Genomic DNA, 288,358 nt, shown 5'->3' with positions numbered 1-288,358 from the left:
CAAAAGGCCATGTATTGTATGATTCCATTTACCTGAAAAGTCCAGAGTAGGCAAATCCATAGAGACAGAAAGCAAATTGGTAGTTTACAGGAGTTGGGAGAGAAGGGGAAGCGGCTGTGGTTTCCAAATGAATATGAGGTTTATTTTTTAAGTATTGAAATGTTCTCTAATTAGACAGTGATGATGATTTGTGAATATAATAAAAAACCAGTGGATTGTACATTTTATTATTTTTAAAGCATTTATTTATTGCTTACTTTTTGCTGCATAGGATCTTAGTCACCTGGGCTCTTTGCTGAGGGACACAGGCTTCTCTCTAACTGTGGCTCATGGGCTCAGTAGTTGAGGCAAGTGGGCTTGGTCATCCTGAAGCATGTGGAAATCTTAGTTCCCTGACCAGGGATTGAACCACATCCCCTGCATTAGAAGGCAGATGCTTAACCACTGTACAACCAGGGAAGTCCCCTGAATGGTATACTTTAAAAAGGTGAATTTTATGGTATGTGAATTATATTTCAAATTTTTAAGGGGAGGAGGGAAGTGGGAGGGGGGTACAGGAAGGGGAACTCATGTACACCCGGGGCAGATTCATGTCAATGTATGGCAAAACCAACCAATATAATATTGTAAAATTAAAAAAAATAAAAATTTCAAATACATGAAAAAAATAAAAAAGTTTAGAGAGATCGATGAAATTTCTTAAATGAGCAAAATGCAAATAAAAATTTTATTACATTTGTTTCATCAATCAGCTGTTCCTTAAATCTTGCTCCACCATTCACTCTATCTCTGATGTCCACCCCATTTTTTCAAGCTGTTGGCAACCTTCTTTCAGCAATAAGTGGTATATGATCAAGACTGCCGGGAGAAATATCAATAACCTCAGAAATGCAGATGACACCACCCTTATGGCAGAAAGTGAAGAAGAACTAAAGAGCCTCTTGATGAAAGTGAAAAAGGAGAGTGAAAAAGTTGGCTTAAAGCTCAACATTCAGAAAACTAAGATCATGGCATCTGGTCCCATCACTTCATCGCAAATAGATAGGGAAACAGTGGAAATAGTGGCTGACTTTATTTTTCTGGGCTCCAAAATCACTGCAGATGCTGATTGCAGCTGTGAAATTAAAAGACGCTTACTCCTTGGAAGGAAAGTTATGACCAACCTAGATAGCATATTAAAAAGCAGAGACATTACTTTGTCAACAAAGGTCCATCTAGTCAAGGATATGGTTTTTCCAGTGGTCATGTATGGATGTGAGAGTTGGACTGTAAAGAAAACTGAGCACCGAAGAATTGATGCTTTTGAACTGTGGTGCTGAAGAAGACTCTTGAGAATCCCTTGGACTGCAAGGAGATCCAACCAGTCCATCCTAAATGAGATCAGTCCTGGGTGCTCATTGGAAGAACTGATGTTGAAGCTGAAACTCCAATACAATGGCCACCTGATGTGAAGAGCTGACTCATTTGAAAAGACTGTGATGCTTGGAAAGATTGAGTGCAGGAAGAGAAGGGGATGACAGAGGATGAGATGGTTGGATGGCATCACTGACTCGATGGACATGGGTTTGGGTAGACTCCGGCAGTTAGTAATGGATAGGGAGGCCTGGCATGCTGTGGTTCAGGGGGTCACAAAGAGTTGGACACAACTGAGCGACTGAACTGAACTGAACTAATATGTGCATGCCCAAGATGAGGCGAATTATCTGTTTCTTCCTGTTGGTAATGCTTGTGCTTAGTTACTCAGTCGTGAGCAACTCTGCGACCCTATAACCTCCAGCTCACTGGGATCCTCTGTCTATGGGATTTTCCAGGCAAGAATACTGGAGTGGGTAGCCATTCACTTCTACAAGAGATCTTCCCTACCCAGGGATCAAACCTGGGTCTCCTGCACTGCAGGCAGATTCTTTACCAATGAGCCACCAGGGAAGCTTAGTAATGCTTAAATAATGACAAAAATCTATAATTTTGATGATTTTATATTGTATCATGTCAAAGAGCTCTGTGAAAATAGCTTCTTCAAAAATGTCATGGGCTGAGACTTCTTTTGCTAGTCATGGACTAGATCCACTTTCCCATCATGAGCAACTAGCGACAAATCGATGCAATGATAGTTCTCAGATGTCAGACAGCAGGCAGGTCAGAACTATGATCCTTGAGAGCAGGGAAACAAATGAGATGAGCCCAGCGATCACCTTGGCTTTCTGCCTAGAGATACTTTCTGGACAATGATGCAGAAAGGGCAATCCAAACACAGCACAGTGGAACTGCTGAGCTGAGAAGACAGGTGTAAGTTTAAGGAGGCCAAGGCAACTGATATTTGTGAATCACAGAATTAGAGAATAAAAGAAGGTCGGCAGAGAAATGGCTCCAGAAATCTTTGGGGCCGGGTGGGAGGTAGTTCCCTTGAGTCTATTGATGAAAAGGAGCTATGGGTGCTTAGGGTGAAACTCTGTGAGTCTGGGACAACAGCAACAGCAATAACAACAACAAAGCAAACAATTATCAGAGTTCAAAGAGGGTTGAAGTCTGAGACTCTCGGAGATTTCAGAAGGCTCATGCCTTAGTAGTAGGAGTATTCTAGTCCTAGAGAATAGGCAACTCTCAAATCAGAGAAAGATTCAATCCTGAACAAGAAACATTGCTTGAGAAAATAAAGTTCATTACCCTTTAAAGGAAGAAACAAAATCTAGAAACTCAACAGTGTAAATTTCAAAACATCTAGTAGTGTCCCCAGAATACTAGCCTTATGAAGAAACATGAAAATGTGACCCATGGCCAGAAGAAAAATTAGTCCATAAAAACATTCCTAGAGCTAGCCAACATGATGAAATTAACAAAGATGTTTAAAAGCCTATTGCAAATATGTTCAAGTATTTAAAAGAAAGCATAAATATAACATAGAAATGGATAATATCAAAAGATTGAAATAAAACATCTAGAGATAAAAAAATACAGTATCTGAAATTTTTAAAAAATTGACAGAAAAAAATTATAGCAAATTAGGTACAACAGAATAAGAGGTCAGTGAGCAAGACATACCAACAGAAATACTTCAAAATGAAACATGAAAACAATAAAGCTGAAAAAAAAAAAAAAGAACAGAGCCTCTGTGATCTATAGCAAGTGACCCAATACATTTGCAATGGACTCTCAGAAGAGTATGTGTGTTAAGGGGAAGGTGCAGAAAAATATTTGAATAAATAATGGCCAAAAATTTAAGTTTAGTGAAAACTATAAGCTCTTGGATTTGGGAATTATAAACAGCCCCAGACACTATAAATGCACAAGAAAAATCACTTTGCTGTACACCTGAAACTAACACAACTTTGTTAATCAACTATGCTTCAATATTAAACAAAAATTTTTTTAATTAAAATAAAAAAAAAAAAACTTACCAAGACACAGCATAATCACATTGCTGAAATCCAGGAATAAAAACGGAGAAGGCAATGGCAAGCCACTCCAGTACTCTTGCCTAGAAAATCCCATGGATGGAGGAGCCTGGTAGGCTGCAGTCCATGGGGTCGCTAAGGGTCGGACACGACTGAGCGACTTCACTTTCACTTTTCACTTTCCACTTTCACACATTGGAGAAGGAAATGGCAACCCACTCCAGTGTTCTTGCCTGGAGAATCCCAGGGACAGGGGAGCCTGGTGGGCTTCTGTCTATGGGGTCACACAGAGTTGGACACGACTGAAGTGACTTAGCAGCAGCAGCAGGAATAAAAAGAAAAATTTTAAAGCAGCTAAAAGACAAGACACACTCTTTGTGTCCTCTGCCATAGAAGGAGTCTGAATAAAGGAAAAAAGATAAGATTGCCCGAAGATTTTTTGGCAGAACTTTGTAAGCCAGAAAAACAATAAAACAACATCTTTAAAGTATTAGGGAAATAAATACAGAAATCAAAAGCTTCCCTCTCAGCATTCTACATCCAGTGAAAATATTCTTTAGAAAATGGAGGCAAAATGAAACTTTTTTTTAAAAAAAGCAAAATTTGAGAGGATTTGTCATTAACAGACATACTCTAAAAGAAATGTTTCAAGGTAGTTCTTTAAGTGGTAGTTCTTCCACATGGAAACTTACCTATACATGGGATGAAGAATGTTGTAAGTAATAAACATACGGTTAAAAGTAAAAAAAAAAAAAAAAAAAAACCAACTTGGCCTGATACCATTTGACACCTTGGTTGTGGTGAAGGTTGCATGAAAGTAAAAGTTTGGTAAAGATCATCAAACTAAAAAATAGGTGCTTAAATGGGTACATTTTACTGAAAGTAAATGCTTTTCAAGTCTTCTAGTGTCTTTACTCTTGGATTTGTGATAATCATTTAAAGCTCTGTTTCTGGGCTCCTGCTTTCTGCTGCCTTTCAAACAGGCAATCATAACATTGTATCCAGGAGTGACAGTTGGTGTATCTTATCTTCCATGCTCAAACATTCCAGCTATGTAGGCATTCTCAGCCTTAGGATCTGTTACTACTTTGGACTCTTAACTTCTGAAAATTATACTGGTTTTAACATAGGTCACTATACCATGTGTTATCATATAAATATCATTTTTTATAAATTAGTATTAATCTGAGGTTTACAAGTGATGATGTTTGAAGAGGACAAGAAAGAAATATATCAGTGCATGAACTGGTGTTTTAATGTCTTCTCCCAAATACAAGTTGATTAAATTTTCAAGCTAGCTAAAAAAATTAACTTAAAAAGTAAAAAGTTATACTGGTTTTATCCCAGTCTCTATCAAAAAATGCATCATATTATGAATCACTATTCTATAGAAATATAAGTCAAAAATACTGTGAAATATTGTTAATACTCTGAAAAAAGTATTTCATTCCCTTACGACAGGGAACACCAGAACTGGGTACTTTGCATCTTCACCCTTTATTTATCTTATTTTTTCCTGAAAGATTTGATTTCAGACTTGGAAATGGAAGCAAAACATTTGGTGGAGAGAAAGAAGTCGGATTGATGAGTTCCTGTTACGTAATATTCTGGTGCTCTATAGTCAGAAAATAACTAAGAGTGCTGTTCTTTTGGCATTTGGAGTGAAACTGGTTCCTAACATTTTTTTGAGTGAACTTACATCTCAGACACCAAAGAACAAATGAGAAGTGTAAAAAAGAAAAAAAAGGAAAAAAGGCACTGACTGTACCAACTCCCGCTACAGTTTTCTGTCTTTAAACACTTTTTTAAAGTTCAGTATAAATTGCTTGACAATGGCATTCACAGCTGTGGTAAGGGGATGGGAAGTGAATTTCTACTGCCAAGTTTCCTTTGAGCGGTGCCTGTAGCAGTCCTTTCTAACTCTGTGGTTACACCCAACCCAACATAGATAGTCCCCAGGAACTGCACATTCTTTCCTTTCTGCAAATTTACAGCGGCAGCCAAGGAAAACAGAAATCACTGTGGCTTGATGGGAAGAAGGAGACGATTGCCAACTGGAAGATGGCAGTGGAAAGACACACTTTTCAAAAGAAATAGATCTAACTTATCAGGAAGGCATGCACTTGTATGAAAATTCATGAAGCAAGGTGTAGAAATAGGTGGAGACCATTGGGCCTTTGATGACGAGAAACAGAATTGATATTTTCATGGAAATAAATGTCACACCAAATGGCCAAAGATTGGAGAGGCATAGGGTTTTCTGCAGGCAGCCAATGCCACTGACAAAGCAACAGAATCTAGTAGCGATGGGGGAAGGGCTGAAGTTTTATCTAGACAGCACTGGAAGTTTTGTTCTGCTGTTGATAAAAGCATATATGTGTGTTAGTCACTCAGTCATGTCCAAATCTTTGAGACCCCATGGACTGTAGTCCGCCAGGTTTCTCTGCCCATGGGATTTTCCAGGCAAGAATACTGGAGTGGGTTGCCATTTCCTTCTCCAGAGGATCTTCTCAACTCAGGGATCGAACCCAGGGCTCCACATTGCAGACAGACTCTTTACCGTCTGAACCACCAGGGAAGAGTCCAGGAAGATAAAAGTAAGTATCTGATCAATTCTTGACTTTCTTTCCCAGTAGTTTCATGTCTCAGATGGCTGAGAAAGCAATGAGAACTAATGACACAATTTCATGATGAATTTCAGGGGAGGACTAGATGGTGATGTGTCACTGCCAGGGAACTTGTGAGGCCAGTATCCCTATGTTTAGGAGATTTGTAAGCATGAGGGGTGGGAATTTTGGAAATAGTCAGAAACATACCCTGGCCTTCAGGAAAACAGATCTCCAAGAAACCAGACAGAAATAGTTCGCATTTTTAAAAAGCAACGTAGCTCAAGAGGGAAGGGTAGTTCTGAAAAGAGGGAGGGGGGAGAAAGTTTAACTATGCAGTTATTACTTCCAAAATGAAAAACAGTTTTCAAAGACTTTTGAAATTTAAAGAAATAAAAGGGATTCATTTTTTGGATAATGAACTCCCCAATCACTGGATATATTAAACAAAATCTACCCAATTTCATCTAAGTAATGGAACTATGGGGATTCCTATATTACATGTGAATTTGGACTAGATCAAGGGTGTTGTTGGGTTTTTTTTTAACTTTTTTTTTTGGTGTGTATCTTGATTCCTTTGGTAGTTTGGAGAAGCCTAAGGATCCCTTCTCTTGATTAAAAAAATATTTTTTAAGAGCTTGAGAATAGGCTATTTTATTTTAATTTATTTATTTTTGGCTACACTTCTCTGCATGTGGGATTTTAGTTCCATGACACAGGATTGAACCGACGTCCCCTACATTGGAAGCATGGAGTCTTAAAGACTGGACTGTTGGGATAATGATTTTTAAATGCAGAGGATTACAAAAGAAACCAATGATACTGAGAGAGAGTTATCAACATTTAAAAAGTGAATTTGTGATATAATAAATGTGTCTTCATTAATGCATTAAATAATGAAATCTAACAGCAGATCTAATGACTATTGTAATTTTGAACAGAGTGCCTGATGAACTATGGACAGAGGTTCATGACATTGTACAGAAGACAGGGATCATCCCTAAGAAAAATAATGCAAAAAAGCAAAATGGCTGTCTGAGGAGGCCATGCAAATAGCTGTGAAAATAGAGAAGCGAAAGGCAAAGGAGAAAAGGAAAGATATACCCATTTGAATGCAGAGTTCCAAAGAATAGCAAGGAGAGATAAGAAAGCCTTCCTCAGTGATCAGTGCAAAGAAATAGATGAAAAGAATAGAATGGGAAAGACTAGAGATCTCTCCAAGAAAATTAGAGATACCAAGGGAACATTTCAGGCAACGATGGGCTCAAAAAAGGACAGAAATGGCATGGACCTAACAGGAAGAAGATATTAAGAAGAGGTGGCAAGAATACACAGAAGAACTGTACAAAAAAGATCTTCACGACCAAGATAATCACGATGTTGTGATCACTTACCTAGAGCCAGACATCCTATGCAAAATCAAGGGAGCCTTAGGAAGCATCACTGCGAACAAAGCTAGTGGAGGTGATGGAATTCCAGTTGAGCTATTTCAAATCCTGAAAGACAATGTTGTGAAAGTGCTGCACTCAATATGCCAGCAAATTTGGAAAACTCAGCAGTGGCCACAGGACTGGAAAAGGTCAGTTTTCATTCCAATCCCAAAGAAAGGCAATGTCAAAGAATGTTCAAACTACTTCACAATTGCACTCATCTCACACGCTAGTAAAGTCATACTCAAAATTATCCAAGCCAAGCTTCAAACAGTACATGAACTGTGAACTTCCAGATGTTCAAACTGGTTTTAGAAAGGCAGAGGAACCAGAGATCAAATTGCCAACATCCGCTGGATCATTAAAAAAGCAGGAGAGTTCCAGAAAAAGATCTATTTCTGCTTCATTGACTATGCCAAAGACTTTGACTGTGTGGATCACAACAAACTGTGGAAAATTCTGAAGGAGATGGGAATACCAGACCACCTGACCTGCCTCTTGAGAAATCTGTATGCAGGTCAGGAAGCAACAGTTAGAACTGGACATGGAACAACAGACTGGTTCCAAATAGGAAAAGGAGTATGTCAAGGCTGTATATTGTCACTCTGCTTATGTAACTTATATGCAGAGTACATCATGAGGAACACTGGGCTGGATGAAACACAAGCTGGAATCAAGATTGCCGGGAGAAATATCAATAACCTCAGATATGCAGATGACACCACCCTTATGGCAGAAAGTGAAGAGGAACTCAAAAGCCTCTTGATGAAAGTGAAAGAGGAGAGTGAAAAAGTTCAACATTCAGAAAACTAAGATCATGGCATCTGGTCCCGTCACTTCATGGCAAAAAAATGGGGAAACAGTGGAAACAGTGGCTGACTTTTTTTTATTTTGGGCTCCAAAATCACTGCAGATGGTGAGTGCAGAAATGAAATTAAAAGACACTTACTCCTTGGAAGGAAAGATATAACCAACCCAGACAGTATATTAAAAAGCAGAGACATTACTTTGTCAACAAAGTTCCGTCTAGTCAAAGCTATGGTTTTTTCAGTAGTCATGTTTGGATGTGAGAGTTGGACAATAAAGAAAGCTGAGCACTGAAGAATTGATGCTTTTGAACTGTGGTGTTGGAGAAGACTCTTGAGAGTGTCTTGGACTGCAAGGAGATCCAACCAGTCCATCCTAAAGAAGATCAGTCCTGGGTGTTCATTGGAAGGACTGATGTTGAAGCTGAAACTCCAATATTTCGGCCACTTGATACGGATACGAAGAGCTGACTCATTTGAAAAGACTGTGGTGCTGGGAAAGATTGAGAGCAGGAAGAGAAGGGGACGACATAGGATGAGATAGTTGGGTGACATCACTGACTTGATGGACATGAGTTGAGTGAACTCTGGGAGTTGGTGATGGACAGGGAGGACTGGCATGCTGCAGTCTATGGGGTCGCAAAGAGTCGGACATGACTGAGTGATTGAGCTGAACTGAGTGTAAATGGTTTTTCAAGATACCTTCAACAAATCTGATGTGTCTGTGAAAATATCTCAGTCATGGGTACTATTGAGGTTTGCTACCTAAATTCATAATTTAAGGAAATGCTGCAGTACACATAGACATTTGTATAACTAAAGATGTAATTTTTCCGTCCAAATTCAAAAGATCCCTTGAATTCTATCCAGGGAATGTGTGCCTGGTCACTCATCTGCGTCCAACTCTTTGCAACCCTATGGATTGTAGCCTGCCAGGTTCCTCTGTCCATGGGATTCTCCAGGTAAGAATGCAGAAGTGAGCTGCCGTGTTCTCCTCCAGGGGAGTTTCCTCACCCACAGGTCAAACCCACGTCTCCTGCATCTTCTGCATTACAGGCTGAAGTGTTCTATACAATTGGACCACTGGGGAAGCTCATCCAGGGAATAAATGAATTCTAAATGATAATAATAAATGACTCAAGGATCCTGAGAGTCTATGAAAGTGATAGCATATGAAATTTCACCAGATCTCCATTTCCTGTAGATTAAAGACCAAACTTTTAAAAATTGCATCAAAAGCCTTCACTGTGGCATTGGAGGGATAGGGCTCAGAGCCGGTTTGCCTGGATTTAAATTCCATTCAGCCACTAACAGGTTTGTGATCTAGGGCAAATGACTGCAAATCTCAATGCTTTAATTTCACATCTTCATAATGGGGTAATAGTAGTATCCATAGCATTGTCTGAAACTTTAAAGAAATCATTTTTGCATTCAATATTTATTGCTAATACCTAGATGAAGCACAAGCCGTAATCAATATTGCAGGAAGAAATTATCAATAACCTCAGATATGCATAGGACACCACTCTTACAGCAGAAAGTGAAGAAGAACTAAAGAACCTCTTGATGAAAGTGAAAGAGGAGAGTGAAAAAGGAAAACTAAGATCATGGCATCTGGTCCCTTCACTTCATGGTAAGCATATGGGGAAACAATGGAAACAGTCTTTTCTTGGGCTCCCAAATCACTGCAGATGGTGACTGCAGCCATGAAATTAAAAGACACTTGCTCCTTGGAAGAAAAGCTATGACCAACCTAGACAGCATATTAAAAAACAGAGACATTACTTTGCCAACAAAGGTCCATCTAGTCAAAGCTATGGTTTTTCCAGTAGTCATGTATGGATGTGAAAGTTGGACTGTAAAGAAAGCTAAGTGCTGAAGAATTGATGCTGTTGAACTGTGGTGTTGGAGAAGACTCTTGGGAGTCTCTTGGACTGCAAGGAGCTCCAACCAGTCTATCCTAAAGGAAATCAATCCTAAATATTCATTGGAAGAACAGATGCTGAAGCTGAAACTCCAATACTTTGGCCACCTGATGCGAAGAGCTGACTCATTGGAAAATACCCTGATGCTGGGAAAAATTGAAGGTGGGAGGAGAAGGGGATGACAGAGGATTAAATGGTTGGATGGCATCACTGATTGTATGGACATGAGTTTGAGTAAGCTACAGGAGTTGGTGATGGACAGGGAAGCCTAGGGTGCTGCAGTCCATGAGGTCACAAAGAGTTGGACACGACTGAGTGACTAAACTGAGCTGGGCTAATCTCATTTCTCATTTCACTCACCCTCTACCTCCAAATGTGCTCAGGCATGCTAATTGCCATGTCACAAGTGTACCAAAATTTTTTCACTCCTACACGCCCTCACTCATAGCACACCTTCTGTCTGAAGACTGTGTCCTAAATACCTTGCAGCCCTCCCCTTTCCTTTTTTCTACTTTTGTACTTTAGACTCCACCAAGCCAACATGGCAATATTTCTATGAAGCCATTTTATCCAATTAACCGATTCCTTCTTCGAACCCTATAACACTTCTTCTGACCAGCAAATTCCAATATATATTAACCCTGGCACTGTTAGGCATAATACACTGATGAATGTTTATCATAGCAAATGTTGACCTTGTGTACTTTTGAGACTTTTTCATTTCAACAAATGTAAGTTTCTTAAGGATAAGTCCCGTGATTTGATGATGAAGCCCCTGTGACAAGCCTAAAACCAGATGTGTAGTGTACTTACTTCTGATGAATTAATGAATGGATGGATGGATGGATGGATGAATAGACGCATGGTATAGACACAATACAGGATTTTTCAAGTATTCATATGAAGACAGAGGCTGAAGAGCTGTGCTAACTGAAAACAAAAAAAATTTTTTTTTAATCTTTTCAAATGATTGACTCATAACTGCAATCTTTGCTCTGCCTTCTTCAGGAATTGCCATGCAGATGTATGTCTTCTTGACACATTAGAATGATTTCTAACTGACTGGATTGCTGGGGAAATCAAGTGATATTATGGTGTATGAAATGTAACTCTGCATATGTAAATAATTAAACCATGACTTTAATGTGTTCTCTCAAAGTATTTCCCCTCACGCTACCTTTCCTGGCACTCAGTGTCACAGCCCTTCTCTGGATCAGTAAACATCCACACATCACTGGCTTCCAGAGGTCACTGAGCATTGGTTACTCAGAAAAGAAGGAATGGGGTGACTAGGCATCACTTCTATCCTTTTTCCTGACACAGACATGAGTTCTGAGTCGAGCTTTGAAATCAAGCCCCTTAGATTCTATTGCTGAATTAAGTTCAAACTCTGAACATGTTTATTCCGTCGTTTAAGCCTTGATTTTCTGGCTATTTCCATTTCCTCAGCTCCCATTCTCTCTAATCAAGCTTTAGTCTCTTTGGCTTCCATGTCGTTTAATGGTCATTCTCTGCTGTTATCTTAACCAACCTCTCAGCATCAACAGACACAGGAAAACACATTTTCCTTCTTGAGACACATTCTCCTCTCAGCTTCCTGTGACTTCACTTTCTCTTAATTCCCTACCTGCTTTACTGGTCACTCTCTTTTAATTTCCTCTGCTGGATCCTTTCTCTCTACCTAACATTTAAATCTTGGAGAGACTTACAACTCAGGCCTTAATTCTCTTTTCTTCTCTTTCTGTATCTAGGAATATCTCATTCAGTCCCAAGACTTTAAATATCACCTGTAAATTAAAATGCTAATAACTCACCAATTTCAACTCTGACTGTTCTCCTGAATGCTAGACTCGTCTCCAACTTGGCATCTTTACCGGATGTCTAAAAGGCAGGCCAAGCAAAACTCTGGATTTCCATCAACCCAATCCCAATTAAGAAAGAGACATGCAAAACCCCCACTCTTCCCCCTGTTCATCCCCGTCTTAAGCATGACACAACCTAACTGCTCAAGCTAAAAGCTATGAATCATTTTTCATTTCTCTTCCCATCACTCTCACCCACATTCACCCTACTCCCTAATAGCTCTACTCTCAAAATTTCTCTTTTATCTGTGCTGAAGACTGAATCACTTTTGCTTCTATCATTAGCTTCTGAGCCTCTACTGTCTTTCTTTTGGACTATTCAACATGTCTGTTTATGATCTTGGACTCTGGAGATCTATTCTTTATGGTGGTCTTTTAAAATGATAAATCAGACCATGCCACTCTCTTATTCTGATCTCAGAGTATAAGCTAAATGCCTTTCCATTGCCTAAATGGTTTTATAGGTACTGGCACTCAGCCATGATCTTATTCTCTAATTGAATACTGTCACCTTTGTTCACTGTGGTCCAGCCTCATTAGTGTTTTGCCTGTTTCTCTTAGTTTACATTTCCAAGATTTTATTATCACTACTCCTTTTTCTAGAATATTCTTCTTCTAGATATTTATAAGTCTAAGTTTTCTAGTGGTTAAGTTTGAACTTAAAAATCACTACCTTGGTGCTTCCCTGGTTGTCTAGTGGCTAAGAATCTGCCAGCTGGTGGAAAGAACATGGGATCAATCCCTGGTCAGGGAGAATCCTACATGCTGTGGGGCAACTGGGCCTGTGCACCACAATTACTGAGCCCACATGTGCCTAGAGCCGGTACTCAGCAACAAAGAGTAGCCTCCACTCTTTGCAACTAGAGAAAGCTCAAGCGCAGCAACAAAGACCCAGCACAGCCAAAAATCAATCAATTTTTTCTAAAAATCACTGCCTCAAAGAAGTATTCTATCATAATTTTATTTAATATCCATCTTTATTGCACACCCCTATTTTATTTTCCTTATGCTGCATATTACTTACACTGAAATGATCTAATTTGTCTCCTTGTTTGTCATCCGTGTCCGTGTCTAGACTTTGAGCTCCATCAGACCTGTGTCGTGTTAAACGCTGGAAAACTACCTCGCATATAGTAGACTGCTGCTGCTGCTGCTAAGTCACTTCAGTCGTGTCCGACTCTGTGCGACCCCATAGACGGAAGCCCACCAGGCTCCCCCGTCCCTGGGATTCTCCAGGCAAGAACACTGGAGTGGGTTGCCATTTCCTTCTCCAATGTGTGAAAGTGAAAAGTGAAAGTGAAGTCGCTCAATCATGTCCGACCCCTAGCAACCCCACGGACCACAGCCAACCAGGCTCCTCCATCCATGGGACTTCCTAGGCAATAGTACTGGAGTGGCTTGCCATTGCCTTCTCCGATATAGTAGACATTCAGGGCTTATTGTTTAAATAGCTAATTGATTGAATGAATCAATGGCTGAATTTTGTGGCAGTATATGAATGATTGTGAAGACTAAATGAAACAACACTGTAAACTGCTTAGCATGCTATCACATTATAAATACTCAAAATGCTCACTAATAAAGCAAAAAAGTTAGCTTTTATTTTTAAACTTTTTTTAGCTTTCATTTTTAATAACTAGACTTTTTTTTTTCCTTCGAGGGAGGGTCAAGTAATTCTACAGGAAAGATAGAAACTTAAGGGTTCTAGTTTGAGAATAAGTTAACTTTTGCAGTAAGAAAAAAGACCAGGTTGGAAAGGGACAGAAAAAGAAGGAAAACAGTGAGACAAGATAGGGAGTTCTCAAGGCATTGATCCGGGAGATTAATTCTAGGGCAAAAAATGTCCATGGAGAAATCTTAAGGGAGCTGGGCTACCGAAGACAAATCTGCCAACTTTTAAATTTTCTTAGCAATCATTTCTTCATTTCCCATCACCTTTTAAGCAAATACCAAGTAATTTTAATCCAATTCTCCAACTTTGGCTTTAAAAAAAAAAATAAAACACTCCTTTTCTCACAGAAAGCTAACTTTGGTGGAGAAAAAGGGATGGGGGACGATGGAGCCCACAGAGAGGAGAACTTCTATCTCTGATGATATCAAACCCAATGTTTCACACTCTGGGAGTTTGCTTTAAAATGCTTTCTACAGACTTGTGGTCTTCATGGGGGAGGGTGTTGAGGGAGGGAAGCAGTGAGAGTTTGGGGTTAGCAAATGAAAGCTAAACAACAAAGTTCTACTGTATAGCACAGGGAACTATACTCAATATCATATGATAAACCATAATGGAAAAGGGTGCAAAAATGTATCCGTAAATGTAGAATGGAATCACCTTGCTGCACAGAAGAAATTAGCACAACATTGTAAATCAACTATTCTTCAGTAAAAAAATAAAAAACTTAAAATGATTTTCTAGTATGGTTTGCACCAGGCCTTGCCACATATGCAACTAAGCATGCAATGATGGACACTGTGACCTTTCCTTACACTTTAGTGAACCATATTTGAAAAGAACATGGAGGGACTTCCCTGGTGATCTAGTGGTTAAGAATTTGCCTTGCAATTCAGGGGATGAGGGTTCAATCCCTGGTTGGAAACTAAGCCCACAGACATACTGCAACTACTGAGTAATGCAACTACTCTAGAGCCCATGTGCTGCAACGAAGACTCAGCACAATCAAAAAAACAGAGAAAATAGATGGTCCAAGCTGGTGACCATCATTCATGGAAGTCCCATTCAAGCAGAAACACGTGGGAGGTGTGAGAAGCGGATGTATTTTTTTTATTAATTGCCTTGAATCAGGCCACAGGGAGCCATGAAGGAGCCATGAAGAGTCAGTACAATATGAAGGAGAGCAAAGTTTATTTAGGCATCTGTTGGCCTCCTCATGCGAAGAGTTGACTCACTGGAAAAGACTCTGATGCTGGGAGGGACTGGGGGCAGGAGGAGAAGGGGATGACAGAGAATGAGATGGCTGGATGGCATCACCGACTCGATGGACATGAGTTTGAGTGAACTCCAGGAGTTGGTGATGGACAGGGAGGCCTGGCGTGCTGTGATTCATGGGGTCGCAAAGAGTCGGACGTGACTGAGCGACTGAACTGAACTGAACTGAGCTGTGCTTATAATTGCCAGAGAAATAGCTACCATGAATTTTGCAAATGATCTATCAAAACTCAAGACACATTAAAGTCCCAGTAACAACACAACTAAAAGTGCCAAGAATTAGATCTCTCCCACTGAAACCTGTCAAATATGCATTCTGCCCACATAGAGAATTGCACCCAAGACTGGATTAGACTGCACAGCCTCAGCAGGCTTGTTGTTAAAATACTGGGCAGTTCAGGTGAGACGCTATCTGAGACTTGTAAGTCTGAAAATATCACAGCAACACAGAGTTTCAAAAAGTTTACTTGTTCTGTAAGGTAATGTTGCTCCAAAGCTAAACCAAGTGAGTTGGAAAAGGAAAACAGTGTAGAGATAAGATTAATCCTTTGACTCAAGACATATGAGAGTTCAGAATTCTACTCTGTTGAGTGGCTTGGAAAACGTGCTCAATTAGCACAGTGCCTGGCACTTAGTAGGGATGCTGTAAATGGCTGCTGATTGAAAGAACTGCTTTGAACTTCAGTAAATCTGTCTACAAAATGGAGATAAAAATTTACCCTACAGGCTTATCCTGAACATTAAATGTAGGGTGGATAAGCAATTAGCCCCAAATGTATACTCAGTATATTGTTTCTGTAGCAATTTTTCCTTACCCTCCTAATAATTATCTCTTTGTGATATACCCTTCTACCACTGTGTCCCTTAGGATTGTCAGGCCCTGCTATTTGTTTAGATTCTTTCATCTCCTCTGATGGATTCCTTAGGAGAGAAGTCCAGAAGAGCTAGTATTACGTATTTATGTCCCTGCTCTTCAGGCTTTACAGGAGACTTTGCCTGGTTTCAAAGATACGTTTTTTCAAGTGTTTCCTGTCTTTATACATAAACTGACTAAGCTAGGGATATAAGAAATTAACTATTGGGACTTCCCTAGTGGTCCAGTGGTCAAGATGCTTATGTTTCCAGTGCAGGGGGTGTGGTTTCAATCCCTGGTTGGGAAACTAAGATCCCACATGGTGTGCAGTGCAGCCATAAAATAAAAAATAAATTTCAAAAAAATCTAAAAGAAATTAACTATTAATTACAGATAGCTAGAAATACAGGCATATAGAAATTCTATATGTCTCCCCATAGTTTACAAATTTCTCCAAAATACCTTTTCACTTAATATTGCTCTTAGGTCTTTATAAGGACCAAAAATAACTCTGCAGTCAAGGGAATTTTAGAGAATTCAGATAGCTGGGTGGAAATCCAGTTGTGATGGTGATCTGTTTATATCATCTGTCACCCTTTTGAGCCTCAGTGTAGATTCAGTGAACCTGGCCAGTCAGGAAGACAGTCAGTCTCTTTCCCAGCTTCATTCCTGTGAAAACTGGGCACTTAGACCAGAAGGAGGTAGGTCAGAAGTTCTGTTCAACTTTGTAAATATGCACTCAAACCTACTGGGGGTTGGGGACCGCAGACACCAAAGTGGGGAGGATGAGGTCTCAGTCTTAAAGAGCCTCACTTTTCAGTGGGTGAAACAGAGCCAACAACAAGTCATTGCACTGTAAAAAAATAAATATCAGCAGATAGGTGTTGACTGAGACTTGGGAGCCTAGAGGAAGGCATTGGGGCCTCATCACAGAGAAAGAGTTGCAATGTAAAGAAGGATAATAGGGGTCAGTTCAGAAGATTCTGCTGAAGGAAAGGGGTACTTCTGCTTGGCAGGAATCAGGAAGAGGAGCAGCTTAGACTGGGGAGCCAATATATACATATTGTGATTCGGAAAGAAGAAGCCAGAATGTATGGAGCTGGACTTAGACCTTCAGGCAGGAGTGCCCTGTATGTCCCTCTTTTTGCTTCCACTGCCCTGTTTTACTGTTGGACACCTGACTCACCTCTAGACCCCAACCTTACCTCATATATTGCTTCACTGCACAGTGTAATTCTTTTTATTTAAAAAGATTTTGTTAATTTATTTTTAAATTTTACTTAATTTTATTTTGATTGTTTTTTTAAAATCAATTTTTATCTGAGTTTAGTTGCTTTACAGTACTGTATTAGTTTCTACTGTACAGCAAAGTGAATCAGCTATACATATACATATATCCCCCTCTTTTTGGATTTCTTTGCCATTTTGGTCACCACAGAGCACTCAGCAGAGTTCCCTGTGCTACACAGTATGTTCTCATTAGTTATCTGTTTTATACATAGTGTAAGTACATGTCATTCCCAATCTCCCAACTTGTCCCACCTCCCCTTGGTATATGGTACAAAAGTGCGAGTACCTTTCCCCTCTTGGTATCTGTATGTCTGTTCGCTATATCTCTGTCTCTATTTCTGTTTTGCCTGTAAGGTCATATATACTACTTTTTCTAGATTTCACAGATATCTGTTAATGTACAGTATTTTCCTTTTCTGATTTTTCTTCACTTTTTGAAAATTTCCAGGTCCATCCACGTCTCTACAAATGATCCAGTTTCATTCCTTTTTATGACTATGTACCATAGTGTAATCCTTAAGTGACCTTAGGCTGTGTCTCTTGCCTCCTGAAGATACTTCAGTGGATATCAATTGTCTCTAGAATAAAGCTCAGGCTACAAGCATATCCACCCAGGACATGGTCCTTGCCCTCTTTTCTAGCTTTATCTCCAACCACCTGTCATTTTCATTATACGGTCCAGTGTCTGCATTTTACAATCAGTCTCTGACTTCTTGGCCTTGTTTATACTGCTCCATCTGCTCTAACACTCCCTCGCCCGTCTCTGTTATAGACTCAGTGGAGGCCAGGCTTCCTCTGAGAATCCTTTGATGTCAGTGCTCCCCAACCTTGCCCCCCTTTCCCTGCCACTGAAGTTCTCAATCTGGTTTAAATCTCCCCCTCTTCTCTTGTGGCCACATTGTGATCCTGTGTCACGTTGCCTACTGCCCCTCCAAGGATGTAAGTTTCCTGAGTAGTAGGGCTTCCCCTTGGTCATGTTCGTATCATCAGGTGTGCTCCATTTCCAGCTGGGCTGCATCTCCTCTATTTGTCCCTCGATGCCCACTCTTCACCCGCTCCTGGCTTTGTACCTTGGGAGCCTATGCTGTATTTGTTTATTGTTTTTATTTTTATTGAAGGCTAATTACTTTACAGTATTGTAGTGGTTTTGCCACACATTGACATGAATCCACCATGGGTGTACATGTGTTCCCCATCCTGAACCCCTCTCCCACCTCCCTCCCCATCCCATCCCTCAGGGTCATCCCAGTGCACCAGCCCTGAGCACCCTGTCTCGTCCATCGAACCTGGACTGGGGATCTGTTTCACATATGATAATATATTGTTTCAATGCTATTCTCTCAAATCACCCCACCCTTGCCTTCTCCCACAGAGTCCAAAAGACTGTTATATACATCTGTGTCTCTTTTGCTGTCTCACATACAGGGTCATCGTTACCATCTTCCTAATTCCATAGATATGCATTAGTATACTGTATTGGTATCTTTCTTTCTGATTTACTTCACTCTATAATAGGCTCCAGTATTTGACTGCCAGTTGTGTAGGCTATGGGAGGCCCCTGCTGTACAGTGAAAGTGAAGAGAATAAGATCTAAAAATGAATCAGGCTGCTGTGAATTTTCCATGTCCCTCTCTTTAAGGCCGTGGTTTCTTCCCAGGAGGTCTCCATATAGCTCCCTTTCTGGGTTCTTGTAACTGCTTCTGACTGTCATCCCTTTAGGACTAGGAGTGGTGATGGTGCCTCACTGTGACTAAGATCCAGAATTTTTTAAATTATTTATTTTAATTGGAGGCTAATTACTTTACAATATTGTAGTGGTTTTGCCATACATTGACATGAATCAGCCATCGGTGTACATGTGTCCCACCATCCTGACCCCCCTTCCCCTCCCTCCCTCCCCCATCCCTCTGGGTTGTCCCAGAGCACCAACTTTGAGTGCCCTGTTTCATGCATCAGATTTGCACTGGTCATCTATCTTACATATGGTAATATACATGTTTCAATGCTATTCTCTAATATCGTCCCACCCTCGCCTTCTCCCTCATGGTCCAAAAGTCTGTTCTTCACATCTGTGTCTCTTTTTCAGTCTTGCTTATAGGGTCATCATTACTGTCTTTCTAAATTCCATATATGTGCGTTAATATACTGTATTGGTGTTTTTCTTTCTGGCTTACTTCACTCTGTATAATTGGCTCCGGTTTCATCTACCTCATTAGAATTGACTCAGATGCATTTTTTTTAATAGCTGAGTAATATCCCATTGTGTATATGTACCACAACTTCCTTATCCATTCATAAAACCCAGAATTCTACACAATATCTTTTTAGTGTCCTTATCCCAGCCCACACCTTTGTTCCTGATCCCTTTATCAAAATCTATGCAAATCACCTCATTTAAATGTACAGTCAGCTGACACACCCAGCACATATTAATAGAAGTGACTCTAATAGACCTTTTATTTATTTTTAAAAGTGTTTTTTTTTAAAGTATGAAAGTATGATAACATATTTACAGGAGACTTGGAAAATACAAAGTTACATATAGTTTCACTACATATTACAGATACTTTTTAAGTAGATAAATTAACTACTTCACTAAATGTTGAAGTTCCAATATCAAACCTTCAGAAATTAATAGAATGAATAGACAAAATTAGAAGGAAATAGTAGGCTTGAATAGCTCTATGAACAAATTCAACATAATTAAGATGTACACAATTTTCACACAATCTCTCTTTAGTTTCTAAGTCGTGTCCCACTCTTTCCACCCTATGTACTGTAGCCTGCCAGGTGCAATAGCAGGGTACAAATTCTATTCAAGTTCCCATAGACAATAAACCAAGGGGTATATCCTGGAACATAACATAAGGTGCAAAAATTTCATGATTAATAGACCTTCTAGAGAAGGAATAGACCTTTTGGAGAAGGAAATAGCAACACACTCCAACATTCTTGCCTGGAAAATCCCATGGACACAGGAGAGCCTAGAGGGCTACAGTCCATGGGGTCACAAAAGAGTCGGACACAACATAGCTACTAAATAACAAGAACAGACCTTTTAAAAGAAAGAAAGAAGGAGGGAGGGAGGGAGGATAGAAAGGAAAGAAGAAGGAGAAAATAATAGCATCTGTAAGGGAGATATTTCTTGAGCTGGACTCCCTCTGCAGTTTTCATATTTGTGATAATTTACTATGCCAAGTTGGTGCTTCAACTATTCTTTATCACCTCTAGTGGTGTGATTTGTGAAAACTGCTCTGAGAAGATGCTGCAAGTTCTGACTTCCTATAAGGAGGAGAAAACGGAAAGGTCAGAACCTTCAGAAAGAACTTCACATTCTCCAGCCTGAGTGCAAATATAACCCTGGTGCTACCATAGACCAGCTCCTGCAAGAAAGGAGGAGCCACAAGGGAACTTCTGAGAAAGACAGAATCAGACCTGGAGGGCAAAAGGGAAATGAGGGTTCCTGCAACAGAAGGAAGGATTCATGGGACCGGAAGACTACACTGCGAACTGAAGCTGGGAGAGAATGAATTAACCACAGACCAAAATAAATTATTAAAAACTAGTCACCATTGTTCCTGTTCAACTTTTCTGAAGATGATGAATGTTTCTGATAATGGCTGCGTGTGAAGAATTTGACTTGCAACTCCAATGCCTCTGAGCTATGAAACCCCCAGGGACCCCCAGCTTAGGCAGGCAGCCTGGCAGGAGACCATCCATGACACAATGCTGCTGCTGTTACAGGGTCTCAGGCCTCAGGGGAGAGGAGAAAGAGCTTGGGTTATGGCCTTGTCATCCTCTTCACCCCAAAGACTGCAGCAACTACTTCAGCACCATTTTCTCCCAATTCAAAAGCCCAGTGGTAATGAGTTTGCAGTTCAATGTATCATTCAACTTGCCAACAACCCCCCCTAATTTTTCCTGATTTTTATACATAAAAAGGCAATTGATACTGCTAAATAGGAATATCAAAGCATATTGTCACATTTTGTTCACCACAGCAGGTGAATAATTTATCATTGAACCTGTGCATTAAATCCCTTCAGCTGTGTCCGACTCTTTGCGATCCTGTGGACTGTATCCTTCCAGGCTCCTCTGTCCATAGGATTCTCCAGGCAAGAACACTCGAGTGGGTTACCATGCCCTCCTCTAGAGGATCTTTCTGACCCAAGGATCGAACCCAGGTCTCCTGCATTGGTGGCAATTTCTTTACCACTTAGTGCCACATCATTGCTGACTTAAAATTACCACTCCTCAAAGTATTCCAAGGGTGAATTTGAACCCTGACCTTCTCAGCTGAAACATTCCTGGAAAAGACAGAAAAAGACCCCAAGCCCAGGATCCAAGTATCACTGGGAATTCCAGCCCACTGAGAAGGATTTACATCTCTGTTCCTTGACTAGAAAGCAGCTGAAGGGAACTGACTTGGAGCAGTAACTACACGGTTTTTAAATACTATCAAAAGTTGCACACAGATCCATGTTACAAAGACCTAAGGGTGTTCACACTTTTAGGCAGGTGTGTAAGCCTGGGGCTCTAACAAACCAGGGACAAGGGCCATGGAGGTGGCTCAGGTGGTCTTGAACATGTCTCTCTCAGATGAATTTAAACATTCCTTCCACATCTGCATGGCTTGGCAGCAAGCTGCAAATATGTTTCTGTCATTCCAGTCCTTCAAGGGCTGCTATCTTCCCATAAGCTGTAATGAGTCTCACAGTCAAAGATCACATGGTGTGCAAACTTCCCAACACCTGCACTCTTCAAATCCTGCCTTTGACTTCTGCAAGAGTATTTGTCACTTCATTGGCATTGAATAATACAAACATTCTTGTGAAAGAATTGAACCTGGAAAGGTTCAATCAAGGACCCAAAAAAGAATAAAAGTAAAGGAAACTCAGTCTAAGATGGAGAATTAAGAACTTTCTCCCTTTCAAGATATTGAAAGGACTTCACTCATTAGTGGAGGAAAACTAGGCTCACATTCGGATATTACTTTAGTCTGGAAAACACTATTTTGTTACATTAACATCTGCGCTAATTATTATAATAGCCCTGCATTTATACAAGTAACAAATCAATTGTAATGAGCCGAACAAAAGAATTGAGGTAGAATTCTTCCCTATAAATATGCTCCTGTCAGAGCAGTCAAAACACAGTGCCAACACATCACCAGGGTCAGGAAACAACAAATATTAAAACAGATCTGTCCTTTTCATCTCTTTCATCGGTTGTGTGTGTAGGAAATCAGATGAAAAGCAAAGTCTAGGTCCACCTGGATTTTTGAAGGATGATTATACTTACAGCCCTGGCTAGTTGTTGGTATTTTGTAACATGTCCAAGTCTGATTAGGTGGAGACGTGAAGAGTTTTGAGTGTTACACAGGGGCCTCAATTTGAATCTTGGAATGTAAACAAAAAGATTTTGTAGTGGCTCATATTGTTTCTTTTAAGAAGGGTGATGGATTGTCTTAAAAGTTAATCAATCCCCATCTTTAAAATGGTTCATCAACTAATAGACTCAAGCATGGAAGAAACAGTTTTCATTTTAAAGGAAATCCACAGACTTAGATAAAAGCGACCTTAAAAGTTGTCTCTGCAGAGGGTTAAGTTTGTTCAAGTTGCTTTCACATGCATTTCTCTATTTTGTCCTTGTAATCTGGGAAGTAGGTAAGAAAGTTAGTAGTCTGCTTAAGAGGTTCAGAAAGGTTAGATGATCTCCAGAAGGTCACAATACTAATTAGTAGCTGAACTATTTCTAGAACCTAGATCTTTATGCACCTTGTTTATCGCAGTGCGTTTTCTCCTGATAGGTTATTTATCTGTCAGGTCATTTCTGGTACTTTATGCTGAGAGGACCCTGGGAAGATTATTCTATATTTAGGCTGTTGGCATGTGTTGCTGTCTATACAAACACATCTTTAGAGTCTCTCAGAAATGAGTTGCTTCTGTTCCACCAGCAGAACGAATAGTGGAGGGAGAGGGAGAGCTATCATTCAAGTTTGGGGACTGTTGAATATAAGCATCTCAGTGTGTCTGTGCACACGCATGTGTGTGTGTGTGTGCAAATGTGTGCAAGGCAGAGGGGGAGACTCTTAAGAGATTGCATCATAACACATTACAGCCTGTAATAGATGATGTAGTGCAGTATGTCTCACAAAATGTGAATCACCCAGATGTCACAGGTCAATCAAAACCAGGGTGGCTGAAACTGTGTGTGGAAGTATAGGAGATTAAAATATTATGCCTAGCACTGTATAATACATCATGGAAAAAAATCCTTCTAAGTATAAATTAGCTTTACTGCTTGAGTATAAAATCTTCCTTTTGGTTATTTATGAAGCTTCATTTTGAAGATTGCCTTCACTGACTAACAAGCAAATCAGAACTTGTCATGTGCAAATCTTGTGAAGACTGCAAGGCCAATCTATAATTAGCCTCAAAGGAGTGTGACCAAATTGTGTAAAAGAAAAAAAAAAGAAAGAAAGAAAGAAAAACACTATGAAAAGGAAATCAGAGGACCAAAAGAGGTCGGGGTGTGGTCAAACCATGGGAACCCTTTAACTTCACATTTTTCCTGACATGGTTATGTTCAAAGTCTCTAGAAAAAGTATTGTGAAACAAAGATTCCTATTCTGCTATTCAAAGGGCTGCTATTGTTCCTAGATCAAAGAAACTGGTGATGAAGAGAAGTTTATACTGCTCTGAGTATGAAAAATATTCAAATTGGGAACGACAACAAAAAAAGCTGGCAGCAGGAACAAATAAGAGTGAGGAGGAGAAAGGTCTAGATCAGTGGCTTTGCCCCATAACAAGGGCTTCATGAATACCTGCTGAGTGGGTGAGTAGGGCCACAGCTCTGTTCCCCTAGACGTATCATCCACCCCACCCTTCATCAGGAGACTTTTGTTCTCTCTCTTCCCCTAATTGTCTTTCTACTTAAAAAATCTGAAGCAAGATTCCAGCGCTACACTTTACCCTTTGGCTAATCATGTATGTAGTGCCCTGAAGTCATTTTTTCATTTCCTGCAAGGCACATACCGCCCTTTCCACCACAGAGAGTCTGACTTATGAGGTCAGATGGTTCTCACAGATGACACGTAGGAGAAAATTCCCAACTAATTGCCCTTGTTTAAACCCTCCCCCGTGTTAGTCTCCAGAGATGGGATCCTGGTCTCCATAGGGACCATGACATAAGTAGGATCTGTCAAGGCTGTAGTTAATGAACCCTGTTGAGATCATCGCCTGGCAGGGTGGGGTATGAGCAGACCCTGGGTGTGAAGGCTTCAAGGGGGAAAACCCAGGAAGTGGTCAGATGATTCAGTGGTGGCACTTTGTTGAGTCAGGCTAGAGAAATGATACTGTGATGTTTTAATGTGCAATGGAAGACACCAAGTTTCAAAAGAGTTATTTTTTTTTAATATCTATTGTCCACGAGGTCCTGGGACCCATCCCTTCTCTTTTCTATCTTTTCATCATTTAATGGTAGAATTTGTGACTTCAGACTCACTGATACATTCCAGCCAGTGTGTCCATAAGAAATTAACAAAAAAAGAAAGAAATTAGCTGTTCAGTGGAACTGAAAGGATCCTCACTCTACCCTCATTATGTATAAACGTGTAATTAGTTTAAAAATATTTATTGAGCACCTAGAATGTGTCAGGAATTCTGCTGCTTATTAGTTCACAATGAGGCAATCTGCAACACATATTCTCCTGAAGATGTTTTCAGGGATTATTGTATGCCCTTTTAAATTATCAGCTCTCTGAGACTCATCATTAAATAAATATCTTAATCTTGACACTTGAGTGAAGTTAGTTTCTGTGTAATTCATATAGAGAAGAGGAAAGGCGATGGAAAAAGGAAATAAGTCCTTATTAATAGAGCATTTTGAGTGTCTCCCAGAATTGAATAGTCAGTAAGTAAAGACCTGATAGGATTGATGCTTTTGAACTGTGATGCTGGAGAAGACTCTTGAGAGTCCCTTGGACTGCAAGGAGATCCAACCAGTCCATTCTAAAGGAGATCAGTCCTGGGTGTTCACTGGAAGGACTGATGCTAAAGCTGAACCTCCACTACTTTGGCCACCTCATGCGACGAGTTGACTCACTGGAAAAGACCCTGATGCTGGGAGGGATTGGGGGCGGGAGGAAAAGGGGATGACAGAGGATGGCTGGATGGCATCACCGACTCAATGGACATGAGTTTGAGTGAACTCCGGGAGTTTGTGATAGACAGGGAGGCCTGGTGTGCTGTGATTCCTGGGGTCACAAAGAGTCGGACATGACTGAGCAACTGAACTGAACTGACTGAAAGCCCTGATAGAGCTGCGGTGATGGGAATCATATCTACTATACATTCACTCACCTGGATGTTAAGTTGCTAAAATAAAGAGAGCCTCAACACAGAGCCAATTTTCCCAACATCTGTACTACTTCTTGGTATGAATGTATAACTTTTTGTGGTCCCTGTGTCCAGTAAATCTTTCTAGACACTAAAATACTTAAAAATTTTTTTTCTATTTTAGTAAAAGAATGGTTTCAATGAAGACACACTAGCTCAGAAGGTCTAAACTGTCTTGGTTCTAATAATTTTTTCTAGGAAAACAAATATTCTTGGAGTGATTTTCTTACTCATTTACTAGACAGAAAAATGGCCCTCAGAAATATTTACATCCTAGGCCCCTACCTTGTGAACACTTAAACTTACATGGCAAAAGAAAATTTACAGATGGAATTAAGTTAATGATCTTGAGATGGGGAGATTGTCCTGAATTATCTGGGCAGATCTAATGAAATCTCAAGGGTCCTGATAAGAGGGGTACTAGGATTAGAGTCTGGAAAAGGAGATGGGACAAGGGGATCAGAGGTTGGAGGAAGAAGATGTGCTTTGAAGATGGAGGATGGGGTCATGAGCCAAGGAAAGTAAGAGGCCTTGAGAAACTGAAAAAGACAACAGATAAGACTCTTTTTGAACCTGACCTCCAGAATTGTGAGATGATAAATTTGTGCTGTTTTAAGCCACTGAGTTTACAGCAATTTATTACAAAAGCAATGGGAAATTTGTATTAGTATGTGCCATAGCAGAATCTGGATAATTGATATCCTTTACTCTCATTCAGGCTTCTCAGATGGCTCAGTGGTAAGGAATCCATCTGTCAATGCAGGAGACATAGGTTTGATTCCTGGGTCAGGAGGATCCCCTGGAGAAGGAAATAGCAACCCACTTCAGTATTCTTGTCTGGGAAATTCCATGGACAGAGGAGTCTGGCAGGCTACAGTCCATAGGGTTGCAAAAGAGTCAGACATGACTTAGTGACTAAACAACAACAACAATTTCATTCGTTTGTCAAATATTGCTATGCTGTCTACCATATGTCTGCTAATACTCTGGGAATTGAGGATATAGGACTAAGCTAAATGGACACAATTTCTGTTCCACTAAGTTTACAATCTAGGTGGGGATAGGATTATGTTCATTTACAGAAGTGAAAATATGGATTTCTCCAACACAAACATTAAAGCAGTTGTTTGTGTAGGAAAACGAAACAACTGGATAACAATTTTTTTTCACTTTTTAACAAGTTGGTGTCCCTTGATGACTCATTGCATTTTAATGTCATAATTAAGTTGTATTATAATTGTGACTGTGGTTGTCTGCTTGTCGAACACTGACTCTGCTTTCTTTAAAATCTAGGGCCAGAGTCCTACTGTACAGCATGCAGAACTCTGCTTCATGTTATGTGGCAGCCTGAATGGGAGTGAGGTTTAGGGGAGAACGGATACATGTATGTGTATGACTGGGTCTCTTCACTGTTCACCTTAAATTATCGCAAAGTTATTTGTTAATTGGCTATACCCCCACACAAAATTAAAAGTTGAAAAAAATCTAGGGTCAGAGAGATAAGTATCTTAAAGGTCTTATGATTCTTTACTTAATTTTCCTGAAGCTATCTATATGCAAAAGATACCTTAACTAATAGTCGACTAAGTAAATCTTGAGCACTCAAGGCTTTTATGACAAGGGAGTATGAGACACTCAAAATTAAAAGAAAGCACATTACAAAGGATGGAAAGCATTCCTCTGCTCAAAAATGTTCGTAAAGTTAAGTTTCAGGACCTCTCACTGAAACAGCTTACATCCAAGGCTCTGAGAGAAGCTCTGGAAATGTGTACCCATGGCCACTAGTCTTTGTAAAGTTTGAAACAAATTAGATATTAACCAAAGATATTTTGGATAAGGCAGCTCTTTCCACTCCAGTTCTCAGTCCTGCCTATTTGTGTGCTCAGTCATGTCCAGCTCTTTTACAACCCCATGGACTGTAACCCGGCAGGCTTCTCTGTCCATGGGATTTCCCGGGCAAGGATACTGGAGTGGGTTACCATTTCCTCCTCCAGGGAAATCTTCCTGACCTAGATTTCAATTCTGCATCTTCTGCAACTCCTGTATTGGCAGGCAGACTCTTTATGCAGTGAGCCACCTGGGAAGTCCATTCTTGTACTTACTTTCACCCATTCAGATGGTGTTGACGTGGCTCAGGTGAATCTGGGTAGTGGATAAATGTTTTTTATTCCATGGGCTCTATCAATGTGGTTTAACGCACATCCATGTGCAACTGACTTCCCGCCATTCATCCCAGCGTAGTGTTGGGTTCCAGGTTTCCTCCTTCCCACTGTGTTGACCCTCCTGGTGTTGTGCCCCAAAGATATAGGGTCAGAGGTTTTTATTTGATATGAACATATCCCTCAACATATTCCTTGGGCTTCCCTGGTAACTCAGACAGAAAAGAATCTGCCTGCACTGTAGGAAATGTGGGTTCAATTCCTGGATTGGGAAGATCCCCTGGATAAAGGAATGGCTACCCACTCCAGTATTCTTGCCTGAGAAATCTCATGGATGGAGGAGCCTGGCAGGCTACAGTACATGGGTCCACAAAGCGTCGGACATGACTGAGCGAGTAGCACATACGCATATATACATATTCCTCAACACTGATCATGGGCTGCATGTGGAAAACAAAGGACAGCCAAGCTTTGAAATCCAAGGGAGGTGGGAGGGGGCTCAGGATGGGGAACACATGTACACCCATGTCTGATTCATGTCAATGTATGGCAAAACCACTACAGTATTGTCAAGTAACTAGCCTCCAATTAAAACAAACAAACTAAAAAAAAAAGAAATGTATGGAATCTAAAGTTACTCTGTGAGTAATACTGTAATGTGTAAATTTCTAAGTAGGAAATTGAATTCTCCTTGTTGCTTAGTCATATCGAAATGCTCCAGTAAAGAATATACTTAATAATGGTGTGTATACAACTACAAATGCACTACACATTTTGTCTTTCTTGATGTGAATTTCATGAAATAGAATTTGTCAGAATTCCTGTGCTTGTGTGGCACAAACTGGTAGCGACATTACCCAGATTTGTCAAGTTGCTGATGTTTTGTGCATTTCAGCTATTAATTAAAAAATCAATTAACTACTCTAAAAAAATGATTGACTTATTTTTAAATTAAAAGGTAATCTGAATTATATAGGGGAAAATAGAGGGAACCAAAGTATTGTGAAGGTTATCAGATAGTTCATTAAGAAAAATATTACCTGCTTTCTAAGGATTTTAGAATATTTGTGGTACTAACCCTCCTGACACTTATTATTTGACATGATTTCATTTCCCATTTGAAATAAATAAATATTTCTGACATAGAATCCAAAATTGTGTAGTTTTAGAAGTGGTACCCTTAAAATATTTGAGTTTCAGGGTCCATGGAGACACCCTTCAGGGCAAGTAAGTGGAGAAAGAGGAGAGGTATTTACTTGATCAGGGAAAGCTTGCGGTGTGTGTCCTCATTCAGCACAGAGACAGCAGGGTTGTGTGATCTAGTGGAGCGAGGCTGTGCCAAGTGTGTCCCTGAGTAGAGCTGGTACTTTTCCTGTTCAGTGCATGTTTGCTCTTGACCAAAGAAAACGGGGTGGAGTTCTGGATTGAAGGTCAGGAGAAAATACCTTGAATGAGCAAATCTTCATTTGAGAACTTCGAGTTCCCAGAATCTTTCTATGTCTTAGTTTCCTTATCCATAAACTATTGTGTTTAAGAGCATAAGTTCTAAAATCAGAACACCTAGGGTCAAAGTAGTCATTTTGCCACTGATAGCGTGACTGTGGAGAAAGACACATTTTTGTTCAGCTCTGACTTCATCATCCATAAGCAAAATAAGGAAATAGTAATCTTACCTCAGGGAAGGCTTGGCATGCTGCAGTCCATGGAGTTGCAAAGAGTCGAACAAGACTAAACAACTGAACAACAATCTTATCCCAGAGGCTTTTGCAAGGATCAAATGGCATAGTGACTATAAAAAGCTCAGCACAAGGCTGAGCCAAACAGTCAGTGCTCTATCAATAAATGCATAAATAATATTGTCAAATAATAATTATAAATAAATTATAAATAAAGATTATTTTTCTACATAAAGAAACTCAACTATTATCTGATGTCTTTCTCACTCAGAGAAATGATAGAAGGGAGAAGCAATTAAATTGGCTCAAAAAAAAAAAAGGAATAAGACTAGAATTAAATTATGCAAAAAAGCAAAAGGGCTGTCTGAGGAGGCCATGCAAATAGTTGTGAAAAGAAGAGAAGCGAAACGCAAAGAAGAAAAGGAAAGACATAAGCATCTGAATACAGCGTTCCAAAGAATAGCAAGGAGAGATAAGAAAGACTTCTTCAGCGATCAATGCAAAGAAATAGAGGAAAACAGAATAGGAAAGACTAGAGATCTCTTCAAGAAAATTAGAGATACCAAGGGAACATTTCATGCAAAGATGGGCTCGATAAAGGACAGAAATGGTATGGACCTAAGAGAAGAAGAAGATATTAAGAAGAGGTGGCAAGAATACACAGAAGAACTGTACAAAAAAGATCTTCACGACCAAGATAATCATGATGGTGTGATCACTGACCTAAAGCCAAACATTTTGGAATGTGAAGTCAAGTGGGTCTAAGAAAGCATCACTACGAACAAAACTAGTGGAGGTGATGGAATTCCAGTTGAGCTATTTCAAATCCTGAAAGATGATGCTGTGAAAGTGCTGCACTCAATATGCCAGCAAATCTGGAAAACTCAGCAGTGGCCACAGGACTGGAAAAGGTCAGTCTTCATTCCAATCCCTAAGAAAGGCAATGGCAAGGAATGCTCAAATTACCGCACAATTGCACTCATCTCACACGCTAGTAAAGTCATGCTCAAAATTCTCCAAGCCAGGCTTCATCAATACATGAACCGTGAACTTCCAGATGTTCAATCTGGTTTTAGAAAAGGCAGAGGAATCAGAGATCAAATTGCCAACATCCGCTGGTTCATGGAAAAAGCAAGAGAATTCCAGAAAAACATCTATTTCTGCTTCACTGACTATACCAAAGCCTTTGACTGTGTGGATCACAATAAACTGTGGAAAATTCTGAAAGAGATGGGAACACCAGACCACCTGACCTGCTTCTTGAGAAACCTATATGCAGGTCAGGAAACAACAGGTAGAACTGGCCATGGAACAACAGACTGGTTCCAAATAGGAAAAGGAGTACGTCAAGGTTGTATATTGTCACCCTGCTTATTTAACTTATATGCAGAGTACATCATGAGAAATGCAGGGCTGGAAGAAGCACAAGCTGGAATCAAGATTGCCAGGAGAAATATCAATAACCTCAGATATGCAGATGACACCACCCTTATGGCAGAAAGTGAAGAGGAACTCAAAAGCCTCTTGATGAAAGTGAAAGAGGAGAGTGAAAAAGTTGGCTTGAAGCTCAACATTCAGAAAACTAAGACCATGGCATCTGGTCCCATCACTTCATTGGAAATAGATGGGGAAACAGTGGAAACAGTGTCAGACTTTATTTTTCTGGGCTCCAAAATCACTGCAGATGGTGATTGCAGCCATGAAATTAAAAGACGCTTACTCCTTGGAAGGAAAGTTATGACCAACCTAGATAGCACATTAAAAAGCGGAGACATTACTTTGCCAACCAAGGTCCGTCTAGTCAAGGCTATGGTTTTTCCAGTGGTCATGTATGGATGTGAGAGTTGGACTGTGAAGAAAGCTGAGCGCCAAAGAATTGATGCTTTTGAACTGTGGTGTTGGAGAAGACTCTTGAGAGTCCCTTGGACTGCAAGGAGATCCAACCAGTCCATTCTAAAGGAGATCAGTCCTCTGTGTTCGTTGGAAGGACTGATGCTAAAACTGAAACTGCAATACTTTGGCCACCTCATGTGACGAGTTGACTCACTGGAAAAGACTGATTCTGGGAGGGATTGGAGGTGGGAGGAGAAGGGGACGACAGAGAATGAGATGGCTGGATGGCATCACAGACTTGATGGACATGAATTTGAGTGAACTCTGGGAGATAGTAATGTACAGGGAGGCCTGGTGTGCTGCGATTCATGGGGTCACAAAGAGTCAGACATGACTGAGTGACTGAACTGAACTGAACTAAGTATCATAGGTTCATATATGTGGAGGTTAATTGTCTGCAAAAGTGCTCATCTGTTTTGCAGGTCACAGGACTTGGCCAGCGTGTGTGTGTGTGTGTGTGTGTGTGTGTGTTCGTGTGTGTGTATCTGTTGGGGGACAAGTGGACCGCAGACAAGGAAGGGCCAGCAGCTGACCTGCTGGGAATGTCAGGCCCACTTCTGTTGCCTGACTCCTGCTGCCCCACCATGTGGGCATCTGTTCAGATGTTTAGGACCCCACCTTCCAGGTACTATTATTTGAGGAAGTTGCCTTGTACTCAGTGCTGTGCTGAGTCCCAAGGCAGGTGCAAGCCCCTGGCCCCATCTCCTCTTTTCAACCAAAGCTGGCTCAGAAACCTCCACATACTATCCCATCCATTGGCCCTGAGGATGCTACAATATTCTCAGAGATGTGGGCAAAATTATGCTCACCCCAACCTACCACTGGTGTTAAGAAGGAAATGAGCAGAACGGAAGAGATTTATGGTGTGGGCAAAGAGAGGAATCTCTAAGGGTAAAATTTTCTACTCTTCCTGGGAAAAGAATACAAGCAGACACTTTACCTCATAAGTCTAACAATTCTGTTTCTTCACTAGGTTTACTACTTTTGAAAACATAGGTCTCTTGAAATTCAAAACAGAATTTTGAACTAAAAACAGAAAAGTGCTTTTGATACTGTCATAGATGTGTCATGTGGATAGCAATTAACTACATTCACACAGTTGCCTCATTTAAACCTCACAATCATCTCCCAGTTAGGAATTACAAGCTGAGTGTCCATTGTTTATATATCAGGAAACTAGTGCTATAAGGTTAAAGTAGTGGCCTGAGGTTGCCCGATGGAGGCCTGTCACCTTGCCTTCCCACAGACAACACAGAGACTCAGATGAGTGAGGACACTGAGTCTAGACACAGCTTTTATGTGTGTGAAATTATGTGAACATTCATGAAGTAGTAACTTCTTTCCTCTTCTGATCTTTCTCCGTTTCCCTCCAGTGGTTAGAGCAGAGAACAAACCGCAGGGCCCTAGATCAGAAGGGCTACACTAGGGGACAGAAAACATCTTCTGATCGTTCTCGAGCCCCGCTCCCAGGAGCATGGGGATGGATGTTAGGATATTCAGTTCAGTTCAGTCACTCAGTCGTGTGCAATTCTTTGCAACCCCATGGACTGCAGTAGGCCAGGCTTCCCTGTCCATCACCATATTAGGATATCAGGATATTAGGTCAACTGGTGAAGAAAACATAGTGGCAGAAAGATTTCCCTTCTAGACTTTGGAAGGGTTTCTTTGGGATTGTAGGTAGGAAACGCAGAGGGGACAAGTTAGTCCTGAGGGGAGAGTGACTGAGAATGTGTAAAAAGGCAGAGCCAGGGAGAGATAACATGAAACTGGGCAGGGAAATAGCATTCAGGCATATGGGACAAAGGGTGGCCCAGCCAGGACTCTTCTGGCCTTAGCAAGCCAAGGAAGCAGTAGCAAGTTCCTGCCCCTCAAAGGTGTCACCCAGCCAGCAGGGGAGCCACAGGCCTGAAGGTGTCTCAAGGGTTGACAGTCTCCCCGTGGGTGTCTGTGTGGAGCAGATTCCACCCCCACCCCCACAGGGTCTTGGACTTCATCCTGACCTTTGCAAACACTTGCCACAACTTCAGGAAGGAAGGGTCCCATTATTCAGCCATTAAAAGGAACAAAATTGGGCCACTGTAGAGACCAAGAGTCTCTACAATGGAGAGATGGATCCTAGAGTCTGTCATACAAAGTGAAGTAAGTCAGAAAGGGAAAAACAAATACTGTGTGTTAACCAATATATGTGGAATCTTGAAAAATGATACAGCTGAACCTATCTACCGGGCAGGAATAGAGATGAAGACGTAGAGAAAGGATGTGTGGGCACAGGGGTGGGAGGAGGGTGGGATGAAGGGAGACTGGGGTTGATGTTTATGCACTGCCATGTGTAAAAAGATAGCTAGTGGGAAGCCGCTGTATGGCACAGGAAGTTCAGCTTGGTGCTCTGTGAAGACCTAGAAGGGTGGGATCAGAGGGTGGGTAGGACGGAGGTCCAAGAGGGAGGGGATATATGTATACACAGAGCCGATTCACTACATTGTACGGCAGAAACTAACATAGCATCGTAAAGCAACTATACCCACCCCATCAAAAAAAAGAAGCCCCGAAGTTGGATAAATGACAAGGTCCTATTATATAGCACAGGGACCTATATTCAATGTCTTGCAATAAACCAGAATGGAAAAGAACGTGAGAAAGAATATATGTATTTGTAACTGAGTCACTTTGCTATACAGCAGAAATTAACAATATTGTACATCAACTGAACTTCAATGAAATTTTTTTAAAGTCCCAGAGTTAAGTTTTCTGTCATGCTAGTGATGTCTGAAAGTAGAAATTAAGTTGAATTCTAGAAGAATAAATGGCAGCTTGCACGCCTAAAGTTATTATGATAGAGCTCCAAACCCACCATTTTGTCTTAAAAAAAAAGGAAAACATAACTGTAGTGACAGAAGTGTCCATTCATTTAATTATGGTTGAGCATGTCAGATTCTGCTTCTCCAGAACAGTCAAGGGACATCCCCTTGATTTTCCATCCCCTTACTGAGCCCTACTAAAAGTTTAAAACCTGGAAAAAGTCATCAGGTAGAATTTCATGAGCTCTGGTGAAATCACTCATAAAAGAGACTTACCCTATCCATTGTCCAGATCTCTGGTATCTAAAATTTAGTGCATTCCAAGGTAGACACTGCAGACAGGGAGGCTTATCTCAAAAGCAGAAGTGGTATCCAGAAAATATAGGGTGCTCAGTTTTCCTATCTGTCATCTTAAGCATTTTGAACTCAAGGTTTCTTAATCCCAAAGCTATGGGTTTCCCAATATCACATATTTCTCTGAAATGGAAAACAGGATCACGTTATTGGTTAAGATGACTGCACATATATGGTCAGTTAAATTTTTTTCATGATTTGCCTCAATTAAAATGCTGAGCCTTTTTTTCCCCCCACAAAATGAATCTGGAAAAATCATCGTTTTTGTTTTTTCCCAAAGAGATACAAAATGAAGTTGTACGTACAAGATCGTGATCCCATGTTGGTCCCATTCACCATTTTTTTTTTCTTTTTGCTTCTCAGACAAGCACATCCTTAGCTTTTATGCCTCTATGGCTCTGCTCCTGCTGTTCTCTCTAGCAGGAGTGCCACTGTCTTCCCTTGGTCCTGTGGAAATTTCCCTTCTTCTGCAGAGTCCTCATTAGCTTCCCCCAAGGGTTCTCTCACTCCCCTTTGCTGCCATCTCATTTCACACGAGACCCTGAGGTCGCACACCTTCCAGCAGTGACTCGCTCCCATGCCGGAGTCTTTGTACTTGCCGTCCCTACGGCCGAGGTGTTCTTTCCCAAGATAACTACACAGCTCACTTCTGTACCTTCTCTAACTCTTGTGCAAGGTCTGTCTTCTTAGAGATGCCTTCCCTGACTATGCAAAGTCTAGCCACTCTCCTTCCTCCCAATCCTGGCCTTTTCTCTGCTTTATTTTTGTCTTTATTTGTAAAATTTTTAAAAATTGGAGTAAAATTGTTTTACAATGCTGTGCTAGTTTCTGCTGTACAACAGTGTGAATCAGCTATATGTATACATTTATCCCCTCTCTTTTAAGCCTCTCTCCCACCCCCATCACCCCAAACCATACCTCTAGGTCATCGCAGAGCACTGATCTGAGCTCTAGCAACTATTATTTTCAATGGTACTGTGTATTTCACTCATCTTATTAGTTTATTGTTTGTCTTCCCCACTCTCATGTAAAATTTCTATTTTATCAATATTCATCATCCATAACACCTGACACACAGTAAAAGCTCAATAAATATTTATAGAAAGAACAAATGAGTTCTATTACACTATCACAATTATGTATTTACCCACTTATCTGTGTCCTGTGCATTCTCACATGTTCTTTAGCAGTTAGCTCAATGCTGGGTATAGACAGAGCATCCACAAATGTTTACTGATGAAAAAAGTACACGGATAAATTGGATTAACCATACCTTGCTTACAATTGAGATAGAATGGAAATTTCATCCTAATCCATAACCAATTTTTGTAATAAGACAACAGTACTTCCTGGGCAATGGAGGTAGATTTTTTTCACCAGCAAGTAAAATATTTAAAAGTATCCAGAAATTATTCTGATGATATTGAGTATTTGAATGCTTTCTCCATAAGGCAAGTCATGAAATTCCACAGCATTGAGTGCCTAGCAATTACTAGCATTATGATAAGCATTAAGCATTATACAAAGCCAAAGAATTTAAATTCAGCTCCAAAGTGGACCGAAACAATTAGAAAAGACTGAAGAGTTTTACTTAAATGTCTCTATTTGTGAAAAATATGTCTTACTCTAGAAATTCAAGCTCTGTACATGAGCCGCAAGCATGGAAAAATAAAACTATAAAGTGAAATTCAAAACATTAATAAAAGAGAATCTATAACAGTCCAGCAGCTAAAGTAGAAATTCCAAATGAAGCTGAATTACACAAGAAGGCCATGCCACCTTGTGGGTACTGGGTGTATTTTACCACCTTCCATGTCAAATTAAAGAAACAGTGATCAATTAGAGATGTAATTGGAAAATATTTCAACAATCTTTTTTATGGTAAATAAAACACAAGGTACCTTTTTTTTTTTTTTGATGCTGGAACTGTTGGAAGCATTTTTTTAACCAAATACAATACATCTTTGATTAAGGAAAGAAACTGTAAGTGATGAGGATGCAATGATTTGAAACAAAGATTATCTTCTTTATAAATGAACTTGAACATCTATTTAAAGATTCAGGCATTCACTCTTTCCTGCTCTTTTCTCTGAATAAAAGACATAGATTATTTGACCAAAAAAAGTGTTAAAAAAAATGAGTAAAATCAAAAGCACCTATATTTTGATATAGTTTCCTGAAGAGTAACCAGAGATTTTAATGCCTTTGTAAATTTGTACCAGCATATAATTTAAAATTTAATTAAAGATATTATGTAATAAGAAATAGGCTTTTTAAGAAGCATTGAAACTACTAGCCATGAGGTCACAAAATGTTTCTTGTAGATAAAGTTATTCTTGTGTTGAAATGATAATTTAGGCTTGGGGGGAGTAAACATTTGTGTACACTAATAGGTGTATGAAGTAACATAAGGCTTTCTAGAAGGTAAAAAATACAATTAATTTTTCTTATAGGAAGAACTGTCCCTGATCTGAAATTAGAATCTTAGAATCATAAACTTTAATACTGGAAAGTACCTTAAATGAGGTAGAGGGATCGATGACTCATTCTAATGAATCCACAGGCAACTAAATTATTTCATCTCTTGTTATTCTCGATCTGAGAAATTACCAACAATGAACAAAGAAACACTCTCCTATTGGCAAAATATAAAAAAATAACAAAAGCAGAGTAACTGGTATAATTGAGTGTTAGCTGGAAAGGTTGTCAGAGATTACTGAATTCAGAGTTTCCTAAAGATATTTGTTATACTCTGTTCCCAAAATATTTTAAGATGTGTCACTAGAAAAATTTTTTTGGAAAATGCTGTACAAAGTATAGCTGGGACCATTAACTGCAGAATCTTCCACAGCCTTCACCATGCTAATGTAAGTTTTGGAGGTTACAGTATATAGCATTTCTCAATTTATTTTATTTTATAATTTTACTTCTACAGACAATTTCATGAGTCTCCAGTACAAATTTTGAGAATTCTGGTCTAAACCAATTCTTAATTTGATGGAGAAAGAATTGACACCATATTGTTATGCAATTTGCCCAATGCAACAAAACTGAACATACACAGCCCCTGGTCTGAGTTTATTTTAGTTCTTAAATTTAGTGGTTTGTTCTTTGCTTGATGTCACACTGCATTCATTCTTTCAAAATTGTCACAATTCAAAATTACTACTCTGAAAAAAGCAAATGTGTTAAGAAGAAAAATTCACAAAAAATCTTTTTCACAATTTTATGTTGTGTGTTATACAATCAGTGACCACCAGAAGACCAACACCTCTAACTCAGCTCCACCCCTAAAGCTGTGACTTCCCAAAATGACATCTTTGTGGTTTCCTCAAAGTGAGACCACCAGATAAGAATAGTAATACAAATTAGTTTGATCAACTATAGTGTTTCTGCCTTTCTTAGGTTCAAACCCAGATGTATAGTCAAATTGGTTGGCTTTAAAATGTTCATTTTGAGAAAGTGTCTTTGACTATAAATGAAGTGATTCAAATATTTAGAGAGAAATTTTCATGCTTACTCAGTGATGTGAAAAACCATGACATTTACCAAAAATAGGTCTTCATATGTTCTAGCTCTTACTTTCATGTGGAGGAGTGGGTAGAAGGGGATGAGGAAGGGGTCATGGGGTTGAGTACAGCAGAGGCAAATTTTTCTCAAGATCGTGGAGCAAAGGGATGGATGAATTCAATGACATACCTACAGGTCCTTCGGTGGTTCAGGTACTGTCCTGGGGTCCAAAGTCTCATCTACAGACAACTTCAGGATGTCTTGGATGGGAAAACAGTGGCTCTCCAATACCCAAAACAGGGTATTGGAATCCTGTTCTGGTGAAAATATTCACTCAGTTCTATTTGATAAAGCAATTTTATTGCTTTAGAAGATTGACAGACATACTGCTCTTTAGCAAAAAAAAAAGGCACCTTGAACTTGATAAATCACTTTAAGTACCAATGACATAGAACTCTGAAATATAGGAACATAACCTCAATGTAAGACCTTAAACACCCGTTTTCAAGGTAGACTCCCATTCACAGATGCCATTTATTACCCTGAGGCATCCTTATTTCCTTTTCTTGTTCTCTGTTGTTTTTTAAAGAAATTCAAGATTATGTTGGCAACACTACTGGAGTTGTTAAAAAAAAAAAAAAAACAGCAAAAACAGGAAACTAAATAAAAAGGAGATTTAAGGCTCTCATTTGGACAAATTGAGCCCTAAATCCCTGTTATTGAGAGAAAGGTTGTGGTTTTGTTTTATTTTAATGTGCTTGCAATTGTCATCTTAATAGAATGCATTAAAGTGGACAATTGCTTGGTTTTCAGAGTCCATTTTTGGAGCTCCTGTCAACCCAACTTTTTATTAAAATGATGCAAAAAGAAATAGAAAGGAGAAGTACCGAATATTAAATCTTTCTTCAGCCCACTGTCTGATTCTCTTAAGGTCTGTGCTGATATTTTTAGGCTTTGAGCACATATAAAATTTCATGGCTGTTTTAATATACATACAGGCTTGAAACAGATGAAAGCTTCCATCTGAGTGATATACATTCCCACTCCCACACGCAGTACTCAGACAAAACACATGAAACTAAGTTTAACTACTCCAGAGGAAAAAAAAGCTAATTCAATCCTGCCAGGATCTGAAGCTGAGATTCTAAGGATTTTAGGCTTTTTTAAATCTGTTCTTTAGCTTTTTAACACACTCCGCTCTGTTAGGAGCTCTCACATGGAATCAATCCCAGGACTTGTCTGGTGTCTGCAGAGTGAGCCTTCATTATTCCACATGGATATGATCTGGGGACCGTGACAAACAACAGAATAGGAAGTCAGTGAGCAGAGAGGTTTGTTCTCTAGTAGAAGGAGGCAAGGTCCTTCAGGGAGGATTCATTTTTGTTCCTGGATCAATGTGGAATCTACGGAGCAATGAGTAACATGAAAATGAAGAATGATGACCTTCTCTCCTTATGGAATCAAACCACATAAGAAAAGAGGGAGCAGACTTTTACTAAGGACTTAATGTGTACTATGCAATGTTCAAGGTTTTTTTAAAGATATTTAATTTTATGCCAGGAAACCTCTAAGTGAGTTTTCTTCTTTTTTTTTTTTAACAGAGAGGAAAAACAAGATGGCTCAGGGATTATATCAGAGAAGACAATGGCAACCCACTCCAGTACTCTTGCCTGGACAATCCCATGGAGGGAGGAGCCTGGTGGGCTGCAGTCCATGGGGTCGCAAAGAGTCGGACACTACTGGGCGACTTCACTTTCACTTTTCTCTTTCATGCACTGGAGAAGGAAATAGCAACCCACTCCAGTGTTCTTGCCTGGAGAATCCCACGGACGGAGGAGCCTGGTGGGCTGCCGTCTGTGGGGTCGCACAGAGTCGGACACGACTGAAGTGACTTAGCAGCAGCAGCAGCAGGGATTATATAACACTAAATCTACGCAATAGCCAGGAGTGCCAGAATTTGAAAGACTCAAGACTTCCCTGGTGGTCCATTGGTTAAGAATCCACCTGCCAATGCAGGAGCCATGGATTCAATCTTTGGTCCAGGGAGATCCCACATGCTATGGGCAACTGAGTCTGCGGGCCCTAGAGCCATGGTAATGAGAAGCCAAGACACTGCAACTGGAGAGTGACCCCCACTTGCAGCAACTAGAGAAAGCCCACACAGAGCAATGAAGACCCAGAGCAGCCAATAAGTAAAATAAAATAAAAGACTTGAAAAAAAGAAAGAATTTGAAAGACCCAAAACCCGTTAGAACTGTAAGAGTAACTCAGTGTCCCCCAGCAATGGAAAATTCCTTATAATCTATGGACACAAAATCCACCTATACAGCAAATAAACAATTGCTCTACACTTAGCCATTATCCAAATCTTGCGCAACTGTTTGGTAGCACTAGTGGTAAAGACCCCACCTGCTAATGCAAGAGACATAAGAGATGTGTGCTCGATCCCTGAGTTTGGAAGATTCCTTAGAGGAGAGCATGGCTACCCGCTCCAGTATTCTTGCCTGGAGGATCCTATGAGCAGTGGAGCCTGGTGGGTACAGTGTATGGAGTCGCAAAGAGTTAGACACGACTGAATAGACTTAGCATGCACGTAAAACTTTTCCAGCTAGAAGACCTTTCTGAATGTAAACTTGTATATGTTTGCAGTCTCAGGATGAGAAAAAGATGTCGCCTATCTTATTAGTAAGTCAAAATTCTTTCCTTTTTTTTAGTTATAATTGACAAAATTGTAATCTATCTTATCTCCTAAGAAGAAAATGAAGTACCCAGATTACCCCCACCTCGCTACAAGCCCAATTAAATCCATCCAATGTCAAACATCTATCTATTTCACTTCTGTTGTCAAGTTTCATGGCTCTGAAGCCTAAGGAATACTCTAAAATGGTATGAGCCCAGGCCCATACACTAAAAGGCAATACCTTGTCTTTCCCAGGCTTCCCTGGTGGCTCAGACAGTAAAGGACCTGCCTATAATTCAAGAGACAAGGATTTGATACCTGATTTGGGAAGGTGCCCTGGAGAAGGGAATGGCTACCCACTCCAATATTATTGCCTGGAGAATGCCATGTACAGAGGAGCTGTACAGGCTACAGACCATGGAGTCTCAAAGAACCAGACACGACTGAATGACATTCACTTTCGTCTCTCGCATTAGGAGAGTGACAGTTCATGACAACTGTCATGTGAGAACTCTCAGAAGAAACCCCAGTGCATATCTTTTATAAACCTGTAAGCATAATATAACATTTGATAAACTGCTAAGTATACTGCTCACTGAAATGCACTTTCCAACTATCGAAAAAGAAACAAAAGCTCAATTGTTCATATTTCCAAACCTACTTTCCTGTGCTATTGTTTTCAATTGGGTCCTTACAATCATAAAACAAAGGCTACTTGTAGTTTCACTATTTCCCCTTCCTTCCAAGTATGGGGATACAATTCTGTATCCTCTATGGGTCTACTGTATTTCTGCACATCTTGAAAGAGAAGCATTGATTAACCTTTGTTCCAGACTGTCTTTTCAAGGAAGCTTGTATCACAAACAGGCTTTGTATATAGAGACAGTGCCTTGCTTCAGAGCAAAGATTAGGCTTGCTTAGAAGCTTTAGAAAATGGAAAGAGTGTCTCCCCTTGGAACAAAGGGCAGGTATGCTTACCGACTATTATAAAAGATTTTGGTTCCCTAAGTTCTGAATTCCTCTCCTGTGATGTAACCCACTGTGTGTGCAGGTGTCCTCCAGCCCTCTTTATACCCACTGTGCAGAATTTCACTAGAGGAACTGACACAGAGATGCTGACACTCTGCTTCTGCTGCTGCGGGTAACAAAATGTTCTTCGTCTCTGACCTCGGAGTCCAGTGTCTTCTGCCTGCATCTCTGGTACTGTGGCAGGCTAACATTGTTGCTTGCAGGTGGGGTAAAATCTCATGCCCTTCACAGAGTTTGGCAGTTTTGAGAGATGAGGATAGGAAGCTGACTGATCCTGGTAACATGAAGAAGGAAGAGTACTGGTCTCATAGGCAAATTAAAGGAACTTGAAAGAGTCCATGCAATCAATCGTGAATATGCTGGTCAAATAGTTCATTCCAAAGTTCATTGGGGTTTTTCCATTACATCTTATGGAAAAACCTGAACAGATGTTTTGGCCAACCCAAAATGATGTACTGGGCAGTAAGTTTTTCTCCTTCTTATTGCCTACTTCCTGTGTCAGGAAGATCCATCAGAGAAGGAAATGGCAGCCCACTCCAGTATTCTTGCCTAGAAAGTTCCATGAACAGGGGAGCCTGGTGGGCTACAGTCCATGGGGTTGCAAAGAGTTGGACAAGACTGCACATGCATGCCAGAAGGAGGAGGTATTTGGAAACTGGTTGAAGACTGAATGTGGGAAGCGGTTCAAAGACAGCTATTTAAACGCTGCTCTGGCTGTTGCTAACTCTCCTCCAGGTCAGGAGTGGGAATGGCAGGGGTGGGGTGGAGAGAGGACTTCATTTCCCATCTGGCAAGCATTCTCAGGACTCCCATATTATAACAAATAACCAGATTCATCCCAGTATGCTCCCTTTCAGACAAGAGTTGCAGAGACATAACACCTAACTTGCACATTAAAGGAGAGAAAATTCTGACCATACAGGTAGAACTTGGCCCAGCATTTTCAAGACAGAAGAGTGCCTAATACTTATTAAGGAAGAATGGCTACTATTGACCCATCAAATGACTTAGACTCTGTCATCACATCAACCTTAAATCTATTTGGAAAAGACAATAAATATCTCAAAGTTTGTGTGTGTTCAGTTCTGGTTGATAAAAGGGATCTTTGGCCTTTTCAAGGGAGAGTTCTCCTAAGAAAGACTCCAGGAAGAATTGAGTTCTTTTTGTCCTGATTGGCTTTACAACTGTTGAAGATGACCCACTAAAGAGTGATATACTAACCCGAAGAAATGTACGTAAATTCTTGTTGTCAGTATTGCTGCCCTGGAAAATTCCAGCTAACCCTTACAATGAACCTGGGCAAGAATGTAAGATTTTTATTAGTAACAACCAGCAGTTTCTCCAGAGTAAGATGGATCTAAGAAAGTTGATTGTGTGTGGTCAAGCCTGAATTACCCAGAGATAGCAAATCTTGCACCTCCAGCTAGAAAACACTATGTTCGTGGCTGCAGAGTCAAGGGGTTCCCTATGTTTAAATAGAAGGTATCAGGAAGGATGGACTTGCCACTGAACACAGGGTTTTTGGTATAGCAAAATCATGAGAAATTTGTTTGGTGGAGCCATGAGTTCAGCATAATAAAGATAATGCCTCCCTCGAGAACAAACAGCATAAATACTTATTGCCTACAGTGAAAGATCCAGGTTCCCTATGTGGAGCAGTTTCCTCTTCAGTCATACAGCCCACTGGGCTGAAAGTGTGACCTGGTCCTCTGCATCACTTTGTAGGGATTGGGGCTCAAGGAACCAACACAAAAATACTAATGATCTGGCTTCTTTTGTTTCTGTGGGTATTAAACTGTCCTTTGTCTCTTACCTTAGAGTGTCATGTCTTCTACTTGCATCTATGGAACTCTGACATCAAGTTGTTAGCTTGCAAGTAAAATATAACTCTCAGAGTCTTTGTAATTCCTGACATCAGCAAATGTATAACCTGAAATGATATAAGAATTTGAATAGATGAATGCTTTGTGTGTGTGTTTTCTGTTTTCTAGAAAAACATTTAAGATAGGAAGAAATATTTCATGAAGGTAAGTAAAACATTAAGAGGGAAACTGACAGTAAGTTTGATTTAAAGCTTCTCTTGTTCTAGTGTCTAGGAATCCACCATGGAGCCTCCCTGTTTTAGGTTTAAAAGTTTGACTGGTAACCATAAGTGCTCCTGTTGGCGGAATACACTAGCCAACTAGTGGTCATTCGCAATTCAGGGTAATCAAAACAATTCCCTCTCTCCATCTGATTAGAATAATCACCCAGAAATGATGACAATTTGATGTGTTTATAGAGGGATATATGAAAGTAGGCAGAAGAAAAAGAAACGAAAGGGCAATACTGGAGTAATAGTTTATCTGTACCATCCCACCTGCTTTTGGCAGATAGAATGAAGTATAAGACACCCTAGAGTAAAATGCCCAGTAAAAGCATGACAAAAATGATAGTGGAGAGTCACTAAAAACAAACTGCTTCCACACCCCCAGAAATTATGCAGAGATCAGAGATATAAAGCAGCTGGAAGTTTCAGCAATACTGCTTCACTACATTCTCTTCTATGACCCTCAGAGAGACTCTTGACCAGGTTTTGGAGATGAGTTATTTGTAAATTTGGACAGTCCAAACATTTTTTATCACCTTCAACTTCACTTTTGAAGTACTGACATAATCTAGGAGTTCAGTTTTAAGAAGTTTCAATAAACATTTGCTTCTTTCATTCGAAAGACAAATCTTAAGAAACCACACTGTTATGAAGTTAAGATACCTGAGACTACATGAAATGAAATCTGTTAGTACAATTGTTAATCGTCACCTAACTTTTCCTCAACTGGCTAGAAATAAAGTACAGAATAGCTTAGAGACTTTGAAATATATTGTTGGAAGGAATAGGTTTACAGATCTGTCATATTAATCATCACTTTTTCTATAACTGAGTGGTATCAAAAATATATTTCTTTCAGATAATTGAAAAAGACAGTCTGTAAAATTATTATATTTTAGATTTAGCAACTTTTTCCCTGGTTGCTCAGACGGTAAAAGCGTCTGCCTACAATGCAGGAGACCCGGGTTCAATCCCCGGGTTGGGAAAATTTCCTGGAGAAGGAAATGGCAGCCCACTCCAGTATTCTTGCCGGGAAAATCCCATGGACGGAGGAGCCTGGTAGGCTATAGTCCATGGGGTCACAAAGAGTCAGACACGACTAAGCAACTTCACTTACTTACTTTCCCCAGAGATTAAAACAATATAGCCTTGCACATAGTAGGCTTTAGTAAATATTTGCTGGTTTGAATTGAAATCAATATGGTAGAGAGGAGGATATGTTAGATCAATTTCTAGGTTCAACTTACTTCTTAAACACATCTTTCTCTGAATGTTTTGCTCTCCTAAAATAAAACAACATAAAAACTTTCTTAAATAAATGTTCTCCTTGAATCTATCAGTAATATTTTGTTGCCCATGATCTTTAAGTATTGTTGTGGATTTGATGCCTGCCACATCAGTAACTAAATATGGCTATTCTCTTGATTTTCAGAGTCTGTCTGCCCCATGTTTTAAATACAAAATGCAAATATCCATTCAAAGATAAGAGGTGGGTATTAAGCCTCTCATTCATTATGATACAGCAACCTCGTTTAAGTAGCCAAAATTGGAAGAAGAGTGGGAAGTTATCAAATGCAATCCCAGAATTCCCTCTAAATTCAATGAACTTTATGTTACTGCTGCATCTTTGAAAACCGGTGGCTGTGGTCTTTTCACAATGCATAGTAGTATTATCTTCACAATGCACAATAGTATTATTTTCCATAATAAAATGGAAGGAAGAATATTTGGTGTTTATGTTTGAGAGAGAGAGAGAGGCAAAGACAGACAGAGACAGACTGAACATCAAAGTTTAAGAACTATAGGAAATACTCTGCCTAGGAAACCCAATGAATGTCCAGCTCTTATACTTCCTTTCTTAACGCAATAGGACAAAATCTCATCAAGAATTTTCAGTTATATTCTTTAATCCTACAGATAATCTGCTGCAAACACACATAGACCCACACAGGGTACATATACAAATATGAATTTGTCTCAAGAATTACTTTGTTACTCAAATAGGATATTGTATGAGAAGGACTTTTTGTTATCCACAATTGCAGCTGAGGCTCAAAGCTCAGACTGTAACATACACTTCCGCCCCTAGATAGCTGCTATTAAGTTCTGACGATTGGAGTCAGGTGTATTAGTAGGGACAAAACTGGGCCTCTTACGAATAATTGCCACTACCACTTCTCCTCCCACAGTCGATATAAAAAAATGACTGAAGATGAAAGGAGGGTAGGGACAGTCAACTTCATGGAGAGAGCATTGTACTGAAGTTACTTCTTCCCCTTCTGTTTTCCTTTTTACTGTAGACAAATCAAAAGAACTAAACTTTGAAGAGGGAGAGGCTGTCCAGTGCCATGCCATGCCTTCTTCTCTTCTCCAGACTCTTTACTTCAGAAATCTAGGCTACGATGAAAATGGAAAGAGCATTGAATTGAATATGAGGTTGAAATTTTAAATAAGTCTGGACACATTTTTAACAACTGTAATTGAATGGTAAATCATACAATGTCTAAGGTGCTATCAGGGATGAGAAAAGGAGAATTGCCATAGTATAATGAAGGGCATAGTTTGACAAATTAAAATTGTTTTGTGTGTCTACCAAAAACATTTTGAGATTCCTCCATTAACTATCTCATACTTCACGTGAGTCAAAAAACATGTGCTAAATTTTGTGCGAGTCATAATCACTGAACACACAAAAAAGGGCAAGAGGAAGCCCCAAGATATCTGAGAAATGCAATCAATTTACAAATGCATTTCTCTGCCTGCTATCATTGAAACATTTTTCTAAATATTTGCTGCTGTTTTTATGATGATGCTAAGACCTAGATGATCTCTTGTGGTTTCAGCTGAAGGTAGGGAAAGAACACATTCATTTGTACTTTATAGGGCATGGATGGGCTGCAGGAAAGAGGGACCTTAATGTGTGCTTGTGTCTACTAGGGCTGTTGAGGTTGCTGTAGTTGCTAAGTCATGTCCGACTCTTTTGCAACCCCATGGACTGTAGTCTGTCTACAGTCTGTCCATGGGATTTCCCAGGCAAGAAAACTGGAGTAGATTTCCATTTCCTTCTCCGGGGGAATCTTCCCAACCCAGGGGTCGAACTCACATCTCCTGCATTAGGAGGTGGATTCTCTATCACTGAGCCACCAGGGAAACTCTCATGCTTACTAGTAGACATCTTAAAAATGTGATCCCATTTTTTCTTTCAAAGTGCTATGGGTAGATAGAATTAATTATCAAAATGAAATATCAGGAAGTTTCAACCAAAACATCTCACTATGGACAATTTTTCTAAAGTAAGGACTTGAAAAAAAAATTGAATTTTGTGGATATAAGAATTCCCTATTACAGTCACAGAAACCTAAGATGTGCTGCCAGAGTCACCTACAAAGTCAATATGGAATGGGTATGAAAGAAAATCTAACTTCTATTTCCCCTTCTTGACAGTTTCCTCAGCTAGAGAATGATGGGAGCAGACTAAATCTCTAAGGTATACTCCAATTCCTACAGCCTAAGATTCTTACATAATAATACAAGTTGTTTTACAACTAAAAAATTCAGTTGTTTGTATAAAGCAAATCTTAATTAGCCAGGTCTAAGGTTATGTCCACACAATGTCATCTAATCAGTTGAAATGTGAACATTTCAGCCAAACCGTAAATTAGTTATTACACAGTGAACCATTGGTCAATGGCAGTACAGAAAAACTCACACTAACCATAAAACTCTACTCTGCACTTAAAAAAAAAAAAAAGCTATGTGTGCAGATATGTCTGAAAATCTCTTTGGAATTTCTCAAGTCCTGCGGTCTTCTTTCTTATGAGAAACAATACCCTCAATGTATTTCCTTCTAGAAGTGTGGTGGCCATGGATACCAAGTGGCATTTCCTCTGGAAAATTTTCCCCAAGGAGGCCTTTGAACTTCAGTCTTCTGGGATTTCACAATCTTGAGTTAACCGCAGTGAATGCTAAGGCTTGAACAGACTCTATTCTAACACCTTCATTTAACAGATGAGGATACCGAGGCCTGAGTCCTCATCACTTATTCTATACCAGTGCCAATTCTAGTGATGTTGGCCACTACATTTTCATCTTTTTAAGATAATTGCCTTAGAAACAATGCAATGCTTTACGTTTCTCCTACTAAAGATGAAAGCTCAAACTAGCAAAGCTATTTCAAAAGAAAGAAGTCTTTTCCATAAAGACTAGAAACGATATGTTGCAGTGAAGGGGAAAGACGGGGAAAGGGGAAGTATGATAAACAGAGGGGATTTTTTTTGGTGGTTTTGATAAATTTCTCATCAGGTGATTTGTCATTTGTTACACTGAAGGCAATGGAAGCATAATTTCAAACTCCTCTAAGGCTTCACATTTGATTTAAAATAAACCAAAATGGACTTAAAAAAATAAGTTCCCAAAAGAATACTTTGTTCTTTTTCTCTGAAGTGAATCCAAAATCAACAACAACAAAAATGAAACTGCTAAGGGATGGAATGTCTTAATCTGGATTAGTTAGGTCATTGTTTAATTCAATTTAATTTAATTCAACAAACTTTTATTGGGTATGCGATATGCGTGAGACACTATCTTTTTATTTTCCTGTCTCATTACCTTGTATCTCTGAACTTTAGAAGTGAGTTGAATGGGAGGTGACAGAGTGTGTAAATTAGAGCTCAGGATTATATTTGGTCCTTAAAACCTAAGCTCTTTGTACTTTCTTGACTGGCTAGTTCCTAGTGGGAAAGTACTTGGCAAACCCAAATGAAAGGCAATGCTATTACTTATATTATGCTACTTGCATTTACTGAGTTAATGAGCCCTTGCTTCCTCAATATTCCAGTGGAATTTCTGTGTATATGTGTGAGTGGTGGGGTGGCCCCTTTCTCTTGGTTGACTCAGAGTTACGGTTTAAAAACTACATTTAAATTACTTAAAGAGAGAAATGATCATCATTTCATCTTAATGTATGCAGAACAATAATTCTAGATGGTCTAATGTCAGTGTCTCAGCTTGCAAACCAGTAGAAGCCTAAGTTGTCTTCCCAATGGGCTCACGGCAAATAGCTGGTAACTCTACAGTCTGTGAAGAAAGATCTAACCCAAACGTTACTAAGGCTGGGAACTTTCCATTCCAATCACTGTAACTTTTAGTTTACAAACACAAACAACAAAAGCCAGAAATGCAAATATTAAATGTCTTTTAGCCCTGGGTTTTCAAAGTTGATGTTAATCATCCATACAAATGTTTCATTCATTCATGTAGGTGAGCAAAGATTGCCATGAGACTATTGTATTAGAGTGTTTCATTTAACTACTCCCTAGAGAAATAGTACTTTTTAATAAAATGTTAGATTCATTTAACACTTTGTTCCCCCTAAGATCTTCAAAGACTTTATCAGTTCAGTTCAGTTCAGTCGCTCAGTCGTGTCCGACTCTTTGCGACCCCATGAATCACAGCACGCCAGGCCTCCCTGTCCATCACCAACTCCTGGAGTTCACTCAAACTCATGTCCATCGAGTCGGTGATGCCATCCAGCCATCTCATTCTCTGTCGTCCCCGTCTCCTCCCACCCCCAATCCTTCCTAGCATAAGGCTCTTTTCCAGTGAGTCAACTCGTCGCATGAGGTGGCCAAAGTATTGGAGTTTCAGCTTTAGCATCAGTCCTTCCAATGAACACCCAGGACTGATCTCCTTTAGAATGGACTGGTTGGATCTCCTTGCAGTCCAAGGGACTCTCAAGAGTCTTCTCCAGCACCACAGTTCAAAAGACTTTATAGATATTGGCTAATTAAAGCTCACCACAGCTTAGGTACAAGAAGACCTAGGAAGTATGGCTCTCATTTAAGAGATGGAGACAAAGAGAACCAGAATGTGATGATTCATTCATGTCTGACAATAAGCAGATGGCATGTTTCAGAGATGTTTGGGAACAAAGAGAGAGAAGCCTCAAAGTTTCCTACTCCAGGACACTGATATTCCCATCCAAATATCTGCCTCTTGTGTCACTGCCACAGGTTCAAGAGTTTAAATTGGACTGAGGAGTTTGAGAAGGACACTTTTCCAGAAGAAATCCTTTCCAGTGTGATTCTTCTACCCCAGAAGATAATGATAGAAGAAACCTAAGCCCAGTCTGACGTGTACTCCCAAATAATGCCACACAATGTGCTGTGGGGCCATGGTATTCTGCAGATGGAGAGGACACAATTATGATGGTGTTAAGCTTCTGATAAAAGGCTTTCTATGCTATTTGTTTTGTTCTAGTGTTATTTGTGCACATGGCATCATGGAAAATGAACTGCAAAATCAGAAAAACAAGCCAAATCTTGACTATGCCCCCTAGTGGCCACATGAAATGGAGTTATTGTACCCCAAGAAAATTCAGTTTTCTGATCTGAAAAATTGGCACACTAAAAACTCACGTCACAGCATTATTATGAGGATCAAGTGACAAAATATTAGACATTTTTGGAACTTAATGGACTAAAAAAATGTTATTTTTCCTTCCAAAACAGGAGATATTCTGGGGGCAGGGAGGTTGGCTGAGGGGGAGTGAGGGAAGAAGTGGTTGGAAGCGCTGTATTTTTGTAACTGGCTTTGTTGTTTGCAACCAAGTCCAAATTTATCTGGGCAACATCCTACACAGAACTCCACTTAGTTCAAAAGTCAAAAGCTAGTTTAGATCATTAGAAAAGCAAAGTAACTCAACTTGAAATTTTCTTTGTTAGCATTACTAATTGAGAGATTATCATGAAGCCAGTGGTTTGGTTCAACTGGAGCTTAAATAAAGGGGAAATTGTGTGCTTTTTACCCAGGGCTCAGTGTCTAAAACCCAAAGTCAAGTTATGAAATGCCTCACACAGTGATGAAGCCTTAAGTGGAAATTGCTGACCCCATCAAACTAGTTCTTACTGGCACCAAAGGGAAGACTCTACTCACTGAAGTATCTAAACCCAGAAGGGCTGTCAAGGTCAGTCACTGGTTTTTCTAACGGACTTCACGTTTTTCTGTCAAAATATTTTGCATATCACTTCATTGCCATGTCTCCTCACATAAAAGAATCTTTTGACTTGAAATAAGGCATTCTCAAATCCCTCTTTTCTTCACCAGCTCTAAAACAAAACACAATGATTATGGAAAGGAAGAAGGAGTACCAAGAAGGAATCAAACCTTTGATTTTTATTTATTTTCACATAAATCTCGATTTGGGTGTTCCTATAGGATTAGAGGTCCTTGAAAATTGCGGGGGGAAAGTAGCATTCCCAGACTAAAAGCAAAAAATACATACTCCTTGACAAAAATTTCTTGAGAAAAATGAAAACTAATTCTGAAATTTCCCAAACACCTTGAAGCCTGATTCTGATTGCAACTAACCTAAACATAAATATATTTCAATCGCCTCATTATAAATATTATTTCTTCAGGATGTATGCTCAAGCTAAATGAAATGATTGTTTAGGTTCAATGTTCAGATTTAATTCTGGTTTATTAGTTAAAAAAAAAAAAAACATGTGAGCGTAGGTCTGGCTCAAACAAGTTCTCGAGGCTTACTTTGAAATGGTTTAAATTCAGTTCACAGCTCAGTTAAAAAATAACAATAACATCAGGTTCGTATCAGGTTTAGCAAGCCTTGCAGTTTCATATGGTTTGCGATTGAAAGGTGTGTTCAGGTCACATCTTGGCCTTGGAGATTCAGTAGATTCACCGGGATGGACATGTGTGAAGAGATAGCAAGCTGAATTTTATTCAGTGCCTCTTAAGCATGGAATGGGAAGGGCAGCAGTGGTGTACTTTGTGAGGAGGAAAAGACATTGGGGGTTGGGTAGAGAATAAGGAAAGGTGGTCACAAACCAGTTTCTTCTCTTTATAATCCCTTCTGTGTCACCTGCGGCCAGACCCAGGAGTCACATCCACTTCTGCTGCTAGTCAGAGTCACCTCCCACTCCACCATCTCTTCCTTGCCTAACTCAGATGGCATTTTGCAGACAAGCTTTCCAGAACTTAGATTTTGAAATTTGATTATGGGCTTCCCAGGTGGTGCTAGTGGTAAAGAACCAGCCTGCCAATGCAGGAGACATAAGAGACCAGGGTTCATTCCCTGGGCTGGGAAGATGCCCTGGAGGAGGGCCTGGCAACCCACTTCAATATTCTTGCCTGGAGAATCCAATGGACAGAGGAGTCTGGTGAGCTACGGTCCATAGGGTTGCAAAGAGTCAGACACAACTGAAGGGACTTAGCACACACATTACACGCTAATATCTCCCTTTATTTTCCTTCACTGCTCTAACTACAATGAGGTTATACAAGTACTTGAGTGATTAATGCTCATAGTTGGTTTCCTTTATTAGATCATTTGTTCCATCAAGTTAAGAACACTGAGTGCTTTTAAGCCTTCTATTCCCAGCCCTGAAGCAGAGGGTTTGGTTCACAGGAGATGCCCAAAATATAGGTGTTGAATAGGCAACACTCTGCTTTCAAATGTCAATCCCATCCATTAATTGTTTTCCCCATCTTAAAGTACTATTTTACATTCTCAATATTCTTGGATGGGTTACATCCTCAGCAGTTGGCAGAATTAATAACCAATGACTATTGAGGCCTTAATATGTGCTAGATATGAAACTAAAGACATCATAGACATCATTTAACTTTTTAATTTTCTCAACACTGTGAAGTATAAATTTATTATTTCCGTGTTACTCCAAATGGAGAATTCAAGGTTGGGTTAAGCTGGAGAGTGAAGCACATCTAGGTGTGGAGTAGGGGAAAGGAGGTTGGTGTGATGTGTGGAGAGAAAGGCCAGAAAGGTAGAGTGAAGGTAGGAATGTGCTGGTGAACATTCCTTACATCACAACCTGCTCAGAGTCAGGCCTATCTACGCCCCTTAATAGCAACGCAGAGCCCATAAGTGTGGCTGCTATCTGCAGCGTTAGACAAATATTCCATAGCTGAATCCCTTTTCCTGGTGCTTAAAAGAATGAGAAAATAACAGATCAAAGGCAAATACTGAAAAGAGATTTGACTCTGTGACCCTTATTGTTTAATATCTATGAAGCATGTCCTTTAACTCCGCTTCTAAAAAATTATGGCTAAGACTGGGTGGTTAGAATAGATAAGTTTCTGGCCTTCTTCCAACTCTGTGATTCTACAATTCTATGTTGCTGTAATAATCCCCCTGTTTCCTGTCAATAGGCTTTTACTTCCCCCAAACTGAAGATTTATCCAGCAATCTGGGTCAGTCCTGATAACATCTAAAATGTTGTCTAAAATGGATGGTGTCTCAAAGATATTTTTTGAACCTCTACTTATGTACCACCAAGATAAACAAGCAGGAATTTGGCAGTTAAAAAGTTAAACGGGTCAGTTGTGACAGCAACAGTTTTTCGGCATCTTGTTGCCATCCTCACAGCCATGATGAAAAGCGCTCCTCTGGATTTTATCGTGTAGCACTCTAACTCTTCAGTGACATCTGGTCGACCCACAGAATTGCTGCCTGTGCCTTTCTCCTGTACCTCAGCATCCCTCTCCTCCTCTGCTCTTTATTTCTAGAGTTGTGTACAACTGCACTGATAAAACACTGGTTGAAAGCTTGATAACTATACATATTTTTGTATCATAAGTTTGTAAGAATGGAGGGAGTGGTTCTGCTAGTGAACTGAGTAGAAGTGTCTCAGCGGGTTTAAACTACACAGACTAATTATTGGAGCATAATTTGAAATTGTTGGATTAGAGACAGAGTTGAGACATGACTATTAATATATGAGAAATAATCATGGTAAATTTAGATGGTTGTGCAGAAATAGAAAGAGATGCTCATTTTGGGCAAGATCCATAACTTGGATTTTTCAATTTATATAGAAAAAAGTGAGGCAATAGTTATCTTGTTCAGGTGCTCTCCTACTGCCCCAGGTCTTTCCCACTTCCATCTCAACTCACTTACTTATCCCCAGGAGGAAGCAGGAAAACATAAAGTGCTCTCCTCTGGGCCATATTGCAATCTTTCCTCTCTTATTTTGCAATAATTTCCTCTCATAAACCTCTAGTTATTTAAAGTGATATGTTTTAGTAAAAGAGAAACAAGAAAGGAAGTGATAACAATACAAAGATATTACATCATCATATCTGTTTTTACAAGAACTTTGAAAAAGGGAAATCATAAATAGGCCAAAAAAAAAGGTTAATGAATGAATTACTTCCATTTTGACTGTCATTACAACTAACACACACACACACACACACACACACACACACACACTTACACAAAGAATGGAATGAATTAGAAGAAAAAAAAATAGAGACATATTCACAACATTAAATTCAATAAAAAGAATTTGACAAGCCAGAGCTACAGGCTTAAGTGAGCCTCTTTAAATATTTTTATTTCATTATTAATATTTTATCAAAAAATAATAGTTTTAGCACAAATTCCACTTTTCAAAGCTTTCACAGCTCCAACACTGAGGTTATCTTGTTTGGCATTAGAATAGCTCATGTCTACATTAAAGCTGGAATCTTAGAAGTGACATAAACAGGCCTTTTTCTATAAAGATAAAAGGCTAAGCTTTAAAGGATTTTATATTTATAGATAAATGTTTCCATAGTAATCAGTACTATAAAACTTGCTGGTGTCAGCAGTCCTTTGCATATAAAAATGGCTCATATTAAAATGAGCTAGATTCAGGGAATCAAATGTAGATTCTTTTACCTTAAAAAAAAACCCAAAACTTGTGAGAAAACCAGAAGTTTTTTTGAATTTTGTTGGAAACTACTTTTGGTCACATGCACCAAGTTTTGGAACACAAAAGTGATGAAGGCCTGACCTTTGAAGACAGCATGGAACATGATGGAAAGTAATTTAAAACAACACACTCATTATTATATCCTCAGATGATGAGCTTGGAGCTATGCATTTTCGATTTTCCCAGTGTCTGAAGTCAGTTTTGTTTTAGGAAGAAAGAAAGTTCAGGAAGAGGGAAACCAAAGAAGGAGGCAAAGTTAAAAAAGAAAAGACAATTGAATTGCTTTAATAATAGAGTCAGAAATGCATAGACTAAATATCACCCAGAAGAGTATAAAACAGGTAAGAAATCTGTTTTTAACATTTATGGTTATCTCAGCAGAAGTAGGATCTTCACTGGTGGCTCAGTGGTAAATAATCCCCCTGACAAGCCGGAGATGTGGGTTCGATCTTTAGGTCAGGAAGATCTCCTAGAGAAAAAAATGGCAACCCACTACAGTATTCTTGCCTGGAGAATTCCATGGAGCCTGGCAGGCTACAATCCTTGGGGTTGCAAAAGAGACAGACATGAGTTAGCTAATAAAACAACTGCCACAGAAGAAGAATATATGTTTACCAAGAGACATGTACAAGAACATTCACAGCAGCCCTGTTCATAATAGCCTCAAACTGTAAACTATCCAAGGGTCTACCAACAATAGAATTGATAAGTTGAGGTGTGTTTACAAAATAAAATATCATAAAACAAAAATGAAAAAACTATTGCTACATGCAAAGACAGGCACACAAAAAATACATACTATATGATTCCATGAATGTAGAATTAAGGAATGGACAGAGTTAACCTATGAGTTAGAAGTCAAGAGAGTTCTGAGTGACTGGGAGGGGGAAAATGAGTTTTTGTGGCCCTGCTAGTGTTTTCCTCCTTAAACTGGTGACTTGTTACATTTATGTGTTGATTTTGTGAAAATTTGTCATGCTGTACATTCAAAATTCATGCACTTTTTTGCATGTATATATATAAAAAGAAAAACTACAATGTTGAGATGGCCTGAACATTTTTCAATAAATAAATAAACATATATATGTGTGTGCATATATATAGAGACAGATGTATATTTATATTGGAGAAGAAACTGGCAACCGACTCCAGTATTCTTGCCTGGGAAATCCCATGGACAGAGGAGCCTGGCGGGCTACAGTCCAGGGGGGTCACAAAGGAGTTGGACACGACTTAAGGATTAAACAACAACATATATATGCCTATATATACAGCTGCTGCTGCTGCTAAGTCACTTCAGTCGTGTCTGACTCTGTGTGACCCCATAGACGGAAGCCCACCAGGCTCCCCCGTCCCCGGGATTCTCCAGGCAAGAACACTGGAGTGGGTTGCCATTTCCTCCTCCAATGTGTGAAAGTGAAAAGTGAAAGTGAAGTCGCTCAGTCGTGTCCGACCCTTAGCGACCCCACGGACTGCAGCCTACCAGGCTCCTCCATCCATGGGATTTTCTAGGCAAGAGTACTGGAGTGGTTTGCCATTGCCTTCAAAATTTTTTTATTTAAATATATGCATATATAAAAATGCTTATATAAATGTTATATATAAAACAATGCTTCCATTGTTATCAGCCCATTTCTATTTGACCTGGATACTTCCTCGTTTCTGTTTCTCTCAGTCAGTAACCATTTGAAACTTTGAAGAAATTACTTTCACAAGGCCAAGGATGCATGTACATGTGTGCACATTCCAACCCTAGTTCCCCACATTTTATCTTTGGAGACACATATTTGGTTGTTCAACTATGCAAAAGCCACCAAAGTCTGGGACTCTTCTGGCATGGGGGGCAGTGGAGAGGAATTTTTAAATAAATAAGGAAGCAGTAACACGGAGAAGGTCACAAGAGTGTTGAGTACGTGAGGGGAACGTGCTTCTCTTTCAAAGGCATGGTGCCTGGCTGCCCACAGGCTCCTCTGGGACTGTGCTGTGCTCATAGGGGTTGGCAGGTGTAGGTGGGAAGGCTCGAGTTGGTCATTCTTTTAGGTTTCCACTTGGAACTCAAGGGTCTGATAAATGGAAAATTAATTGGGAATTTTTACAAACATTTCATTCCAGGAGTTGATACTGCTTGTTCTGTAAGGCTTTTAACTGAGACAAATGCTTCTCTTAGAGTCAGAAGCAGCTAGCTATGAAGATAGAGGTGAGGGAGAGTGCTTAGGAGTGTGGGCACTAGAGCCTCCAGGTGACTGTGTGTCTTCAGGCAAAGTGCTGTGTTCCTCAGGAGCCTTAAGTTCTTTTCATTTGTTTCATTAAGCAAATTTTTTTTATTAATTAGATGATTGATGCTTTCACTTTTGATGGTAACTAGCATCAAAAATATCAGTTATGTATAGTGTATGTAGTTGGTTGGAAAATACAAAGATATTAAGCTATCTTCTCTAATACAGCATATATACTTATGTATACTTTGTATTCTCTTTTTTTTTTTTCTGGCTTCTCCACCCTGATTGTGGGTACTTAGATTCCCAACTGGCGATTGAACCCTGAACCCTAGCCAGGGAATTCCCTTTTGAAAAATTTTTATTTCACGTTGGACTATATTTGATTTATGATGCTGTGTTAGCTTCAGGGGTACAGTCAAGTGACTCAGTTATTCACATACACGCATCTATTCTTATGTAATAGTTAGCATGCTCTTAGCCTGAGGGTCTTGGCTGTGAAATTGGAGGGTGGGGGATGACAGAGCATTGCTCCAGTGATTCTTGTAAGGGTTAAATGCGATAATAGAGTCAGCAGGTCATTATGGTCTGGTGCAAAGCACAGTGAGCACTCAATAGCTGTTAGCTCATTGTTACTATTAGGTCACTGCCCTTGAGAATTTTGCTGCTTAAAACCGGAATTTTTCCAAAGCACAGGGTTTCTTTAAAAAATGGAATCGTGGCTGTTCATATTAGAAGGTCACCAAATATCACGTATAATCTTCAAATAACCACAGGTACACTGGTAATTCTTTTCATGGGTGAAAGTTGAACCCTCAGTTTCAGAGCCACTGTGACACAGCGGTTACACGTGCCAGAGGCCAGTCTCCAAAATGACCACAGGAGAAAAGGCTTTCAAACCCCAGTTTTCCCTTTGCTTCTCATTTTGTTCCTTTCGGTCTTTCCCATTTTCTGCTCTTACCCCTTCACGTTTCCCATCTGGGCTTGCTGCCTGATGTTGGTATACATTAAGGAGTTAAACATACTCCAATATCAGGAGGCTAAACTGACACTGAAGGAATTAGTCAGGAACGGAAGGACGAAATGGGACCAGATAAAGGGACGGTGCATGGGCAGGATTCATTTGTGTGCACACATAATACTTTTGGACTGTCTCTTGAGACGGATTGCATGGCAATTTTGCTGCCTGTATTCAAATATATTTAATAGCCCTCATTGCATTTCTAATCATGTTGCTCAGAAGGGAATTTCTATCCTGAGATATGACAGAGGCACAACAGCCATAAGGAATAAATATTGGCAAAACAAAGAGTAAAATATTTTACCTGCAGTGCTGGCCTTCACCTTCGACAAAAGCAAAGCAAAAACAAACAAAAACAAAAACCCGAATGTGGCCAGAAGTTTCCTTAGGATCCAAGAAAATGCTACTCACTAGGCTGGCAGGTTTTCCAATATTTCTTTTCACTTCTTTCTCCATTTCCCTTCCTCAAGGAAAATAGGAATTATAAATGCCAGAGTTCCATAAAAAGAAAGTTGCTTTTTCCTTTCTTTTTTTTTTAGCCACATATTGATGAGAGAGCAGATCAGCAAGGTTTTGTGACAAAGTTACGGTTCTTCAGTTTTATATCATCAAGAAATCTAGGTAATTTAGATCAATACTCAGATTTGCCTGTATCTGTGAAAATTAACAGATTGTAGAGGTAGGGTCATGATTTCTTGCTATGGCTTCACATGATTGAGACTTGGCAGGCGATTGCTTAGCTGAAAAATACCACGTTGCTTTTTCAGGCATATCTTTCAACATGTGTGGTGAGTTCATACCTCGTGGGCTCCTGAAAGCTTAGCGTGCTCTGAACCAGTGGTACCTCCACAAATCCTTATCACAGAAGTGAAACTTCTCCCAAGTCCAATTGCTCTTCTCCTTTTCTTTAATTTTATTTATTAATTTATTTTTGGCTTTGCTGGGTCTTCGTTGCTGCATGCAGGCTTTCTCTAGTTGCAGTGCATGGGCTTCTCATTGCTGTGGCTTCTCTTATTGCGGAGCATGGGCTCTAGGGCGCAGGCTCAGGAGTTGTGGCGCCTGGGCTTAGTTGCCCTGCAGCATGGGGAATCTTCCAGGACCAGCTATCAAATCAGTGTCCCCTGCATTGACGGGTGGATTCTCAACCTCTGTACTACCAGGGAAGTCCCCAATTGCTCTTCTAATGTGGTGGTAACACCTGGATGAAAAATAACATGCAGTTAAAATTTGAATTTGGAACGAATATGAGATGTAACTGAGGCTAACATTATAGAAATATGAGATGAAATGAATGACCTATATTCACGGTGCAGCTTCACTCTCTAAATTTTGATAATTCATGTAAAAGAAACATCTGTAAAACTTAAAGATGGGATGAGTAAAGGTAGAGAAAGACAGAGATCTTTTGCAAACAAGCCAAATCATGCTTTATACAGTATTCTACATCCGTGTTACACAGGAAGTTAATTGCATTTAAGAGCCAGCTGGTCCACATTGTGGCAGATTAATATTTTGATATATTAATCAAGGTTTCCCAATGTGCATTTTCTTTTACTGCTAACTTTTTTCCTCATTCAGGAACCCTTCCAACACATCAGAAAAGGTAATGAAAAAAAACATGGAATCAAACCATTGGCTTTATAAAGTTTCAAAAGTTTAGGTTAGAAAATTTGCTGGTGGTTGTATAACTCTACAAATACACTAAAAGGCATTGAATTGTACACTGAAAATGGATGAGTTGTACGGTATCAGAATTATATCTCAATAAAATCGTTCTTTAAAAAGTCACAAGTTTAGATCAGGCATAAACCACATATTTGAGAGAAGAGAAAGAATTAAGCTACCCTACATTCAAACTAAATAAAGGTTTTTTCTTGACTCTTCAAAGAAGAGGTGTGCTTAGTCGCTCACTTGTGTCTGACTCTTTGCGACCTCATGGACTGCAGCCCGCCAGACTCCACTGTCCATGGGGATTCTCCAGGCACGAATACTGGAGTGGGTTGCCTTGCCCTCTCCAGGGGATCTTCCCCACTCAGGGATCAAACTCCGGTGGAGTTTGAAGTAATAGGGTTTATGATGTAGAGTGCTAGAGAGAGGGGCTTTCTGGTGTGTCCACCTCCCTAATCACATGCCAACTCTTAGGAAGTGTGTAGAAATTTCCAGATAGCTTTGAGAAATGTGAGAACAGGGAGAAATCTGCTTTTATTTCCTTGTCATCCAAGACTCCAGAGCAGAAAGACTTACAGAGGTGTTCAGGCAGTCAGTAATAAGACAGTCTCCCTGAGTTTACTGCAATCCACAGTTACATGATATCTGTGGAATGTTTCCCAATATCCAAGAGAACACAGAAATTGCACAAAAAGCCCAGGGTTTGAAGGGACAAGGAATTTACAGCAATAATCTGTGTGGACTAATGACCAAAGATCAGATAACAATGAGGGCATCTCAGCAGGTGACAATGTGGGTACATCGCAAAGGAGAGAAGCATAGGTCCCCTTCCATCCCCACGTGTCAGCAGCACATAAACCCTCCAAATTTCAAATAAATAAATAAATGCTGGAGAGGGTGTGGAGAAAAGGTAATGCTCTTACACTGTTTGTGGGAATGTAAACTGGTACAGCCACTATGGAAAGCAGTATGGCGGTTCCTTAACAAATGAAAACTAGACCTACCATATGATCCTGCAATTCTACTCCTGGGCATATATTTGGAGAAAATTCAAATTCAAAAAGATGCATGTGCTCCAATATTCACAGCAGCACTATTTAAAAAAGCCAAGACATGGAAACAACCAAAATGTTCATCAGTGGATGAATGGATAAAGATGTAGTCTCTATATGTGAAGGAATATTATTCAGCCATAAAAAGAATGAAATAATATCATTTGTAGAAACATGGATGGGCCTAGAGTTTCTCATATTATGTGAAGTAAGTCAGACAGAGAAAGACAAATATCATGCAATATCACTCATATGTGGAATCTAAAATAGTGATGTAAATGAACATATTTACAAAACAGAAACAGACTCACAGACATAGAAAACAAACCTATGGTTACCAAAGAGGAAAGGAAGGGGGAGGGATAAATTAAGAGTTTAGGATTAACAGATATACACTACTACATATGAAATAGATAAACAACAAGGTCCTACTGTTGGCACAGAGAACTATATTCAGTACTTGTAATAATCTACATTGGGAAAGAATATGAGAAAGAATATATATATGTATATATGAGAAGCTGAATCACTTTACTGTATATCGGAAACTAACACAATATTGTAAATCAACTATATTTCAATAAAAAAATATCAGGAAAGAATTCCTAAGGCAAATGGAAGCAGCCCTAAATTGACTGAGAGTAAATCTTTTGTCTTTTGTCCAAATGAAGGCTCAAATCCAGTTTTAAACAAATTAAGAAAGTCTTAGTGATTGAGCACTGAATTTGGAGATGAAAATTTTGACTAATATAGGGTATTTTTAAATCAGGGTATGAAATCACAAGAGCCCAAGGTCCTGAGTGCCACAAGCTCTAGTGGGCTGGTTTGTGTAGAGGGTGGGGAAAGATTTTTCTGCCATCTATGCCTCTTCAGGCAGATCTACTGGGCATGCCAGACTCAGGAGGGAAGAATCAGGAAATTAAAGATACATTTACATTTTCTTTTTAAGAAATACTATAGTTGAATTATTTTCTCAGTAAAGATCTCTATTTCCCTGAAAGATTACCTTACAATGACATCAAGTCATTTCATGGGTTGAGTTATTCTATTAAATCTTGAACAATCTGTTTAGAATGGCTTTGAGTTAGAAAGGGAAATGTATCTTAGAATGTTTATTATAGGGTATTTCCACATGAATCATGTTACATACTACCATTCAGTTTATCCATGTGTGCTCTTGAGTCTTTCTGTTCTTCCATCTCAAGTGTTACTTCTTGGTTCTTTCAGCTATACTTTCTTATGAATCACAGGTCAGTGCTATCAGAAAATGTACATGCTTGATATGTGTTAGTCTCTCAGTTGTATCCAACTCTTTGTGACCCCATGGGCTGTAGCCTGCCAGGCTCCTCTGTTCATGGAATTCTCCAGGCAAGAATATTGGAGTGGGTAGCCATTTCCTCCCCCAGGAGATCTTCCCTACCCAGGGATCAAACCTAGGTCTCCTGTATTGCAGGCAGATTCTTTACCATCTGAGCCACTAGGGAAGCTGGTGTCTACCATTAATAAAATCACCTCTCTCTCCTGCAATTACCCTATCTGAATATAGGGTATTCTATATACCTTCATATCTGAATATGAATCTCTCAAAAGAAAGATCTATGAACATAGATTCCTTATCTTCATCTCCCACTTATACTTGAATTTTCTACAATCTAATTTCTACTCAAGCACTTTCTTTTTTTTTGCTCCGCCTCAATTCTTGTGGCATCTTAGTTCCCAACCAAGGAAGGAATCCATGCTCCTTGCAGTGGAAGAGCAGAGTCCTAACCACTGGTCCACCAGGGAATGCCCAATTCCAAGAACTCTCAAAGAGAGAATATGAGTGCTTATCAACATCACTATTGACCTCATGATCCCCAATTCAAGAGACTCTTTGCTATCCTCAATATATGCAATTTTACAGTGCTATTATAAATACTGCTTCTGTATATTTGTAAATACTGCTTACTGTAAATAAGCAGGTAAATACTGCTTCTGTCTTGACATTATGTCTTTCCTTGGCTTTTGTAAAAACAGTGCTTTGATTTTCCTTTTATTTCTTTAACATTCTCTTTTGCTGGAATCTTCTCCTATAACTAATTTCTAAATAGAACTCAAGGCTTAAATAGGAAGCCTCTTATCTTCTTTAAATAATCCACTCAGAAATCTCATCATTCCCATGCGTTTAAATACCATTTAAATTTTGATGACTCCAGAACGTTACCTCATTTCCGAGCTCCACACTCATGTACCACATCACTTATTTAAATAAGATAACTAACAAGCATTTTGAACTCAGTGTTTCCAAAATGGAATTCTTGATTTCCTCCTCAAACCTGTTTTCCCATCAGAAACTCCAGTCTTCCCTTTCTCAGTAAATGTCACCACCAACCACTCAGTTCCTCGAGTGAGAAATACGGGTTTTAGCCTTGATTTTTCCTTCTCCTCTTGCCCCACATCCATACAATAACAAGTCTCATCAAATCTATGTCCAGAATACATCTCAATCAGTTTGCTTTTCTACATCTCCTCTGTCCCCACCATAGAATAATTCACTATCGTCTCACTTCATGGTGTATTTTAAAGTTAATTGATCTCACCTCTTCCATTCTTACCCCTTGTCCAGTCAAACTCATTAAAACAGCAATAATCAGCTTATTAAAATATGAATTTTTCTGATGTCACTCAACTATTTTAGTGTCTTCCCATAGGTCTTAGAATGAAATCCAAAGCCCTTATCATGGCCTGGGAGGTCCTGTTCACCTTTCTAGTCTCAATGCACAATGCCCCTGCTTTCTCTCAGTATGTGAAAGAAAAATCTCTATTCTTTTTTTAATGTCTCTATTCCTTTAATGTCTCAAATCCTTCTTTCTGAAAATGCTTCAAATGACTGTTTTCTCTGCCTTTATGCTCTCATCTTCTGTGCTTAGAGCTAAGTATCACCTTCTCAGAGATTTCCTTCTTGACCTTCTGTTATTTCCTTCTGTTGTTTAAAGTAGGTCTCTCACTGTCTGACTTATTTCACATAGTATGATAATTTCTAGGTGCATCCATGTTGCTGCAAATGACATTATTTCGTTCTTTTTTATGGCCAAGTAATATTCCATTGTATATGTGTGTGGGGGGTGGGGGTGGGTGTGCATTCCACATCTTCTTCATGATATCACTTACATGTGGAATTTTACATGTGGGAAAAAATGATACACATAAACTTATTTATAAAACAGAAATAGACTCACAGGCACAGAAAACAAATTTATGGAATCTTAGTTCCCAGATTAGGGATCAAACCCACATTTACTGCATTGGCAGGTGGATTCTTAACCACTGAACCAGCAGGGAAGTCCTGCTATCCATTTTTAGTAGTATCATAGAAGTTATTAATCAGACTAGGGCTCATCATGTTTCCTGTTTTAAACTTTCACAGAGTAAGACTCACTGTAATTTGGGTAAATGGAGAGACTATTTTCCATGGTGGAGCACATTAGATTCTGTGGCTTCAAGGCTCACGCTGATCGTCCTTCTCACCAACTTGAAGGCATCAGATTTCATACACAATGTGGTAGCAGACAGCTGGACAAGGCAGGTTATCTGCTCCTCTATTGACAAGTCATATTGACTTTGACCAGGTCAAGAACTCTTCATTTCTTCGGTTTTCCCATCTATTGTTACAACACTTCTTTCTCCAATATTCGGAACCCCTTCCATAAGCAAGTGCCCCTGAAGAGCAAGTGTGGTTATTGATCTGATCCTTCAGTCACAGAAAGTCTCGGAATAACACGCCCAAACCCATCACCCTGCTCTGTCACATGTTAAAAGACTGGAGATTACCAGAAGTATTTGGTTTGTGTTGTTCTTTGAAAGATATGACTGTTTCCACAAATATGCACAGCCTGCTCGTGGAGGACTCTTGAATCACAAAGGCAGGTCCTTCCTTCTTCTGACACAGTCTTTGATGGTGGTGAGGAATGTGTTTACTCAAGTTCACAAAGGAGGACTTGGTTTGCTCTGTTTTAGCAACAGATTAGAATTTTCAAAGAAATCATGGCATGGGTCACTTTTTTGGAATCAGCTTTGAAGCTATGCTGAAATCTTATCAGTGTGTCAAGATTTAAAAACTCCCACCTGTACGTCTCCCTCCTGAGAGCTCTCTGGAGCAGCTGCCACCTCCTCCTTTGTTTGTTGATTATGTGTGAACAGAAACAGAGCATATGCCCAGCGCTAGGCACTAGAAACACTGTCAGCCATTTCTGTCTCCTTGTGACCTATCTGGTAGGCAGATTCAAAGCAAACAGGGATTCCTAGGGATAGTTTATAAATATCTGATTAAAGTGTGCTGGCTCACCTGCAATGCATTTGTACTCAATCTCTCTCACCATCCCCATTTCTCCTAAAGGGAAGGCCGTGCTCACTTGTCTCTTTTAAAAAGGCACGCAAATCTCAACACAGCGGCCATTTAATGCCAACGAAGGTGACTGTAAAGAGAGCACATCAGAATGCAAGCATTTTCTTTTCATTTCTTCTCAACAGAAGGAAGGCTTATGTTTAATACACCCTTGCTGGAGGGTCTAATGTGTATATTCTTTTGTTCAAGAAACATATCAAATCCCTTCACTTACAAAACTATGGAAAATAAGGTCAAAAGTCAGCCAAAAAGTAGTGCTTCCCTGGTGACTCAGACAGTAAAAATCTGCCTGCAGTACAGGAGACCCAGGTTCGATACCTGGGTAGGGAGGATCCCCTAGAGAAGGTAATGGTAACCCATTCCAGAATTCTTGCCTGGAAAATCCCATGGAGGAGCCTGGAGGGCTGCAGTTCATGTGGTTGCAAAGAGTCAGATACGACTGAACAATTTCACTTTCTTTTTTTCAGCCAAAAAGTAGCTTGAGAAAGAAAGGTCCTTCAGAGAAGACTCTGACTCCCTCTAACTTGGCCATGATAGCTTTCTCTTCTAGGCAATTTCTACACAGACCAACCAAAAACCCCTGTTTGTTTGTTTTTTTTAAACAATTCAGCTCATGTTGGGATGATTATATATTAGGGCTTTAGTAGAGTATCTCTCACATTTTAACTTCAGAGCCTTCTTTTGGTTGAATGTGATTTCTCTCAACCTCTCTAATTGCATCCAACTCAAGCTGCAGATGGGCTTCCCTGGTAGCTTAGACGGTAAAGAATCTGCCTGCAGTGCAGGGGACCTGGGTTGGATCCCTGGGTTAGGAAGATTGCCTGGAGAAGGGAATGGCTACCCACTCCAGTATTTTTGCCTGGAGAATTACATGGAAAGAGGAGCGTGGTAGACTACAATCCATGGGGTTGCAAAGAGTCAAACAGGACTGAGTGACCAACAAGCTGCAGGCGACTGAACTTCATCCTGTAAAACTCTCATCACAACACACGAAAACTAGAGCACTAAATCCAAAGAGTGTCTGACAGTGGGGCTGGTGGACAATGAAATCAAGTCACACCTCTGATCTAACTTAACGGTTACATATATTTTGAAAAGCAAGAACAGCCTAGATTTTACTTTCTGGCCCATACTGCAGCACTTCTCTACCACTCTCCTGGAAAGCTGGAGCAAAATCTCTTTCACAAATAATACTGAATGAGAACTTGCTATCTAAGTGTTATTTTCCCAGCTCAATGTCACAATTATTTAGTGTACTGAGCACTATACGTCTTTTAATTTCCTATAATCCCTACCCATAGTATAATGTGGAATTCCATTTATTCTATTTTAAAAGGGATGAAGTCATCCAGGGTGGAAACTATGACCTGATTGAAAGTCCTGAAATGCTGCTATGTCTCAGACTGGGCTCTGGCACATGCAGAAGTATAAATTAAACTCTTCTGCAGACATTTGATCTCTTGCTATGAAAAGGGATACTGTGTTTCCTCTGTTTAACGGTATTCTCTGTCCACTGTGAAAAGAAGCCTGTTTGCTTAAAAAAGTGTGGCATATTTTTTCCACTATGAGTGGCACGGCAAATGAAATCACAGCACGCCCTGAATATAGTTCCCATCGTCTATATGAATTGTACATCTGTCAAGAGAAGCCTATGTTGAAATTGTGGTCACTTAATATGAGAGGAATAATTTAATAATATCATGACAGATCACAACTGCATCTCTGGATGCTAAGACTGGCAGCTTCTGTTGAGTGCCCACCTGCAGACAGCTCTGTGCAAAGCAAGTTAAACAGAAACAGCCATGCCTTCTAATTCCAGCCCATCTCCCTGCACCCCAGAGGCTGCCCACACACAAAGTTAGGATATCACCATTACTGGTGGGACATTATTCTAAACGAGCATGCCCATATTATCAATTCAGTCCAAATGTTCTCTCTTCTATTTCCATCTGCAGGTCCTATGTGCTTTATTAAAATTATAATCATTCCTTGTAAAAGGATGTAAACTCAAAATTTCTCTGATAGCATGTGATGAAAATGCCCTAAAATAAACCTTCCGTGAATTGCTGGCATGTGGTAGATGTGGAATGAGTGAACCAGGATATCATCCTTGAGGAAAAACTAGCACAAGTTTTCCAACTCTGTTCTGCCCTGTCTGTGGAGGTGTTTCAGGAGTTGGCAAAACACCATTTTTCATTGAACATCAACTCTTTGTTATCCTAATGCCTTAAACTCTCCAACCACAGGGAGGCTGGTGAACTAGGAAGATGCTGATTTAGAGCTGGGAAGACCCGCTGACCTGTTTCCTCCCCCTATACTCTAGCCCCTGATGAAAACATAGCTGCTCCTACTTGTTTATATACTGGGGTTTTAGAAAAAGTGTCCAGCTGCTAGAAAAATAGTTTGAAAACCATTGCTAGCAAGCAGGGTTTTGCCTTGAAAAGTGAAAGTGTTAGTTTTGTCCGCCTTTTTGCAATCCCATGAACTGTAGCCTGCCAAGCTCCCCTGTCCATGGAATTCTCCAGGCAAGAATGCTGAAGTGGGTAGCCATTTCCTTCTCCAGGGAACCTTCCTGACCCAGGGATCGAACCCAGGTCTCCTGCATTGCAGGCATATTCTTTACCATCTGAGCTACCAGGAAATTTATTTGTAATACCTTGTATGGAGAAATAGTAGAGGAGAAATAGTAGTGGAGGAGAATGACAACATGGCAAGTACCACAGGCCCAAAAGATCACCTTCATTGTCATATGAGCATGTAATCAACTGTATCTGGAAGAAACAAAGGATTTCTTTCTCTTAACTGAATCACCAATAATAAATTTATTTCACTTAGTAATGAAAGGTAAATATCACCTGACCCACAATCTTTTCTTACCCCAAACTGACTGGCAGTACTTATTTTAGTAATCTGGAGACCCAATAAAAAATTTGGCACAGTTGCTTTTTATATTGCTTTCATTCCTCCTACTAAAGCAGCTTGCAAAATTATAGAATGTGTAACCCCAACTATTTCTTCATTATTTTAATGGTTAGTAAGTTCTCACGGTGTTTCTCTTAAAACTTAATGCTACATATACGATGAATTAAAGAATGCTGTTAAACTCAATTTACTCAATCATTTTTGCAATGTTCCCTGAAGGTCGGGAACACCTGGTGACCTTGACAAAGATCCCTGGACCCAAAACAGACCACCTGAAGCAAAGATTGCCAAGGGCATGTCTAGTAATTCGCACTCCAAACAAGCAAGCCAGGATAAGTCTCATCCTCATAGAAGTGGCAAAAACTATAGGTAGAGATGAATACAGTCCAGCCTCAAATTTAATGGCAATTTCCCATTTCACTCTATATGTAGTTCTCCAGTTGTAGAGTGATCATTCAGTTAGAGAGGTTAAAACCTGGGAGTTTTGGCAAATGCACACCGCTGTCTGCCAACAATTAGACTAGATGAAGTGACCGGTATGGGATCAAAAGTTAAATACTTTACATCTGAATGACATACCAGATATGTAAAGAAAATGTGTTTTTCCAATCTATGAAACTATTTGCTTCACCCAAATATCTCCTTCCTCTTAATGCATTGTAAACAGAGAACAACTGCCAGAATATGGTGGCTGATGTGAAAAGCCAGGCCATGTTGATCTCACTTTTGAAAACTTTTATGGTGTAATTTTTACATTACCCCACAGCCCTGGGAGATGCTTCTGAGATTCCTTTAAACTCCTCAAGACTACCACTCCTCAGACTCTAAGGAACTGGTATTATCACATTTTATTTTTTTGCAAGTCCTTCAATAAAATGATTGGTGTGTGTCTCCGTGGGTGACAAATGACTTCTCTCAAGGAATGATACATTAACTTTCTAAGAAAAGTGAAATATTGAGTGGCTATCTGTGAATTCAAACAGTGTAGACAATGAAGTGAGGAGAGGCAGGTCAAGAAAATATATGTTACCAGTATGATGAGATTCACTTCAGGATCCCAAAAGCACAACTAAGCAATTCATCACTTTGGAGTTGTAACTGCACAGACCTGTCAGTTTCATCTGCCTCCCTACCCTTCAACCGCCTGCAAAGGCTCTGAGTCTCCTACAAGGTCAAGTTCAAACTACTTAGCGTGGCACAGAAAGTGCTCTGTGGACCCTGCTTCCTCCTTCCTCTTCATCATCTTTCAGTCCTAACCTCCACTTGTGATTCAGCATCAGTTACCTCTTGTGGATTCTTGAACGGATATTTTCACTCTTTGCTGGTACAATCACCTCTGTTTGGAGTTACTGCCTTAGCCCCTGTCCTTAGGATCTAGTTTAGGGATTATCTTTTTTTTTTTTTTAATTTTGTTTGTTTATTTAATTTTAGGCTGTGCTGGGTTACAGTGAGTGGGGGCTGCTTTCTAGTTGCAGTGCTTCGTATTTCAGTGGCTTCTCTTGTTGTGGTATATGGGGTCTAGAGCCCAGGCTCAACAGTTGTGACACACAGGCTAAGTTGCCCTGAGGCATGTGGAATCTTCTCGGGCAGGGATTGAACCTATGTTCCCTGCATTGACAGGCAGATTGCTTACCACTGGGCCACCAGGAAAGCCCAGGGGTCATCTTCTTGAAGAGGATACCCCTTCTCTGTGCTCCATCTTTATCCTTGAAATAATCAATGTCACAATGCTGTCCAAACCCTGGAATGTGAGTCATAGGACTAAGGAACAGGTGAGAAAGGAGGTTGATTGGCTTTTATGCCCCCAGCACCCAGTACAGAGCCTAGCCCATGGAAGGTTCTGAAAAAGATGGTTATGGACTAAAAGAATCTTAATCAATACTGAGAGTGTTTGTGAGCAGTTAAAATGATGAGACCAGATTGTCCCTGCCAATACTGCTTTTCTATTGTTTGATGTCCTTAAAAATGACCACGGTCAATTTTTCCCAGCCTTGGAAAGGCCAGCAATACAAACTAACACTCTGTGCACTTTTGATAGAATATATTGTTTCGTATGCAACGCAATTCCTTTTCTGCCTATTATGTGTACATTTAAAAAATTAGTTGCACCTTTTCCTTTCGAGGTGCTTAGTAACTGTGTTGTTTCAGATACAAAGGCCTATAGTGCAATGCCCACTGCCCTGTGAATGGGGCCTTTGTTCTCAGCACTGTTTTGGTAGGAAATGGTTGCTATTTAGGTCTCCAAGAGGGAATATAAACTATGCTCACCTAATCAAACAGGCCAGTAAATACAGCAGTTAATCTGACAACTTAAAATTCCTGAGTTGTGTTCTGAGAAACAATCTTAACACCAACAATCATTTCAAGCCTATGTAAATTGTAAGCCTTTGGGTGACTAAGAGGTTTATTGCATTTTATTTCATTTCATTTTATTAATTAATGCCAATGCCTGGTTCTAAATCATATTTCAGTGTGGAGATTTCTTGTTGGTGGAAGAGAAAAGAAATCACGTTGGAAAATACAGCATGAAAGCTAACAAATAAAACCCGTTATCCAGATGTCAAGAGAGGAGAGAAACAGGACGGATGAAGAAGGAAAGCATGCCCTTTCGTATTGGTACGCTGGAAAGGAGAATTGATCCTGAAGACAGAAGAAACCAAAGTGCAGGTCTGGGTTGCCTAATGAACTGGCTTGCCCATTGTTCTCGTCTTTTCAGATAGTTAGTTCAAACTAATCTGCCCTGTGGTTACAGAAGAAAAAGCAGTACTTGTTTGTTCAAGTTATTAACAGTTTTTAAATGCCCTCCCCAAGTCACCTTGAAAGTTTAGTCACCACTTGAGGAACAAAAGCACTGAAACAATACTTGCATTAAAAAAAAAAAAATCACCTGGTTCTTAAAGGCAATATACAGTGATACTTTAAACCCAAGCAACAACAACAAAAAGAGCTCTTTGTTTGAAGTATGGGTATAAATATCACCATCTAGATCCTACCTGTTTGCTAACAATGGACATAGCCTCTTAAAACTATGTCCTTGCAATATATCAGAGAGCAGGGCCCCAATGTGCACACAGCACATATTAAAAGCTCTATCTGAACTATTTCTTCCCTCTTGAAAAAAAAAAAAAATCTAGCGTTTCTGGTTTTTAAAGGAGCCATTGTCACTTCTGGTAGAATGTTTATTTTACTGTCTCCTGCACAGCGGAGGGCATTTCACCTATAAAGAGTGATTATAGAGCACTGGGACAATTTGAATACTCTAATCAATGCTAGTTAAAATGGGAATAAATAAACTTTTATGGCACCAGGGTTCCTACCCTTAATGGAAATTATTGTTAATTTATTGAATCAATAATCTTAAAACAATAAATTATGATGCCCTTTGTTTTACTAAGCCCTTCTCCCAGTGTGTTAAAAAGCCAGGGCTTTATAAATATTGCAAGAGGCTGGGAGAAGCTTTTTTAACCAAGTCTTTGTTGTGTGGTTGGTTATGCAAGAGATTAGACTATAAAAGTTAAAAGTGTGTGTGTGTGGTGGGGGTGGGTGAGGTGAACTGAATATGAGTAGACACTAAAAAAAATAACAATAATAACAATAATGATAATTCCTATACTATTTAAAGTGACCGAGCAAATAATTTTGTTGCTTTTTCTCATGAACTCTGTCACTGTTTGAGATGATTTGGCTTTCTAATTGTTTAAGAGTCACTACTCTAAAAGCACATATATGACAAATCTGGGAGATTTGGGGTTGGTACCAGCTTGAAGTTGCCTTTCCAGAAGGAATACTTATCTTCACTATTTTTGTCTTAGCCTCATTCCCAGGTTTTCATCTGTTATCCACCAAAATCCCTAGGCAAACCAAAACTCCTGAATTTACCAGGGGGTATGAGATCACAATAAACTGTGGAACATTCTGAAAGAGATGGGAATACCAGACCACCTGACCTGACTCTTGAGAAACCCATATGCAGGTCAGGAAGCAACAGTCAGAACTGAACATGGAACAACAGACTAGTTCCAAATAGGAAAAGGAGTACGTCAAGGCTGTATATTGCCACCTTGCTTATTTAACTTATATGCAGAGTACATCATGAGGAACGCTGGGCTGAAGAAGCACAAGCTGGAATCAAGATTGCTGGGAGAAATATCAATAACCTCAGATATGCAGATGACACTACCCTTATGGCAGAAAGTGAAGAGGAACTCAAAAGCCTCTTGATGAAAGTGAAAGAGGAGAGTGAAAAGGTTGGCTTGAAGCTCAACATTCAGAAAACAAAGATCATGGCATCTGGTCCCATCACTTCATGGGAAATAGATGGGAAAACAGTGGAAACAGTGTCAGACTTTATTTTTTGGGGCTCCAAAATCACTGCAGATGCTGATTGCTGCCATGAAATTAAAAGACGCTTACTCTTTGGAAGGAAAGTTATGACCAACCTTGATAGTATATTAAAAAGCAGAGACACTACTTTGCCAACCAAGGTCCGTCTAGTCAAGGCTATGGTTTTTCCCGTGGTCATGTATGGATGTGAGAGTTGGAGTGTGAAGAAAGCTGATCGCCGAAGAATTGATGCTTTTGAACTGTGGTGTTGGAGAAAGACTCTTGAGAGTCCCTTGTACTGCAAGGAGATCCAACCGGTCCATTCTAAAGGAGATCAATCCTGGGTGTTCATTGGAAGGACTGATGCTAAAGCTGAAACTCCAATACTTTGGCCACCTCATGCGACGAGTTGACTCAGTGGAAAATACTCTGATGCTGGGAAAGGTTGGGGGCGGGAGGAGAAGGGGACGACAGAGAACGAGATGGCTGGATGGCATCACCGACTCTGTGGACATGAGTTTGAGTGAACTCCGGTAGTTGGTGATGGACAGGGAGGCCTGGCGTGCTATAATTCATGGGGTCACGAGAGTCGGACACGACTGAGCGACTGAACTGAACTGATGAGGGCTTCCCTGGTGACTCAGTGGTAAAGAACCCCCCTGGCAATGCAGGTGATATGGGTTCGATCCCTGGATTGGGAAAAGCCCATGGAGGAGGAAATGGCATCCCACTCCAGTATTCTTGCCTGAGAAATCCTATGAACCGAGGAGCCTGGCGGACTACAGTCCATGGGGTTGAAAACAGTTGGAAATGACTTAGTGACTAAACAACAGCAAGGTGGGGAGGGGTAAATTGAGAGATTGGGATTGACATATAGACACTGCTATATATAAAATAGGCTTCCCAGGTAGCACTAGTGGTAAAGGGATCATCCTGACCCAGGGATAGAACCCACAACTCTTATGTTTCCTGCAGTGGCAGATAGGTTCTTTACCACCAGCGCCACCCGAGAAGCCATTAGGCACACGGCTGACTCTAAAGCAAATCCAGCATTGCATCTCCGGGGCCATTCTGGGCCTGTCTCTCCACCCCACACACAAGTTTAACAGGTCATGAGAACTGTATCCCTGTGATCTTTATTAGTTTTCTCATTACATTTTTACCTTTTACAGCAATCAAAATATCTTTGGGGTACCTATTCATCCTGCTACAAAACTGTACCCAAATGCAAACTCTCTGGCTTAAAAAAAAAAAAAAATATAATGGAGAAAAGTGCACATTTGGGGTAATATCTGCCGATGAGACATTACTGTAGATGCAGTGTCCCAGAAGCACCTAATATCCAAAGCTTTCTGTATAGATTAAGCTCCTCTAATGGCTCTACAGCTACTATATACAATTATCTTCTCACTAACAGCATCCCTTAAAACAGACATAAGGGATCTTTGAAGCCGAGCTCTGCATACCTTAATTATGGAACCAATTTGGGACACTATTTGTTCCAACATTTTTTAAAGGCCTTCCCTAGATTATAAGAACACATTGAATTCAAGATTATTTTTTTGTGCTCGGAGACTACAGACTTGAATGCAGGCAGCAAGAATGGCCCCCCAGGGTGCAGGTGTTTTGCCACAACATTCTGTGGGGGGTTTTACAGTTTTTGTTACAGGACTGACCTAAAACCAGAAATATTATTCCCTGGAGCTGAGCTTGTGACCGGAGTTCTCGCTCCTTGGGATCCAACTCTGACTATGAGACTATAGTAATTTAGCACCTGAAGGGTGCAGCAGGGACACTAGAAGCTGATGATCTATGGACTTTCCATTACTCATTGGTATACTGGTTTGAGGAACTCCTTGTCAGTTCAGTAAAATCTCAAGGAATCTTCCTGGGATTCTGAAGAGTTCAAGAGATGTACCTGGACCAAAGGTGGAAAAGGAAATCCAGAATGTATTGAATATCTACAATAGCCAGTAAGTGATGCTAATCGAAAATCAGCAATTAGCGATTCTTTTAGAGCTGAGCACTGACAGAGGCCCTCAGTCTGATCCACTTGGGGGAGATGCTGCAGGCAAGGAAATTCCTGTACCAAGTGTGCTTTTCAGGAAGGCTCTGGCTAAGCAAGGATTCTAGTCCATTCCTAAATATATATTCCCAAAGCAGGTCTAAGGTCCCTGGAATCTGCTTGCAAGATAAGGGAAAACTTAATACCATGAGTATTAATTACATTCAACTGCTAACAAGATTACTCGGTCAGTAAAAACTGGCTCTAATAAACATAAAGGAATGGATACCGTATACAGACCGGCTACTAGATGGGGAGCACTACTACAGGAGATGTGTGTGTGTGATTTCATTTAGTTCTCACAGCAATTCTTTAATGTGTGGCCATCTCGATTTTAGAGGCAAAGAATGCATATTTTCAGTGGAGTTGAAGGTATTGCCCAAGGAAACAATGGCAGAAATGGAAGTCACATCTGGGGCTTCTTCCATTCAAGGCCCATCCTTATGTCAGTAGGTTGTGTGGACAGACATCTCCTAAAATTATTTCATATCTTCAGGGACTTGGTAACTTCTGAGAATTTTCTCTTTTACTCATAGAAATTAATCCAAATCTTGCCCTCATGGATATTCCATACTCAAATTCTCATAAAGAAAGAATCAATATCCATTATGGAGGTATAGGACTGACCGATTTCAGTGAGCTCATTCACAAATGGAAAGGTTCAATATTGATTTAAGATTAGTGGGTCTATTAATATTAAAGTTGATTAATTGTATTCTTCTGGCATAGCCCTTTAATGTTCATGCTCCCCTCCTTAATGATCAATGGAATGGATTCTCCCCTCATGAGATTCAAACTAGCCCAAGAAACAGGAGGAGAGATTATTATATATATATAATTATATACAGAAAACATATTATATACATATAACACACAAAAACTGAATTGTGGAGGGCATCCAAGACCAGCTATACATCTGGGCTTCACAGAAATGAAAGCATACTTTAAAAATAAGATAGAAGGTACTTCTTTGATGGTCTAGTGGTTAAGACTTCACCTTCCAATTCTGGGGATGTGAGTTTGCTCTCTGGTTGAGAGACTAAGATCCCACACACCTCTTGGCCGGATAAATAAATAAAAGAAGCAATACTATAACAAATTCAATAAAGGTTTTAAAAAACAAAACAAGACGTATGTTAGATAGCCATAGAAATTTAGTTGTTCTGTCACTTTGTGTTGTAGATACTGGGCTCACTGCCTAACTGCCCCCACCCGCTGCAGGAATGAGGTTCTTATCACTCTTCAGGGTGCATTGGACCCTCGTGGCTGGTAACTGGGTCCATCTCCAGGAATCCCCCTTGGTGAAAGGGAGCCACCTAGCTCAAAGTTACTCATGCTCACACAGCCCTCATGCCAGGACTGGTCTATGTGAGGGTACAAAGGCTCTGCCTCTTGCCCTCTTCGGCCAAACATTGATGTGCCAGTCTAGGTACAGAGCTCCCACTGGATCAGATGATGTCATGTTGCCACTGCTTCTGACTTCTCTCTCTCTCTTTACCCAATACTGCTTTTATTTCCCCCTCACAACTGACTTTCCACAGAACTGACCCCACTGAAACTCCTGCACAGAAATCTCCATCTGAGTCTATTTCCTGGGAACCTGATCTAAGATCCCCCCTCAGGCACGAGTCCATAGAAGCTTTGCCAGAATTCACTCAAACCTTCTCTGTCTTTGCTTCACCTTTCTTATCTTAACCAACCAACCTTGTCACACTCAAACAAATGGTTTTCCTTTTCTGTCTCATGGCTTCCATTTTGGATGGCTCCTGCATACACATAAGTGTTGTTAGCTCAGCTTTAGTTTTCTCTTGGGGAGGCTTCATGGTTTGCCCACTACCAATTGCCTTGGGGCTTCCCTTGTAGCTCAGGTGATAGAGAATCCACCTGCAATGAGGGATACCTGGGTTCAGTCCATGGGTTGGGAAGATCACCTGGAGCCCACTCCAGTATTCTGGCCTGGAGAATTCCATGGACAGTATAGTCCATGGGTTCACAAAGAGTCGGACACGACTGAGTGACTTTCACTTTTTCAATGGCCTTTAGACAGAGTTTTTGTGCCAGACCATCAGTTGAACAGTTCTATGAAGATCTACAAGACCTTCTAGAACTAACACTCAAAAAACATGTTCTTTTCATTATAGGGGACTGGATGCAAAAGAAGGAAGTTAAGAGATACCTGGAGTAACAGACAAATTTGGCCTTGGAGTACAAAATGAAGCATGGCAAAGGCTAACAGAGTTTTGCCAAGAGAATACACTGGCCGTAGCAAACACCCTCTTCCAACAACATAAGAGAAGACCCTACACCAGATGGACATGGACATTACCAGATGGTCAATACCAAAATCAAGATTGGTTATATTCTTTTAAGTCAAAGATGGAGAGGCTCTATACAGTCAGCAAAAACAAGACCAAGAGCTGACTGTGGCTCAGATCAAGAACTCCTTATTGCCAAATTCAGACTTAAATTGAAAAAAGTAAGGAAAACCACATTTAGGTCATTCAGGTATGACCTAAATCAAATCCCTTATGATTATACAGTGGAAGTGAGAAATAGATTCAAGGGATTATATGTTATAGACAGAGTGCCTCAAGAATTATGGATGGAGGTTCGTGACATTGTATAGGAGGCAGTGATCAAGATCATCCCCAAGAAAAAGAAATGCAAAAAGGCAAAATGGTTGTCTGAGAAGGCCTTACAAATATCTGAGAAAACAAGAGAAGCTAAATGTAAAGGAGAAAAGGAAAGATATACCTACTTGAATTCAGAGTTCCAAAGAACAGCAAGGATAGATAAGAAAGCCTTTCTCAGTGATCAATGCAAAGAAATAGATGAAAACAATAGAATGGGAAAGACTAGAGATCTCTCCAAGAAAATTAGAGATACCAAGGGAACATTTCATGCAAAGATGGGCACAATAAAGGACAGAAATGGTATGGACCTAACAGAAGCAGAAGATATTAAGAAGAGGTGACAAGAATACATAGAAAAACTATGCAAAAAAGATATTCATGACCCAGATAACCATGATGGTGTGATCACTCATCTAGAGCCAGACATCCTGGAATGTGAAGTCAAGTGGGCCTTAGGAAGCATCACTACAAACAAAGCTAGTGGAGGTGAAGGAATTCCAGTTGAGCTATTTCAAATCCTAGAAGATGATGCTGTGAAAGTGCTGCACTCAATATGCCAACATATTTGGAAAACTCAGCAGTGGCCACAGGACTAGAAATGGTCAGTTTTCATTCCAATCCCAAAGAAAGGCAATAACAAAGAATGTTCAAACTACTGCACAATGGCACTCATTTCACACACTAGCAAAGTAATGCTCAAAGTTCTCCAAGCCAGGCTTCAACAGTACATGGACTGTGAAATTCCAGGTGTTTAAGCTGGATTTAGAAAAAGCAGAGGAACCAGAGATCAAATTGCCAACATCCACTGGATCATTAAAAAAGCAAGAAAGTTCCAGAAAAACATCTGCTTTATTGACTACACCAAAGCCTTTGACTGTGTGAATCACAACAAACTGGAAAATTTTTAAAGAGATGGAAATACCAGACCTCGTGATCTCCCTCCTGAGAAATCTGTATACAGGTCAAGAAGCAATAGTTATAACCAGACATGGAAGAACAGACTGGTTCCAAATAGGGAAAGGAGTACGTCAAGGCTGTATATTGTCACCCTGCTTATTTAACTTATATGCAGAGTACCTCATGAGGAACGCTGGGCTGGAAGAAACACAAGCTGGAATCAAGGTTTTCGGGAGAAATATCAATAACCTGCAATATGCAGATGACACCACCCTTATAGCATAAAGTGAAGAAGAACTAAAAAGCCTCTTGATGAAAGTGAAAGAAGAGAGTGAAAAGGCTGGCTTAAAACTCAACATTCAGAAAACAAAGATCATGGCATCCAGTCTCATCACTTCATGGCAATTAGATGGGGAAACAATGGAAACAGTGACAGACTTTATTTTGGGGGACTCCAAAATCACTGCAGATGGTGACTGAAGCTATGAAATTAAAAGACACTTGCTCCTTGGAAAAAAAGCTATGATCAACTTAGACAGCATGCTAAAAAGCAGAGGTCTCTCTAGTCAAAGCTATAATTTTTCCAGTAGTCATGTACAGATGTGAGAGTTGAACTACAAAGAAAGCTGAGTGCCAAAGAATTGATGCTTTTGAACTATGGTGTTGGAGAAGACTCTTGAGAGTCCCTTGGACTGCAAGAAGATCCAACCAGTCCATCCTAAAAGAAATCAGTCCTGAATATTCATTGGAGTAACTAATGCTGAAGCTGAAACTCCAACACTTGGGCCACCTGATGTGAAGACGTGACTCTTTGGAAAAGTCCCTGATGCTGTGAAAGATTGAAGGCAGGAGGAGAAGGGGACAACAGAGGATGAGGTGGTTGGAAGGCATCACTGACTCGGTGGACATGAGTTTGAGTAAGCTCTGTGAGTTGGTGATGGACAGGGAAGTGTGGCATGCTGCAGTCCATGGGGTCACAAAGAGTCAGACACAACTGAGCAACTGAACTGATCATCTCATGGGTCACTGGGCTTCCAGTACTATGAGTATGACTAATTTTGATTCAGGTACCTATCTGTGGTCTGTCTAAATGGAAGGTAGACCTCTAAGGTACAAAATATGACCAGTCCTGCTTAAGGAAAAGCTCAGAGCATCTTTCTTGGTAGAGGAAACTATAGGTTTGACAGTTTCGTTTAGAATGGAAGGTGGACTTGGCTGGCACTGTCACTAGCATTTCCATTGCATTTGTAATGAACTGAGCATCGGTGTCCTTTCCAAATACATATATTGAAATCCTAACCTTCAAGAAGATGGTGTTAGAAGATTGGGTTTTTGTGGGGTAATTAGATCATGAGGGTGGAGCCCTCATGAATAGGATTAGTGCCCTTATAAGAAGAGACAGAAAGCTTGCTCCTCTCTCTGCTCTCTGCCATGTGAGGATACAAAGAGAAAGCAACCATCTGCCACCAGGAAGGATTTCCTCACTAGATACCAGATCTGCGAGGAACTTCATCTTGGACTTTCTAGCCTCCAGAACTGGAAGAAATGAATACTTGTGGTTTTAGCCATTCGGTCTATGTTATGTTGTTACAGCAGCTGAAGCTAAGACCCCATTTATGAGCCAAATCTAAGTCTAGTTAACGTACCATTACGTGTGCGTGCGTGTGCACGTGCGCGCCTGTGCACCCAGTCTCTTCCATTGTGCCCAACTCCTCGCAACCCCATGGACTGTACCCCACCAGCTTCCTCTGTCCACGGGATTCTCCAGGAAAGAATACTAGAGTGGGTTGCCATACCCTCCTCCAGGGGACCTTTCCAACCCAGAGATGGAACCTGCCTCTCCTACATTGCAAGCAGATTCTTTACCACTAAGCCAGCATAACAGTGATATGTAGGAAATCATTCCGCAAAGATTTATTGAGCACCTATTAATTAGACTGTATAGAGAATAAACAAAATGGCAAAAACTCTGCCCTCATGGAGTTTACATTTTAGTCTGAAGGACAGAAACAAAGATAAATAGTTGAAATTCAAAGAGAGTAACAATCTCAGTAAATGTTTGCCTTTTTCTTGATAAGACTCTCTTCCAGATCCTCAAAAACAAGTCCAGACAAGTATACCTTTCATCTCCTTTCTCTGTTCATCTTCTCCTGCTTGGCAGAGAAATGGCCAGAGTGATAGAAGGAAGAGAAGAATACAAAGACTTAAAGAATCCACTTCATGAATACAGTTAGCTTTACAGGGCAATAAAAGTCTTAGCCTGCGAGAGAATTATTTTTTCTTTATTCAAACTGTTTCATCAGTCATTTATAATTTTAAACATTTATACAGCATCTTTATGGTTTAGGAAGCATTCCTAATTAATCATGCATTTGGTCACTCATACAGCAAGCATTTAATTATGTGTGTCAGGCACGTATGTCATCTCCTTTCTCCCAAATTCAGCTCTGAGAAGAGAGTAAATATTATTAGTATAGCTGTTTGCCAGATGAGTTTGGAGGGAAAATAAAGCCCAGAGGTAGATGACAAACATAATAGAAAACTGACTCAGGTTTGTTTATATATATGTATATACATATGTATATACATATATATAAACATATATACATATGTATATACATATATATAAACAAACCTGATCTGGGCTTCCCTGGTGGCTCAGAGGTTAAAGCGTCTGCCTCCAATGCGGGAGACCTGGGTTCGATCCCTGGGTCGGGAAGATCCCCTGGAGAAGGAAATGGTAACCCACTCCAGGATTCTTGCCTGGAGAATCCCGTGGATGGAGAAGCCTGGTAGGCCACAGTCCACGGGGTCGCATAGAGTCGGACACGACTGAGCGACGGAACGGAACGGATATACATATGTATACATATATGTGTGTGTGTATATATATATATATGTATAAATATATATAAGAAATCTCAGAAAAGCTGACTTATTTTGGTTTCACTGGATCTTTGATGTGTTGGGCAGGCTTTCTTTAATTGTGCTGCAAGGGTTCCTCTCTTTTTGCGGCCCACAGGCTTTTGAGCACACGGGCTCAATAGTCCTGGAGCACAGGCTTAGGTACCCTGGGTGTGTGGGATCTTAGTTCCTTGATTAGGGGTTGTCCCCTTAGGGATGTCCCTGTTTCAGCATTTTTATATCTGTAGGAATATACCTGCACATGCAAAGTTGAAGTATTTTATAATAATACAGGTAGTACAATCGGAAGACAATTTAAATGGATTGAAACAAACTTAATGAAGGGACAATAGGAGTACAATGGAAAGATGAAAATAAACAAAAAATTAGAAAACAGGTCTGCATGGAACTCAAACAGGAACTCTATATCCACCTAGAAGGGTGGGATGGAGAGGGAGATGGGAGGGAGGTTCAAGAGGGAGGGAACATATGTATACCTATGGCTGATTCATGCTGATGTTTGACAAGAAAAAACAAAATTCTGTAAAGCAATTATCCTTCAATTAAAAAGTAAATAATATTTAAAAAAAAAAAACAGGTCTGTATGTTAACTATGCTAAAAAGATCTTGCATAATTACTAAAGTTGAGCCTCAAGTCTTTTATGAGCTTTGTAGCTATTAGAGAGAAAATGGAAACACAGAAAAAAACAATGGCTTTTCAATGAATAAATTCCAAGGGAAAATGAAAAGGAAAGAGGTAGAACATACAGGGTTAAAAGAATTAAGAGACACATCATCCAAATGCAAAACATGTACCCTACTGGATTCTGACTCAGACAAACCAGCTGTAAAAAATGAACAATTGGAGAAACAAAACAGTTGGAGAAATTGACTTTTTTTTGTATATTAAGGAAATGTTAATTACTTTAGATGTGATAATGGTATTATGTTTATGTTTCTAGAAGATATTAACTATAAGACACACTGAATTATTTACATTTGAACTGAAAAAGAAGAAAAACACAATAGATATGCCATTCTTTTCCACATATTAACTTTGTGTCTCTGGCCAGTTATCTTACTTTCTTCTCCTATAAATTGGGGGAAATGCAATATATTGCCCAGAGTTTTAGGGAAGATTAAATGAGATGCGCATAATTGATCCTCACTATTTGTGACTTCCCTACTGGCTACAATTTATTTGCAACTCCAAAGTCAGTATTTGCAGTGTTTTTGTGATCATTTATAGACAAGCACAGAGCAGCAAAAAACCGACACACACCTGACACATGTGAGATCTGACAAGGCACACTCTTCCTTCTTATTCAGCTCTCAGACTGCAAATACGTCATTTCCATGTTTTCAATGCTGTGTGTGTGTGCTTTTGCATTTTTGTGTTTTTTTTTTTTTTTTTTTGGTAATTTCACTGTTGATAATGCCCCCTAACTTAGTGCCGAAATGCTGTTTTGTGTTTCCTAAGCACAAAACAACTCTGATGAATCTTATAGAGAAAGGTTAGATAAGGTTAGATCCATGTGTTACATAAGCTTTGTTTAGGCGTGAGTTATGTGCTATGAGTATAGAACCATGAGTTCCACGTTAATGACTCAACAGTACATATTTAAGGTGTCTTTAAACGGAAACACACATAAAACAATATTAATATGTATTTATCAGTTGAGAAAAATGTGGTGACCAGAAGCTTGTAGGAACCTGACACTATGTTTCAATCTAAGAGCTGCTGCTGCTGCTGCTGCTAAGTCACTTCAGTCGTGTCCGACTCTGTGTGACCCCATAGACAGAAGCCCACCAGGCTCCCCTGTCCCTGGGATTCTCCAGGCAAGAACACTGGAGTGGGTTGCCATTTCCTTCTCCAATGTGTGAAAGTGAAAAGTGAAAGTGAAGTCGCTCAGTCATGTCCGACCCTCAGCGACCCCACGGACTGCAGCCTACCAGGCTCCTCCATCCATGGGATTTTCTAGGCAATAGTACTGGAGTGGCTTGCCATTGCCTTCTCCAAATCTAAGAGCAGTATTGGCTAATTCAGTGTCTATGGTAGCTATAATTCAGTGTCCACAGCAGCTATAATTCAGTGTCCACAGCAGCTATAAAATGTAAGTACAGCAAACAGTGAGAGTTAACTGTATATAAAATGTTTAAGCTAATATGCGCTCCTTAAAGCAAGTACTCAGAAATGTTTTTCCTCTGCCCCTAAGTAATAGAAATCAGGCCCAAACTCCCTTGTTTAGACTCATTTCCTAAGTTCTTTATTCTTGACATAGCTCCCTGAGACTGTGAATGGATTGCAATATGTATTACACACTCTTTGACAAAATAGACCATCATCTGAACATAATGTTTCCACTTTTCATCTGATTTTTGTTTCTCTTGGGTTGCCATGGTTAACTGGGCTTCGAATTAGAGAACCCAGGCCAAGTTTCTGTTCTACTATGAGCTGAGTGATCCACAGTCATGTCTCACACACCTAGCAGTTCTCAGTGATAACTATTAATACGTAAAGAAACTCTAAGATTTGGTTCAGCTTCCCAGAAAGAATCCACCTACAATTCAAGAGACACATGAGACACGAGTTTGATTCCTGCGTCAGGAAAATACCTGGAATAGGAAATGGCAATCCACTCCAGTATTCTAGCCTGGAAAAAGTGAAAGTCACTCAGTCGTGTCCAACTCTTTGCCACCCCATGGACTGTACAGTCCATGGAATTCTCTGCCAGAATACTGGAGTGGGTAGCCTTTCCCTTCTCCAGGGAATCTTCCCAACCCAGGGATTGAATCCAGGTCTCCTGCATTGCAGGCAGATTCTTTACCAGCTGAACCACCAGGGATGACCTAATCAGCCAAAGCTACTACTATATTTGCTTATTTAATAAACTTTAAGTTCCATTCTTCTAGATTGTTGCTAGTATTCTCAAAGACTTTTATCAAAATTTTGCATTTTTGGTTTTCACTTTTTGGAAAATGTAAGATGAATTCTACTGCTCTGAACATCTACTATTGTTCTAGATAGGAGATCTACTGTGAACAAAGCTTCTTCATGTTTGTGCAATAAAATGAATCTTGCTTGTTTAGTTCCTCTATCTAAACAGTAGCAAAGTAAAGTACCAAAAATGTAGGAATTTCCCCCTAAAAATCTAAGTTAAACTTTTCTGTAACTTTCAAAGCCAGTAACTTGCAAAATAACTTCCAAAACCAGTATTAAGTAATCTTAAAAATAAAGAAGGCATCCTAATACCAAAATCTCTAGATTAAATAGACAAAAGAAACATTTCCAAAGTTTTGATTTAGAAACTTTTTTCTTAAAACTTCAACATTTAAAATACCAAAAATCAATCATTTTGATTCTTTTGACTTCAAACCTACAAAATAGGGTTTGGAGGATAACCTACATTTCATGAGATGAAAAATGAAAATATTGATAAGAATAAAAAAACTAATAGAAGAAATTAATCTTAATATATCATAATTATCTCTACTGACTTGTTTTGAGGCATTTTTACCATGAATTACTGAAGTCCTCAAAAAAGGAAACCTTCACATGGGGTCACAGAATCAGACATGACTGAGCACACTGCAGCCAGCCAAGACTTGATTCTACAATAGGAGATAAAAGAGAAATTAATATAATCCAGAGAAGCTAAGAGAACAGATGAAAAATGAGTTTGAGGCTCCCTTCTCTTCTCTTGGGACCACTGAGTGCTGTCATTCCCACCATACTGGACAACTTGTCAGCTAGTTGCATGTCTTCCACTATGATTTCCAAATTAGCATTTGTTTCTGGGCTTCTGGCTGGATATATAGGGCCACTCAACACCGCAGGATGAACATGCTCTCCAGAGCACCAATTTTAACAGAATGTTCATTGAGAAAAATGTGTAAAGTAATTGTATCCACGGGGTCATAAATGATCCAAATGGGTCAACAGTGCTGCACCTGAGAATGAAGTGCCTGCCTCTGGCATTCCACGCTGTATTCTCTCCATCACCTCGGATATCAGCTGCACCAGTGAAGGATCGTTCTCAGGCAAGTTCACAGCATCCCAGTCTGAGTGCCCACTCCATCTCTCATTTTCCTATTTCAAGCCCTTTCCCCTATGCCTCTGGAGCTTAATCAAGCTGCCGAAAGGACAGACCCAGAAGTGTGTGTTAGTCCCTCAGAGGTGTCTGACTCTTTGCAACCCCAAGGACTGTAGCCCATCAGGCTCCTCTGTCCATGGAATTCTCCAGGCAAGAGTACTGGAAGGGGTAGACTTTGTCTTCTCCAGGGGATCTTCCTGACCCAGGGATGGAACCCAGGTCTCCTGCATTGCAGACGAACTCATTACAGTCTGAGCCACCAGGGAAATCCACAAGTGCAGGGGAGCTACCATCCTAGGGCAGGATCTGCAACTAATGAGGGGTAAGTGTCCCAGCTTCTATCTTTCAGAGGAACAGTTCTGAGGCACAATGTATTGAGTTGGCCAAAAGATTCATTCTGATTCTTCTATAAGATGTTATGGGAAAACCTGAGTGGCTTTCTTGGCCAACTCAATGCATAGTTCTGCGGAGGCTTGAACCCCTGTTGTTGGCAACAGCAAGCAGCTCAGTGATGCAGTCTCTCTTGGCTTTCCTCCTTCCTTGCTCCCTCTTCCTACTCTTTCACCTTCCAAATCAACTACCCCTAACCAAGTCTTTGTTTTAGTCTCTACTGTTGAGTTTAAGGGCAGTCATCTGGTTGGAAAAATGGATTTGAGCTACATTTGCCCAGCACTTTAAACTAAAGAGATATAATTGCTTAAGGACACCGAACTGCCAACAGATATATGACAGACTGGAAAGCAACACTTTTGTCTATTAAATTTAAAAGATATCAGAAAGTTTATCTGATATCTGAGCTACTTTGAACCAAGCTCTCAACTGCAATCTATTCTTCTATCTGATTAAGGATTTAGAGGGGGAAAATGAGGATAATTCTAATCTTAATTACCAATATTCCCCACTCATATGACCTGTCAGGAGTTGATTATAACTGAATGCCACTCCCAAGTCTACAAAACTGCATTTAAGCAGGTGGGCTTGGGATGTTTAAGGACTTGGTTCACTTGTTACTTTACTCATTATGAGGCTGAAGAGGAACTATGTCACAAGGAGACTCCGTCCTGTTTCCCAGGCAAAAGAGAATGCATGGCTGATTCAGTAGCAGGGGCAACTGTGGCTATATGAACCACATTATCATAAAGTTAACTTCCTTGCAAATCTGACCCAAAAGCTAGATACACAGGGCATGCTGCTGTATACACAGGGAAGTATTGCATGATTTAAAAACTACAATCACAATTAAGGCTCTGCCTAAACATAAAAAATATTCATTTCATCCCAACTGCATATATATTTATGGGCTTCCCTCGTGGCTCAGATGGTAAAGAATTTGCCTGCAATGCAGGAGACGCAGGTTCAGTCCCTGGATCGGGAAGATCCCCTGGAGGAGGAAATGGCAACCCATTCCAGTATTCTTGCCTGGGAAATCCCATGGACAGAGGAGCCTGATGGGCTACAGTCCATGGGGTCACAAAGAGCTGGACACAACAGAGTGAAACACAGCGCAGCATATATATATATTTGGACACTTTCCCTTATTGATCATTTCTCTTGGGGAAAGCATTATTGATGCTATTTCAAGTTGAAACTGAAGAAAGGACATGAATGGAAGGAAATTAGGGGCTGGTATTTAACTCTTCGTTGCCTGATAGAACTTCTATTTATATCCATCAAGATGGATCCTCAGGATGCCCTGTGCTCTGATTCACCATCCCCCACTTAATCCTGTAATCCACACTGCACAAATTAGGGTCTTCTCTAAATTTTATGAGAGCAAGTGCTGACTTCGGCATGCTATCAAGGGTGCTTTGGCTCCACTAAAATTTAAGGAGAACTCCACTGTTTGTACAATACTTCCATCCTCATCCTCACTGGCTTTAATTTTGTTTTGTTTGGAGAGAAGTGACAAATAAACAAAACCCTCTATCAAAAGCAATGAGGAAGTCACAGTTTACAACAGTTTCTCTTTTAAAAATTTAACATCGTTACTTTAATTCCTTTTATGGCCAGTGATGTGTGCACCCTTGCATCCTTTGAATGTGGAAAACTTAGTGGTAAAGTCAAACTGAACCCCTGTGTCGAGATCAGGCTAAAAATTAATGGTCTGGTTATGGATATAATGTATGTGTTCTGTGAGCTTGTTGTGAGTTAGGGATAGATTGTTTTTGTCTTCCCTTCTTTAAAATACAGAAACTGAACCCAAACATTTTTATCTGATGACCAAAGAAAACATGGCCACACCTGTCATTCATCCATCAGTTTCTTTCAATATGCCCTGATTTCATGGTGTGTCCAAGTAATTTTATTGTTATTCAGTAGCTCAGTCGTGTCTGACTCTTTGCAACCCCATGGACTGCAGCACACCGGGCTTCCCTGTCCTCCACTATCTCCCGGAGTTTGCTCAAACTCATGTCCATTGAGTTGATGATGTCATCCAACCATCTCATCCTCTGTCCAAGCAATGACCATTCCGAAGCCTGAGGGATGTAATAAAATTGGTGACACAATAAACTCTGCTGAATTGCATCACTCTTATGTTCTATATCATGACTCCTTCACCAGAAACCAAGTGTCCTTGGCATGAATTGGTCCAGGAAGAATTATACAAATTACTTTGACTTTTCCTTCTCTGAACAGAAGAAGTCATCATAAGCCTGATGTTTGTGCAAGAATGTCATTCATATTGACATACACCTGAACATAAACACTTTCCTCTTGACAGAGCAGTTTAAAAATTGTAAGGTTTCATGCAATTTGGTAATTTTGTTTCTGGAATGTGTCACTGCCTTGTTGGTTGTTATGCAGTAAATTAAGAAAATTTAATTTAAAAATCTACCTTTTTTAGACTCCGGGCGTCAGTGTAGGGAAGAAAAAGAAAATGATTGATTTTTGCTCACATGGCTGCTTGATGGGCCATCATTGTGGTCAGAGTCAACTCTGCAGCATAACTCACAGTTCTTATCTCTGCAGCTGCACACAGGACCTGAATGCTCACATAGGAAGCAAAGGGATGAGGGAAATCACACTTTCTAAAAGTAATGTGGGCTAGATGAGCGTTCTGTAACTTTAGATTTTTTCTCCTTTGGGGGACAAATTCTAAGAAGGATGGACTATAGGCTCTTTGAAAGACACTCATTATGCAGAAAGAGATGAGAAAGATTTGAAGGGAGGGAAGCAGGATAAAGGAAGTGAAAAAGGAAGAGAGAGAGGGAAGGGTGGATAGCCAGAGGAGAGAAGAAATAAAGGCATACAAACTAGCTATCAGAGATTGTTTTCTGCTACAAAAAATAACAAGTCACACAACATCAATTAACACAGAAAGAAAAGAAAGATTGGGGGATAAAATCTAGCCCACAGTCCTTCTGTAAACTGACTTTACCACTGGACAGTCATCTGATTTTTAAATTTTTATCAGGGTATGGTTGATTTACAATGTCATATTAGTTTCAGGTATACATCAAAGTGAATCAGTTTTATATAAGCATATATGTACTCTTTTTTAGAGTCTTTTCTCATATAGGCCACTACAGAGTACTGAGTAGAGTTCCCTGTGCTTTCCAGTAGGTTCTTATTATTTATCTATTTACATATAGTAATAGGGTGTATATGCCAATCCCAATCTCCCAGTTTATCCCTCTTTCCCCTTAACCCTGGTTATTGTTAAATATACTAATTTGATTCATGCTTTGTCTATCCCATTAGCAAGAGACATGTTACTATCTTATATAACAGAATTCAGTGCAGACCATCAATCATGTCTGTCCCATAACTTTTCATTTTCCTACGACCAATTCCATCATGTGGAGCATACTAGCCCCAGTGGAAAATGACTGAGTCTTTGAAAGCAAAAGCCGAATGATCACAACCTATAATTCTCCCATTCTGGAGAGCACAGTTCACATGAATGGTGGAGGTCACAGATAATCACAGGAACTCCTGGTAAGAATCAAGGAAATCCAAAAACTATCTCTGCAAGCCCTTTCAGAAGGGAGAACAGTACACTGTATCTTGGGCCCAGACTCTGAGTACACCTTCCTTCTTACACATTCTTTTGCACCATAACTTTTCTTTACTATAGTCAAGCAAAACGATAAAAGGTCATTGACACACTGTAAGAAGGGAGATTCTTGCTCCATTAAAACAAGAGACAAGTCTCCTTTTTAGGCTTAATATTGATTTAATGTTGCCTAAGACATGCAATTTGCTACAACTCTCTCATGTTTGTCACAGTGATGAATTAATACAGTGTTTAAGCACATCAGATAAGATTTTCCTCCTGGAGGGAAATAACAGGAAAGGAGGATTGTTAGGAAACTATTTTGGAAGCTCCCACTAAATTGAAGTCATTTACTGTTGCTGTGCCATTAAATAATGTTAAGATTTTTTCAGTATTTCTCTTAAATTGGTGTTTTATTTTTGGAAAGCTATCTGGAGGATAATTAAGATAATAATAAAATGTATAGATATTTATTGAGAACCCACTATGTGCAAGGTATTGTTCTAGGCTCTGTGGGGAAATAGGGGACAAGATTGCCCTTCTAGATAGGGAATTGGGATTTACATGTACACACTGCTATATTTAAAGTGGATAATCAACAAGGTCCTACTGTATAGCATGAGGAATTCTGCTCAATGTAATGTGGCAGCCTGGATGGGAGGAGAGTTTGGGAGAGAATTGACACATGTATATGTATTGCTGAGTCCCTTTGCTGTTCACCTGAATCTATCACAACATTATTAATTGGCTATCAGTTCAGTTCAGTTCAGTCACTCAGTTGTGTCCGACTCTTTGCGACCCCATGAATCACAGCACGCCAGGCCTCCCTGTCCATCACCAACTCCTGGAGTTCACTCAAACTCATGTCCATCGAGTCGGTGATGCCATCCAGCTATCTCATCCTCTGTCGTCCCCTTCTCCTCCTGCCCCCAATCCCTCCCAGCATCAGGGTCTTTTCCAATGAGTCAACTCTTCACATGAGGTGGCCAAAGTATTGGAGTTCTTATACTCCAACATAAAATAAAAAGTTAAAAAAAAAACAACATTGCCCTTCTATATGGAGTCTGTTTCACCAGGAAAGATGATAAATGCATAAATAAATAAATAATTATATAAGACGATTTCAAATATGTATAAATGCTAAGAAGATACTAAAATATAGCAAGGGGACAGAGCATGACAGAGTCAGTGTAGGGCATGGGAATCACTTTTGTGTGGTCAAAGACTTCCCTGTGCTCATTCAAGAATGATAAACTGAAGAGTGATGTGCAAAGAATGAGGGTCAAATTATTCCAGGCAGAGGGAACAAGAAGTACAAAGGACTTAAGGTAGTTAATATTCTTGATTATTAGAGCATGTTGCATATAGATCTTTATAACTTGGAGCACTTCCAAGTGCATGGTTCCATTTGATCTTCACAATAACCCTGGAATAAGGGCACATGGGTAATTTTTTTTCTCACCTTACAAATGATGTGTCACACCCAGTGGAGGATCAGACAGGGTCCTAAGATGCCCATGCTTTGAGACTTCCTTAGTGGTCCAGTGGTTAAGACTCTATGTTTCCAATGCAAGGGGCCTGGGTTTGATCTCCAGTCAGGGAACTAGATCCCATTTGTGGCAACTAAGAGTTTGCATGCCACAACTAAAGATCCTCCATGCTGCAACTGAAAAAAAAAAAAAATGCCCATGTTTCCCATCACATTTTGATGCCTCTCCAAGTTTCCCTGATTAGGAAGGGTACATGGATTATCTAGGTGGGTGGTTTAACGCCATGATTAGCTTCATTTCTTTCTTGCCTGTGCACAGAAGATAGAGCTTGAGCTCTGAGTCCAACAGACTTTCATTTGAGTTCCAGTCCTGCCACAGTTCCATAGGCTACCTTCTTTCTGGTTACCATAGGTGAATTGTCTCCTCTCCTATTAAAGCCTGAACCTCCACTTGGACCCTGGATCCCAGTTGCTCTAGCCTACTAAAGACATCACTGGAGAAATCCAACCCTCCATCCTGCATCATTAAATTTTCCCTCTCTAATGGATCATGTTAATCAACATTAACATGCTATATCTCCCACCTGAAATAATGTTCTCCTGACCCCTTGTCTCCTGTTATTGATATGCCATTTCTTTGATGTTCCCTTTACAAACACTGTTTGAAAAAGTTTTTTATGCTTTTTGTTGCCAACTTTTTTCTTCCTATTCTCCATATTTGCCATATTTCAGCTGATGAGGTAAACCTTAAGAAGGGGTAAGTAACTGAAAGTCACTCAGTTGTGTCCAACTCTTTGCGACCTCATGGGCTTTAGCCTGCCAGACTCCTCTCTCCATGGAATTCTCTAGGCAAGAATACTGGAGTGGGTAGCTGTTCCCTTCTCCAGGGGATTTTCCCAACCCAGGGATCGAACACAGGTCTCCTGCACTGCAGGCAGATTCTTTACCATCTGAGCCACCAGGGAAGCCGAGGTAAACTTTAGCATCGCCTTTCTCTCTCTGTCCGACTGTCTGTCTGTCTCTCACACACACATACATACACAGCCCTTATGTAATTTAGCAGGAAATCCTATTAGCTCTACCCTCAACGTATATCCAGGTTCCAAAACATTCTTGCTATCCCCACAGTTACTGCCCTGTCCAACCACCATCCTCTCTCACCTGGATTACTAACATCCTCCTAATGCCCTGCCTGCTGCTACAGTCTATGCCCAACACAGCAGCCAGAGGATTGTTTTCAAAAATAAGCCAGACCATATCACTTCTCTGCTCAAAACTTGCCAGGGCCTCTCATCTTGCTCAGCGTTAAAGAAAAGTCTTCACACTGGCCCATGAGGCCCAGATAACCTGCACCCACCCAGCCCCACTGACCTTGTTTCCCCTTCCTTCCCTTCGGTGACCCAGCCCTTATTGTATGTGCTTCTATCCCCTGAATCCTTGGCTAGAAAGTGAGCCCCAGAGAGGCAGGGATCTTTGGTTCACTCATGAATCCCACGAGTCTGGAACAGTGCCTGGACCATAGTAAGCATCCAATGTGTGTGTGTGCGTGTGCTTAGTCATGTCCAACTCTTTGCAACCCCCATGGACTGTAGTCTGCCAAGCTCCTCTGTTCATGGGATTTTTCCAGGTAAGAATACTGGAGTGGGTTGCCATTCCCTTCTACAGAGGAAGCATCCAATAGGTACTTGTTAAATGAATGGTCCATGCCTACCTGGCATAAAGTTGGTTGTAGATTTGCCTGGTTTTCACTTAATCTCATTAGGGCTTCCCATGTGGTGCAGTGGTAAAGAATCTGCCTGCCAATGCAGGAGATGGGGATCAATCCCTGAGTGGGGAAGATCCACTGGAGAAGGAAATGGCAACTCACTCCAATATTCTATCATGGAAAACTTCAGGGACAGAGGAGTCTGGCAGGCTACAATCCATGGGGTCACAAAAAGTCACACACAGCTAAGAGATTGAGCATGTACACACAAGCATGCACCTAATCTGATTAGTGCATAGAATGCCACCAAATCACATTACAGTCTTCATTACTGAATATAGTTCTCTTTTGAATATAAGTATATAATGTCTAAAACTCCATCTCACTTTGTATCACATAGATTTAGTCATTTATTAATATCTCTTTTATATAGAGAACTGCTCCACTGGCTGCGACCTCAGTTTAAATATCTAATCTCTCCATTGAGGGAAATACAGCTTGTTTATTGTTCAGATTGTTTCACCACTACTTGGAGGCCTAGAGTATTCTTGCCTGGAGAATTCCATGGACAGAGGAGACTGGTGGGCTACTGCTCAGGGAATCACAAAGAGTCGGACACAACTGAGCAACTAACACTTAAGAAATAGAAACAAAAATATTTCCTTTTAAAATGTTTTATGACTAAGTAATTGGACTAGAATTTCACTGAATTAATCAAGAAGCTTTTCATACACTTCAGAGGTGATGATAAAAGCAGAGTACTCAACTTACTCATTTCATAAGATTTACCTATATTGGGTCACCATGTTGTAGATTTAAGGGACTAGATCTGATAGACAGAGTGCCTGATGAACTATGGACAGAGGTTCATGACATTGTACAGGAGACAATCAAGACCATCCCAAAGGAAAAGAAATGCAAAAGAGCAAAATGGCTGTCTAGGGAGGCCTTACAAATAGCTGTGAAAAGAAGAGAAGCAAAAAGCAAAGGAGAAAAGGAAAGATATAAGCATCTGAATGCAGAGTTCCAAAGAACAGCAAGGAGAGATAAGAAAGCCTTCCTCAGCTATTAATGGAAAGAAATAGAGGAAAACAACAGAATAGGAAAGACTAGAGAGCTCTTCAAGAAAATTAGAGATACCAAGGGAATATTTCATGCAAAGATAGGCTCAATAAAGGACAGAAATGGTATGGACCTAACAGAAGCAGAAGATATTAAGAAGAGGTGGCAAGAATACACAGAAGAACTGTACAAAAAAGATCTTCACAACCAAGATAATCACAATGGTGTGATCACTGACCTAGAGCCAGACATCTTGGAATGTGAAGTCAAGTGGGTCTAAGAAAGCATCACTATGAACAAAACTAGTGGAGGTGATGGAATTCCAGTTGAGCTATTTCAAATCCTGAAAGATGATGCTGTGAAAGTGCTGCACTCAATATGCCAGCAAATTTGGAAAACTCAGCAGGGGCCACAGGACTGGAAAAGGTCAGTTTTCATTCCAATATCAAAGAAAGGCAATGCCAAAGAATGCTCAAACTATTGCACAATTGCACTCATCTCACACGCTAATAAAGTCATGCTCAAAATTCTCCAAGCCAGGCTTCAGCAATACGTGAACCGTGAACTTTCAGATGTTCAATCTGGTTTTAGAAAAGGCAGAGGAACCAGAGATCAAATTGCCAACATCTGCTGGATCATGGAGAAAGCAAGAGAGTTCCAGAAAAACATCTATTTCTGCTTTATTGACTATGCCAAAGCCTTTGACTGTGTGGATCACAATAAACTGTGGAACATTCTTCAAGAGATGGGAATCCCAGACCACCTGACCTGACTCTTGAGAAACCTATATGCAGATCAGGAAGCAACAGTTAGAACTGGACATGGAACAACAGACTGGTTCCAAATAGGAAAAGGAGTACGTCAAGACTGTATATTGTCACCCTGCATATGTAACTTATATGCAGAGTACATCATGAGGAACGCTGGGCTGGAAGAAGCACAAGCTGGAATCAAGATTGCTGAAAGAAATATCAACAACCTCAGATATGCAGATGACACCACTCTTATGGCAGAAAGTGAAGAGGAACTCAAAAGCCTCTTGATGAAAGTGACAGAGGAGAGTGAAAAAGTTGGCTTAAAGCTCAACATTCAGAAAACTAAGATCATGGCATCTGGTCACATCACTTCATGGGAAATAGATGGAGAAACAGTGGAAACTGTCAGACTTTATTTTTTGGGGCTCCAAAATCACTGCGGATGGTGATCACAGCCATAAAATCAAAAGACGCTTATTCCTTGGAAGGAAAGTTATGATCAACCTAGACAGCATATTAAAAAGCAGAGACATTACTTTGCCAACAAAGGTCCGTCTAGTCAAGGCTATGGTTTTTCCCGTGGTCATGTATGGATGTGAGAGTTGGACTGTGAAGAAAGCTGATCACCGAAGAATTGATGGTTTTGAACTGTGGTGTTGGAGAAGACTCTTGAGAGCCCTTTGAACTGCAAGGAGATCCAACCAGTCCATTCTAAAGGAGATCAGTCCTGGGTGTTCATTGGAAGGACTGATGCTAAAGCTGAAACTCCAATATTTTGGCCACCTCATGTGAAGAGTTGACTCACTGGAAAAGACTCTGATGCTGGGAGGGATTGGGGGCAGGAGGAGAAGGGGACGACAGAGGATGAGATGGCTGGATGGCATCACCGACTCGATGGACATGAGTTTGAGTGAACTCCGGGAGTTGGTGATGGACAGGGAGGCCTGGCATGCTGTGATTCATGGGGTCGCAAAGAGTCGGACACGACTGAGTGACTGAACTGAACTGAACTGAATATTGTACACCTGAAATAACACAATGTTAAATGTCAATTACATTTTGATTAAAAAAAACCAAGTTGCTCAAATATAGTAATGACAGAGGGAAAAAATAGTGTACCTTAGACAAATAAAAAGATGGGGAAAAGTAAAAACATTTGACATAATAAATTATATCTCTTGAAAAACTATTGCATTGATTCTCATAATTCTTTTTGTCTATGACATCTACAAAAATTGTTATGGTAATTTTATGGAGTTTCTGCTTAACATTCTTAATGAGTTCACAATATGAGTATGTCCTGATATCTCTTGTCATTCACATATCTAAGAATTAAAAAAAATTATTCTCAAATTGTATTTTATACTCCTCCAAAATTCGTCCTTTGTGGAACTCTGAGAACACTGGGATTTGGTCATTAGTCCAGATACTTTCCCTTTTTTTATTCTTTCTTAAAGAAGAAAACAATAATGAGATCTCAAACCCTAGACACACTTCTGAAGCCACGTGGTCCACAGGACAACATTGCAACAATCTGGGTTCAAGCCTCCTAAAACAGGCCTATCCTAGCAAGGTTCTGTCTTGCTTCTTCTTCTTCTTTTTTTTTTTTTTTTTACGAAGCAGTTCTCAATTTTCCACAAAGCTCTACAAAGGTTATCATAATTGGGAATTGAAGGAAACCCAAAACTGACTGCCGAAGAGCAATTTTTGGATTATCTAGTCTTAATTAGTTTCAATTCAATTCAGTTCTACAGATATTTATCCAACTTGCAGATAGGGTGCTAAGCATTAGACCAGTAAGGCTTGGCCTTCCTTTTAGCACAGTTCCTATAATGACGTGAACTGGTTCGGAGAGCTCTGTAATATGCACAAGGAATGCTTGCCTAGCTCTTGGTTCAGAGAAAACTTTCTAAACAAAATCACACCTGGGCAAAAATTTTGATTGGAGTAAAGTGAAAACTGGGCATAAAAAGGTGGAAAGAGCATTCCCAAACTCCCATGATCCATTTTTCCCAATTTGGTTTAAAAAAATAGGAGAGGGGGAATGTTGAGACAGTATTTCAAAGGAGGCTGTATTATCTATGTGCCTTAGTTTATCTTTGGTTTATTCACCTGTGCTGAGCCAACTTGGGGTCAGCTGTAGTCCCATATTTTAAATGCTTGATCTATTTTGCCTTGCATGGTATGTGCGTGCTGCGTGCTAAGTTGCTTCAGTTGTGTCTGAATCTTTGTGACCCCATGGACTGTAGCCCGCTGGGCTCCTCTCTCCATGGGATTCTCCAGGCAAGAATACTGGAGTGGGTTGTCATGCCCTCCTCCAGAGGATCTTCTTCATTTAAAAAAATGAGGGGACTTGGTCTGAATTTTGAGAGTAAAATTTCCAGTGTATTCTGGATTAAGTCTGAATGAAAATACATTTTAACTCAGGAAAAGACATTCCTTTTAACGGTCATTTTTAAAATCTTGACTGACAGTATGAGATTATTAGAAGTATTCAGTTTGTGTTTTGTTTGCCAATATTGGAATAAATCCCAACTTTTTTAAAAAAAGAGGGAAAATTCCAGTTTCTTCAATTCTTTGTCAGTATTTCTTCCTTTGTGCACCCACTGTGCTTTCTATAAAATATGGGACTTAATACATTAAAGCAAAGCTCTGTTTGCAGAAAAAACAAAAAAAAAAATCTGCTGGTTTTAAATTCTAGTTTTTATTCCATGTATGCTATACCCTGTTATAAAAAAGTTACAGATCATTGCTATTTTTGCCCAAATTTCACCCTACAGAAGTCCCTTTATTAAGAAATGAGAGTTAATGAAAAGAAAAGTAGGGCTACTGTTTCTATGGCTGCAAATATCACTGGGGAAATATTTCATGTTTACATTTTGCTGAACTATTTATAGCAAGACACATACTACAGTAAAGCCCTCTTTTCCCCATATAATGGATATCTTTGTGCCTGAATTCTATATACTTATATGGTTTACATTTTTATCCAGTCTAACCACATTTCCTTCCACGTGACTTTGTCCTCCGAGCCCAGCTAGATTATAGCAACACCTTCTGGCAAAACAGAGACACAGGAAACTGAGTGAAATAAAACAGCATCTTAAATCCAGACTAAATGTAGCTATTTAACAAATCTCTCGTATCAATTATAACAGTCTTCTCTATCCCCACTGGTGGTCCTTGAAAACTCTCAATTTTAAGCATTTGAGTTTCTTCCTCTGAATTAATGGCTAACACCTATTGCTGTATTTTATCCATATTTTAATGATTTAGCATGGTGTATTCATAAATCTAAATCTTCCAAACATTTCTTGCTTGAAGTACAGTATTGATGAGTGAACTTTGGAGTCCCTCTGGTGGTCATTTAAGTCAGTTTTAAATGAGACTGAATTTTTGTCTCCTCTCTCAGCCTCATCCGTATACACCCCTCTAACCTCTGTGCCTCCAATTCCATCTACTCTGTGCTACCCAGGCCCCTTGCCACACATGGTTTCTCACCTCATTCCTATCAAGTACATAAATACACTGCTAAACATTTTATAAATTCCCAGTATTAGGTTGTGAATGCTCACGGCATTAGATTTTACAATAAAATGTTCACATGTTTTGGGACACTACTAAAAGTTAAAACAATTGCCAGTTCCCTTCTCCTCAACTGAAAACCGTAGCTCTTGCTTCTTTCTTACTGAAACGACTTTAGAAATTGATTTTAATTTGGATGCTTGGGGCTGGTGCACGGGGATAACATGGAGGGAGGATATGGGGAAGAGGGAGGTGGGTGGGGGGTTCAAGAAAGAGAACACATGTACACCCGGGGCGGATTCATGTCAATGTATGGCAAAACCAACCAATATATTAATGTAAGGTAATTTGCCTCCAATAAAATAAATTAAAAAAAAAAAAAAGAATAGCTTTTTTGGAACTTCCCTGGTGGCTCAGTGGCTAAGATTCTGCACTCCCAAAGCAGGAGACATGGGTTCAATCCCTTGTCAGAGAACTAGGTCCCACATACTGCAGCTAAAGACCCAGCATGGCCAAATAAATAAATAAAGGTATCTTTCTTCATGTGTGTGACCCTTGATGGCTAGCCTTTCTTTTTAGTCACCTGACTTAGTCCCTTTAAACATTTCTTTAATTTCAGTAATTCAATAGCTCAAGCTGAATACAATTGTACTCAGAATACACAGTGGCATGGGGCAGTCAGTATGCATAAGTACTGTCTTTCTCTCAGCTCCTGATTCTTAAATACATAGGAGCAGAGTCTTCCAGGGACTGGCCCTTGAGTGATGGAAGAGGCTTTCAAATAGATAAAGTTTTGAGTTGTGCTTAGAGGAGATTAAGAAGTTATTTACCTAAACAGAAATGAGATGTCTCCTTGACATTATATGCTGTCCCCTTGACATTTCTGTCATTATCTATGTTTCCAGTCAATGGTCTCAGAATTTCAGAGGATTCATCGTTCAGTTCCCATGAGTTCGTGGTTTTTCTAAGTGGGTATATATTGCCTGCCTTCATTCTCAGTTGAAAGATATTCATCCTTCAGGATGTTTTTGCTTTTATTCAGAAAATGAGTCTCTTTAATTGAGAAAAGGAAAGGGATGGAAGCAGTGATTGGACTGATACTGAGATCATTGAGTGCTCCTAAATCTTTCTATACATGTAGCTCCCCAAAGACCTCTGAATGCATACTTTCCCCCTCTTATTATAGGAGGGTTTACTTGAGGCCCAAAATGATACACTGTACAACACTAGTCATCAAATCTAAGATGCCAACCACCCATATTATTAAATTGAATACAGAGATGTGGTTGAAAATATTATTGTAGCCCAGATCAATTTTTAAAATTACAATCAAGTATATATCAAATATATTATCAAAAATACTATAAAAGATATTTTATTATATTATCAAATATATTATCAAAAATTCTGTTAAAAATCTACATTATAGATACTTTAGACTATTAAAAAATAGTCAAACTGATAAATGCCCACTAGGAACTAAATATAAACAATGTTGCATTTGTTCAAAGTCAGCACTAATAAGAAAATGAACAGTGAGCAGTTTGCAAGGAAAACCTGACTGCCGCTGCCTTTCTTAAATGTTGTATCGCACCACACATGAAAAAGCCAGCAACAGCCGCATAACTTCTTCTGCAGGCATCTTTTCCCTGTAGTTTCTAATCTCCAATTCACTTTCATATACTGTGTGGCCTCAGGGTGTTCCGTGTTTCTGAAGGGGAGTTTGCAGTTCATGTTTTAATATTTTTAAGGGATGTAAGCCATTCGATATAGCAAACAGAACATGTATTTTATTGTTCTTTGAGTTTTTAATAAGTAGTTACTTTTGAATTATAGCAACCCAATCTCCAACATGCTGGTGTTCATCACTACTCTGATGAAGATTTTCTGAATCCCAAACTATGTGATTTGTGGATTTCCATGAATAACTGTTTTCAACTGTTGTCATATGGTCCCAATTATTTCAAACTAGAGGAGCAGGCTGACAATATGAGAAACACGGATGCTTAGCACCATCTATTGTTCAAGAACAAAACAACTGTATGAGAACTAAAGGGGGAAATCATTCTTGAGGAAGGACTTTTAAAGAGAGAATTTTTTTTTCTATTGCTGCTGTAACAAATTATTACACACGCACTGACTCAGAAGAACACAAATTTATTACCTTTGTGTTCTGAAGGTTAGAAGTAGGCAACAGGGTTCACCAGGCTAAAATTAAGGTGTCAGCAGGCCAGCGTTCCCTCCTCAAGGAGAATCCTTGCATCTTCTAGCTTGTAGTGGATACAGCTTTTAGCAGCTACTCTAATTCCTTGGCTCATAGTCCCCTTCCTTCATCTTCAAAACCAGCCATATTGCATTCTTCCAACTAATCTTCCGTTCCGTTCCGTCGCTCAGTCGTGTCCGACTCTTTTCGACCCCGTGGTCTGTAGCCTACCAGGCTTCTCCGTCCATGGGATTCTCCAGGCAAGAATACTGGAGTGGGTTACCGTTTCCTTCTCCAGGGGATCTTCCCGACACAGGGATCGAACCCAGGTCTCCCGTATTGGAGGCAGATGCTTTAACCTCTGAGCCACCAGGGAAGCTAATCTTACATGGTTATATTTCCCTCTGATTCTGACCACAGCTGGGAAAAGTCATCTGCTTTTAAGGACTCATGTGATTAGGCTGGTCACCCCACCCAACCTATCCAGAATAACCTCCCCATCTCAAGTTCCTGAATGAGATCTGTAAATTCCTTTTTTCCATGTAAAGTAATATATTCACAGATTCCATGGATTAGGACCCAGACATCTTTGGGGAGCAATTATTCTGCTTACTGCAGGGTCTGTAAGCTAGAGCATTAATTAAAAACCTTGAGCAAACATCCAAGATTTAAATCCTTGACTTTTGGTGGTGTCAACATGTTGGCAGAGGTTTATTATCACTTGTGTTGGAAGCAGGGTAGAGAAAAGCGCATTCTGGTGTTAGGAACATTTTTTTTATTTTTATCATTTTAGTTCTTATGGACTCAAGGTAAAATTTGCTAATTTTCTCTCACTAAAACATGGAAAAAAAAGTGAAAAGTGAGTGGTAGTCCCTCAGTCATGTCCGCCTCTTTGTGAGTCCAACAATTATAGCCCACCAGGCTCCTCTGTCCATGGGGTTCTCCAGGCAAGAATACTGGAGTGGATTGCCATTCCCTTCTCCAGGGGATCTTCCCAACTCAGGAACTGAACCTGGGTCTCCTGCCTTGCAGGCAGGTTTCTTTAGCGTCTGAGAGACCAGGGAAGCCTAATGCATATTAAATAAGTATTCTTCAAAATGGCTGTCTCTTATTAAATTTTCAACTAAGTTTAATATTCTTTGGAGGAAGGGTCAGTCCTTATTTATTCTTATCTTCCAACATCCAACCTTTGTCCCTCACCCCATTCCACCATTGAACCTGGATACCAGTGCATGTATGTGTACAGAGAGGCATATAAAGCAGTGCATTCAATAAATGTCATTATTTTCTAATTTCCGTTAATTTCTGTTCTATGGTGGGATTTAACTTTGAATGCCTCTTTTAAAATATATAGATTACTTTCCCACCCATCTTACAATATTGAAATGCCATTTATGTTAATTACTATTATTTCTTTTCTGTAGAAATGCTATTGATAGGTTAGAGATGGACAACTTTGAGGATCAGTACTCAACAGCCAGTTCTGTTGTATTTATAACAGCAATACAGACCATGAGCTATGGAAGCTTAGCACTCTGCTAGCATTTTATGACTAATCTAGAAGAAAAGGCAAAGGGGACTTCACTGGTGGTCCAGTGGTTAAGAATTCACCTGTGAGACAATTAACCCCATGCGCATGAATCCATGAGCCACAACTACTAAAGCTCACACACTCTAGAACCTGTGCTCCATGAGAGAAGCCACGGCAGAGAGAAGCCAGCACGCCTCAACTAGAGAGGAGCCCACGCTCACGGCAATCAGGGAAAACCCAGGAGCAGCAACGAAGACCCAGCAGAGCCATAAATAAATAAATGAAAAGAAAAGGTAAAGGTAAAAGGTAAGAATTAGAATATTCAACAGACTCGTTCCATCCAAAACCATTCGCTTTGTGACCAGACTCACTGGTGGCAGTTGTAAAAAGAAGTACCTTTTGGCTGACAACATTGTTTGTGTCCTTCTTGACTTATGACCTGTGACCATCATTTTAAGATCTCTTGGGGAGAGGAAATACCTAGGAAATAGTTTGCTCTGGCCTCATTTACTCCCGCATGTGTTTGATGTTTCTCACTTCAGGGTGGGGGAATGGACATTTTGGAAAATAGCAGTCTTTTAAGATAATTTCTCAATTTGGTAATGAAAGAAAGGCAATTCATTTTTTAAAGGACTTGAAAATGAAGGTAACCATTCAAGGTCTACCAGAACATTGTTCTCAAAATAACTAGAATTTATACAGAGATTAAATTTTATAAATCGTGTTCCCAATCATCTAACTTGATAATGACACCAGCCCTAAGGGGTAGATATCACTTTACAATTTTAGAAACTAATGCTCATTTCTAGTTGACTAGGATTCTCAAAGAGCATACTTGTTAGCAAAAGTATGGAAAAATAATTACCATTACATCATGCTGGCGGAGAAGACTTATTTTTTTCTTCATGAAATAGTTTTTTAAAAAGAATCTTTTAAAAACTTTTTATATTGTATTGGGGTATAGTCAATGAACAATATTGTGATAGTTGCAGGTGGCAGCAAAGGGACTCAGTCATGCATATACATGTATCCATTCTCCCTCAAACACCCCTCCCATCCAGGCTGCATAACATTGAGCAGAGTTCCATGTGCTATACAGGAGACCCTTGTTGGTTATCCATTTTAAATATAGTACAGTGTACATGTCCATCCCACACCCCCTAACTATCCCTTCCCCCATCCTCTCTGCTGGTAATCTAAATTCATTCTCTAAATCTGTGAATCTGTTAAGTAAATTCATTTGTATCGTTTCTTTTTAGATTCCACATAAAAGGAATGCCATATAATATTTCTCCTTCTCTGTTAAAGTCAGTCAGTTTTAATGACAGTTCAGTTCAGTTCAGTTCAGTCGCTTAGTCATGTCTGACTCTTTGCGACCCCATGAACCACAGCACGCTGTCCATCACCAACTACCGGAGTTCACTCAAACTCATATCCATCGAGTCAGTGATGCCATCCAGCCATCTCATTCTCTGCCGTCCCCGTCTCCTCCTACCCCCAATCTCTCGCAGCATCAGACTCTTTTCCAGTGAATCAACTCGTCGCATGAAGTGGCCAAAGTATTGGAGTTTCAGCTTCAGCATAAGTCCTTCCAATGAACACCCAGATTGATCTCCTTTAGACTAGACTGGTTGGATTTCCTTGCAGTCCAAGGGACTCTCAAGAGTCTTCTCCAGCACCACAGTTCAAAAGCATCAATTCTTCGGCGATCAGCTTTCTTCACAGTCCAACTCTCACATCCATACATGACCACTGGAAAAACCATAGCCTTGACTAGATGGACCTTGGTTGGCAAAGTAATGTCTCTGCTTTTTAATATGCTATCTAGGCTGGTCATAACTTTCCTTCCAAGAAGAAAGCGTCTTTTAATTTCATGGCTGCAATCAGCATCTGCAGTGATTTTGGAGCCCAAAAAAATAAAGTCTGACACTGTTTCCACTGTTTCCCCATCTATTTCCCATGAAGTGATGGGACCAGATGCCATGATCTTAGTTTTCTGAATGTTGAGCTTCAAGCCAACATTTTCACTCTCCTCTTTCACTTTCATCAAGAGGCCTTTGAGTTCCTCTTCACTTTCTGCCATAAGGGTGGTGTCATCTGCATATCTCACGTTATTGATATTTCTCCCAGCAATCTTGATTCCAGCTTGTGCTTCTTCCAGCCCAGCGTTCCTCATGATGTACTCTGCATATAAGTTAAATAAGCAGGGTGACAATATACAACCTTGACGTACTCCTTTTCCTATTTGGAACCAGTCTGTTGTTCCATGTCTAGTTCTAACTGTTGCTTCCTGACCTGCATACAGGTTTCTCAAGAGGCAGGTCAGGTGGTCTGGTATTCCCATCTCTTTCAGAATTTTCCACAGTTTATTGTGATCCACACAGTCAAAGGCTTTGGCATAGTCAATGAAGCAGAAATAGATGTTTTTCTAGAACTCTCTTGCTTTCTCCATGATCCAGCGGATGTTGGCAATTTGATCTCTGGTTCCTCTGCCTTTTCTAAAGCCTGCTTGAACATCTGGAAGTTCACGATTCACACATTGCTGAAGCCTAGCTTGGAGAATTTTGAGCATGACTTTACTAGCGTGTGAGATGAGAGCAATTGTGCGGTAGTTTGAGCATTCTTTGGCATTGCCTTTCTTTGGGATTGGAATGAAGACTGACCTCTTCCAGTCCTGTGGCCACTGCTGAGTTTTCCAAATTTGCTGGCATATTGAGTGCAGCACTTTCACAGCATCATCTTTCAGGATTTGAAATAGCTCAACTGGAATTCCATCACCTCCACTAGCTTTGTTCGTAGTGATGCTCTCTAAGGCCCACTTGACTTCACATTCCAAGATGTCTGGTTGCAGGTGAGTGATCATGCCATCGTGATTATCTTCATTGTGAAGATCTTTTTTGTACAGTTCTTCTGTGTATTCTTGCCACCTCTTCTTAATATCTTCTGCTTCTGTTAGGTCCATACCATTTATGTCCTTTATCGAGCCCATCTTTTCATGAAATGTTCCCTTGATATCTTTAATTTTCTTGAAAAGATCTCTTGTTTTTCCTATTCTGTTGTTTTCCTCTATTTCTTTGCACTGATCGCTGAGGAAGGCTTCTTATCTCTCCTTGCTATTCTTTGGAACTCCGCATTCAGATGCTTATATCTTTCCTTTCCTCCTTTGCTTTTTGCTTCTCTTCTTTTCACAGCTATTTGTAAGGCCTCCTCAGACAGCCATTTTGCTTTTTTGCATTTCTTTTCCATGGGGATGGTCTTGGTCCCTGTCTCCTGTACAATGTCACGAACCTCTGTCCAGAGTTATTCAGGCACTCTGTCTATCAGATCTAGACCCTTAAATCTATTTCTTACTTCCACTGTATAATCATAAGGGATTTGATTTAGGTCATATCTGAATGGTCTAGTGGTTTTCCCTACTTTCTTCAATTTAAGTCTGAATTTAACCCACCTTTATTCCATGGTTCCATGGTTACAACTGAAACTCTAAATAACAGAGTTACACAGGTTGGAAGTCTATTTCTCTGACATGTAATGGCAGGTAGTTCTGACAGGTAGTTCTGGACAGCTGTGCTGTCAGTAACAGAGGCTCCTTCAGTGTTCTGCTCTGGAATCCTAAAGGCAGTGGTTCCCAAACTCTGCTGCACATTGGATCACTTGGAGATTTGAAAAAACACTCGGTCCCTGGTCAGGCAGCTATGATCCTGAACATGTGCTGCTCAGTGAGGCCAAAAAAGAAGTTTTAAAATACTGATGCCTGGCTTCACCCCAAGACGTTCTGATCTGGCTCATCCACAGTGTAACCTGGGCGTTGGGATTTTTAATAGTTCCCTGGGTAATTCTAAAGTGTGGTAAACTGATCCAACTTTTCAGAAGGGCAGTTGACTATATCAAAACTCAAAAATGTGTTTTAAAGTAAGTCTTTGGCAAAATCTCCACTATAAATAATGTATCCTAAGGAAAAGTCTAAGAATGTGACCAAAGATTGAAATAAAGTCGTGTTCATCTCAGAGCTGTTTATGATAGCAATAAATTGGAAAGAATCTATGGCAGAAACTGCTGGATATTCAGCAAAATCTATTTCCCGGACACACGGCTGGGTTACATTTCCCAGGCCCTCCTGCTGGCAAAAATGATCATAAGACTATGTTCTGGGCAATGGAATGTGAGCAGAAGTGATACTACTCAATATTCTGTAATAACCTATATGGGGAAAGGATCTGAAAAAGAATTCCTATGTGTATGTGTATAACCAAATCACTTTGCTGTACCCCTGGAACTAACACAATATTGTAAGTCAATTATACTCCAATATAAAATTAAAAAATAAATTAAAAAAAAGAAGTGATACAAACAGCTTAAAGTTCTTGTCTTAAATATTCAATATCTTTGGAGTGATGTTTCAAGCTCTCTTTTCCTTATGTTGGGGAGATACAAAAAACCCAATGAAGAATCTCAAAGTCCAAGATGATGTTAACACTCCTAGAGAAAGGAGACTGGATCTTTTCCTGAAATGATCACATGGAAGACCATCCCTTACCAGCAACATTATGGTTCATGTTGAGCAAAAATAAGTTTTTACCAAAATTTTAGGACACAGAATTAGAGATGACTTTAACATAAAATTTAGATGTCCAATAATAGAGAAATTTGTTAAAGAAGCTTAAGTCACTTTCTTGCAGCAGAGTTTTCTTGAATGACTTATTGATCACAATCTAGGCAGCAGCCAAATCAGAAGATATATAAAAGTATATGCTTCCATTCTACTTTATAATCATCAGTTTTAATAGCAGGCTGTTAAATGAATACACTACCATTCACTTGACCATGGCCTTTGTGTGACTGAGCTGGGGTCATTCAGTTTTTGAGACTGTAAAAGGTAACCAAAAAAGGCAGTGGGGGAAGGGGGGAGTCACCTGTAACTAAAGCCTTCAAAAAATAAAATGATACATTCTGATCAGTGATTTGTCATGGAGTTGTAGGAATGGAGCGTTAAGGGTTGGTGAAGCAGTTACCTGGGTAACTGTGGTCTGAATTCCATCCACAGCATTCCATCAGAGTCGTTCACTTTTTTTCCCTTGAACACCTCCAATTATGGGGACTCAAAGAACATAGAATGAAAAGCAACTTAGGTCTCTTTGTTTTTGTGGAACTCATAACAAAGATAGAAAGAGGGCATTTGATAAATGCCAGCTTGTCTTCTTGCTTACTTTTTTCTGTTTTTTTAATCAAACACCCAGTGATCAGGCCCTGGGCAGAGCACATTTATACAAATTATTTCATTTCATCTTCATAGCAACCCTATAGGGCTGTGTGTATGTTAGTCATTCAGTTGTGTCCAACTGTTTGCGACCCCATGGACTTATAGCCTGCTAGGCTCCTCTGTCTATGGAATTCTCCAGGCAAGAATACTGGAGTGGATTGCCGATGTCTTCTCTGGAGGATCTTCCCAACCCAGGGATCAAACTCAGGTCTCCTGCATTGCAAGCAGATTCTTTACCATCTGAGTACCAGGGAAGCCCCTATAGGGTTGACATGCCCATATTTCAGAAGAACTCAAGCTCATAGGGTTGAAATAATCGATACATCTGGGAAGTTCACGTATCTGCCAAAGTGACAAGAGCAGTGTTTATCCCACTAGGGCATGTTACCTACTGAACCCTAAAAGAAGGAAGTAGGAAAAGGCAGAGGAGAGAAGAGATTTGGCTAATGATTGGTAAGCTTACATTTGACATTCATTTCACTGGAGAACTGGGCAAAACAGCATCATGGTAGGCACTTGGCTACTAGGATTTATATCCAGCTTCCTCTGGCCCTAGCAATAGAACCTTGGGAAAGTTTCCTAACATCTCTAGGCCTCAGCTTCCCAACCTGTAAAATGGAATAATATATAATAGCTACATCCTGTCATTACATTGAGATGGTTTCAGATGATTCAGATAGAGCATTTTGCCTGAAGTTTCACAAATAATGGGTAAAAGGTGCAGGGTTTCATGCTCAGAGAAGGGAAGGTGGCAATAGTTGCAACAGTTGAGAACTTAAAACACTTCAGGGTGTCTGCAGTTTTCTCTGAGACATACAAATATATATGAGAGTGACATAAATGCATATTAAAATTTTAATAGTATATATTTTACTTCAAGATCATGTCATTCTCATCAGGCAAAAATTCTGAAATACCCTGTGCTCTGTATGTGAATGTGATATCATTGATGTGTGCTTTGAAATCCATCTCTAGCCATTATCAGTTATTTTACATGGTATTGTTCACCCTCTTTCTCTAATTCCTTTGAATTACAACTTTAGAGTCCATGGTCTATGGTCATTAAACATGGGAAGGGACTTCCCTGATGGTCCAGTGGTTAGGAATCCACCTTCCAATGCAGGAGATGAGGTTTGATGCCTGGTCAAGAAACTAAGACCCCACACACCTGCCTGCCTGCTTAAGTCGCTTCAGTCATGTACAATTCTCTGCGACCCTCTGGACTGTAGTCTACCAGGTTTCTCGGTTCATGGCGTTCTCCTGGCAAGATGACTGGAGTGGGTTGCCATGCCCTTCTCCGGGGGATCTTTCTGACCCAGGGATCGAACCCATGTCTCCTGCGTGTCCTGTACTGCAGACGGATTCTTTACCTCTGAGCCACCAGGGAGGCCCCAAGGTCCCACACACTGCAGGGCAACTGAGCCCAACTGCTGCAACTACTGAGCCTGCATATTCTAGAGCCCGTGAGCCTCAACTAGATAAAATTCATGAACTGCAATGAAGACCCAATACACCAAAATTAAAAACTAAAACAATACATGGGGAAAGAAGCTAATAGTTTCATTTAATGACAGAAACCATTACTTTAACACAGTGAACTGGGTTTTTAAGTACACCTGATTCAGATTTTGAATAGTATGTCAAGCAAATTAAATACTCCTTTTGCTTTCAAAATGTATTAACATACTGACAAGCACAAACAAGGTCACACAGATACATGGAAATCTGTTCAAAGAAAAACCAAGGAGCTTTCCTCGGGATTTCCATTGTGTAATTACATGTATGCAATGATTTCATTCCTGGGAGAAAAGTGAAGGACTGTGTTTCTAATTGGGGATATTTTCAGCTCAATTCCAATTATCTATGAGAATCGGAATGAGATAGAATGCAAAATGGAAAGAAGTGTCCTGGTAAGCTGGGAAAGCATTTGGAACTTTGTGCGACTGCTGAGTAATTAAACAGGAAAACATATAGAGTTGAGGAGAGCTATTTACCTGACAGAAGGGTAGTAGTAAAAAAAGAGTAGTAGAATTCTTTTAGCAAATAAAACCCAGTGGAACCCCAAAATGTAAACAAGCTAAAAATGGATTTGCTCTGTTTGGAGCAGGTTATGTAGAACTTCCACTGATAAACCTCTCCTCTGTTGAGATAAACCTCTCTTCTGTTGACACCTGAGTATCTTCAGACCACAGGCTGGGGATCAGCACCTACCTGAATGCCTGATAATCACTTGTGGATGCTTATTAGAAATGCAGATGTTCGGGTCCCAACCTCATGGATTCTGTTGCATAAGGCCTGATGTGGGACACGGAGGTGCTTGTTACTGAAATGTCCTCCTAGAGACTGGGGTGTACAACCAGGTCTGGAAAGTGCTATTAATAATAAAGCTACCCCAGTGCAATCTCTCTAAGTGAAGGCTATTACATAAATCCTACAAATAAGCTACCTCTCCAGGCTTTTAACAAAATAGAACCATGTTACAGGTTGATGAGGCTGGTAAAAAGGATAGACTGTATTGCTCTATTCTGTTGCTCTCTTTGGCCTTAACAGAATAATGGAAGCAATGGAAATGGTTAAAGCTATACAGTCAAGAGATGGTCAAAGCTTGGCCTGAGGATTTGTCAAAGATGAAAATACAAGAGCCCTTGAAGACAGCAGAATAGCAGCCCATCTCCACTCTGCAGCAGACACTATGGAGAGTGGCTAAAAGCATCGGCTCTGGAGTTCAATTCCTGAGCTTGAATTCAGGCTTTTTCACTTAGCTATTTGACCTTGGCCAAGTTATTGAATCAGGAAATACAGGGATCACAGGAAAGAGTCTGCTGGAGAGCTTCAGCCACCTAAAGGTGGCACCACAGTGGGTAACTCCCAGGAGGACCCCAGAAGGCAAAGGAAGCCACCATGGATAATCCCAAATGCCCCTGGAGAGAATAATGTTGTTCCCTTCATACACCTTCCAAAACTCATGGAAAATGTCCACCATTTAGCAGAAGTGAGTCAGGAAATACATTAGAGGGATTTCCCTAGTGGTCCAGTGGTTAAGAATCCACTTTCCAATGCAGGGGACGCAGTTTCCATTCCTGGTTGGGGAAGTAAGATCCCACATGTCATGGGGCAACTAAACCAGTACACTGCAAATAGAGAGAAGCAATAAAAGATTCTGAGTGTAGCAATTAAGGCCCGACACAGCCAAATAAATAAATAAATATTTTAAAAAAGAAAAGAAACATGTTGGAGAGAGATTCTGAAAACTGGAGTCCTTCCTTGCAGGAGGAGAGTGCTTAAGGGAACATGGGTGAAGCTGAGTTAACACACAACCCAAAATCCCCATGTCTGCCTCCCATCTTTCAGTGTCTTCTGACATTGCTCGATTATCCACTGTGTTCTTTCTTGCTGGTTCCTCCCAGGCTATTCAGTTCAGTTCAGTTCAGTCGCTCAGTCGTGTCTGACTCTCTGTGACCCCATGAATCACAGCACACCAGGCCTCCCTGTCCATCACCAACTCCCGGAGTTCACTCAAACTCATCTCCATAGAGTCGGTGATGCCATCCAGCCATCTCATTCTCTATCGTCCCCTTCTCCTCCTGCCCCCAATCCTTCCCAGCATCAGAGTCTTTTCCAGTGAGTCAACTCGTTGCATGAGGTGGCCAAAGTATTGGAGTTTCAGCTTTAGCATCAGGCCAGAATTTGCCAGTCAGGTGTTCGCACATTGCCTGCCACAAATAGAATGCCACAAAGCTCTGGCAAGAATACAGCTGAAAGCAAGAGATAACATTATAAGGGCTTACTACCTGATTTCTGTGAAGATGACCTGATTTCTCTCAGGGCTCATGGGCACAAGTTAATTTTCTGACCTAACTTACACTATACGTAAGTTACTCTTCTCAGGCAAAAAGAAGTCAATTTTGAGAAAATTCTTATAGCAGCAATGTCTTGGACCACTTGAAATATGTGTTTGTGGTTCTTCAACCATGTGTGATTGGTGCTAACTTTAACTCACTCCTCCATGCCCTACATACCCTAACCTATTATTGCACAAATATTAATACTCACCTAAGCAGTCAGATTTGGAAATGAAACAGACATTATTACATCATTATTCCATATGGTTAATTAAAGTCTAGATTCTGGGGCTTCCCTGGTGGCTCTGTAATAAACAATCCGCCTGCCAGTGTAGCGTTCATGGGTTCAGTCCAGGAAGACCCCACATGCTTTGGAACAACGAAGCCTGTGCACTGCAGTTGTTGAGCCTGTGTTCTAGAGCCCGGGAGCTACAACTCCTGAAGCTCATTCACCCTAAAGTCAGTGCTCTGAAACAAGAGAAGCCAGTGAAATGAGAAGCCCCCAGACCACAACTAAAGAGTAGCCCCTGCTCACCACAACTGGATAAAATCCCAAACAGCAAAGAAGACCCAGCATAGCCAAAAATAAACAAATAAAGTAAATTATTTTAAAATTTTTTTGTAAAAAAAAAAGTTCAGATCCTGACTTGGGCTGGGGGGAGTGCATTGAAAATAAGTGAAAGTATTAGTCACTCAGTCCTCTCTGACTCTTTGTGACCCCATGGACTGGAGCCCACCCGGCTCCTATGTGCATGGAATTTCCCAGGCAAGAATACTGGAGTGGGTAGCCATTCTCTTCTCCAGGGAATATTCCCTGACCCAGGGATCAAACCTGGGCCCCCTGCATTGCAGGCAGATTCTGTACCATCTGAGCCATCAGGGAAGCTGGGGATGGGAGAGGTACATTAACCATATCCTAAACTAAAATGGAGTTTTAGGTTTCCCCACTACCTTAAACTATTAGATTCTTCCTGTGAAAGCTTTCCTAAGTCGAAATAGTGTAAAGTAAAGAAGCAATTACCTTAGAAAATATCTAGCTAATGGATGAGCAAAATAAATTGAGATAAAGTACAGATGCTCACAGACACAGTTCAAAGCTATGGTGGCTTGATGCTGAGATGTTGCATGTATTTCTTTGGGAAGGAGGTTGGCCAAGCCACTCAAGCTTCTAGACCCGAGATGCCTCTATAACAACTCTCTGCAAAACAAATGATGATTGCTATTTTTACTTTCTGCCTTTTTTTTTTTTTTGAAAGTGGAACTCCTTTTTGGATTTAGCAAATGGATTTGGCCATTAGCAAAAACAGAGACTGATACAGGTCTTTCCTAAAAGCAAAAAGGTGGAAAGCAAGCTTTTTTTTTTCTTCAGTAACTAATAATTATCAAAGATTATAATGGTACAATATTGTTAAGTATCCATGTGACTACACTGATATCCCAAGCCTTTTGGAAGATGATCACTGGGCTTGCTGACATGATGAAAATGAAAGTGTTAGATGCTCAGCTATGTCTGATTCTTTGTGATGCCGTGAACTGTAGGTCCATTCCCTTCTCCAGAGGATCTTCCCCACCCAGGGATCGAGACCAGGTCTCCTGCATTGCAGGCAGATTCTTTACAGTTGGAGCCACCAAGGAAGCCCATGCTGACATAGAGTGCTATTAAATACATTTTAGAAATACATGCAGGAACTTATAAAGCCATGTTCAATTTCTACTTAGGTAGTTAGTTGGCAATTAAGTCCTAGTGGGAAATTCCCTATAGATATTTTAGAATATAGACACAACAAATAGATAAAACAAAACATACCAGGATTAAAAAGAGTTTCAAATGTACAGTCTTCTTTCAGTTTCCTCGGGGGACTGGAGCCAGAATCTCCCTGGATACCAGAAACATTGAATACTTTAGTCCGCTGTGTAAAATGGCTAGTACAGTCGGTTTTCCATGCCACGCATAAGCAGAATTCACAAATATGGAAAGCCAACTGTACTCATGAACCCAAATGCACCAAGTGCCCATGTGAAAAAATTCTAAGATATATTTATTTCTAAACTTTTCCTCCAAATATTGGAAAAATAGAAGGCACTTCTGGAGTCACGTACATGTGGATCCTGGCCACTAAAACTACTAAAAATTTATAATGTCATATGAGATGCTTCAAAGTGCTACATCTAATTAAAAACATTTAAGAAATTTAAAATGATTCAAAGGCTGCATAATGAAACAATAAAAGAAGACACACCTCTCTTGAAAAATTAGCTAGTAAGAGGAGGATTCAGAAGATATAATTCTTACTTGTGAGCAATAGAGTGTATATGCTAATTTTTAAATGTTTAACTTTTTAAAATAAGAAAAATTGCAGCACTCTTCAATCAACTTAAGAAATACTGCTTCTTTGCAGTTAATCATTGCTTGCTTCGAGGAGATTGGCAATGACATTTTCTTTGGTCAAGTTGTTCTTGTTTCCATCCCAAAGGTTAAACTTTATTAAATCACTTGAGACGTATAATTATACTCTTTTCAAATTTGCTTTTTCCCCCTATATTCTTACAGGTGTAGTGAGGTTATGCAACTTGGTATATATAATATCATCTAAATTTACTTCAAAAGTAGTCAAATATTGAATCTTATAAGTAAAATCATTTATATGATACAGTATTTCAATTTTGAATAAAATTCCCTTCTATTTCTCTATCAACTGGGGCAATGGCTATTACACAGCAATGAACAAAATTTACACTTCTTCAAAACCAAAAAGGAATCTCTAATGCTTCCTTAATAAAAATAATCAAATGGGTTTTGTTTTTATCAATCTCCAGAAATTAATCAAGGCTCCTGGCTCTTAGTGGAATATTTCTAAAATTCATTCATGATCCAATTACTCATTAAAAAAATTAAGGCAAAATGAGGGCCATTTGATGATAGAGGCTATATAGTTATAATCTTCGGGCTTGTTCAATATGTGGTATTCAAGTTAGAAAGCAAGCAAAGAAAATAGTACGGCCCGGGAGTTCATGATGGACAGGGAAGCCTGGCGTGCTGCCATCCATGGGGTCACAAAGAGTCAGGCACAGCTGAACTACTGAACTGAACCAGAAGATGCAGGAAAAGAAAAACACTGAGGAGAGAATATTTTTAATCTTCGTAAGTAGACCCCTATATATCTCAAACACACTTTCGTTGAAGACCCATTAGAGACAATACTTCTGTATTGAAGTATTTATCAACAAGACTTGTGATTTATGGGCATTAGCCAAGCATCCTGTATAAGAACTCGCTCTCTTATTTTACATGGAATTACACAGTAATTAAGTGAACATCTAAACTTAGCCTGAACGAAGGAAAAATAAAAGTGCCTTCCCTTGAAATCCCTCAACCACCTTTTGAAAGTCTTTTCACACACATGGCCCTCCCTCCTTCTTCCCTTGTTTGATTTCTGCTTTGCCCGTTCTGGCATCATCTCATTACTTCGTACCATCTATGTGTGTGGCATATGATACCTTCTTGTGTTCCCGGGTTTACTGTTGAGAATTTCAGGTGAACACATGTTGCTCAGATGTTCTGTTCCTTTCTGTCTTAATCACCTCTCATTCAAACCTTAGAAGCAAGGGAATTCATTTCAACTAACATGAAACTACAAAATCACATTGATAAAACTGGATCTTTTGAATTTCTCTGCATTTCTAGGAGGAAAAGTATGGATATACCTTAAATTAGAAGGTCCCCACATCCAATCCACTAACCAGAATCGTGTCAATTAGCTCCCATGCCATATTAAGTTTGTAAAGTCAATATCGATAAATATAAGAAATAAGCTCAACAAGTCTTCAAATATTTTGAGGAAGTCAGAAATCTCAGGGAAATTATCCATCCAGTTATACTCCTAGAATGAAGCTGTAAATCTGCATAATGTTAGATGCATTTCCAAATTAATTCTAAATCTAATCAATTAATTATTAACTGGTCTTACTAAATTATCTAATTATCAAATCAAAATTAAAATTATAATTGGATTTTCATTTTTTTAATTTTTTTTTTTATTTTACAATATTATATTGGTTGGTTTTGCCATACATTGATATGAATTTGCCCCGGGTTTTCATTATTAATTAATTATTGATTGATTGATTATTAATTTCTGATAAATTCTAAATTAAGAAGCCCTAAATTAATCCTACTCTTTCCTAACAAACTAATATTTGATACCCTCTTCCATCTTCCCCATACTAAGTAATCAAATTTCCTGAAAAAAGGACATAATTTCCTGTGACTAGACTCTAAGAATTCTCAGGGATTGGTAGTCAAGGACCAGACTTGAAATATACAGAAAGAACTTTCAGAAAAGTCACTGATTAGGAGGTATGAAGATATCCAGCAGAAGCAATATTCCTTTGTGTTGGATAGAAACAGATTAGACCTCTAAGCTAATTTAAGACAGAAAGAAGAGGCCTGCATAGCTTTTGGAAAATAAAAACATTAATTGTGTCCATTTCAATGAAGTGAAACCTAAGCAAAGTCTGATGTGAAGAATAACCTGTGGTGACTCTGGCAACTTAAATCAACAAAGACCTCCAATCACTGGAGACAAGGCATGTTTTAAGTGTTAAGTGAAAGGAATAAGGGTTGGAAAGTGCCTTTTATCAGGAAACGTATGCTCAAGCTACACAAACCACGGAAATGAGATCATTTTAGGAAAACCAAAATAAGGACAAGATAAAAGTGAAAAGAACAGGGGTTACCTAGAAAGTTTGGCGAACATAATGTTGGTTTAAACTTTCAGTTAGTTTAAACTCTTATGGAGTACAGCAACTGTAATCCATAAAAGTGCTCATCTTTAAAAAAATACCTCATTTTTCCCACATTAAAGAATGCAAATTCTCTACTAAAGGACTGACTTTGTAGGAAGACAGATTTTGCTCTTTGAGGAGAACAATATTACTTGTTTACCTTGAAAACGCTCAAAATAATGAGCTGTGAGATAACTTTCAGCTGTACCAAGCATAGTTTATTACACTGCTTCAAGTGCAGGCTTTTAGTTGCTTATATTCAAAACCAAATCAAATGAATCTAGTAAAAATGACACAATGGGAAAAAAACTAAAACCTACCTAATAGTGAGTACTCACACATGCGTAACTAAGTCAGTCCTATCTGACTCTTTGCAACCCCATAGACTGTAGCCCGCAGAATCATCTGTCCATGGGATTCTCCAGGCAAGAATACTGGAGTGGGTTGCCATTTCCTCTTCCTGATCCAGGGACTGAACCCGTGTCTCTTATATCTCCTGCATTACCAAGCAGGTTTTTTCCCATTAGCGCCACCCAGGAAGTGCCAGTGCATGCTCATGTATAATTAACTCCCATATAGCTATGACAACTAAAGGCTAAATGAGATCAAGCTGTCCAATTAAAGTCATAAAAGGCTTTGGAGCGACAAGTTTGTCCATTTGTTTATTTATATTAAGGTATAGTTAGCATGGTCCATATTTTAAAAACTATAAATGACTTTCTGCTAGGTTATATTTATCTATTTTCTTATCTATCTATGCAGATTCATTTTAGTCCAGGTACTTAGTTTCTAAGTGATACTACAGACAGGGGGTGTGTGTGTGTAAGGAGGGCACTCAAATTAATGCCCTAAATGAGAGAATCTAAGAGAAAACTATACTTACTCTTCTTACTTCCTTCTTCCAAAGATAGATTTGCCTTAAAGAGTCATATTTTTTTCGTGTACCTAATGCTGTTGCCTTCACTAGACAATTTATCAAAAACTTTAACATAGTATAGTTGTAAATTTCACCCTTTCCATCTCTCAGAGTAATGTCTCATGTCCATTCACTCAGAGAAAAAATAACTTTATCAGCTTCAGTGCATTTGAAGGCAAAGTAAGCTAAAATTTACCAAAATTGCTCTGATTTTGTGCCAGGAAAAAAAATCTGGGAAAAGCTGAATCAACTGGGACATTTCAAGTTGAGAAGATAGAAAATTATCTTTTTAAAACAGATATTAGATGCCACAGTTTTGTGGGTATTCTTCTGAGCTAATAATGACTTGAATCATAGGATATAGAATCTGAAGGGAAACTACTTGTTAGCAATTCCTACCAGCCCCCCTTTTTTGCAAGAGAAAAAATAGTGATGTCTAAATTATCACCTAAACAAACATTTCTCCATTTTCAGAATTTAAAAAAAACACAAAACACTTTAATGCATGAAACAGTATCTTCATTGTGAATAAATGAGAAGTAATCCATAATATCTGAGAAGGCAATGGCAAGCCACTCCAGTCCTCTTGCCTAGAAAATCCCATGGACAGAGGAGCCTGGTGGGCTACAGTCCATGGGGTTGCTACTAGTCGGACACGACTGAGGGACTTCACTTTCACTTTTCACTTTCACGTATTGGAGAAGGAAATGGTAACCCACTCCAGTGTTCTTGCCTGGAGAATCCCAGGGACGGGGAAGCCTGGTGGGCTGCCGTCTATGGGGTCGCACAGAGTCGGACATGACTGAAGCGACTTAGTAGCAGCAGTAGCAGTAATCCATAATATATGGGTTAAGCCTCTAACAACCCACTCCAGTATTCTTACCTGGGAAATCCCAGGGACAGAGAAGCCTGGCTGGCTACAGTCCATGGGTTCGCAAAGAGTTGAGCAAGACTGAAGCAGCTTCGCACAAAGCTTCTGAAAGAAATAATACTAAGCAAGAGAAAAGCTAAATTTGATAGCCTGGGTTTCTTGTATGTGATTAAGTGTTAGTTGCTCAGTCGTGTCTGACTCTTTGTTACCCTATGGACTATAGCCCGCCAGGCTCTTCTGTCCATGGGATTCTCCAGGCAATAACACTGGAATGGGTGGCTATTCCCTTCTCCAGGGGATCTTTCTGACCCAGGGATCGACTGCTCCATTAATAGTCTATTAAATTAATTCCATGAGCATTAATAGGCTACTATGTGGGGAGGGTGTGGATGGTACCTGTTCTAAATACCTGATCTGTGAAGCTTATAGCTAAAGACATATTTTATAATAAAAAAGTAGGAATAGAAATACATATGTCTATATTCAATAAAAATTCCCCACAGGAGCTTTTTCTCATATTTGAATCCAAAATCCCTTTAAAAATCTGTTTTAACGTAACAGTTCCAAGAATACCACAAGCATGTTCATACTGGTAACTTTCTATCAGAAAGGATCAGAAAGAGAGAAGCCTGGTCTACAAAAGATCTGGAGAGGGGGGAAAGATTCATGCGTTATTATAATTCTTTGAAGCTGAAATAGAACAGTTCTTTATCTAAAGCTTCTGAGCAACGTGAATATCTTCAGTAAGTGAAAAGGCATTCTCCAAACTTTCATACTTAGAAATACATCAATCAATTTCGAGAACTAGAAAATTAGACAATAAGGAAATCTCCAAGATCTAGCTGTTTATGAGAATAAAGTGTTTTACAAACAGGGACATTAAACGCCTCTGCTAAAATTGAAAGGACACTGTCTAAAACATACAGTCTATCACTGTGCTGAGTAATAATTACTCATTCATTTTTCTTGCTGGAAATACATCTGCAGCATTTAAATTCAAGGAAGCTGAATCCTCAGTAGAGCCATTTTGAGAAGAAGCCAGCACATACTGTACGATTCATAACCCTTTGTTGAGAAAATGTCCTGTAGAGCTAGTGACCCTCTTAAAGAAAGACTTTTGATTTGCAGTAACTAGAGGCTTAGTTAAAGTGAAAGGGTTAGTCACTCAGTCATGTCTGACTCTTTGCAATCACATGACTATAGCCTGTCAGGCTACTCTGTTCTTGGGATTCTCCAGGCAAGAATACTGGAGTGGGTTGTCATTCCCTTCTCCAGGGGATTTTCCTGATCCAGGGATTGAACCCAGGTGTCCCGCTTTGCAGGCAGATTATCTACCATTTGAGCCACCAGGTCTTAGGTCTTGGGCAAAATAATGGCCTGCTGTGGCTTATTGAGTTTCTCTCCTAGAAATTTTGAGCAGACATTGAAAGTGTGGTGGTGATTATAACTCAAGTAAAGAGTTATGTAGGGAGGTTTTCTAATAATCAGCTTGCCACAGCCTTACAGGTTCAGGCCATGAGAGTTGAGGCACTAAATTCAATTTTTCTTCTTTCTATAACCACAATGAAAAAAGTGAAAGTGAAGTCGTGTCTGACTCTTTGTGACCCCATAGACTGTAGCCTGGCAGGCTCCTCTGTCCATGGGGATTCTACAGGCAAGAATCCTGGAGGAGGTTGCCATTCCCTACTTCAGGGGATATTTCCAAACCAGGGATGAAACTCAGGTCTCCTGCATTACAGGCAGATTCTTTACTATCTGAGCCACCAGGGAAGCCCTATAACCACAATACCCAGGCCAATTCTAACCAAAATAAAAACACTCAATCCTCATTCTATATCCAAATTTCTCCAACTTTCCCCAAAGGCCTTAACAGCCATTTTTGGCTCACAAATTGAGCTGTTGAGATGTGCCATTGCTCCATCTCTAACAGGCAACCCCTGCAGCCCTGCCCGTCATTCCCTGATTGAATTTTTTTTTTTTTTGTCTTTTCCAGAATATCATCCAGGTGGAATCATACATTTTGTAGCCATTTCAGATTGGCTTCTTTCATTTACTAATATGCACTGAAGCTTCCTCCATGTTTTTCTTTCTCTTTTTAAAAATTTATGTATTATTTTTGGCTTTGCTGGGTCTTCATTACTGTGTGTTGGCTTTCCTCTAGTTTCAGTGAGCGGGGGTTACTCTCCAGCTGTGCTGCACCAGTTTCTCACTGCAGGGGCTTCCCTTGTTGCAGAGTGTACATTCTAGGGAGCATGGCTTTCAGTAGTTGCAATGCACAGGCTTCGTTGCCCTGCGACACGTGGTATCTTCCCATACCAGGAATTGAACCCATGTCTTCTGCTTTGGCAGGTGAATTCCTAACCACTGGACCATCAGAGAAGTCCTTGAATAATTGAAATTATTATTGAGACCACTGGAGATTCACATGCCACTTCTAAGAAACAATAGAGATAAACTTTGCCCAGTCTCCCCAGTGATAAGTAATATTTTACAATACCATAGGATTCTGCCCCACCCAGGATACTGACATCACTACAACCCACTGAGCTTATTCAGATTTTCCTAATTTAATTTGTATGCATATTACTGTGCATGTGTTTAGTTCTGCGCTTGTGTTCGTTTTTGAATAATTTTACCTATAATAAAAGGAGTACTTGCTATCTGCCTCGCACAGTTCTAACTTCTTTATGTGTATAATCTTGTCTGTTACTCATGGATTAAGTACTATACTGGGCTGACCTAGTGGCTCGGATGGTAAAGCATCTGCCTGCAATGCAGGAGACCAAGGTTCGATCCCTGGGTTGGGAGGATTCCCTGAAGAAGGAGATGGTTCCCCACTCCAGTATTCTTGCCTGGAGAATTCCCTGAACAGAGAAATTTAGCAGGCTACAGTCCTTAGGTTAACAAAGAGTCGGACAGGACTGAGTGACTAACACTTTCACTTTTCACTTAGCCATGTTTTACAGATGAGAGAGTCTAAATGACGTGGCAGTGGCAAAGCAGGGCCAATTCACTTTACCACCAGGCCACATATCTCTCATTACTACAGAGCCCCTTTTGATTACAGTGTTCAGCCCTGTAGAACCAGACCGTGTTCAGAGGGCATGAGGCCAGGAACATGCTTCTGAAACAGCTATAAAAGCCAATGTCAGTCGCACTGTCAGGCTCTCTGTCATGGCCCACACTGTGTCTGCAGAGTGTGCTTCTCTCTGGACCTAAATAAATCCATTTCTTACCTATGGAAAAAAAAAGTCAATGTCTCTTACAGAGGATTTTTAGGACAGTGAAATTATTCTATCTGATACCCTAATTGTAAGTGTAAGAATTTATGCATCTGTCAAAACCCATAAAACTGTGGAACGGGAAAAGTGAACCCTAAGTGAAGCATGGGCTTTAGTAAATAATAATGTATCAATGTTGGTTCATCAATTGTAATAAATATACCACACTATTGCAATATGTTATTAAAGAGGGAAGGAAGCGAATGGGAACACTGTACCTTTGCTCAATTTTTTCTGTAAACCTAAACTAACTCTAAAAAGTACTCTACTAATTGGCAAAAATGTAATAGACTCAGAAATAGAAAACAAACTTATGGATGTTCAATCACCCAGTTGTGTCCAATTCCGGGACCCCACTGAGTAAAGCACACCAGGACTCTGTCCCTCACCATCTCCTGAAGTTTGCCCAAGTTCATGTCCATTGCATCAGTGATGCCATCCAGTATCTTATGGTTACCAGAAGGGAAAGGGAAGGAGGAATAAATTAGGAGTCTGGGATTAAATTATGCACACTACTAAACTTAAAATAGATAGCCAACAAGGACCTACTGTGTAGTCTAGGGAACCATAATCAATATCTAATAAGCTGTGATGGAAAAGAATCTAAGAAAGAAATACATATATATAAAACTTAATCACTTTGCTGTACACCTGAAACTAACACAAGATTGCAAATCAAGTGTATTTAATTAAAATTTTTAAAATAATAATCTATTAATTTTAAAAAGTTTTTAAAGAGTCAATGGCTCTTTCAAATGGACCTAATGACAAAGTAACTGAAAATGCTTTTATCTTTGGAAATCTCCAAACTGTGGTCACTGAGCATTTATACTTTGTGAGCTATCTTGGATTATCTGAAGTGGCAGGAAAAGAGTGACAAAAGCTCAGGCACTTAGACGGTGCCCTGGGGATGTGTGCAGCTTTTTTCCCCTTCCACATCTTTCCCTGCATGGACCTCAGTGGCTGAGCAGAATGAGGGCAGGCAGAGTAAAGTGTCTGTAATTCAGATCCATTCCTGAGCTCTGTGGAATCTGAACTTATGCTTACTGCATTGTCACTTGAACATTCAATCTTAACTGTCAATATGTTCTTCAAGGCAGAGAAAGGACTTCAACATGGTATGCCAAAATCTCTTTTCCATACACTTTTTGGCAGCTCCAAAAGAAAATGTTGCTCCTATTCCCAAAAAATACTGTTTTTATGTTCCAGTGGAAATTCACGAAGGGGATAATATATTTAATCTTTACCACAAAAAGAAATACTTATTTCTAATGGAAATAATATAGACATGGATATCTTGGAAAATATTATGTAAACTTTTATATTGAGTGGGAAATCCACTCTGTACCTCTAGAGTATTGTGCACCCACCAGTCAGGAAGATGGCCAGTGACTACCCACTGTGGAACTTGTTCCTTTGACAAACATGCTGTGCTCCAGGCAAACTGTACCTCTACACATTATCATATAAAACCTGAGACACAGATTAATCTTAGCAGCTATTTGGAGGAAGATATCTGAACATACCTCACCCTCCTCCGCCCCAAATCATAATCCAATATTAACTCATAACCTTTTTCACTGGCTTTGGTAATTGCACCCTTTGAAGACAATCTATGAATATGCATAGAGCCCTTAGGCACCTTAATTGCCATTTCATTCAATTAACAAGTTATTAAAAATGCTTTGTGTGAGTACCTCTTCCCTCTTCCTTTCATCACCAAATAGTGAGCAGAGCCTGTAAGGATGAAGGGCAGGAAGCAGTCACAGCAATGGCAGATAACAAAAGGATCAAAAACAAACAGCCAACTTCATCCCATCTCACTTTTTAAAAAAATATCTTTTTTTTCAATTTTTTTTTTTATTTTCGGCTGTGCCATATAGCATGTGGGATCTTAGTTCCCTGACCAGGATCGAACCCACACTCCCTACATTGGAAACTCGGAGTCTTAACCACTGGATCACCAGGGAAGTCCATAAAAACAATTTGTTTATTTGGTTGCACTGGCTTTTAGTTGCAGCATGTGGTAATCTTCCATCTTCATTGCAGCATGCAGGATTTTTTGTTGTGATATGTGGGATCTAGTTCCCTGACCAGGTAATGAATCTGGGCCGCCTGAATTGGGAGTTTGGAATCTTAATCACTTGACCACCAGGGAAGTCCTCTCCCATCCCACTTTGTCACTTGACCCTCTAGGTTCAGGTCTTAATGATCAATTCTTCTCCTTTACTAGTTCTTAGGGGACTAGTCATGAGATATTCCTGAATTTTCAGTGTGTTGCTAGAGTCATTTTTTTTTTTATGAGGATGAAATGTATTGACATATATAAATCTTTCAGAATGGTTCCTGTTCTCAATGTAACTATAAACTAATTTTATCATTATTGTTATTCTTCTCCTATGAAACTCATAGTCTACATAACATTATATGATATGAAGGCCTGAGTTTAGTTTTTCTTTTTTAATTAATGAACAGCAGTTTTTTTAATTAATTTTTTTTTCAATGCCATTCTCCCAAATCATCCCACACTCGCCCTCTCCCACAGAGTTCAAAAGACTGTTCTATACAACTGTGTTTCTTTTGCTGTCTCATATACAGGGTTATCGTTATCCTCTTGCTATATTCCATATATACGCGTTCAGTTCAGTTCAGTTCAGTCGCTCAGTCGTGTCCGACTCTTTGCAACCCCATGAATCATAGCACACCAGGCCTCCCTGTCCATCACCAACTCCCGGAGTTCACTCAAACTCATGTCCATCAAGTCGGTGATGCCATCCAGCCATCTCATTCTCTGTTGACCCCTTCTCCTCCCGCCGCCAATCCTTAGCATCAGTCTTTTCCAGTGAGTCAACTCGTCGCATGAGGTGGCCAAAGTATTGGAGTTTCAGCTTTAGCATCAGTCCTTCCAATGAACACCTAGGATTGATCTCCTTTAGAATGGACTAGTTGGATCTCCTTGCAGTCCAAGGGACTCTCAAGAGTCTTCTCCAACACCACAGTTCAAAAGCATCAATTCTTTGGTGATCAGCCTTCTTCACAGTCCAACTCTCACATCCATACATGACCACTGGAAAAACCATAGCCTTGATTAGACGGACCTTTGTTGGCAAAGTAATGCTGCTTTTTAATATACTATCTAGGTTGGTCATAACTCTCCTTCTAAGGAGTAAGCGTCTTTTAATTTCATGGCTGCAATCAACATCCACAGTGATTTTGGAGCCCAAAAAAATAAAGTCTGACAATGTTTCCACTGTTTCCCCATCTATTTCCCATGAAGTATGGGACCAGATGCCATGATCTTTGTTTTCTGAATTTGAGCTTCAAGCCAACCTTTTCACTCTCCTCTTTCACTTTCATCAAGAGGCTTTTGAGTTCCTCTTCACTTTCTGCCATAAGGGTGGTATCATCTGCATATCTGAGGTTATTGATATTTCTCCCGGCAATCTTGATTCCAGCTTGTGCTTCTTCCAGCCCAGTGTTCCTCATGATGTACTCTAGTATACTGTATTGGTGTTTTTCTTTCTGGCTTACTTCACTCTGTATAATAGGCTCCAGTTTCATCCACCTCATTAGAACTGATTCAAATGTATTCTTTTTAATTGCTGAGTAGTACTCCATTGTGTAAATTTGCCACAGCTTTCTTATCCATTCATCTGCAGGTGGACATCTAGGTTGCTTCCATGTCCTGGCTATTATAAACAGTGCTGCAATGAACATTGGAGTACATGTGTCTCTTTCAATTCTGGTTTCCTTGGTGTATATGCCCAGGAGTGGGATTGCTGGGTCGTATCCTTGGAAGGAAAGTTATGACCAACCTTGATAGTATATTAAAAAGCAGAGACATTACTTTGCCAACCAAGGTCCGTCTAGTCAAGGCAATGGTTTTTCCTGTTGTCATGTATGGATGTGAGAGTTGGACTGTGAAGAAGGCTGATCGCCGAAGAATCGATGCTTTTGAACTGTGGTGTTGGAGAAGACTCTTGAGAGTCCCTTAGACTGCAGGGAGATCCAACCAGTCCATTCTAAAGGAGATCAGTCCTGGATGTTCATTGGAGGGACTGATGCTAAAGCTGAAACTGCAATACTTTGGCCACCTCATGCGACGAGTTGACTCACTGGAAAAGACTCTGATGCTGGGAAAGGTTGGGGGCGGGAGGAGAAGGGGACGACGGAGAATGAGATGGCTGGATGGCGTCACCGATTCTGTGGACATGAGTTTGAGTGTACTCCGGGAGTTGGTGATGGACAGGGAGGCCTGGCGTGCTGTGATTCATGGGGTCGCGGAGAGTCGGACACGACTGAGCGACTGAACTGAACTGAACTGAACTGATGGCACTTCTATTTCCAGTTTTTTGAGGAATCTCCACACTGTTCTCCATAGTGGTTGTACTAGTTTGCATTCCCACCAACAGTGTAAGAGGGTTCCCTTTTCTCCACACCCTCTCCAGCATTTATTGCTTGTAGTCATTTTTATGTAGAATGTCATGGACAGATTATTTTCAGAGCAAATGAGGAGCAGATCATACTTACAGCTAAACTGGCAGAGAGATCCATTTAATACTGCAATCGGCCTTTTCCTCAGTCATCCATGGAAGGAAATGGGCATAACTAGCCTCAAGAAAAGGAATCTGACTTGAGAGAACAATCAAATAAATATATTTTAAGGGTCTTCTGTTTCCTACAACAACCAGGATGGGCTATCAAGTTAACCTATGATAATGAACAACTCTCAAATCTCCATGACTCCATCCAGGTTTATATTTTCTTCATGAAATGTGTCCAGCGTGGGTCAGCAGAGTCTCCACTTCATTTAGTCTCCTGGGTCCCAAGATGATAGAGACTTCATGCTAATTCATGATCCCACCATCTCTGAGGCTTCCCTTGTAGTTCAGTCAGTAAAGAATCTGCCTGCAGTGCAGGAGACCCAGGTTCAATCCCTGGGTTGGGAAGATCCCCTGGAGAAGGAAATGGCAACCCAGTCCAGTATCCTTGCCTGGAAAATTCCATGGACAGAGGAGCCTGGTGGGCTGCAGTTCATGGGGTCTCAAAGAGTCATGTATGACTGAGCTACTAACATTTACTTACTTACTTACTATCTCTGAAGCAGGAGAAAGAAATGAGCAGTCGGTACCACCAATTAAATGCTTCTGCTTGGAATTGGCACAGGTCACTTCCACTCATTTGTTATTGGCTGAAGTCAAATCACCAACCATACTTAACTTTAAGGGGGCAGGAAATTGCAATCTTAAGAAGGACCCAGAAGGAGGAACATCAGAATATTTGTGAGTAATTATTACCATACTGCCTATTCCCTGTGACTGAGTCAGGAGTTTAATGATACAGTGTGGCTTGAGAATTTAGCATTGAGTGTGTGGCTCTATGAAAGTGGACCCTGAAGGTCTATGATAAGATCTAGCGTCTTGTGGGAGAAAGCTATTTAACTAATAAGTTAGCTTTGTGGTCCCCCACTTGTTGTCACATTTGTTGTAATTCAAGGAAGGTGATAAAAACTGTATCTCTTATAAGCATGCTTAGTTGTCCCTTATGAGAACTTTCTATTGTTTTGGGAACTAAGAAAAGCTTTGTCTTCCATCAACAAGTTGGCATGTTTCCAGTTGGAAATTAATTAGATTCTGTTGACTCTGCAGAGAACTAGGTTATAAGCTTTGAATTAGCCCCAAGAGTTAACCTATTTTCTTATCTGCTTTTAACCTTGTTTCCTCCACTGTAATGAATTGTAAAACAATGGTATTGTATTTGTCCTTTAGATAAACTACCTCAAGCCCTTTTGTGAGAGATGGAGAATGAACAAAGAATTGGAAGTCGGGGGAAAAAAAAAACTTGTCACTTTGTTAAAAACAATAGCTTTCCTGGTGGTGATGTTGAAGTATAGTAATGGGCTTTCCAGTAAAGAACCCTCCTGTCAAAGGAGATGTAAAGAGACATGGGTTCGATCCTTGGGTGGGGAAGATCCCCTGGAGGAGGGCATGGCAACCCACTCCAGCATTCTTGCATAGAGAATCCTTTGGACAGAGGAGCCTGGTGGGCTAACAGGGTCGAAAAGAGTCAGACACGACTGAAGTGACTAAGCACGCATGCAATATAGTAATGCAAGATGTTGCTACTGGGGACAACTGTGCAAAGGATATACAGGGTTCCTGTGAGTTATTTCTTACAACTGCATGTGAATCTGTAATTATGTCAAAGTTAAAAGCTTTTTTAAAAAAACACCTACAATAGCTTCCCAAAGATGCCGCTAGTGCAGGTGCTTTAAGATTTTTTAAAGGACTTGAAAATGTCAAGATTCTCTTTCAAACCAATAATGTAATGAAATTCCCAATTTACTGTGCAATAGCAATCATTGAGGCAATGACTTGAAACCACAGACAAGAGATATTTCCATGAATTACCTAAAAAGAAAAGGCACAAGATTCATATATTTAAAAAGTGAGAAGCATCGCTGAAGTCTCCCCACTGCTGTCATGTCAAAGTCAGAGTTTCTCAAAGAACTCAAACAGCTACAAAACTCTTCGTCAGACGTCTGAGCTTTGAAACAACCAATGAGAGTCTGAGGAGCCATTTTGAGCAATGGGGAACGCTCACAGACTGTGTGGTGATGAGGGTTTCAAACACCAAGCACTCCAGAAGCTTCGGGGTTGTCCCGTGTACCACGGTGGGGAAGGTGGGTGCGGTCATGAAGGCAAGGCCACGCAAGGTGATGGAAGAGTTGTGGAGCCCAAGGGCCGTCTCAGGAGAAGATTCTCAAAGACCTGGTGCCCACTTAACTGTGAAAAAAAGATTTTTGTGGGTGGCACTAAAGAAGACACTGAAGAACATTACCTGAGAGATTATTTTGAACCATATGGGGAAACTGAAGTGTTTGAAATCATGACTGACAGAGGCAGTGGCAAGAAGAGAGGCTTTGTTTTTGCAACCTTTGATACCATGACTCCATAGACAAGACTGTCATTCAGAAATTCCACCCTGTGAATGGCCACAACTGTGAAGTAAGGAAAGCCCCTTCCAAGCAAGAGATGGCAGGTGTTTCATCCAGCCAAAGAGGTGAAAGAGATTCTGGAAACTTTGGTGGTGGTCGTGGAGGTGGTTTCAGGGGGAGTGACAACTTTGGTCAAGGCGGAAACTTCAGTGGTGAAGGTGGCTTCGGTGGCAGCCGTGATGATGATGGATATGGTGGCAGTGGGGACAGCTATATTGGATTCAGTGATGATGGAAGCAGTGTTTGAGGTGGCAGAATCTACAATGATTTTGGCAATTACAACAATCAGTCTTCAAATTTTGAACCCATGACAGGAGGAAACTTTGGAGGACGAAGTTCAGGCCCTTGTGGTGGTTGAGGCCAGTACTTTGCCAAATCTTGAAACCAAGATGGCCATGGTGGTTCCAACAGCAGCAGTAGCTATGGCAGTGGCAGAGGTTTCAATTACTGGTAGGAAACAAAGCTTAGCAGGAGAGGAGAGCCAGAGAAGGGACAGGGAAGCTACAGATTACAACAGATTTGTGAACTCAGCCAAGCTGCTACAAAGAAGACATGTTTTAGACAATACTCATGTGTGTGGGCAAAAAACTTGAGGACTGTACTTGTGACTAATTGTATAACAGCTTATTTTAGTTTCTGTTCTGTGGAAAGTGTAAAGCATTCCAACAAAGGGTTTCAATGCATGTTTTTGTGTTGTTTTTTTTTTTTTGCACCATGCTGTTGATTGCTAAATGTAATAGTCTGATCATGACGCTGAACAAATGTGCATTTTTTTCAATGTGCTGTGTAAAGTTAGTCTACTCTGAAGCCATTTTGGTAAATTACCCCCAGTGTGAAGTTAGAATTCCTTCGGAGTAATGCCAGTTTCCATTTGAAACTTATTTACAACCTGCTTTGAGGGAGAAGCAGTTGTCTTCAGAACTTTGGTGTAGTTGAACTGGCAGTTATATGTTGTGACCTGGAGTTCACTATTAGAAAGGTCACCCATGAAAAGTCATGGAGGTTTTTTTTTTTTGGTCATTAATGGTTGTTGGCACATCCTATGCAATATATCTAAATTGAGTTATGGTACCAGATAAAGTTATAGATGGGAATGACGCTTCTGTATCATCCATTATCGTGGGGAATCGATAAAAGATTTAATGCCCTCTTGAAAAAACAGTGAGTACGCTCTGTCTTCTCTCCTTTCTCTCCTCTCTCTCTGCCCTCTGTCCGCTTACTTCCTTTTTTCCTTCCCTCTCTTTCTCCCTTCCTCCTTTTTTCCTTTCCTTCTTTCTTTCTTCTTTTAGATTTTTCCCTTTGAAATGCAATTGAATCCCTCCTATCGCTAAAAACTATGGTAAGCAGTTGACAAAGAAGATAGAAAATGTGTCTGCCCACAGAGTGCTTACAAAGGAGGAGATAGTAAAATTGCAGTTGTGATGCATGCTTAGAGTAAAACTAAGAGAGGGTTGAAATGAGCTAAGGGGAGTGAGGAGCTGCTCTAGACAAGGTCATCATCTGAGAAGAGGAAGGAGAGAGAGAGATTTCCATATTTTTGAGAATCCTTAAAGGTGCAGTTTGACTGGAGGATGGTTGGCAAGGAAAAGGCAAAGATTATCTTGGAGACATTGTGGGCAAAGCAAAAGTGTAGTAACTCCAAGCATTGTTATAGGTGACTGTCAGCTCAGACTGACACAATTACTGGTGTTTGTTCTAAATTAAATAAGTTCATTATTGAACCAGTGGAGCTTTAATTAGTCATCGTCTCTCTGATATACTGTTCGCAGTATTCATTTTCCAAAGAGAAAGCTAACAAGAAGGGAAGTGATTACAAAATGGGTTAGAAAAGTTAGAATTAGCACTATTAAGAGTCGGACACGACTGAGCGACTTCACTTTCACTTTTCACTTTCACACATTGGAGAAGGAAATGGCAACCCACTCCAGTGTTCTTGCCTGGAGAATCCCAGGGAGTGCGGAGCCTGGTGGGCTGCCGTCTATGGGGTCTCACAGAGTCGGACACGACTGAAGCAACTTAGCAGCAGCAGCAGCAGGTATGTAAAGTACCAACAATAAGGAGAGTCCTTTTGTTGACACACACAGGACACAACATATATTTATTATGATTCTCAGAGCCAGCTCTTTCTATGGGGATGGATATTCTGCTCTGAGCATCTCGTTCCATCTGCCCAAAATTCTGCTAAACATATTTGTAATCTATTTATTTTATTATTAGAAATATAAGGCCTAAATCCCTTGCAAAGATAACACTATGACTTAAATTTACATTAAAGACTAAAAGACTATTTTGGAGAGAGGTTACCTCCTAGGTGTAGAGAAGGAATGGCAATAGATGAGAGGATATTAGGATATCAAGAGAACTAAACTGTTTTTTTAGGGCATGTGGCATCTTAGCTCCCCAACCAGGGATCAAACCTACATCCCCTGCATTGGAGGCATGGAGTTTTAACCACTGGCCTACCAGGGAATTCTCAGGGACTAAAATTTCATGGTAACATTTTATTTATTAATATTGTGAGATGGGTATATGGGTGATAAAAGTATTAATCTTTATAATGTTTTGGATTTTTGTATATATTTCTTAACATTTCTCTTTTTAAAAATAGATAATTGCTTTTTCTTTTGATTTCTTTATTTTGTTTTTGGCTTCACTGGTTTTTTGTTGCTGTGCCTAACACTTTCTCTAGTTGCCTTGTGTGGGCTTCCCACTGTGATGTCTTCTCTTGTTGCAGAGCATGGGCTCTAGGATACGTGAGCTTCAATAGCTGTGTCACACAGACAGGCTTAGTTTACCCACAGAATCTTCCCAGACCAGGGATCAAAGCCATGTCCTCTGCATTGGCAGGTGGATTCTTAACTACAGGACCATCAGGGAAGTCCAGATGATTGCCTCCTGACTGTGTCCTAAGAGTAATCTTTAAGCAAGTTAGCTCTTAAAATAGAAAAATTAAAGGAGATGGGACAGATGGAAAGGGCTATGGGAAAGACTGAATCCACTAATGAGAGATTTCTCAGACTTGAAGAAACTTAGACGAGATTTAAACAGTTGACTAAAGGAACCCCTTCTTTCTAGAGCAGTTAATCTGTTCACGGTCATGGGACCAGTTGGTGGAGCTAGTGGAGGAAACGGGGGGTCAGAGCTTCAAGTCAAGAACTCCTGACTTCAGACCGTTGTCCAAGAATTGCACCACAACTGCCTGGGATTTCCTTTTTGTTTCATCACTGTCGACACTAAATTTCATTTTAGTGACACAACTACTATCTGGAAGTTAGAAGTAGACTTGTTATTTAATGGCAAACTAGAGAAAGTATTTTAAACAAGGATGACAAGGGACCCTTTAGGTCCATAGTGGGGTTTCCCAGGTGGCTCACATGGTAAAGAATCTGCCTGCAGTGAGGGAGACCCGGGTTCCATCCCTGGGTCGGGAAGATCCCCTGGAGAAGGCAATGGCAACCCACTCCAGTATTCTTGCCTGGATAATCCCATGGACAGAAGAGCCTGGCAGGCTACAGTCTATGGGGTCACAAAGAGTGGGACATGACTGACTAACACATGCACAGTAGAGCAAGGAACACGTTTCTGGTAGGAGCCCAACCCAACTGACTTTGCCTCCCAGCACTCTAGTTTCTGGTTCTGAAAACCTACCACCCTCAGAACTGGGGAAGGAAAACTCATTGGGATCACTTGAGGTCAGCACTGCATCTCCACTGCCCCCCAAGAATACTCGAGTTCCTCAGGTTATCAGACAACCAACTGTCACTGGCAGAGAATTTATTTTGATACAAAAGGAAGAAATTAATCAGGTTAGTGTTCCAAGAAACTTCAGAACAGCTGTAACTTGGCTGAGAATCTTGTTTATCTCTTTAATTGTGCATATAAGCCCAGAGGCTCTCTGATGGCTCTAATATAAAGAATAAAAGCTGTATGGGAATCCAGTAATTAAGTCTCCTTTTGTTTCCTATGTGGTAATTTTTATGGCGACCACAGTGATAACTTTCTCTCATGAGGCTGAGACAGAAAGGAAGTGCCAGGAGAAAACTCAGAAGGAATGAACAATTCAGGAAGTGCATCAATTTCATAATCAAACCTGCACATGTTGGGTTTCAAACAGACTCAAGACTAGCTGGGGCACAGTGATATAAAATCACTTCAACTTCAGAACAAATGCCTTTGTTGATAAAATTGATTATGCCTTTCACATGAATCTCTTTCCGGAAACTCCTTGATGGTCCGGTGGTTGGGACTCTGGGCTTTAACTGCTGAGGGCTTGAGTTCAATCCCTGGTGGGGAAACTAAGATCCCACAAGTGGTGTGATGTGGCCAACAAACAAATTATAATATCAGAAGGACGAAAGAGATACAATATAAACAAAATAAAGAATATCTATATAAAACCAACAGCAAATATTTTTTAAAAATAACCTAAACAAATGAAATCTTTTTCTAACCCCACAGTAGTTTCTCAGTAGTACGTACCTCTATTTGATGTTTACTGAGAAATGTTTCAATCACCACTTTCAAATGTGAATATGCAAATGAATTATCGGGTTAAAATGCAGATTCTGATTCAGTAGACAGAGAATGAGATGGTTGGATGACATCACTGACTCAATGAACATGAGTTTGAGCAAACTCCAGGAGATAGTAAAGGACAGGGAAACCTGGCATGCTGCAGTCCATGGGGGTCAATCAGACATGACTGAGTGACTGAACAACAGCAACAAGATCTGAGATTCTGCATTTCAAGGGGACGGGCCTGAAATTCTGCCTTTTTTTTTTTTTTTTGACCACACTGTGAGTCATATGTGGGATCTTAGTTCACCAGCTACAGATGAACCAATGCCCACTGCAGTGGAAGTGTGGTGTCTTACCACTGGACTACCAGTAAAGCCCCAGATTCCGCATTTCTAACGAGTGCCTAGGAGATGCCCATGGTGCTGGCCTAGGTTTTAGATAACCTCTACTCTAAATTCATCTAACATTTGTTGTTTTAGAATTTAAAAGACACTCTCTGAAAATAATAAATTAACCCAAACAACTGGAAACTAGGGTGAGTTTCAATGCTAAAGGTTCATGTCTCTTTGAGCCAAGAAGAAACATTTGTGAGTTGAGATCAAGAGCAAGCTAGTAGACAAAAGCAGTGCCAGGCAAGATACCACCTGATTGGGAGGTAAGGCTTAGCTGGAATCACCATGTCCATGGGTTATGGCAAACTCAGGTCTCATCAAGGTCGTTTTCAAAATGAATGGTTACAGTCTGGTTGATGGGGTCCAGCAATAATCATAATGGAGCAAGAGGCAGTGATTTTGTTCCAAAGGTGTCAATCTGGATGGAAAATTGATCCATCTATGTCTTGATGGGAAGAGACAATGTATAGGCTTAGGAAGGTGGCTGAACCTCAGTCAGATGGGCTGTGGCTGTGAGCACAATGACTCTCACAAAGAACTGTACCAGCGCAAAAATCCAGTCATTCAAGAAGAGTGGACATGCATATTGAGGGTTAGGGAAGAAGCACACACAGTTGGATCCAGGGGGTCATCCAAGAGACACCAGATGCTAGGATTAGGACAGCAAAGCTAATTTCATGCCCCTGAATTTCAGATGTTAAATGCACTTTGAGACCTGTTTCCAATTAACTCATGAATTAGATGAGATTAAATTAATTGATGCTTTTGAACTGTAATGTTGGAGAAGACTCTTGAGAGTCCCTTGGACTGCAAGGAGATCCAACCAGTCAATCCTAAAAGAAATCAGTGCTGAATATTCATTGGAAGGACTGTTGCTAAAGTTGAAGATCCAATACTTTGGCCACGTGATGACAAGAACTGACATTTGAAAAGACCCTGCTGCTGAGAAAGATTGAAGGCAGGAGGAGAAGGGGACGACAGAGGATGAGATGGTTGGATGGCATCACCAACTCGATGGACGTGAGTTTGAGCAAGCCCTGGGAGTTGGTAATGGAGAGGGAAGTGTGGCATGCTGCAGTCCATGGGGTTGCAAAGAATCAGACATCACTGAGTGACTGAACAGAAAATTAGATGAGACGTCTTCAATGCTTGGAGGTAAGTTGTGTTTCAAGAAAAAGTGGGAGCTGCCAGATATGGTATACCTCCTAGATGCTGAACACTACATAGAATGTTTAAGACCCACTACTTTTATATGATTAAAGAATTTTGCTCTGGGAAGATAAGAGAATGAGGAAGATGCAATTCTTTGAAGAATTACTGGTCGAGTGGGAGTGGGAACTTTGACACAAGTAAGTTCTCGTGATCACCTAGATGAAAGGGGATGGTTGAGAGCAGAGCTGTCTGTGGCCTTCATATGCTCAGCTGAATAGTAACCATTCAAATCAGTAACTACAGGACTTCCCTGGGGGTCCAGTGGCTAAGACTCCGAGCTCCCAATGCAGGGAGCCCAGGTTCCATCCCTGATCAGGGAACTAGATCCCACATGCTGCAACTAAGAGTTTACATACCCCAACTAAAGATCTGGTGCAGCCAAATAAATAAATGATAAAAACTAAGTAAACAAAACAATAAGTAAATTTTTAAAAAATCAGTGACTAGCAAGAAGAATAACTGTTGAATTGAGTCAGGAGAATTATTGACATTAAAGAGAGGTTGTGTTAAACTAGGGTGGGGGAAAACTCTTTGCAGAAAATGCAAATTTACCTCGTGATTATGACAAAAGCCAGGCCAAGAAAAATACTGTTTCTTTTCATAGGAAACATGAAATTACCTTTTCCTATGTGAAAAACCAAACCAAATTTCTTTTAGAAATTTTCTGTCCCCATCACTTAACCTCATCCAGCTTCTTATTGCCTTTTCAAGTGCCTTGTCAAATCTCACTGGAGAAACAGACCCATTGATTCTCTTTACTCAGGAATTTACAAAGACTGTCTTGCAAAATATAACTTTAATATATGGGGTATATTCCTACCTATCTTGATAAATAAAATCCAAACGACTACAAAGATGATTCCTAAACTGAGCATGGTAGTGAAAGCATCAGTAAATATGGGGTTGAACCTGTTTGTCAGCAGAGTCCAGGTGACTCTGTGATGTTCATCATAGTCTAGTGAATCTGTGAAACTGATTTTTATCATCAGGGTGGTTGTTTACCTGACAAAATAACCCCATCACTTAATTATACCAAAAAGGGAGTTCTTACCATCTACTTTTGGCCACATTGCATTCTCAGGGCATTGATTCAGGTCAAAAACACTAAGGTAACAGTATTTTATGGGGTATTTAATGACCCACCACTAAAAAAATAGTTTCCTCACCGATGCCTGAAATTTCACTGGTGATGTTTGTCTTCATTTAGTCAGTTTAGGTTGTATAACATAACTAGTCCTGAAATTCTTAAAACTATTGCCAGTTCTTTATGCAATGAACAATTTTCTGAAAGCTAGGCATATCTTAGGTTAGATATTTGAGTCAAAAGAAAATAATACAGTAAGTCCCCTATATACAAACAGGTTTCATTCCAAGAGCTCGTTTTTAAGTTCAATTTGTTCAACAAAGTCAGCCTAGTACCCAACTAACACCACTGGCTTTCTAGTACTGTACTGTAATAGGTTTATAATACTCTTCACATAATACATAAAAGGAAAACACTCAAAAAGAAAATGTTTTTTAACATTACAGGGCAATACCTTGAAAGGTAGAGTAGTATAGTACAGCAGCTGGCTTAGAGGGGCTGGGATCAAGTGAACAGGCAAGAAGAGTTACTGACTGGAACAGGGAAAGGGGGTGGGAGATGGTAGAGCTGAAGGATCATCAGCAATAGGAGACGGAGGGCGAGTGGCAACTTCACTCAGCCCTGACCCTGATGTTGATGGAATGCACATTCACATCTTTGAAAGATGGCAACTTGAAGGTTCATATGTAGGCGACTTACTGAATAGTACATGATTTTCTTCTCTAGAAGACGGAACCATAAGAGTGTTAAGAATATTGTTTATTATTGTACTAGTCAGGGTTCTATAGAGAAACAGAACCAATATACCTGGCCCCGATACGGTACTTATACATAATGCATGCATGCTAAGTCGTGTCCAACTCTTTGCAACCCCCCCTGGACTACAGCCTGCCAGGCTCCTCTGTCCGTGGGATTTCCCAGACAAAAATACTGGAGTGGATTACATTCTCTTCTCCAGGGAATATTCCTGACCTAGGGATCGAACCAGCATCACCAGTGACTCCTGCATTGGAGATTCTTTACCACTGAACCACCTGGTAAGCCCTGTGTGTAATCTACCAGTTCAGTTCAGTTCAGTTACTCAGTTGTGCCTGACTCTTTGAGACCCCTGGACTGCAGCACGCCATGCTTCCCTGTTCTTCACCAACTCCCGGAGCTTGCTCAAACTCATGTCCATCAAGTCAGTGATGCCATCCAACCATCTCATACTCTGCTGTCCCCTTCTCCCTCTGTGTACCATTATCATGGACATTGATGAGAAATGTCTAATAGATTATTGTAACTCTCTTGAAAAAACAAATGCAGCTTACCAGTTCTGTTTAAAAATAGATATATTGCATTCAGGATACAATCAATCTGAATCCTGAAACTCAAGTGTTTCTGTAAGTGAATCTCATAGATTTTTCAAGAATCCTTAGTGATGAATGAAGACCTTTGAAGAGAATGAATGATGGTTTCAATCAACACTATCCCTTCTGCCTACAGACACAGTTAGAGAACAAACATACACAGAAGAGTCTATATCTTGGCTGTGGGTTTTTTGGTTGCAGGAATGTGATCCTAAGTTGTCACTATTTTAAATAAAGTCCAGGCTATAATAGAATATTTCATCTGAAGATATGGTGTCAAGCAGCTATGAAAGGTCTTATATGTGAAATCAATTCTTGATTCAAAAAATATGCTTAAGAACAAACTGAATCAGTAAAACAAAAATAACTACAAAGGCTGAAAATTCTCCCCTAATTTTTTTTTCTTCTGTTAGTAAACCGATGTAGAAGAGACACTTTGTACCCTGAAGGAGACTGCTTTCGCATCCGATAAATCATATAGGCTCCAGTGAATGTATGTCATCACCCTCAGGAATGACAGGTCTATCTTTGTCACCCTTGTGGGATTTGAGCACTGACACTGTCAGAAAACTTGACTCATAACCTTCACCTGGACCTTTCAAACTCTGCATGTAACTTCTTGATAAAGATCGTGATAAAGGACAATATTTTCACAGGTTGACAGGGTCAGGAGAAGAGGGTCACTGAGGACTCACACTTTTAAGTCAGTTTATAGTACCAGTGAGAAACGTTAAGTTTTGCTGCACTTGAAATTGTCGGGATGGATCACAAGAAAATGAATATGTGACCCTCAGAGATACTGCATTGGCTTTATTCTCTCAAAGATATGTGCATATGAGGGCAATAATACACATCATTGCTCAACAAGAAGGACACATTGTTGACATTCTCTAAGTTTAAATCGAATGCTTTTCACTTCATATTGTGCGTTTTAGGGCCTGTGTTGTTTTATCAGTGAGAGATTCATTATGACAGTGAATGGGAAGAAGCAATTGATTCTCCTTATGTTCAAAATGCAAAAACAAAGGTAAATTTTGCTGAAGATGGAGCCATACCCAGGGGAAAGGACAATTCTGAAATGCCCATTGTATTTTTTAATCCACATGTTTGAAAATAGACAATCTAGACTCTATCCAAGGGAATGTGCTCAGTTCCTTCTTTCTCAATGTCATTTTGATTTAAAAACATCATACTACATTTACATCATGACCAAAAACCTTGGAACATCATAAAACGGTAACTAAGCATGATTATTCTGTGCCTTCAATAATGCCGATTTCAAGAGACTTCGCAAACAGGAATCCTTGAAATTGCTTTATTGTTGACAAAAACAGTGTATAATTAAAGATTTGATGAGGAACCTGTAAACAATAAAGAATGTGACTATTGCCAGCAAAATACAATTATTCCAAGTCCTTTAGACATTACAAATATAGTTCTTTCACACCAGATGGTTCACATGTAACAAAGCCATTTTAGAATGCTTAATTGTGCTTTGACAAAACCTTCGAAGAATGAGGTAGTTTCCTTTACCCACCATATCTTCCACATTACCACTGTTACACTTTTAGTGAGCTTAAATCCTTTTAACATGACCTTTAAATAATTATTCATAAGAACCAAGCCTTATTTACAATGTATTTCTTTCTACTTTATTCTTAAAGAGAATTTCAAGAATCACTACATAACTGGAAAATTTTGAGACAAGCAATGGTGGGGGCCTTTTCATTACAATCAGACTTAGATGCAAGAAAAGTTCTAAAAATTCCATAGTTAAGCTGGTATTCTCCCATTTCTATCCATAAATGCTGATTTTAAAACTATGTCCACACACAAAAAAAAACAACACTATTTCCTCACACACCGATTTTCTCTCAGCCACCAAGCAAGCACAAATTCTTCAGAATAGGGAGTTGGGTTCCATGTGTAGGCTGATTGGGCAATTTGTGGGGTCATTCATTCTTATTCATCAATAGGGGACTATCTGCATAATTTATTAATACATACAAATTACTTGCATGCATTGGAGAAGGAAATGGCAACCCACTCGTGTTCTTGCCTGGAGAATCCCAGGGACGGGGGAGCCTGGTGGGCTGCCGTCTATGGGGTCGCAGAGTCAGACACGACTGAAATGACTTAGCAGCAGCAGCAGCAGCTTATTTAAAGACTTCATTCAAAATCTACTCATAGCCATACTCTTGAGAGAATACTAATACTCTTCAAAAACTTATCAATGAAGTAGAAATTGAGGCAGGTATTTGAAGTCCTTTCTCGACCCTGAGAATGACTTTAACAACCACTATGAAATTAGCTTGATGACATCATGGCATGTTGTACAATTTAGTTAAAAACAAAATGATAATATTCAACTATCTTCCAAGTCAGTTAACCTTCAACAAGGAAAGGGGGGATGGTAGCAAATAGTATTCCCAAGGGGAGAAAGAAGTCATGATTTACTCCTTGCTACTCATTTGTCTGAAGATGATTCACAAATCTTAAAACAGTTGAAGAAAAAACATAATAGACCTTATAGATATGCAATTATGAACTCTTAACCAAATTGGTAGTAGTTCGAAGTGGTTCCCATGGAACGTGAATGTCAGATTCCCATGTAACATGACCTCAAGGTCATGGCAAAATTCTAGTATCTGATAAGCTGACCACTATATTTAGTTATCGCCTAGCTGGCAATGTTTGTACTTGGCACCTATATTGAAAGCTGGAGATCCCTATGGCTGGCACAAGAAAAAAAAAGCTGTTTTGGACAGCACAGACCCGAGTTTGAGATTTTCCTTTCTTTCTCTACAACCAGTTGTTCTTCCTCCAATATCTCCATTCAGTGATGGGTAACAAGGAATCTAGCCATTGCAATAGTGAGTGTGAGGCAAAATCTGTCAATGAAAATACATTTAAATTTATTCTCATATCACAGTTCACAATTTTTACCATCCCAACAGTGGATTCCACAGGGAAACATGATGTAACTCAAGTTTTAGACCTTATTAATTGGGCCTACTGTGGTATGAAAAATATACTTACTTACCTGAAACATCAGTACTTGAATCCAGCAGACTCATTTGCTAAGACTGAACTTCATGCCTTTATCATTCACTAAAGCAAATATATTTACATGTATCTGAATTATTTACTCCAAACTATTCTATATTCTACTGTTTCATTATCATATCCTCAGATGAATATCTGGTACATATGCTGAAGATGGAAAATAAATCACTTTCTTCTATCTTTCATTTTTTAATATTTTTCTTTTTAGTCTGTACAACTTTCAGGATCTTAGCTTCCCAACCAGGGACCAAACTCCAACCCCTGCAGTTCACTGCACCAAGTTCAAACCACCAGACAGTCAGGGAATTCCCTACCTTTGGGTTTTTTAAAACAGCTTTCTGGCAATGATTTTTTAAAAAATAAAAAAAAAAATCTCTTTGCAATATTTTAAATGGCCTTTTAAAACCTCAAGCTGTGAAAAACTGTTGTGTTAAGTCTTCCACCTGCTATTTTCCGAGTAGCTGTAATCCATCATTTTCAAGCTAAGTCTAAACAGTTTGATTCATAATTGACATTTTCCAGAAAAACTCACTCTAGAAACATTTTGTTTATTTCAATAATACCTGACTTTGAGTTTAAGAAGATCAGCAAGGATGCTGTACTTTGAGGTGTTCTTTTGTTAGATGTACCACAACAGCTTAACATTGCTCCAAAGGAATGCAGTTGACAAATAAACCAAGTTGGTACAATTATGCCAATATGCAGTATGCAGATTTGTGTGTGTGCTCAGTCGCGTCTGACTCTTTGAGACCCCATAGACTCTAACCTGCCAGGCTTCTCTGTCCATGGAATTTTTCCAGGCAAGAATATTGGAGTCAGTTGCCATTTCCTACTCCAGGGGATCTTCCACCCAACCATCGAACTCTTGGAAGATTCTTGAGCCATCTGGATAACTCAGTAAGCGGTAAACCAGGAGGATATTCCTACCAGTAACTCTTAAGTACTAATCTACTGAGCAGTTTCCCATGAGAGGAAAGAAAGGAATGGAAAAATAAGACATATATCTTCTAAAGATGAGATAAAATGTTCATTGTGATTTCTTGATAACAGATGTGCTCCGGCCTTTGCTTCATTATCTAACTGAATTATTAATAAATAGTACTTTTATACCTAAAACTTTAAATAGGAGAGTACAAATGCCACGAGGGTAATGTCCATATACTACTTATTTTCTAATCCCTACTGTGAGTTGTTAGGCACATTAATCATCAAATGAACTCATCATCAAATTAACTATAAGCTTTTGTGATCTTTATCAGTCAATATGTTAAGCTTATTGAAAGAGTGACTCCTTTTGTGGAGAGGTATTTCGAAAACAGACACCTGAACAAATTCTACCTGTGACAAAACAAAATGATAGGTGTTATTGTCGTTTAGTCACTAAGTCGTGCCCAATTCTTTGTGATTCCATGTACTGTAGCCCGCCAGGCTCCTCTGTCCATGGGATTTCCCAGGCAAGACTACTGTTGTGGGCTGACATTTCCTTCTCCTGTGTCAAGGATCTTGCCGATTCAATGATGGAACCAGTGTCTCCTGCACTGGCAGGATTCTTTACTGTCGAGCCACCAGGGAAGCCGGATAGGTGTTATATCTACTAAAATTACTTGCCAGGATTACTATTTATAACTTAGTTATCACATATTCACAGAAGAAACCCACATTCCAGGAATATCAGGGATACTCCTTAAATTGTTTCTCTGTGCTGTGTGCTGTGCTTAGTCACTCAGTCATGTCTGACTCTTTGGACCCTATAGACTATAGGCCCCCAGGCTCTTCTGTCCATGGGGATTCTCCAGGCAAGAATAATGAAGTGAGTTGCCATGCTCTCCTCCAGGGGATCTTCCGAACCCAAGGACTGAACCCAGGTCTCCCTCATTGCAGGCAGATTCTTTACCATCTGAGCCACCAGGGTAGCCCAAGAATACTGGAGTGGGTAGCCTATCCCTTCTCCAGGGGATCTTCCTGACCCAGGAATTGAACCAGGGTCTCGTGCATTGCAGATGGATTCTTTACCAGTTGGACTATCAGGGAAGCCCAAAGTTTCTCTAACCTCTGTCTAAACTTTAGTACACCCCACGAATATTTATTGCTCTCAATATTGTAAAAACTATCACTCACTGAAAGTGAACAAATATTGTTCTCTGCTTAAAATATCCTTTTCCCAATCATAAGGGTAAACTGAACATATAATTTTAAAAAGGAACTTTTTAAGGAATAAGAATATAGTGATTGAGTGGGAATGGGGAAAATAAATAAGCTTATGGCAGCAACTGATTTTATAGAACAAACTCCCTAAAATAGAGCTGAAACAGAAGCTTTAATAAAAGGTTCCTACAATTCTTTTGACCAAGATATATTCATTAATTGCCTTCAAGTGGGCACCCAATGGGAAGAGCTGACTTGGGAAAAAAAACCCTGGTGCTGGGAAAAATTGAAGGTAAAAGGAGAAGTGGGCAGCAGAGGATGACATGGTTAGATAGAAAGCATCACCAACTCAATGGACATGAATTGGAGCAAACTCTGGGAGATAGCAGAGGACAGAGGAATCTGGCATGCTGCAGTCCATGGGGTCACAAAGAGTCGAACATGACTGAGAGACTGAACAAATGGCCCAAAGTGCTCTGATTTGAGGAAAGCCAGACTCCAATACTTTGGCCACCTGATGTGAAGAGCTGACTCATTTGAAAAGACCCTGATGCTGGGAAAGATTGAGGGCAGGAGGAGAAGGGGACGACAGAGGATGAGCTGGTTGGATGGCATCACCGACTTGATGGACATGAGTTTGAGCAAGTTCCGGCAGTTGGTGATGGACAGGGAAGCCTGGCGTGCTGCAGTCCATGGGGTCACAAAGAGTCGGACACGACTGAGTGACTGATCTGAACTGAACTGAGAGCACCTGTTCAGGTACAACTGCATCAAGCAACAAAACGGATATGATGAAGAGTTCTCATCCAGGGTATATGACATAAGCTTCTCAGATCTTCAGAAGGCTGACACTGCCAAGTCATATAATCAATGTGACACTGCACTTTCTTGTAGCTACTGCCGATCTTTTATTTTCTCCCTAGTGATAACCTTTAAGAATAAAGGGGGTTTAGTAGGTAGGAAAAAAAAAAGTGATTCTCAAACAATGTTTCCCAGGCATTTATTCCTTTTTCCCTTTTATTTTTCCTCTGTACTTTTGGAAATAAAGGTTTTATTATGAGTGTATTAATTGCTGCAAGTTCTGGGAAGCACAGTACCTGTCCCTGAAATGGACTCATCTTTTGGTGTATTGTGAGCTGAATCCTTAATAAATGACTGCAATAGAGAAATTCCTAAAAGCAAACAGCTTTAGGAAATGCTCTGGTTATTTCTAATGCCTGAACACTTTGTTTTAAGATCTTGGTTTCTACTGATTTTGTTTTGAAAAAGGCTGATGAATTCGGTCTGAAATGTAAAAATGGGGGGAAAAAAATGGAAGGAAGAGAACATGCAAAATAAGTTAATCATTATCATTTTAAGTGCCACCAGTTCTGTTTATAATCATGCACATGTGAATTGCTGAATCTCATTTGATCAACCCAATTAAACATTAAATAATTGCAGCCAATTATGCAAATATCAGCAACAATATTAATTTGTTGATCTTTTTGAGCAGATTAGCCTCACATGTTCCTAATGCTAGACTATCTTACGCCTTAAATGATCAATTAGTGTTACGATAACTAAGTCTTGAAGAATGGATAATTGCCTAGTTATAATGTGCCACTCTTGCTGTATTAATCCACTGCAATTAAACAAACAGTGCACAAGGAAACAAGATGTGCAGATGTTCCTTTTAAATCTATTTAACAAGTTAGTGTCAAGGTCAATTTCCTGTCATTACTTAAATGAGAATGGCAGATTGCGTTTGCTGTTTTAGGAGGCTTGGTTCCTTTAAATGTATATCCTTCATCTTCACGAAGTCTGGTTTTTAAGGGCTTAAAATGCTCTTAAGGTTTGATGAAAGAAATCACACAGACATAATGTCAAGACATATTGTTCTCCAACTTTTACAAGGAACATGTCTAGCCATACTAAATTTAGAGATGCAAAGTATAAAATGTATTTGTGGCAAACAAATGACTTCCACTTCTCAGAGGAAATGTTGAGTCTGGTTATTATGTGCTACTTGACAGGTTAGAATTACCTTAGGTCATTTCCAGACTACAATATTGAAAGCGAGGTCACAAGGCTTAGCAAAGGCAAACGCATACCCTTAGAACGCTACTTGGTGAACAACGTGCATGGAGGACAGTTAAAGCATGTCAGACCTGAAAAGAACAGACTCTCCCAAGACTTCAGATTGCCAATTAAGAGCCCCCTAAAAAAGATATTTTTACCATTCCTTTTCATCTTCTACTTTCCTCATTTTCATTTTGCCATTCCTATCTAAAAGGACCCTATGGCCAAAAGTCTTGGAAAAGAATCAAAGCCCCATTTGCTATGTGCTGCTAAATGCCTTAAGGAAATTTTTCCAGCACGTCAAACTTTTAGAATTTTTTTCCTTGCTCTGAAAAGAGAATGAAATATGATCAGCAAGATGAAAGTTATTAGGACTGAAGAAAACCAAAATAAAATGTCTGAGAGTTGACCTTCCAAGGGTAAATGTTTTCTATCAAGATTTGACTTTCCCCTAGATAAACCAGGATACTACAATTTTAACTTACAGCTCCAAAACAAGGAAAATATCATCTATAATCACTCTCCCTATACCCTAACCATGTGCTTATCCAATCCCCATTCAACAGGAAAGAGCACCTACAAAACCAGAGTATAAAATCCAGATTATATTCCTCTTTGCTTTCTACCAAAAAACTAAATATGGTTTATTTTGTATTTAACACTTTAACATTTATGTCTTTAACATATAACATGTCATTTCCATTTGGTTGGTATGATATCACCATCTTTTTAGAATTATTACTTTAATTCCAAGACACCCTTCAAATAAGAAATCATTCCTCCGACAAACTATAATCAGAGTATCTCCAATGACTTGGCAGTCCATGGAAACTAAAGACAACATGAGGTAAATATAGACAAAGTCAGAATCAATCACAAATTCTAATAAAGAGGTTTCATAATATAGAAACAAAGAAGGTACACTTCTATAGAAGCTAAATGTTCATTCATTCCTTACTATGGGCCAGGCTGGGGGATGCAAAGATCTATAAGGCACAAGACCCTCAGTCCTGTAGTGAAGCCTGCCCACGAATTACAACACAATGTGGAGACAGCAGAGGTGGTTTTGTTGATGTACCAGTGGAGCCTGTGATATCTGTGGTGCAGACTGTGATATCAGGAAGGAGGAGAGATTGTCCCTAAGATGGACTTAGGGGACCTGGAAAGAAATGTAAGGGAAAGAAATCCAGTTTCTCTAAGTTTTGATTTATAAACAACAACACACTTTTCTGAGGATGGAGATGTGGCCTGGGAAATGGTACCTATGAAATGTACTCAGATCAGCTTTCAAACACAAAGACACTCATTGGTTGATAAGCAGAACATAACTTATGCTAAAGAATAAACATTTCTTTAAAAATCTGAGTGAAGCCCTAAGGGAGGCACTAAGATTATGGAGGAAAATTCTACACTTATATGGCTTCCATAATCAACTCTCTAGAGAAGGTAAGGAAAGTTTCTAGGAGCAAGTTTAGAAACTACCACTGGATGATTGTGATTCATCTTCTCTGGCATGAGGAAACAATCGCCCTGGTAACACAGATAATACGAACAACATGATGCACAACTAAAATCAGGTAACCAAAGACACTTCTCATAATTCAAATGCAACAGTCTGTCCCAAGCGCACACAAATGATATCCTGTTCTTTTCCATTCAGGCTACCGTGATTGTCCAGTCGCTCTCTTCTCTTCCATACTACAAGAAAAGCAAGAAAAGATGTTTCAGTGTAAAACCTAATACCACAGGAACAGCTTATAAATAAACTTAATGATATAACCAACGTTGAACAAACGGTTCACTTCTGTTTTGTACATTAAAAGCAGGTTCATATTGAAAATAAAACTATGTATAACGAAACAGTCAAATACCTGGGAAGAATCATAGATTTTAAAAATTATTGTAGAGCTCAAATTTACAGCTGGTATAGGTTCCTTATATATGCCTTTTCACTACTATTCTGTATTTAGTTTCTCAGATCATGTCCCGTTTTCGCTTTAATCGCCTCTTTAGTACTAATATAACTTCAGTTGAAATGAACACAAAACATTCGAATTCCTGAATTGGAAAGAACATTACAAATCGTCTAGGCTGCAGGGAATGAGCCAAATAAGTGTGGCTCTGGATTTAACTTCACAGTTCTACTTCTATTGGTTTCGTATACTGGGATTCCAGGAAAGGTCTCTTTTGTAGAAAGTTCTAAGGCTTAAAAAATCAAGTGTGAAGAGCAATAAACTTTTAAGTCCAGCTTCTCATTTAAGGACACTAAGGCTCTAGTAACTCTGTTTTTAAAATTTTCTTTTATTGAAGTATAGTTGATTTACAGTGTAATGTTAATTTCTGCTATATAAAGTGATTCAGCTATGCATACATATATACGTATGTGTGTATATATGTACACACATATACATGTCTATACATACACATTGTTGTTCAGTTGCTAAGTCATGTTCTACTTTTTGTGACCCCCATGGACTGCAGACTCCAGGTTTCCCTGTCCTTCACTATCTCCTGGAGTTTGCTCAAACTCATGTCCATTGATATGGTGATGCCATCCGACCATCTCATCCTGTCGCCCCCTTCTCCTCACAGTCTTTTCCAGTGAATTGGTTCTTTGCATCAGGAGGCCAAAGTACTGCAGCTTCAGGCTTCCCTGGTAGCTCAGCTGGTAAAGAATCTGCTTGCAATGTAGGAGACCCTGCTTTGATACCTGGCTCAGGAAATTCCCCTAGAGAAGGGATAGGCTACCCACTCCAGTATTCTTGGGCTTCCTGGGTGGCTCAAAAGGTAAAGTATCTGCCTGCAATGTTGGAGTCCTGGTTTGATCCTTGGGTTGTGAAGATCCTCTAGAGGAGGGTATGGCAACCAACTCCAGTATCCTTGTTTGGAAAATCCCATGGACAGAGGAGCCTGGCAGGCTACAGTCCACGGGGTCTCAAAGAGTTGGACACAATTGAATAACTAAGCATTGCACAGCACGTATATATATATATATTTCCATATTCTTTTCCATTATGGTTTATCACAGAACACTGCACACATTTAACTGTCCTATACAATAGGTTCTGTTGTTTATACATTTTCTATATAGTTTACTTCTGCTAATCCCAACTTCCCAATCCATCCCTCCCCCACTCCCATCCCCCTTGGCAACCATAAGTCTGTTCTCTTCTTGGAAACTCTTAACTACAGCCCAGTTCTGTCTACCTGCAATGCTATTTCTCCTCCATCACACTGTGTCCTGGGTGTCTCTTAATGGAGCTTTAAAGACTTCAGAGAGCAGAATTTATCACATTGGTAAAAATACCAGAAGCTAAGAATGGGTCCCCCTACAACCTTCTGGTTTACATGAAAAGGAGAATGAAGGAAGCCAACGTCACTAAGTGACTTACTTAATCCACATCAGAAAGTGTTGCCTACAGAGTATGGCCTCCCACTGTTCACACTGTTGATTTCATAATGAATGCCAGACAAAACATTCCCAAATTCTGCCTGATTTATATACATAGCGAAATACACATTTTATTTTTCCTATTAGAATTTCCATCAATACATTAGACACTTTAGGTATTAATAATAATTGAGTATCAGCTACTGATATTTTGTATGCTAAGTGGGTTTCACATTTCCTATTGGGTATGTGTGTGCTTGCATACTAAGTCATTTCAGTTGTGTCCAACTCTTTGCGACCCTATGGACTGTAGCCTGCCAGGTTCCTCTGTCCTTGGGATTCTCCAGGCAAGAATACTGGAGTGAGTTGCCATTTCCTTCTCCAGGGGATCTCCCGGAACCAGGAATCAAACCTGCATCTCTTGCGTCTCCTGTACTGGCAGCTGGGTTCTTTACCACTAGTGCCATCTGGGAAGCCCTATTGACATTTTAGCAGATATACAAACTTATGACTCATGACTATAATTTCATCATTAATCTCACCAGTTAAAATGAATTTGCTTTCAGTTACCCATTTTAGTTTTATCAACAGTCAGGATCAGTTTCGAATACAATGACAGTCATAGGCCGTAATTCTAGGAACCTACAGAATGTGTATTAAGGTTTTTCTCTCTTGTCCTGCAACTCATGCTTTCATGTAAAATCATAGCATCTTGAGATGTTATTCAAGGGATTTGATAATACAGCTAATTCATAATATCTAGACCTAGGTAATTATCACCTTTCATTTCAATGATGAATAATGTACTTTAATTTTCCAAAGTGAAACAATTTAAAGTAGAGATGACAGATTTTAGCAGGAATAGAAGTATGCTGCCTTTAAAATGTATCCAGAGAAGGCGGGTTAAGAAAACATTGTCTGCATGGACCAGGCTGTCCTTATACTGCTGTCAGTGCTTTTAACGGGTGGCAGAGTGGTAAAAGAATCTGCCTGCCAATGCAAGAGACGAGGATTTGACCCTGGGTCGAGAATATCCCCTGGAGGAGGAAATGGCAACTCCAACATTCTTGCCTGGGAAATCCCATGGAGAGGAGCCTGGCAGGCTACAGGCCATAAGGTTGCAAAGAGTCGGACATGACTTAGTGACTAAATAACAAAAATGCATCCTTAACACTACCATAGCAACAGCCTTTAATGTTTCCAATGCAGTAAATAAAATCCAGCCTGTGGGATGGTACTTTGAGTCCACGTGGAAGACTCAGTGTGATGTGCAGAATTTTTCAACTTTTCATCAATTCCAATTAGAACACTGAACTAAAATGTGAATAATAATGACAAGCTTATTACTTGCATTCAATGCACATTTGGCAAGTAATTTTACAAGGCCTTTGCTAAAATGTGCCTTTTACATTTGGCAGAAAATTCTAAAACATAAAAGGCCAAGCTTTAAGTTAGGCACATAACTCTCAACAAGGCCAATAAAAATAGAACCAATGCTGCCCACCAGTTAACACTTCATCATCCTGGTTGTAGGACATATTCAATGGCCATGCAAAGCTCTGCAATCCGAAAACAAGGGGTGAAGTGTGAATTAGGGAACAAGGAGGGGCTGGGAAGCTGGGCAAGGGACTGCACCATCAAGGCAATCTAGGGATGTTCACCAAGTCTGAACACACACAGAGAATAGCTCAGGACTTCTCCAGGGAAAGAACAGTTATTTATTCTTACAAAGCTGCAGCCACTGGTGCGAAAAGAGAGTTTTAAAATTCTACCTGGTGGTGGACTATCAATACAGATCATGGGAGTACAACCGGCATAGTTTCTCAGGCGGATATCGACTGGCCCGAACCCAAGAAGTCCTGGCCAGCAAGGAAGCCTGCCTGCAGCTTGGCACAGGAAGCCTCTCTGGGGCCGCGGCTGAGGTTCGACGCATGATACAGGATGCTTGGGGCTGGTGCACGGGGATGACTTGGAGGGAGGATATGGGGAAGAGGGAGGTGGAAGGGGGGTTCAAGAAAGGGAACACATGTACACCCGGGGCGGATTCGTGTCAATATATGGCAAAACCAACCAATATATTAGTGTAAGGTAATTTGCCTCCAATAAAATAAATTAAAAAAAAATACAGATCATGCTTTGATCCCACTCATCTTCCCTTAAACTACTGAAGATGTCCAACTCTGGGTGTTGACAATCACTCCTCCCACTTTCTGAAATGGCAATAGCAACACTGCTAGTTACTCAAACATGCTACCCCAATATTTATGACCTGGGCTGCAGCTTTTATCTCATCTTGACAGCAGTTTCGATGTATATCTCACTTTGAAAAAAATCTAAATCAGATTCTCTTAAGGTTTTTTCTTCTTTTTGTAAAATAATTTGACGTTTTTATCTCTTCTCAGAATATGTTAATACACAAGGGCAACACGTTTCTGTTCTTCAGTACTTGCTTGGTGTGTCACTCACCCATTCATTCCTTTTTCAACATTACTGAGGTTCTTGCCTGGCGGTCCAGTGGTTAAGAATCTGCCTTCCAACGGAGGGGACCTGGGTCCAATCCCTGATCAGGGATTTAAGATCCCACAAGCCACAGGGCAACTAAACTCACATGACACAACTAGAGAAGCCCACGTGCTGCAATTACTGAGGCCGTGTGCCACAAGAGAAGCCTGCATGCACCACAACCAGACGAAGGCCCTGTGCCACAATGAAGAGCATCACAGCCAAAAATGAATTAATTAAAACAATTTTAAATTAACAAATTAATCTTAAAAATTGAAGAATATAGTACAAAGAGAAAATGTTACCAGGAGTCAGGGTAAAAAAAGTTAAAAAAAAAAAAAAAGAAACATTACTAAGTATGTACTATGGCACAGACGTTGTGAGAATACTGGAATTACAAAAAGAGAATAAACTAACACCCACACTCAAACAACCATGGAACAAAGGTAAGTGTGTGACTAATCAGAATATACTTTAAAAGTCCTAAGTGATCATCCAGGGGCTATGGAAAATGGGGAAGAAGCAGCAGTTAAGTGGGTGAATGTATGTTTGTACTAAGGAAAGGGGATGTTATTCTAGAGATTTAAAAGATTCTTCAAGGAGATGCATCTTGAAGAAACAACCAACATCTTATCAAACAGGCAAACTGTGGAAGATACAGGAAGGCAGGAAGGAAGCAAATAGAGCCGAGCATGTTGGAGGACAGAAAAGACCCCTATATGGCAGAAGCGAAGGTGCAAATGATGGTAACAGGAATAGCAAGGAGCAATGGGAGAGCGAGGGATATGGACAGCATGGTGATGTTCTCCAAGTTCAAGTCTGGTTAAGTATGAACACAGAAGTGCTTTTTTTTTTGTTACACTATTAAAAAAATAAAAAGAAGAAGGGACTTCCCTGTTGGTCCTGTGGTTAAGAATCCACACAATGGTTCAATCCTTGGTCAGGGAACTAAGATCCAAGGAGCATGCCAAGGAGCAACTAAGCCCACAGATACAACTAGAGAGGCCACGTGCAAGTAAAGGATCCCGAATGACAATGAAGATCCCACAAACCACAACTAAGACCCAACAGAGCCAAATAAATAAATATTTTAAAAAAAGCCACAAAATCAGTCTGCATTCACTGATTTTAAAAATTGGAAAAGAAAACTGGGGAAAACTCTAAAACCTGTCGTTTGAAAAGTTTGCCCCCAAGAGGTAATTTGTAGGGCAATAAGACCCAGGGAAAGAGGAGAGTAAAAAGGTTGGCTTGAAGCTCAACATTCAGAAAACAAAGATCATGGCATCTGGTCCCATCACTTCATGGGAAATAGATGGGAAAACAGTGGAAACAGTGTCAGACTTTATTTTCTGGGGCTCCAAAATCACTGCAGATGCTGATTGCAGCCATGAAATTAAAAGACACTTGCTCCTTGGAAGGAAAGTTATGACCAACCTTGATAGTATATTAAAAAGCAGAGACGTTACTTTGCCAACAAAGGTCCGTCTAGTCAAGGCTATGGTTTTTCCAGTGGTCATGTATGGATGTGAGAGTTGGACTGTGAAGAAAGCTGATCGCTGAAGAATTGATGCTTTTGAACTGTGGTGCTGGAGAAGACTCTTGAGAGTCCCTTTGACTGCAAGGAGATCCAACCAGTCCATTCTAAAGGAGATCAATTCTGGGTGTTCATTGGAAGGACTGATGCTAAAGCTGAAACTGCAATACTTTGGCCACCTCATGCGACGAGTTGACTCACTGGAAAAGACTCTGATGCTAGGAAAGGTTGGGGGCGGGAGGAAAAGGGGACGACAGAGAATGAGATGGCTGGATGGTATCACCAACTCTGTCGACATGAGTTTGAGTGAACTCCGGGAGTTGGTGATGGACAGGGAGGCCTGGAGTGCTGTGATTCATGGGGTTGTGGAGAGTAGGACACGACTGAGAGACTGAACTGAACTGAACTGAAGACCCAGGGAACTAGATGGCTAATTACCCAAGTGGGATGAACACTCAGCCTCAGAGATTCTTGCTCATATACAGAAATATACAAGTTAAATGAAAATCAGATCTATGGTTAAGAAGGAATTCTACCCCCAGCGAAAGAACTGGCAAGAACCTTGAGGATTCTTTGGTTGCTATTGCGCTCCTTTTCAATTTCAGAGCACTTGGGAGGAAACATCATGTTTCCATGTAACGTCAAAGAGATCAAATGTAAAACATGGTGCAATTCTATGCTTTTTCCTCAGTAATTACTTAAATTATTTTTCTTGGAGAGAAACAGACAATTTAGTAGCTTGGCTGACAGCATCAATTTGCCATCTTGTAAGAGAATAATTTTGAAACTGTAGGTTTCATACCCACAGGCACAAAATAATTGAAGAAGAAAAGAGGTGGTCTTAGATTCCAAAGGGATGGTCCTGGGTTACTTAACAATTTGGAGCAGATTTGTTGCTTCGTTTAGTTCAGAATCTCATGTACCCCTGCACTTCCCAGGTGGCTCTAGTGGTAAAGGATCTGCCTGCCAGGAAAAGTAAAAGACAAAGATTCAATCCCTGGGTCAGGAAGATCCCCTGGAGGAGGGCATGGCAATCCATTCCAGTATTCTTGCCTAGAAAACTCCATGGACAGAGGAGCCTGTCAGGCTATAGTCCATGGGGTCGCAAAGAGTTGGACATGACTGATCACATGCATGCCTGCATCCCTTTGTTTCTTTGTTCAGTACAGAGCTCTTGAACATATCATTAGTTTTTTAGTGTTATTACCATTATACTTTACTACCTAAGGTAAAAAGAGAAATTACTAACCTCTTAGCCAAGTTATAAAGAGAATACATACAGGGAAGAGAAAAATGTTCTATTTCTCCTCCTTTTCTACTTCATATGTAACTTCTATTTTCAAACCTTTTGATATGGTCTCAAATTTAAATTGAATAAATCGTCGTTCTATATCAGTTTGCTCTGACTTCTCCAATTTCCTGGTCACTTTTTTCACTACTCTATTCCCAGGCATCTGAAACAGCCTCTGGCATACAGTGTGTGCTCAATATAATTGTTGAATGAATGAATCAAAACCATTCACTTCTGTCACCTGCATTCCTGCGTTCTGTAATCTTACTTCTAAATATGCTCTTTCTCACAGGGAACTCTCCTCAATTTTATGTGGCAACCTGAAAGGTACTGCATTTGGGGGGAAATGGATACATTACAAGTATGGTTGTGTCTCTCTGCAATCCACCTGAAACTATCACAACATTGTTAATTGTCTATCAGTTCAGTTCAGTTCATTTGCTCAGTCATGTCCGACTCTTTGCCACCCCATGAATCACAGCACGCCAGGCCTCCCCGTCCATCACCAATTCCCGGAGTTCACTCAAACTCATACCCCAACATAAAGACCTGACATATATACACTACCAAGTGTAAAATAGACAGCTCCTGGGAAGCTGCTATATAACACAGGGAGCCCTTTCAGTGAATATTCAGGGTTTCCTTTAGGATTGACTCATGCGGAAGCTAAAGCTCAAATACTTTGGCCACCTGATGAGAAGAGCCAACTCATTGGAAAAGACCTTGATGCTGGGAAAGACTGAGGGCAGGAGGAGGGGATGACGGAGGATGCGATGGTTGGATGGCATCACCGACTCAATGGACATGAATCTGAGCAAATTCTAGGAGATAATGAAGGACAGGGAAGCCTGGTGTGCTGCAGCTCACGGGGTTGCAAAGAGTTGGACACAACTTAGTGACTGAACAACAGGGTGTCCAGCCCAGTGCTCTGTGGTGACTTAGAGGGCTGCGGTTGGAGGGAGGAACAAGAGTGAGGGGATACATACACACACACATACACACACACACTTATGCCTGATTTGCATTGTTGTATGGCAGAAACCAACACAACGTCGTAAAGCAATTATCCTTCAATAAATAAATAAAATGCTCTTTCTGAGACCTTTTGCAATGGCTTCCCATCTGTCCCAAAGATGCCTTGGGACTTCTTCTATTCATACTTTAGGGTTTAGGGGCATATATGTAGTCACCATCTCAATGTGGATAATACTCATTTCTGGTTTTGCCTTCCAAAGCTTCATGATGATGCTGGCTGAACACCTCTACTTAGCTTTTTCTTCTGATTCATATTTAATAGAATTTAATTTTCCCTCTGTCATCTTCATGACCCAGATAAGCACAATGGTGTGATCACTCACCTAGAGCCAGACATTCTGGAATGTGAACTGAAGTGGGCCTTAGGAAGCATCACTATGAACAAAGCTAGTGGAGATGATGGAATTCCAGTTGAGCTATTTCAAATCCTGAAAGATGATGCTGTGAAAGTGCTGCACTAAATATGCCAGCAAATTTGGAAAACTCAGCAGGGGCTACAGGACTGGAAAAGGTCAGTTTTCATTCCAATACCAAAGAAAGGCAATGCCAACGAATGCTCAAACTACTGCACAATTGCACTCATCTCACACGCTAATAAAGTCATGCTCAAAATTCTCCAAACCAGGCTTCATCAATACGTGAACCGTGAACTTCCAATGTTCAAGCTGGTTTTAGAAAAGACAGAGGAACCAGAGATCAAATTGCCAACATCCACTGGATCATTGAAAAAGCAACAGAGTTCCAGAAAGACATCTATTTTTGCTTCATTGACTATGCCAAGGCCTTTGACTGTGTGGATCACAATAAACTGTGGAAAATTCTGAAAGAGATGGGAATACCAGACCACCTGACCTGCCTCTTGAGAAACCTGTATGCAGGTCAGGAAGCAACAGTTAGAACTGGACATGGAACAACAGACTGGTTCCAAATAGGAAAAGGAGTACGTCAAAGCTGTATATCGTCACCCTGCTTATTTAACTTCTATGCAGAGCACATCATGAGAAACGCTGGGCTGGAGGAAGCACAAGCTGGAATCAAGATTGCCAAGAAGTATCAATAACCTGAGATATGCAGATGACACCACCCTTATGGCAGAAAGGGAAAAAGAACTAAAGAGCCTCTTGATGAAAGTGAAAGAGGAGAGTGGAAAAGTTGGCTTAAAGCTCAACATTCAGAAAACTAAGACCATGGCTGCTGGGCCCATCATTTCATGGCAAATAGACAGGGAAATGGTAGAAACAGTGGCTGACTTTATTTTTTGGGCTCCAAAATCATGGCAAATGGTGATTGCATCCATGAAATTAAAAGACAATTACTCCTTGGAAGGAAAGGTATAACTGACCTAGACAGCATATTAAAAAGCAGAGACATTACTTTGCCAACAAAGGTCCATCTAGCCAAGGCTATGGTTTTTCCAGTGGTCATGTGTGGATGTGAGAGTTGGACTATAAAGAAAGCTGAGCACCGAAGAATTGATGCTTTTGAACTGTGGTGTTGGAGAAGACTCTTGAGAGTGCCTTGGACTGCAAGGAGATCCAACCTAAAGGAGATCCTAAAGGAGATCAGTCCTGGGTGTTCACTGGAAGGACTGATGTTGAAGCTAAAACTCCAATACTTTGGCTACCTGATGTGAAGAGCTGACTCATTTGAAAAGACCCTGATGCTGGAAAACACTGAAGGCAGGAGGAGAAGGGGACAACAGAGGATGATATGGTTGGATGGCATCACCAACTCAATGGACATGAGTTTGGGTAAACTCCAGGAGTTGGTGATGGACAGGGAGGCCTGGCGTGCTGCAGTCCATGGGGATACAAAGAGTCGGACACGACTGAGAGACTGAACTGAAAAAATTATTCTTTATCAACATAGTGGAGTTCAATTAAACTTTATATCAGTTTCAGTTCATTTCATTTCAGTTCAGTCGATCAGTCGTGACCGACTCTTTGCGACCCCATGAATCACAGCACGCCAGGCCTCCCTGTCCATCGCCAACTCTTGGAGTTCACTCAAACGTATGTCCATCGAGTCAGTGATGCCATCCAGCCATCTCATTCTCCTTCATCCCCTTCTCCTCCCGCCCCCAATCCTTCCCAGCATCAGAGTCTTTTCCAGTGAGTTAACTCATCGCATGAGGTGGCCAAAGTATTGCAGTTTCAGCTTTAGCATCAGTCCTTCCAATGAACACCCAGGATCGATCTCCTTTAGAATGGACTGGTTGGATCTCCTTGCAGTCAAAGGGACTCTCAAGAGTCTTCTCCAGCACCACAGTTCAAAAGCATCAATTCTTCGGCGATCAGCTTTCTTCACAGTCCAACTCTCACATCCATACATGACCACTGGAAAAACCATAGCCTTGACTAGACGGACCTTTGTTTAGTTATATATACATATATATTAGCTATTATATATATATAAAGCAGAATCACTTTGTTATATACCTGAAAGCTCATAAATCAACCATACATCAATTTAAAAAAAAAAGACTCACTAGAAGAGAAACACCTGAATCATCCATGCAGAAAAGTTTTATTAAATTTCTTCAAATTACTTTTGATTGTTTCTATGTATAAAAGTGGAAAACAACTCTAAGTTTTAAGTCCTCTAACATTAAGGTATTCCTTTAAGGTTACAGAAAGTTCCTATAGAAAACTTCTATTGAAGAGTAGAAGTAAGACAACTTGTAAATTCAAAACCCACAATCTTTCTTTTATTGTTATAAATTTTGCATAAAAGTTGTTAAGTCATCAAAAAATAACATATTTTATCCGAAGTCTTCAATTGCTCTGTAGGGACCTGCTGCTTTCCCTATCAATTTTAAATATTTGCTTAGTTTTTAAGACCACACACCATTTGATGTCACTCATCAATTAAACTTCATTTTACATTTTAATATGAATCTCGGCTCCCTTTTCACCAACTGGCAATGATGGCATCTAGGCTCACCAAATTTTGGAAAAACATATTTTACAGGTGAGCCAGGTTTCCCAAGTGTATTATCTGCCTACCTAGAGAGATACTTAACTGCCTGATGATATTACTGTAGATTGTTGCTCAGAAAAAAATAGACAAAACAAAGTTAGCAGTACTAAAAAACAGGTGTGCATGCTCTTTGACCCGATAATTACACTTTCAGGAATTTATCCTAAAGAAAAAACTAAAAATACAGTGTTTATAACAGTGAAAGAATTTCCAACAACATAAATGTTCAACAATAAGATTTCTTTAAAAATTATTCTTTATCAACACAGTAGAGTTCAATTAAACTTTATACATCAAATTTTAAAATTTACTGATATCAAAAAGCAAATGATTTATTAATTAAAAAAAGCAGGTTAACAAAATTATATGTGATCCCATTGTTAGAAAAACATCTATCTAAAAATATATAAATGCTTACAAATTATTGAAAATCAAGATATCAAAAATTCATGGTGCTTTTATCTGTGATGGAATCACAGGTAATATTATTTTTTCTGTGCTTTCTTCGACTTTAGAGCTTTTTTTCATGTTACACTTTTCAATGATTTTTTAAGTGTTATCAAAATTTGCTGAATATATTTATTTTTTAATGTTAAGTAACTGAGTCTCTGACTCTCTGACTGTGTATGTATGTGTTTGTATCTTTTCCCTCTTCTTTCCTTCATTCCTTTTTTTTTTCAAATATGCATCTTTTTTCTCATTTCCCACTTTGCTCATGCCCACACACACTATCAGCAATATTTTCCTTAAATTTAGTTTGTTGACCTCAAATGGCAGTACTTACTCTCTTCTCTCCACAGAGGTAAGACCTGGTTCCAGGCTTTGAATGAAATAAATAACATCTTAAAAATAGATGCTCTTACCTGAATATCAGTCAGTCTTTCTAAGATCCGGCTTGCAAGCTTAGGACCATTCTCCATAGTTGGAATGTGTATAGTCTATCAAAGAAAACCAGACACGAACTAATTTGAGGATACTCATGTACACTGTGACAACAAGTAAGAAACTAAGCAGGTTTACCAATATAGGGAATGGCACTATGATAACCTTGTTACATATGCTAACTTCTATGCCAAAGATTCTTTCTTATTCTTAATTTGAATAAACACAATCTAGTCAATGCTAGGTTGTTCATCTCCTACCAGTTGATTTCAGGGTACAAGTGGTTTATATGCCAATCTCCAGGCTGATTTGGAGAACCAACGAGAAGCCAAGGGTACCTAGAACCGTGGCTAAACTTAAAGAACCCTACTTCCTCCAGCATCCTGAGAATCTACAAAGATGAAATATTAGCCTCCACATCGAACCCTTTTGGCAGGGAATGAGAACTCAAAAGATATTCAGCCATGAATTAAAGCAAGCCATTTCAGGGACATAAGTTGTTTTTGTTGTTGTTTGTTTCTGGCCTTGTTGTATGGCATGCAGCGATCAAACCTGTGCCCCTGCAGTGGAAGCATGGAGTCTTAACCACTAGGCCACCAGGAAAGTCCATCAGTAACATAAATGCAAACAAGTCTATGTCTTCACAAAAGGGGTTGCTAAATCTGTCTGTTCTAAACCAAGCTTCCCAGGGCCTCAAATTCCACAAAGTTGCACAGATGGTTAAAATCAGGGCAAAGAGATTTTATGACCCTAATCTGTATTTCATGAACTGTGGTGTTGGAGAAGACTCTTGAGAGTCCCTTATACTGCAAGGAGATCCAACCAGTCCATTCTAAAGGAGATCAATCCTGGATGTTCATTGGAGGGACTGATGCTAAAGCTGAAACTGCAATACTTTGGCCACCTCATGCGACGAGTTGACTCACTGGAAAAGACTCTGATGCTGGGAAAGGTTGGGGGCGGGAGGAGAAGGGGACGACGGAGAATGAGATGGCTGGATGGCATCACTGACTCTGTGGACATGAGTTTGAGTGTACTCCGGGAGTTGGTGATGGACAGGGAGGCCTGGCGTGCTGTGATTCATGGGGTCGCGGAGAGTCAGACACGACTGAGCGACTGAACTGAACTGAATCTGTATTTCGAGTCATGACTATTCATGCCTTGCTGGCTTGAGGCTTTTGATAGTTTGATTTTAGTAGACAGTCTATACTCCTACTCTTCTTATTATACTCTTTAGGATAACAGGAAAGTTAGATATGCCTTTTGGCTCTGAATGCCCCCCTAAAACAAGACCACAAAATGTGTTCAACTTTATAAACTTACTTCTAGAGATGAAGTAACAACTGGACTTTAAAAATCTGACCCAGGGACATCCCTGATGGTCCAGTGACCAAGAATCCACCTTGCAGTGCAGGGGAAGTGTGTTCGATCCCTGGTCAGGGAACCAAGATCTTACATGCTATGGAGCAACTAAGCCTGTGCGCCACAATTACTGAGCCCGTGAGCCACCACTAGAGACTCTGCATGCCACAAGGAAAGATCCTGCATGATGCAGCGAAGATCCGATACAGCCAAATAAATAAATAAATATTAAAAGAAACATGCTTTAAAAGAAAACTGACCTAATGACAACTTTAGTTCATTTAAGTGTAGACCAATAATATATTATCTAGTTATTACCACAGTAAAATGTGAAACAGTAGCATTTTAATCAGTACAAGTATCCATATAAAATAGAATAATCTTTTTCCCTTGAAATCATCTATCTGTTCATGCAATTATGTCAAGTTTTTGAAAATCCCAAGCAATGAAGCAACCACCATTTAAATCAGCAGAAAAAAAATCAGTTCACCCAGTTGAGGAAACATAATTATAATGGTGAATTTAAAAACCAACAGAATTTGCATTTACTGTTATGAATGATTTAAGCCAATTATATTATAAAAATAATGCCCCTATGCCTCTGAATTATGAAGTTAGATGAGGACGGAGCTATGTTGTTATAAAGAAGAAAGCAAAAAAAACAACAACAAAAATACTGACAAGAAATGGAAGTACAGCATATATAAACAAGATTAATTTAATAGGAGAAAATGTCTTCCAATTAAAAGCTTCTGGAAGTAAATGCATCATGTTTGCCAAATGAAAATTTTTTATGAAGTGGTTTAATTAATGATGATGATGAGGATGAAAAAACTCACTTATCATTCAAATGAGTTTTCCTTAACAACTTGCTATTCCTCCTCCAGTAGTTAGGAAGTACTTTTGGAAACCAGAGACTGAAATATAACTACTTGTAAGTCCTCCTTTATGGTCTCCCTGGTGACCTAGTGGTAAAGAATCAACCTGCTAATGCAGGAGACTCAAGTTTGATACCTAGTCTGGGAAGATCCCTGGGAGAAAGATATGGCAACCCACTCCAGTATTCTTGTCTGGAGAATTCCATGGACAGAGGAGCCTGGCAGGCTACAGCCCATGGAGTCGCAGAGTCAGACACAACTTAGCGACTTAACAGCAAGAAGACCTTCCTTAGAGAGATGCTAGATGAGTGTAAGCCTATTGGCATACTTAAGGCAGGTGTGATAACCAAGGATGAAACTGAAGGAGCTTTCAGGAAACCACTGGAAAGATGAATAAGTCATTTGCTAACACAGGTTCATAAAGACAACTGCCGCAATTAACAGAATATCAAGTTATTTAAAAAATCCTTTGCATCCTGAGGTCAATTAGCATTTTGTCCATATATATACCCAAAGAGTTAAATTATAGGCAAATGATTGAAAATGACAAGAAGTGAAGAAACACTGTCTTACCTCACCCTTGTACAGTATAGTCGAAACAGGGCAAACAACACAGGCGGTACCTGAACCAAACATCTCCCTCACCCGGTTTTCCTCCACAGCTGTGGTCAAGTCATCCATGGTGAGGTATCTCTCTGATACCTTAAATTCACCCTGTTTGGAATAGAAATACAAACAAATATAATTCAAGAGGGAGGGGACATATGTATACGTTAGGGCTGATCCATGTTATTTGGCAGAAAAAAACAACAAAATTCTGTAAAGCGATTATCCTTCAATTAAAAAACAGATTATATATATACATATATATTTAAGGAAAAGACATGCAAAAAATGCCCTGAGGTACAGACCTTTCTACTTTACCTTCTGACTGAACTGAAACAATGTCATAATCATGTTTAGAAGAAAAGCTGGGAAGACTGACATCATTTGGGAAACACACCAACATGCTAAGCAACCTACTCCAAGGTCACAGCATCTCTAAATGAGATGATCAGAATATAAAATATAAGATCAGCATGATAGAGTACACGGGATATTTTAATACTTGCTTTCTTTTCTGCCTTTTGTTTGTTATCATGGCCAAAGTTTCACAAGCTGATGCACTCAAGTGTTACTTGATGTGTGTTCCAAACCCTTTTTATCATAAGACAAAGTACATCATTATCTAATATCAATAATTAGAGCCACTATTTATTGAGCATCAGTTACACATCACGTTCTCTAAATTTTAATGTGGGTATTATCACCCTGTTTTACAGATAAGAAAATTAAGGTTCAAGGACATTGACTGACACCCCTGAGGCCTCACAGATAGGCAATGGCAGAAACTGAATTTGAACTCAGGTCTGATCTGATTGACTCCAAATCTAGTCCTCTGTCTACTGTGTCTTTTATGGAGTAGAAACAGGGGCTGAGTTTAAACATCTGAAATATTTCATTATTTTAAAACATACATAGATAGCATATTTGAGAAATTACACTGTGTATTTTCCCCCCTAATTTCACTGATTCAGTTGACTTTACAGCAGTAATCCTCTTCTTTCTCTCTGATGCCGTTTTAGGTTGAGTTTCATCACAGAATTATTGGTATACCCTCTCATCAACTTCCTCTGAATTATTTGAACATCTGCTCAAGGATAGAAAGTGGGGTAAAAAAAAAAACAAACCTGATGCTTTCAAGCTGTGTTTAAACTATCTGTTTCATACTCATTCTTTAATCTGTTTAATTCTCATTCTTTGTTAGTAGTTAAAGCTCAAAAAAAAAAAAAAAAAGCTGGTCAAGAGGCTATTTGAATTAAGGGCAGCAAAGAATGGATACTTTATGTAAGAAGAGAGGATTTTTTTTTTTAGTGTACAAGTCTACAACAGATACAAATGGAAATCATAGCCCTTGGCAAGATTCAAAGATAAGAAGAAGACGACTTTGTACTGTAAGCATATTTGGGAAGATAAGAAAAAATATGCCTGCAATAGAAATGTGGCTTTTTGTAAGTTTCAATTTATCTCAGTCTGCAACTGCAATTAAGTTGTACAAAGGTAAGTAACTAAATACATAAACTCCAGAAAATCAGCTAAGTTAAAGCTGAGTTCTGTGTTCTGGAAAAGAAAAAAAAAAAATCTCCTGTAAATAAACAGAATTGTTTTTCCTCTCCTCACCCTCCTTTATCTTTGGACAATTTTCCCCTGTCTGGCAAATACTGGTAACCCCCCACATGCCTCTTGGCGTGTATGTCTCACAGTTTTAAAAATAAATTATAGCTAAGGAGTCAAGAAAAAACTTCCTCCATAATAACCTATTTTTCATGCTAGCAAATCATTAGTGTGGGAAAGCATTTCCACTTGCAACTTGTCATCAAACCTTCTGTACTTGGTTGATTTTTCTCTTTAATGAAACAAAAATTACTGAGCTTGGAAAATACATCTTTCCAATTGCAAACATATTTAGGACAGGGCAAGCTGTTTGAAATTATACCAACAGTTTGTAAATGTCATGCCCAATGTGCCAGCCAGCATGTGGCAGTTGGGTCTTGTCTACTTCAGGGTTTTGTAGAATTATTTATAGCACATTTTCTCTACTTCCAAAGCCTTTTCCAAAGAAACTGTACTCTCCTAGATATGTGTATTTCTAAACATTTGTCCTATTAACACTGTTTGACCACAGTATGTTCAAAGCCTTTTCTTGTCCCCTGGAGACCATTTCAACACATGGGTCAAAAGTCCCATCCAAGAATCTTTGCCAGATTAACCAACTCATTCAATATTCATCTTGAATATGCGAAGTCATTTCCAATACCGAATGGTTTAACAGAGTTGCCTGTGAATCAGAAAGGCTACTGAAAATAACTTTACATTTACTTGAGTGTTTAGATTTTAAAGGCTGGCAAAAAGGAAGTACACGGAGGATAAACCAGGTGAATTGATAGGAGACACCTGGCATAAAGCTTGAGTCTAGTACTAGAATACTTCTTCACTAGAACAACTTGCTAAACTGGTTTCTGCCGGCCCTTCCCTATAAACAGTACTTATTTGATAGTCTTGCCAAGATAGTCCTTCTAGAAGAGTTCTTTTCACTCAGGTTATGATTTAAAGATAAGATAATGTTGGTTGGAACTATAGGATATTATTTCAACACTAAGCTGGACTTATTCTGATTCCTTTTATTTTATAAAAGGGGTTCATGCCTAAGGTACCCACCCACTTGTGTGCCAAGTCCAGGATGCTCTGCCTCGTCACTCCTGGAAGAATGATGCCATCTAGCGGAGGAGTTGCCAGTTCTTCTTCTATCAATTAGAAATTGGAATAGTTTCAAACTTTATTAGATGCTTTTTTAAACAACAAACACTTCTTGTTATTTTTAATAAACACGAAAAGGGGGCCACTGTTCTGTACTGTCAAAATTTACAAATCAACTCACATTTCAGGTAGATCCTTATGTTTTCTTTTTTTTTTTTTTTGCTTTTGGTGAACTTTACCTTTTTTTTTTTTAATTTTTTTTTTTATTTGACAATATTATATTGGTTGGTTTTGCCATACATTGACATGAATTCGCCCCAGGTGTACATGAGTTCCCCCTCCTGAACCCCCCTCTCACCTCCCTCCTCCCTTTATCCTCCCTCTGGGTCATCCCCACACACCAGCCCCGAGTATCCTGTAACATGCATTGACCCTGAACTGCTGATTCGTTTCACATATGACAACATACATGTTTCAATGTCATTCTCTCAAATCATCCCACCCTCACCCTCTCCCACAAAGTCCCAAAGACTGTTCTTATGTTTTCTTTATTTAAAAAAAGCAGATAAAAGAAAATGAAAGAAAATCAGTCATCCTTCTGCTGTTTAGTCACTAAGCTGTGTCCGACGCTGCAACACCATGGATTATAGCCCGCTAGGCTCCTCGAGGTCCACGGGATTTTTCAGGCAAGAATACTGGAGTGGGTTGCCATTTCCTTCTCCAGGGGATCTTCCTGCCCAGGGGTTGAACCTGCATCTCCTACACTGGCAAGTGGATTCTTTATCACTAAGCCACCAGGGAAGGCCAATCAGTCATCCTACCACCTTCAATTTACCCTTAACCAGTGAAAAATGAGATGGCTTCCCACTAACAAACAATACGAGTTATGAAATACTCCAAAGAGCAACATTCCAAAAGTCAAAAAACATTCCAGCAGAAGAGGAACAATCCAAAGGTCAAAAAACGTAGCAAAGTCAAAAAGATTAAAGCTGTTTGGGATTAGGAAAATGTAGGTAGATTCTTATCCAGAAATACTGGGCATTACCAGACCTTCTAAGAGTACTGTTAGAAGTATCTAAGAGTAGATGCTGAACCTTAGAACAGATGTGCTGCTTGTCATGTGTCTGCAGAGGACTTCACAAGGGATGCTAGAAAGGACCACTGGGTAGCAAAAGTTGGGTAGAAATCAGTCTTTGAGCTCCAGAGCCACTTGATGCAGCCTAAAAGGACTTTGAGATCACCTAGTGCAGTCTTGTTTTACAGAAGGAGAAACTGAGGCTGCAGAACCATGTGACTTCCCAAGGTTTGTGACACTGGGGAACACTGTCAGCGCTCAAGTCTCTCAACACTGTGGCCACCACCCTTTCCTTTTGTAGGCTGTGCTCTGGACTCATCCACTCCACTGTGGCCACATGAGACATCCCCAACAACAACACAGCTCTCTGGAATGCCAAGACTCTATGTTTACTCTTGTGTCCCCAAAACTCAACAACATGCCTGGCCCACAGTGGTATGTAATACATGTTTTTGAGTTTTAAAAAAAAAAATCCTCTTTGTTAGGGTATAATAGTATGATTTCTTTGTATTTTGAGTCAAAAAATCATCTGCTGAACACCACTGTTTCAAAAGAAGAAAACTTGTTCTTGGCAATGTTTTGGGGGCTACTTTGATCTCAAAATAAACACGTGTTTTGCAATAGCAAGCAAGCCGGATATATGAATGTACAGATCTATATGAGTATGCACACACCCCCCACACACATATAAACAAACAATTCTAGTGCCCCCAAACTGGACCACCCCTAAAGCTTTCTGGGCTCTAAAAGACCATGTGCTATGTCACTTCAGTAGTGTCCAGCTCTTGTGACCTCATGGACTGTAGCCCATCAGGCTCCTTTGTCCATGGGATTCTCCAGGCAAAAATACTGGAATGGGTTGCCATGCCCTCCTCCTAAGATTTCATAAAGTTCAATGAAAACAGTGGCCCTGCGTGTGCAAATGCAGTTTTGTGAAACATATGTAACACCCAAATCTATAACCACTAGCCTGAGGTCAAGGAACAAAACATCTGCTTCTCTGGTTGCCAGACAGAGATGATGACATGACAACATTTGGGTGAGAAATATTCATTTTCCTCTGCAACCACAAACAAGCTTACAAGAGCCAGAATGAGCTCCAGATTGCTCAACAGGAGGAAAACAGAGCCTACGAACACAGCTTGTTTTTGACAGAGAAATCATTTGGGGGAGATGAAGAGTTTAGAAGCAATAACAGCAGGATTCATCTGACTTCCCAAATTCAAGCACTAATGGGAACCAGGAATGTGGGTTTGTGTTAATAATCCAAACACCAACGGCACAATCATTCATTCATTCAACAATATAACTGCACATCTATCAGTATCAGTGTCAGCAGCAGTGCCGCTGGCCATTCTAAGTATGAGGGATACAGCAGGGGACAAAATGATGTAACTCCCTGCTCACTTTCTAATGGGCAGAGGCAAACAATTATATTAAACAGCCTGTTAGGCAATGGAAGGGAAAAGAAAGAAGGTGATGGGCAGTGTTGGGGAGAGAGTTTAAGATTTGTATTAAGGTATCCAAGAAAAGCCTTACTGAGAATGGGCTGTGTGGCAAAGACTTGAAGGAGGTGAGTCAGCAGCCACCCAGCAAGAGTACTCTGAGCAGAGTTTGCACCCCAAACTCACTGTGAAACTCAACCACGACAATCCCTTCTTACTTTCACAGTAGTTCCAGTGTCTGGTATTAGATAATACTGCTTTTTCAACAGTGAACAGTAAGTGTGTTGTCATATGACTCATCAGTGAAATGAAACAGAATTGGGGGCCATGTGATCTTACAATCAGGGCTGCAGTTATGGAATCAAAACCCACATGAATAGACACTCAAAAAGGACCTACTGTATAGTACAGGGACCTCTACTCAGTGTTGTGATAACCTATAAGGGAAAAGAATTTTTAAAAGAATATAAACATACACACACACACACAATGAATTGCTTTGATATACACCTGAAACTAACACAACTCTGTAAATCAACTATACTTCAGTTTAAAAACAAAAACAAAAAAACCCATGAGTTCCAAGCCAAGTGCCACAAAACCGGGCACAGCGCTGTGGCAGCTACCTTGGACCAAAGGCATGGTGAGAGTGGGTGCTCATGGAAAGAACTCTGCTTGTCACTCTTATTGGAAAGCTTTTGGGGGGAAAAACTCAACCTTTTGCTGATTTGCAACGCATTATTGTCTTTTCCTAAAGCCACACAGTATAAATCAAAGTCACTAGAGTTGCTGCAATGTCTGTTTTCTTTTTAAGCCCAAAGATTGTTCCTGACATTTCCCTCACTTCTCTCAGAGTACTGTTCAAACATTTGTTCCATTTCCTTTCTCCTTACTTTAAATTTTATCTGATCTGTCAGTGAACACCCTCAAATTGAAGGAGCATCTTCACATTAAAACTATTCTTATCTCAGGCAACCATAACCTGAATAGGAACTCTCAAGGTCTTGTATATTTTATAAGAGCCAGAAGACAAATTCATTCAATTCTCTTCTGACCTTTAAAAGCCATGGAAATTGTTCATGATTATTGTTTGCATAAGGGGTTATTTTTCACCAGGACAGTTTCCGGCGTTTCTGGTTAAATCATGTAGCTGTGATTCACACTGTGTTTAAATCCTGACATCTCCCATCCATAAATAAGGATGGTGCCACTTCTGTATGATGTCACTGGTTTTGTTTGGGGTTGCGTGGGTTTTCTTGGCGATGGGGATGGCAGTAGGTGGATGGAAAGAATGAGCTGAATCAATTTATTATCTCCTATGTACAGAGTTCAACAGTGGCTGTCAACTTTCAGGCACAGCTTTTGATATATGTCATATGCAATAACACCAATTTAGAAATCACAAATATTCCAGTACAAATTTTGTTTTTCAAGAGTGTCAACTACAAACAGCCAGGTACGGAAGGACAAACATAATCTATATCTGGCTTTTCATATGTCAAGGGTTACCAAGGATCAATCCCAGAACATGGTGTACTCACCACACCTTCTGTTTATTCTCGCTGTGACTGGAATATAAGACTCATCTTGTAATTCTCTGAAAGCAATGCTCAAATTAGCTCTGAAGTCAGTCACATCTGAATCACCATTTCCCTCTATTTGTAGCCAAATAACAAAAGAGCAATCAGTCAGTTCAGTAGCTCAGTCGTGTCCGACTCTCCGTGACCCCATGAATCACAGCACACCAGGCCTCCCTGTCCATCACCAACTCCCGGAGTTCACTCAAACTCAAGTCCACAGAGTCGGTGATGCCATCCAGCCATCTCATTCTCTGTCGTCCCCTTCTCCTCCCGCCCCCAACCTTTCCCAGCATCAGGGTCTTTTCCAGTGAGTCAACTCGTCGCATGAGGTGGCCAAAGTATTGCAGTTTCAGCTTTAGCATCAGTCCTTCCAATGAACATCCAGGATTGATCTCCTTTAGAATGGACTGGTTGGATCTCCTTGCAGTCCAAGGGACTCTCAAGAGTCTTCTCCAGCACCACAGTTCAAAAGCATCAATTCTTCGGCGATCAGCTTTCTTCACAGTCCAACTCTCACATCCATACATGACCACGGGAAAAACCATAGCCTTGACTAGACGGACCTTGGTTGGCAAAGTAATGTCTCTGCCTTTCAATATACTATCAAGGTTGGTCATAACTTTCCTTCTAAGGAGTAAGTGTCTTTTAATTTCATGGCTGCAATCAGCATCTGCAGTGATTTTGGAGCCCCAAAAAATAAAGTCTGAAAGTCTGACACTGTTTCCACTGTTTTTCCATCTATTTCCCATGAAGTGATGGGACCAGGTGCCATGATCTTTGTTTTCTGAATGTTGAGCTTCAAGCCAACCTTTTCACTCTCCTCTTTCATTTTCATCAAGAGGCTTTTGAGTTCCTCTTCACTTTCTGCCATAAGGGTGGGGTCATCTGCATATCTGAGGTTATTGATATTTCTCCCAGCAATCTTGATTCCAGCTTGTGCTTCTTCCAGCCCAGCGTTCCTCATGATGTACTCTGCATAGAAGTTAAATAAGCAAGGTGACAATATACAGCCTTAACGTACTCCTTTTCCTATTTGGAACCAGTCTGTTGTTCCATGTCCAGTTCTGACTGTTGCTTCCTGACCTGCATACAGGTTTCTCAAGAGGCAGGTCAGGTGGTCTGGTATTCCCATCTCTTTCAGAATTTTCCACAGTTTATTTTGATCCACACAGTCAAAGGCTTTGGCAATAGAGGCTACTACATCTACTTTAAAATTAAAATTTCATTTAAAATCTGAATTAAAACCAATCCCAAGATTTCAGTAGTATAAGGTTGGTCAAAAAATTGTTCAAACTCAGCTCATTCTTTGGAAGCTTATCATTTTACCTTTGGGCTTTCACTGGTGGCTCTGACTGTAAAGAATCCGCCTGCAATGCACGAGACTCGGGTTCAATCTCTGGCTTAGGAAGATCCCCTGGAGAAAGGAATGGCTACCCACTCCAGTATTCTTGCCTGGAGAATCCCATAGACAGAGGAGCCACATTTGGAAACTTACCATTTTACATTTCTAGTTTGTGGTTTCTGCCAACTAATTTAAAAAAAAAAGAACTGCAAAGAAGAAAAGTGAGTATTCAGGATATTAAAGGTAATAAAGAAGTACTGATTTTTGTAGTAGACATATATTAATGGCCTTAAATGAACCACAATCTAAATACAATCCCCAAATAAGACCAATTTGTCCTAAAAACGGTATCCTTTATTCAAATAGAGCTCCAGTGTAAATCTGGAAGGCTTCTAATGTATTATCAAAATATGTAGAAAGGGCAATCATTGCTAAATGGATTATAACAGGAGAGTGCACTAAATTTCATACCAGTAGAAACAGTTGACTATGTTTATCACTGCAGTGTCTTATACATAGTATATGGCAAATGACCACAGGCTTCCCCAGTGGCTCAGACGTAAAGAATCCACCTGCTGTGGAGGAGAGTTGGGTTCAATCCCTGGGTGGGAAGAGTCCCTGGAGGAGAACATGGTAACCCACTCCAGTATTCTTGCCTGGGAAATGCCATGGGCAGAGAAGCCTAGAGGGCTACGATCCATGAGGTCACAGAGTCAGACTCGGCTGAAGCAACTGAGCATTCATGCATGCATGGTAAATGGCCACTGAAATAATCAGAGAGGAAAAATGACAAGATAATAAAAAGTATGAGGCAGCACATTTTCAAATAGTGGAGATTTAAATCCTTAAGTTGACAGCTACAAAGTAAGTACATCTAAAGCCAAAAAACAAAGCCAAAAATCTTTGTAAATACTGTAAACTTAAACTCATGTATACTTGGACAGCAAAAGCACAGAAAATCTTAAGACCTTGGAAGTGTGCTACTTGTTCTCTTGTTCTAAGGTTTTAGTTCTTTTCTCTCCAATCCCACTGAAAATGAAAAATAGCAGAGAGCAGAAATCTGAGTGGATTACCTCCATCTTCATTTATCCAATAAAGAAAAAGATTCATAGTTCCAACTTCAGTTATTTGATTATCTTCTCCATAGAGCCACAGAACCTGCTGGCACGCATTTTCCACTGCTTCACATTGGGCAAAAAGAGATGAGCCATAATTCCTTTTAAGAAAGAAGAAACACATGATTATGAATAAACTTCAGCCCCTACCTCCCAGCAAGTCTTCAGTTCAGGCATGGATGTAGTCAATGTACTAGGTTCTTAATTATACCTCCTCTCCAGTTAACTGCATAATATTAGAGGAAACACATTAGAGAATCTACATGGTCTAGCTGCATTTATTTGAGAGAGAGAGAGCAAAGAAAAATTGTGCAATTCTAACTTGAAAAGAGAGAACACAGGTGAAGAGCCAAGTTAACAACACTTAAAAGTTATTGGGTATTTTTTTCACATGCCAATCAATTTTACATGAATGACTTCATTTTGGAGGCGTGCTACTTTTTTCCTTTGTTCTAAGGTTCTCGTTCTTTTCACTGGAAAAGACCATGATGCTAGGAAAGATTGAAGGCAAAAGAAGAGGGCAGCAGAGGATGAGCTGGTTAGATAGCATCACTGACTCAATGGATATGAATCTGAGCAAATTCTCGGAGATACTGAAGGACACAGAAGTCTAGTGTGTTGCAATCTATGGGGGTCGCAAAGAGTCAGACATGACTTAGTCACTGAACAAGAATATTTCATTTAAACCCCACAAAGCACTGTGAGTTTGCTACGATGATTAGTCCCGTGGTTCAGATGAGAAACTGAGGCTTAGAGAAGTAACTTACATCAAGTTATATCTATTAATTAGCAGAGCACCAACTCCGTGCTCTAACTGGTACCTTTCGATATAATCAAGAAATACCTATTGTTCAATGTCTAAATTCCCTAAAAGTGAGACAAGAGGCTAAAAATCCTGATTTTAACCAAAAAATATTCCAAAAGCCTGTTTTTCTCAATACTATTTACCTTGGATTATTCAAAGGAACATGGAGTATCTTCCTGGAATGACAATGTAGTTTATAATAGTAATTTATTTATTCATTCATTCTTTTGTCACCCGACTCTTAGAAGTTTAAGTAAACTTGGTAGGGGAGCACTTTCCTCTGTGAGTCAGAGTGTAAGATATAACTGATATTTAACACACACACACACACACATGGCTCGTGGAGAATAAATTCAAACTAAAGAGACAAGAAATTTACATATATTGGAACTGACTCTTTTTAAAGAAGATATATTTTGACAAATGGTCTATCATTTGGAAGGAGAAATGACTTCTAAATTAAACAGAAATATTAATGCTTTTTATACCTTAAAATTTTATTTGGCATAAGTAGGTTCATTCATAATGATGCCTAGCTCTCACTATCCTCATTAATGAATTCTCCAATTATATGTTGCCTTAGGAGAAAAGGAAGTAATATTTTAAATTTACCTTTTATTAAACTTAAATGGGAAAAGTATGCAGTAGAATACAAAATATGAATTAATGCTTTAGATAAAACATGAGAGTCCTCAAATATATATGATGCTTGTTCGCCTTCCTATGCTCCGGGCTGTATAATTCACTTTCCTTGACTTTTAGGAGATATCAGCAAACAAGTTTGAGCAGCACACCTCTATGACAGTCAGGACTAGGAAAAAAACCCTAGACCATCCTTGGACTATGAAGCCCCAAGAAGTAAACAGAAACAATCAAACATACTTCCAAAAAATTAATGTTATTATTACCTTCCACAAAATACCCACCGGGGCCTTTTAAATGATCTCTTTTATATCTGGGCAAGATTAAATTTTTAGTATTTCCTAAGTCAAAGTGTAACTTAAACACAGAAGCCACATATCACAGTGGCTACATGCCATTCTCATCTGTACAGCTTCTCTTCTCTTCCCACTGTACTCTCCTGGGCCCTTCCTATGCAGCCAGGTCATTTTGCTTGAGGTGACAATCCTAGTATCCTGCCCCTAACACAAACGAAGAAAAGGGTGGGCAAGTAACTAAGCTGCTCATAAGTTCTTCTATGAGTTTACTCACTCATTCATTTCAATGTACAAAACCCTTTGAAAGGTGTATTTTCTCCCTTTGAGAATGGTGGCAGCTTGTCTGCTATGATGCTGGGTCTCTTGTATCCATGATCACCAGCCTTCAAAGGAGAAGACATCTGAATTAGGAGAGCCTTAATAAAAAGACTCTTACTCCTTGGAAGGAAAGTTATGACCAACCTAGACAGCATATTAAAAAGCAGAGACATTACTTTGCCAACAAAGGTCCGTCTAGTCAAGGCTATGGTTTTTCCAGTGGTCATGTATGGATGTGAGAGTTGGACAGTGAAGAAAGCTGATCGCCGAAGAATTGATGTTTTTGAACTGTGGTGCTGGAGAAGACTCTTGAGAGTCCCTTGGACTGCAAGGAAATCCAACCAGTCCATTCTAGAGGAGATCAGTCCTGGGTATTCACTGGCAGGACTGATGCTGAAGCTGAAACTCCAATACTTTGGCCACCTCATGTGAAGAGTTGACTCACTGGAAAAGACTCTGATGCTGGGAGGGATTGGGGGCAGCAGGAGAAGGGGACAACAGAGAATGAGATGGCTGGATGGCATCACCGACTCGATGGACATGAGTTTGAGTGAACTCTGGGATTTGGGATGGACAGGGAGGCCTGGCGTGCTGCGATTCATGGGGTTGCAAAGAGTCAGACACGACTGAGCAACTGAACTGAACTGAACTGAACTAGGCTAACACATAGCCAGAAGCTTTGACAAGAGATGAAGGAAGAATGGAAAGAGAGGGAAAAGGAGGGAAGAAAGAGACTGGGGAGGATGTAGGACATATGCAAGGGCAAAGCAACCTGGTGACAATGATTCGAGCTCTTACTGCTCCACAGCTACCATTCTACTAACAGGAGCCAGTCAATCCCTTCTCTATTCAAGATGGACTGAACTAGTTTTCTGACCTGTAACTCAAAGACTAGTGACTAATAACTGAAGCATTCTAAAAAGCGATGGGAAATAGACATACAATCTGGGGAATGATGAGATTTACTTACACCAAGGTGTTCAGATTCCTTTAAAAGACCCTCAACATGTATACTTCAAAACACAGGCAATGAAATGTAAATTACTAGTCAGTGTGGAGATGACACAGTTCTAATATTAAGGAGGCTTTTTTTTTTTTTATTTTATTGGAGGCAAATTACCTTACATTAATATATTGGTTGGTTTTGCCATACATTGACACGAATCCGCCCCGGGTGTACATGTGTTCCCTTTCTTGAACCCCCCCTCCCAACTCCCTCTTCCCCATATCCTCCCTCCAGGTCATCCCCGTGCACCAGCCCCAAGCATCCTGTGTCATGCGTCGAACCTGGACTGGTGATTCATTTCACATATGATAATATACATGCTACAATGCCATTCTCCCCAGTCATCCTACCTTCACCCTCTCCCACAGAGTCCCAAAGACTGTTCTATATACCTATGTCTCTTTTGCAGTCTCGTATACAGGGTTAAGGTTACCATCTTTCTAAATTCCATATATATGCGTTAGTATACTGTATGGATGTTTTTCTTTCTGGCTTACTTCATTCATTTTTAATGATCATAAAATGTCAAACCACCCATATTCAGAACTAATGGCAAATATGGAGTAACTGGGTTCAATTATGAATACTTTTTAAGGAGTATAGACCAGCCTGCAGGGAGAGTTTGGTAGACAGAGCAAGGGTTTGGAGCCAATAGGCCCAGATGCAGCTCTTGAACATCTACTTTTTGTTATTTAGTTGCTAAGTTATATGCGACTCTTTTGTGACACCATGAACTATAGCCCACCCACCTCCTCTGTCCATGGGATTTCCCAGGCAAGAATACTGGAGTAGGTTGCCATCTCCTCCAGGGCATCTTCCTGACCCAGGGATTGAACCTGCGTCTCCCTCACTGACAAGTGGATTCTTTACCACTGAGCCGAGGGAAGTCCATTTACAGGTGTGTTTTTCCCTGAATACAAATGTGTATCAAAATTCTCTCTCAGATGTAAACTGTATTATTAATGTCCACTGGATTATTGATACTTCGGTTATATACGTGGGTTTCCTTCCACATGCTGCCAATATTAAGAAGGAAAACATATGTCCTTGGAGAAAAGAGGAAAATGAAAAAGTGGGAAAACTGTCTACATATAATTTTAATGTAGAATCTGGGAGACTAGGAATATTAAATGCATCCCTCCAAAAGAGTAAATCCTATTGTGTGCAATCTAACTGATTGCTGCTAGGAGAGAGTTCAGGAAATAAAACCAGAAAAAAAGAGAGCCTCATAATACAAACTATTGTCTGTTGAGAGAGTACCACCTACCAGGCAGGGTACTAGGTTCTGAACCCCATTATTTCAACTAATTGTCTTAACACAACCCTAGATGTTATTATACTTTTGAGGACTTGTAGGGAGAAAGGACTTAAATGCATAAGATCATGCAGATATGTGCACCATTCGTGGGTATCTCTGATTCCCAAGTCCACGCTGGAAACTGCTAGGTTCTAACTCCATACTTGTTGAGGGCTCCCTAAGTGCCAGCCAGGATCCTAGGCACTTCACATTATCCTCCTTCATCTTCACAGGTAAAGTGGGCATTATTACCCTCACTTTATCAATGAGGAAACTAAGGCTTAGAATTTAAGCCTTAAGTTTAAAAGGTTTAAGATTAAAAAATTTAATCTTAGAATTTCAAAAATACATATATTCTCTCTCTTCCTCAGATTCACTTAGACAGAAAGCAGAAAACTCTTGAGCTTGTGAAAATCAATAGATATTTAATAACTACCAATTGACTACAGAGGTACTAAAAAAAAGATTAGAAGGTAACTACTGAATAAGTTGGAGGAGGGCATGGCAACCCACTTCAGCATTCTTGCCTGGAGAATCCCCATGGACAGAGGAGCCTGGAGGGCTACAGTCCATGGGGTTGCAAAGAGTCAGACACGACTGAGCAACTAAGCACAGCACAGCACTGAATAAGATAGGCCTAGAAAAGAACAATAATACATAAATCTAAAGTTGCCGCCAAACGTCTTTGTTAACTGAATGGCAGTAGATGCAAAATCATTTGTTTCCCTATGCTCCTCCAGGTTGGGAGTACAGGAGCAGAGAGCTTTGAAACTCTTGGAAACAACAGGCAGCTTTGTGACAAATCCACTCTCTGCTTCATGCCTGCCCTCTTGCCAATTTTGCTTCTATGTATGAGGCCCAATACTCTCTTCTCTAAGAAATTTCAAGTCAATGTCCACTGATTCTTGTCCACGTGAGCTTAATGAGTCAAACTAGTAATTCATTTTATAGTTGGCTTTATTTCTTAGAGAAGTTTCAGATTAAAGAAAACCTGAGCAAAAAAACAGAGCTTCTATAACTCTTATTCCTCAATTTCTGTTTCCCTTCTTATTAACATCTCACATTAGTGGGGTACACTTGTTATAACTGATTAGACAATATTGAAATACTAGTCGTTCATAGTTAACACCGGAGTTCAGTCTTTGTGTTGTACAGAAAGTATTGATTTTTAATTGCTCTTTAATGATCATATATTCTATGAGACTGCCTCAATATCCTCTTTGTAACAAATAACCATCTGCCCAGACACCAAACTAAAGGATTCCCTGCAATTTCTGTATCCCGTGTTATCTTTTCCCTAGGCAGGTAGGGGGAGCTAGAGAGTAAGATTTAAAGAAGAAAAACTGACATCTCTTCAATCAAGACTGTTGCTTTACTGCAATGTGCACTCTGAGAGAAGTTTTAACAGAGTAATACAGATATGCTCTGTGAATAAGTCTGAAAAAGTAAAAAAGCCATCGAGAGAACAAACAAAAAAGTTTTTGACCTGGCTAGCCCAGGACTTAGGAAGGAGATCTAACTCGGAATAAAGTGACTTAGTTTATTTAATGAACTCCTTCAGAATTTCCTTTTTCTGGGCTTCCCTCATAGCTCAATCAGTAAAGAATCTGCCTGCGATGCAGGAAACCTGGGTTTGATCCCTGGGTTGGGAAGATCCCCTGGAGGAGGAAATAGTAACCTATTCTAGTATTCTTGCCCTGGAAAATTCCATGAACAGAAGAGCCTGGCATGCTACAGTCGATGGGGTTGCAAGAGTCAGATACAACCCAGCGACTAAGCCACTGCCATTAGGATTTTTCTGACCCAGTGAGGGAATGCAGTTAGTGAGTGAATGCCAATAGGGATGACAGGACATAGCATTTTACCACCATGCCTTTTTGGGGGTAGAAAAGTGAGAAATAGAAAAAGACTATGGAGGGTTCAAAGCCAGCTGTCAAGGTCTCTCTGGCATGTCAGCACCACATCCTTCCTCTCTCCCAGGGCTCTGAGACTCTACTGTTTGCACCAGGGCCCAGAAGACTGCCCCTGAGTCACCTTGCAGGCCAGCTGGTACTTTTCCAAAGGAAGAGCCACGCTGGGTAACCCAGCTATTCTTGTTCACCCGTCGGGGCATTCCCGATTCACGGCCAAGTCCACCCCTGAAATTGTCTAACACTTTCAAATGCTCTTTTATTTCCAGCCAGCTACATATGGCCTATGAGACTGGCCTGACCGAGCCAAAGCAGGGCTGTCCCACAGCCAGTTGGCAGCAGATATGGTTGCAATCTGCGGGAATGAAGACAGCACATCAGTGAAGCAGGCACCTTCCCCAGACAGGGCTCCTTGGAGCCGACTGAGAGCTTGGGCCCCAACACCAGATGCTCTCGAATGCCAACTGTCAGCCTGCGGCCAGGGACCAGCATCCCGGGCAGTTCATCCAAAGAGCTGATTTCATTCCTGGTTTAGTTACTTTAGTTCTTGCTTATGTGTAACAGTCAATGTTTCTCTCTTACAAAGGGCTGCAGAGGTTATCCTTCAAACAGCTAGCACATTCAAACCACTGAAGACTAAACACAAAATAAAAACGAACATTCCAGCGTGAATACTAATATATATATTTGTATTGAAGTGAAATGGTCATAACTAAATGGTCACAAGGGACTTTATCCTTTAGACAGAAACACAGACCAACTTACCCTCCCATCTTACAGTCTCCAGTCCCACCTTTCCAGGCTCTTACATACTTCGGGTTGGCCCACAGGGACACAGGATTAAAGCTTCCACTGGAAAAATAAGGTCCCACTGGGCTCAAGATTACAAAGAGCAGGGCTTTAGTCGGCTTCTTGACTCCCAGAGAAGGCTGTAATATAGTAAAAGTACATACAAGTGTTAATCTAAAATGCAGAAGCCAGTCTCAAAGTCTAGAACAGATCTATAACATCTCCCAGAAGCCATCAAATGACAGCTGTTACTTCTGAAGCTGAGTTACACAAAGCCTGATGGTCTTCTAAGAAGAAAACATCAAGACTTAGTTCCATTTGGCTTTGCTTTCAGAGTTATGATTTTAAAGGAAAGGCAAATTTGTCTATTGTTTTACTGGGAGGTTTTTTTGGTCCATGCTCAGTTGCTCAGTCCTGTCTGACTCTTTGCAACCTCATGTACGGTAGCCCGCCAGGCTCCTCTGTACATGGGATTATCCCAGGCAAGAATACTGGAGAGGGTTGCCATTTCCTCCTCCAGGGGGCCTTCCTGACCCAGGAACCGAACCCACGTCTCCTGGGGCACCTGCATTGGCAGCAGATTCTTTACCACTGAGCCACCTGGGAAGCCAGTACATTGTCAACTAGCCATATATTTTTGACAACTAGCCATATAACACCTTTAAGGATTGCACTGATTGGGAACTGAAAAAGGAAAGAACCTAGACATGATTTCAGTCTTTGGGGGTGAAACCTAGTATTTGCTTCTGTAACTTGCCCTTCTACTTTGTTCAGAACACTCTGGTGCCAGCAGACTTGGGCTGGGGAAAGTGCCATTAGCACATCCGACTGTGACAGATAACAGACACCAAAAGTGTAGCTTCATTAGAAGCAAAGACACCAGACTAAACAAATCCCCGCCACACAGGCCCCTGCCCACCAAAAGACAGAGGACGGAGGACTCAGGAATTCATATTAGGAATGACCAAGAGAGAAAACGGCCTTCCCCACAAACACTGAGAAAATCACAAGCCAACAATGCAATCATAAATTTCTTCAGCACAAAAGTAGTTACTCAGTTGTTTTTTAAAGAGGAAAATTGAGAGACTAAAAAGTTTTGAGGGCTACATATTCTAAAGGCATTAAAGGTTTCTGGGCTATCCTGTACAGTTTAAGGCCATGCAGGTAAGAAAACAAATTAAGACTATTATATTAAGTCTTGGGCAATAAAATACATACATTGAGTCTTCAAAAAAGAAGCCTCGTCTGCCTGGATGGAGTAGCAATCTGGTGTGAAAATAATGAGGAGACTCAAATTCAGCTAATTCGTGACTTTTGTAATATTTAATGAAACTGGCTAAAAGTGGACCTGGGGATATATTTTTTTTTTCTGAATTTCAATTAAATCTCCTCTTCTGCTGCCTATTAGCTCAAGGGGCCTCACCCACTACTTATGCCCAGATGAAGAATCAGGCAGGTAAAAGATGTGTGAGCATGATACAATGTGTTTGTACATGCGCACTCGGATGCCATCAGAGAGGCTTAAGAAATGGGAAGCTGAGTCCATTCACACAGCATGGGAACCTGAGGGTCACACAGGGCTTGGTTGGCCCCAAAGGAAACAGATAAAGAGTGACAGATATCAAGTTAAAGAAATGAGTCAGTTCACAGACTTAAATAATGAACTTATGGTTGCCATGGGGGAAGGATGGACTGAAAGCATAGTTTGCGTGTTTAGGATTGACAAGAACACGCAACTGTATTCGACAAGGATCTAAAGTATAGCACAAGGAACTCTGCTCAACCTTATGTGGCAGCCTGGATGGGAGCGGAGTTCGGGGGACAATGGACACAGGCATATGTATGGCTGAGTCCCTTTGCTGTCCACCTGAAACTCTCACAACATTGTTAACAGGCTACACTCCAATGCAAAATAAAAACTTCAAATTAAAAAAAAAAAAGATAAAGAAATGAGTCAGTGTTAGGGAAATTAAGTAGTCTTGTTTAGGCTTCAGAGACAAAGCAGGGCAGGCCTGCGACCCTGCTTCTGACCTACCTGGATACAGCCCTGACTTGCTGCTGTGGGAGTCAGCCACACCTGCTGTGAGTGTTAGAAGAGAAACACAATGGACAGAGAGGGAGCAGATCTTGGAATTTGCCCAGTCCCTTGAGGAGGTCTGGCCTTCTACTCCTAGGACTTAGTAACATTCCAAGATATGTGTAACAAAGCAAGTATTAGTTGCTCAGTCCTTTCAGCCTCAGTAGCCCACCAGGTTCCTTTGTCCATGGGATTCTTCAGGCAAGCCTACTGGAGTGGGTTGCCATTTCCCTCTCCAAAAAAGGAAACAGCATTGTAAAAAATTAACATAACACCATTGCTGCAGTTTTGCTGGCAGATTGATGATGATATATCAGTAACTTCAGATATGCAGATGACACCGCCCTTATGGCAGAAAGGGAAGAAGAACTAAAGAGTCTCTTGATAAAGTAAAAGAGAAGAGTGAAAAAGCTGGCTTAAACTCAACATTTAGAAAACTAAGATCATGGTATCCGGTCCCATCACTTCATGGCAAATAGATGGAGAAACAATGGAAATGGTGACAGACATTATTTTCTTGGGCTCCAAAATCACTGCAGATGGTGACTACAGCCATGAAATTAAAAGACGCTTACTCCTTGGATAGAAAGTTATGACCAACCTAGAAAGCATATTAAAAAGCAGAGCCATTACTTTGCCGACAAAGGTCCGTCCAGTCAAAGCTACGGCTTTTCCAGTAGTCATGTATGAATGTGAGAGCTGGACCATAAAGAAACCTGAGCACTGAAGAATTGATGTTTTTGACCTGTGGTGTTGGAGAAGATTCTTGAGAGTCCTTTGGACTGCAAGGAGATCCAACCAGTCAATCCTAAAGGAAATCAATCCTGAATATTCATTGGAAGGACTGTGCTGAAGCTGAAGTTCCAATACTTTGGCCACCTGATGCAAAGAACTGACTCACTGGAAAAGACCCTGATGCTGGGAAAGACTGGAGGCAGGAGGAGGGGATGACAGAGGATGAGACGGTTGGATGGCGTCACTGACTCGATAGACATGAGTTTGAGCAAGCTCTGGGAATTGGCGATAGACAGGGAAGCCTGGGGTGCTGCAGTCCATGGTGTCTCAAAAAGTCAGACATGACTGAGTGACTGAACTGAACTGAACTGGTGATGATATATCAGTCTGCATCCTGGGATTATAAGTGGGAGAAATGCAATCTTTGAAGTCTCACCCACAAAGCGGATGCGATGCCTGGGACCTATTCCTAGTTGGAACTCCAGACTGCTGTCACGTGAGACCTCCCAGTGCTGTGTAAGTCCAGATGTTGGCAAATCCAATTTGGTGATGTATGTACTACTGCTTTCCTCTGCTGTTTCTATTTCTTTTTTCTTTTATGTTAGAATATTGAAAGTAGACTAGATAGTTCTCTAAGAAAATTTGTATTGCTTATTTGTATATAACGAGTGTCTTTTTTTGTCAACAAATCCTCTGGACCTGAGAGGAAAATGAAAACTTTCAGCAAAACAGCCAGTACGCAAGAACAGGTTTTGGTTTTTTTGCTCATTTGGGTTTGTTCTTTAGTGGGGGCTGAAGAGGACACCCCTACAAAGAATAAGGAGACTTAAACTCCATTTGCTTTCATTGGTTTCATTATTTGGAAAAACAATTCCCAGAATAACACATGCATCTGCCTTTCTTCCCTTGATAAAAATTGACTATCTTATCTCTGCACTTTTATTTACCTGTTTCTCAACATAATTTAGAAATACAATATGCAAGACACAGTATCAATAATTTACCTAGCTTCTTGATAATATATTAAAAAGCAGAGACATTACTTTGCCAACCAAGGTCCGTCTAGTCAAGGCTATGGTTTTTCCCGTGGTCATGTATGGATGTGAGAGTTGGACTGTGAAGAAAGCTGATGGCCGAAGAATTGATGCTTTTGAACTGTGGTGTTGGAGAACACTCTTGAGAGTCCCTTGTACCGCAAGGAGATCCAACCAGTCCATTCTAAGGGAGATCAATCCTGGGTGTTCATTGGAAGGACTGATGCTGAAGCTGAAACTGCAATACTTTGGCCACCTCATGCGACGAGTTGACTCACTGGAAAAGACTCTGATGATGGGAAAGGTTGGGGGCGGGAGGAGAAGGGGACGACGGAGAATGAGATGGCTGGATGGCATCACTGACTCTGTGGACATGAGTTTGAGTGAGCTCCAGGAGTTGGTGATGGACAGGGAGGCCTGGCGTGCTGTGATTCATGGGGTCGCGGAGAGTCAGACACGACTGAGCGACTGAACTGAACTGAACTGAATGTCCTAAATAAAATACCTTATTTATGGATAAGCTGATAAGCATTTTATTACTGATATCACATGAATGCCTGGACTTTTTTCACTATTGTGTTTTTTGCAACCTACAGTCTACTAAAAAAAAAGTAACAATAACTCATCATCATGGATAAATTTCATGTTATTCATTTCCTTCCCTTGATTTTAATTGACAGGTAAACTTGCATTTAATCCACTAGGTGGCAGTAGAGAGAAAACAGATGGAAAATAGAATCACACACTAAATCTATTTCTAGAGAAGAATATCTTGATAAAAATCTTTAAACAATATCTTTATCCCTGGGTCAGGAAGATCCCCTTGAGGAGGAAATGACAACCCATTCCAGTATTCTTGCCTGGGAAATACCATGGACAGAGGAGACTAGTGGGCTATACAGTCCATAAGGTCGCAAAGAGTCGGATATGACTAAGGGATTAAACCACCACCACCATTCTTAGCAAGCAGGTAGATTATAGACTAGAATTTTTCAATGCTGAGAGAAAATGTGTTTATGTGTACTAACTTTTATTTCTGAAATTTAAGCAAGGTCAACTTATATTTTGCAAGCACTTTAAGTACTGGTGTTAATCATAGCTCAGTTACCTTCATCCTTAAATAATTATTTATGTCAAGTATCTTTCCATGAAAAGAACTATGACTTGGCTGAAAATGATCACACTGTTTCATAAGTGAGAGTAAATAAAATGTAACTTTTGGGATCAGGAAGGGAACTTGGTGATTGGATCTGTTTCTCCCCTCCGAAACTAACATTTGTTCCTCAGTTCTCCCTTCTTTCCTGGAAAGCAATTTAAATTCTGCACTACCCCTACAGTAAAGAGTAGTTTACAACAGCATAATATTAATCAAATGGCAATGAACAACATTCTATGATCACAAGATCAGGATTCTGGTTGAAATTAAATAGAAGCCATATACATAAAGAAAAAATATGGATAGTAACAGCTGGTAAGTTATGTAGACCAGTTTCAATGTCTTATTTTGATTATTTTTTTTAAATTATTCTCTACTTGTTTATTGGATTATTTCAATACATAAAGAACTGAAAGGGGTTTTTAAGAAATCCCTCAGAAAATGAGAAATACAAAATTTTAGATGCAAAGTTTATAATGTCTCAAGGGACCACCCTGACTATGAAGTTGAAATTCTGATATGTTAAAAAATATACTCTTTTAAGTTATACCCCACAAATAACAATTAAATATATATATGAGCATTAAATGTGGGTACATTTTCCACAAAATTACAGGACAATTGAGTGTGATGGAAAATAAAGACACATTTCACAGTGGAAATGACCACTTCTGGTCACTTAGAAAATTACTTTATAGAAAGGCAGGACTTCTAGGGTGATCCATCTGCACTGGGCATTCAGTAAACTGAGAAATATACTACTTAATAGTCCATGTTTTGGCCTGGAAGGCAGAGACGCACCGCTGCCATGTAGAGGCTTGAGAACGATTCCTGCGGGCAAGGCAATTAAGGGACAGAAGAAAAAATATAATTAGAAATAATTGGGGAACATTTTTCAAAAAGAAATTTTTAGGGTGCTCCAAATTATTTTTTTGATCCAAAGAATTCAGTTCAGTTCAGTCACTCAGTCATGTACGACTCTTTGCTACCCCATGAATCACAGCACACCAGGCCTCCCTGTCCATCACCAACTCCTGGAGTTCACTCAAACTCATATCCATCGAGTCGCTGATGCCATCCAGCCATCTCATTCTCTGTCGTCCCCTTCTCCTCCCGCCCCCAATCCTTCCCAGCGTCAGTCTTTTCCAGTGAGTCAACTCGTTGCATGAAGTGGCCAAAGTATTGCAGTTTCAGCTTTAGCATCAGTCCTTCCAATGAACACCCAAGACTGATCTCCTTTAGAATGGACTGGTTGGATCTCCTTGCAGTCCAAGGGACTCTCAAGAGTCTTCTCCAGCACCACAGTTCAAAAGCATCAATTCTTTGGCGATCAACTTTCTTCACAGTCCAACTCTCACATCCATACATGACCACGGGAAAAACCATAGCCTTGACTAGAAGGACCTTGGTTGGCAAAGTAATGTCTCTGCTTTTTAATATACTATCTAGGTTGGTCATAACTTTCCTTCCAAGGAGTAGGCATCTTTTAATTTCATGGCTTCAAATGCGGATCCAAAGAGTAGATGAATTAAAAAAAAAAAATTCTGTCCGTTCTTAAAAAAAATTAGTTAGAGGGAAAAATGACAAAGAATACTGAACTGGGACTTCCCTAGTAGGCAGGTGGTTAAGAATCCACTTTGCAATGAGGGAACACAGACTCAGTCCCTGGTTGGGGAGCTAAGATCCCAGATGCTGTGGGGCAACTAAACCCTCGGACCCCAAATAGACAGTCCATCTGCCGCCATGAAAAGTCCCCATCGGCCTTGACTAAGACCCAATGCAGCCAAGTTGGTTAATTAATTTTTTTCTGTTAAGTTTCTATCTTAAAAAAAAAAAAGAACAATGAACTAAGAGGATGCTGTAAGAAACATAGGACTGACCAGTGACCCATGTAGGGTTTCAGTGTGAGTCACATAGGGAAGGGACACCAAATTCATGGAATGTGTTTACAGGAAAAACTAGTTGGTCTGATTTAAGATTAAAAAAATAATTAGCAACCCTCAATAATTACACGGTACTTTCAGGTTTCCAGGACATTCCATAGCCATTATCTCAGAAAATCCAACAATCCAGGAAGAGTTATAATTCCTATTTCTAAGTTAAAGACACTGAGGCTCAAATGATTCACTCGGAGTTTTCATTCTTAAGCTCTGGACATCCATCTACTCTTAGTCCAGAGCTCTTTTTTTGATATCAGAATTTGAGAGAGGGGGAAAAAAAAAAATCGGTGAAATTCTCCAGATTTCCTAACGTGAAGAGTTCAAACCAGACCTTCCTTCCCATATTCTATGCACCCTCTGTTCAAACCATATGGAATCCTTTCAGATTCTTCCTTGCTTTCCTACTCAAAATATATAGGTAGAAGGCCTAACCCCCTATGTGAATGCCTTTAGAGATAAAGCTTTAAAGGAGGTAAAGTTAAATGAGGTCAAAAGGCTGGCGTCCCAATCCTGTTGGGACTATGGGACTCTGTGTGTGTTCATTCGTGTCTGACTCTTTGCCACCCCATGAACTGTAGCTCTCCAGGCTCCTCTGTCCATGGAATTTTCCAGGCAAGAATATTGGAGTGGGTTGCCATTTTCTCCTCCAGGGGATGTTCTTGACCCGTAGATCATCCCCAAGTCTCTTGTGTCTCCTGCACTGGCAGGTGGATTCTTTACCACTGAGCCACCTGGGTAGTCCTGTTATCCTTATAAGAAGAGACACCAGAGCATATGTGCCCTGCGACCTCCCACTGCAGAGTGACAAAGGGGACACCTACAAGCAAGGAAGTGAGGCATCACCAGAGACCAACCCTGTGCACACTTTGACTATGGACTTCCAGCCTCCAAAACTGAGAAAATGAATTCTGGTGTTTAAGGTACCTAAACTGTGGGCCTTCCGTGGTGGTCCAGTGATTAAGACTCTGCACTTCCACTGCAGGGGGCAAGTGTTTGATAGTTGGTTGGGAAACTAAGATCCCAAGTGCCTCATCTTTGAAATTCTGTTGTGGCACCAGGCTTCCCTGGTGGCTCAGGTAGTAAAGAATCTGCCTACAATGCAGGAGATGTGGGTTCAATCCCTGAGTCGGGAAGATTCCCTGGAGGAGGAAATGGCAACCCACTCCACCAGTATTCTTGCCTGGAGAATTCCATGGACAGAGGAGCCTGGCCGACTACAGTCCAGGGGATTGCAAAGAGTCGGACGACTAACACTTTCACTTTCTGTGGCAACACAAACCGATCAAAACATCCCCTCTCTCCAGGTAACACAAACCCTCCGATCTCTATTTAAACGTCATCTAACTGTCACTTCAGGAAATGAGCCCCAGTTACAAGCCTAGGTGCTTGTGTTACACGGTATTACAGCACCCAGCACGTCCTCAAATGCAGATAAAATACCCATCATGCTTTCTTACAGCTGCTTATTGAATCCTCCACCGCTCAGTCATCCGCGCACTCCATGGAGTGCAGGACCTTCTGTGCCCCCAACACAAAGCATCCTCTGTCGTTCGTCATACCAGGTACTGACTAGACATCAGTTGAACTGCTGGCCATCTTAATAAGACATTTATGGAAAAGGGCTATGAAACCAACCTAGATAACTACTTAGCAAATTTGAATTATTTTATTTTAAACATGCTGATGTTAACCCTTATCTGTTGAGTTGATGCCATAGAGAAAATGTTCCTGTCTCCTGCTTGATTTCCTGTAGTGCTGGCCTTCAGACTAATGGGTAGTTAATATATAGACACTGAAAGAATATCATGGGGAAAACAAAAGCCGAGAATTTTCTTAGACCTGCTGTAAAACAGGTAGGGGACAGGGCTGAGTTTGTTTCTCAGTCCTGTTCAAAGAGAAAGACAATATACATTTAACATTAGACAGAAAGGCTAACCACTCAGCTCTTTTTTTTTTTTTCAATAAAAATGATGTTAAAATTTAAAAAAGAAAACTAAAGCTCAGGTGAGAAAGACTAAAAGAACACCTTACAATCTAATATTATGTAAAGGTAGTGATAATATACTAATAGCTCACCGGGTTAGAATAAGGATTAAATATCTGTTGAAAGTTCCCAGGGTCTGATCTTTTTTATGCATTTAATAAATACCAATTTTTACTATTTTTAAATAAATAATACATGATAGTAGTAATAATGGTAAATAAATTCAACATGTACCAATTTACAGGACATTCAGATGACATTAAAATGATTGTAGATCTGAGCAATGAACTAGTCAACATGTTGGAACTGTGGAGAACGCGTTGGTCCTTGGAAAAAAGACAAGGATTCCTGTACTGATGATGTGGAAAATATAGATTGGTAAATGTGAAACATAAATAGAAATTTCAGCATGAATTATTAAGCAAATGGCTAAGAATATGGGGTGAGGAAGTACCCAGGGAGAGCCAAAACGAATCACTCTTAGGAAAGCCATGCTTCATTTCCCTTCTAAAGTAACTCAGGATCAAGGGTCAGCAAATTTCAACGTGCTGCCAATTTTGTTTTCAAGTTTCACTGGAACACATTCTTTCATTCATGTGTGGCCTATTGCTGTTTTTGCGCTACAAAGGCAGAGGTGAACAGATGCAAGGAACGCAAAGCCAAAAATATTTAACTACCTGACTTCCCAGGTGGCGCTAGTGGTAAAGAACCCACCCACCAATGCAGGAGACATCAAGAGGGTTCAAACCCTGGGTCAGGAAGATCTGGAGGAGAGCAAGGTAACCCACTCCAGTATCCTTGCCTGGAGAAACCCATGAACAGAGGAACCTGGCAGGTCACGGCCCACCGAGTCACAAAGAATTGGACACAACCAAAGACACTAAGCATGTACACACACACCTGGCCTTTAACAGAAAATGTCCGCCAGCCCTTTCTCTGGATGCCAGGAAAATGCCACAGGATGCTATCGTCTCAGAACCAGGGTCCCCTCACTGACCTAGCCTCAGTGCTCAGACCTGGACTGCGGGATTCCATCCAGACCTGGGCTGGGCCAGGCAAGGCACAGGGCTCGGAGCAGAGCAACAGGTAAGACCAACATAGGGAGCTGGCAACTGCAGGAGTCTCAGCCTGTGAGTTGGCTGACGAAGGGGGGAGGATGCTACACTCATGAAAGCGCCCTCTCAGTGGCGCGAATGTCAGCTGAATGTCAAGCCGAGGAGCAAGGCGGGGGTACTTGGACGTCCCTCCATACTGTACATGTCACTGCCTACTGACACTCTGTCACCTTCAGAAGTAGATGCATGATAGAAGCAGAATTTGGGAAATCTTGTGACTATTTGATCAGCTTCCTCTTCCTTCTAGATCATTGACATCAGCTAAGAAACACGCCATAACACCTCCAGTCTCAAAAGAACACCCTCTCTTTACCACCTGCCCCACTGCAAGGACCCACCCATCTCTCTGCTCCACTACAGAGCAGAATTCCTCACAAGATGAACGCACACTCACAATCACAACCTCCCTCCTCTCATCCTCTATTGAGTCCATGACATTCAGGCTTTTAGTCCCACTACCCCACTGAAAGATGTTTAAGATCACCAAGGACTCCACGGTATCAAATCCAAGGACTCCACGGTATCAAATCCAATAATCAGGTCTTGGGTTTCATGGCACTGAAGTGCTATGGTCCTATGGGTGGGGTTTGCCACAGTTCATTGCGTCTCCATGTTCTTCATGTGGCTTCCAGGACACCAAGCCCTCTTTGTTTTCCTTTCTACCTTCCAGGCTGCTACTTCTCAGCCCCCTTAGCTGATTCCTCTTCCTCTCCCTTTCTCTACATGCTGGCCTGCCTCAGATCTCATCCCTTGCCTTCTTTTCATCTCTCTCTACAGCTATTTCCTTGATAACCTCATCCAAGCCCCAGACTGTAAAGGCATTGTATACTAAAGACAAGAATGTAGCACTTAAACTCCCAAATCTCTCCTGAATTCCAGACTGGTGTATCCACCCACCAACTTGATATCACTGGCTGAAATTCCCACGTCCAAGGCTGAACTCTTGATTCTACCCATTGTCACTCCAACAAATAAAATCCTCTCCTTCACTTTCCCTCATCCCAACAAATGGTCACTAACAAGCAGTAATGGCCCCAAAGCAAAACTGGACATCTTTCCTCTTACTCTCATAAAAATCTAAGCAAATTTTGTGAGCTGTAATGAATATCCTTGAATGTCTGTCTTTATGTGCACTAGGGGATATGTCTCGGAGAAGGCAATGGCAAGCCACTCCACTACTATTGCCTAGAAAATCCCATGGATGGAGGAGCCTGGTAGGCTGCAGTCCGTGGGGTCGCTAAGGGTCGCACACGACTGAGCGACTTCACTTTCACTTTTCACTTTCACACATTGGAGAAGGAAATGGCAACCCACTCCAGTGTTCTTGCCTGGAGAATCCCAGGGACGGGGGAGCCTGGTGGGCTTCTGTCTATGGGGTCACACAGAGTTGGACACGACTGAAGTGACTTAGCAGCAGCAGTAGCAGCAGGGGATATGTCTATAGCGTAAATGCTGTAAAGAAAGTCTGCATTTTTGAAAGGTCCAAATTCAATTTTTCCCATGCTGCACACTATATTAATTAATTACAGTTCTTATGTCTGTTATATTGACAACATAATGGTTGATCAACAGGACACTGGTTATATAAATGACTCCACTCTTTCACAGATTCTAAGATGTCTACTTTTTCACATTTAATGTGTCCGAAATCTGGGCACAACATTTTATAATTGCTATCGGCTAAGCAGCAATCATAGGAAAGCTGTTCAGACTTAGAAACAGCTGTTCATACGGATGGCAGTTCCAATAGTCTATGGGCATTGGTGAGGCTACAAATGTTGAATAGGCCATATAGAATGTCTTCAAAAAACTGCATTCTGATTTAGCACAGAAAAATTACTACAAAGAAAGAAGCAAAACAGGAATAGGACATGTGTTTGGTATTAGTGAAACAAATATGTGTATTAATATTAAACAAGTGCAATTCAATATTTTCTTGCAAAGCAACAACCAAGTCTTCTAATGGGACCTATGGTCAGCAGAAACCCATAAGATAATGCTGTTAGCTTTAGTTATTAAGATACATGTAAAAATAAATATGCCTGTCACGAGTGGAGCAGTGCATCTGATGGCAGGAGAAACTACAGATTTTCTCAGATAAAAATATGCATTTCAAAAAATAAGAGACAGGTATGACTCATTCACGAATCACTCAGGACTATCTCGAACAGTGCTGTGTCATGGTGTAACTGGCAATGTCTTTCCATATCAGTGCATAAAACAACGCTGCCTCATAATTTATGGCATCCTGTATTCAACTACGTATGGCATAATGTACAATGAAATAGCTTACAGTTAGGAAAATGAGAGCAAAAAGTGGACAAGCTGATTTTTTAATGGCAAAAGACTCGTAAAGGCACTTCACAAAAGGACTTCTGACAGTCAGTATGTGAAAAGGAACTCAACATAATGTGGCCTCAGAGAAGGGAAAATTAAAACCACAAAGAGATAAGGCTGCTGAATGGGCAAAATTAATAAGATAACACTAATGCTAGCACGAATATGAGGCAAATGGAACTTTCACACATTGCTGGCGGGAGTGAAATGGTACAAACACTTAAAAAAACTGGCAGTATTTAGTAAAGATATAGATATATTTTATGTATCATATATAATTTCTATATATATGTATATGAATATCACCTCTGGCCCAGCAATTCATCTCTGAGGTTAACACTAAAGAGAAGTATGCATGTATGTCCACCATAAGGTACATTCAAAGATGTGCACAACAGCTTTATTTAAACAGTTGGAAATAACCCAAATGTCCATTTGTAGACATTTGGCCCCAGGGGAGTAGGGATGGGTGCGTGACTGTACTGGGGAGGGGAGGAGAGGTCACAGGAAATGATATAAAAGACTGTCAAGTGACCTAGCCATATTCTAATCTTCACAGGGTGTTGGGTCCTCAGATTTTCATTTTTATCCTTTAAAACCTTGCATGTGTGGGGGTGGGGGCAGAGTGGGTGGGAGTAGGTGTGTTTCATGTAGTTTTTAAAAATCTTGATTACTGGCAAAAACTGAACAAAGAATTACTGCCATTTTGTAAAAAAGAAGACTAATACTTAACATACAAACACATGGAAGCATGTATGGGTATGTATATTTATCAATATATATCTCTGCTGCTGCTGCTGCTAAGTCACTTCAGTCGTGTCCGACTCTGTGCGACCCCATAGACGGAAGCCCACCAGGCTCCCCTGTCCCTGGGATTCTCCAGGCAAGAACACTGGAGTGGGTTGCCATTTCCTTTTCCAATGTGTGAAAGTGAAAAGTGAAAGTGAAGTCGCTCAGTCGTGTCCAACCCCTAGCGACCCCATGGACTGCAGCCTACCAGGCTCCTCCATCCATGGGATTTTCTAGGCAAGAGTACTGGAGTGGCTTGCCATTGCCTTCTCCAATATATATCTCTAGGATGAGAAAAATGGCAATAGGAATTGCTTAGAAGAAGGTGAACAGCGGACTCTGGATCAGAATGAGAGTAGGAAGGAAACTGTCTTTTCATTGTATACTTTTGGTACTATTTTAATTTTTTACCAAGTGTTTCCTCCCCTCAAATCCCTCCCCGCTTAAAATTCCAGAAATACACTGGCAAGTTGCATGTGAAAATTGATATTCTTAAACTCAGAAGCATTGTGAATGAACTTTAGACTCAGTGTGACTGTACATGTGTGTTATTGGATACATGTTACATATTGCAAAATACACAGTACAATATAGAAAATCTGCAGTGATTATTGTCAAATATAATTGAGAGCAAGAAAGCTGATAGCTCAGGGAAGGAAACAAAACAGACACGAAGGCAGACTTAACATTATTACAAGATGTGGGGCAGGGGGGCACGCTTCCCTGGTGGCTCAGTGGTAAAGCATCTGTCTGCCAATGCAGGACACACAGGTCCAGTCCCTGATCCAGGACAATCCCACATGCCTTGGAGCAACTAAGCCCGTGTGCCACAACTACTGAGCCTGTGCGCTAGAGCCAGTCTCTGCAGTTTGGAAAGCCAAGGCAACGAGAAGCCTGTGCATTGCAACTACAGAAAAGCCCATGAAGCAACAAAGACCCAAAGTAAAGTAAAGTCACTCAGTCGTGTCCGACTCTTTGCGACCCCGTGGACTGCAGCCCACCAGGCTTCTCCATCCATGGGATTCTCCAGGCAAGAAGACTGGAGTGGGTTACCATTTCCTTCTCCAGGGAACAAAGACCCAGGACAGCCAAAAATAAATAAATAATTAAAAAAAAAAAAAAGATGGGGTGGAGGGTTAACCTGGAGATTAGAATTGTCATGATTGTCAAAATAAGTTACCACAAAAAAGAAAAAAAAGAACATTGGAAAGAAATTATTAGTCCCATCTGAGTTACATTTCCATAAGCACTCTTATTGAACCACGCCCCCATTTCATCACAAAAGTGACCTCCATCTACCAATACATTCATTCATGGATCTGACACTCCATAAGCTCCATGAGACACTGAGTTCCACGAAAGCAGGGAGGTGGTTTTGCCTAGCACCGCTTTCCAAGACCAGCACGTAAGGGAGGCTGCAGAACAGAGGCAAGAGCAAAGGGGTTCTGATTGCACCTCTGTAGGCTCAGTTTCCTCGTCTCTAAAGTGATGCCAATGGCACCTCCTCACGGGGCTGCTGTGCAAAATCTTTTGTGTTTAAGTAGGTCCCTTTTGTTTATTTTTGGGCTATTTTGGGCTAAGCGTAGCGCCCAGCACTCAGGAGAGCTTCACAGTGTCAGGGGTGTGACAGCAGACTGGACCACTGTGTTTCATCAAAGAGAACCAGGCTTTCCCTGAACGAAAGGAGGCAGGACTTTCTTGAGATTGAAAAGTAAGATGAGCCTACGGTATCTTTCAGGGAAATAGTAACTCTTTCAGCAATTCCCTAAGTTATGTATTTTCAAACTGCTCATTGCAGTAGCATATGAGGGGACAGGGAAATGGAATCCCAGTAAGAGAAGTAGGACAAAGTATAGTACATGTCCAGCATGGGGAACTCTATTGCAGTTAGAAGTCTTGGACTGCCTCTTCCAGAATAATGGAAATAAAACCAAAAACAAACAAAAGGGACCTACTTAAACACAAAAGCTTTTGCACAGCAAAGGAAACACAAAACAAAAAGACAACCCACAGATTGGGAGAAAATATTTGCAAATGATATAACCAATAAGGGATTAGTCTCCAAAATTTACAAACAGCTCATGACACTTAACAGCACCAAAACAAACAACCCAACTGACAAATGGGCAGAAGACCTAAATAGACATTCCTCCAAAGAAGACATACAGATGGCCAATAGGTACATGAAAAGATGCTCAACACTGCTCATTATTTGAGAAACACAAATCAAAACTAAAATGAGATATTACCTTATACAAATAATGCTGGAATGGGTGTGGAGAGAAGGGAAACCGTCTCCACTTTTGGTGGGGATGTAAACTGGTACAGCCACCTGGGAGAACAGAATGGAAGCTCCTTAAAGAAATAAAAATAGACTTACCATATAATCCTGATATCCCACTCCAGGGCATATATCCAGAGAAAAACATGAGCCAAAAATATACAGGCACCCCAATGTTCATTGCAGCACTGCTTACAATAACCAAGACATGGAAGCAACCTAAATGCCCATGGAATGGATAATGACAGAGGAATGGCTAAAGATGTGTGGGGTGTGTGTGTGTGTGTAGAAAGAAAGGAAGAAATCTGCAGCAACATGGACGGACCCAGAGAGTATCCTTCTGAGTCTGTGCGTGTGTGTGTGTGTGTGTGTGTGTGTAGAAAGAAAGATATTTACAGCAACATGGATGGACCCAGAGAGTATCATTCTGAGTGAACTAAGTCAGACAGAAGGAGCAATATCATATAAGATCCTTATTATGTGAAATCTGAAAAGTGATATAAATGAACTTACTTTCAAAACAGAAACAGATTCACAAACTATGAGAATGAACTTCTGGGTGCCAGGGGAAGATGGAAGAAAGAGACAGTTAGAGAGTTTGGGATGGACATCTACACACTGATATATTTAAAATGGATAACCAACAGTGACCTACTGTATAGCATATGGAACTCTGTTCAAGATTATGTGGCAGCCTAGATGGGAGGGGAGTTTGGGGGATACATGTATATATAGACTGAGTCCCTTTGCTGTTCACCTAAACCTGTCACAACATTGTTTGTTAATTGGCTATAGCCCACTGCAAAATAAAACATTTTTAGAAAAAGGTGATGGACTGGAACTATACATAATAACCTGGATAGAAATGAGAAACATAGCATGGAGGGAAAATATTAAGAGACACAGTGAGGTGTGTAGGTCAAAACCATTTATATAAATTTTAATTATGGGGGTCCAAGGTAATAAGAGATACTTAAAACACATATAAACCAAAAGAATGTTCCCTCAATACAAGAGAATGATTTCCAGAGACTGAAAGAAGGGATGGAAAAGGGAATAAAAAAACCAAAGAGATGGTCAAATTCTGCCCCAATATGGTAAGTGGTATGAACTGAGAGGTATCATTATTAACTAAGTGCACCAACACTTCAAAGTAAAAATAAAGACAATAACAAATAACTACCATCCCTGTGATAATGCTGAAATGAACAAGAACAGCCTCAAGAGGATGTGGGGGAGTGGCCTGATAATAGCAGGCTGATCATCACAGACCAAAATCAGTGCAAACAAGCTGCATCTCTAAAAACAGATAACTGAGATTTGAAGATATTAAAAAGGGGGCCGTTAATCCGAAACATGTTAACAGTTGTGCAAGTAAGATTTTAAGGTGGTTTATGACAGCAGAATGAGATACATATATAATCTCAAAAAGGACTACAAAAGAATACATTAAAAGTATGGACAAAACCCGTGAATGATTACAAATTGCTGCTTTGATAACCAATTTTCAAATCTGTTCAGATTCTTTCCTTTAGAGGCTAATTGTAAAGGGAAAAGATGATAAGATGTACAAGCATAAATAAACAAGGGCTATGAATAAAGGGAGTTCTTTTCATGGAAACTATTATGACTATCAGTTCAGTTCAGTTCAGTTGCTCAGTCGTATCCAACTCTTTACGACCCCATGAATCACAGCACACCAGGCCACCCTGTCCATCACCAACTCCCAGAGTTCACTCAATCTCACCTCCATCGAGTCAGTGATGCCATCCAGCCATCTCATCCTCTGTCGTCCCCTTTTCCTCCCACCCCCAATCCCTCCCAGCATCAGAGTCTTTTCCAGTGAGTCAACTTATCGCATGAGGTGGCCAAAGTATTGGAGTTTCCGTTTTAGCATCAGTCCTTCCGATGAACACCCAGGATTGATTTCTTTTAGAATGGACTGGTTGGATCTCCTTGCAGTCCAAGGGACTCTCAAGAGTCTTTCTCCAACACCGCAGTTCAAAAGCATCAATTCTTTGGTGATCAGCTTTCTTCACAGTCCAACTCTCACATCCATACATGACCACTGGAAAAACCATAGCCTTGACTAGATGGACCTTGGTTGGCAAAGTAATGTCTCTGCTTTTTAATATGCCATCTAGGTTGGTCATAACTTTCCTTCCAAGGAGTAAGCGTCTTTTAATTTCCTGGCTGCAGTCAGCGTCCGCAGTGATTTTGGAGCCCCAAAAAATAAAGTCTGACACTGTTTCCACTGTTTCCCCATCGATTTCCCATGAAGTGATGGGACCAGATGCCATGATCTTTGTTTTCTGAATGTTGAGCTTCAAGCCAACCTTTTCACTCTCCTCTTTCACTTTCATCAAGAGGCTTTTGAGTTCTTCTTCACTTTCTGCCATAAGGGTGGTGTCATCTGCATATCTAGGTTACTGATATTTCTCCCGGTAATCTTGATTCCAGCTTGTGCTTCTTCCAGCCAAGCGTTCCTAATGATGTACTCTGCATATAACAGAAATAAGCAGGGTGACAATATACAACCTTGATGTACTCCTTTTCCTATTTGGAACCAGTCTGATGTTCCATGTACAGTTCTAACTGTTGCTTCCTGACCTGCATACAGGTTTCTCAAGAGGCAGGTCAGGTGGTCTGGTATTCCCATCTCTTTCTGAATTTTCCACAGTTTATTGTGATCCACACAGTCAAAGTCTTTGCGATAGTCAATGAAGCAGAAATAGACGTTTTTCTGGAACTCTCTTGCTTTCTCCATGATCCAGCGGATGTTGGCAATTTGATCTCTGGTGCCTCTGCCTTTTCTAAAACCAGATTGAACATCTGGAAGTTCACGGTTCACATATTGCTGAAGCCTGGCTTGGAGAATTTTCAGCATGACTTTACTAGCGTGTGAGATGAGTGCAATTGTGCAGTAGTTTGAGCATTCTTTGGCATTGCCTTTCTTTGGGATTGAATGAAGACTGACCTTTTCCAGTCCTGTGGCCACTGCTGAGTTTTCCAAATTTGCTGGCATATGGAGTGCAGCACTTTCACAGCATCATCTTTCAGGATTTGAAATAGCTCAACTAGAATTCCATCACCTCCACTAGCTTTGTTCGTAGTGATGCTTTCTAAGGCCCACTTGACTTCACATTCCAAGATGTCTGGCTCTAGGTCAGTGATCACACCATCGTGATTATCTTGGTCGTGAAGATCTTTTTTGTACAGTTCTTCTGTGTATTCTTGCCACCTCTTCTTAATATCTTCTGCTTCTGTTAGGTCCATACCATTTCTGTCCTTTATCGAGCCCATCTTTGCATGAAATGTTTCCTTGGTATCTCTAATTTTCTTGAAGAGATCTCTTGTTTTTCTTATTCTGTTGTTTTCCTCTATTTCTTTGCATTGATCACTGAGGAAGGCTTTCTTATCTCTCCTTGCTATTCTTTGGAACTCCACATTCAGATGCTTATATCTGACTATAGGCAACATTATATATGGAATATAAAGATTTAAAGGAGAAGAATGACAGGTCTATGAATTTTTTTTATTTAAATATGATTTCAGGTTTTATCTAATTTCTAATTAACAATCAGCAGCAGTTTGAAACACTCCAGCTTTTAATTTCTAAGTTTTTAACTACCTGTAAATATTTCAGAAGATATTGATTTAAATGATGCTGAGATTCTCTCTTTTTTTAAGTTTATTTTTGGTTATGCTGGGTCTTCATTGCCATGTGGACTTCTCTCTAGTTGCAGCGAGCAGGGATTACTCTCTAGTTGTGGTGGCTTCTCTTGATGGGGAACATGGGCTCTAGGCTGCCTGGGCTTCAGTAGTTGCAGCACGAGGGCTCAGCAGTTGTGGTTCCCGGGCTCCAGAGCACGGACTCAATAGTTGTGGTGCACAGGCTTTGGGATCTTCCCAGATCAGGGATTGAATCCAGGTTTCTTGCATTGGCAGGCACATTTTTTTACCACTGAGCTGCCAAAATTCTCTTTTAATATCAGAATATGTTTGGGATCATGAATGATTTTAGTCTCTATATTTTACAAAAAGCTTATGTAATACTGTTCAGTATTTTGTTTAATAATGTAAACTTTAGAAAAACATTGTTTTTCAACAATCTCTACTCACTGGCTATTTAGTTAGTTAATGAATTAGTTATTGTGTCCCTTGGACTGCAAGGAGATCCAACCAGTCCATTCTAAAGGAGATCAGTCCTGGGTGTTCATTGGAAGGACTGATGCTAAAGCTGAAACTCCAATACTTTGGCCACCTCATGCGACAAGTTGACTCACTGGAAAAGACTGATGCTGGGAAGGATTGGGGGCGGGAGGAGAAGGGGACGACAGAGAATGAGATGGCTGGATGGCATCACAGACTCGATGGACATGAGTTTGAGTGAACTCCGGGAGTTGGTGATAGACAGGGAAGCCTGGCATGCTGTGATTCATGGGGTCACAAAGAGTCGGACTCGACTGAGCGACTGAACTGAACTGAACTGAACATGTCCCAATAAATACTCTTCTGTTTATTACTATCCTAAATCTCAAAGGATTTTAGTAATGAATCCAATTATTATCAAAGAAGGCCGGAAGACGTGAAGAATTAAACATTGGTGCATAGGTATTAGGACTTTCCTGTAGCTTAGATGGTAAAGAATCTGCCTGCAATACAGGAGACGCAGGCTCGATCCCTGGGTCAGAAAGATCCCCTGAAGAAGGGAATGGCTACCCACGCCAGTATTCTTGCCTGGAAAATCCCAGGGACAGAGGACCCTGACAGGCTATAGTCAATGGGGTCTCTAAGAGTCAGACTTACATAAAATAATTTTTAAAATGAAGAAACTGTTGATTATAAGACATGTAAAGAAGCACAGTACCTTTGAAAATGTAATGAAATTCATAAGTTGGTGTCAGAGTTACTCTGAGATTAAATGGCAGCTACTAAGCCTTACTGCGTGTGAGAAGCAGTAGTTAATAACAGACTGTCATGTCACAGCTCAGGACAGTGAAAACAACACTTCTGCCCTCAGGATGAAGTGAGCTTTTCAAAGATAAAAATATTTCCACCTTGTTACTAGTTTGCAGTTCTTGGAGGAAATAAGGTGTTAAAGACTGCTAGACATATTTTTAATTCTTTCACAAGACTTGGGATGGTGATTCTACTGCAAGTTTTTTAAAAATCTCTGGAGACTTTATTTAAAAGCAGAGTGTTTGATCTTGGATCCACGGATTTAAGATTATTTGGGTTGAGTTGGGGCCCGGTAGAAATATGTCTATTGAAGAATACAGAGCGAGTGCCATACCAGAGACTAGAGACCTAGTGTATGTGAGCCAAGTTGGTGGTTCAGTTCAGTTCAGTTCAGTTCAGTCGCTCAGTCATGTCCGACTCTCCGCGACCCCATGAATCACAGCACGCCAGGCCTCCCTGTCCATCACCAACTCCCGGAGTTCACTCAAACTCATGTCCACAGAGTCGGTGATGCCATCCAGCCATCTCATTCTCGGTCGTCCCCTTCTCCTCCCTCCCCCAACCTTTCCCAGCATCAGAGTCTTTTCCAGTGAGTCAACTCGTCGCATGAGGTGGCCAAAGTATTGCAGTTTCAGCTTTAGCATCAGTCCCTCCACTTTAAAAATTACCCGACTCAGAGTAACTCTTGGATAAAAGACCCACTTAATCAGTTAAGATAACCATGAAAAGAAGATGAAATGACAGATGTTAGCCAGAGGCTGCACACAAGACCAAAATACCAGATAACAGATATAGAGGTGATCCTGCAATTCTATGAAGCCAGAGACAAGACAGAGCCATCAGAGAACTAAGTAACATAAAAAGGCAAGGAAAAGTTAGTCGTCCCAGATGGAAGAATCCCACTGACCTGGAACCCATGGGCACCAACCAATCCTCCAGGCTTTATCTCATGTATCAAATGTAGATACCATGGCAATGTGTGATAATTACGACTGAACTATACAACATTTATGTGGTGTGCAAATGTTTAAATCTATATGTTTTACTGAATGCTGTTTGTAACGTGCTCATTCTGAATGTTTGGGGATTGTTTTTTTTCTGCCTGTACCATGAATTAGAAGATTCCAGTTGATATAAACATAGCAACTAAACATAAACAATGTTGACATCAAATGGTATCAGTTTTTTCTTTCAATTCTAGCTTACTACTTGGAAAGTAGATATTTAAAAATTCTTGATTGTGAGATTCAAAGTATGATCAAATATATAAGCTGATAGAGTGCCATGGGAGGGAACTACTTGGCAGGATTTCTGTCACTGAGGTTCTTAAATTTGGTTAAGCAACAGAATATTCAACTGGAATATCTTGGGATTGGTATAAATATGTGTCTTTTAAACAATATCTGGGTAATTCATATGAAAATATTTGAAAACCATCAATAAAGTGAATTATTGGGAGTATCAGCCAGACTATAAAATCAGACTTAAAAGGTTGTTTAATTCTACATTACAGAATTTCAGGAGCCTAAAGACTTGACTGGAGAAGGCAATGGCACCCTACTGCAGTACTCTTGCCTGGAAAATCCCATGGATGGAGGAGCCTGGTGGGCTACATACAGTCTATGGGGTGGCTAAGAGTCGGACACGACTGAGCGACTTCAGTTTCACTTTCATGCATTGGAGAAGGAAATTGCAACCCACTCCAGTGTTCTTGCCTGGAGAATCCCAGGGACAGTGGAGCCTGGTGGGCTGCTGTCTCTGGGGTTACCCAGAGTCGGACACAACTGAAGCAACTTAGCAGCAGCAGCAGCAAAGACTTGACTAAATCACAGAACTAGGTATATTAGAAAACTATAGACCAATAACTTTCATAAGCACTGACACAAAAGTCCTTAACAAAATATTTGCAAAATGCATACAGCAAAATATAATGTGACTTATTCACCATAATCAAGTAGGATTTAGCCCAAGAATACAGTTTGTTTTAACATCTAAAGATGAGTTAATATAATACATTATAATAGAATGAAGGACAAAAATCACATTTTCATGTCAAGACATTTAGAAAAAGCATTCAACAAAACCCAGCCTCCATTTATGACAAAAACTCTCAACAGCTAAGACTGGAAGAATCAGATCTTAGAATGGGAAAGCACCCCAGATCACTAGAAGGTAGTGCTTTGAAAATTGAAAAACTGCTTCTTCCTAAAGTTAAATAATAATATTTTAAAACTCAATAATATTAAAATATCAGAACCTTAAGGAGAAGATGACTCTTTAAATTGTTCCAATTTTTTAACAGTTATTAGGAAGACTGCAATTTATGAAATTCATTATCCAGATGCTTAATAGTCTTTCAAAAGGCATCAAAAGGATGCAAAAGGACCACTTATGTACCTATCCTCTGGCCTTATATATTTCTCTATTGCTTACATTCTTATGACTCATTGGAAAACCTGGTAACCATACAGTTACCCCAGAGAGAGCAAAATGCCTCTACTAAGGCAAATGCTCTGTCCCGTTTTCCATATGCCACACCTTCCTCATCCACCATCTACAATCAATCTCCCCCTTCACATCACCCATTCTCCATAGGGCCTAACCCTGCTCAGGAGAGGAAGGAGACAGGAACAAGGTCTTTATATTTTATATCACATATTCATCCACACAGATGGCCATGGTCACTTCAAGTATGTCCTTCTTTTGAAAGGTCACCAACCAACAGACTGAACGACTGGGAGATCTTATAGCCATGTGGTTTAAACCTGTCTCTCTAGCTCTCAAGTATTTCCCTAATACCCACTGTGAACTTTATTTTCAACATTTTCTATGGGAGAAGAAGGTCCTTCACTCCCACTCCTTACCAAGTAATCCCAAGACTTCAAGAAAAGGAAGATTAAAAAACAGGAGCTCTCTCTCCTCCAAATTTCAAGACCATGACCACTCTTACCTTGGAGGAGAACTACCCAGATGGGAGGCATTACACTGGTAAACCGAGGAGACTGCAGTTAGTCTTAGGGAAAGGCAAACAGCCTCGGTCCTGGCTTTACTCATTTACGTTGGTGGCTGTGCCTTTGTTTGTACCACATCGCAGCACTGAGTAGTGTCAGAAACCATATGGTTCACAAAGCTTAAAATACCTACTATCTGGCCCTTTAAAGAAAATGTTTACAGTCCTAATGATCAAGGGAAAGGAGCATTAGTGATGTTCCCAGGGGGTTATTTCAAACTACCTACTAGAAGTTTCACACAAGCATAAACAATGATCATCGCCCACCAAAGTATCCTGAAATAGGAAGTTGGTCTGCACCTCAGTTCCAATGAACGTAGGACGAATATATAGACTCGCAGATGTTGAGTAGGGGACCCATTCCTCATCCAATTTCACAAGCTGCTGAATACACTCTAAAAGCTCTTTCTTGTCAAACGCCTGAAGGAATGAAAAACACAATGAATAATGCAACGTTCTTCCACTGTAGCAGAAATGATCCTCATGAGAGCTTTGACTGTTAAAAAAAAGTACTAAGAAGGAAATCCCTGGGGGTCCAGTGGTTAGGACTTGGTGCTTTCACTGCAGTGACCCAGGTTCAATCCCTGGTCAGGGAACTAAGATCGTGCAAAGTCACATAGTATGGGCAAAAACAAAAGTACCAAATAAATAAGTAAGCAAATAAATAAATAAAAATTTATAACTAATCATAATAAAACCAAGCAATTTTTTCTGTGACTTTTCCCCCTCAAATTTTGATGGAATGATAGATTAGTCACATAAGGAAGATAAATAAGTGGCTCCCTACTTCTTACCAAACCCAAATACCAACTGTAGTTGATGACACACTTAAATGTGAGAAAACATTAAGACTTCTACAAAAAAAAATACAAAGCATCACTGTCACCTTAAAGCAGAATTCTTAAGTAAAAGACATAAAGCATAAATCATTAAGGAAAAAATGGACAAAATTTGACTATTTAAAACTTAAAACCGTTTATTCTTCAAAAGATAAAAGAAGTGACACAATGGGTGAAGTTTTTTGGTAGTATAACCAACAGAGGATAGTAACTGGAAAACGTTAAGATAACCTGAAAATCAGTAAGAGACAAATGATACAAGAAAATGGGTAAAAGCAAAGACTAATTTATTTCACGAAGGTGAAAAAGGGTCTTATGTACTAAATAGGTGACAGCTTATAAAATAAGGAGTTTCTACTTACTTGGCAGGACTTGTAAACACACTTTGAGAAAGATGTGATGGTTATTCAAGGCAGACATGAGTCAGAAACATACACGAATAGAGTTCGTGACATCAGGATTTGGCTACTGAAGTACTAACTTGCAACAGCAATCACAGTGAAGCAGTGGTACAGAAATCAGGACTGCCAATCATCTAGGACATACCACCTCCCTGTGTCAAGAGCTGGGTTTCTGTTACTCCTGTCTAGAGGTAAGATTTAGTGGAAAGAACTTGACTAGGGATTTAAAAAATTACATCCAAGTTCTTACCCTGTCCCTTTATTCTGTGTGAGCTTAGGCAAGTCATCTAACCTCTCTGGGCTTGAGCTTTTTAATCTATACAAAGGTGCTGATAAAATTTACCAGGCAAACCTTCCTGACAGTGGCTCACTGCTATGATTAAAAATGCAAAGAATGTAAAACCACATAACGCAGTTTGTGGCAGAGTTGATGTCCAATAAATGCTACTTTCCTTTTCTTCTGTCCTCATTTTAAAAGGATTTCCCAATGATTTGTCTGTAACGGGTAAAGAGTAGAACTAGGACTGAATGTTCTTTCTGCTATTATACTATGGCCTCTGAAGAAAGTGGGTGAAGCATGGGTTAAAAAAGGAAGAAGGAAGAGCTTCCCTGATGGTCCAGTGGTTAAGAATCCACCTTCCAATGCAGGACACATGGGTTCAATCCCTGGTTAGGGGTACTAAGATCCCACATGCCATGGGGCAACTAAGCCTGAATGCCACAACGAAGAATCCGCACAGCCAAAATAAAATAAAAACGAAGCAGAAGGAAGAACCTGGCTAAAAAAAGAGTCATCACTTGGGTTTCTTCAACTGAAGACCTTCAGGTGAAGGTCAGGGACAAATGAAATATCTTAATGGAGAAAAGACTTCTTTCAGTTTAGGAAGGCAGCCTGTTCAAGTCTCAGGGAATGAAAGTAATTAAGTTACCTCCTACCTAGGCATGATCCTTAGGGTCTTCCAACCCACCTCAGAATGAATTCTGCTCCATAACAAACAATGGTATAATCAGGAGCCAGTGGCTTTGAGAAAACATTTTTATATCTTTTTTTAAAAAAAAAGTTATAAAACTCGGGGTAAAATATCAAAACAACTAATTAAATCACTGCATACTTATTAGTAGCATCTTAAGCAATTAGGGAAAACACTCCCTAATTATCTGTGCAGTACACCATATTTCATATTACAATTTCATATAGTCTTTAAAATTTATTATTTCAGTTTGAGGCATATTTTTCTTCCTTATCCTGTTATCTCCCACATACACATTAAATCCTCACAGACACTCATAAAGAAATAAATTGTGGAATTGCCAGATGGTTACTTCCTTGCATTTTTACCTCACTGATTAAAAAACAGACCAGAAATACCTTCAGTGCTCATATGGTTTATAATAAATACTGATCTAAATACTCAGCAATGTTTCATTTGGTGGAATTCAGTGACCCATTACAACAGAAGTTCCTAATTTACATACCGGCAAAGTGGCCCTCATAGCAGATCGGTACATCCTATCCATGTTGAGGTTTGGCCGAAACAGACGAATTTTATTATCTACTCCCCGAAATGCCTTCAATCCTTCAAATAACTGAAGATAAAAGAAAAATAAATGTTAGAAGGTAAATAAATGAAAATAACCCCCATGTTCTGAAGACTGACTTTTCTATGGCTCTTCATCACCTTCACCATTAAAGCTATTGACACAGACCCTAAATCTTGAAAAGCCAGACAGACTGGTTTTAGTCACTGGGATAAAAAGAAGTCCCTTTATCACCAAGATCTGGAGGGAATTCCGAGTTGTGCTTTGTACTACAGAGCTGGATGGTTAAATAACACATCAGTGGAGGCTGGAAGAAAACATGTCCACACAACCGTGGACTGACTGCCTACAAAACAGAAATGGAACCAAAGACCCCACAGTACCCTGCCCCCAATCCATCCCCAAACACCCATGTATCTTTTCATTTTATCTGGTTCCTATGAACTCTGGAGAGTGGATATCTATGTGACTGGAGGTGGTTCAGCCTCCAAAATCACAGAAAGACTCTTGTTAGGGCAACGCCACCTTCTTAGGGTGAGGCCACAAACAAAATGCTGAGGAGGGATATGAAAAGACTTTGAAGTTAGGGCATAATGATAAATATTAGGAAAGAGGAAAAATCGAACATTTTAATGGGAATTTTTTTTGTGTGATAACTATTTGAGAATCTAAAAAGGATGAATGTATGTATATGTATAGCTGAATCATGTTGTTGTAGACCAAAAGCTAACACCACATTGTAAATCAACCATACATCAATAAAATTTTTTTATTGAAGTATAAAAGGGAAATTTCTACCACAGGTTCTCGAAGTGATCGATACAACAAACAGGTTAAAACAAAGTAAAGATAAGGCTGATTTGAACAGGAACAACAAACTAACCTAGTGGACACAGCCCAGCACATACCACCTGCAGAAGGCATGTTCTTTTCACATGTTTAAGATAAGCTAGATATCAAAAGCAAAAATATAGCCATAAGATATACACATTTTGGAAAAAAAGAAATCCATTACTTTAAGTGTGAGTTAAAGAAGAAAAATAATGGAAATTAGAAAATATGCTAAGCTGAATGAGAATGAAAAATAGGGCCTTCAGATGCTTACAGCCTCAAAGCTTACAAGAGAAAAGAAATACAAATTCTGGAGCACAGTTAAAAAGCACAAAATGAGATGTTTTGCTGAAGTGCAAATATGTGGTTAATTTATTAACTGTAATAAGACTAGAGCTTTGGTTAAAAGATATGGTTGTCAGATTAATTCAGTTGATAACATCTGAAACAAAAAAGCATAAAAAGCAATGTCATATAAACACTTTTAAAAATGAAGCCAGTGAGGTTATATTGCTAAATATATAACAAAACAAACTTTCAGACAAGAAGCACTTCTGGAAATAAAGAAGATAAGTATCTTTATAAGATTCAATTTATTTCAATTTAAAAATTGTACACATTTGATATAAGTTCAAAGGTACATAAAGATTACATGATGTCATTGAATAATGAAGATACAAAATATACAAAGGAAAACAGTCTAACTAAACTGGATTTATCCCAAGAATAGTCAATGGTTTAACATTAGAAAATATATGAAATTGACTATATTAATAGTTTATGTGAAAAAAACTATATCTCATCCCACTGATGTAATAAATGCATTTGATAAAACTGAACATTCATTTATGATTTTTAAAAAAAGTTTCCTCAATAACTAAGGAAAAATAGAATCTTCCTTAAGTGATAAAGGCTTTCTTCAATAAATTTGCAACAAATATTATATTTAAAATGGCAATTTTTTTAAAAAGTATAGTTGATTTACAATGCATTAGTTTCAGCATTAGGTATGCAGCAAAGTGATTCTATATATATATATATATATATTCTTTTTCAGATTGTTCTCCATTATAGGTTATGACAAGATATTGATATAGTTTCCTGTGCTGTATAGTAGGTCCTTGTTGTTTATCTATGAAAGTGATAAAATTTAAAGCTTTTCTTTCAGATTGAGGCCATCACACATTGCCTGCTGTAACTACGAATACTTTAAATCAATATTGCACTACCACTAAAATAAAGCAAGGATCATGAAATAACTCCAGGGGATCTTTCCGACCGAGGGATCAAACCCACATCTCTTATGTCTCCTGCATTGGCAGGAGGATTCTTTACCACTAGCGCCACCTGGGAAGCCTGAAATAGAAGCATAAAGTTAGGAGAAGAAAAAAAAAAAACTGTCATAGATCTTGAGACACAGAAAAGATTAAATGTAGAAAATCCAGAAAAACTGACATAATCTTTTGAAATTATCTGCTTAGGCAAGATAACCAAAGAAGAAACTATATTCCCATGTAACAGCAGCAGTTAGAAAATAAAAAAAAAAAATTTAAGGTAGAATTAAAACCAAATCTTAGGTGGGTAAAATCTAACATAAGTGAAAGACATAAGGAAAATATAAGACTTACCAAGTCATTAAGGACCTAACTATAGCAGAAAGCAATTTCATATTCATAGATTGAAAGATTCAGTGTTATAAAGACTGCCCTAATGAACAGTGCAGGGAACTCCGCTCAGTGTTATGTGGCAACCTGGATGGGAGGAGAGTTTGAGGGAGAATGGATACATGTATATACATGGCTGAGTCTTCAGTTGCCCACTTGAAACTATCACAGTATTGGTAATTAACTATACTCTAAGCCACTCCAGTACTCTTGCCTAGAAAATCCCATGGATGGAGGAGCCTGGTAGGCTGCAGTCCGTGGGGTCGCTAAGGGTCGGACACGACTGAGCGACTTCACTCTCACTTTTCACTTTCACACATTGGAGAAGGAAATGGCAGCCCACTCCAGTGTTCCTGCCTGGAGAATCCCAGGGACGGGGGAGCCTGGTGGGCTTCCGTCTATGGGGTCGCACAGAGTCGGACACGACTGAAGCGACTCAGCAGCAGCAGCAGCAGCAATGCTGTGTTTCATGGGGTCGCAAAGAGTCGGACACGACTGAGCGACTGAACTGAACTGAACTGAATCAAACTTAAAGGTTTAAAAAAATAAAATACTTTAGGATGAAAAAATATAAAGATGCCAATTCTCCCACAATTGACTAATAAAATGTAATGCAATCCAAATGAAAACCATGTCAGGGCATTTATTTTTCTTGCAACAAACTGAATCACAAAAGTTTGACTAACATGATAAACTGAATCTAAGCTATAAGAAAAAGCAAAAGAACAAGAAACATCCAAGGCACTCTTGAAGAGGGAAACAGAAGGACTTGTCCTAGTAGACATCAAGACTTCTTATTAAAAAAAAAAAAAAAAAAAGACTTCTTATAGTGATTTGGAGATAAAGACAGTGTGGCTTTTGCCCGGACAGACAAGCAAAACAATGAAACAAAAGAGAGATCCAGATAAGACAAGACAACGGAAGGCAAATAGAGATCGAGAACCTCATGTATGTGCTAAGATATGCTATGACGTATCAGAAGGAAAAAAGTCTTCTTCAATGGTGCTGGGACAATTGGGTATCTGTAGGAAAACAAAACAGACAAACAAAAAGAAAAACTGGACCCCTACTTCATACAAAAATCAACTTCTGAAATTAAAGACCTAACTGTGAAGGACAAAATCAATAATACAGGAAGACGTCTTCATAATCTAGAAGTAGAAAAAGACTCTTTAAACCAAACCTAGAACCCAGGCCAAGGCAGTGAAACCCCAGAATTCTAACCACTAGGCCATCAGGGAACTCCACATTTCAATTTTTTAAAGTTGAATTTTCCGTTCCAGAAAGATTGATAAATTCAACTTTTAAAAATTGAAATGTGGAGTTCCCTCATGGCCTAGTGGCTAGAATTCTGGGGTTTCACTACCTTGGCCTGGGTTCAATCCCTGATTGGGAAACTAATAATCCACAAATTGCGTGGCATAAACCCCCACCTCCCCAAAAAAGTGAAATTTATTTGTCATCAAAAACTTATGGGGAAAATAAAAAGTCAGAGTGTGGAAGAAGATATTTAAAACACATATAAATGACATAGGACCCATATTCAAAATATATAAAGTACTTCTACAAATCAAAAAGATAACACAATAGACTGAGCAAAAGATGGAAACAAGTAGACACATCAAATAAAATGAAATCCAGCTGACAAACATTTGAAACTGTGTTCAACCTCTTCAGAAGTGGTAAATAATATCACAATAACGTGCCATTTTATTAATAAACTAAAAATTTAAAGTCAAGCTATAACAACTGGCAAAGTTGATGAGTTGTGATTGAATGTATTTGCTAATTCATGGCTAGTGGGTATAAAAACTGGTAAAATCACTATGGAAAAGTTTCCCCTTTCTCATAAAATTGAAGATATGTTCAATACTAGCAGCATATTCCTAGATATACCCTCAAGTAGTATTTCTCAAAGTTTTTTGGTGTCAGGTGCCTTCACACTCTTAAAAATTATCAAGGTCTCAAAGAGCTTTTATTTAAAAAAGTAGTCTATCAATATTTACCATAGCCATAGTGAGAAACTATATTATTAACAATAATAGACTATGACATTAAAATATTTTCATGCACATTATCTATATTTTCCAAGAGGATTACTATTAAATGTGGCCCTGTTTTACATTATTGCAAATCTTGAATGTTTGGCTTAACAAAAGACAACTGGATTCTCATATCTGCTTCTGCATTCAGTCTCTTGCAATAAGAAATTTTGGCTGAAGTACACAAAGAAAATCCAATCTCATATAGATATATGGTTGAGGAAGAAAGTAAGTTTGATAACTTTTTCAGATAATCGTGGCTATTAATCTTTGATACTTCTCTAAAACCTGACAACTGCTGGTCCCTTACAGCTTAGCTGCACTGCAGAATCTGAAACCCCATCAATGAGGTTTTTATATTCTGTTAATTTCTTAAAATCCGACGGTCTCAGTCAAGGTTCAGCTGAGAAGAAACAGAACCAGGAGAAATATATATAACATTCACAGATTTATTAGAAGAAACTTCCCAAAGCATCTGTGGAGGCTGGCTAAGCAAAGTCCAAAATCTGTAGGATAAGCAACGAGAAACAGAAGGTCACAAGCAGGCTGGACCAGGAGATGTGAGCTGCAGCCCATCCCCAACTGATTCCGGAAAGGAGAGAGAGCAGGAAAGTGAGTGCATGTGAGCAGCCAGACCTACACAGACGTCCTGAGGTCAGGCTCGCCCACAGTAACCTCCCTCTGGGTAACCAGATCAACCAATCAGGGACTTTAACCACATCTGCAAAATTCCTTCAAAAGGCACCCAGATTAGTGTGTGATTGAATGACTAGACGAAGGCGTGTGCACACCACAAAATGGCCACTGCCTCCCAAAGTCCTCCAAGGCTCACAAGAGAATGTCCTTGCAGTCCAAACCCAAAGGGAAACGAAAAATGGAATTTTAGGGACCTCAGTTTACAACCGGAGAAGGCAATGGCAAGCCACTCCAGTACTCTTGCCTAGAAAATACCATGGAAGGAGGAGCCTGGTAGGCTGCAGTCCATGGGGTCGCTGGGAGTCGAACATGACTGAGCGACTTCACTTTCACGCATTGGAGAAGGAAATGGCAACCCACTCCAGTGTTCTTGCCTGGAGAATCCCAGGGATGGGGGAGCCTAGTGGGCTGCCATCTATGGGATTGCACAGAGTCGGACATGACTGAAGTGACTTAGCAGCAGCAGCAGCAGCAGTTTACAACAGCCAAACTGATACATCAAAAATCCTATCTTGCACTTGGAATAATTTTTTTTTTTTAATTTTAAAATGTACTTCAGGGTTTTGGGGGTTTGTTTGTTTTCTAATTTTATGGCTGCAGGAGGCAGGATTCAGTTCACTGACCAGGGATTGAACCTGTGCCCACTGCAGTGGAAGCATGGAGTCTTAACCACTGGGCTACCAGGGAAATCCTGCACTTTGAATGAATCTTTACTCATACATAGATTTGTAATACCATGGAACATTCATTTGGAAAAATACTGGTTGCCTGAGTTACACAGATCTTTCACAGGGTAATTCCTTTTAAAACCACCAATATTAAAACACTGGTAACCAAGATAGTACAAAATAAGACCTCTTTAATAGGAGGAAAGGGTGGTGGATATAAATTTTAAAAATTCCAATTTTCACTTGAGAGCTGGAATTTTATCACTGCCAATAAATACAGTCCATTGTTTTACTTGAAGTGACAGGCTTATTTCATTCATTTTCAAAAATCACACACAAGTTTGAACAACTTTGTTCTTTCAAGGAACAATGGTGCCAGGTAGAAAAAGTAGCCAGTTGAATTCACCACACAAAAACAAACAAGCGGTTGCTTTTCCTTGAGGCAACCATAGCATTTCAGTACAACAGAGTGCCTCAGGTGAAATGGATGTTTTCTCACACAGAATAAAATGTTTATGTAAGAGTCAAGATTTAATAAACTCAATCATTATTACACTTCATTGAGAACATTCTTAAGTAAAGCTGACATTCTTTTTATACTGTAATGCACGGCAACAAACAATATAATGACTAACAGAGGTTGGGTGGCAAAGTGTTATCTGGTACAAACGTCAACACAATGAGAAAGAAAAATAATACCTTGGTATTACTGTGAAGAGTTTTACCTAGGCAATCTCTTCAAAGGGCACCCTATGGGGTCTATGGACCACACTTCGAGAACTGCTGACTTAAACATGTAAACAAGTACACCATTCTGTGTACAAGAATGTTCACAGAAGGAAACTAAACAAGTGTCAAGTCAACAACAGACTAAATATATTCACATAACACTACAAGGAACATATGATGTGGTACCTACCGCCCTGAGACTTGGATAACACAGGTCTCTGCCCTGAGTTTCCCACTTTCGAGGACTTTTCACCTCATCTTCCCCCCGTTGTGACCTCCTTGGAGCAAGTAGTTGACTGGACCCTTTTCTAGACGGACTCCAAACACTCAGTTCTAGGGATTCCCTAAATTCCCTGCCCAAATAGCCCTGATCCTATTTCCAGGGTCTGAACGGGCCTCCTGATCTCTTAAGAACAGACAGGATCACTAGGGTGCTTGCATCTAAGTCCAAGGGATGGCCCAGTGTGGGTGGGCATCTATGTGCATACGCAAAAGGCCCTTGTGGTACAGGGTGAGACAGGATTTGAAAGAGACAGAGAGGGTGGACTATGGGATGTCTCTGTTTTTACTTTTGTCCCAGACCCCGCAGACGTTAGGATTGGTCCTGGGTGGATAGATCTCACATAATATTGAGCTCAAATAATAGATACGTGTGCACGTGCACACTCACCCAATATATATCCTCACATAATTCCACTTACACAAAGTTCAAAAAGAGGCAAAACTGTAGTGTTAGAGGTACACATAATCCAAAGTGAAAAGCAAAGAAAAATCATCATAAAAGTAAGAATAACAAGTGCCAGAAAATATAGGGTTTGTGACATAGAAGGGACACAAAGAAAGCTTCTGGGATACTCAAACTGTCCATTTCTTTGCCTGGATGGTAGCTATTTGGGCACTCCTTTATAAGTATTCATTAAGTAGTATGTTTTCCACTTTTTCAAATTATGCTTTATCTCACTAAATATTATCTCAACCTGAAAATGAAGTACATGTTGTAAAATTTCATTTTCTTTTATCCAGGTTCCCTACTCATACGCCCATTTCTCTCCTTCACTATGTGAAAGTGTCACTATTTATGGTCAGGAAGATCAACTGGAGAAGAGATAGGCTACCCACTCCAGTATTCTTGGACTTCTCTTGTGGCTCAACTGGTAAAGAATCCACCTGCAATGCAGAAGACCTGGGTTTGATCCCTGGTTTGGGTTGGGAAGATCCCCTGGAGAAGGGGAAGGGTACTCACTCCAGTATTCTGGCCTGGAGAATTCACTGTATAGCCCATGGGGTTGCAAAGAGTCAGACATGACTGAGCAATTTTCACTTTCACTCTTCACTTTTTTATCAAAAAATACTTTTGAAATCAACAAAACATATGTAGTTTTAGCTCTAAAAACAAAAAAAGAGATGTCCGAGGAGACTATATGCATGTTGATTTGTGGGTCAAGATAATTTGACTCTAGACAGGATCTGAAACCAGGATGTTTAACTCCAGAATCTGAATGAGTAACTACATTTTTCTCACTTAAAACAGTTATAAGAACACCCATATAAGGTACCCAGTAGAGGGCATATTGCAGAATTTCAATAAACAAATGTAGTTATTTTATCAATATCAATATGAATATTTACTATTTCCATCTTTCAGCCCCTTAAATAATAGGCCATTGCTTGATTCTTGAATCCCAATATTCTACGAAAGATATCCAATACATTAAAAATGAGTGACAGCAGTCTGAAACACTTCTCTGTACATGGGACTTCCCAGACAAGAATACTGAAGTGGGTTGCCATTTCCTTCTCCAGGGGATCTTCCCTACCCAGGGATTGAACCTGGGTCTCCTGTATTGCAGGCAGATTCTTTACCACTGAGCCACCAGGGAACCCACACAGGGAACAGGGAATATATTGTATATTTAGCTAAGTGTGTATCCTAAGAAAGAATCTTCTATTTAACATTTAATGTTTATAATTATTCCACCCATGCTTGAAGACTGACATTTAATTAAATGTCCCTTAACACTCATAACAAGTTACTGCTGTCATAAAACCATGCAGTTAGCATTAAAATATAAATATAATACTGTACCTAATGATCCGTTCTCAATCATTAGAAGATCTAAGAGCAGTGACTTAGTGAGATATTAACACTACAGGCTTTTTGATTCCTAACTTTCTTGCCAACTATCCTTCCCATTTGCTCCAAATAATTTTCTGATAATATTATAAGCCAATGTTACAAGTTTCATGTGCAAAACATTATATTTCTATCCTCTATACCCTACAGTGTACTTACCACCTACATGATTTTTCAATTGATACTTTAAAAATTCAAGATTATCTGAAAAATTAGTTAAGACTCACCTTCAATCCAACTGTTTATAGACACTTATGATTGCCTCTAGTAAATATGGTAAAGCCCACGCTACCCTAGAGCTCTTTGAGCAGGGGAAGCTACTTAGTAACCACAGTGAAGACCAATAAGTCACCATCATTAATTTCCAAGTACTTACTTCCACAGCATAGTGGAAAGCCGATGAACCTGGATGCAGTGAGAGGTTTTGAAGAGGTTTGATGCGTGGTTTCTCCCATCCAAGCTCCAAGGACCACTCCACTGTTAACATGTGATCCGTAAAAACTGTTCCAAAAACCAGAGTACTGGGGTCTGGTTTTTCCTTTAAAACGGTGGCTCGTGTGATTATTAGATCTTCAGCCTGGGGAAAAAAGTCAGCACCATTAAAGAAAAGTAACTGAACATCCACTAGAAAGAGGAGGCATAGAGTAAAAACACAGAATTTAAGTCACTGGCCATTAAAAAGTGAAATCATTTGACGTTTAAATGTTGGCAACTAACTCAGAAACTTAACAACACTGGGTGAGCCAGGCGAAACCATGTCTCCATTCAGAATCTGTTGTTTCAAATCTCTGCAATGCGGGGAATTCCCTGGCAGTCCACAGGTTAGGTTGGGAGCTAAGATCCCAGAAGCTGCAAGGTACAATCCCCCCCCACAAAAAAAAAAAAAAACCCACAAAAAACAATTCTTTGCAATGTATACTACCAAACAAATATCAGAACTAAAATTTTTCAGTGACGTTTAGAAACTGGGATGAAATAGTAGATGGAGTCAAATCATGCTAAAAGAAGAACATATCTCTTCTTCACTTCCATCATTAGACCTATGTAGAACATTCGGAAAAGGAGAAAGGCAGGTCTTAGAATCAAAACAGCAGCACTCACAATGACTTACTAAACTAAAAAAAAAAAAAAAAATGTCACTAAGAACTGAACCTCTTGGGATGGTTATACTCCGGCTCCCCCAAAGAATTCTTGGCACCAGCTTCCAAAACCCTCTGGGTACATGGTAGGAGACAGGCAGCAGAGTGAAGCAAATGTTTTCCTCGTTGAAAACAGAAGTAGAGATGGAACACTAAGATATAAATCCTCTATTCTGTGTTGAGGAAACAGTGAACAAAGGACCCCTTATTCAAAGAAAGATAAATAAGAGTAATAGGAAACAACTTCACACAGCCCCGTTGCACCAGCTCTCCACAGCCGGCTTGCCCATTACAAATGACCACCACATAAGCATCCGGATCACAGACAATAGCACCACTAACTTTACAATAACTGCAGAACAGCTGACACAAACCACAGGGGAAGGAGCATTCAGACTGCTGCTGCTGCTGCTGCTGCTGAGTCACTTCAGTCGTGTCCGACTCTGTGCAACCCCAGAGACGGAAGCCCACCAGGCTCCCCCGTCCCTGGGATTCTCCAGCAAGAACACTGGAGTGGGTTGCCATTTCCTTCTCCAATGCATGAAAGTGAAACTGAAGTCGCTCAGTCGTGTCCGACCCTTAGCGACCCCACAGACTGCAGCCCACCAGGCTCCTCCGTCCATGGGATTTTCTAGGTAAGAGTACTGGAGTGGCTTGCCATTGCCTTCTCCAGACTACCTAAACACAAAACGAACCAAGGACAAGCTCAGGCTGTGATCAGGCTGTTAGGAAGGTCAGACTTCATTTCTTTCAATACACAAAGGAGTCATTTCCCCACAAAGCAAATACAGAATTTCAGAACTTCACTTTATTTCATCACCTCTTATCATTATTTTTTGAATGACCTAGTTATATCTGGTTAATTCACTGCTTTACAGCCACCTTTGTGGTTTGATATATTATGAATAATAATCAGTTAATTTTAGAGTAATATTTAGGTCCAAAATGTTATTTATTTTAAAACAACCAGAAAGCTTCCATTACAATGAAGCATAAAGCATAAAGGACAACATGTGTGTGTGCTAACTCACTTCAGTGAGTCCAGCTCTTTGCAACCCTATGGACTGTAGCCCGCCAGACAGTCTCATTCACTTCCATAGCTTCAGTTATCAACTGAGGTGGTGCTGGTTTGGTCACTAAGTCGTGTCTGAATCTTGCAACTCCATCGATTGTAGCCCGCTGGGCTCCTCTGTTCATGGGATTCTCCAGCAAGAATACTGAAGTGCGTTGCCATGCCCTCCTCCATGGGATCTTCCCAACCCAGGGATCGAACCTGTGTTTCCTGTATAGCAGGCAGATTCTTTACCACTCCAACATATTTACACCATGGCTAATTCATGTTGATGTATGGGAGAAATCAAACCAATATGTAAACCAATCATCTTCAATTAAAAAGAAATAATAAAAAAAAGAAGTTTGCCAGTCCATTGAGACTGTTTAGATAAGAACTGTAGCTAGAGTATTTGCAGTTAAATGTCCAGCCCTAGCATAGTACCTTGCACACACAACAGTAAAGGTTTTCTTAGATACTGAAAACAACATTCGGTTGATTTCATCTGCACTCCATAATGAATGACAGACTCATTCCCAGAAGATGGCCAGGATTTAAAGTGAGTGAAATCCTAACATACACTTTTTATTACATGAATGGTTTCACAGTATTCTTGTACAATGAAGCACTTGTGCTTTTGCTTTGGTTAGTTTTTTTTTTAGTGGCTAGGGGGATCCTGGGCTAAGAAAAATCTGGAACTACAGCAATACAAGAAGACAAACTCAATGCAAATTTTCACTTATTAAGACCATTGACAAAAGTTTCTTAATAACAGGGGAGAGTAGTAAGATACACAACAAAAAACAGAAAGATGAAAGTAGATGAAAATGGGGTGGAGATATTTTGAGTATAAGGGGTGAGCTTTTTATCTGTGAATTCGGGATATTCTTAAATACCTCAAAGGCAACAGACATCAGCTTTTTTTTTTTTTCAAAGACAAAACCAATGATTCGCGTGGTTCTTCAAAAGTAAAATGACTAAGGAAAAATTCTAAATTGTGTGGTTTTAATAAAGCAATTTAATTTTTAAAAAAAAGTAAAATGAAGTTTGACTTTCCATCTGCTATTTCTAATATTAGGTAGTCAATTCTACCATTAGTTAATCAACAAGAACCCAATCACACAGGGTCTTTCTACCTTTTAGGATTTCTAAGTTTTCCAGTAACCCTACCTGCCATGAAGCCAAAAGGCAATGGAATATATACAACTTTATTCCAACAGCCTACAATGCAGGAGACCAAGGTTGATTCCTGGTTGGAAAGATCTGCTGGAGAAGGGAATGGCTACCCACTCCAGTATTCTTGCCTGGAGAATTCCATGAATAGAGGAATTTGGCAGGCTACAGTCCATCGGGTCGCAGAGTTGGACAAGACTAGGCAGCTAACACTACCATCAGTATTTCAACAACAATCTGCATAGAAGCTTTTAAAAACAAGACGATGGCTTTACCTCATATCAAACTGTAGGGTGATTTCTATTTCTTCCCTTACTCCTTTGTTCCTTGTCTGCTTTATTATTCTTAGTATTTTGCCTTTTTATTCACTCAGTGAACACTGTACCAGTACAGTGACTCAGGCACTGCACTAAGCAAGCACAGGAGATGCCAAGATGCAAGGGTTCAGTCTTCCTTCTCTGCCACACTCGCTGCCAGGCAAGGACAAGTGGGAGCCACTGTGAGCAAGTGTCACTCATTCAGCTTCCAAGGTTATTACCCAAAATCATACCCCTGCCCCTCTGTCAAACAGAAACCAATAGAAACTGACCTAAGTTTCGGGAGGAAGCTACAAAGAGGAAAAAGAGCAGAACTGGTTAGAACTAACTAGGACCAAGATGGCAGAAGATTTGACTTCCATTAGACCTTGGGCCTCACTGTACACTCATTGTAATTCATTAGCTAAATGACACACCCACCACCACCATGACAGCTGACAACTGCCATGACAACAGCGGGAAAAGCCACATCTAGGAACTGAAAAGCAGAGCTGTATCAGTGCCAGGTCCAAACCACACTCCTGTGGTCAGATAACTCATGGATATTATAACTCCCACTCTTTCCAGTTTCCTCCCTTATACTTCAATCCTCTTATACATTTGGTGTCTTTGCCTGACTGGGGTTGAAAAGTTGATTTGCAAGGGCTCCCACTTAACCACTGAATAAAGCTTGTGCTGTTCCAGTCTCAGCTTCAGTTTTGCTATTGACTACACAAATTTGACCAGAAAAAGAACCTCCCTGGAAGACACAGGGGTCTTAGCTCACAGTAGAACCCTAGCAGAGGTTCATTCAACCAATTCAGCACCAAATCAACCTAAGAATTTTTGAGCTACTATGTACCTGTATTGTGCCAGGCACAAAGAAACTCAGGGAATGAAACAAGTCCTCTTCTCTTAGTGAGGGGGAAAAACTGTATAAAGAACAAGTGGTTTGGGCCAAGGGGATGTGCCAGCCTTGATAGGAGGGGGTTTGGGGTAGAATGGATACATGTATATGTATGGCTGAGTCCTGCTATTCACCTGAAACTATCACAGTATTGTTAATCGGCTATACTCAAACACAAAATGTTTTTGGTATTAAAAAAATTAAATTTAATTAAAAAAGAAAGATTTTTAACATAAATAAAAAGAAGGCAGGCATATTATGATTTTAGATAACAAATACCTGGGAAATTCAGAGCTGGCCTAATTACCTTGTGGAGTTTTTCTACTGTTTTTTTAAAATTCCTTCACAAATGGCACTTTTTTTCTCATTATAAATGCAGTATCTGTTATTTGTCAAATATTTGAAAAGGACTAAAGAATTCTAAAGAAAAAAAATAAAACTCAACCACAATCACAAAAGCAAACAAAAAAGAATAAGGGGATAAATAGATGCAAGAAGTGATCAGTGCTATGGAAAAAATGAAAGTTTAAAGGGATGGAGTGGGAAAGAGAATGCTTATTTTAGATGGAAGGGTTTGGGAAGGCCTCCCAGATGAGGTGACATTTGAGCAGAGACTTGAATGAAGACAGTAGGTCATGTAAAGATTTAGGGGCAAAGTATTTCAGGCAGAGGAAACAAGTGCAAAGGCCCTGAGGCGGGAACACATTTGGTAGGTACAGGAAACAGCAAAGAGTCAGTGTGACAGGGATGCAGGGGAAGTGAATTGACAGGAAAATCTTAGAGGCACTGTGACTGCTGGAGTAGGGAAAGGGAGGGGCCAAGAGAACCAATTATCTCATTGTGTGTGTGTGTGTGTGTGTGTGAAGTCACACCAGTCTTGTCCGACTGTTAATGACCCTATGGACTGTAACCCACCAGGCATCTCTGTCCATGGGATTCTGCAGACAAGGATACTGGAGTGAGTTGTCATGCCCTCCTCCAGGGGATCTTCCTGAAAGATCGAACCCATGTCTCTAGAGTCTCCTGCATTGGCAGGCAGGTTCTTTACCCCTAGCACACCTGGGAAGCCTACCCCATTGTAGACTGGTTGACATTTCAGTTCTCCATGTACTCTGCCTCTATACAAACAAGATTGTACCCCATCTTTCTTATTTCCCCAGGACCTTTACCACAGACATTGCTGGCAATTGAGGTAACCCAAGTTTATCTCTCCATCCCTGGTAATTTGTAGAAGCCATTAAGGCATGGCTGCTGCTGCTGCTGCTAAGTCACTTCAGTCGTGTCCGACTCTGTGTGACCCCATAGACGGAAGCCCACCAGGCTCCCCCGTCCCTGGGATTCTCCAGGCAAGAACACTGGAGTGGGTTGCCATTTCCTTCTCCAATGTGTGAAAGTGAAAAGTGAAAGTGAAGTCACTCAGTCGTGTCCGACTAGTAGCGACCCCATGGACTGTAGCCCACCAGGCTCCTCTGTCCATGGGATTTTCTAGGTAAGAGAACTGGAGTGGCTTGCCATTGCCTTCTCCGAAGGCATGGCTACCATGTTTTAATTTCTTTCTATTTTTATGAAGCATGAAGGAGCAAAGCTGAAAGGAGGAGGAGAGTTTCACTGGTAAAATAAGAGAATCTAGGTGATGTTGAGCTTTTTCTTTGAGGCTCTACACTTCCCCCTTGGCATCAGAGATTCTCAATCCTGAAAATACATCGGACTTAATTGTGGACGTTTTTAAAAACACAAAGCTGGACACCATTCTAAAATCCCAGAGGCATGGGGCAGGACTGTGCTTGATTGTTTAAGTTATTCAAGTGGATTCTAACTGTAGTCAGGGCTGAGAAACATACCATACCATTTCTCCTGAAAATTTCATCTACTTAAACAGCAATGGTTCCCAGCATCGGCTACTGAGCTGATTTACCTGGGAGGAGTTCTTTTTTTTTTTTTTTTTAAGAAAAATATCAATGCCCATGCCCTACCCTAAGATCAGTGAAAAAGAGACTCAAGAGTGGGGCTCCACATCAGTTTCAGTTTAAACTCTTCAGTTTAAAACTCTCCAGGAGAGGCAGTGCATGGGAAGGGGTGAGAACCAGCAGCAGAGATTCAGATCTCACGGATCTGTGAATTCTTACTGAAAACCACATACTCTCTCACAATCATATAAACTTGGTCATCTCAAGTGAATATGTCCAAAATGGAACACATAATATTTCCTTCAAAATTGGGTACCTGTGTCTGATATTCATATTGCTTTCTACTTCCTGACTTCTCAATCCTTAATTTATTCAAAAAATTCTACTAAAAGAAGGAAAGAAAAATGAAAAGTAACAATCTCTAACCTTTACCCGGCAATCACATTTACACTTTACAGAGATGACCTCTGCTAGCAAATTCATTGTGTGCGCGCTAAGTCACTTCAGTTGTGTCAGACTCTTTGCAGCCCCATGGACCATAGCCCACCAGGTTTCTCTGTCCATGGAATTCTCCAGGCAAGAATCCTGGAGTGGGTTGTCATCCCCTCCTCCAGGAGATCTTTCCAACCCAGGGATTGAACCCGCATCTCCTGCATTGGCAGGTGTATTCTTTACCACTAGTGTCACCTGGGAAGCCCAAGGATCTAATCAAAGTCCAAAGAAAGGGGAGGAAAGGTACAGACAAATCTGTACCTTTTGATTGCAAAAGCAAAATTTTCTCAGAAATTCCCTTATGCCTTATTAGTTAGAAATGTATCACACTGATATCTTTAGCTGCAGGGGAGGTTGAAATGCAGGTTTGTCACTCAGGGTTGGTCAGAGAACTGCAAACAAAACCAGAGTTCTGTTAATAAGGAATATGTCTGAGGCTGTACATGAGGCTTCTCAGGTGGCTCAGTGGAATCCGTTGCCAATGCAGGAGACACAGAAATGCATGAGACACACGTTCAATCCCTGGCTCAGAAAGATCCCCTGGAGGAGGGCATCGGCAACCCACTCCAGTATTTTTGCCTGGAGAGATCCCATGGATAGAGGAGCCTGGCAGGCTACAGTCCACAGGGTTGCAAAAGAGTCAAAAAAAACTTAGCAACTGAGCACATCTAGGGCTGTATTGGGTGTACATAGTAGCCCAGTGCCTCAGCACTTAGGAATTCTTGTTTATATGCCTTTGTCTAACATGGGAACAGATAGAAGGACTAAAACTCGGCTACAGATGCCTTCCCACTCTCACCTCTTTTCTTCTACTATTTCTTCCACATGTAAAATTGAACATAAGGCACCTCCAGTTTATCTCAACCCCCTCCCTTCTTTCTCCAGCAGTAAGTGTGGAAACTAGAACCCCTACCCAACCCAGTAGCCTGGGATATCCTCAGCTTTCCAACCACCAGTCACTTGCCTACCCATTTCTCATTCAACCCTTTGATACAGACAGCTCACTCTCGCAAGTGCTTGGTTTCCTCTATAAAGTCCCTTGGATTGATTTAAACAATTGGGAAAGAGAGTCATTTCCCTTGATCACGTTGACCTCTCATTTAGCATAGTATCATATCAAATATGTTCGACTAATTCTGTTCTAAACCTCACTAAACCTGGATTGATCTTCATAGTTTTGGATATCTCAACATAATACACTGCTACAGTAAAAACAAAACTGAAAACAAAAACCTGTACTTAGACTATAAATCATAAAAGACCTTTTTGTTGTCATGATTTCAAACCCTTATAGAGTCAACTTGAATAATAATCTGGGCCTAGAATATACTTTTCTGAATCCTCTCTTCAAAATACTTCTAAGACCACCCATAATGGGTGGGACTCACTGTTAATGGCAAAGCCTTTTTTATGTTTTTAAGTTCAACTAGACCTACTGTACAGAGAAGGCAATGGCACGCCACTCCAGTACTCTTGCCTAGAAAATCCCATGGATGGAGGAGCCTGGTAGGCTGCAGTCCGTGGGGTTGCTAAGGGTCGGACACAACTGAGCGACTTCACTTTCACTTTTCACTTTAACACATTGGAGAAGGAAATGGCAACCCACTCCAGTGTTCTTGTCTGGGGAATCCCAGGGACGGGGGAGCCTGGTGGGCTTCCGTCTATGGGGTCACACAGAGTCGGACACGACTGAAGTGACTTAGCAGTAGCAGCAGAGCTACTGTAATAATTTGCTAATACTGGTTAAATTGTTAGAAATCAAAAATAAATGATTATATTGCTAGGTATTAGTTTTGAAGAAGGAATTCATAGGGCCTGGACTCCTTCTTAGGCCTGTTCATGCTGATCATGCTCAGCCACCTTTCCAATGGACTCTGAACTCTGTGTTTAGTGCCTATGAAAATGACAACTGAAGGATAAGATCCCCTCCAGACAGGGGAACCTTGAAGATTACATCTAGGTTGCTCATCGCCAAAGAGAAAACATACACTAATCACCCCTTCCTCCAGACAGGCCATAAATTTTTCTGTATCTGTCGGAGTGTAACTTCGGGCTTATTGATTATTGGCTGACTGTTTGAGCACATGAGACATAGCACATGAATGATGGGGTTACTGGAGTTGTATTTTCCTTGCTTTATGTAAGTCTCAAGGAATTTGGAGTGGTGGGGTCAGACACGTACGCATGGGGTATAAAAGATTTTCACAAATGTTGGTCGGGGTCCTTGGCTTAGAAGAGACTCTGCCTTGGGCCCACCGGTGTAATAAACTGCTCTTCACTAACTGCATTGTCCTTCTGAGTGAGTTTGTTTCCCGGAACACGTGGCTACAACATTTGGCGCATGGGCCGGGAAACTCCTCACTTTGAGGAGACAGGTCTCATTTGAAGCCACCCCGAGGCTTTGTGGCTTGAATCTCCTCGAGTGAGGAAGGCGCCTCACCCCTTTGGAAGAATTTAGCCTTTCAACGCCCGGTTTTTTCGCTTTGGCAGGTAGTGAATGGCTGCAGGGGAACTGAGCGCTCAGGTGAGGAGGAACCCACCTGTTAGGGTGGGAGAGGAGGCCTGATCACCCCCCTGGGAGGGACTAGAAGGGGCGGGGACCCACAGGGGCCTGGAACAGGCAGGCAGCAGCGATTGCTTGGTACACAGGTCGACGAGTGTGCTAGGGTTTAGGAAGGAAATTTGTGAAGGTCATTTAGGTGTTTCCACGCCGTCTCAGGAAAATTATTACCAGCGATCTCCAGGGGATTTTTTGGATGGGAAACTGGTCCGTGTATGCTCGTATTCTGCCCTCCCCCAGGAGGTGTCCCATCTGCTGTGAAATTCTTGACCCCCTCGGAATTGTTAGGCTAGAAGGAGGGGGATACAAAAGTGAGTATGAACTGGCTTTTCTGGAGATGGCCTGGGACATGGGATATTTAATCCATCTGTGTTTTCATCCACACCTGATCAAGCCCACCAAGGCAGAATGGACTTTAAGGGAGAAACAGTCTTGGACAACGTGGTGTTCTGGTTTGGCTGTGCTGACTGGCAGGTGAAGGCACACCGATACCCCTTCTCCCTCTGGGATCTGGCAGGTAAGGCTCTTCTCACCCCAATTAGGAAGGAGGCAGAATGGCAATTTAAGTGTCATTGAGTGGAAATATCAGAAGTACATAGGGTACTGAGAACTTCGTAGACAGAACAAAAAGGAAAAGGAGAAGAAGGTCTGAGAAGGTAAGCAAGATGGGAGGAAGTGAATCTAAGGCAACTGTATTAGAGTGCATGATTAAAAATTTAAAGAAGGGATTAGGAGGAGACTATGGGGTGAAGATGAAGCCTAACCGCCTCCACATACTCTGTGAGGTCGAATGGCCCCCTGTGCAAGTAGGATGGCTACCAGAGAACACCATGAACTTAAAAATAGTAAAAGCAGTCTATACAGTAGTCACAAGAGAGCCAGGACACCTGGATCAATATCCATATATTGACTCATGGCTAGGGTTAGCTCAAGACCCTCCTACTTGGACAAGGTTCTGTATCCAGAAGGGAGAGGGAAAAATATTAATTAATGGCACAAAAATTGACTGTTGATAAAAAAGAAAATTCTACAGGATTTGGAAGGGGACGACCTGACCCCTCCCCCATACTGGATAATGACGCGCCTGCCTCCCAGTGCTCCACCAGGACCAGAGGCCGCCTTAATGCCCGATGCGGGGCCAGGTGAAATTCCTGCAGCAGCTGCTGCTCCTCCGCCAGCTCTCCCCGAGGTCGCAGAGCCGCCACCTCAGCAGGCTCCGATGCCAGTGACAGAAGCCTCTGGCCAACACTTCCAGGATCCGACTCCAGCCAAACTGCCCAAGCTGTACCCGTCTCTCCCGGTGAGTACTGACAACAGGGGAGGGATTTGTTGGAATTAAGCAGAGACCGCGCTCTGCCAGAGCCGGAGGGAATGAAAGAGAACAGACAAGAGATTTACAATGCTAGCTGCTGCCCTGGGAAAGTCCATCTCGGGCCCTCCGGAAAACCTCCTCTGCCCCAGGGACAGGACAGTCCTTCCCAACCGAGGCCCCAAGCCCTGTTACAGCCAAACCAGTATGCCTGGTGCCGAGCTTTTGGCCACTGGAAGAATGAATGCCCTAAGGCAAGGAAGGAAGAGGAAGCTCCCACAGTGGTGGGGCTTGCTGACTTGGAAATTAAATAGGGCTGCCAGGGTTCAGAGATATCAGGTCCCCGAGAGCCCATGGTAACCTTAAAAGTGGGGGACCAAAAAACTCAGGGGACTTCATGGTGAATACAGGAGCAAAACTGTCTGTAGTAACAAAACCTGTGGCACCACTATCCAAAAAGACTACCAATGTAACTGTATCGGGAGAAGACATGATTAAATCATTTTGCCAGCCCAGAAAATGTCAGATGGGGGGGACCAAGTGATTCATGAATTCCTCTGCATTCCTGAGTGCCCAGTACCCTTGTTGGGAAGAGACTTGCTCTCCAAACTAGGAGCACAAGTGACTTTCTCCCCAGAGGAGAGGCCCACCTTCTGGATGGACACAATGACTTATTTGCTCTTTCTCTCAATACCACCCCAAGATGAGTGGAGGTTGCATGAGCCTCCGAAGGAAGAACCGGGTGGCTAACTCAATTATCCCCTGAGGTCTGGGCAGAAGACAAACCCTCCTCCCCCTGAGGCTGGCTAAACATCAAGCCCCAGTGATAAGATTCAAACCAGGCACCATCCGGTTAGAAAGCGCCAGTACCTGCTACAGATAGAGGCCTGGGCTGGCATACTGCCCCACATCAATAGATTGAAACAAGCGGGCATTCTAGTAGAGTGCCAGTCGGCTTGGAATACACCGATCCTGCAAGTCAAAAAGGAAGGACAGGACTATAGGCCTGTACAGGATCTCAGGCTAGTCAACCAGGCTACTATGACTTTACACCCCACTGTTCCAAACCCCTATACCTTACTCAGCCTCTGCCCTCCAAGGACTACAGCTTATACTCTCCTAAATCTCAAGGATGCCTTCTTCTGCGTACCCCTCGCTCGCCCCAGCGTCACAGCCCATCTTTGCCTTTGAATGAGAAGATCCAGTCGGGGGCACTAAACAACAGAACTCGCCAGCCATCTTTGGGGAAGCCTTGGCTTCTGACCTGAACTCATTCCATCCAGAAGAGTATAGATATTGGCTCCTACAATATGGGGATGACCTGCTGCTGGCTGCCGAGACCAAGGAAAAATGCTGGAAAGGGACAAAAGCATTGCTCCAGCTGCTGATGGAAGCAGGCTACCAGGTGTCGAAGAAGGAGGCACAGATCTGCAAGGAGGAGGTAAGGTATCTGGGGTTTGTTTTAAAGAATTACACAAGGTTCCAGACCCCAGTTGTGTCCTATATCCTGATGGCACTAGCCTGATAAAATAAGGACAATGGCTGTCAGGTTAGCCAAAGTGGAAGGGGCCATCAAGACTGAAAAGGGATGGTGGGAATTGCCAAGTGGCAAATTATTGTTACCGGAGGAGCTGGCACACAATCTGGTAAGCCAAACACACCAGGCGACCCACCTAGGCCATGCTGCCTGCTCACAGGCTAATGCTGCCTCTCAGGTATTCAGACAAAAACTTCCGGGTATTTAGTTGAAAGGCACACTGCCCTTTGAACTCCTGGGAGTGGACTTCACTGAAATGAAACCTCACCGACACTACCGTTACCTGCTGGTCATGGTATGTGTGTTCTCGGGATGGGTAGAAGCTTTTCCTACCTGGACTGAAAGAGCATCAGAAGTATCCCAGTGCCTGCTCAGGGAAATAGTTCCCAGATTTGGACTTCCTACCACCATTGGTTCAGACAATGACCCGGCTTTTGTAGCTGATTTAGTACAACAAGTAAGCAAAACTTTAAACATCAAATGGAAACTGCACACTGCATATAGGCCTAGAGTTCTGAGATGGTGGAATGAACCAACCGGACATTTAAGAGACTCTCCAAGTGGATCATAGCGATTGACTGTTCCTGGGTGGACTTGCTTCCGACGGCTCTGCTCAGACTCAGGATAACCCCACAGTCCCAAGGCTATTCTCCATACAAAATTGTGTATGAGAGGCCCCCTCCCATAATAAAACAGGTGTCAACAAATTTGCCTTAGGTAAGGGGGGATAAGATTTCACAGCAGATGGAACAGGGTAAGGTAATAAATCGGGTAACTAAGTTTGTACAAGAAAGGGTGCTGTTCCGCCTTGGGAACAGATTCATGAGTTTATGCTTGGTGACCACATATGGGTCAAAGATTGGAAACATGATTTGCTAGCCCCTTGGTGAAAGGGCCCTTATGTTATTCTAACTACCCCTACTGCAGTTAAAGTTGCAGATATTGTCCCTTGGATCCATCATACAAGGATGAAGAGAACATACCACACAGACCCAAAAACCGCTGAGTGGACTGCACACAGGGACCCCGCGGACCCTCGAGAGACTAAGACCATCCTTAAGAAGAAAGAAAAAAAGATCCTGGACGAGCCCCTTCAGGATGAAGCCGCACAATCAACTCCTGCTGTTTGGCCTCATCAACCGTGATTTTGAATTTAACTTCCGTTTCAACTCAGGACAATGTTTTCATCTCATGGGGCACATTCTTACGCAGACTTCCACAACACTTCCAACTGCTGGGTATGTGGGGCTATGCCTCTGTCAGTGATGGATGGACTTCCTTGGTGGGTGTCACCGCTCTCCCAAGGAGATTTTAAACCACTCTGCTTTTTTCTGGGATGACAAAAAGAGACTTTCCTCTCTCTTGTCAATCATAACCTCTCCTTGCTCTCTTGGTGTGAGACCTACAGTCAATAGACTCGGGTCATGGGGTTACATTTGATATAAAAGCCAGTGTAACAAAAGCCTAACCTACAACAAGCCCTGGTAAATCTACCTTATTTACATGCTAGGTAGACAAGCTCTGTGTTTCAAAGGTATTAGTATATTGCTGTCTTATTTGTACCCTCTATAGGGACAACGGCTTCCCTGGTGGCTCAGTGGTGAAGAATCTGCCTGCAATGCGGGAGACCCGGGTTCGATCCCTGGGCTGGGAAGATCCCCTGGAGAAGGGAAAGGCTACCCACTCCAGTATACTAGCCTGGAGAATTCCATGGACTGTATAGCCCATGGGGTCGCAAAGAGTCAGACATGACTGAGCGACTTTCACTTCACTTTCACTTTCACATAGGGACAACAGATATCATGATTAAAGTAGAGGCCTTGACTAATTTCACAAAACAGGTTCTCCTAGATAGAACAAAAGCCATCCAAGCCTTAAATGAAGAGTAAATCCAAATGAAAAAAGCAGTAATTCGTAATAGAATGGCTTTAGACATACTCACAGCTGCTCAAAGAGGGACCTGTGCTATTATTAAAGTTGAATGTTGTGTATACATTCCTGACTTATCTGGCAATGTATTGACTGCTTTGCTGCTGCTGCTGCTAAGTCACTTCAGTTGCGTCCGACTCTGTGTGACCCCATAGACGGAAGCCCACCAGGCTCCCCCGTCCCTGGGATTCTCCAGGAAGAACACTGGAGTGGGTTGCCATTTCCTTCTCCAATGTGTGAAAGTGAAAACTGAAAGTGAAGTCGCTCAGTCGTGTCCGACCCTTAGCGATCCCACGGACTGCAGCCTACCAGGCTCCTCCATCCATGGGATTTTCTAGGCAAGAGTACTGGAGTGCCTTGCCATTGCCTTCTCCAACTGACTGCTTTAGATGACATGAAAAACCAGGTAAAAGCAATGTCAAATGAAAACATTCCTTTCTGGACTTCGGTCCTATCTTGGGTGAAGGGCGATTGGTGGAAAATTATATTTACTACTGTTATAGTTGCTTTGATAGTTCTGCTTTGTGGACCCTGAATTTTACAATGTATTATGAACTTTGTAACCCGAAGGTTGATGTCATTACTCCCGAATTGGCGGTCGGAGTGCCAGGGTGCAATGTATCCCTATAAACGATGCTCATAATATGAATTAAGAGCATCAGGAGAGGGCAATGAAGAAGGAATTCATAGGGCCTGGACTCCATCTTAGGCCTGTTCATGCTGATCATGCTCAGCCACCTTTCCAATGGACTCTGAAGTCTGTGTTCAGTGCCTATGAAAACGACAACCGAAGGATAAGACCCCCTCCAGTCTAGGTTACTCATCGCCTAAGAGAAAACATACACTAATCACCCCTTCCTGCAGACAGGCCGTAAATTTTTCTGTATCTATTGGAGTGTAACCTCGGGCTTATTGATTATTGGCTGACTGTTTGAGCACATAGCATGTGAATGATGGGGTTACTGGGGTTTTATTTTCCTTGGTTTATGTAAGTCTCAAGGAATTTGGAGTGGTGGGTTCAGACATGTACGCATGGGGTATAAAAGATTTTCACAAATGTTGGTCGGGGTCCTTGGCTTAGAGGAGACTCTGCCTTGGGCCCGCCGGTGTAATAAACTACACTTCACTATCTGCATTGTCCTTCTGAGTGAGTTTGTTTCCCAGAACGCGTGGATACAAAAGTTTCCTTTCAGTAAACTACTACATCTTCTTGTAAGACATGTAATTTGTTAATGAAGTGAATCGCAACCCTCTAACATTCTGATTTGTACGTGAGGATTGCTCCTACATGCAGCTTTGTAAAATAGCACACTAATAGGTGCCTTCAGAATTTCATCTAGAACTCCAATTTTCCTTTACTGACAAAAATTCCTGCAATTCTGGAGACTAAAAATAACAGCTGTTAACCTGAATGCAAAAAGAAATTACCTAAGAAAATTAATCTAAACAATGAGGTGATAGAGTTGAATGAAATTCAAAAGTAAGCAAGCAATATGCAGGTGTGTGCCTGGTTTGAATAGAAGTGAAGTACAGTTCAAAGAGGAAAAGAGCACTCATGTAAAAGAAACAAACTTTATGCACAATTTTTATCAGGGTTCTTTAGAAGCCATCTTTCTCATACAGTTCCTTTCTAAAGATGGATAAAATAACAATATTTGTAACATGTTATTTTCTCCTTCATGATTACTCTGTCTCTTCCTAATGCTCCAATGTTCTCCAATGATTTCAAAGTCAGGATGTCTCATAACATACGCTTGTGGAAAAATTTAGAAGGCTACAATGACTGGACTGTGAAATAACATGAAATATGACAAAAATAGGGCTTATTAAAAAACAAACATTTCTTGACACAAAATGTGTGGTTGGGTAACCATTTGCTCTGAGATGGGGAAGCATGCACCAGGCTAGTGCAACTAGGTTAAGAGCCCCTGAGGGCTATTGCTGCTAAGTCACTTCAGTCGTGTCCGACTCTGTGTGACCCCCATAGACGGCAGCCCACCAGGTTCCCCCGTACTGCTGCTGCTGCTAAGTCACTTCAGTCGTATCTGACTCTGTGTGACCCCATAGATGGAAGCCCACCAGGCTCCCCCGTCCTTGGGATTCTCCAGGCAAGAACACTGGAGTGGGTTGCCATTTCCTTCTCCAATGTGTGAAAGTGAAAAGTGAAAGTGAGGTCAGTCAGTCGCGTCTGACCCTTAGCGACCCCACAGACTGCAGCCTACCAGGCTTCTCCATCCATGGGATTTTCTAGGCAAGAGTACTGGAGTGGCTTGCCATTGCCTTCTCCGCTGAGGGCTATTATTAGCTCTGAATTCAAGCAACATCCAATTGCCATCAGTACTTATCTGAGTTGGCACTTAAACTTTCAAAAGCTATCTCTGGATTACAACTGTCAGGACTTTCCAGGCAAGAATACTGGAATGTGTTGCCATTTTCTCCTCCAGGGGATTTTCCCGACCCAGGTATCAAACCTGTGTCTTTTGCATCTCCTGCATTGGCAGGCAGATTCTTTACCACTGTGCCACCTGGGAAGCCCTTAGAAACTGCATAACTTTAAAACAAGTACACCTGTTTTGCTCTACTTGGAAAGCCATGGGTGCTACATTTGTTATCATTTAGAGACACTTGTAAAAATCTAATAAGGAAGTTGTATGGATGAGAGAGTTAGGACTGTGGAGAGAATTTGGGCTGTGGAAAAAGATTCCCTAGGATTTCTCAGTAATAAGGCACCTCATTACCAGACTCTCGGAAAATGGTTTCCTTACTTTAAAATTACTGTATCAACATGTATATGTATGAATGAGTCCTTTTGCAGTCCACCTGAAACTATAACAGCATTGTTAATAGGTTATACTCCAATATAAAATTAAAAGTTATAAAAAAATTAAAATGACTGTATCAAAAGGGAGAAGGGATACAATATGAAAATTACCCAAGAGAGATCAAAAGGCAATTTAAAGTTATAAATGAGGTGATTAAGAAGGAGATAGAAAACGTCCAAAGCCAACATCAGTTCAGTTCAGTTCAGTCGCTCAGTCGTGTCTGACTCTTTGCTACCCCATGAATCACAGCACTCCAGGCCTCCCTGTCCATCACCAACTACCGGAGTTCACTCAAACTCATGTCCATCGAGTCGCTGATGCCATCCAGCCATCTCATTCTCTGTCGTCCCCGTCTCCTCCTGCCCCCAATCCCTCCCAGCATCAGAGTCTTTTCCAGTGAGTCAACTCGTCGCATGAGGTGGCCAAAGTATTGCAGTTCCAGCTTTAGCATCAGTCCTTCCAATGAACACCCAGGATTGATCTCCTCTAGAATGGACTGGTTGGATTTCCTTGCAGTCCAAGGGGCTCTCAAGAGTCTTCTCCAGCACCACAGTTCAAAAGCATCAATTCTTCGGTGATCAGCTTTCTTCACAGTCCAACTCTCACATCCATACATGACCACTGGAAAAACCATAGCCTTGACTAGACGGACCTTGGTTGCCAACATGGTCCTGTAAAATCCACCATTTTTTTTCCCCACAAACTACCGGTTTCATTTTTCATTTGCCTCATCACATTGCACTGTGAATCCAACCACCATTACCACTGACGTTTTGATATGCAAATACATAAGCATAGAATATCAATGGGCTTCCCTGAGAGCTCAATTGGTAAAGAATTCCTGGGTTGGGAAGATCCCCAGAAGAGAAAGGCTACCCACTCTAGCATTCTGGCCTGGAGAATATCAATACCTCCCCTTAACTAAAATCTAAAGTATAGAAATTTAAATTAACAAAGAGAAGATTGTTTACATGATGAATTAACCCTTCACTTTACAAACAATTCTTCTATGTATAAAAGTATAAAAGCCTTTTGGGAAATTTTTTCATTTATCTATAGCCTGTGAGGAATTTACCATATAAGATGACCCTTAGAGATTATCAAGTAGGAATCCTTTTTATTTCATTCTTTCAAGGATCTATATCTCAACATCTAAGTCCCTAAAATGTATTAGAACTTAGTCTTCATAGACTAGCAGAGTATATCTATCTACTGTTGGGTTAGAGGACACTCTCTTTAAAGGACAGGGAATAACACGAACAAATAAATTCACAAGCATTTTAGTAAGGAAATTACATATCATAGTTTGATTTTTAAAAAATCCTGAGAGTAGAGATGTTACATTAAATTTATCTTTGGATTTCTAATGCCTAGCACAGTCCCCGGCACATAGTAAGAGCTGGGTATGTGTGAAATTGATGAGCAAGTCTCATCCGTCTCTGAACCCTGCCAGGATGTGAGATCATTAGGACACTCTGTGCTATGGATGACAATTGACAGTGACTGAAACAGGCAGAAGAGCAGAAAGAGGAAAAAAGAAAAGCCACAGAGGAAAAAATCTCCATGGCCTGGAGGAGTCAAGAATAGCTGGAGATAATGAATTAAGGAGAAAATGATAATAAACCTCACATTTATGTTCTTATGATTTTGAAAATACTTTACAAGATTCTTTCTCTTTTGCTTCTCACTATTCCTCTGTGAAGTATGAGGTTATTTAATATATAAACCCCAGAATTTAGAGAGAAATGAAGGAAATACAACCTTTTTAAATTTTTTACTGTAAAATGTTAGCTGCTGCTTTAAGAGGAAACAAATGAGTTTAGCTTTTTCCACAAATAGGGTGAAGGGTTAAAAGTGTTATATAATCAGATAAACCTCAAGGTGAAAGTCACGAACTGGTTATTTTCCAAGAAAACTTTTATAATTCATGAAATAAGCAATTAACTGCCCGGTAATTTTATACGACTGTTCTACACTGCTTCCCATACGACGTTTTCCCCAGAAGAGTGGAATTTAAAATGCATGGCAGCTTCTTTAAATTATTGTATAAACCTGTGCAGAGAAAACTGCCCCAAATCTCAACAGGAAATGGCTGTATTCAACTGAACTGCTGCTTCACTTAGCCTCTGGCAAGTAACTTACCTTGAAAGTGTCCACCGCCTCTTTGGATCCGCCTTCTCCGGTACCTTCTGCGGAGCATCCATTATTGCAGTCCTTAAAAGAAGAATTAAATCCATTAAGTAAAACTAGGTGTCTCACTGGGGTCTGGGGTACTCAATATCACTCACCATCACACCCTTCGCTGCCTCGGATCTGGTCCCCAAGCAAACAGGAAAAGGAGGATCAAACACCCAGGCACCAACCCCAAAGGACAGCGTCCTGCGAGAGCTATCCTTCTCTTTCTGCCCTGTCTGAGGTCGCGGCTGTTTTTGTCCTCCACCGCTGGCTTCGAGCAGACTGGTTAAATTCCAGGTTCGCCCTGCAGCGCCAGGGTTCACCAGCAAAGAACAAGAAAGTAATTGTCTCCCTTTTATCCGAGGAAATAGTCTAGATTAGGGCTTAAAGCCATTAACAGAGAAATCTCCTGGGCGCACTCAGCCTCGTGGTCTTGTCGATCACGGGCGCACAATAGCAAGCCTGGAAAAGCGATGGGGACCAGAGTGAACCATTTTCTCCACGGGTAGGGTCCTCCAATGCAGGCGCAAGGACACTCGTTAAGGACAGAACTCATGGAATGAGGGAGAAAATTTTAAAAACACTTAAGGACGCAATGGAAACAGGTCGAACAGGAAAAGGTACTGACCTTCAAAAAAAAAAAACCTAATCTGCTACATCACTGGGGAAGAGAGGAAGAAAAGGATTCAGGGAGACAGAAGGCTACGGGCAAAACATTTTGGGATGGCGAAGGCACGCAGGATGTGGCTATCAGTTCTGGCAGCCCAGAAATTCCGTTCCCTCTGCTACCCACCCTCCCCCCACCACTACCACCTCTTCCACCAAAGCGGATTCCATGGCGACCCTCACGTTCCCGGTGGCTGGCCGCGCCTCGCTCCGGAGCAGGTCACCGGCGGGATTTTTAGATCTGGCTGGCGGGGACCTCTCCGAGGCGTTCGCAGACGGGGACTCTAGATTTGGGGCAGGGATGGGGAAAGAGGAGACTCCAGGATGGAGACAGAATGGTGGTGCAAGGCGAGGCAGGATGGTGCGGGAAACAGCAGCTGCGCGCCGGGCCAGGCCCGTGGACTTCCGAGAGCCTGGGGTCCAATCTGCCCCACCCTTACTCCTACTCCCACCCCCGCGAAAGCCTGGGGTCTGGATACCTGAGGGACGAGGGCCGCGGCGGCTGGGGGCGGGCTGGCCATGGGGAGCCTCCCGGGGCGCGCGGCAGCAGAGAGCGGCGGCGACACGCTGCGCCCGGCTCCACGAGAAAGCGGGCGGAGCGGCCAAGCCCCAGCGCACGCACCGCGCGGAACCGGCCGCCACCGCCCGGGTGCCCCGGCCACCAGGCGCAGGGAATAGCGGAGCCCCTCCATCATCCCTGGGGGAGAAACTGTCTGATCCTCAAGACGGGAAACTCCAAGCCCTAGTCCCAGCCCCCAGGGCACGAGAGTGCAGGGGCGCCTTTCCGGGAGCAGGCACTGAGCAAGCATCCTTATTTACCAAACAACGCCACGGTGGGCCTGGAAACGCCCCTCTGCCTGGGGGAAGCCACCTCCGGTAAATTAATTTTCTTTAGGACAGATTTTCCTTTGACAAACCCACAAAAGGCAGTTTCTGCTTCCCTCCGCCCCTCCTGCCCGGAGAGCTTACAACTGGGCAACTGACCCCCAAGGCGCAAACTGAAGGAGAACGCGAATTCAGGCTTTAGATTTCACCACCAACCAAGTGGGATTTGCAAACTTGCGGTGTCAAGGGGCTGCTAGGCTCACAGCCCCTAAGACCTTTTTCTGCCCAAAGACCTCAAGGCCACTTAGACCCACTTACCACCCCTCCACCCCCATCCATCGGTTTCAGGCAAAATAGACCACGAGCTCCTAACCAAGCGGCTTTGACAGTTTTTTTGTTGTAGGCGTGTGATAAAAACATTTAGAAACTGAGCTGGGAAAGTGACATCGGAAAAGGAAACGGAAGAATGTAATGGCTATTGTCTGCTGTGTGCTCCTGGAGCAATGTCAGACTAAATTATGAGCTTTTCTGGGCTTTTAAAGGAATGGGAAGTGGTGACTTGTGCTGATTTGATCTTAGAAAGTGGGAGGGAGGTTAAACCCAGTCTGGTTTTAGAATTGATTTTATACAGCCCTAAAGTCAATATAGCTCTAATCTTATCGCCCAGAAATTGCATACACTTCTCCTTTCCTCCCTCCCCTTCCTACTAGACATTGAATAGTCTCTTATGCTGGGGTGGAGCCCTAACAGGTCACATGTCACTGGCAACCAGAGTCTCTTGCTAAACAGATGTAAAATTGAACTGAAAGAAAATACAGATTAAGTATACTGAAAGATGCTGTTGAACTATTGAAAGAAAATACAAATTAAGTATACTCCTGCCCTAAGCATAAAAGTAAGAAACAGTTGAAGAGTTACAAACAACTTATTTGCATTCAAAAGTCTGGTTTCAATGTGTATGGGGATTCCCAGGTGACTGAGTAGTAAAGAACCTGCCTGCCAATGCAGGAACCATGGGAGACCAGGATTCTATTCCTGGGTCCAGAGATGGGGAAGATTCCCTGGAGAAGGAAATGGCAACCCACTCCAGAATCCTTGCCTGGAGAATCCCATGGACAGAGAAGCCTGGCAGGGTTCATAGGGTCACAAAGAGTTGGACACCACTGAGCAACTGAGCACAAATATCTATACCTTACTATTCATTCAAAGCCTATTATTGGTTTATAGTAGATACTAAACAGCTCCGATTTCCTTGCCATTTTAAGGAATGACCTGTAAGTGACCTTTAAGTGACCTGTAAATCCTCCCTATTCAGCCAAGAAAGCCTGTTCATACAAGAATGATGTTAGTAAAGAATTACTACAGGGGCCCCCTGACCTTTCCTCTTTCCTCCCCTTCAGAGCCAGACTCTGGTGAGAAAGCACCATCTGTATTAACTGCTGCTACTTCCTTCCCTTTTAAGTGACTATAATTTGACCTCTGTTCAATTATTCCACCTAAGCAAGGTTCCTAGTAGCCTTCATTTTGGTCAACCCAATGGTTTTGCTTCACGAGCATTTTTATGGCTCCACCTATATGCTGATGACTCCTGATACTATTTTTTCAGTCAGCCTCTCTTGTGAGCAGTAATGTGCTTACAATCTAAAATATTCATTAAGTGTGTAACATTTGTGCCTGCACTGGGCTAAGTGCTGGATATGCAGTGTGAGCACACCTCCATCCTGTTATCTAACATTGTCTCCAGTCAAATAGAAAAATGTTACTTGTGTTTAAAAATGTTAACTAATCCCTGCAAATATGAAATTGCATATGTGGCTAGTGCTACCTGTGCTTAAGAGCCTCTAATGATGAAATGTAACTGACTTGGAAAAGTCCAGCAAGGAATCCTTGAGGAAAGATCTGGAGGATAAAAAAATTCACTACAGGAAGAAAGGATGAAGAACTTCGGGGAAGGAAAGTGAGTTCCAGGCAGAAAGGACATCTCTAAAAAGGGAAGGAATGTGGAGCTTACAAAAGAGGGTGGGCTTCCCTGGTGGCTCAGCGGGAAAGAATTCTCCTACCAATCCAGGAGATAGATACTGGTTCAGTCCCTGATCTGAGAAAATCCCACATGCCTCAAAGCAACTAAGCCTGCACGCCACAATTATTGAGCCTGAGGGCTCACAAGCCCTAGAGCCCATGTTCCACAACAAGAGAAGCCACCTCAGTGAGAAACTCAAGCACAGCAACTAAAGAGTAGCCTCTGCAACAAGAGAAAAGCCCTTGCAGCAACGAAGACCCAACACAACCAAAAAAAAAAAAAAAAAAGATGAGGCCGGAGGAGACACCCGAGGAGGGTGATCCATCCAAGGTGAGCCTGGGAGGGTAGGCAGAAAGCCAACCAGGTAGTGGCCATTGGTAATGCCTTAGAGAGTTTGTTGTTGTTCAGTTGCCTAGTCGTGTCCGACTCTTTGTGACCCCATGGACTGTAGCATACCAGGCCTCTCTGTCCCTCACCATCTCCCAAAGTTTTCACAAGTTCATGTCCATTGCATGGGTGATGAGATCCACCCATCTCATCCTCTGATGCCCACTTCTCCTTCTGCCCTCAATCTTTCCCAACATCAGGGACTTTTCCAATGAGTCACCTGCTCCTTATCAGATGACCAGAAGACTGGAGTTTCAGCTTCAGCATCAGTCCTTCCAATGAGTATTCAGGGTTGATTTCCCTAAAATTGACTGGCTTGATCCCCTAAATGTCCAAGGGGCTCTCAGTTCAGTTCAGTTCAGTCGCTTAGTCGTGTCCGACTCTGTGCGACCCAATGGACTGCAGCACGCCAGGCTTCCCTGTCCATCACCAGCCTCCGAAGTTTATTCAAACTCATGTCCATTGAGTTGGTAATGCCATCCAACCATCTCATCCTCTGTCGTCCCCTTCTCCTCCTGCCCTCAATCTTTCCCAGCATCAGGGTCTTTTCAAATCAGTCAGTTCCTCACATCAGGTGGCCAAAGTATTGGAGTTTCAGCTTCAACATCAGTCCTTCCAATGAACACCCAGGACTGATCTCCTTTAGGATGGACTGATTGGATCTCCTTGCAGTCCAAGGGACTCTCAAGAGTCTTCTCTAACACCACAGTTCAAAAGCATCAATTCTTCGGTGCTCGGCTTTCCTTATAATTCAACTCTCACATCCATACATGACTACTGGAAAAACCATAGCTTTGATTAGACAGATCTCTGTTGGCAAAATAATGTCTCTGCTTTTTAATATGCTGTCTAGGTTGGTTGTAACTTTTCTTCCAAGGAGCAAGCGTCTTTTAATTTCATGGCTGTAGTCACCATCTGCAGTGATTTTGGAGCCCCCCAAAATAAAGTCTGTCACTGTTTCCATTGTTTCCCCATCTATTTGCCATGAAGTGATGGGACCAGATGCCATTATGTTATGTTGCGTTTTAAGCCAACTTTTTCACTCTCCTCTTTCACTTTCATCAATATGCTCTTTAGTTCTTCTTCACTTTCTGCCATAACTGTGGTGTCATCTGCATATCTGAGGTTATTGAAATTTCTCCTGGCAATCTTGATTCTAGCTTCTGCATTTCTCATGATGTACTCTGCATGTAAGTTAAATAAGCAGGGTGACAATATACAGCCTTGATGTGCTATTTGGAAACAGTCTGTTGTTCCATGTCCAGTTCTAACTGTTTTTTCTTGACCTGCCTACACATTTCTCAGGAGGAAAGTAAAGTAGTCTGGTATTTCCATCTCTTTCAGAATTTTCCATAGTTTGTTGTGATCCACACAGTCAAAGACTTTGGCATACTCAATAAACCAGAAGTAGATGTTTTTCTGGAACTCTCTTGCTTTTTCAATGATCTAACGGATGATGGGCTTCCCTCATATTTCAGTTGGTAAGAATCTGCCTGCAGTGCAGAAGACCCAGGTTCGATTCCTGGGTCAGGAAGATCCCCTGGAGAAGGAAATGGCAACCCACTCCAGTATTCTTGTCTGGAGAATCCCATGGACAGAGAAGTCTGGCAGGCTACAGTCCATGGGGTCGCAATAGTTGGACATGACTTAGCAACTAAAGCACCACCACCAGCGGATGTTGGTAATTTGATTTCTGGTTCCTCTAGCTTTTCTAAATCCAGCTTAAACATCTGGAAGTTCACAGTTCACATACTGTTGAAGCCTGGCTTGGAGAATTTTGCGCATTACTTTGCTAGCGTGTGAGATGAGTGCCTTTGTGCAGTTGTTTGAATATTCTTTGGCATTGCCCTTCTTTGGGATTGGAATGAAAACTGATCTTTTCCAGTCCTATGGCTACTGTTGAATTTTCCAAATTTGCTGACATATTGAGTACAGCACTTTCACAGCATCACCTTTTAGGATTTGAAATAGCTCAACTAGAATTCCATCACCTCCACTAGTTTTATTTGTAGTGATGCTTCCTAAGGCCCACTTGACTTCGCATTCCAGGGTGTCTGGGTCGAAGTGAGTGATCACACCACCATGGCTATCTGGGTCACTGTAAAACATCAGTATGCTAAATGACACACCCACAGGTGCCATGACCATAAGCATCAAAAGTGGATGGTGGTCCCATTCCTGGAAATCCTACAGTTCAGTTCAGTTCAGTTCAGTCGCTCAGTCATGTCTGGCTCTTTGCGACCCCATGAATCACAGCACACCAGGCCTCCCTGTCCATCACCAACTCCCGGAGTTCACTCAAACTCACCTTCATCAAGTCGGTGATGCCATCCAGCCATCTCATTCTCTGTCGTCCCCTTATCCTCCCGCCCCCAATCCTTCCCAGCATCAGAGTCTTTTCCAGTGAGTCAACTCGTCACATGAGGTGGCCAAAGTATTGGAGTTTCCTTACCCCTTCGCAAAAAAAGCTGGAATTACTCCTCCCACTCCTTAGCCTATGAAATGTTTATTGTTGTTCAGTTGCTAAGTCATGTCCAACTCTGTGACCCCACAGACTAGCACACCAGGAGTCCCCGTCCTTCACTATGTCCTGGAGTTTGGTCAAACTCATGTCCATTGAGTCGATGATGTGATCCAACCATCTTATCCTCTGTGTTCCCCTTCTTCTCCTGCTCTCAGTCTTTCCCAGCACCAGGGTCCTTTTCCAATGAGTTGGCTCTTCGCATCAGGTGACCAAAGCATTGGAGCTTCAGCATCAGTCCTTCCAATGAATATTCAGGACTGATTTCCCTTAGGATTGACTGGTTTGATCTCCTTGTCTCCAAGGGACTCTCAAGAGTCATCTTCAACACCACAGTTCAAAAGCATCCATTCTTTGGCACTCAGACTTCTTTATGGTCCAACTCTCACATCGGTACATGACTACTAAAAAAACCACGGCTTTGACTAGACAGACCTTAGTCAGCAAAGTGATGTCTCTGCTTTTTAATATGCTGTCTAGTTTTGCCATAGTTTACCAGAAGAGGCAAGTGTCTTTTAATTTCAAGGCTGCAGTCACTGTGCACAGTGATTTTGGAGCCCAAGAAAATGAAGTTACCCACCCCTATAAAACCTGATAACCCTATGTCCTGGCACCTCTCTAGCCACCTGAGATGGCTCACATTCTGTCTACAGAGTGTGTTTCTTTCCTGTATAAACCTTCTTTCACTTTACTATGGCTCACTCTTGAGTTCTTTTCTGTGTGAAGCCAAGAACTCAGACTTGGCAGCTGTCTGAGGCACTCAGATGTGACCTGCGAAGTGACCGTCCTCTCACACCCCACTCTCTTCCCTGAAACATTTCCTTTCTCAGATTACTTAATAGCACTTCCTTGGGGAAAGATCCTTGAGCCCTGTCTAGGCTACATGGGCCCCTCTGCTATTTATTTCTACAGAATTCTTTCCACTACAAAATAACTGTCGTGCTTTATTCTAATTATTTGATTAAAGTTACTCTACTTTTGATGATGGGAAAGTATGTCTATTTTGTTTGCCTAGCAATCTCCCCTCAATCAATGCCAGGCACACAAATGAGACTTGACTATCTGTTGAATTGCAGCTCTCAAATTTTTTGAATGTATGTCTTTAATATATTTTGAAATTTTAACTACTAAAGTTTACAAGGGCTTTCCTGGTGGCTCAGAGGTTAAAGCGTCTGCCTCCAATGCGGGAGACCCGGGTTCGATCCCTGGGTCGGGAAGATCCCCTGGAGAAGGAAACGGTAACCCACTCCAGTATTCTTGCCTGGAGAATCCCGTGGACGGAGAAGCCTGGTAGGCTACAGTCCACGGGGTCGCAAAGAGTCAGACACGACTGAGCGACGAAACGGACGGAAACGGAAAGTTTACAAATTAACAGGGCTACTCTATCACTAGATCTAGGCTTCTTTCTCCATGAAACTGTTCTAAATGTTTCTCCTTCCTTTTCCTCTCTTCTCTCCCACTATTTCATCTCTTCTCTTAACCAGCCATCCTATGGGCTTTCAACGGATTATGACTGTTAAGGGATTGGATCAACGCTTTCCAATGTGATGATGGAAACCTTCTGTCTCTGTGCCAAGTCATGTGTGGATACTGAACAGTTGAAATGTGGTTAGTGTGCCTAAGGAATTGAAGTTTTAATTTTGCTTAATTTTCATTCATTTGCATTTCATTTAAATAGCCATGTGTGGCTCTGGTCCTAGAGCAGTTTGGGGGCATTGTAATACATTTGGTCATAGCTGAGGGTTAGTATCCTGGCTTTATCACTTATCAGCTCTATGATCTTGAGCAAATGACTAACCTCTTTCAAGTTTGAAAAAAGCTATTTTTAAAAAAGCTATCCTTTTTCTTTTTAAATTTATTTTTAGGAACACTGGGTCTTCATTGCTGTGCATGGACTATTGTCCATCTTCGGCAGGCGGAGGCTGCTCTTCATGGGGTTGCATATTACTCTTCTCCTCCAGCTCCTCTCCTTCATCGCTGCCCCTCCCTTCTGGCCACAATCTCACAAGAGATGCCCCCACCCCCTCCATTCTTAACCTCCCATCTCCTCCCTGCTTTCCTACGTCCACCATGCTGTCATCAAAGTGCTTGCTCTGAAAAGCTTTTTCTAAATCAGTCACTCCCCAATTCAAAACCATAATGATATCTGCTACAGGTTGAGCCAATTACGATGTTCTGGGTAATTTGTAACCCAATGAAGACCTGCTGGGGCCTTCCCGAGAGAGACCCCTCCCCCATATTCTCTGCTTTAACTCCTCTCTGAAGTACCTGCTGCTGCTAAGTCGCATCAGCCATGTCCGACTCTGTGTGACCCCATAGACGGCAGCCCACCAGGCTCCCCCATCCCTGGGATTCTCCAGGCAAGAACACTGGAGTGGGTTGTCATTTCCTTCTCCAGTGCATGAAAGTGAAAAGTGAAAGGGAAGTCGCTCAGTCGTGTCCGACCCTCAGCCACTCCGTGGACTGCAGTCTTCCAGGCTCCTCTGTCCATGGGATTTTCCAGGCAAGAGTACTGGAGTGGGGTGCCATTGCCTTCTCTGCTCTGAAGTACCTAGATAATCATATCTAAGCATATGTCAAGTTGTTTTACAGAGGCTAAAACCACCAGCAAATTGGAGAAGTTAATAATTGACCATCATGAGCATGTAGTCCCCAGACCTATCGGTTCCTAAAGACTGATGCTGTGAATGCCTATTACTTCACTATCAATCCATCATTATTGTGCACCAGCTGATCACATAGCCTTGGACATCCCTCCCTCACCTGGACTTTAAAAATACTTTGTTGAAACCCACCAGGGAGCTTGGGTGCTTTGAGCACTAGCTGTCCTGGACACCCTGCTTGGTGCCCTGAAATAAACACTGAACTTTCCTTCACCACAAGCTGGTGTCAGTAGACTGACTTTACCATACATGGGCCAGTGGACCCAAGTGTGGTTCTGGAACACTTTGGGTACACATTTTCTCATCTAATATTCCAAACAGCCCCTCTTCACCCCCCTCCCCCACTCACCACCATAGGTTCTAATTTCTGGATTTTCAGTGATTCAGAGACATTACTTAAATTTCCCAGGATGAAACAGCTGTTAGTTAAGTCAGTTTGTCCACAAGGTTGTGATCTCACCTACAATTCTGTCTTGTTCCAGTGGCTCCAGGTTTTATGACTGTAAGCCCTTCAATAAAAATTGCAGCATGTATGGTAGGCTGTGTTTTCCAAATATGAGCCACAACATTTTCTCCCATGCATATGCTCTTCTGCTCAACCCCATCAAGCAGTGGAGTTTTCCCCCCACCCTTTTGAATCTGTGACTGTTTTTAGCCAATAGAATAAAACAGAAATAGAGAAATGATGCTGCTCCTATTCTAAGCATGCACTGTAACTGTCCTGCCAGCTTCTGCATCTTCCTCTTGGAAGGTGATTGGGACTCCCGCACCTGGTATCCAGCCGCTATGCTGTAAGAAGCCCAAATAAGGGAGAAGTCACATACAGGCTCACTAATCAATAGTCCCAGATGAGCTCCCAGCCAGCAGCCAGCATCAGCTGTCAGCCGTGGGAGTTGTCATCTTGAGCATCTAGCCCTGTTGAGCATTCAGATAACCGAAATCTCAGGTTAAAACTACTCTGCTGTTCTTGAAGCAATTACAGAAGATGGACCATCATCCTTCAGGTTCCTATAAGAATATGGGAGTAAAATCTCTGAGTGGGGGATGAAACAGGAGGGAAGCCAACTTTTGAAAGAGTGACATAGCTCAAGGACACAACATAAATTGATTAGAATCAAATGGATCCAAGATGGCAGACAAGTCAACTTGACTTGATCTTCAATCAGCAAGCTAAATGACACACCCAGAGGTGACATGACAGTTTCAAGCCATGTCAAAAGACCAGAAAGTGGATGGTGGTGGCCCAATTCCTGGAAATATCCATCCCTTCCCCCAAATCATTGGAATAATCCTCCCACTTATTAGCCTATGAAATTACCCAACCCATAAAAGCTAATCACACTACATTTTGAAGCTGCTGCAATCGCCCTTTGCAAACTACTCTGCTGTTACAGAATTAGAAAACAAACTTATGCTTACTAAGGGGGAAGGGTATAGGGGAGGCATAGTTAGTTTGAGATTGACAGATACACACTGCTGTATTTAAAATGGATAACCAACAAGGATGGATTGTATAGCACAGGGAACTCTACTCAATATTATGTAACAACCTAAATGGGAAACGAATTTGAAGAATAGATACATGGATATGTATAAGTGAATCACTTTGTTGCACATCTGAAATGAATATATTGTTAATCAACTATACTCCAGTATAACATAAAAAGCTAAAAAAAAAAAAAAAGCCTTACTTTACTGAGCCCAGATAATCTACAGACTGTGAGAGAGAACATTATTTTAAGCCACAGAGTTGTGGGGTTATTGGTTATATAGCAGTGTTAACCAAAACAGCATGCAAGCCTAAGCCTAACATATATTTATATAGCTATTTATGAAAATAACTTAATACATAATGTCATCCACAAAAATAAGGATAAAAAGATGATGTAAACATGAAATAATTAGCATTTTAAAATATTCTCTGAATTATGGTTGTTTTCTTCTACTATCCTTGGTTAAAGGCCAAATATACAGAAGGGCTAAGTAATCAATAATGACAGTTGATAGAATTCCCTTTCAAATAGTCTTCCTGATGATATCACGATTCTGTGCTCCACTGTTTGTTAGTTCTGATTAAATCATCAATATTTCTATCTTGGAATATGGATAATGGAGAAGTTGTAATAAGAATTGGAAAAATAGTGCCGTTTTCATTTTGCTACTTCCTTATTTTTATATCACTAATACTTTATTATTTTTTAAAATTTAACTATGGTAATTAGTGTTAGTCACTCAGTCGTGTCTGACTCTTTGTGACCCCACAGACTGTGGCCCGCCAGGCTCCTCTGTCCATGGAATTCTTCAGGCAAGCATACTGAAGTGGGTTGCCATTTCCTACTCCAGGGCATTTTCCTGACCCAGGGATCGAAACTGAGTCTCCCTCATTGCAGATTTTTACCATCTGAGTTGATTCATTAAAATACTGTGTTAGCTTCAGGTATACAGTTTCAGATTCTTTTCCATTATAAATTATTTCAAGATATTGAATATAGTTTATATGCTGTATAGTAAATCTTTGTTGTTTATTTTATATATGGTAGGGTGTATCTGTTAATCCTGTAATCCTAATTTATCCCTCCCCTTTCTTTTTCCCCTTTGGGAGACATAAATTTGGTTTCTATGTCTGTGAGTCAGTTTCTGTTTTGTAAATAAGTTGATTTGCATTATTTTTTAGATTCCATATATAAGTGATACTATATAATCTTTGTCTTTCTCTGTCTGACTTACTTCATTGAGTAAGAAAATCTCTAGATTCATCCATGTTGCTGCAAATGACAAGCTTTTGTTCTTTTAATGACTGAGTAATACTCCATTATATATATATATATATATATATAATTCCATTATATATATCTCCATATCTTTTTAAACCAATTGTCTGTTGATAGGCATTTGAGTAGTTTCCATTAGCTATTGTAAATAGTGCTGTTATGTACACTGGGGTGCATATATCTTTTCAAATTATTATTTTTTTAATCTCTTTTGGATATATGCAGGAAGGAGGTTGCTGGATCAAATGTAAATCTATTTGCAGTATCTTACGGAAGCTCCATACATTCCCATCAACAGTATTGGGAGGGTTCCGTTCTCCCCACATCCTCTCCAGAATTTATTATTTGTAGACTCTTTGATGATATATGCATTGAATTTTGTGTTTGTCTTCTTCTGTTTACAGAAATCTTTTCAAGCTAGTTGTGCCTTTCTCAAGGATATCAATGAACACTGGATGACATAATCTGTCTGCAAAGCCTCTTCAGTTCAGTTCAGTTCAATCGCTCAGTCATGTCCAACTCTTTGCAACCCCATGGACTGCAGCACGCCAGGCTTCCCTGTCCATCACCAATTCCTGGAGCTTGCTCAAACTCATGTCCATCGAGTCGGTGATGCCATCCAACCATCTTATCCTCTGTCATCCCCTTCTCCTCCTGCCTTCCAGCATCAGGGTCTTTTCCAATGAGTCAGTTCTTCACATCAGGCGGCCAAAGTATTGGAGCTTCAGCTTCAGCATCCGTCCTTCCAGTGAATATTCAGGACTGATTTCCTTTAGGATTGATAGCTTGGATCTCCTTGCAGCCGAAGGGACTCTCAAGAGTCTTCTCCAGCACCACAGTTCAAAAGCATCAATTCTTCAGTGCTCAGCTTTCTTTATGGTCCAACTCTTACATCCATATATGACCACTGGAAAAACCATAGCCTTGACTAGATGGACTTTGTTGGCAAAGTAATATCTCTGCTTTTTAATATGCTGTGTAGGTTAGTCATAGCTGTTCTTCCAAGGAGCAATCATCTTTTAATTTCATGGCTGCAATCACCATCTGCAGTGATTTTGCAGTCCAAGAAATAAAGTCAGCCACTGTTTCCACTGTTTCCCCATCTATTTCCCATGAAGTGATGGGACCAGATGCCATGATCTTAGGTTTCTGAATGTTGAGCTTTAGGCCAACTTTTTCACTCTTCACTTTCACTTTCATCAAGAGGCTCTTTTAGTTCTTCTTCACTTTCTGCCATAAGGGTGGTGTCATCTGCATATCTGAGGTTATTGATATTTCTCTCGTCAATCTTGATTCCAGCTTGTGCTTCATCCCGCCCAGCATTTCACATGATATACTCTGCATATAAGTTAAATAAGCAGAGTAACAACAAATAGCCTTGACGTACTCCTTTCCCAATTTGGAACCAATCCTTTGTTCTATGTCCACTTCTAACTGTTGCTTCTTGACCTGCATACAGATTTCTCAGGAGGCAGGTAAGGTGGTCTGGCATTCCCATCTCTTTCAGAATTTTCCACAGTTTGTTATGATCCACACACCAAAGCCCCTTAACCCAGTTCATATAAACTGCCAATCACAACCCACTCTGCTGAAAGAGTGAATCCTTGAGGCTACACAGGAGACTCTCCCCTTTCCCTCAGGACACTCACTGATCAAAGTTGGTGACAGTATGACCATCTGATGAACTGAGTAGAGGGTGCCCATGTCAATCCATGTGAATTAAATATTAGTACAATTTCACTTTTTCCTAGATGGTAGAGAAAATATAACCAATGCCTCTGACACCCTAGTAGTCTCTGTTCACATTCTGGGTGCACACACCCACTGTAACATCATTGGGCTTGCAGACAGAGTGCAGACCCCTCAGTGGATTCTGCATGTCCTGAAGTTCTTGCTTTCTCGCCCTTCCTCCCTTTCCCCTTACTCTCTCTGGCTCTTCTCACTTTCCTTGATACACAGAAGAAACCCCTAGCCTGGCAAGTCTCTACACTAGGGTCACCTCGACATATTCTAAAAAAGGAGTGACAGGTGGACAGAGAAACAGACACCTAAAGACTCCAGGCAGAAAGATTAGAAACTTCATTTCATGTTTGGAAACAATTACGCTTATAATTTTGCATTTTACCAAAATAGAACCACATATCAACTTCTGAGAGGGAGAAATTAATCCTAAATAAATGAGGTTTGCTTTTTAAAATCCAAGGTATTATATCCTGGATTGTTTTAGAGAACATTTTTTTTCCCACCAGAAGCAGCTGCTCCCTTTTTAAGAGCACAAGTTAATCTACTTTGAGGAAATTAACAGCAGAAAGAAAAGGCCTTGCTTGGACCACAACCAAGGTAGATGTATTAAGTTTTAGTCATGATTGTTAAGTACTAGTTAGAGTAGAATCCACAACATACTCCCATTAAGATAAACTACTTTTAATAAATACATAGGTAAATAGGAAAAAATGAGAAGTGGTTGATGATTGACCTAAGCAAAAGATACACAGCAAAGGAAAATTAGGTATTTTGGAATACAGTGAACGCTTGGAAAAAGTTAATGAAAGTGCTTTTCATATGAATATAACATATGTTCAAGAAAATACAAAATACTAGCTTCTTTCAGATATGTCCCTTTTACTCTAAGATGTGCCTTCCCTATCAGAACTGTGAACAGGGCACTTATCACCACCTGCTCCTTGAGATCATTCCGAGTATGCAAGAGAAATGCAAACAAATGGAATGTGAGGCTGTCAAGCTTTCCCAAGGTGAAAAGGCCAAGGGCATGCCTTGGATATCTGTCATTTACAGCAGGCTTTTTACAAACCTCAAATCCTCTAATTTTAATGTAGAGAGATTAAAAGACAGACATGTGTGTCTGTCACTTGGAAAAACAATGGCCTATTTCTTCAGTGTTCCTCACCAGCCCAGATGATTCAGTAAACAGAGTCAGGGAATGGAAGAAGCAAGGCCTTTCAGCAAAAGTTGTCATTGCTTCTGCTGCCTCGATCTTAAACATGGTCCAAGTTCAGACTATCACTACACACACCAAAACTTCCTGCTCCTTTTTTTGGTTTCCTACATGCAACAGGAACCTAGCTCCCCAACCAGGAATCAAACCCACGTCCTTCGCATTGAACATGCTGTCTTAACCACCGAACTGCCAGGTAAGTTCCAAAACTTCCTGCTTCTAATGCCATTCTTCATTCAGAGTGAAAAACAGGAATAAGACAAAGAAGTGAAGCCCTGCAGTGGGTTTATGGTGACTGAAGGTTAAATGGCTTTATTGACACAATTATCTGAACTGTCCATTTCTTCATGCTCTTGTGATTTGCTGGGTGATTTGGAGTGAATGAAAGAAACGCTTCTCTTTTGTAGCATGGGAGAAGGGCTGTTGTGAGAAGGGAGGTGGGAAAAAGAGAGCAAGCTGCTTGCTCCTCAGATGTTTTCCTACAGACAGAACTTGGGAAAGACTTAAATGAATAAAGGCTGAGGATCTGAAAGTAAATTGTCTTTGGTGCTGTTTTGGGAAGTCTTCCTGGGCCCCCAGTTGGGAGAAGCTAGTTTAACCTACATTTATTAGAGCTGTTATGACTCTTCACCACAGTTTTCTCTCGTCTGGGCAGTGATTTTGCTCTCTTTTGGATTTCCAAGGATTAGTGCACAGCCAGTCAACTATGTGAACCTCAAAAAATATTTTCTGAATGAGCTGATTGAATGTATAAATCCACCAGGTTTTTGTTTAAATTTAAAAAATGATATAATGGATGTTAACGAAACAGTGTGACAATCAAAAAAATGGACAAATAAGCTGATATGTTTTACACAAACATGCATATAAAGAGAGAAGGAGAAAAAGTAGAAAACAGAAACCTAAGTAAACTCAGTTGTGTTAGGCATTAAAGAATCCAAGATTCTAAAGAGGCTGTTTGTCAAAGCTCCCTGTCAGATATATTGAATCTTGTAAACCTCTATGTGTTTACAAGATATTTTGCCTACGTCCCCTAACTTCCACACATTTCTGAATAGAAATGTCCCTTGGAACTTTTTCTGCATCTCACTAAGTCATAAATTCCAAGTTCATTGTAGGATTTTGTTTCAACATCTAGCTCTCTTATCGAGGAGATCTGTAACCTTGGGGAAATCACCTAATATCTCTAAACCTCACATTAATTTCTTTTTTTTTATTTTTAGCTAGGGGAAAATTGCTTTACAATATTGTGTTGGTTTCTGCTATTCAACCACGCAAATCAGTCATAATTATACACAGATCCCGTCCCTCCCCTTCCCCCACCCACCCGTCTAGATCATCACAGAGCGCCAGGCTGGGCTCCCTGTGTTACACAGCAACTTCTCACCAGCTATCTCTTTTACACGACAGTAAAATATACACGCCGATGCTGCTTTCACCATTTGTCTCACTCTCTCCCTCCCCTACTGTGTCCACAAGTCTGTTCTCTACATCTGAGTCCCCGTTCTTTCCCTGCAAATAGGTTCATCAGTACCATTTTTCTAGATTCCATATATACGCACTAATATATGATATTTGTTTTTCTCTTCCTGACTTACTTCACTCTGCATAACAGGCTCTAGTAAACCTCACATTAATTTCTGATCTCAGCTACTTTCCCTACAGAGGTAAAAAGGAAATATGCTAAGTTAGAACATTTTGCAAACTTATGAACAGAATATATTACAGCTGTTTCTTTTTTTTTCTAACATAAAGTTATCAAGTTTATAGAGAGACCCTATAATGCAGTCAGAAGGCAAGTGAGACTCTGGAGTAACTTTGCCAGCCAGATTCAGTGGCTTTGCAAGCATGGTCTAGTTGCTTAACCTTTCTGTGTCTCAGTTTTTCCACTTGTGAAATGCTAATAAATAGAGTTTTCATGAGGACTAAATGAGGTAATTCACGTAAGGCCTGTGTTGGCATGCAGTAAGCCCTCACTGTTGGTTATAATTATTGTGGTGACAACTCATATTGAATCTTCATATTTGAGAAAATTTGGCCTCTGTGAAACTGGAATTATTTCTAATTTTAGAGAGATGAAAGGAACCATAGGACTTTCACCTTGCTACAAATAGACCTTGTGGTCTTCACTCGGTCCTGCTGTTTGGCTGAGAAGTGGGAGTTTCACCTCAAATGCCCCTTAAATCCTCTTGGCAAACTGACCACCCTAAGTGGTTAGCACTTCTACCATTGTACTAAGAGGTCCACTGGCTTTTTAACCTTCCCTCAGATTATTGGAGCCATTTTGAGAAGACCAATTTTCCATTAATGCTTCAATGCTTGGATTTGGTGCAATTCTCAAGTAAACTAAAACTTGCTTCAAAAAGTCTGGTTAATTTTTTCTCTGCTTTTAAAAATTGGTATGGAAGCTCTTTTGCATGAATGATGACAGTATACATTTTTCCCAGTAAAGTAAGTCCAATAGATGATAGTCTTAGTTTACAAAACAGATACATTATAGGCTTTCTACAATGCAAAATTTTACCACAGATGGCTTTTAAGTAGCAATTTACTGTGTGCATTTGAGTATGATGAGTTTACAAAATATAAGTAGACATTATAACTTTACAATAATGCACCCATCTACTGTATAAAAATAGGCTCAACAGTAAAGAATTGAACTTCTCATACCACTCTACCTTCTGCCATAGAAAAAGATGGTTTTAAACATGTGAGCACATGTATTTTATACTTACATATTTTTTAAATTGAGGTATAATTGATAGATAACATATTAGCTTCAAGTGTGCAACATAATGATTCTATATTTACATATAGTGTGAAATGATCAATCCAGTCTACTTAACATCTGTCACCATACATAGTTACAGAATTTTTTTCTTGTGATGAAAACTTTCAAGATCTGCTCTCCTAGCAACTTTCAACTATGCAGGACAGTATTGTTGACCACAGCCATCACGCTGTACATTATATCCACAGTTAGTTTTATAACTGGATAATTGCACCTTTTGACTCCCTTCACCCATTTTGCCCAGCCGCCAACCCATCTCTGGCAACTACCAATCTGTTCTCTGTATCTATGAGCTGGGTTTTGTTTCTTTCTTTCTTTGTGTTTAGATTCTACATATATGAGTGAGATTATACAGTATATGTCTTTCACTGTCTGACTCAATTTTACATTGCATAATGCCTTCAAGGTCCACCATGTTGTTGCAAATGGGAAGACTTTCTTTTTCTTTTGGCTGAATAATATTCCGTTGCGTATGTATCTGTACATACTATAATTTCTTTATCCATTCTGCTGATGGACACTTAGGTTGCTTCCATGTCTTGGCTATTGTAAAGAGTGCTACAGTGAACACAGGGGTACATAAATCTTTTCGAGTTAGTGTTTTCATTTTTTTCAGATAAATATCCAGAAGGATAATCACCAGATCATATTGTAGTTCCAGTTTTTAATTTTTTTAAGGCACCTCCATAATCTTTTCCTAGTCGCCGCACTGATTTTCATTCCAGCCAGTGGTTCATGAGGGTTCCCTTTCTCCACATTCTCACCAAGACTTGTTAGTTGATGTCTTTTTGATAATAGCCCTTCTGAAAGGTGTCAGGTGATACTGTTACATGGGATATCATTCTCCCAACCATGTATAGAGTGGGTTGAAGCAGGAGGAGCTGAAAGAGGGGAGCCCTTTGGGGAGTGTATTCCACCATCTGGGGCCTAACCCAGAAAAAAGGTACAGACAATGAATGGTAGAAATTCTGGAGTCTACGGAATGAGAACCAACTAGATGGCAGACCAGGGAGGAAGAAAAACAGTTTTCACTCTAAAGTCCCTCATGTTTTATTTCCCCATCATGTTTTCTTTATTTCTTTCTTTATTTTTTGAAATGTGTTTTCTGCATCACATAATTTTATTTTTTTCCTGGCTGCTCCATGCAACTTGAAGGATATTAGTTCCCTGACCAGGGACTGAACCCACATCTTTGGCAGTGAAAGCCTGGAATCCTAATCACTGGACCATCAGGGAATTCCCCTACCATGTTTTAAATACAAAGCATTAACGAACAGTTCTCAAGGATGGATGTTCAATATGAGACTGTTTTCAATCTGCAGTTAAAGAACCAAGAGCCAATACTATTCTGGAATCCTGCCTTTAATGAGTGTGATTTGTGTTTTCCCAAAAATCAGCTTTCACGCAGTGTGGTGGGTGCTTGTGGTGTTGAGGCACGTCACATACCAGCTGGGATGCATTCCCCGTGGTTTGCTCTCTTGATTGTAAGAGATATCACACACCTTGGAGGTCTCCAGATTATTTAATGAGACATTCAGCAGCATTTCCTTCACTTCAAGGCAACCAAAGTACAAACTCTGTAACAGCTGCAGTTGTAGAAGGAGTGAAGATTGATGATGTATCCTTAGTACATTTTGTTTCCCTGGTTTCCATTAGTCACAACTTAATCAACTGTAAGTGGCTTCCCAGGTGGCTCAGTGGTGAAAGAATCTGCCTGAGATGCAGGAGACATGGGGACACAGGTTCAGTCTCTGGGTCTGGAAGATCTCCTGGAGGAGGAAATGGCAACTCCAGTATTTCTGCCTGGTAAATCCCATGGACAGAGCAGCCTGGTGGGGTACAGTTCATGAGGTCGCAAAGAGTCAGACGTGACAGTGATTGAGCGCACACACACAATAAAGAGTCAGACGTGACAGTGATTGAGCGCACACACACAATAAACTGTAAAGTTCTCCTCTAAATCCAGTCCATGCCCCTTCCTCACTTCTGTACTTCCTACTGTTAGAATACACAACGCGTGCTCACGCTACAGATTGCCAGGGGCACATCAAAAGAAAGCATGAGGAGAAAAAGAATAGGAAAGAAAAATTGTCTCAGTTCATTTGGGCTGCTGTTGCAAAGCAACAAAACACAGCCTGGGCAGTTAATAAACAACAAACATTTATTTCTCACAGTTCTGGATGCAGGAAGTCCAGGGTCATGGTACCAGCATGGCCGGTGAGGGCCTTCTTTGGGGATGCAGACTTTTTGTCCTGCCCCATGTCACAGAAGGGGAAAGGGATCTGTCTGTCTCTTTTCCAAAGTACTCATTCCAAGTGTGAGAGTTCCATCCCCTTCCAAAGGACACACTTCCTAAATACTATCACCTTTAGGAGTTAGGATTCAACATGTGAATGCTTTGCCAGGGGTGGGGGGGTGGCGGGGAGGCGGGGAGACACATTCAGATCATAAAAAACCCTCAAATTATTTCATATTTGTTAGGTGATGAAGCACACCCACACACATACATACATTTTAGTGAAAGAAGCAGGTGTCCTTATAAGCTGGCATGTGAACCTGTTGTTCTCATCAAATGAGTCATCAAAGATTTGAGAGTTAATTTACGTGAGTGGATGTGTCAGTGTTACTCTGACAAAAAGACATGAACACACACAAAACACAAGATGTTCCTTACATAAACAATGAACATATTGAATAATAACAACCACCCTCTAGTAGATACATCCTACATCAGGCCCTTAATTCCACTCACATTTCATACAACAACATTATAAGGTAGATATTATTGTTATTATAAATTCCATTTTACAGATGAGAAAATTGGAAACTGTGCGATGATTACCTAGGATGATGTGCAGGACTCAGTGCTCACAGCTATGATTTATTACAGGAAGAAAAAGGACCAAAGGCAGATCAGCAAAGAGAAAAGGCACAGGGGACAAAGCCCAGAGAAAACCAGGCACAAGCTTCCAAGAGTCCTCTCCCAGCAGAGTTACACAAGATGTACTTCATTCCACCAGCAACACATTGCAACAACCCGTGTGAAATTTATCCACCAGGGAAGCTCATCAGAGACACAGTGCCAGAGCTTTTTATTGGGGGCTGGCCATATAGGCACCCTCTACCAGCATAACAAATTTCAGACTCTTAGAAATAGATGTTTGGCAGCAAACACATTGCTTGTACTATTTGTGCCCAAAAGAGTTTGGGCACAGTGACCCACTCTTATCTGGGAATTGTGATAAGTCTCTGAAAATTTAAGTTCCCAGACACCAGACAAGGGCCAACCTTACCAGCAGATCTTTCCAAGATGAGCCACCTCAGGCTTACTTTGTTAATGCTTTTTGACTTGATCAATTGTAGAGAGGTTGTCACTGAGGACAAAGGGCATGAAACATCCAAGTAAAGTTCTCATGTTCACTTTAGAGATAACTGAACTGCATCTCAGGAAGGTAGATTGCCCTGATCAAAGTCGCATCTATAAAGAAGCAGTGCTGGTTCTAGAACCCAGGTCTTCAGATCACACAGAGCACCTGACTGATTGTTGTTGTCATTTAGTCAATAAGTTGTGTCCAACTCATTGCAACCTCATGGACTGGAGCACGCCAGGCACCCCTGTCCTTTACTATCTCCTGGAGTTTGCTCAAACTCACGTCCATTGAGTCAGTGATGCTCTCCAACCATCTCATCCACTGTCACTCCCTTCTCCCCATGCCCTCAATCTTTCCCAGCATCAAAGTCTTTTCCAGTGAGTTGGCTCTTTGTGTCAGGTGGCCAAAGTATTGGAGTTTCAACTTTAGCATCATTTCTTCCAGTAAATATTTAAGGTTGATTTCCTTTAGGAATGACTGGTTTGGTCTCCTTGCTGGCCAAGGGACTCTCAAGAGTCTTCTCCAACACCACAGTTCAAAAGTATCAATTCTTCAGCATTCAGCCTTCTTTTTGGTCCAACTCTCACATCCATACATGACTACTGGAAACCTAACTGATACGAAAGTAGAAAGCAGTCTGTGTAGTCCATGCCCATCTCTGCAATTACTGGGGATCCCAACCAATTTGTTTAATTTTTACTCATTCACTGTTAGATTTTATTATAAAAAAAACACAAAAATACAAGTTGATTTTGCACAGGTGGCTTTTTGGTCTACATGTTGGCATGATTATTTTCAATCAGGTATATTGTAACTTACTGTCTCATTTCCTCCCTTTCCTAGACTGGGGAAGTTGCCCTAATTTATTAAAAAATAGTTCAGTTCAGTCACTCAATTGTGTCCAACTCTTTGCTACCCCATGGATTGCAGCATGCCAGGCCTCCCTGTCCATCACCAACTCCCAGAGCTTACTCAAACTAATGTCCATTGAGTCAGTGATGCCATCCAACCGTCTCATCCTCTGTCATCCCCTTCTCCTGCCTTCAATCCCGCCTAAAAAATATTGCAATTCTTAATAACTTAACAATGAGAGAAGAGGGAGAGAAAAGGAAACCTCCTTCACAAGAGGATGTTAGCTAACCCCTGGTGAGAGTGATATAATTAGATCATTCAAGGGATACTAAAGTCATCATATAAACGTGACTGGAGAATGAGATATTCACAGTCTCAAAGAATCAGGTCACAGATTAAATATGAATTAAAAAGGAAGAGGCAATTCCCTGATGGTCCAGTGGTTTAGGACTCAGAGCTTTCACAGTTGTGGCCTAGGTTCAATCCCTGGTTGGGCAACTAAGATCCTGCAAGCTGTGTGGCACAGCCAAGAAGAAAAAAGGTAATAAAAATAAAAACAAATTCAAAAAAGCTTCAGCTCTTTAGTGATGAGGAAATAACCAAAAATCCAGTTATGGAGGATAGAGGGATAAGAGGAGAATTCAAGGTGCTTTATATAGACAAGCTTTATGTAACAGTACTGAGAAAACTGAGTATGTTATTATTGATATTTATCCTGAAAATATTTGCTTGAGATTCCAATTAAACATGGTGGAACATATGACCATTTTTGCACAGTCCTTCCAGAAACTCACTGAGACCACAGTACTTTTTGTTTTTTCAGCCACGCCATGTGGCATGTGGAATCTTAGTTCCTCAACCAGGGATTGAACCTGTGCTCTCTGCAGTGGATGCATGGAGTCTTAACCACTGGACCACAAGGGAAGTTCCCCAAAGATGTTTTTTGTTTTTAAAGTGCAATCCACAGAGGAAACAGAATGGGAGACAAAGCAATAGTACTGAGTGATGTAAACCCATTCTGGAAGGCAGAAAGCCAAGAGTGGAGAAATTACCAATTCTGCAATTTAGGAAGAAATAAAAACCACAGTACCCAAAGGAGACGCTAATGAAAACCTGATTTCCCTCATAGAAGCTCAGAAAGACTCAGAACAAAGGCACCAGAGACTTTTAAAGGTGAGGCTGAAGTAGGGAGTTACTGAATGGCATTAACCCCAGGAGAGTGCAGTCAGCGCAGCTCAGGTCTCACCGCGCCCTCAATCTCGCTTAAACCTAGCTCCCCATCTGGAGATGATCAGGCTCATCCTATTGTGTTCCAGTCACATTTAAGTATGAGTTCAACCTTGTTTGCAAGTATTTAAAAGACCCAGTAAGAACTGAAATGAAACTTTCACATCACATTGACAGCTGTTTCTCTGAGCAGGCCCCACCTCCACCTCAGGAGCTGGAATGCAGCCTTTTACTTTTTTTCTTTTTTTTACCACTTTCCTTGCTCTCTCTTCTCTCCACTCCCCTGCTGCTGTTTCTACATCCCCCAGGGTCATGCGTACCAGGAAGAAGAGGAAACAGGAACAGACTTGCTAGGACTGTTACAACTGTCTCCCACCCCCATCCCTCAGGGCAAATGGTCAAATGCTGGCTCTTTATAGCATCACAGTGCATTAATGGTTGCTTCTCACACCTGTCTTCTCATGCCCCATCACCAAAGGAGACCTCTGCCCTGCATGTTCTGCCTCACCTCCGAAACGACCCCCGCAGCTCTGACTCCGGCATTACACCCTCTAAGCTGGTGGTATAAAGCAGGTCCTGATTCTAATATGGCTCTTTTCCTAAGAGTCCACATAGCCTGTGGCATCTTTGCCTCATGAAACACTGGAATTGTAAACTGCACCCTCTGAAGACCTTCTCTTGACTCTCCCATCACAGCCAGCACCAGTCAGCCAAGTTATCCCAAGGGAGAGTCACACTCTGGCTCTGGTATATAAGACCTCACCCATATAAGATTCATATACTTTTACCTTTGGGTCTCCACACCCACCCCGCACAGCCAGGTAACTACTTCCCAATTCTAGTAAGAAATGAGAGATTTATTCCCTGGAGAAATGGGACATAAGAGATTCAGGCTTGAAGGAATCTAAACACTTTTTTGGGAAAATATGTGAAAATTCACACACTAAATGATGGAACCTTTAGTTCCCTATGAATGTAGTGTTAGTCGCTCAGTCATGTCTGACTCTTTGCGACTCTATGGACTGGAGCCCACCAGGGTCCTCTGTCTGTGGAATTCTCCAGGCAATAATACTGGAGTGAGTTGCCATTCCCTTCTCCAGGGGATCTTCCTGATCCAAAGATCAAACTGGAGTCTCCTGCATCGCAGGTGGATTCCTTACTGTCTGAGCCACCAAGGAAGTCCAACATAGGCATGAAGTCCTATGCAGACTGGATAATTCTTCCTGCAAAAAAATCTACATAAGACTCTAAAAACAGAGCTAGAATTAAGAATAGTTGGGAGTCCTCCAATGAAATTGCCTAGTCACTCCCACACCCACTCCAGTGTTCTTGCCTGGAGAATCCCAGGGACAGGGGAGCCTGGTGGGCTTCCGTCTATGGGGTCACACAGAGTCGGACACGACTGAAGTGACTTAGCAGCAGCAGCAGTCACTCCCACATAGTCATAAAACTTTGATATGGACCAGAGAAGGCACTAAGCATGTACACAGAGCTTCCTAGAGGTTTCTTATTGCCCTAAGTATTAAACGTAAATCAGGTGCCACTGGTCAACAGATATTTGAGGAAAGCCTTCTACATGAAAGGCCACCTGCTTGGCCCCTGCCCTAAAATACAGAAATGAGAGGTGTAGGGGAGGGCTAATACAGGAAGTAGAAGAAAAATGGCTTAAATATAATTGATTTCCTCAGAAATTAAAAAAAAGATATTTCATCCATGAAATAACATGATATTATATTAATAATTAGAGAACTTTTAAAGATCTTAGAAATATGAAGACTAAAATTTTAAAATTCAAGGAAAAGGTTGGAAGATAACATTGACAAAATATCCCCCTCCTAAAACTGGACATTCGGGGAGAAAATTTTTAATTAGAGAATCAGACAAGGTGGGCTAACAATAAATTGATAGGAATTTAAAGAAAATAAAACAGAGGAAGAGGAAGAGAAGAAATTATAAAAAAATTAATGACCGGAAAATATCCTAGGATGAATAAGGATTCAGGTTATCATAAAGTTAATAAGAGATCCTTAATGCTTCTGGAAAGAACAAAAATAGGTTGCACATAAAAAGGATCTGAAATAAGAGTGCCCCTTGACTTCTCCTTGTTGCCACAGGAAACTAGAACATAATATTATAATTCCCTTAAAATTTGGATGCAAAAGTCATTTCTAATTCAGAAAACTGTTCTCAACCAAATATCAATTTAGCACAAGAGTAGAACAACAGCATTTTCAGGCATTCAAGGAATCAAAACATTCTCTCTCATATGCTGTTCAATTGGCCACTACCGAAGGATATGTCCCACACAAATGAGGAAGTAAACTAAAAAAGAGGAAGCCACAAGATTCAGAAATCCTGGGACCTAACACAGAGGATGCAGGATGCCAAGTAGAAGTCTTCGAAAGAGTCTCACAGCTGGAAAGAGTCTCACAGCTGGAAAGAGCCTCACAGCTGGCCTGGAGAGAGACCAGCACAGACCGGAACAAGAGCAAAAGGAGAGGCAGGAAAGAGTCCAGGAGAAAAAGGCCACGTCTGATGTATGCAGAATTACAGAGGCCGCTGGGGAGCTGAGAATAATGCATAACAAACACATGCTGCCAAGTCACTTCAGTCGTGTCCGACTCTGTGCGACCCCAAGATGGCAGCCCACCAGGCTCCCCCGTCCCTGGGATTCTCCAGGCAAGAACACTGGAGTGGGGTGCCATTGCCTTCTCCGAATAAATACATAGTAAAGTAAGCAACCAACCTTTTCACTCTCCTCTTTCACTTTCATCAAGAGGCTCTTTAGTTCCTCTTCACTTTCTGCTATAAGGGTGGTGTCATCTGCATATCTGAGGTTATTCATATTTCTCCCGGCAATCTTGATTCCAGCTTGTGCTTCTTCCAGCCCAGTGTTCCTCATGATGGACTCTGCATAGAAGTTAAATAAGCAGGGTGACGATATACAGCCTTGAAGCACTCATTTTCCTATTTGGAACCAGTCTGTTGTTCCATGTACAGTTCTGACTGTTGCTTCCTGACCTGCACACAGGTTTCTCAAGGGGCAGGTCAGGTGGTCTGGTATTCCCATCTCTTTCTGAATGTTCCACGGTTTATTGTGATCCACACAGTCAAAGGCTTTGGCATAGTCAATGAAGCAGAAATAGATGTTTTTCTGGAACTCTCTTGCTTTCCATGATCCAGCGGATGTTGGCAATTTGATCTCTGGTGCCTCTGCCTTTTCTAAAACCTGCTTGAACATCTGGAAGTTCCCGGTTCACGTATTGCTGAAGCCTGGCTTGGAGAATTTTGAGCATGACTTTACTAGCGTGTGAGATGAGTGCAATTGTGCGGTAGTTTGAGCATTCTTTGGCATTGCCTTTCTTTGGGATTGGAATGAAGACTGACCTCTTCCAGTCCTGTGACCATTGCTGAATTTTCCAAATTTGCTGGCATATTGAGTGCAGCACTTTCACAGCATCATCTTTCAGGATTTGAAATAGCTCAACTGGAATTCCATCACCTCCACTAGCTTTGTTCATAGTGATGCTTTCTAAGGCCCACTTGACTTCACATTCCAAGATGTCTGACTCTAGGTCAGTGATCACACCATCGTGATTATCTTGGTCGTGAAGATCTTTTTTGTACAGTTCTTCTGTGTATTCTTGCCACCTCTTCTTAATATCTTCTGCTTCTGTTAGGTCCATACCATTTCTGTCCTTTATCGAGCCCATCTTTGCATGAAATGTTCCCTTGGAATCTCTAATTTTCTTGAAGAGATCTCTTGTTTTTCCTATTCTGTTGTTTTCCTCTATTTCTTTGCATTGATCGCTGAGGAAGGCTTTCTTATCTCTCCTTGCTATTCTTTGGAACTCTGCATTCAGATGCTTATATCTTTCCTTTTCTCATTTGCTTTTTGCTTCTCTTCTTTTCACAACTATTTGTAAGGCCTCCTCAGACAGCCATTTTGCTTTTTTGCATTTCTTTTCCATGGGGATGGTCTTGGTCCCTGTCTCCTGTACAATGTCACGAACCTCCATCCATAGTTCATCAGGCACTCTATCTTTCAGATCTAGTCAACATTCAGAAAACAAAGATCATGGCATCTGGTCCCATCACTTCATGGGAAATAGATGGCAAAACAGTGGAAACAGTGTCAGACTTTATTTTTTGGGGCTCCAAAATCACTGTGGATGCTGATTGCAGCCATGAAATTAAAAGACGCTTACTCCTTGGAAGGAAAGTTATGACCAACCTAGACAGCATATTAAAAAGCAGAGGTATTACTTTGCCAACAAAGGTCCATCTAGTCAAGGCTATGGTTTTTCCCGTGGTCAAGTATGGATGTGAGAGTTGGACTGTGAAGAAAGCTGATCGTCGAAGAACTGATGCTTTTGATCTCTGGTGCTGGAGAAGACTCTGAGAGTCCCTTGGACTGCAAGGAGATCCAACCAGTCCATTCTAAAGGAGATCAGTCCTGGGTGTTCATTGGAAGGACTAATGCTATAGCTGAAACTCCAATACTTTGGCCACCTCAAGCAAAGAGTTGACTCACTGGAAAAGACTCTGATGCTGGGAGGGATTGGGGACAGGAGGAGAAGGGGACGACGGAGAATGAGATGGCTGGATGGCATCACCAACTCTATGGACATGAGTTTGAGTGAACTCCGGGAGTTGGTGATGGACAGGGAGGCCTGGCGTGCTGTGATTCATGGGGTCGCAAAGAGTCGGACACAACTGAGCGACTGAACTGAACTGAAAGTAAGCAAATGGAAGATACTAAGGCAGTGATTAACTATAGGAAAAACAAAAAGTTGTGTAAGAAAAAATAAATGTCACCATAATAAACTACTTGACTCACAGTGACTTTTTAAAATGGAATTCCATCTTCTGCTCAAATGATCCAATGCACTTTGAATAAAATCCACACTCCCTATCATGACTTAAAGGAGTATTCATGTTTCCCCTTGCTCAGTAAACTCCAGGAAATTTAGTAAGCTAATTCTGCTGCTCACCATGTATGGGATGCCAACTCCATGCCCCGTGGTTTGTCATGGTACTCAGGTCTTAGTGCAAAGTTTATCTCCTCTGTGAGGCTTTCTCTGAGTAGCCAGTATAACTTAGTACTGGCTTCCCCTCAGTTCTATCACCATAACATCACTTCATTTTATTTTCTTCCTACTGCATCACTAATTGAAATATTTTATTTGTTAACATTTGAGAGGACATTAGAATAACCTTAGTTGCCCTCCTCCAGGGGATCTTCCCAACCCAGGGATTGAACCCAAGTCTCCTGCATTGCAGGTGGTTCTTTACCATCTGAGCCATCAGGGAAACCATGGATAGAAGGGCTTTACATTTGTGATTTTATCCAATCCTCACAGCATCCTTGTGGGGTAGTTACTATTATTTTCTTTATAGATAAGAAAACAGAGGCACAGTTAAATAACTTGTTGGAGATCACTTGAGAGCAAAGCTGAGAATCACACACCAGCAGTCTGGCCCCAGACTGCCTTCATTACCATCATGTTACTTGGCCTTTCCCTACAAGTGCCACGAAGTGTGTCAGCTCTCCCTAGTCTTCCTCCTCAGAGCTTCAAGACCTTGAGAAGTGCCCAATGCTTCCACAGAAAGGACTCTTCACATGTTCGTTCAAGAAATGCATTACAGGACTTCCTTGGTGGTCCAGTGGTTAAGAATCCACCTGCCATTGCAGGGTTCAATCCTCAGTCTGGGAAGATTCCACATGCTGTGTGGCAACAAAGCCCATCAGCCACAACTACTGAAGCCCACATGCCCTAGAGCCCACGCTCCGCAATAAGAGAACCCACCATGATGAAAAGCCCACACACCACAACTAGAGAGTAGCCCCTGCTCTCTGCAATTAGAGAAAGTCCGCTGGCAGCAATGAAGACCCAGTGCAATGAAAAATAATAAATAAATATTAAAAATATAAAAAAGAAAAACTTTATTAAAAAAAAGAGAGAGAGAGAGAAATGCATTACAGTAATCTGAAGTCATCACCCTGACGAAAATGAAAAGGAAATGGATGTTTTTCCTCCTTTGCTATTAGCTATATCACTGACCACATCTCATCTTTGATTTCCTTTCAGCAGCAATGGTTTCTGGTTCTTCTAGGTTTAGGACCTCTTGCTCAAGAGATTTCTTTCTTCCTGACAGACTTTGGGTCATTTGGTGGCTCCATCACTTTATTATTATCTCTCCTTTATCTCTAATCCTGTTAGTTCAGTTCAGTTGCTCAGTCATATCCGACTCTTTGTGATCCTATGGACTGCAGCACGCCAGACTTCCCGACACATCACCAACTCCTGGAGCTTGCTCAAATTCATGTCCATCAAGTTGGTGATGCCATCCAACCATCTTATCCTCTGTCATCCCCTTCTCCTCTCACCTTCAATCTTTCCCAGCATCAGGGTCTTTTCCAATGAGTCAGTTCTTCACATCAGGTGGCCAAAGTATTGGAGCTTCAGCTTCAGCATCAGTTCTGCCAATGAATATTCAGGACTGATTTCCTTTAGGATTAACTGGTTTGATCTGCTTGCAGTGCAAGGGACTCTTAAGAGTCCTCTCCAACACCACAGTTCAAAAGTATCAGTTCTTCAGCGCTCAGCTTTCTTTATGGTCCAACTCTCACACCCATACATGGCTACTGGAAAAACTAAAGCTTTGACTAGATGGATCTTTGTTGGCAAAGTAATGTCTCTGCTTTTTAACATGCTGTCTAGGTTGGTCATAGCTTTTCTTCCAAGGAGCAAGTGTCTTTTAATTTCATGGCTGCAGTCACCATCTGCAGTGATTTTGGAGCCCAAGAAAATAAAGTCTGTCACTGTTTCCATAGCTTTGTCTAATTCTGTTAGGACGGTATTAACTTGTCTGCTACACAAGGACTGAGGACAAGGTGGCCTCATCCTCTGGTCTGAAATGGGTGTGATGGTGACTGTGTCTTGGGCCAAGTGGATCCAGTGAGTTCCCTAAAGGGCATCCAGAAGACTCATTGGTGAAGTGGCGGGGGAAGAACAAGAAGCTAGAGACCACTCTTCACTGGACCTTTAATCCAAGGAGAAATCCAGAGTGCATACAAGCAAAAAATGATGATTTGGTCCCAACGACACTAAGACAGAACATTCCAGAGAGGGTTTACAGAGAGGCCAGATGGCTCAAGTGGCCAGCAAAGAGAGCACTATAAGAGTATAGCATCCGTTTCCATTTATAGGCCCAAATGGACCCTAAACAAAGTCCCAATAAAATCAACTCATTTCCCTGTCTTTTTCACACTTCACACCACCACCACTCCCACTAATCCAAGCAGCATCACCTCTTCCTTGCATGTCACTGTAATCTCCTAACTCCGCCTCAGCTGTCTCACCAAAGCGGGCTTTCCTAATGGTGAATCTCCTTATGTGAGCATCTTACTTTATAATCTGGAGAGTCTGATAACTTTCTAAACCATCAAAACCTGCCTCCTAGGGGCTTAACAGTTTCCCCCTCAACTTATGTCTTTCCTCTTGCATTTTACTGTTTACAATCAGAAAGAACCTTCAGACTATTGCTTGGAAATCTCAACTAAATCTCAGTTAACCACTTCCAAGTTCTGTTTTCCATATAGCTATAATCCACAAGTCCACGAAGCTTTCTTCTATTATATAATAAGGATTTCCTCTGGTTTCCTTGAACATCTTCCCCAATACTCTCAGAGCCCTCATCAGTAGTGTTTTTAACATCCATATTTCCAACAACAATCAGCTCAAGACAATCTAGGCTTTTCTTTTTGTGATCCTCAGATTTCTTCCATCCTCTGTCCAATGTCCAATTCAAAGCCACTTCCTTATTTTCAGGTATTTGTTACAGTCAGTACCAAAATTCATATTCATTTTCCGTTGTTGCTGTAACAAATTACCATTCATTTTGTGGCTTAAAAATAACAGAACTTTATTATCATAGAATTCTGGAGGTCAGAGTTCCAAGTTAAGTGAAGTGAAATGAAGTGAAAGTCGCTCAGTTATGTCCGACTCTTTGTGACCCCATGGACTATAGAGTCCATGGAATTCTCAAGGCCAGAATACTGGTGTGGGTAGCCTTTCCCTTCTCCAGAATTTAGATACTAGTCAAATTCTCCAGGGGATATTCCCAACCCAGATATCAAACCCAGGTCTCCTGCATTGAAGGCAGATTTTTTACTATTCGAGTCACCAGGGAAACCCAAGAATACTGGAGTGGGTAACTTATCCCTTCTCCAGCGCGTCTTCCTGACCCAGGAATCGAACCAGGGTCTCCTGCACTGCAGGCAGATTCTTTACCAGCTGAGCTAACAGGGAAGCCCCTCCAAGTTAAGGTATAGAATTTGTTTCCCTGCTTTTCCACCTTCTAAAAGCCACCTGTATTCCTTGGCTCAAGGCCCCCTTTCCATCTTCAGAGCAAGCAGTGTAGCATCTTCAAATCCCACTCTTTCTCTCTCCCTCCCTTGCTTCCTCTTTCCCCCTAACCTGTGCTTCCATTGTCACATCTCTTTCTGTGAGCCTCCTGCCTTCTTCTTGTAAAGACCTTTGCAATTAAATTGATCCGAGCCAGAAAATCAAAGATAAGCTCTCCATCTCAAAACCTATAACTTAGTCACAAAATTTCCTTTACCATAAAAGTTTCAAGGGATTAAGCCACGGGCATCACTGAGAGTTCATTACTCAGCCTACCACATTTACCAACCACCTACCCTAGGCCAAGTATCGATTACATGTGTTTGCACAGTGGCAAAAAACTGGATATACTCTCTGTCCTGAAGAAATGTATGATCTAGTGGGAGAGCACATCCGAGATCAATCCCAAAACCGAACAGATAATCACATGCATGCGTGCGTACTCAGTTGCTTCAGTCGTGTCCAACTCTTTGAGATCCTATGGACTGTAGCCAGTCATGGGATTCTGTTCATGGAATTCTCCAGATGAGAATACTGGAGTGGCCCTCCTCCAGGGGATCTTTCCACACCCGAGTCTCCTGCATCTCCTGCACTGCAGGCAGATTCTTTACCCACTGAGCCACCTGAGAAGCCCAGTCCCCCCCATAAATAACTGTAAGTTGCAATTAGTACTCTAAAGGACTTGGAATCACAGAGGATCATAAGATCAGCTGTGAAGTAGTGACATTCAGTCTGAGGCTGGCAGGGTAGTAAGGAGCTAGCTTGATGGGGAGCAGAGGGAAGGCCTCCAAGGCAAAAGGATCAGCCCTGAAGAAAAGTTTGGGGGGAGGTGAAGGAAGCTGGAAAGATGAAGTAAGGCTGCAAAGGTAAGAGTGATCAGAACTTCTGGTGCCTTCTAGAGCATGGGGGAGACTTTGGCTTTTAGTCAAAGCATAAGAGGAAGGGTTGAGGAGCTTTTTAAGCCAATGACAGATGTGATCACTCTGCTTTGTGGAGAACAGACTGGGGTGGGGTTGTGGATAAGCTAGAGGTGAACAACAATAGAAACCTATTAATATTTACCCACTTAATACCCATTTATTAGGTATGCTGCTGCTGCCAGGTCACTTCAGTTGTGTCCGACTCTGTGTGACCCCATAGACAGAAGCCCACCAGACTCCCCCGTCCCTGGGATTCTCCAGGCAAGAACACTGGAGTGGGTTGCCATTTCCTTCTCCAATGTGTGAAAGTAAAAAGTGAAAGTATATATACCCATAAATATTATATACCCATATAATATAAGCCCATTGACTAGAGGAGAGTGGCTTGAACTGTGCACATGGCAGCTAAACTGGAGAGAACTGAAGAGATGGAAGACGTATCTTGAACCAAAAATAATTGATGGGACTTGGTATAATTAAGTGTCATTTAAAAGTCTGGGATATGACCATAGGTATGGGTGGATTATGAGGAATATTGTGTATTCATGGAGATGAGATGCAAGAAAAAGGAATGGACCATCCATGAACCTTGAAATAATATGAGGAAACAGGACTTAGGATGGAAGAGAGAATCAGGAGCAAGTGCTAAAATCTTCAGTGGATAAGTCTGAGAGCACGTGATAGTTAAGAGGCAGAAAGAGATGGCACAGATTGCTGGACTAAGCAGTGGAGAGAGGATTTTAGGAGCAGTCTGATGTGGGGACAGAATGGGCAGAAGGAGACCAACCCCTTCTAACTCGAGAGGGAAGAGAGTACAAAGTGAGCCCCCTCCCCAGGTGACGGAAGTGACCTCGCCTGAGGGCTGGAGGGGTGGGAAGCATTTAAGGAAGGAGTTGAGGGGCAGTGCTAATACTGAGTTGTAAAGGGTCCTGTAGACACATTTGGGTGGGAGGTTCTAGTGAGGGTTGAGACTGGAGAGAAAACCCAGAGCATCAAGGGATAGTGAAGATATTGTGAGCAAAGTGTGATGTGGTGAATTTAACTAGCCCCTGGGTTGCCAGTGTTGTGAGTTCTCATAGTTCATTCCTTGAGAATGTTGGGTACACGGGGCCCTGTATTTACCAGTGGTCTGGAAGAGAGGCCAGGCACACGTTTCCTCATGGTCTTTTACTGCAAAGGAATGTGTGATTGAATCTAGATCCAGAAGTCTGCGGTTGGGTGGAAGTCGACCATGTATGTGCCTAAAATTCTCCTACTTCCTTGTTCAGTTGGCCTTCTCTCGTGCTTCTGCTCAAACATCACCTCCACTGTAAATCCTCCCTTGACTTCTCTGATCAGTCTATTTCAAATATATAAATGTACTCAGTTAAAAGGATCATGGAGATTTTCCTTTAATCTGTATATAGAGAGCTTAACTCATTCTTCCCTCCACTAGTTTTTGTGGTTTTTTTTTTTTTAAACCTCATTCTTTTTTACATCTGTTGGATATGTGGGTGACTGCCAGTCTTTTGTTATTATAAACAGTGCTGCAGTAAATTCTCTAGTTTGTATGTCATTTCACACAGGTACAAGTAAATACAAGTCACTTCTAATTAAACATTAACAATGATGTTGAATTATTAAATCTATCTCAGTGTGTAGTTAAGTTCATGTGGTTGCAAAGGACCCCTCATTTTCAGCATCAAAATGCTGTCTTTTAACATCAAACTGTAGACTGATGGGCTACTGTGAATAAATGTTCTAAGAACATCATCAAGAGGAGGAAAGGTACTGGTTGCCTGGTGGACTAGCAGACACAATGTTTTTTGTTTTGTTTGCAGACACAATGTTAATGTAAGAGGCAAGCATGAAATAATTAAAGTAGCATAAACATTATTGACATACGATATCCACATATTCACTAAATTACTGAAACTACTAATTAGAGCAAATAGAATACAGACCCAAAAGAAAAGAAAAATAAGTTAATTTTCAGGGAACTTTTAAATAGTGACTATAGTAAGTGGCAAAACTGTCCACAGAAGATTTGAGAAGTCTTGGTTCTTGAGGTATTTGAGTGGAATAGAATTGAAAGCTCGAAAAATAAACTTAAAAGAACAATACTTCTTTAGCAGAAGTAAATGCCTAAAATGACCTAAGAGGTTTTTTCTTTCAAAATTCCAGTGTTCAATGAACACTGCCTCTAAGTGCCTCTTTTGTTGGATTTGTTTGCCAGCGTATGCATTAATTAGTTTGCTTAAAAACTGCTTTGTTTGCAGCAACAACAAAAAATCCCCATGTTAAACAGTACTGGAACTAGTTAACATTCCTAGACACTTAGAATTTGTTCTAAATTCTACGTCAGTTCCTTGGGGTGTGGCAGGGACCCTTTCTCTTTACATACTGCCTAAATTGAAGGCAGTAGTGATTTAGTGAACCGGCATTCAGTTCAGTTCAGTCCCTCAGTCGTCACCGACTCTTTGCGACCCCATGAATCACAGCATGCCAGGCCTCCCTGTCCATCACCAATTCCCGGAGTTCACTCAAACTCAGGTCCATAGGGTCGGTGATGCCATCCAGCCATCTCATTCTCTGTCGTTCCCTTCTCCTCCCGCCCCCAATCCTTCCCAGCATCAGGGTATTTTCCAATGAGTCAACTCTTCGCATCAGGTGGCCAAAGTATTGGAGTTTCAGCTTTAGCATCAATCCTTCCAATGAGCATCCAGGATCGATCTCCTTCAGAATGGACTGGTTGGATCTTCTTGCAGTCCAAGGGACTCTCAAGAGTCTTCTCCAGCACCACAGTTCAAAAGCATCAATTCTTCTATTGAGTTTGTTTCTTATGATTTTCATGGGTCCAGTTCATATTGTTATGTAGCATCTTTTTGAATGAACTTTTCCAGAAATGTTTTCAATGTATGTTTACAATCTATGTACAGTTTCACCACTGACACTCTAAAAATATCACTCAGTAGCTGTATGAAATGAATCTGGCAATAGGCATTAAAACATGTGTTTACTGTTGTCTGTGTTTTTACAACCCTCTATATTTTGGTAGTCAATTACAGTTTTGACATCAAGTAAATTCTGATGTGGAAAAAATGTATCTACAGTTTGAAAACAAAGAAATATAAAACAGAATCAATGAATCTGAAGCTAGGAAGTCTAGAAAGAGGATGTTGATTTAGCTCAACCAGTATCTGTAAAAGCACCACTGATGACAGGGTTCACGCAAGAGAGGAAAGGTGAGTGCAGAGATTGTAGGATATAATCAATATCTTATTTCCTGACTCCAAAAGGAGACTCTACTCTTAACATTCCCATCTTTCACGTTCTCATTCCACTGGAAAACAAGTCACTGTTTGACACTCCACGGTAAAACAAGTCACATGAGAACATGGGGGCGAGCCACATGATGAGTGGCATCATGGAGGGGACAGATGGGAAGAAGGTGTAAATGGGAAGGAAGGAATTTTTTTGAAAATTATTTATTTTAATTTTGGCTGCTGCTGCTGCTAAGTCATTACAGTCGTGTCCGACTCTGTGCAACCCCATAGACGGCAGCCCACCAGGCTCCTCTGTCCCTGGGATTCTCCAGGCAAGAATACTGGAGTGGGTTGCCATTTCCTTCTCTAATGTATGAAAGGGAAAAGTGAAAGTGAAGTCGCTCAGTTGTGTCCGACTCTTTGTGACTCCATGGACTGTAGCCACCCAGGCTCCTCCGTCCATGGGATTTTCCTGGCAAGAGTACTGGAGTGGGGTGCCATTTCCTTCTTCACTGGATCTTTATTTCTGTGCAGGGGCTTTCTCTAGTTGAGGTGAGTCGGGGCTACGCTCTAGTTGTGGTACACTTGCCTTTCATTGCACTGGTGTCTCTAGTTGTGGAGACACAACTAAATGTTCCCTTTGGGCAGGAAGTTATTAATGAAATGGGAAACCTAAGCACCCCAAACTACTAAACTCTACTAAGAAATTATGTATTAACCCTGTTTAATGAAATGGCCATGTATACACTTCAAAATGAGATGAAGATCAAATTAGGGTACAGCTTCCATGAATTAAGTTCTGCTGTTGACTATTGTAGAGGATCAAAATATGATATCCCAAAATATGCCACTTTGGGGTAAGGCTCTAGAGCACTCAGGTTCAGTAGTTGTGGCTTCTGGGCTCTAGAGCAAGGCTGAGTAGTTGTGGTACACGGGCTTAGTTGCTCTGCAGCATGTGGAATCTTCCCAGACCAGGGATCAAACCAGTGTCGCCTGCATTGGCAGGCAGATTCTTAATCACTGGACCACCAGCAAAGTCCAGGAAGGAAGAAATTAGACATGAATATATGGATATGTGAAAGCTCATCTTGAAGAATAGTAAATCCTCCACTGTGACTGGAGGAGCACATATACATAAAAGAAAGGATGGATTAGAAAAAGACGTCATGCACTAAGTTAAATTCCATGGACAATGGGAAAGTCATAGAGGTATTTTGAGTGGGCGAGTGACATAATCAAAATTATGGCTTAAGAAAAATTTTAAAAATTAATCTTGAGACCAACTGAAAGACTTTCGAAATGATTCAAGCAGGAAATAATGAGAGCATAAATCGTTGTTACACCAGCAGTGGGAAAGAGAGAACATATAGAAACAGAATCCATAAAATATCTGATTGAATGGAGTGGGGTAGGGGGGATAAGAGAATAAGAAAGAAGTGAAAGATGGTTGGACTTGGGCCAAATATGCTAAGGCAGGGGTCATCTGGTAGCAACACAGCCATGTAGATGTTTCCTTTGGGCAAGAAGTTATTAATGAAATGGGAAACCTAAGCACCCCAAACTACTAAACTCTACTAAGAGATTATGTATTAGCCCTGTTTAATGAAATGGCCATGTATACACTTCAAAATGAAATGAAGATCAAATAAATTAGGGTGCAGCTTCCATGAATTAAGTTCTGCTCTTGACCATTGTAGAGGATCAAAATATGACAGCCCAAAATATGCCACTTTGGGATAAGGCCTATTTTAAGCTGAAGGCACAAGAGAGCCAACAGATGCAGCAGGAAGCCTCCCTGGAGCCTCCCTTTCACTGACTAAAAGCAGAAACTTCTGAGAAGTGAGGACTGCCCAAAGTCTCCTCTCCTGCTGAAGTTTTGCAGACACAAAGGAGCCATGGGCCTGAACAAACAAATCTTACCCCATTAGTATCCCTTGTATATTTACCTCCCCACAGATTGCTGCCCCTGGAAGTCTAAAACGTTTGCCTTTGTCTCATCAGTTCTCTACAAATGTGTTTTTCTTTGTTAGGATGTTATATAAACCCACATTCTAACCACGCTGTGAGTTAGTCATCACTGAGTTTCTCCTGTATGTATACAAGCTGCAGAGATAATCAACAGTTCTTCTCTTCTTACACTGTCTTTTGTCAGCCTAATTTGCAAAACACCAAGAAATGAACCTAAAAGATAGACGAAAATGTGTTTTCCTCCCCTACACTCTACACCTTGGGTTTTTATGAGATAAAAGAGAAAGAAGAAACTGATAACATGTACGGTTAAAAAACAAAGAAAATACTGGTTGTCTTTCTGTTTGCTCTAAAAACTGACATTTTCCTTTTTTAAAAAAATTGATTTATTTATTTGGCTATGCCAGGTCTTAATTGTGGCATCCAAGATCTTTGATCTTCATTGCAGCATGCGAGATCTTTTAGTTGTGACATCAAATACTTAGCTGCAGCATGTGGGACCTAGTTCCCTGACCAGGGATTGAACCTGGGACCCATGTATTGGGAGCTTAGAATCTTAGCCACTGGACCACCAGGGACGTCCCTAGAGGCAGCTATGTTTGATATTCAAAGAGCAGTGTGGAACTCTTTCATATATTTCCAGCTGATTACAAGAGCAAGAGCCAGAAGCTCTCCACTGCTGTAAAAACTAGGTTATTTCCGTATATTCCACTAGTCTTCCATGCTATATGGACTACACTGTCCTGATTTTAACAACAAATAATTTAGATATAGAATTTTGTCCCTATGTATATTTGTACTTTTTGTTGGGGGAGATTGTACATTCTTCTAAGACGTATAAAGTAATGTCAGATCCCAAAAGGATTAGAACACCAGTGAAGGAGATAGCACACTGGACGAGGAGTCAGAATATCTAGTTCCTCATCATGTTGTGCTATTTATGGGCTTAAACAATTTAAGTAAGTTTTCTGATCTTCATTTTCCTTATCTGTAAAATGGGAGTTAATAATATAATTGTCATGCTTTCCTCATATGAAGATTTTGAGGTTATAATTCAGTTATGTAACTTATATAGCATTTAGAAATATAAAGCATCTCTACTTTTGTTAAGCAAAGAAGTCCTTCTCAAAAACCTGGATGTGTTTCCTCTATAAACATCAAAACTAACCTTGCAAGTATACAGACCATTCACCAACCTTGAAAGCCATGAAATTCCTCATAATGCATTATTATGCTTTCCCAAGCGGATCTTACAACTCCATTTTAACTCTTACTTTTATCTTCAAAGTTCAAAGAAACATTTATTGTCATTACAGACTCCTGCACTAATATCTAGCACTAAAATCCGAACAATACAACTCTGAATCTGAATCAGCTAAAATGAAATGAAAGGTACTAGGCAAAACTGCTCTTTACCATAGAGATGGAATGTTAACAACTGCTGAGTGATCACCGTGTGCAAATCCATACTTGGCCTTAAACCCAAATTCCATGAAGGTCTTTGTTGGTCACATAAGAGACATTCGTGGCATGTTTGGCCTAGAACATCCCAACAGGTGCCCCTTCTATCTAGATTTATAAGGAGTCAGAATTTGAACTTTCATGTCCTAGAATTCTTAACCATTTCCAGTCAAAATAGCAAAATCATTTCTCAGACAAGGGGTTAGACTGTATATGCAACTGCTCACATATTCAGATCCACATAGCAAAATTAAAAAACCCAATGAATTAGCTCTTTTTAGATGAAAAATAGAGCTGTTAATGTAACTAGCCAAATTTTACAAATATTTCACAATTTTTCAATCACAAAGAATCACGTGTTTTCAGTACAATTCTTCCAGACCTTTGCTTGTTGTAATAATTTCCTCTATTTTTTTTAACTTGTCTTCCTTTTCCCCCTCTTCTTGACCTTTTCCTTATATTTCCAGAGTGTGATTATCTCTTTCTTTTAGATTTTCTTTCTCCCATTAATCATTGAACATGACAGAAATATTTTGCAAAATGGTTTTTCCTACAAAAAGGGAGTGGCCTATATATGACAATAGGAAAATATTTATATGCTATGCTATATTAATAAACCGATCTAACTTCTAAGTTATTTTAAGGATATAAGTACTCAATTTCTAGAGATAATTCAGCCCACAGACTTGAGAAGACAAATGAGAAGCACAGTTGCAACTGACACAAGAACCCTCGTGTGTGATAGAAAAGACTTTTTCTGCTTTGGCTTCATACTCACTGTTGATACTGTCAATCATAGATTAGATCTTATGATAAGAATGTTTGCAATTGCAAAGTTAGGTTTAAGAATCAGAGCATCCCCAATACTCCATTTTAAAACATTTAAAGCATGGTGCACCTTAAGTTGATATTATACAGTGTCCAATTACAGTGGACTTAGTTGAATGGCCACTGACATGTATTACCAAATGGGCTACAGAGGCTCAGGAAAGCCCATCAGTAGGAATTTTTACCATATGTCACTTTGAATGTTTAGGGCATTTGGACAGCTGTTAAGGGGATAAAGTTACGACACAAAGACTGCCATAATTACAACTGTAAAATGAGCAGATTGGCCACAGTTTCCTCCTGTGCTCAGAAAGAATGATAGTATTATATAGAAAGTAGAAGATGCCTGGAATAATGATGTCCATCTTGGAAGTTACCAGATTCTCACCTAATACGGTAACCAAATCCCCTCGGGCATAATAAGGCTGCCCATTCCACTAAGTTTGTCTAGAGTGGCATCTGTTAGAGGAATAACAGTTGCCAAGCCTAAAATAAGCTAGAGAAAGCCCTTCATTTTCATCTTCTTACCCCCACTGAGAATGAGACAACCTGAAACCCCCAAAGATATAACTAAACCAAACACGCAAGGTACCCACAGTTTAGAAATAATTTTTCATTTATGCACAGGAATAGTTTACTCATAACCTTAGGCCTCCCAGTTTATACTATCCAGTTATGCCCTTCTTTAAAAAAATTTAAAACTTTAATTAAATGATCCAGGAGAACAGAAAATAGAATTCTCTAGCCCCAGATCCACAATCAAAGCAGAGTCCAAAAAAAGGAAGAAAGACTCCAGCAACAACTCAATGAAAAGCCATGAACTCTGTTTACTATGGCCCTCCCAATGTCCATTTCCTCTCTGTAAAGACTTCTCCCCTTGCTATGCAGAGACTTGCTGTGCGTGGCTGGCCTTGGTTACAGAACCCAAGTTTTAATTCTCTGCTGACCCCCAAACAAATCCATCTGGGTCAGAGAAATATTTGCTGCAGTCTATTTGTTTTAGGTCAACCCTTCCCTGGTCTATTATCTTGATATCAGAAATAACGCACTTAAGGGGAGCAGAATAGACCACCCCCAAAATATGACTCTGTAGCATAAGGAGCTGTAGACACAAAAGAATATCTGAAAACAGAGAAGTTGCATTTATAAGGGAAATCCCCATTTGGAAGGGTGTCTCTCTCTCTCTCTCTCTCTCTCTCTGTACCAGAAAAGAAAAGATAATAAAATCTCTAGAAACTCTTAACAAGGAGAAGGTACTGACTTAAACACGCAATTTATTCCTGTTTTCTGTGCGTTGTTTGATAACTTCCCATAACTAGCTTGCCCCAAACCTCAATATCTTTCTTCAGTCTTTAGCCGAAGATGATATTTACGGTGGTAGCTTGGGTCATTTCAAGGAGTTATTCAAGTTTTCCTGGATATCTTCGATGTACACAGAGGTATACATGTTATTAAACTTGCTCCCCCCGACTTCTCCCCCATTAATCTGTGTTTTATTATGGGGATGTTTCAGCCAAGAGGGCTTCTCTGGTGGCTCCGTGATAAAGAATCCGCCTGCCAAAGTGGGTGATACCGGTTCAATCCCTGGGCTGGGAATATCTAGAGGAGGAAATGACAACCCACTTCAGTATACTTGCCTGGGAAATCTCAGGGATGGAGAAGCCTGGTGGGCTACAGTCTATGGGGTTACAAAAATGTCAGACACAACTCAGTGACTAAACAACAACAGTTCAGCCAAGAATCGAGAAGTATAGAGGGAGAATTATTTTTCCTCCGCCATAGAGCTAAAAGTCCTGATCTGAACTAAAAGATAGCATCTGAAATTATGAAAATAATTGGGAGATACACAATTACTGAAATAAACCATAACTTGATTTTAATTCTTCGCATAAATCTCTGTAATAATCGATTATTTTCAACTTTCTTTCACAAGATTTTAAGCCCATTTCAAGTATTTAGCAGAGAAGGCAATGGCAAGCCACTCCAGTACTCTCGCCTAGAAAATCCCATGGATGGAGGAGCCTGGTAGGCTGCAGTCCATGGGGTCGCTACAAGTCAGACATGACTGAGCGACTTCACTTTCACTTTTCACTTTCACACATTGGAGAAGGAAATGGCAACCCACTCCAGTGTTCTTGCCTGGAGAATCCCAGGGACGGGGGAGCATGGTGGGCTGCTGTGTATGGGGTCGCACAGAGTCGGACACGACTGAAGTGACTTAGAAGCAGCAGCAGCAGCAAGTATTTAGACCTTCTTAGATTCAACGACCCGACAAGCAAGAGAAATTCTTGCATTACAAATGGAAGTTTTCTTAACTCACCTTCCTTTTTCTCTATAGTTCTAAAATCAGATGAACTTATTTATTACAGAGACTCACTAAATGAAATACTGGCCAAAATGAAACTCTTCATCCTTTGTTCTTGCTTTTTCTTTTTTTTCTCACCACCTCAGGTTCTACCAAGGCCCTTTTGTTAGGCCTGCTTAACTAGCTGCATGTCTCTGGGCCTGGCCTGCGGGACCACATCCTGTGTCTGGAATGTGAATCCCCACCCCTTCCCTGCCAGGCCTCTCGTTTGGCCCCCTGCACACACACAAACAGCCCTCTTCCTTCACTTAACCTTGCATCCCTGACAAAGACTTCTTGTCTCTGTCCTTTTAGATACGCATCATCTCCACTTTCATGCAGTAAATTATAACAGGTGCTTCCCTCTTTTATACACATCTTGTTCAATGTATATGCAATTTTTCTCACTCGTCTGCTTGTTCTGTATGTGTCCATCTCAATAGCTCCCAGGCAAGACTATGTCTGGAAAATTATCTGAGGACAGAACTTATCAAGGGCTTCCCAGGTGGCTCAGTGGTAAAGAATTCGCCTGCCAAACAGGAGATTCGGGTTCCATCCCTGGGGTGGGACGATCCCCTGGAGAAGGAAATGGCAACCCACTCCAGTGTTCTTGACTGACAAATCCCATGGACTGAGGAGTCTGGTTGGCTACAGTCCATGCGGTGGCAAAGAGTTGGACGTGACTTAGTGACAGCAGCAGCAGCAGCACAGCAGATCTTATCATGGTGTCACATGCAAATCACATTTTCAAAAAAATGTGATTATGACAGAAATACTGAGGTAAAAGGTGAGTAGAAAGGTTTTTGAAATAATGAAAACAACTTAAAGGAACCTTATATATGCCTTTCCCAGCATCAGAGTCTTTTCCAGTGAGTCAACTGGCGTGCTGTGATTCATGGGGTCGCGGAGAGTCGGACACGACTGAGCGACTGAACTGAACTGAACTGAACATATGCCTTAGACCATGTCTAGAACACACAATCATTTCTTTCTTAATCTTGAAGTGAAGTAGCTCAGTCGAGTCCGACTCTTTGCGACCCTGTGGACTGTAGCCTACCAGGCTCCTCAATCCACGGAATTCTCCAGGCAAGAATACTGGAGTGGGTATCCTTCTCCAGGGGATCTTCCCAACCCAGGGATCGAACCTGGGTCTCCTGCACTACAGGCAGACGCTTTACCGTCTGAGCCACCAGGGAAGCCCCTTCTTAATCTTAGTAAAATATAAAAAAACAGAGATGAGACTACTTGAAGAGATCCTCCAGTTTCCTGTGTAAAGGGCCAGGGGTTTTGTACTCATGCTAAAGCACGCATGAACTTACAAAAATGCATAATCCACTAAGTTCCACCTGGTGACAGGGGAAAGCTGAAAAGCAAGACTGTTTATTCTCATAATTTTCTCCTTTTACTCACTAATTTGATACTCACAGTATATTTTTCATCTGAAATTAGACAGACATGAACAAGGCAGAAATAGAAATCTCTAGAGATGTTTTTCAACACAGCACATTTGCATGATCCCTTTTAATACAGAACTACATTTTCCACTCATTTCCTGCTTAATCATAGTGGAAATTTTCGTTTGGTGAAAAGACACCATTGACACATCCTTTCTTGGAAGCACAGTTGTAGACTGGGATGGGCTGTGGATAAGCCCAGTTAGCAACTGTACTTAACGCTCTCCTAGGAAACTCTGAACCGTGGCCTTTTTCCTCCTCAAAGTTCAGACTGCATATAGGACTCGCCTACTTCCAGGATCTTGCATAGCAATAGTACTTGCCCATGCTTCTCTTTTCTTTCAAAAAAAAAGCTACTCTTCAGTTTTTAAAATAATTGCAGTTTTCCAACGTGGGAAAACAGAACCTTTAAAAGGGTTCATTTCTACACCTTCCTAAGTAATAAGCAGCTAGACTCTTTATCCTTGATTAGCATAAGAATAAAAGTCACTAGGGTGCTCTTGAATTTTAAAAAAAATGTCCTTAGGCTTATTTAATGATTTGTAACTCCTAGAAGCTTGAATTTCCACAAGGAACAGAATAAGAAGAGCCTTCTGTTTTTAAGAGATGGGACAGAATCCTTCCGTCTCCCACCGTCACCTAGTTCTGAAACTTGTAACTCACAGCCAGCAGAAAACCGCCATGTGTTACCAGTGACACCCCAAGACCTCTTCTCCAAAATCCCCCACCTCCTGTGCATCTTAGAAATTGAGAAGCGCTTCCTCTCCCTTTCCGGACTTCAAAACAGGCAGAGGAAGGAGCTGCGTGCCGCCTTTTATCGCGGTTCACAAATACAGCTGTGAAAAACCTTGAGGCGGCACATCCTGTGACGGGATGAGCAGAAACCTGAACAGAAAAATGAAGGGAAGGTCCGGTCCGAGCTTCATTGATAAGGAAGATGCTGCAAGCGTTTTGCATGGCAACAAGCCAGCCGGTTCTTCCTCCGTCCCCTGTCTGCCAGCTCTGTCTGAGGAATCGCGGGCTCAATTCATGCATACATTGTTGTACAAGTACAGTCAGAATCATAAACGGTTACCTTCATCATGGGGCCAGAGCTCGAACACAGCAGCTGGAGGTGAGCTGAGGCAGAGGCGCTGCGTCCCGGGCGCTCGGGGAGGCGAGGGTCTGTGGAAGCGGCCGGGGTGGCGGCGGGCACACGTGGCGGGCGCGTCGCAGACTGGCCCGGGCAGCGGAGTCTGCTGGCTCTCCTGCAGATTACATCAGCAGGAAGACTCCTGATGCTGTGTTTCCCCCACACTGCCCCCAGAGGGTAGCGTTTCTTCCAACAAGAAAATTCCTTCCCGGCACCCAGCTCAGACCCTTAGCCACCGCTCAGCTCACTCCTGGGGTTGGAGGAAGACGCTAGCGTTTCAAGCACGTTACCCTTGAATTAGTGCCTGGGCGTGTGTGAATCTTTGATGTGAAAATGTAGCATGTCAAGGAGGAGGAAAAAAACAGAAACAAAACAGATCACAGACCTTGATTGCCGTTCCTTCCTGAGCGGGCTGCCTGCCCACCTGACTTCCGACTCTCCCCAGAGCAACTTTCCCGCATGCCCCTGCTCAAAATTATACAGTGGATCCCCGACATCTAAAATAGAAAATTTTGAATGATGTTTTTTCGCATAGTAAGGAGCACATGCATGGTTTTTGAGAGTTTGCCCAATCTCTGTTTCTCCCACCCCCTTCCTCTAGTCCCACAGTCCCTGCTCAAACTTTTTTTTTTGGTCAATTTCTTTTGTACCTGGGAAAATCATTTTAATTGATTGACTGAACATGTAAAATTCTTTCTGATTTGAACATTGCCTGCTAGACCAGTTCATCCTCTCTGGGTCCTCTCTTGTCTTCTATAGGAAAGCTCCACTATTGCTACTTCTCCAGGTCTCAGGTCAGGCTCCAGGATTTTTGCTTAAATGCAAAAATGCAGAGTGACTGCAACTCACTCTGTCAATCAGGCAACTTCCCGTTTTTGTAACTATCAGCTGAAGTCTTTACTATGAAATCAAAGCTGAATCCCTCAGCAGAGTTGAGGGACTGTCTGTGCACTGTGCTTTGTCCATATCCCTTATTTTAATTATTTGTTTGCATGGATGTTCTTGTCTGGGAAATCCCATGGACAGTGGAGCCTGGCAGGCTGCAGTCCACCGGGTGGCAAAGAGTCGGACAGGATAGCGACTGAGCATGCATACTTGGTATTGCATCATTAGATTATGAGATTCCTGAAGGCGAATCCTTTGTGGTAGTCATCTCCTAAAGCTAGACTGAGGCAGGAGGCAGATACTTCCCCACCCCGCAGCATCAAGCAATCAGAGATTTACCCGCTATGAACTGAAACTCTAGAATAAGCAGGACAATTTAGGGAGGAGGCTGGGCCCTGCCCAGACCACCACATATTTCTTTTTTTGAAGTCAGATGTCCCCAACTACACATGTACAGAAAAGGTTCCTTGAAGGTCAAAGGGGGAGTATGTCAAGGGATGTTCTACCCATACGCTTTTTCAGTAAAATCCATTTTGGCTAAGAGATACATGTGTGCACACATGGAAGGATCCTGAGATATACCAGATATGGACTGTGAACCAGGCACATCAGAATGACTGCCCAAAGGAAACCCAGGAGAGATACCACATGAAAGCAATTCAAACTGCCATGAGGACGCGACTCAGCAACACGCTCAGAGTCCACCTGTGCAGCTATCCACAAGTGTTTTACTTTTCCCCCTCATAATAAATACTTTATTTGGTTCATTACTTTCCATCTTTGTGGGAATTATTTTCTGCAAAGCCAAAGGGCCAGGGCCCTTGTCACTAACCACTGGTCTAGTGGCTAGGATCTGGTGCTTTCCCTACTGCGAACCAGCCTCAATCTCCAGCTGGAAACCCAAGCCCCACTCCAAGCCATTGCAGGCCGAGGCCACCCAAGACCATATCGATCACCCTGGAGAGGGAGTGTTCAACACAAATGTGTGTGTGGATGCTTAACTAAATTTGGTTAGGTGAATGAATGATTAAATTGTATGAACATAAATCAAGTAGCAAAATGTCCATCGATTGCTGAATGGATAAATAAAATGTGGTGTATTCACAGAATAGTGAATATTATTTGGTAATAAAAACAAATGAACTACTGATGCATGCTGCATTTAGCCTTGGAAACATTGCACGAAGAGGAGGAAGCCAGTCACAAGTGATCACCAATCATGATTCCTTTTATTTGAAATATCTGGAATAGGACAGAAAATAGATGATTATTACCAATCTGGGGTGAAAGGATGGGGGAATAGAGTCACTACTAATGTGTATTGAGTTTTTTGTGGGGGTGATGAAAATGTTCTAAAATTAGATTGTGGTGAGGGTTGCACTACTCTGTGAATATAATAGAATTACACCTTTAAGTAGGTCTTCCTTGTAGCTCAAACGGTCAAGAATCTGTCCATAATGCAGGAGATCCAGGTTCGATCCTTGGGTGGGGAAGATCCTCTAGAGAAGGGAATGGCAATCCACTCCAGTATTCTTGCCTGGAGAATCCCATGGACAGAGTAGCCTAGCGGGCTACAGTGCATGGGATCGCAAAGAGTCAGACACAACAGAGCAACTAACACTACTACTATACTCTTTAAAAAGTAAATTGTATGAGGTGAATTACACCTCAATAAAGGTATGTTTTAAAAAAATCAGGTAGCTAGTAGAAAACTTTATGAGAAGAAATAAAGCATGGGAAAGTGATAGAGCGTGATGGGGTGACAGATCTGAATGAATTAACAAGTAGATTCTGAACCATGCCTGGCAATGACATCTAGATCCAATGACTTTCCCATGGAAGGATTCTTTCAACAATGAAAGAAGAGAGAAGGTGGTATAAAGGCAAAGCGAAGCTAGAAGTAAAGCGAAAGAGGAATTGGGGGAATTGACATCGAAAGAAGGACCTGAGAACCATCTGGCTGTGGCTGTGTTTGTTCTCCCATTTCCCTCTGGTGTTGAAAGGAGGGTCCCACAGATCTCCCTCACTGTGACATGCACACATTTCCCAAACTTCCCTCCCGGACACCAAAATGCCTGTTCTCAAATGAAGAGTGTCATCATCAGCCAAGACTGTCATTCTGTCAGTGACTCAAGAAAGTCACAGTTAGATATTGAGGAAGTTGGATTCTTCAAACTTAATGTAGTCCATATCTGTATCCATAGGCAGTGGTTTTTTTTTTTGGTTTGTTTTTGTTTTTGCTGAACTTGAAGAAGAGATAGATTTTCTAGCAGTCTCCAGAGACACTAGCTTTGAAGGGGACTTCAGAGCCCCAGAAACCCAGCTCCATTTTGTCATCAGCATTATTAAAAAATCTGCTTGAATTCATTATGAAGATTATATGCCAGCTATCTACCTGCAGAATTTCTCTCATGTATCTTACTAAATCTTCTTTAGAGGAAAGAAAAGTCACATTTTCTCAATTTCTGGGACGTGGTTCAGGAGAACTAGCAGAAAACAATGATGCTTTCTGTCATAAAGAATAGAGGGGGACTTCCTTGGTGGTCCAGTGGTTAAGAATCCACCTTCCAATGCAGGGGACGTGGTTTCAAACTCTGGTTGAGGAAATAAGATCCCACATTCTGCAGAGCAACTAAGCCCAAGTGCTGAAACTACTGAGCCCAACTGCTCTGGAGCCTGTGAGCCACAAATAGAGAGAAGCCTGCAGTGCAAAAGATCCTGCCAAGTAAAATAAGATAAATAAATAAGTATTTTTTTAAAAAAAAAAAAGTAGAGGCACATCTAGTCTAGAATGCTGCTCTAAAAATTCAGAAAAAGACTCCTTTTTCCTAGTTTTCACAATGAAAATTGCTACAAGGTTTTATCTTTCTTATATTCCCTCTAATACCTGCAAGTATTATATATGTATATCAGTCAGTCAGTCAGTTCAGTCACTCAGTCATGTTCAACTCTTTGCAACCCCATGGAATGCAGCACCAGGCCTTCTTGTCCATCACCAACTCCCGGAGCTTACTCAAACTCACATCCATTGAATCAGTGATGCCATCCAACCATCTCATCCACTGTCGTCCCCTTCTCCTCCCGCTTTCAGTCTTTCCCAGCATCAGGGTCTTTTCAAATGAGTCAGCTCTGAGTCAGGTGGCCAAAGTACTGGAGATTCACCTTCAACATCAGTCCTTCCAATGAATATTCAGGACTGATTTTCTTTAGGATGAACTGGTTGGATCTCCCTGCAGTCCAAGGGACTCTCAAGAGTCTTCTCCAACACCACAGTTCAAAAGCATCAGTCCTTCAGTGTTCAGCTTTCTTTATAGTCCAACTTTCACTACTGGAAAATATATATATATGTATAGGCATACACTGAATTTAATACTCAAAAATTCATTTATACTGTACTTCATGGGAAGTTTAAGAAATTTTCCAGGAAAAATTGAACTCAATGGATTTACTTTTAGTCTTCTTCATTTTCTTTATTAATAAAAAATATTATTTATTTATTTATTTTTGGCTATGCTGAGTCTTCATGGCCATGCTGGGGTTTTCTCTAGTTATGGTGAGTGGAGGCTGCTCTCTAGTTGCAGTGTTCAGGCTTCTCACTTCAGTGGCTTCTCTCGTTGCAGAGCACAGGCTTCTAGGCTGAGCAGGCTTCAACAGCTGTGGTGAATGGGCTCAGTCGTTGGGATTCTTGGGCTCTAGAGAACAGGGTCGGAGAAGGAAATGGCAAGCCACTCCAGTACTCTTGCCTAGAAAATCCCATGGATGGAGGAGCCTGGTAGGCTGCAGTCCGTGGGGTCACTAAGGGTCAGACACGACTGAGCGACTTCACTTTCACTTTTCACTTTCACACATTGGAGAAGGAAATGGCAACCCACTCCAGTGTTCTTGCCTGGAGAATCCCGGGGACGGGGGACCCTGGTGGGTTTCTGTCTATGGGGTCATGCAGAGTCGGACACGACTGAAGTGACGCAGCAGCAGCAGAAAACAGGGTCAGTAAGTTGTGGCACACGGGCTTAGTTGCTCCAAGGCAGCTCTAATCTGGGATCTTCCCTGATCAGGGATTGAACCCATGTCTCCTGCATTGGCAGGTGGATTCTTTATCACTGAGCCACCGGGGAAGTGCCTACTTTTAGCCTTTTTTATATACATGAAATTGAAAGTGTTAGTTGCTCAGTTGTGTCCAACTCCTTGCAAACTCATGGATTGTAGCCTGCCAGGCTCCTCTGTTCCATGTATTTCTCCCAAATCAGGGAACGAACACAGGTCTTCTGCATTGCAAGCAGATTCTCTACAGACTGAGCCACCACGCATACTAGAATCTAAATTCCATGCAAAATTAGACTCACTGTATCAGAGAGTATTGGCCACCCTGATCAAAATTGGAGGTGGGTACCAAGTTAGATGATGTATACCCACATTATCATTGGTATTGATAACCAAAGACAGAAGGGGCTCAACAAGGATTTCTTGTTGAACATGGAAGATGTAGTAACCCCGGCTGTTCCTAAATTAATTAATAATCTGTGGATCAAATGTCCCAGGACAAGATAGAGTTTTACAACTCCTTTACACTTTCTTTTGATCTGATTCTTCTCATTTAATGTTAGCTTACTTTTTTAAATGTTTATTTATTTGGCTGTGCTGGGATTTAGTTGCAGCTTGCAGGATCTTTAGTTGTAGCATGTGAGATCTAATTCTTTGACTAGGGAAGGAAACCAGGCCCCCTGCTTTGGGAGAGAGGAGTCTGAGCCACTGGACCACCAGGGAAGTCCTTTGATTTGATTCTTTATTCTTGTCCCTCATGGAGCAAACAGACTCAAGCCTAACTCTATATCTCTAAACTAAGTTAAGAGAAGGCTTCCCTGATGGCTCACCTGCAATGCAGGAGATGTGGGTTTGATTCCTGTGATGCGAAGATCCTCTGGAGAAGGAAATGGCAACCCACTCCAGTTTCTTGCCTGGGAAATCCCAAGGACAGAGGAGCCTAGCAGGTTTCAGTTCATGAGGTCACAAAGAGTTGGACACAGCTTAGCAAATGAACAACAGCAAAAGGCACTTTTTCATGAATAGTCATCAAACAAAGTGAAAGTTGCTAAGTCAATCCAACTCTTTGCAATCCCACGGACTATACAGTCCACACAATCGTCCAAGCCAGAATACTGGAGTGGGTAGCCTTTCCCTTCTCCAGGGATCTTCCCAAACCAGGAATTGAACCGGCGTCTCCTTCATAGGAGGGAGGATTCTTTACCAACTGAACTATCAAGGAAGCCCAACACAAATTAGGGAAAAGCACTGTCTTTAGAACTATATCAGAATTTGTATCCCTAGCTTCACAAATTTGTAATGTATAACTGTTCATGAAATTATTTAATCTTGTGGAAACTCAATTTCATTTTTTAACATCCCTAATACAAAAAAGGGGTACCTACCTTGGAGGTATGTTTTAAGAGAGAAATGAGTTATTACATGTACAGTGCCCATCACTGGAGGCCCACTCTGTTTGCTCCACACATCACCTGTGAATCCTTCAGTCCCAAACACTTAGAATAAGTAACAGCCAATCATTTCCTGTAAGGAATAAGTGAAGGATATGGACTGAAGGTGCAAGAAAAATTCCAGAATCTTAAAGACACATCTTAACCAAGAAAAGAATACCAAGAGGGAATTGATGGAATCTTTCTTCTGAATCCTTTAAAAATAAGCTAACACCCATCAGTCTTGAAAGAATGTTGTAAATCTTTCTGCTAGCTTTCTATCATGTCTCGGGGCGCTTCTCACCCTGACTCACAAAGTTGGCTACTTTTCCCTTGAAACTCTTTCTTTCCAAGATACTAGGCTATCCTGGACCCTCTCCAGTCTCTCCAGCAGGTCCTTTCCCCCTAATTATGATCATATTTCTTTCTTATCCTGCCTTCTAGATGTAGGCAAGATAGCCATCCCACCTCAACCTGGCCCTGACACCCTCTTCCTAGGTGTCTCAATTGTCACTTCTAGTCTGATTGTCACCAAAACTATACCTCCAATTCTAATCTCTCTCCTGATCTCCAGACTTTATTTCCAAAGGCCCATAGTTTCCCTCATAGCTCAGTCTGGGTTCGAGTCCTGGGTCAGGAAGATCTGCTGGAGAAGGAAATGGCAACCCACTGCAGTATTTTTGCCTGGAGAATCCTATGGACAGAGGCGCCTGGCAGGCTACAGTCCATGGGGTCACAAGAGTCAGGCAAAACTTAGTGACAAACCCACCAGCATAGCTGGTTCATCACTAGTATTTCAAGCCCAGTTGGTCCAAATCCAAGCACACAATCTTCCCTCTTAAACCTGTTTGTCCTGCTGTCTCCCTTCTCTCCACTGATGCCATCAACATTCTGCCAGTCATCCAGGCTGCAAACTTCAATATAGTTCATGTCTTCATGTTGCTGTTGTGTCACTACGTTATGTCCAATTCTTTGTGGCCCCATGAACTGTAGCCCTCCAGGTTCCTCTGTCTCCATGGGATTTCCCAGGAAAGAATGCTGGAGTGAGTTGCCATTTCCTCCTCTAATGGATCTTCCTAACCCAGGGATCGAACCTCACTCTTCTGCATTGTCAGGTGGATTCTTTACTGCTGAGCCACCAGAGAAACCCTTCATGTCTTCATAGATAGCATTTAAAGTAGGAAGGAAAGACACAAGCCTCTCACATCCAACTATCACTAAGTCTTCCCAGTTCTATTTTTGCCAGACCTCTCACAGCCCTCCTCCTTCTGTTCCCACTCTCACTGCCATAATTTAGTTATTTATTATACCTTCCCCTTGGATTACTGTTATTCCTGGCTTTCATCTCTCTTTGCCACAATCCACCAAATGCACAGAAGGCAAGTAATCTTCTTAACCCATGGTTCTGATGAGATTTTTCCCTACTCTAAAGAATGTAACGTGCACTCACATGCTCTCATATGTGCCAGACAAGAATATCTGCTGTGTGGCAAGGACACCTGAAATCTTCCATCACTGTGTTTGCACAGTGTTACTTGAAATTCTCCCCCACCATACACAGATTTATCTAAATGATATCCAGTTTTCAAGATCCACTTTAATTCTCCCTTTGTAGTCTTTCCTGAAATGTGTTCTTGCTGTGTAGACTAGTGGTTCTCAACTGAGAGCAGAGATGGGGAATGGGGGAGGTGAGGAGAATTGCTGCTGGAAGCTAATGGCACAGACCAGGGTTGCTGCCAAACATCTTACAACACACAGGTCAACCCCCCAACAAAGAATTATCTGGCCCAAAGTGTCAGTAATGCCAAAGTTGAGGACTGCTGCTTATAGACCCATATCAACCTTTGTGCTCTTTTGTTTGAGTCCTTCTCTGGGGCACATTATGTGAAGACAGTGAGCCATCCCCTCTGTGATGGCTAATTGGCTAGTATGGTGTTAGCCCAGTAACTACCTTTCAGACTACTCCTTCTCAATCCCTTTCTGTTCTCTTCTGCCTCTTAAGGTTTTTCAGATACTGTCCTCCCTCTGGGTTTTATCCTCGGTCCTCAATGCTTTTCTCATTCATTTTATTTAATTTTATTTATCTTTTTGGCCATGCTACACAGCATGTAGGATCTTAGTTTCCTGACCAGGAATGGAAACCCTGCCCCCTGCATTGGAAGCTCAGAGTCTTAACAACTGGACCATAAGGGGAGTACCTTCTTATTTTACTTTTTTAAGACCTTTTTTTTTTAATGCAGACTTTTAAAAGTCTTTATCAAATTTGTTACAGTATTGCTTCTGTTTTATGTTTTGTTTTGACAGAGAGGCATGTGGGATCTGAGCTCCTCACCCAGGTATCGAACCCTCACCCCTCCATCTCAAGGCGAAGTCTAAATCACTGGACCATCAGGGAAATCCTGCTTCTCATTCATTTTAAAGCTACTCCATGGTTGAATTCATCTACCCTTTGACTGATACTGCTAGGTTATCTGCCAAAAGGCCACTTCTCTTGCCTTTCTTCTTCTAACAAAAGCCCGATTTTTTTTTCTCCCTAGGGTAGTAGTACATAATATGCCTAGTCTTGGGGGGAGTGAATGATAATTAATCTCAGGGAATAATGACAATCTCATATTATTTTGCTATAGACCCATACTCTCTTGAGCTAGGGATGCCCAGGGAATCAAGTTCTAACCAACGAGAATAAGGAGAAGTTATTGGAGGGGCTCCTAAAGGGCTCACCTTCTGATTGGAAAAAAAAGTCAGGCAAGAAGTCCTTGCTGGTGTCACTCTGTTCTCTTCCTGTTTTAAATCCCATTTACATATTATGTTTCAGGGAGCTGGCAACAGCCATCCTGCAAGCATGAGTGATAAGCCCAAAATCCGAAACTGATATATTGAGGATGAGAAGGCTGAGAGAGAGAGCCAGTGCCTGGGCTGTGGATAACATCATTGAGCCACCTTGCCAAAGGTGGAATTGCCAACCTTCAAATTTTTTGTTATATGAGATAATTACATATCTATTTTGCTTCTCCTCTATTGGTCAAGTATTTTATTAACACTCTTGAAAGCATTTCTTGGCTTCAGTACCACCTATTCTTCAGTACCACCTGACTCAAGAACTCTACTCATATTTCGGATGTACATTCATTCCTGTGTGCTTGAACCAAAGGTATCTCCTCTCCAACTCAGTAAGAAATTTTTATTTTATGTATCATGAACTTATATTTTCTCTCAAATCCTTTTCTCAATAAAATCCTTTTCTCAAGCACACACACGTCTCCCATATGCTGCATGCTTTGTAGGCTCCTCTTGTATTTCCTATCTCTCTCTTTCTTTAAACTTTTACTTTTTGGCTGTACTGCGAGGCATGTGGGATCTCAGTTCCCCAATCAGAGACTGAACTCTCACCCTCTCCATTGGAAGCGTGGAGTCTTAGCCACTGGACCATCAGGGAAGTCCCATTGTATTGCCTATCTTTCTTATCGCAGTCTTTAATTAGTAACCCAAAATCAGCTTCAGATCCTACTTTTCCTTCACTCTCTGCCAATTTAATCATTTATAATTTTATAAGCTTTTCTATTTATTATTTCTCAAATTTGTCTTTTGCTCTTCATACTCTTTAGACTGCCTTATTTCAAACCCTCATCATCTCTTAGCTGGATATTAGCTCCTTAACTGGGTGACATTTAAATATATTAACGTATCTTGACCTTTTGCATAGTCAATGAAGTAGAAATAGATGTTTTTCTGGAACTCTCTTGCTTTCTCTATGATCCAGCGGATGTTGGCAATTTGATTTCTGGTTCCTCTGTCTTTTCTAAAACCTGCTTGAACATCTGGAAGTTCACGGTTCACATATTGCTGAAGCCTGGCTTGGAGAATTTTGAGCATGACTTTGCTAGCGTGTGCTGCTGCTGCTGCTGCTAAGTCGCTTCAGTCGTGTCCGACTCTGTGCGACCCCAGAGACGGCAGCCCACCAGGCTCCCCCGTCCCTGGGATTCTCCAGGCAAGAACACTGGAGTGGGTTGCCATTTCCTTCTCCAATGCGTGAAAGTGAAAAGTGAAAGTGAAGTCTTTCAGTCGTGTCTGACTCTTAGAGACCCCATGGACTGCAGCCCACCAGGCTGCTCCGTCCATGGGATTTTCTGGGCAAGAGTACTGGGGAGTGGGTTGCCATTGCCTTCTCCACTACTAGTGTGTGAGATGAGTGCAATTGTGCGGTAGTTTGAGCATTCTTTGGCATTGCCTTTCTTTGGAATTGGAATGAAGACTGACCTTTTCCAGTCCTGTGTCCACTGCTGAGTTTTCCAAATTTGCTGGCATATTGAGTGCAGCACTTTCACAGCATCATCTTTTAGGATTTGAAATAGCTCAACTGGAATTCCATCACCTTCACTAGCTTTGTTCGTAGTGATGCTTTCTAAGGCCCACTTGACTTCACATTCCAAGATGTCTGACTCTAGGTCAGTGATCACACTATCGTGATTATCTTGGTCGTGAAGATCTTTTTTGTACAATTCTTCTGTGTATTCTTGCCACCTCTTCTTAATATCTTCTGCTTCTGTTAGGTCCATACCATTTCTGTCCTTTATCGAGCCTATCTTTGGATGAAATGTTCCCTTGGTATCTCTAATTTTCTTGAAGAGATCTCTTGTTTTTCCTATTCTGTTGTTTTTCTCTATTTCTTTGCACTGATTGCTGAGGAAGGCTTTCTTATCTCTCCTTGCTATTCTTTGGAACTCTGCATTCAGATGCTTATATCTTTCCTTTTCTCCTTTGCTCTTCGCTTCTCTTCTTTTCACAGCTATTTGTAAGGCCTCCCCTGACAGCCATTTTGCTTTTTTGCATTTCTTTTCTGCGGGGATGATCTTGGTCCCTGTCTCCTGTACAATGTAACGAACCTCCGTCCAGAGTTCATCAGGCACTCTATCTATCAGATCTAGTCCCTTAAATCTATTTCTCACTTCCACTGTATAATCATAAGGGATTTGATTTAGGTCATATCTGATTTAGGTCTAGTGGTTTTCCCTACTTTCTTCAATTTAATTCTGAATTTGGCAATAAGGAGTTCATGATCTGAGCCACAGTCAGCTCCTGGTGTTGTTTTTGCTAACTGTATAGAGCTTCTCCATCTTTGGCTGCAAAGAATATAATCAATCTGATTTCGGTGTTGACTATCTGGTAATGTCCATGTGTAGAGTCTTCTCTTGTGTTGTTGGAAGAGGTTGTTTGCTATGACCAGTGCGCTCTCTTGTCAAAACTCTATTAGCCTTTGCCCTGCTTCATTCCGTGCTCCAAGGCCAAATTTACCTGTTACTCCAGGTGTTTCTTGACTTCCTACTTTTGCATTCCAGTCCCCTATAATGAAAAGGACATCTTTTTGGGGTGTTAGTTCTAAAAGGTCTTGTAGGTCTTCATAGAATTGTTCAACTTCGGCTTCTTCAGCATTACTGGTTGGGGCATAGGCTTGGATTACTGTAATATTGAATGGTTTGCCTTGGAAACGAACAGAAATCATTCTGTCATTTTTAAGATTGCATCCAAGTACTGCATTTCGGACTCTTTTGTTGACCATGATGGCTACTCCGTTTCTTCTAAGGGATTCCTGCCCACAGTAGATATAATGGTCATCTGAGTTAAATTCACCCATTCCAGTCCATTTTAGTTCACTGATTCCTAGAATGTCTATGTTCACTCTTGCCATTTCCTGTTTGACCACTTCCAATTTGCCTTGATTCATGGACCAAACATTCCAGGTTCCTATGCAATATTGCTCTTTACAGCACCGGACCTTGCTTCTATCACCAGTCACATCCACAACTGGGTATTGTTTTTGCTTTGGCTCCATCCCTTCATTCTTTCTGGAGTTATTTCTCCACTGATCTCCAGCAGCATACTGGGCACCTACCGTCCTGGAGAATTCCTCAATTAGTATCCTATCATTTTGCCTTTTGATACTGTTCATGGGGTTCTCAAGGCAAGTATACTGAAGTGGTTTGCTATTCCCTTCTCCAAAGGTCCGTCTAGTCAAGGCTATGGTTTTTCCCGTGGTCATGTATGGATGTGAGAGTTGGACTGTGAAGAAAGCTGATCGCCGAAGAATTGATGCTTTTGAACTGTGGTGCTGGAGAAGACTCTTGAGAGTCCCTTGGATTGCAAGGAGATCCAACCAGTCCATTCTAAAGGAGATCAGTCCTGGGTGTTCATTGGAAGGACTGATGCTAAAGCTGAAACTCCAATACTTTGGCCACCTCACGCGATGAGTTGACTCACTGCAAAAGACTCTAATGCTGGAAAGGATTGGGGGTGGGAGGAGAAGGGGATGACAGAGAATGAGATGGCTGGATGGCATCACCGACTCGATGGACTTGAGTTTGAGTGAACTCCGGGAGTTGGTGATGGACAGGGAGGCCTGGCGTGCTGTGATTCATGGGGTTGCAAAGAGTCGGACACGACTGAGCGACTGAACTGACTGAACTGATCTTGACCTTATTTTCCTTACCTGTAAAATGGGAATTAAAAACTCCATGGCTTTCACAAGGAATAAAAAAGCTGATACAAATTAGACTTGTACTTACCACATAATAAATGCTCAATAAATATTAACTATGATTATTACCTTTAATTTCTTCTAACTTATTTCATTTTGTTTTGTTGTTTTATATTCTGTGGTGTGCTTTTCTATAACATAAAGCACTTTTCACTAAATCACCACTGCCCAAATACTCTCTACTTCAGGCAAACAAATTTATTGGCAGTTCTAAAGATCTTGCTTGCTGCTGCTGCTGCTGCTGCTAAGTCACTTCAGTCGTGTCTGACTCTGTGCAACCACATAGACGGCAGCCCATCAGGCTCCCCTGTCCCTGGGATTCTCCAGGCAAGAACACTAGAGTGGGTTGCCATTTCCTTCTCCAATGCATGCAAGTGAAAAGTGAAAGTGAAGTCGCTCAGTCGTGTCCGACTCTTAGCGACCCCATGGACTGCAGTCTACCAGGCTCCTCCATCCATGGGATTTTCCAGGCAAAAGGTCTTGCTTAGAGAACATCAACTTAGGTTCAAGTCATTCTTATATGTCTTCACAACATATTATGCCTGCTTAGACAATGTTGTTTTGTATTTCTAAATCTTTGTTATATGGCACCAGAGAAGAATTTAGGAAAAGCTGATTTTTTCCCTCTATGAGGCAATATTCTTCTGAGTACTATATGTAACAGCCCATGTATTACAAGGTTTTCCACTCTGGCTGGAGGGAATGACAGTTCTTCTAGGCTCTGCATGATGTTCCCTGCTTGTCCTGCCTACTCCTTTCAGATGGTTCTTCCCCAGCTTTGGGTAGTCTCCTTACACATGTGTAATGTCGCTGCTGCTGTTGTTGTTCAGTTGCTAAGTTGTGTCTGATTCTTTGCGACCCCATGAACTGTAGCACGCCAGGCTCCTCTGTCCTCCACTATCTCACAGAATTTGCTCAAATTCATGTCCATTGAGTCATTGATGCTATCTAACCATCTCATCCTCTGCTACCC

The 288,358-nt window shown here is 40.8% G+C and overlaps 2 protein-coding genes, 1 non-coding gene and 1 pseudogene across 4 annotated transcripts; 2 read left to right on the top strand and 2 right to left on the bottom strand.

Annotated features, from left to right (window-relative positions):
• The first annotated feature begins 126,311 nt into the window (after window positions 1-126,311).
• On the top strand, window positions 126,312-135,853 carry LOC129536114 (heterogeneous nuclear ribonucleoprotein A1-like; annotated as a pseudogene).
• Window positions 135,854-137,146: 1,293 nt separating this feature from the next.
• On the bottom strand, window positions 137,147-274,794 carry BCAT1 (branched chain amino acid transaminase 1). Of its 2 annotated transcripts, XM_055396116.2 has the most exons (11): window positions 274,441-274,794; window positions 229,652-229,723; window positions 210,764-210,964; window positions 201,561-201,671; window positions 199,145-199,264; window positions 175,401-175,564; window positions 168,320-168,462; window positions 161,766-161,851; window positions 159,081-159,221; window positions 156,249-156,323; window positions 137,147-144,351 (listed from the first exon to the last, which is right to left on the bottom strand). In XM_055396116.2, the coding sequence occupies exons 1-11, from the start codon at window positions 274,447-274,449 to the stop codon at window positions 144,310-144,312; spliced, it is 1,164 nt and encodes a 387-aa protein (XP_055252091.2). In that variant the 5' UTR covers window positions 274,450-274,794; the 3' UTR covers window positions 137,147-144,309. The 2 variants fall into 2 exon arrangements, with proteins under 2 accessions (XP_055252091.2, XP_088693402.1); XM_088837276.1 differs by lacking the exon at window positions 199,145-199,264.
• Window positions 220,578-223,903, top strand: LOC148777681 (uncharacterized). The gene is made up of 5 exons (XM_088836732.1): window positions 220,578-220,858; window positions 220,945-221,212; window positions 222,447-222,662; window positions 222,967-223,053; window positions 223,652-223,903. Exons 1-5 carry the CDS (start codon window positions 220,578-220,580, stop codon window positions 223,901-223,903), a joined length of 1,104 nt encoding a protein of 367 aa, XP_088692858.1.
• Window positions 273,036-273,107, bottom strand: TRNAY-GUA (transfer RNA tyrosine (anticodon GUA)). Its single transcript has one exon. It is a non-coding gene; the product is annotated as a tRNA-Tyr (tRNA).
• Window positions 274,795-288,358: the final 13,564 nt, after the last annotated feature.

This window comes from Moschus berezovskii, chromosome 6, assembly GCF_049115385.1.
Source record: "Moschus berezovskii isolate FMDL1 chromosome 6, NW_MosBer_1.0, whole genome shotgun sequence".
NCBI classification, from domain to species: domain Eukaryota; kingdom Metazoa; phylum Chordata; class Mammalia; order Artiodactyla; family Moschidae; genus Moschus; species Moschus berezovskii.
The sequence above is the reverse complement of the archived record's forward strand: the minus strand, read 5'-3'. Positions and strand labels throughout refer to the sequence as shown.

Excerpts from the sequence above, each read along its gene's own strand:
- LOC148777681 (XM_088836732.1), top strand. The coding sequence starts at position 220,578 with ATGGGAGGAAGTGAATCTAAGGCAACTGTATTAGAGTGCATGATTAAA. Across the intron at positions 220,859-220,944 it reads GCTCAAGACCCTCCTACTTG|GGATTTGGAAGGGGACGACC; the intron begins GACAAGGTTCTG and ends GAAAATTCTACA. Across the intron at positions 222,663-222,966 it reads CACAGATCTGCAAGGAGGAG|TTGAAAGGCACACTGCCCTT; the intron begins GTAAGGTATCTG and ends CCGGGTATTTAG.
- BCAT1 (XM_055396116.2), bottom strand. Across the intron at positions 175,565-199,144 it reads CTACGTTCATTGGAACTGAG|CCTTCTCTGGGAGTCAAGAA; the intron begins GTGCAGACCAAC and ends ACTATATTACAG. Across the intron at positions 161,852-168,319 it reads TTGGATAAATGAAGATGGAG|AAGAAGAACTGGCAACTCCT; the intron begins GTAATCCACTCA and ends TCTAATTGATAG.